The following is a 288,358-nucleotide window of genomic DNA, read 5'->3' on the forward strand; positions in this document are numbered from 1 at the left end:
ACTTGGATTGTATTTTGTTTTACCAACCTAAAAATCAGCTGTCATATTTATTACTTTATTTTTATAAACAAATTGTGTTTGTTACATCTAGGAATATAAATATCACAGAGTACATGCGTTAAGCAATGCATCTAAGTAAGAGGTGCTATAAGTTTTATATGAAATTGCAAAAGTGACATATCGTGGTTTCGATGTCCTTTAAGCTATACGACATTTTTTTTGTTGTATGTCTGCAAAGAGTGAGGGTCAACACATGTATATAATACCTCCCACTTAGATGCATTGCTTATCGCATGTATTCTGTCATACTAGTGATATTTATATTCCCACTTGTAACGAACGGTGATTGTATATTAAATTTATATTTCTTAATTTATTTCTAATTACTTCTCTGGCCTATACTGCAATTACTTCTCTGGCTGATGATTGAAATACTTTTATTGACCAAATTTTGTAAATATAAATGCTTCGGTTTTGCATTTTATCAGAATTACGTGATACCCGATGTTATTGATCAGAAACTTTTAACGATTCAAAAATTGAACGCTAGATCTCTATACTTTGCGCAACAAATCAATTACTTAATGAACAAATGTTAGAAGAATAGAAGTTCACTATAGAGTGAGTGTAACTGAGCGATGAGCAGGCGAGGCTATTCGGTGAATGTAATGAAGTATTAGATGGAAAACGTACTAAAATTTTATCAAATTCATGGTTGGAAAAAATTATGGAAAACGAACGTAAAATTACAGGATGTAATGTTGTTGGTTTTTAACTTGGATTATAAATAAAATATAACTTATTGACTCTATTGGATTACAAAATCAGCTTCCAAATTTCTAAATTCAAATTCAAAGGGCTTACTTCGTTGTATGCAGACTCAAATTCGGCGCCACTTTAATATGTGTCCTTGAATCTCTATTTTTCCACCATTTGCTTGAATCGGATATTTAAATTGTTTGTATAAAATCTGTATGAAATCTTATGCCATAGTAAATTTACTGTTCCAAAGTCGTTTCAAAACCAGGTTTTTAAAACATTTATTTTACTTGATAAATGTTGAATTGCAATTTACTGTCTATAGTTTCACTGAGTCCGATTGGAATTTATTTAACCAGACTGTATTTAAAAAAAACATTACAATTCGAGAATATATTCTATCTAACTATACTCAATCGTTCTTAATATTTAATAGAAATTCTATGGTTGATTTTGAGAAATATTTAGGTCATTTCTACTTTCATGCAATGTGAAATCTGTGATATCTTCGTAGTATATTATACAATTTTAATTTCGTTAAATCTTGTATTTTCTACTCAATCAAAACTGTCTCACAAACCAAATCTCAAATTAAAAAGATAAAATTTCATCACACAAGAGTCTAATATATGTTATTTTTAAGGAAACGAATATTCCTTTTACCAGAAACCACTTCCAGATTAATTTCCATTTTTAAATACAAAGTTTTTACAAATTTTAAGTCAATGAATTATTTATGCTAAAATATTGCAGGAGCTACTCAAAGTATAGGAATGCACTCTTAACAGTTGCGTCAAGCGGTAAGCAGTGGCTCCCTTTTTTCCGGAGTCTATAAGTCAACTGTAAATAGAGTTAGGATATTTTATTGTGGAATGTAGATAGTATAATTTAATTAAATAGTGTTTATAATCAGTTTTTAATCAAATAAATGAAGCGATAACAAAAAAAATGAAGCTTTTTGTGTGTTATACGGTAAGAAATGTATGGCTACTACAATGCTGGTATCGTATAGAGACAGATACTATATGTTAGTACAAGAAATATTAGATTATGTTAGTACAGTATTGAGTAGGGCTATCCACTAGATTCTAGAACTATTCTGGGTATTGCCAACCAGTATGGGCCTGATTCATCCAAATAATAAATATTACTACTGTTACTATTCCCTCAATGATAAAATTAGTATGGCGCTAAGGAGAACGATCGCTATGTACTAAAGCATTAGCGCACCTGTCCCTGAAAATTTGTAGAATTTATAGTTCATTTTCAGCCACCAGCCGCACTGTCGTCGGTAAGTAGTATATTAGCGCACAACAGCCCGCATTTAATGATACAACTTAGCGATCCCAGCGCCTCACTTATTTTTTCAAAATATTGGGGACAATATTTTCTATTGCGATCGTTCTCCTTCTTTATAACCTTCATGCCACAAACATAGAGAATGGATATATAAAAGAAAAAATTTACTAGAGAGACAAGAGACAGATATTGCCCGTCTTGTGATCAATTTTTTAAGGATTTTGCTTAATCCATTCTCTATTACTGTGCTTCACAACGATACTGACATAGTAATACCCAAAAAAAAATTATTACCGTGTACTAACACTAGGTACAAACTTAGATCTTCGGGCTGCTTTCTAAAATTCAATAACTCATCAAATCTTTATTCCCAAATTTTCTATACTGAGATTACACAGTGAATTCTATTCCACTGTGTATCTAAGCCACAGCGGACGGTGTAGCCACTTTGAAGTAAAAACCAGCTCAATAAAATCTAACCTACATTCTGTAAAACATTATATAGCAAAAACTTTATTAATCAATCGAACGCTAAAAGTATTGTAGTAAATTGTACAATAGACATAAGTTGAAATAAAATAATTGTACCTTGAAACTTTTTTTAATTTTACTGAAATAAAATATTAGATAAATAAAATTCTACTAAATTAAAACGACGCTCACAATTATATTTTGATCAGGTACGACTGTAAAGTAAAGGGTAACTTTTAGCAAAGGACATAACCAACGACAGACCTACCTAGTTAAAATTAAAATTCCGTTTGTCATGAATTTGGAAAAGTTGCAACTTTGTTCTCTTAATATTAGTGATGAATTTTGCTAAAATGCTAAACATATGCTCAAAAATTTTATTATTGTCTTTGTAAATTTTTTCATAAACACGAGATCAGCACCTTACATGCCTCTAATTATTTATCATTATATATATATATATATATATATATATATATATATATATAACTGGGGGAGGAGGGGAAGAATCCCCCCCCCCCAATATCAGGTGTAGTTTTTAATATTTACTACAAACCTACCAAATTTGGATATGCACCGATGTCTCTTCTTGCGAATATAAAATAAAAATGAAAAAATATTTTTGAAAAACATGACATTTTTGACGCCATTTTGTTGGTTGGACATGTTGCACCACTCCGGGAAAGTAAAGAAATTTCAAGAATACTTACTTTGATGTGAAAAAAAAAACCACAAAATTTCGCTGCCCGAACTTTTAATCCATACACAAGTAACTTTATTGTGTCCAACTAACCCTGCTCTTTTCACTAATCATCACTCTGCATCACTGTAGAGACCGTAATTATCACCGACATGAAGATTGTAATCATTTGACTGCCGTCTATATGAAAAACATTTAATTCTAGCATCAACCACCAATTATTTATTACATTAAATAAATAACTGTTAGGTATTTATAAGTTTTAAATTAAATGCCCACAACAGAAATTGACACATAATTATTATTAGCGCTGCTTTATTCCATAGTTTTAGCTTCGTTTATTTGATTTGCAATGAGTATGAGTAGAAAATGAGAGATGAAACGTTATTGTTATTATTGTTATAATTATGTACATTTTGTGGGTGGCTGAAAATGAAAATGGGTTGAGAGAGGTAAGTTATGTTCTTCAATGAACCACACAGCATGTAAAACTGTGGGAAACAATTTATGGTGTGACTAAGTACATCAAAATTAATTTTAAATGAAATAAATTATTTATAGGTGATTCAATTAAAGATATTATAATATTAGAGAAAGGATGAGCAACCCTTTTTTACAACCGCAGTTATAAACGTAAAACGTAGATATTAACAGAAATGTATAATTCGAAAAACATTGCCCAGGCTGTCCCAGTCTATCTAGGTTGGCTCATGAAAACCATACATTGGAATGAAAAATGTGAATGGAAAATTTTGTGAAAACATGAATTGAATTAATTAAAAATCCAGATTTGTTTCAAATTTTCAAATTTCAAATTCTCCCTAATGACAAGATCAATTTTTTGTATTATAAATAAGTATTTCGATTACAATGTATATATATCAATCAGTATATTTTGGCTAATCGAAACAGTCTCCAAATTCGCGAGAATAGTTATGTTTAGCTAATGTATACTGATGATAACTACATTTTTGTCGAAATACGTATTTGTTATTAAAAAATTGGTCTAGATATTTGGGTAAATTATAAACTATCGCTTAATAAACATCAACTATGTGTAAGCTGAGCAATGAAATAAACTACTTTTGGGTCCCACCTTCATATGAATAATTCACGAGAAAATGCTCCCAAAATCTTAATTAAGTTGCGAAATCTTAATTGATAGTTTCTCAATCATATGGTTTAAAAGGATAAGGAGTGCGTTATTATTGTAACTTTTATGGTTAAGCATGTGAAAGGTTTTATTTTTTCTAAAATAATTATCATCTTATTCGTTTGGCTTATGGTCTATTGTCTTTGAAAGTCAAATTTGTCTATTGTTTATGGAACCCAAAAATGAAAAAAGTTTTATTGATTCAGTTTTCTGTTACAAAACATCTTCAGAATGTTGTACATTTCCAAATCACAAGAAGAATCTTTTCTTTCGTTTTCATATCCGTTTCGTACAAAATAGTTCACGGAGACAAAATTATTAAGCCATAATTTCCAATTTGTTAGAAATCACCAGTAGGTATATTTTATTATATATATTATCGGGAATCAAAGTTTATAATCAAAATTTAATGTAATTATTATTATGGTAAAGTTCTATGGGTTCCTTTATTGTTTTAATAACAATAATGAGTAAATATACTTCACAATATTCTAGTTATTAAATCCAGGCGGCATATACAAGGTGTTCCAGATAAGTACAGACGGAAGAAACCAGAATTACTACAAATGCCTGATATGTAATCCATTTTAGACAGTTTCCAGAAGCCTTGATTATAAAATCATGTTGTTGGTATTTTCTTTTATCTGACTTCCGCCTTTGACACAGTAAATCATGAATTTATTTCTCCAAAGTTGTAGAATGGGACTTAAAGAAAACAAACAAAATTTATCAAAGACTATCGAAAAATCAGAAAATACTTGGTTGAGATTAGTGAACGTACAGCAACACAAAAACGCATCTCAGTAGGTGTACTCCGGGGTAGTAATTTGTTATTGCTGATATTTATTTGTTTCACAAACAGTTTAGTCGAATATGTTCCTAGAGATAAAATTATAATGTATATGAACGATATAACTGTCATTTTTTTGGTACTAACCACTCTCGAAATTGAACAAAAACATAGCAAAGATTACTTCAAAATTTGGTGTGTTAAGAACTCTTAGTTACCATGAGCAAAATGATTTGTCTTCAGTTTAAATAAAAATATCTGCTTACATAAAGACGGTAAAACACTCAAAAATGCTTTACATTTATATTGATGATGCTTTTAAATGGACTATAGATACATACTAATGACTATATGTAGGAAGTATGCAAAAAATCAAGTCAATTATCAATTAGAGAATTTGCCTTTTGCACAGGGCGGCAAATTTTGGACGAGACATTTTCTAGGAAAAAAAAACTATCATTTAAAGCTAGTTTAAAATAGTAAAATTTGGAAAAAGTGCGCGAATTCGGCGTACAGTTGCTGGTTTTCTTCTGTCTATACCTATCTGAGACACTCTGTGTATTTTGTTAAATGTTTTGAACAAAATTGTTACATTTATTTTATGAAAATATACTATGCCTGTTCATATAAGCAACCTTGTCACGAGGACTTAAAAAAATGTTTTAGCCGCAATATTCGTACTGCATTTTTTGTTGTTCCAGGTTTTATTTTGTGACATTGTGAACATCACATGTTAATAAACGGGGGGGGGGGAATTTTAAACTATTACCTTTTTCACTTACAATTTGGGAGATTTGGAGTAGATATATTAGTCGCCGTGCCAACACGTATTAAGTAAATAAATAACGAGTTTGTCATAATGGTTCGACGAAGGAAGTATTCAGGTTATTCGTACCATGACGAACAAATCAGTAGGAATTACATGCCATGGCCATTAAGTAAAAGCATGAAATTAACTACAACAAAATGTCAGGCTAGACCATGCAGATTAATCCAGAATCAAGTTGAGTCAATGTGGTTACTTATTCGGTCAATTTAAATATCCGAAGGTACAAAAATTCGCACCCGGTTGAGATTTGATTGGATTGATCATAACACCATCATAAATGAAATCTATTCCTCATCGATTTAAGAGGTGGAAAAATATTTACGTGGAGTCAAAGGTCGTAAAAACAGTGTTTTTGCGATTTTCAACGAAACGGTAAGTTTTATCATAAAATTAATTCAGACGAAAATTGTAGATCAGATAATTAAATATAAAAAATGTCTTAATACTTTTTTTACTTACCATGCGACAAATATGTCATTCATAATTAAAAAGTAAGTTCTACAACAAAACATTCTATTTTTCGTTACCATAATTAAGTATAGACTCTCACCGAAACACCACAGGACGGAAAGAGTTTGAATACATGTGTTCTACGTAGTCCTTTGTCCACATGTAGTCAATTTCAAGGAACTGTTACTTGTCTGGTTTCACTAATAATATTATTAGTTTGATGAAGTAGACCAATAGGGTCTTATCGTTAGTCAAAAATAAATCATGAAATTTGAAAAAAGTTAAAGATTATGTAAAAATATACTTAAATATTCTGATTTTGAGTCATAACAGCACATTTTTCTTTTAAAATATTAAAATTAAAAATCTTAGTTTTTAAACTGTATATCACGTAACCTAAAACGCGAGTAAGCCCTGCTGTGATGTCATAGCGGTATGTGTCTAGACCATCAGCTAGTTCAGTGTAGACAGCTGGGTATAATATATACATAGACATTTGATTATAATAAATATAAGTATTTATATTTATTATAATCAAATGTCTATGAATATAGATGTCAAACTTATTTGTGTTATTTCGTATAGTGATACCCATATTACGTCATCAAATTGGATGCCCGCGTTTTCGACAGTTTAAAAAAGGTTTAAAATTTAATTTAATTATTAGGAAAATCAACATTTTGAAGTACTTTTTCAAAAATAGTGGAATACCCTATTCCATTAAATAGTTCTTTGTAGCATTTACAATAACTAGCCGCCTTTTAACCGCGTTACGAGTACGTGACCATACCATTCATTGTATTGCATACAAATAAAACACCCTTATCATAATAAATTTAATTAAACAACTTATTAACAAGTTTTATTGACACAAATGTTCAATATACTATTCATTAAAATTAAATTAATTTTCACTTAGAAGAGTAAAATTATTTAATCAAAAATGACAGTTAACCATGGGCGCCGACAGGATGACATTCAGGGGGGGGGGGAGCGGTGCATCTGCATCTATACTTGAATTGGGTAAAATAAACGACTATTTTATTTTATTTTTGAAACCGAAAATATGATGGCATTCGCCCCTAGATATTTATCTCCAAATATAAGATATTAGTATTAATATAAGATTATCCTCATCAAAGTTTTCATACATGTTTTTAGAGAAAATTAACTGATCTACAAAAATTGTTTCTTTTGTTTATAGGCTTACCGTAAGTACTTTAAAGATATTTGTAACCAAAATTAACAGCATATCGATTTTCGGAGTTTTTAATAATTACCTTGATTTTAAATCATTTATTTTTTAAAATATTTCTAAAACAATTTCGAAAGCTTTTCAACCTATTTCTAGATAGACACAAGTAAAACAAAGTGCATGGTAATAAGCAAACAAAAATCAAATGCGAATTAAGAATTCATAATACCATGATGGAACAAGTAAACCAGTAGGTATACCTTGGAGCTCTTATAGTTAAACTGAGTTGATGTGCGCATATGATCAAAAGGGGTGTGACCCTCAGAAAGGTATCATTTAATAAGTTCAGTTCGTTACCTGCATACAAAAACATTTCCTAAAGATCAAAGACTTGGGTGCTAAAGTATTATGTGTAGCTGGCTTAGTGCATGCATGCAAATCATGAATCGTGAAGAACAGAAAAAATTCTGGAAGCAACGCACATGTGGTTTAAGTGACTAATAGAGCGTATTTACTATACGTTTAATTAATGGTGAGACTAGTTGCAGTTTATAAATAAAATAACAACGCATCTATAATTATTGTAAAACCTTTATTTTCCAAATTTCTCTAACATAATAACTTACAGAAATAATTCCCCAAATGAGTGGCAGTATCACCCTCTGTGAGGCTTGGTTGGAAAAATTATAATTTAGATTAATCAACATCATCTATCCAAAAGGGCATTCAATTATTATCTACGCGTTGATCGATTTCCTTATCGTACACATACATCTATAAATTCTATGGCCCATTTTGTGGGATGTTGAGTTTGGTGTACCTCGAGCTACATTAAAGTACCAAAGCGGCCATCATTCTACTAATTATTCTATTAATTATTTAATTTAATTACATTGTTTTATTATAGTTTTCTTACAATATGTATGTGTATAATAGTCCATACTACAGGAGTTTTTCATAAATTATGACTAGCAGGCTGAATTATAAGTGTAGAGCTATAGTTATAATGAGTTTGAATAATTTTAAAGTTATTAAAAATACGCTCAAAAATAGAGCATTTTAAATTTCCATTGTAACAAAAGCTTAACATTGAAGAGTATGCCTTTGTTTGTTGCTATTCTAATTCGAAGCCTACAGAATAACAAATGCAAAAATTACTTTGTTTGATATAAAAAAGGGTTCCTAACTTGTCTCACCAAAAGTTTTCTTGCACACGTCATCAATATATTTTATTAACATTTAATATATTAGATTTGATAATGCTATTAATATTGCAATTAAATATCATCCAGTACTCATCACTTTATTCGTACCATAAAATTAAATAAGATAAGAAAGTTGATTATGAAGAATTGTACTATCAAAGATTGTACTAAGTAATGACCTATAATTTGATTTTAATGTCGATTTTCAAGGTTATTTTATTGTATTGCCATTCAATTTCAACTATCATTAGAGGTCAAGTTCAAAGCCATCACCTAGTATACAACTCTTCGTTTCCTTCAATTTGTTTATTTATAAAATTGTTTCTAAGACCATTTACGCCAGTTAAATCTTGCAAAATGTTCGGACTTTTTTCAAGTTTTGTAGTTCAGTTCAAAAACTATGAGCTTTTGACATTAGTTACTGCTATCATTTTGAAAGTATATTCAATTTGAAATAATTGAAGCCAACCCACAGCTGCGTATGTCTTATAGTTTTCGAGATATGATGCTTGAAAAATTCACATGGTTTTCAGATACGTTAAAATTTTGAATTTTGCTTTTGTTAAACCGTTAGAGATAGAACAAAAGTTTACATGTTCCTCATAAAAATATAAAAAAACTTTTGTTCAAAACAATTTTTCTTAAACAATATTGTTTTCTCGCATGAGGGGGAAAATTAGAGCAAAAGTTTGGTATCTATTTTCTTTAAAAAATATATAAAAGTTAGGAAGATGAAAATTTGTAGGTAGCTTCAACCAGCGAGCCTTATGAGAAATTTTTGAAAAAAAAATGAAATAAAATTTTGTAGAAAATTTCAAATTTTGCTGTACCACACAACACATACATACATAGATATATTCAAATATAATTCGCTGTGGCTAGCAAATACTCCGCTGTTTTTTAAGCAGATGTTATCTCTGCGATTTTGGCATACTATTTATTTTTTATGTATTAAGAAAAGATAGATCATGTATGGTTTGGAAAGACTGGAGTGCTAAACTTACAGAGAAACCATTCGCTTTAAAAAAATGCGTTGCGAGAATGACGTATTTTCTTACCACGAACATACACACGTAAAGCATCTCATCGAAACTGATCAAATTAAATTGAGGGATACTTTAAATGGATATTTCTGTTGAAAACTTGACATTGAATTTTTTCATCGTTTCTTTGCAGTACAAGGAAGTAAACATGTAATGCAAATTTTAAATTTTCCATAAAACAGAGACATATAAATTTTATTCGAATAAGCAGTATAAATGAAAAAATACTTTTTAATATCCTGTGTAATAATATCCGTTTTGTCATCGAACAATAAATTCAGTTCGCTAAAAACAATTCTTAATAATATAACCAGAGATCCGTAAATTAAAACTAGATAGTTAAACCAGATAATTGTCGTTCTAGTCGTAGTGGCGTGAGAGTTATACGAAGAGTCTGAATAGATATAAAATTTTTATTGTTTAAAAATGATAAATGCAAGTTTTTATTGTACTAAAAGGTAGAAAGTAATTTTGTAGGAATCATTATTCCATGATTATTCGTAAAAGTTTGAGGTGCACCGAGTAATTTTATATTGAGTATCTCAAGCTTTTACGAATAATCATGAGCGACTCCTAGAAAACTATTTTGTACTTTTTAATACAATAAATAAGTTTGTCTGTTTAAAAGTATTTTTTTTAAGAAACGATGGGACAATGTTGTTGCTTACCATAAAAATGCATTGTCATTCAAACTGAAGATGTATATAAAATTTCAGTTCAATCGGTTGAAGATATCTGCTTCAAAATTGAGTTCCAAGATTCCACCCGATTAAACATTCATTGCAAGTTAAATAAATACACGCCTGATCAAGCGGGAATACATGCACTTTAGGGTCATCGCTGTAATTATTTATAAAGTTTTGGAGAATTCATTTTTTATACCACATTTATTTAGCCTAGATGCCTGCCTGCAATCTATGTGTTCTATTTGACACCGCTAAAATCTATAACCAGTTAGAATGGGTTCTGATTGAATCAGTCAAAATCGATATTAACTACAGGCTTCTGTCAAAGCTATTTTTTGATTGAACAATATTGGTAAAAGTGACCTCGACCAAGAGCCAAAATGATTTTAGCCAGAATGATTTTAGATTAGGAATGTTCCGTAAAGAGTATTTGAGAAGTACTTGCAAAATCATTTATTCTTATTTAATTAAAAAGTATATTATTATTGATTAATTTAAAATTATAATAATAAATAAAAAATCCGAGAGAAAAACTATTTTTTGAAAAAAGTACGCACAAATACTGAATTGGAATGTTAGCTTCAGTCAAAATCAATTTCGACTAATTGGTAGGTACACTTATAGTTACATTTTAATAATGATTTGGTTAATTAGTGGCTCGACGGAACGATTTGTAAAACGTTCTTAAATCATTAAGAATTGCTTCAAGAAAAGCTACTTTTGGAAAAGGGTGAGCTTTTTTTGACTGAGATTTGGCAATAATAAATGCTTATAGAAGAAGAAAGAACTGTTGTGTAATTCAGTATTTATGTGTATTATTTTTCCAAAAGAAGCTTCTACTTTTGGGCATTACCAAAACACTGCTGATTTGAAGTTATTTTGACGAAATCCTAAGTCAAGATCACTTTTAACCAATATTGTTTACTTTAACCAAAGTTGATTTGAGCAGAAGCTTGCACTCAATTTCGATTTTAACTGATTTTTGTCGTCAGACGATTCTGACGACATATCGATATATATTCCAGGCAATATATATCGATATATTGCCTGGAAGCTCTTTTTTTATTGTCAGAATCAAGTATGACTGGATATGGGTTTTGGTTGTAACATATACACATCATATAGGCTTTTAAGATGCAGTATGTTAATGGTATGATTTCTTCACTTCTTATGATCTTGAAAAATTTTTTGAATGGTCTTCGTTAGTGGTATATGTGAGATAATTTATATGGAATTATATTGCTTTTTACAAACTTAAAGTTTAAGAACTCCTTAAAATCTCATATGCAGGTTTTGCTCATTTATGCTGCTTTAAATACACTATAAGATATAATCATAATAAAGTAACCGAATTGCTTATATTTTAAGTGATTATTACGCAATCACATTTTTTGTTATAACAAATTACTCATAGCTTTTACAATCAAAATGTCGGCAGAGTGAAAAAATTGCAGTTTTTTCTTTAAAAGAAATTCTTATCATAGTTTAATGTGGCACTCATGTTTTAACATTGCAAATAAAAATTTTTCTACTATTTTTGTTGAAGACAATAAAAAATGAAATTATTAAATTTAATGGCTTTGTCTTTATTAGTACTTTGAAGTTGAAACGGTAGTAATTCTAAATGCAAATTCAATGCAATGAAAGCTTATTATTTTTACTATATAAAGAGCATTTAGATAATGAGCAAGAGTTTTTAGATAATATTATTTGTATACAGTTTCATTTGGTTTTATTAAAAAATATTAATAATTTATAAAAAATAAAAGAAAAATTATTTAATGAAAATTAAATTTTCTTCTACAACAATTTTCAGTATAATTTTAAAGATAGAATGATTAATTCATGCGAGAACATCATCAAATTACTTCCATTATTTTAGCTGGTTTTATGATGTTCAATATGTTGCAAATCAAATAGCTTTTATACTCTTACAGATCAGTAAATAGCCATAAAGACTAAAATTTTTAACAATTATGCAACAAGATATTTTTTTCAAATATAGATATATTCATGTGTTCCCGGAGAGGGGGATCTCAATTTTATATCTTACTCTATATTTCTAGAAAACAAATTTTATTTTATAAAATTGCTAAGAAACAGAATAAAATTGAAATGAAAGCTTAAAAAAATATATAAATAGCTTTAGAGAATCACTCAGTTATTCATTCAACTTAGTTAATGAACCTATGGACGTTTTTTTCGAAACTTTTCAGGAAAATTAATTACATTTTTAAATGCTTTGGTTTATTCATTAGCTTGGTTGTGGTGAAGTCAAAATTTGCCATTTCAGAAATTTAAAGAGGCTAGTTTATTTAAAATTTGCGTTGAATACGATGGTGACAAAAAAAAATTGTAAACCATGAGCTTCATTATTAAAAATTATAATTTTGAGGTGAATTTTTCATTTTTTGACTTTTTAAGGAAAACGCTGCGCCGGACGGAAAAAAATTAAGAGCCAAAAAATTACTATTTTAACGAAACATATCGTTTTTGACTAGTTGCTATCTTTATCTTGTTATAAACAAACTGTGTATTCTATTAACAAAACACAATATTTTGACCGAAATAAATTATTTATACGATCTTTTGTTGAAAAAATCAAAAAGAAATTGTTAATTTTTGATCCTTAATTTATTTATAACAATTTAACGGTGAAAGATAAAGATCGCAACTAATCCACAAACGACATATTTAGTTAAAATAGTAATTTTTTGCTCCTAACTTTATTTCGTTCGGCGGAACGTTTTACTTAACAAGTCAAAAAATATCAAAACAATGAAAATTGCAGCTCCAAATCATAATTTTTATGAGTTCACAAATTGTTTTTGCCACCATCATATTCAGCGCATTTTTTATATGAAAATAACCAATAAACTGACCTCTTTAAATTTCTGACGAAAAAAAGTTACTGGTCTCAGATACATTAAAATATCTTAATTTTTATTAACAAATAGATACTTCGCTTCACTCTCATCCAATGTTAGAGTTGTTGGAGATTTATTCTATATTTGAAGCAACATTATGGGAGTGACGGCAACGGCCTAAATAAAGGTTTACATTTTCACCAAACATTATAAAATCACACCCTTCAATGAATTACTCTTGAAGAGAGTGAGTAAGTGAGTGTTTGTTAAAATTTGAAGGGGTACATAAATTACAATAAATAATTATTATCTAGTGTGCTTTAGCATTGTTCACTTACTAAATTTTGTGCTACAACTAAATAAATATAAACACATACTAAACAAAAAGTCTATGTTATACTAACTAGATATTTTAGGCATATTAAATACAATCGTTAGCAAAATAAATTGAATCACTTTAAAATGAATGTGGTTCTGTTGGAACTAGATGAACTTGGGATTTTGACAATTCTCTATATGTATGACGCAATATGTTGAAAATATTGCGTCATACATATAATATTATAAACAAATGAAAATAAACAATTGACTGAGTTAATTGTTAAAATACTTTGTGAAGACAGTATGGGTGACGCAATCGTTGGTTTTTAACGTCGCGTAAAAAAATTTGCACCTAATTTGCGCCCTCGTGGGTAAACAGTGATGTTTACAAAAAAATGTTCAAACAAAAGTTGTTTATTTTTTTATAAGAAATATTTATTACACTTTAACTTTTGTTCCATATCTAACGGTTTACAAGATTGGTCCTACGGATCCAAGACCCAATTGACCTATGTTGCTCATTTACGAAGTCGACCTCACTTTTTATGTCCTAAGCACGCCTATTTCAACTTGATATCTCTTTTCGCTTTTGAGTTACAGACAATCGAAAATGGACTAGTTAGGTGATTTTATGAACACACCTATACCAAAATTTTGTTGGTGGCATCAATATTTTTAAGCGTTATAAACTTGGGACTAAACTTAATATACTATGATATATTTCATATATACATGGTATAAAAAGGAATTTTCAATATTAACCGTCTACACTCAAGAGCAACAGCCAACCAGCTGAGTATACTTTATATACATTGACTAGGAACTCGTATTGGCATAGTTTCCTTTAAATAGGTAGTCAGTTCGTGAACAGGTGCATATTTACAAACTCAATCTGTTCGATAAGCGAACGAAGCTTGTAGGTATGAGAAGTACTATAGAGACAACGCAATCTGTTGGTATGAGCAGGATCGTAAGGAGGCGACACTTTTTACTTAATATTAATTTATGATTTAGAAAGGATTAATTAATTTGATAATGAGTGTACTACCTCAAGCCACCTACACGAGATCTGGACACGTTTTATAATGAAAATTGATGAAGCTTTGAAGTTAAGTAAGAAACTTTCAATAAATAATTTTTCAGTAATAATTTTAATTAATTACACAATCGTTTTCGTTGGATGCGTCAAATCACATCATATCACATCAAACGTCTTGTCTCCACGCGTCGTGTAAACATTAATTTATTTTAATAAAAGCATCTAAATTATATATTAATTATTTTGGTAATAGAAATTGTTGTTGTTTATACATATAGAGAAAGTGACGCTAAAATGGCATACTTAAGAATAGACATACTATAAGAAATACTTTGGTCTCATAAATTTCAGCAAATCGCTAAAAATTTATTTACAGGTATTCAATTCAGTTTTCCTAATCCAACAACTTGAAAGCTATGCATAGACTGAAAAAAATTGGTGTGATTATTTTTCACATCCGAAAAATTTGAAGTTGACCTTCATTTGACTATGAAACCATTCACTTATCGAAATGCACACTATCGAATTGAGCATAGACTGAAAAAAATTTGTGTGATTATTATTTCTCACACCTGAAAAAAAGTGAAGCCTTAAAACAATGAAGTTCACCTTCATTTGACGATGAAAACATTCACTTATAAAATACCTGCTTTCGAATTGTTTTTCTTCTTACATATAACAAAAATTTTGTACGAAATATTTTTTTTAAATGAACTTATTCAAAGAAATATGCATCACTCTGAATAATAATATGGGAAAAAATAGTGCAAGAAAAAGTATCATAGCTCAGCCAATTTTGAAGTTAGAAAGTCGAATAATGTTCCAGTATTTACGTTATTTTTACCTGGAAAGTATTCCGAGCTTAGTGAAATTTTTGCAGACTGTTTGGGGGTATTTTAGGTATCGAGGACCCAGTGCTAACTTGAGAAGGGGGTAAAAACCCTAAAATTTTCGGACTTCTTTCAGTTTTTCCCTAATAACTCGTTACTTTAGCACATTTTGTATTCTATAGTTCATTACAAATTTGTAGAACATTAACTTTATTAACATTTGATAAGTAAAACGAATTTTTAGATTCCATAATAAACGAAACGTAGTCGATCAAATTTAGACAAAGTTTCTCTTTTTACGTAGACCCTTGAAAAAGTCCGTAGAAAAGAACATCGTTATAAACAAATTAATTTGTTTACTAATAAACAGCTGTTTTTTATATTCGAAAATACCTTCTAAGGGTAAAATTGGCAAAATAGAACACTTTTTACTCTAATGACTTTTTCGAAAAAAATTCGTTTAAAAAATATTTACATTCCCTTAAATTTTCAAAAAAGGAAAGGACCAAAAATTTTTATCCCGGCGAGTTTGAATGTAATTCATAAGGTTTACCTGACTATTTTTTTAAGTAAGAAATTATACATTTTTCTCATCGGAAAATCAATGTATACATCTAGTATTTTTTTCCGAGTTAAGATACATAATTATACGTATGTCGCGTCAAATCGTATAAAGCGAGCGCAAAATGAGTTCCTATATGTTTTTTGGGTCAGTTTTCCACAATACTAACGTGTAAAGCCGGGAATCGAGGAAAATTTTACGTGTATTATATCGTTTTATATTTTTTTTAGCACGCTGATAACGAATTTTAACTTATTTTCGAATATAAATAAAAGAGAAAATATTTTCGAATTAAAAAACAACTGTTTATTAGTAAACAAATTAATTTGTTTATAACAATTAGTTGCACCTCGCACAAATTTGTTTTTTTTACGAATTGACTCTTTTTGGTCCCAGGTTTACGAAAAGTACACACATGTTTAGCCGCTTTCACATTTTCAGTAAATTTTTGGTAGGGCTAAGGTGAGTTAATGAACATCTATACCAAAATTTTGTTTGTATTATCAATATTTTGAGCGTTACTTTAGAAGACAACTTAATATACCTACTCTGATATATACAGGATATAAATACAATGAATATCTTTTCATGGTATATATCAATGAATCAAAACAAGTAATTTATTTTCTAGAAATACAAATATTTAGCCAAAAAATGTTTTATTGCGTGTTCTTCTTTCTTTATTTAATTAGGAAATTTTAAGAGAGAATAATCATAAATGTTATTTCATATCACCATTCTCATTATACCATGTATATGAAATATATCAAGGTATACTAAGTTTAGTACCAAGTTTGTTATGCTTAAAAAATTTTATGGTATGAACCAAATTTCGGTATATTGGTGTTTGGTATTTTGGTGTTCATAAAATCACCTAATTAGTCCGGTTGTGCATCTCTCTGTCTGTCTGTCGAAAGTTAAAATTTTTACAACGTGGCGTGGTCAGGACGTATAAAGTGAGATCGAGTTCGTAAATGAGCAACATAGGTCAACTGGGTCTTAGTAATATAGGTCATCTTGTAAACCGTTAGAGATAGAACAAAAGTTTAAACGTAAGAAATGTGCCTTATAAAAAAATACTTTTGTTTGAAACACTCAGACAATTGTTTTTTTTCTCACTTGTTTAATTATAATTTTGAATTATACACGCCGTAAGGTAGTACGCGCGCCAAGGCAAGCTTAGACTTGTGGTTGAAGTTATTTTTTGAACCTTATTTTCAACTTGGATGATAAACTTCAAGGATGTAGACTAAAAATTAGAATAAAATTTTTCGATATCTGCCTTGGTTTTCAAAATATCGAAAGCTAATAATTAAACAAAATTTTCAATTTTCGATATTTTGAAAATTACTTCAGATATTGAAAAATTTTACTCTTACTTTTCATTTAATATTGTCAAATTAGAACATAATTCACCATCAAAATTGAAAAAAGAAAATTTGTGTTCCTACTACCGCGCTTATACATCCTTAAACAGTCAGGCACAACGGGTATTTTTGGGTCTTCAATAATCAATTAAAGTTTTAACTTTAATTTAAATGTTTTTTATTTTTATTTTTTTAGTTTCCAGCGACTAATTTTGGAGAAATCTACGAAAACATATCCATCTACCTTGCTCCCACAAGAACAATGTTAAATATACCTACTTTTGAAGTCAATTATTTATTTAAATAATCGGGAAATCCCATTTTCAGAATTGATTTAGACTTAGTCCAACTATATGTAAAAAAAATCAAGCCTTTTATCCAAAATTTCCTTGGCGCTCATACATCCTTAAAACGCTTATAAGTAAACAAATAATTAAAATAAATTAAATAAATTCAAAGTAAATAAATGAACAAGTTGATTTACCTATAAAGTAATCAAACCCGTTCAACTAAGAGGGCCCCAGGGTTAAAATAAAAAGTTCGTCATATAATTTTAAGCAACTTATACAAAAAATTTAATTTTTTCACATTTATTTTAACAGATATGTAATTGAACTATAAGAACTGTAAGGATAATAAGAAATATTGACAAAATGGCAGTCCCGTAAAACATCCCTAATTGAGATTATTTCTATCAGAAGTACTAACGTCAACATTCGATGAATAATGTCAGAGCTATAGCGTTTTTAATATAAGCATAAAAACTACTCCTGATTGCGTCTAATTTTGATTATTGCAAACTTTAGCTATAAAAACAATGTCAGTCAATGCTGTTTAAAAATATTCATTCAATACATAAAAAAATCCTATTTTTCCTAAACGCAACTTTTTTATCAAAATTTAATCGCAGGCAAACATAAAAAATTTCAGTTCCTTTCTCTTCTCCGCAACACAAATAATTCCAGTAAGATTTTTTACTTGTTTCTAGGTCAAATCTATCCATTTTTAGACAAAAATTTAGACATGGAAACTGAAAATAAACTACAAAAATGGAAATTCATATTTGATACAGCGAAGGGCGATAACCACCCAGAACGAGATGTAGTAAGCAAGATTGATATTTGATTTATTTTTTATACCTATGTTAGGTCAAATTTTTCTCTGATACGAATGGGGGGTTTGTTTTTGTTGGATACTTTGTTCTTTGTCCCATACACCTCTAGGTAGAAAAATTTGAGAGCATGACGAAATTTTTACTTATCAAGAGGTATGTTTTGACAGATTAAGAATGTCGGATATTTAAATAATTATATAAACAAGTGAAAACAAACAATTAACTGAGTTAATGGTTGAAATACCACGTAAAGACAGTGTTAATTACGCAATCGTCTATTTTTTTACGTCATATAAGTAAAGAAAGAGCCAAACATATATACATTTCACACATACTTAACTGATATTCTCATATAATACATATTATATAATTTGCGCACTCACGGGTAAACAATGATGTTAACGAAAAAGTTGTTTATTTTTTATAAGGAACATTTTTTACATTTAAACTTTTATTTTACCTCTAACGGTTTACAAGAAGACCCCATCGGCCTATTTGCTCATTTACGATCCCTACTTTTTATGTCCTGAGCACGCCATATCAATTTCTGCTTGATATCTTTTTTTTCGTTTTTGAGCTATCGTGTTGACAGACCGACAGACGGACAGACGGACAGACAACCGAAAATGAACTAATTAGGTGATTTTTTGAACACCTATACCAAATTTTTTTGCGTAGCATCCATGTTTTTAAGCGTTACAAACTTGGGACTAAACTTAGTATACCTTGATATATTTCATATACATGGTATAAAAATTGGGATAAAACTTGACATGATATTTACATTAAACCCTCCAAAGAGGGATAACGATATACATATTATTTAATATTATAAAAAAAAAAAAATTCTTTTCAGAATTGTGTACATTAAAAAATACTTAATACATACTATTATGATGCTTATACAAGATGTTCAACCAAAGATTCCATACTTTTTTACATGAAGTTTCAGTTGAAGCCGTCAATTGCACTAACAGCACTAGATAATCGTTTGCCGAGAAGTCAGAGAAAGGATCATATCTTCAAATTAAAATCTCAATTGAACCTTCTAATCAAACTGAATTGTGGGACAAGGTTGGAGCGCCTGGCGATTTAAAAGATACAGGCTACAGGCTTCTGAACGCGTGAACTATAAGCTGATAATTGTATCTTGCAAATGACATATGCGAAATGGGCTTTTTTATTTTCACTGGAGCTGAAGATAATCACGTTGGATTCTGGGCATAAGTAGTATAATTATCCATTTTTTCCCAATTGCCTAGATAAATTTTTGTATTATATAAGTACTTATTTCGACTACCATTTAGTCATTGTCGATAGCAATTAGTTAATCGTAATTACTCTTATAGTATAGTGAGTATAGTACATAGGTATAGTGTGCAGGCCGTCACCAAATTAGCAACGAGTAACACACACTTTGGGAGTAATTATGATTAGCTAATTTTTACTGATGAGTCAAAATTGATAAATTTAATTTAAAAACTGATCTAGGAAACTAGGGAAAAGACGTAATTTAGTTCGAAATATCTTTGAGTTTTCATTTATTATCTTTGATAATATTTATATGAGAAGTATAAATTGAAAAACGCATGCTGAAAATAACAAATGGAGAACTGCTGAGAGAAGCGAGGAAAACACCTAATATCACTTGGAAATCTCAGATATTGACAGTAAATCCCATAAACAATATTCTTTATCTATGGTTTATCCACTAGGTAAAGCATTGAAAAGTTTATGACTAAAAATAAGAAAATTTTAATTAAAGTAGGAAACGAAGCATTTAACTCAGGAAAAACTCCGTGATAGCTGATTTTTGTGGGAACCGGAGGACAATGTTAAAACCCCTATTTTGTTTTCTAACACTGAGATATCAAAAACGGTGAGGATCGGTGAAAATTGTGAAAAGTCATAAAATACTTGAAAAAAATACAATATCTAATGGGTTTCAAATTAAATTTTTGATCGGAATCACAAAATAATCTTTAGTGTCGTCAATAACGAATTTTCGGCTAAATTTCCTCATTTTTTTTCAAATGTTTATATCGGTGCGAAAACGGTGACGTTAACTAAAAAATGGCATGGATAAAATGCTAAGAAATGACACAAATATAAAATCCAATAGCTTTTTTTTAATGTTAAGTAAAGTGATATAGTGTCCGGGAGTAGGGAACTTCTTCCCCACCTCATAGGCGTTAATCGAAAATGTATAAGTTCTTATGAATATGATTTTGTCGTGGACACTCAGACAAACGTTTTTCACCGAATCCCATAAGAATCAGCTGGCGCAGAATAGTTCTTATTTCCACCCCTTGCCACTTAGAATGCCAACAAAAATCGTGGATGTTTCAAGAAATGAGAAAACTGCCCTCATTCGAAGCAAAAGCAGTAGAATGGAGTAAATTTGATTCTAAATTAATATGGATAGGCGGTGCTATTAAAATATTATGTATCAATTTGATCATCGCCCTTGGATTTTATGGGAACACGCTGTACAAGCCAGTCATTCTATCTGTCTGTCTGTCTATTCATCTTTGACCTATATGAATTAAAAAACAAGATTTTTCTTCTTTATATCGTTACATAAATTATAGATGCTGTTTGTAATACCATACCATAATAAATATGGCAAATATCATACCATAATAAGCATAATAAATATGACCAAAGGATCATACCATAATAAATATGGCAAATTACTAACACAAAAGTTTATTTTTAATAATCATAAAGTTGATCCCAACTTTCTAATGATATGAACAAAACTTTGGTATTGGTGTTTATAAAATCACCTTATTTGTCCATTTACGTTTGTTCGTCCATCTTCCAGCATGATAACTCAAGAACGCAAAGATATGTCGAGCTGAAAATTTAATAGCAAGCCCAGAACATAAAAAGGGAGTTTGAGTTCGAAAATAACATAAGGTAATTAGGTCAACATAAGTCCATTGTACGCAAACTATTCAAAAAATTTTCCTGTCGGAAAACCAAAAATGGCATAATTTGATAATAATTTAGTAAAATCGGGATGAGTAGACGCAATGTTTTCTGATTCTGGTTTTTAGGTCGCTGATTACGAATGTGTGCTTAGATTTTTCGTAAAGTGGTGCAAAAAAAAAATTTATTTGAGTAATAAAATCGGGAATAGGGCAGTTAAAGGGCACATAAACAGCACTTATTTTTGGTAGGAAGAAGGCATGTACCCATAGGTTACTGTCGTTTTATACCTAAACATTTAGAAATAATGTTTAAAGTTTAAGGACTTTACGAAATGAAATTGACATTGGAAGTTATAGTTTTATGTTGTGCACCTTTTTCGAAAAAATTAAGTGGTGAATAATGCCTTAAAAGAGGCTCGCTAAATTAAAATTGAAAATTAGAAGCCATGAAAATCTAATATGGTTGGCACCCGAAAATCCTTTCCTTTTCTGGCAATCATATTCACATTTTTCAATCTCTGATTTAGATGCAGGTACTGACTAATATCAAACTTAAATACCCAACGGATTTTCAAAAACGTAAAACTTAAATCTGAAGATGAAAAAACTCAGAATACCTTATATATTTTTTAATAATATTTCCTCAGAGTTTTTTTTATTTTTACAGAAAAAGTAGTATATTTTTACAGTGCTTCACGAATGGGTAGTAGTACTACGGTACGATGTAGTACTACAATGTAGTAATTGTATAGAAATTTTATCAGAGTACAGGTAGACCGAAGACTTGTTAATGTCACTTTGTTTTCGAATAAACTAATAAAAAAATTTTATGTGAAAAAAGTAAAATATTGTGATTGTTCTGATTGTATACTGATTTATAAATTATATTCAACTGGTCATTTCCTGAGCAAGTTGTTAAACCATTTTCCACTCTTAACACATCGTTGAGTTTTGAAGAGGTAAAGTTTCAAATAAGCAAAGTGATGATTTGAATCAAACAAGTTACAAATGGTTATAAATGTGCATTAAATTTTAAAATTATTTTCTTGTGTTTTATGGATTTCCAAGTATAGGTAAGTCTTTTCACCTTGAACGATTGAAAATATCTATTGAAGCTGTTTCTAGTTACTCAGAATAGTAGATGTTTGTAAGAGAAGCTTGTTTGGAGTGAGTTGTAACTAGTACATGTTGAAGAGATCATCTTCAGATATAAATAATTGTAGGATGAGACTCTAAATACATTAGGTTGTGAACCATGGTACATTACGATGTTGAATCATGACTCGCATGTTTTTATCGATTTTTTACTATTTAAATTCTCATAAAAAATATACATACGTGGGAATAACAGTGCTATAAACGATAGAGATAATTTTTAATTGTGATGCTTTAAAAAATGGCTTGAATCAAGAAATAAATGTAAATTCGATATTATTAACTACTCCTCACTACTTCTTAGTTTTATAATTTAATAATTTCTAGTAGCTGACTATTTGGATTCCTCGTTCACCAGTTGAATGCAATTTGATCGAGACACTGTGAAATAGAATAGTGTACGTATTATAGATGAAACTTAATTTTAAAAGTTTTTTCTATCTTTCGATTACAATAGTTTAGTTATTTATAAAAAATATATAATCTTAAACTTTATCGCCAGTAGAGCTATTCAATATTTGTCGCCTCTACGAACCTATGAAATTCAATACCCTAGTTCATAATAATATTAAATACATTTTCTTTGTCAATGAAATTGCAATTTCATGATTTGTTCTCTATCGTCATATCATCATTAGCTTTTTCCCGCTATTAGTACGATTGTGAACTATAAGAGATCGTTGTATCACTTCCTAGATTATTCTTAAAATTCACTATTTAGTTTACACAATAAATACTCTTTGGGTATAATTTTTAATTAAGAAAAGCTCAATCATTAATGTCCGACCGAAACTTCAACTTCGGCAAAATCTTCGACTTCGAACGGAAAACTGTTTGAAACCGAAGATTTTTTTTGATAAAATGCAAGGTAATTTTTTTTTTAATCATATCTAAGTCGACTTCTAGAGATTAAGGAAGTTATGAAAGTTTTGTGCCTTTTAGCGAGGTTTTAAATCCCCAATATCATTAATTATATCTTCGTATGAAATCTTGTTCCGATTCTATGCATAAAGGTGCTAAGGCGTTTAGCTTTTCTTGAGTTAAAGTAGATCGTAGATTGTTTTAGAGAGGCTTAAGCAAGAAAACCTTCTCACATCCAAATAATTTGTTGCTGGTCTACATATGAAGTATAAGTACGAAGTTTATACGAAGTAGGTATAAGCGTTTTGTAATTTTTCATATACAGTGCGTCGCATTTAAAATGAAGACACCATTATATTTTCGTTATTTATAATATATCGACTTGAAAGTTTGCACAGGCGTACAGGATGATGGGTCACATTTTACAAATTGACAAATAGGGCCGATAAGAGATATCGAAAATATGCGGATTTTCCTGACATTTGCTTTTTTAATTTTTCATTATTTTAGTGTACACTCAAAATTATTACAAGTTTATTGAAATATTTGAATATATAACATTATTAAATTATCAGTTTGTCCAGTTTTTACATTCCATAGGACTCTAGTTATAAAAGTATATTTTTTAATTTTATTTCTAGTGTGCTATGAAATGAAAAAACTGGACAAATTCATAATTTAATAGTGTTATGTATTTAAATATTTCAATAAACTTTTAATAATTTTGAATGTGAACCAAAATAATGAAAACATTAAAAATGCGAATTTTGTCATGAAAATTGGTATATAAGAATATAAAAAAAAATTCTTAGCAACTTTTTCTAATAATTTTTTTCGATATAATTCTCTGACGCTAGTCAAAATAATAAGAATCGGTCCTATTTGTCAATTTGTAGTAGGAGTTTTGAGTTTAAAATTCAGATTTTGGTAAAGTATCATAAAAAATGTGGCCCATCACTTTGTCTGACTGAACAAAATTTTAAATCGATATTCTTAAAAATTACGAAAATATGAGAGTGTCTTCACTTTAAATGCGATACACTGTGGGTACAGTATTCGGTATACTGTATAGTACTAAAATATTATAATTTTTGTTAAGGTTTCAAGACTTCTTCTCTCCGTTTCTTGTTCTTATGCAACAAAATTTTTTTTTAAAATTTTTAGCCTAGTTTGTCGTCATATGCTCCAACCTACTCAGCCTGCTGGTAAATCCGAAACTGTTTACTACATAAATATTATTAGTGTCATCTCACGGACCCACATACCTATCTATTTATAGAAGATCACGTCATATTACCTCACCTATCTGCATCTCAATTTGTTGTAAGCAAAATAAATATTTTGATGATTCTAAAAGCGTCCTGTAACTTATAAATAGGTTGTTATATTATTCAGTCGTACATATCCTGTTAACGCTATCTTTACTCTATATAAATAAACTAGATTGATACCCACCCGCTTCACTGGGCTTAAAATTCAAAACCACCGATTTATAGCCTCCATCCTCTCTTGATATATATCCTCACTTGAGTATATTAGAAAAGTTGGCCATGATTTTTACATTTGCCATTTACTTTTTAAAATTTTTACAGAATTCTTTAATTTATGGTTCAAAATGATGATCATAGATCTACTCCATCTATAATCATCATTTTGAGCCATAGTTCAGTGTTATTCTGATAATACAGCTGAAATGTATTGCTGTGCAGTTTCATTAAAAACCATTCGCTAGTTTTACCATGAAAGCGTAACAAACAAACAAACAAACATAGTGTGACTGAGTAGGAATTTATAAGTAATGCTGTTAGGGTATTGTGCCATAAATTATACGTAACTTATAACTTACCTTTGTGTAAATAATTCCCAAGGATATTTAAATAAATACACAAGCCAATCTTGCAACTTCACTGAATTAGAAAATCTGTTTTGAAAGAAAAATTTTCTTTTGAGTGGAAAAAATAAAATAAATCCAGAAACAGATAGTTTTCATTTTTTATTAATTTTTTGGACAGGTACATTGAAAATAGAAGTTTTGTTTCCTTTTTCTTTGGCAAATATTATTTACAAAATAAAAATTCACAAAAAAATATATTTTTTAGCCATTAAGAGATTATACCTAGTCATACATTTAAAAAACTACTAATTTTATTATATTGGGAACAGACTGTTTTTAATAAAGAACAAATTAATACAAAATTTTTCGTTCATCGATTTATTTTTGGTTCAAAAATTTTATATTGATTTTAGAAATTTATGGATTTTAGATGGTAAAGCATGCCATAAAAAACAGTGAAAATAGTTTCCTTATGATTACTTGTTCAATGCTTTTTTTAACTTCACTTGTTTGAAATCAAATTACTGTAGCTATCACTTCCACTGTAGTAATCGGGCTGAAATTAAACACACGTTTGGCTATCATGACATCGCAATTTATGGTGAGATTGATCTGATTTTCACATCACAAACGTCTTGTAGCTTTAAATTAAAATAAAAGTTTTATAGGGACATGCTTTTATTGTACAAACAAGTAGAAAGGAATTTTTCTTTTGGGTCTCATACATGAATATTAATAAAAGCTCGAGACGTTTCGAATTATCCTTGCTATTTTAAATGGAGCGCATCCAGTAATAGGGAATATTCATGTATTTGTTTTATATTTTGTTTACACCGTTATAACACAATAAAAAATATAAATACTGTTAAAAATGCGTTAACCAAGTGTAAAAAAAATATTTAAAATACAGAATAATTTTGAGATATTTAAACGCAGTCTTTTGACGCTCTCTGTTGATGACGTATTAATATGTGACCTGTCAATTGGCGACAGTTCAATGTATAATTTACACTTTAAAAAAATTAATTTACAACACGGAATTTACACTCGTTATCATTAAGTTTTCTAATAAAAGGTCGTAGAATATTATAACTCAATGTAATACCATACAAAATATAAGTAATTAATACCATACAGTATGTCAACGAATTTGACAAGCCAAGACTATGACGTTATGTCCGTTTTAAAATTTGAATTTCCATTTTAGAAATTTTGAATTTCTCTCACTGAATTTGCACTTTTATTAATTAATTTTAAGTATTTAAAAAGATATTAATTACTAAAATAATGGTTTAGTTAAAATGTCCAGCCAATAAAGTTACGGAAATATTTGAACCAAATTTAAATTTCATGAATATTCCCTATTGTAGATTATGAAATATTAAATAAAACAAATAAATATAGGTATGTATTAACAAATATATTTCATATTCTAAACATTTTTTTATCGCATGGCCAGGTAAATCTTCTTAAAATTTAATCATACAATTTCGGCTTTAAAGTATTTAATAATAAAATCTGACTAATTATTTTAATTTTCTCTTGATATCACAAAAAATTTTTAATTATTTTTATGTATATAATATATATATATATTTTTTATTTTGAAAAATATTTACAACATTTTATATTATTTACAGATGTTGGAATTTTTAATATTATTAAAAACATTCCTAATAAAAAAAATGTTTGAAAAGATTTTTTTGTTAAGATTAATAATCTATTTTATATAATGTATCTTTCATAAAAAAAAATTAATAACAGTTAAGTTTTATCTGTTCAAAACATCAGAATCTCTTAAGAAATAACTGTGAAGTCACTGAAAATTCCATATATATGTAATAAAAAGGGACATTTTATCATTTATCTATCAGTAATATCAACTGCTGTTTGACCGTGAATGTCTCGACTCGATTCAGACTCATCTGCCTAGTCAGTCTGCTTCAGTTCACATTTTATTGTTTTTTTTTCTTTATCATAAAAATATTACAGTTGCAAAAGTGATCGAACAGGTCAGCAACCATCGAAAATGCATTCAAAGAGTCAAATAATATAAAAAATAACCTATATTTCAAGTAAAGCTATATTCAAGTAACCTATATTTCAATGTCTGTCGAACTCCTGCCAGCACCTGGAGGAGCATATGCATTTTCTATGATTTCAGACTTATAAACTCAGTCAGTTTGTATAATCCGCATTTACCGAAATAAAAAATTGATTAAGCGAGCATTATTTCTTTTATCAATCAGATGGATGGCTTAATAGCAATGGCAGACAAACTTGTTATGTCCATATAGCCCCAGCCTGCACTCGCACTAGTATGAGCAAAATATTCATCTTATTAAATGAAATTTAAAATCGTGAATATCAAAGTTTCTATTAAAACCTTCATATTATGTCAGTTTTTAAATTGAATATGTAAAAACGTCAAATTGTCTGGTGCTCAGAAATTATGAAGCTTTGTAGGTAGGTACTAAAAAGTTTTTGACGTTTTATGTGCCAGATGTATTAGATTTTGCTCGAGAATTTTTCTCAAAATTTTACAATTATGATGTACAATAATTACATAGACTTACGAAGAAAATATAACAAATTTTCATTCTCGTATTGGAAAAATGTGCTTTTTCACAATTCATTCATTTTTTAATATAATTTTTTTGTTTTAAGTTATTTTACATTGCGAATTTATAGAAAATATAATTGTGTGAAGGACAATTTGGCTTTATAAAAAAAGAAAAATGTTATTAAAAAATTTAAAAAATAATTTTAAAACCATATTAGTCCTTATTTTAATATATAAAGGCGCAGTTCCACCTCCAATGAGTAACATTGATTTTAATTAAGTTTTCAAATTTACTTAATGAATGTACTACCTACACATGCTGACGCAACTTTTGGATGATTACTACAACTAGTTATCAAGTTCAGTTTAACTGGTTTGATTTTTATATTTTGCTTTAAAATTACTTTTATTTGTCAAAATTATAAGTTGGAATTAATTAAACTTAACTAGTAGCCTTGAAAAAGCACTTTTGAAAACGAAATTTTCAAGGTTGTGTGTAGCCCAATAATGGAAAAGTTAATCAGAGAAGTAAAACTAGCTGTGATTTTTCATGTTTAGAAAGTAACGTCGTTAATATATGTAGGGATAAATATCACCTAAATATTGAGTGCTGTAACCCCCCAAAGAAGTAGCTAGTTTTGAGATAAAAAATGTTTTGAACAATATTTAGACAATAATATTTCCGAAAAATGTATTTTTTCCATTTAAATATTAAGTTAGGTTTGTTTTATAAAGCGCTGGTTTTTCCCCCCAAAGTTTTTAATAAAGGGTGTACGTACAAGAATGTTATGTGTATTTCAAATTCTTATTTTTTATTTTTAAAATATTCAGGTTCAGTTTCACCATCTTTGTTCAATTTTGATCACTGATTAATTTTTCTAACTTAAGCATCAGTTCGATTTTTCAAGAATATTTTATAAGTGCTGTATCAGAAGTCCTTAGACTTTTAAGGAAATACTTCCTCTAAGATAAATCAGTTATAAAAAGTTGCAAGCAAAAATATTCGTTTTAGAAGAGGCCATCTTATAAACATCTCGGGTGGGACTTTGAGCTTCAAGGTTAGTTGAAGGTCAATGTGTTTCCGTTCCTGGCTAGTGATAGAAGATCACTTAAAATGACTAGGGACTTCTAGGAGATACTTTACATATCAAGAGTTAATTAATTGTTAAAGGTAAAGTTTAGTAGGTAATGATGGTGTAACCGGGCCTATGTTACTTACAAATTATTTTTTATAATTACTTATATCTAAAAATTATTTACATTAGACAAATTTATTTCACTTTTGATATTTAATGTCTTTTAGGTCATTTTATAATTTCAAAAACATTCTACATTAGAGATAGACCATGGGTTATAAACTGGAAAATATCATCATACAAAATTTGAATTCGGCGAAGTTCTTGGCTTACATCTCTTGATCGCAAGGGTCCTAAGCAAAAAAATCAGTCATGACCATAATATCCTTTCAACGAAAGATCATTCTCGTTAGCACATGCGAGTTAATGAAGCTGGGAAAAAAGTATATTTAGTGTATACAGGGTGTTAGAAATGTTTCGAAGCAGCAACCATAATCAGAAAATACTGTTCGTAACTTTATCTATTCTTGTTTGGAAATAAAATTTACTATTTAAAATAAAAAAGTTGGTCTGTATTTAAATGGAACAAAGAGTTAATGTATTCTGTTAAATTCATTTTTTTTTAAACTAACTAGTCTATGCAAAAATTCTTCGGGTGTTCCAAAACTTAGCTAACACTCCGTATATTCACCAATATTTACAAAAAGTTAGTATTGTTAATACAAAATTAAAATGTTACAGGTGAGTAAGTAGTTAGAAAATAAGTTACAGCATGACATTCTGTATCTAATTTTTATAAAATTTAATTTGTTAAACTATGATGTATGATTTGTGAGCTGATTTTGCACTATTTATATTTCCTTACACTTTCGACGCCTAATATTTTTTATATTTTAACATTAAGTTTAGAATCACTTTGCATTTTAGATATTTGCAAAATGTTCCGTAACTAGATATACAAAATAATACTTAGACCGTGTTGTTTGGGCGTTTTTAAATCGAAAATACCTTGAGTCCAAAGTATTATAGTCAAATTATTATGGGAAATAAAAAAAGAGCCTAAAGAATAAAACCTTCTCATAGCACATTTTTGGTCTTCTAATAATTTAATATGCGTCTCTGTAAAGAGTATCTGAGTCGTATTTATGTACAGGCTACTCCGTGGCGTACAAAAGCATGAGAGTTATAGTAGAGAGAAACTGTACTATACGATAGCCGAACAACAACACTTGAAGTATTGAAAGAACGGAAATGATAATAGGTGGCTCAAATCTTGGCGGAATGTGATGAATAGCTTGGTTGTCTGGAAAAATGTGTATTCCTGAATGGACTCATATTGGCAAATTAAGCTGATAAAAATATAATTTACTCAATTTAGTTAAAAATACAGTTCAAAACACACTTAAAATTAAAATTTAATTTAAGGCTGGTAAAAAGAATAATTTGAAAAAGTGGACGTGTTTTCGTTTTACATCTTTTTCAAAATTGCACACTTCCCTACCCCATACTGTATGTGTATTTTTACTAGTAAATATAATTTTGTTCGTAGTCCTTAACTATTGAACTTTGGATAAGCTTTGAAAAGGAATATTCGTCTTAAAATTATAAAGAATACGCTTTTAAAGTTTGTGTATTTGATCATGGATACTATAAACGGTAAGATGCGGTACCTAAAGTCAAATGTAGATAATGATATTTACTGAATAGCATTCGTATTCAAAGAAGTATTCTATTAGAATGCAAGTACGTTGAGGACTGGCTGTCAATATGGTTTTGTATTCAAATAAACTAAAACTAACATTCTTTTTCGAAATAAATAAACCATTTTGATTTTTGTGATTGGCTAAAAGCTGCCAATTTCATATTGTTTTATAAATTATACTGAGCATAAGTTTTTAGCGTGAAGTTGATCTTTTAGTAGGGAAAGTTTCAAATATGCAAAGTAATGTACATACTTTAGTTCAATACCTACTATGCGACATTTTAAAATTATCTTCTCGTGTTTTATGGGTTTTCGAGGATAAATAAGCAGAGTCATTGAAAATACCAATTGAGGCAGTTGCTAGACCTAGTGGAGCAGTGGATGTCTGTAAGTGAAACATGTAAGGTATGCAATGTTTCTATCCTGTACATTCTATATCCTATACATGATGCTGTTCCTTGGTGGGAGCTGTAACATTTTAAGTTGGAGGGACCACATTCAAATACAGTCGGGGAAAGATTCTAGGTACATCAGCGTGCGAGTCATGGTATATTTATGGAATAACATTGATATAATAACATTGTGATATTTAAAAAAAAAAACTTTTAACAAAAATAAAACCGACTTCAAAAGAAAAACTTTATGCACTAAACAAAATAATATGCACTAAAGAGTAAAATAATAGCGATAATATAATGTAGTTAAAATTCCGGAAACAGCCAAAGAAACAACTCTGACAGAACAGTTTGCTACATTAGCTTGGGTGACACACCGACTCCAAAAATAACAATAATTTTAACTACATTATATTATCGTAATTTTTTTACTTTTTGGTGCATATTATTTTGTTTTGGAGTTTGAAGTTTTTCTTTTGAAGTCGATTTTGTGATTTTTAGTAAATCTGAAGTACACTAACAAATTTTTCATTAAAAAAAGAATCATCAAAATCGGTTGGCTTGATATTGAATTATTCGTCCTCTTGTCGTGCATACTTAATGCAAATTTAAGATGCAGAACTGGACCAAAATGAAATGGGACCACACGAAAAACACCCGCTTTCCAATAGGTAATAGGTAATAATTATCCAAATTGGTTCACCCAGTCAAATAATTCAAATAGTTCACCCAAAAAAATACAGTCGAATTTATAACCTCCTCTTTTTTTATTTGAAGTCGGTTAAAAAAATGGCTTTAAAAAACACATAAATGTAAATTTGGTTTCTAGGTACAACAGCTTCTCCTATATTTTACATTGAATATTTTAATGTTATTTGTGTATTTAGTATAAAATTTATATATTTATGTATTTCTAAATGGATTCATTCGAATAAAAAGGCTTACTTGGATTTTATATCAATCTAAACCGTCTACATTGCCAGTGAAAGTATAACCTCGGAAACGTCTTGTTATGTATTTGGTATTTACATAATTTACTTTTACTCGGCATTTCAAGCGTAAAAACAGCATTTTATTTAAATCTATATTATATACCTTATGGAAAATCTTTGTTTCAGTCATCCGTGGCTTAAATATTAAAAAATTATATACAAAGTGTATCAGAATACTTCATCCAATTTTCAGTGATGTATATAAAAAACGAAAAATATCAAGAATTTGCCCATTATCAAAATATATTTATGATAAATAGTTTTTTTTGCACGCGAATTGATAAGCCGTGTGCAATACAACTGGATCTGGTATTTAGAGTTGGCAATACAAGTGCAGTACTATTGGCAGTACAGTATTGCCAGACTGCATTTCATATTTTTCCCAATCTCGACAACAATTTTCCCCTGGATTCCTGTATGGATACAACCATTAATCCTTATTAAAGAAAGAATTCTTAATTGTATAGATTGTTGCATCATACTTTTAACGCATGATCTGGAAGAAAACGTAGCTAATGTGATTGTACCGAAATTTTATAAAATTTTATCATTTTCTGACGGAATAATTTGGAAGTTTCGCTGTTAATACACAAAAGAATCAAATAAAAATAGATTTTACGCAATAATAGAGGACATTATTATAGACTTGAACTATATGTAAAAGCGTCAAAGAGAGGCTGGCTCAAGTAAGTCCATCGCCTCATGACAAAAGCTTTGCAGTGACAGAGAGGAGACATTGTCTCCTCCTCCTCACCACTGTGACAGCTCCTGCAGTAGTCGTGATACACTGTCAGGCCCATGCGTTCAGCATACCTGCCGCCAAACCATTGTCCTGCAATAGCCGCAACAACTTTGCGAACAGAGGCCCTTAGAAGTGATATAAGTTCTTCGGAACGCCTACGATTGTACTCAGACCATATCTGTCTTGTAGTACTATAAGTACATTCCTCACTCCGTCTAAGATGGACTGTTTTTCAGATTTCCTTTTTGACTATTACTGGTATAAAAGCTGAGAATAATAAGATACTATATTTGCTGATTTTTGGAAATTGATTTATGAAACTTTCGTGGCGCTTCAAATTTTTCATTGATGATTTGGTTTTGTGCCCTTTGTAAATTACTAGTAATACAAAATTTTGTATATCCTTTCGATGAACATGCGTACATAAATCATAATCGTATATGGTTTGCTTTTATTTAGAAAAAAATATCAAACATTTAAATCTTTTTCACTTCGTTATAAAAAATTCTACTAGAAAAAATAAACAATTACAAAAACTTTGTAGTAGGCATTTCTATTCATTCTTTCGACATACATTATTCACACTGAATATACGTAAAAAAAGATGGTATTAAAGCACTGCAAAAGCGCTCTCCTCTTCTACATACACTTCATATAAGACACCAATACAAAAACAACAAGTAAGGTATAATAATATTGGTATGAATATTAGGACAGAACCTTTTATGTACAAATATTTATGTAGGTATGTTTATTGTACAGATAAAAAAGGTTTTTTTTAATAATAACTCGAAAGATAAAATGGTCCTTTAAACTTGCTTTCTGTATACCATAGGCATAGACTAGGCAAAGAAAAAATATTACGCCTACAGCCACGTGAAATAGCTTAAAATATTTTAATGAGCTAATGGGAGAAAATTTTTATTTAACAAGTGAAAACAAACAATTAACTGAGTTAATTATTTAAACACCAATTTATAGACAGTATTGATGACGCAGTCGTTTGTTTTTTGACGACATGTAAGTAAAGAACGATATCCACTTTTAGATAGTCACACATTCATAACTGATATTCCCATATAATACATACTATAAAATTTGCATCTAATTTGTGCCCTCGTGGGTAAACAGTGATGTTAACAAAAAAATGTTTCAAACCAAAGCTGTTTATTTTTTTATAAGAAACATTTTTTGCATTTAAACTTTTGTTCTATCTCTAACGGTTTACAAGATGATGATGTTTAGAAAACCCAATTGACCTATGTTGCTCATTTACGAACTCGACCTTTGTACCTCCTGAGCACGCTGTAAAAATTTCAACTTTAATATCTTTTTTCGTTTTTGAGTTATTATCAGACAGACAGACGATAGACAGACGACAGACAGACAGACAGACAGACAGACAGACAGACAATCTGAAATGGACTAAATAGGTGATGTTATGAACACCTATAGCACAATTTTATTCATAGCATAAATATTTTTAACCGTCGTAAACTTGGGGATAAACTTAGTATACCTTGATATATTTAATATACATGGTACAAAAATTATATGTAAACATTATTTTGAAAAAAAATCCTTTTTATCAAATATATTATAATGGAGCTAATTCCTACATATTCATGCGTTAATATGGAGACCGCTAATTAAGGAACATGAAATTTTCTTCAAATTTTTTTCAAGATTTATAATATACTCACTCATATTTTCAGAAATTTTGTAGTCATGCAAGGTCATGGGTCTCATTTTTTAAGATACTCAACCGAAATCTGAACTTTAAACTCAGCCTACTACAAATTGACAAATAGGGCCGATTCTTAATATTTGACCTATCGTCAGTGATGGTTGAAAATATCGAAAAGAATTAATACAAAAAGTTGCTTAGAATATTTTTTCATGACAAAATTAGCATTTGAATTTTTTGGTCTACCTACACTCAAAATTATTACAAGTTTATTGAAATATTAGAATACATAGCACTATTAAATTATCAATTTGTATACAGTTTTTGCACTCCAAAAATTTTATTTTTTAAATAAAAATTTCCCCTATAAAAATTATTTCATATCGTAGAAATTTAATTAAAGAAAAACCGGAGAATCTTGAGGCCAAGTCCCACTTTTGTATCGAAGCCAAAGCACGTTTGTGCCATCGTAGCTCCTAACGGATATAAATAGATTTGAATTTTAGTTTTAAATTGAAAGGTGACATGTTCGCCAGTTGTCTTAGCGAGAGCAAGTTTTTGATGAAATTCTCACGGAAAAAGGTATGTTAAAACTAGCTCATCATTGAATTTTTGCACTGTTGAAAAAGTATTGGGGCATTTTTCAGAAAAACAGTAATTAAATTATTCATTTAAAAATAATTTTAACAATTTTTATTTTAAAACCAGTGCGCCAATCTGTACACATTTGGAAAATTACAAAAAATTTAATTATCACATTATTTAATTCTGGTTTTTCATTAAAAAAATGAACTTTTATTTGTTTTTCTAAAATTAATTGTACGGGTTTAAAAACAATAAATATGTTTAATTAATTCTTAAAATGAAACAGACCAATTATATGCCATGCATAAATATTAGGGTTCCGTAGTTACGACAAGAACAACATTATCATCAACTAAACTTTAGTATGGTGATTGTAAATGCTTTTGCCAATGTGACGGATAGTAACAGATCTGAAACTGGTCCTGGAAGTATGAAAGTATGGTTCTTATTTAGTATGTAATTAAAAGTATTTTCACCTACACTCAGAAAGCATTCGATTTTTAAATTTTTGGTGTTTTTTAAAGCTCTTTATATTTATATTTTTTGTTATTACCTTATATTATGTACGCTGTGGCTTTGCCTTCATGATAAAAATATAGATATTAACGCAGTAGGTTTGTCGACATTTTTACCAAGATGGTAAAGCCATCATCAACAGCTGCGCAAGATGTAGTCTTATCAATACTTATATAAAAAATGAAAAAAATTTCGCGTCATTATGCTAAGAATAAAATAAGTTATCGATCTATGCCATGCCAAAATTTCACGTTCTTTCGATAACATCAAAGTGAGAAACAGGCCATGTGACAGATTTATTTGAATCATTTTTGTCTTTTTTTTCTTTACTATCAATTATAAGGAATACTGGTAAAAAATGCCTGCGTATTTATATGTGTTACACATTTCTTTTAACGTACCCGTGGATGCAGAAACGAGTTTAGTGCCGCTTCGCCTCAATTTTTATAAGAACAATGTAATTTGCTAATATCCAAATAATCTATATATATATTCGCTCCGAGCGTGAATTTCGTTTCCATGACAACGATACACTACTTTAATTATAGAATTAATGGATGCATATATAATTGTGTGGATTGCATTGAAAACTTACATTTAAAATTTAATATTCTTGTTTCACAAATTTAAATAAATAATTACGATAATTAACATTTGAAAAATAATATTTGTACAATTTGATTTCTTATTTTCACAATTTTTAATGCATTAAGTTTAATTAATTAGTGTTTTTCAATCATTTTAATTTGACAGTTTCTATATCATTAACATGTAAAGAATTGCAAATTAGTCATAACAGCCCACTTTATCTCCAAAATTTTTCACTTAAAGCGCTGGCATCGATTTTATTATCCCTACCATGACTACGCACACAACGAATAGGAGACTTTCTATAGATATAGATAGTCACTCATCACGATATCTCTGGAACTATAAGACCTAGAGACTTGAAATTTGGCAGGAATATTCCTTTTGCCATGCAGAGGTCAGCTAAGAACGGATTTTACGAAATTCCACCCACAAGGGGGGTTGCGGGGGTGTTCATGAATAAAAAATTCATATTTTTAAATTATGGCTTTTAATAGTTCAAAACTTGGTCAGAATGTTTTAAATTACATTTAGAAATTTTTTTAACCTTCGGAGGGTAGAAAGGTGTAGCGAGAAAGTGGGAAGGAATTATCGAATATTTACAAATATACCTAAGTGGGGTATCAAATAAAAGAGCATGACGTGTACATTACAAAACTGTTATCCCACGCAAGGAAATGTGGAGGGAGGGGTGCAAGTGGGGATGTTGCCCAGCAAAGCGGGTAGTTCCCAGCTAGTATTTCAATATATTATTTAGATATTAGCAAATGTTTATTATTTATAATATATAATATTACTAGCGACCTGCCCCGGCTTCGCACGGGTGCAATGCAACGTTGAAGGTGCAATGCATAAGAGATAGACATATACCATCACGGACTTTTCTGTAGACCTTTTCAATGTGTACAATACTTAGTACATTATTTTGATAAAACTATTTACCATAGCAGCGCCATCTATTGATTACTTACTCAACCCAGTCGAAAGGTATCGACATCTGTTAGAATCATTTGGAGTTAACAGATAATTGTGACTGTCAAAAAATAACAGACAAATAATTAGCAATAAATTAAAATTGCGACTATAATTTGAGATTTAAACTATCCTATCTCTCAAGTTGGATCGAACTGCACATGGTGTGCGAATTTTATTATAATCGGTTAAGTGGTTTAGGAGTCCATTGAGGACAAACATTGTGACACGAGATTTATATATATTAAGATATTATATTTTATGCTTAATTACAAGTTTATTATTTAAATAGAATTTGAAATAATTTTTTCAAATATGTTAGGAGTAATTACGCGCTACACGGTAAAAAAACATTATAATCTGATAAAAAAATTTTTTGGTAGATTAAAAAATTTTAAGTAGGGAGTTTAAGTACAATTATTTAATCATTCATGTAAAAAAAATATTGTCCGTATTTGTAAACAAATAATTAATTTACTAACTTCCCGTTGGAAAGTTCTTGTAATGGGCCCGAAAATTCAAATCGCTATGTTCAACATATCTTTAGGTTCCATATCCAGGACAACGTACTTTAGATTGTTTATAGATTGATGGTTATTTTTTCGTTCACGAATTCTCGTCAATCATTCAATCGGTGCGTGATATGCTCAATATACTCGAAAAACAGATAAAAGCGTTGCATAGAAATTGGGCCGTTTCAGTTGGGAAGAAGAGTAAAATAAAACTTGAACATTTTCTTTTAATATTAAGAAACTGGAAATTATAATTATAAGTTGTATTAAAAGATAAAAGAAAACAATAGTTTAACCCTGAGCATTCTTGCATACGCATCTGACTTATGGGTTGCTCAAAACAATAGACTATTTTGTTTTACATTGGATATCGAAAAAATGGTTGCCATGCAGATAGTGCTCTTGAATGGATACATATTTTGGAAGAAAATTAACTGATCTACAAAAATTGTCTCTTTCGTTTATTAGAGATTACTGTAAGCTTTTGAAAGACATTCCTAACAAAGTTCAAAGCATACTGATTCTCGAAGAATTCGAGTTTTTTTAAAGCTTTTGAAACTATTTCTAAACAGACACAAGTAAGATAAATTGCATGACAATAAGCTAACAAAGGCGAATTAAGAATTCATAACACCATGATGAATCAAGTGAATCAATATATATCTAGGAGCTCTTATAGTTGAAGACAGCAGATGGTAGGTAGCGTGCGATCCTCGCAAAGGTAGCTTTTAATAAATTCATGTCGTTATTGGCTAACAAAAACATTTCTTTCTCTCTTTTTATTGTGTGTATGTGAATTGTGGGCTGTGCCAAAAAGAACAGAAAAACTTCTGGAAGTAGTGGGAAGACAATGAATTTGTATTCTTATTCCATGTATTTTCCTTCAAAGGGGTACTCTTGCACCTCTCCTGGGGCGCATTTTCTCGAATAAATGTTACGAACTTGTCTAATTATAAAAATTGGTGGTGTTGATCTCAGAAATTCTTATAATTATCAATTATTTTCAACATCCGGGAAATTAAGGCTGTGAATCATAAAGGGCGTACTCATATGAACAGCTTGTTTAAAATCATAGGTGATATTATTATATTAATACATATTTAACAATACATTTAATTAATGGATATTGTTCTTATAAAGAGGCGGCGCTAAATTCGGTTGTCACATAACGGATACAACAGGCATAAAAACTCATCGAGAAAATTGAGAAATTTGTTCATAAAATTTGCACTCCATTCGCTCTAAAAGCCTCACTTTCTTTATTATCAAACCATGCAGACGATTAGGTGTAGGGATACAAAAGGTGTGCATTAGATTAGATAGTCTGTAAGTATTATGTGTAGTAGCGTGTGTCCGGAATTGGCACCTTGACTCACAGAATCAAATCTTGACACTGTTTTGATTTAGTGCCCGAATTCATATTGTTTTAAGAATTTTTATGCGAAAAATTTATGTTATTGTTCTGAAATTTTCGCTTTATTAATAATTTAGTTATTATGAAATTTTTGCTCTATCCTTAGTCAAAGTGCTACAACTGTACAAAAATGCTTCTTATAAAATACCAACAATTTTTGAGTGTATGTTTTTTGCGTAAATAGCACAAACGTATGAAAGTTTCTGACACCTGTAGCTCTAAAGATGCGAAGTTTTGCACACGTGCTTTTCAATAAGAATGTTATTGTTACGGCACTTTCTACCCCCCCCCTTGATTATTGATCCCTTTGATTCTTATACAACGTGTATATTTGGAATTTTTTCTAAATGAATTATAATTTTTTCCACTTAAGTTGTTTTTTTGAATGATTCATCTAAATGTTTTAAGGCTCATTTTATTTAAAACTTTCCCTAAATTATTTTGATGTATTCGAATACAAATTTTTCTAAATTTGATCCTCATCAATGAAACAATTTGCATTATTAAATCGCCTAGTACTTCGTACTGCACTCATACCATTATTACTAGTGCTCCCACTCCCATTACCACCACTACACCGTTGTTGCTGTTGTTGTAATGGTCGATGCTCACATGATGCATTATGTTGACAGCAACATGAATGATGTGCATGACGTGAATTACTGTGATGATGATGATGATGTTGATGAAGTCTATGATGATGTACCCCAGAACCACCTCCCCCACTCACACCATTATTATCAGTTGTATCACAACAATGTATACTTGTTTGTGACTGTACACCAGTAGCAGGGGGTGCCGATATTGGACGTGCACCACCACTCGTATGATTATGATTACTACACGTGCAGTGATGATGATGATGATGATTTGTTGAGAGAGGTGGAGGTGGTTGTGATTGGATTTTTTGTCGCATACTAACATATGTTGTACACGTGTTCACACGTTGCAGTAACGAATTTTCTGTTGCGTCAATACCTGTAAATAACATAACAATTAAAATAGTTTTGACAAAAAAAAATCCAAAAAAGTTATTTTATAAAATAAAAACAAATTATTTAAAAAATCATGGTAATAAAGAAAAAAGCCTTTCATCTTTGAAATTTTCGACAGTTGTTTATTAGGTTGGAAAAACTTGGTACCAAAAAAACCAACAATTAAAAAAAAAGTTCAAATAAAAGCGGATATAATTGTGCACATTTTTAATTTTTTTAGCTTCAAAAATGACCTAAGCTAGACTTTCTAGCTTTAAAACTGACCGAGATATGCCAATTTTAAAATGGTGCATTTTTTTGCACATTCAAACAAATGACAAAGGATCCATCTTATAAGCCGTTAGAAAGAACAAAAGTTGAAATGTAAAAGTTATTCCTTAAAAAAAAAACTAAACAACTTTTGTTTAAAGTATTTTCTACAATAATTCACCCTAATAATTTTTACACTTAAACTTGTGCTCTATCTATAACGATTTACGGTGGGTCATTTTATAGAATGAGCGAAAAATACACAAAAAAAGGTGCACAATTAAATCAGTTAGAACTTTTATTTGAAACTTTTTTTAAAATGCATATCTTTTTTTTGTAATTTGTTAAAAACTGAAACCCGCCGCCCCTGGTTGAATATAGAAGTAAACAGAGGTGGGACTCACTTACTGCATACGTTATTTTATACATTTTAAGAAATTTGGTAAAACTTTTTGTTCTATACTACAAAGTCTATCAAAAATGATTAATTAAAATATCTGTTGAAGCTTATAAACAGAATTAGAATTAGAATTACGTACATCCACACATTTCATCGATGTTTAGCTTTCTCTATAATCAATTATTTTGCCTCCGAAATGTTTAAAAATATTTTATTATTGTTTTTTAAGAACTCGTCTACAAAATAAATTGCCAAACAAGGATGCAGGTGACACCTTTACACCATGAGTTTTATTTTGTAATAACTATTAGCCTGATTCATTTTTGAAAAATGGGAAACGTGTCTGTTTTGTAATTGATAAAAATATATCAATATATAAAACAAAAATTTGGAGCTACTATTTTTGAACATACTAATAATTTGTATGACTTTTAGCCTGTAAGTTATATTGAAAAATAAATAGTCATTCCCACTGGTAATTTATATTATACACACCATAGTAAACGACAAAACTGCATACAAAAATGTCATGTATATGTACAGTGAAAATAACATTTTAATTTTATATGCAACGATTGTTCGTTAACTCTTAATAAATCTCAATTCACCACACATTGGTGGATAAGTTCGATATATGGAGGATCTAATGTTTTAGAAAATAAGCTTTAAGGTAGTACCAGCATGAAATCACTTTTCGACAGATTTGGCCGAATTTTTTTTCTCGGGTTTATAATAGCTTTATTTATGAATTCCTAAAATTTCATAATTTTTGACCGTTTAGATCGCGAGATATTTAAAGACAAAGTTCGCGATTTTGAGGGTCATGTCCCATTTAAAGCATGTAAAATGTCCGGTCTCTCCAACTATTTTTTATGATATTATTATATATTGAAGAAAAAGTAGAAAAAAATGTTTATACAATACAATTCTAAAAAAAAAATTTAGAAATTAATTTTCACTTTCGAGATATTAATTTTGACGTAAATTGATCGAAATTGGGACGTTGGCATAATTATTTCCCATTTTAAACGGTCAAAATTTCTGAAACTTTGGGAATTAATAGTAAACATTATTAAATTCTTAAATTTAATTTTTCGTTAAATTCTGTCGAAAAAAAAATTGTACCATTGCTTTAACATAGAAACTGCAAATACCATGCTGGAACATCGTTAATACTGAAACGGAGGTGAGAAACATTTTTGTTAACGTTTACATGTCAATATTTCCTTAAATCTCTAGTTTCTAATATGCATGCGTTATAACCCACCATATTACACAGATATAAAAAATCTAAGGTTTGCAAACATGGCAAAGATGAAACTAGCGAACCTGGAAAGCGCAAGACCATTTCAAAACGCCAGGATGGGTACTCTGCACCCATGGAGACTAGAAATGTACTTATTAAAAATTACCTATCAGAATTCAAAGTTTTAAAAACTACTGAAAAATTCATATTACATAAAAGTTCTTTCGTATGCATTCAAATATTAAAACTTGTTTCAATATCTACTTTTTAGTTCGGTTTGTCACACTGATGTTTTGAGTGGCAAAAATAAATCCATTGGTAAAATTAACGAAAGTAGTTAAGGTAGAAAAAGTTTTAAAAGTTAGGAATGCTAATCATGCTATAGAAAAGTATAGAAAAGAACTAAGGCGTCCACCTTCAATGGATTAATAAAGAAGAAAATACCGCGGAGTGCTATTAAGTGAGAGAGTGGAATTGTAGATAGGATTGAAAGGCAACCCTTTTGGTTTTTCCGATATATCTCGTAAGTTAAGCCAAATTTCAGAAATTTTATATAAAGTTTTATGTAGAGGATTAAATTTTACATCGGATTATTGCCTATTAAATTTAAAAAAATTCCAAAACAGTTGAAACAAACAAAAAAAAAGGCAAAATTTCGATTTTTTGTGGATTTTTGCTTTTTTGCCTGTATTTTTTTGGCCCGAGATAGGTATAGAGAATGTAACAGGCAAAAGAATGTAGATTTAATTGTCTTTTAAATGGTATACTGAAAAATGTTTTGGATTAAAAATTGACCGAGATATATAGCCATTTCAACCGGACTTTTTTCGCATTTCAAACCTTGTTTGCATTTTATTGTTAACCCCGCGAGGAGTTTACAATAAAATGCAAAAAGGTATGAAGTGCGAAAAAAAGGCAAATGAAATTGAAATGGCTATATCTCGGTCAACTTTTAAGGAAAAACATTTTTCATTTTACCAATTAAAAGAAAATTTAATCTACTGCATTCCCCTTACTTATTTCTTTTTAAAAATACAGACAGACAAAAAAGCAAAAATCCTCAAAAAATTGAAATTTTGTCCATTTTTCCCTGTTTTGTCCACTGTTACGGCATGAAAAATTTTTTTTTAATTTAAAAAAAAAAATACTAAGTAGTTCGATGTAAAATTTAACTTCTCTGCAAAAAGTTTTATATAAAATTTATTGAAATTTTGCTTAGTTTACGAGATCTTTGGAAAAACCCAAAAGGGGTGCTTTTTCACTTTTATATTCAATTTCCACCCTCTCATTTAATAGCACTCCGCGGTTTTTTCTTCTTTAAAAACCCATTAAACGATTCCTGGAATAGAAACTCCTGAACGCCGTAGTTCCTTTTTGCACTGATTTTTAATACCTTATTAATATACTATTCCTACTGAGATAGATTTGCTTCAATCTTCCTAGTACATTCGGTCTTTTTACTGCCTTGATCAGGATAAGTGTGCGTCTTATAGCTATTGTTATTTTTATTAGTAAAAAAACAAATCGTGTGCATTCATACATACCTCTAATTTATGAATGCGCACACCTGCCCGTAATTTGAAAGAATTAAATGCAGATTGTTGATATTTTTTTCTTAATTTTAAAAATATCTAAAAGATTAAAACTATCTGTTAGAAATTTTTTTTCGAATCAATACGTTCTGAATATCGTTGTAAGCAAATGCTTCACAATATTGTTATAAAACGACATAAAGGATTCGAGAGACAATTTCCAATTATGAAAAAATATCATAAATAACTACAATGTAGTCATCATCAGGATGAACTAATCGTAATTATTATCCAAACTTTTGGTCTTCAGTGAAATAAAGCCTGCGTGTGGTGACATTGAACAAACTAAAGGTCAAGAGAATAATTACAATTAGCTAGTCTATACTGATGACGAAGACATTGTATTTCAAATTCATATATTTTAATATTATACCTTTGATAATAGGTATAATAGGTATAATATTATTTTTTAACCAATTATAAAAATAGTAGGTACTGGCTTTTCAATTTTCATTTTTTGATAGTTTTTGAGTATTTGACTAAAAACTGAAAATTTGTCGCATAAAATGAAGTCAACTTAAATGTTCATTCCTGATATACCTTCGAAAAAATATTTCGATTACATGATTACACTTATTCTACACCTACTTTATAATACAAATGTAGTTCCTTACCAGTTAATGCAAATCCCGTCATTGAAGATCGTGGACGTTGTACTTCCGGTGGCAGATACTTTCGGAAACAAGGAATTTTGCCCAAGGCTTGTAAAAATCCAATACGAAATCTTGCATTCATGTAACAGTAGATGATTGGATTGTAGCATGAATGTGACATTGCTAACCAATGACATAGTAACCAACAGATAGGTAAACCAGTCCATTCAGCTAGCGAACTGTATGTGAGCTGAAACAAAAAATAGAAATAACTTAATACGAGGAATCTTGGTATTAATCATGATTATAGTATAACCGTATTCGCTTAAAATTGTCAAAAAGCTACTACAAATCGTTTCTTGATCAGTATAAACTCTAATTATAGAGGATGCCGCATTATTAGATGGGAAAATGGCTTTCTGTGAAATTATTTGTAACCCATCCTAAAATGTTATTTGGATCATTCTGATCAAAGGCACTCACGGCCACGAAAATTTTTAACGAATAGTCTTCGAGCTACGGGCGATCAAAACTATAATATATTATAGTTTTAGTATATGACAAGGAAAATGACTTTCTATGAAACTTTTTCGAAACCATCCCCAAAATGTTCTTCAGATCGATCTGATCAAAAAGTTTCACGGCCACAAAAATTTTTAACGAGTAGTTTTCGAGCTACAGGAGATCAAAGCTACACATATATTTGAAGTACCTACTTATATGACTAGAAAATGGCTTTCTGTGAAACTTTTCAAACCACTCCCAAAGTATTCTTCGGATCATTCTTATAAAACTCTCACAGACACAAAATTTTTTAACAGGTAGTTTTCGAGCCACGGCCAATCAAAGCTACAAATACATTAAAGTAAATGTTTGTTAAGTATTATATTTTTTAAACTAATATTCAATTTTCGTATATTATAATGTATAGGATGAGTTATGGGTTATGGTACGGAGTTTTTAATGGATATTAATCTATTACCAGTTTCGTAAGGTTTTACAATACAAATTGAAACGATGCTAAAAGAACACTGGAAGTATTATGAAAGTTTAAAATCATTAAAAATTATAGGAAAATATTGTGTGAATAATAATATCCAATATATAGGAAAAATTAGAATTTTGTTAGAATCAACAAAAAAAGCTATAAAAATAAAATATATGTTATGCTACATTATAGGTTTGAATATACAAGTTGTTTCACATTGATTGTGCAGTAACACTTGCATTTTGTAATGTTTACTGAAAAAATTTGAATTTGAACTTAATAATTCATCTAGCTATTTTAAGTTTGATGGAAGGCTAGACCCAAAAAACTTTCTAAATTCAATTATTATATGTATTGATAAATTACAGTCAGTTTTAAAAAAAATATGGTTTGGCCTATGATAAATAAGTCCATTTAGTCCGAATAGTACCGTTGCAAATACACAAGGCATAGTATGCCGCCTGATTTTGACATCAATAGTAGTTGATCTTATATAACTTTTAAGTGAATGTGGGTGTGAGAGGTTGTGAACAATAAATAGCTGCGTATTTAGCGGCAAAAAAATAGTTTACTAATAGTATGCTGGCTGAAAGTTTTTACATAGTCGACTAATAGTTGACTGAGCTGAAAAAAATAGTTGAAATAATCTGCATCGTGGAGGAGAAACTATGCGTCAGCTGCTCGCATGAACTTGAAAAAATTGCACGTAAAATAAGGTAATAGGACGACAGATAACATTTAACTAGGTGAGTATTTAAATAATTAAAAGTACGAAAACTTTTGAATTATCATTAATAAACAATTTCCCGAATTGTATACTTGATTCCATAAAAATCGCCACAGTTAAAACATTCTAAGCGTACTCATCATATGTTATGTTATAATAGTAACACTTAGAATGTTTTAAAACGAGCGTTTTTTTTGACATAGAGTATACATTAGACGAGATCGTTCTAACGATTGAAGAATACGGACAACCGGAAATGGACTAATTAGGTAATTTTATGAACACCCATACTAAAATTTTGTTCATGGCATCAATATTTTTAAGCGTTACAAACTTGGGACTAAACTTAGTATACCCTGATATATTTCATATACATGGTATAGTAACAATCAACGTATGCACATACTTACACTAAATATAATGTACATATCGTTTTTAACGACTATAATTGTTGGTTATAACAGATTTTGACAGTATCCAGTTACAAAAGATCTTGTTAGACGGCGAGCCTACCAAGACAACTTTCTACTACTACTAACTCAAGCGTAAGGTACATAAATTTTGCAGTTTCATAAAACATTCTTTAAATTCGAAAATTTGTGAATGATCAGTTTTTTTTTTATAGCGATATTTTAATTTGAATAAATTTCATTCATATTACACACATGTTACATCTTTATACTTGTATGTAGAGTTCGTACAAAACGAAGTGGCACCGAGCAAGAGAGAGTGTAGATACGAGTGCACATACATATACATCATACACTCTCTCTTGCTCGGTGCCACTTCGTTTTGTACGAACTCTATAAAGTAAGTATATATTGGGTGTCAAAAAAGTCGCACCCAATATATTATTTACTTTTTAATACCCCAATAGACAGAGCCAAAAATTAGTTTCATAATGCAATTTACTGCAGAAATTTTTTTCGTCTTGGAACATATTTAGGGGTATCCACCGAGTGTAAATCCAAATTGGCGGAATGAAGGGGCATGAGCTTCAGCCGCCATCTTGGAAAACACGTTTTATCAAATATCTTGTGAACCGGGCATCGTACAACAAAAATGGAAGGGATCATTTTCATAGATAATAATTATTTCTTACTTTTCATTACCCTGTTAATTTTCGTGCAAATGACTTGAAATTTGTTTTCATTTTCAAAGCTTTTTAAAGTAATTTAAAAGTGTATAAATTATTTTTTTCAAAATTGTTAAAATTTTCAGTTATTTGATGTTAAATACTTCGAATTTCAAACGCAAATTACTTTTCAAAATATACTTAAATTACACTTTAGCTTAGATTACATCGCTCTATCGATTTCCGTATCCATTTTCAATATATATTGTTCCACCCCTTAGAAGTGCAAAAACACCACCCAAATTTTCCGGTCAATCGGAGCTATAGGAAAGAATTTAGAGGTTTTAGCCGCGTTAACAGGAGTATATATATGTGTGAAACAGGGACATGATAAGTATATCGTACATTAAAAAAAAGCGAAAATGAGAAAAATCCGATTATTATTCATGTAGAATCATTTGAGTATTTTGCCTATGAATTTTTAATGTTAGAAAACGTTTAGTTGTACCTACATTTCAACGGCACATTTCAGAAAGACTCGCCGAAAAGGTAATCCATTTTATTGAATTTTTTTGTGACAAACGTTCGCTCTGATCAAACTATGAGTTGGAATTTGCCAATTTTTTCCATAAGTAGCACTTACAAACAAAAGTAAAAACTTTGGCTGACCTTGATAACATTCCCCTTATACAAAAAAAAATTGTTGACTTATTGAAAAAATAAAATAAAAATTTATATGTAATTTAGTTACCATTCATATTCTTTGAACGCAGACGACCGACGGGAAGGGAAACGACTTTGTATCAAAAATGTATAAAGCAAACAATATAATGTTATTTATGGTACATGGTATTCGTTTTAAGTTTACATTATATAACAATTTTGTATACATGTAGGTAGGTATAGATTAAACCATACGTGTGTATAATTTAGACCCAAGGGAGTCTCAATTATGCAGAGTAAAACTATAACATCAAACTTGAGCATAGGAGTCACAAAATGTTAATTGTTCCAGATGTGTTTTAGTGGTATAAAGTTTTCCATCGTTATAAATTCCCTAGAGAAAATTTACATAGAACAGCTTTTTAATTGCTATTTGTGTCTACAATGAGTGGCATGTCAAGAAGAAAATTTAAGATTCCAAAAATAATTTTTTTTTGTTTCAATATAAATGGAAACGTTTGTTTCAACATAAAATAAAATTTTTCGGGGAGATTAAACATAAATACTGATTTGTATTTCTGTTAGTAGTAAAATCGTCTTATAGTATCGTTAAAGATATTACAAATAAAAGAAAATGAAAGAAACCGCTTGTATTTTGCTAAAACCTCATGGAATGTGTTTCTTAAGTGTCAAATATCATTAGTAAGGCATGAGTTAGCGGTGCAAATGTTTCTATTTGTTAATAAACAATAAATTGTTAATTCAATGAAACGATCAATGTTAAAGTTGACTTAGAAAATTAATAAATAGGCAAGTTTAATTACGTATGCGTTATACATGCATAATAGTTTTCGATTATTTGACAAACAATTAACATGTACGTCATACAAGTTGCCTTTTTACTAATTTTTCAAATGAACTTTTACATTGATCGTTTCAAAATTTATTGTTTATTAACAATAAACAATTAACAATATATTTCAAAAACATTTGCATCACTAACGCATACCTTAGTAATGATATTTGGCACCTAAGAAACACATTCCATGAGGTTTTACCAAAATGCAAGCGGTTTCTTTCATTTTCCTTTATTAGCCGATTTTTTAAATATATTTTACGGTACTATTATTGTTCAATCATATGCTGTGTTATATAATTTTGAAAGTGTTGCCAACTATGAAAGTTTAAATTTCAAAATAAACTAATTTGACTTGTTGAACAAAATTTTTTTTCGTAAAGAAAAGAAAGATCGTACATTAATTTTGTAACAAAACTGTTTTATTTTTTCATAATAATTTAAGAATAACGACAGCAACTGAAGATAGAAATTTCGTCAATCGACATGGGATGTGAACTTGAATTTAGAACTGAGCAGAATCCAAGAAAATTTTGCTTTTATTTTAAAAGGTTTGTGCATTCAGATAAAATTCAGAGTGTAAATTCTTATCACATAGATGATTCATTTATTTTAATTGAATTTTATTTTATCACATATTTCTTTAAAATTATTTTACTGACAAACTGCAATATTATTTATAATAAAGTATTGATGAAAAAAAAAAACAAAAAGAAAACCGACTTGAAAAGAATAACCAAAACAAATTAATATGAACTTAAAAGTAAAAAAATAACGATAATATAATGTAGTTAAAATTATTTTTATTTTTGGAGTCGGTGTCAGCCAAGGAAACAACTCAAGGACAGAACAGTTTGATACATTAGCTTGGCTGACACCGAGTCCAACTACATTATATTATCGTCAGTTTTTTTTTATTTTTTAGTGCATATTAATTTGTTTTGGAAAATTGTTTCTTTTGAAGTCGGTTTTTTTTTTGTTAAAAGTTATTCCATTTTGTGATTTTTAGTGAATCTGAAGTACACTAACTAATTTGTCACTTATGACGGTTGGCGTTATATTGAGTTATTCGCCCTCTTGTCGTGCATACTTAATGCAAATTTAAGACTGCCATTGTCAGAACTGGATCAAAATGAAATAGGACCACACGGGAGGAACCAGCTTTCAAATAGATAAAGAATCATGAAAATTGGTTCATCCAGTCGAAACATCTGAGGTACAGTCGAATTGATAACCTCCTATTTTTTTGTTTGAAGTCGGTTAGAAAAATACTAAAATGGATTAGCATGTATTTTTCAACAGCCCAATTATATCAATTTCTAGCTTTAGTGTTTAAAGATGATAATTTTTTTATTTGCGATATTTTCACGGGTTTTATATTTGCGAAATATTCTTTCGGAATATACTACGCTATTTTACACTTTTCTAAATAACTTTAATTGTAATATGGTGAAACAATCTCTTCCTTCCATTTTTTTCAGGAAGAAATAAAGATGGAATTTCTTCCATAGAATAATTTTTCCTAAAGAAGATCTTAATTTTTGAATAAAAAAATACGATGAGATGAGAACATAAACTTTTTAAATTTAAGGTTTTGTGATTTCTATCTTTCTTTTCGTTTCTTTTTCGAATTCCAAATGGTTTGAAAATTTATCGGAACGTTTGTTTTTACTACAGATCCCGTCATACAGAAATAAAAACAAAATATTTAAATTCGTGAACTCTTTCACTTGAATAATTTCAAATGGATTGGATTTAATTTAATTTTGTATTCAACTTTTATTTCTACACTCCACATGTAGCTTTTTATTAGTGATAGTACAACCTATTCCAAGTGAAACTTTATATTTCGAATACATGCATGTGTAATTGTAAACATTCAGAATTATTATTTTCTCCATTAACTGTGACGCTTAATATTACTTTAATGCAACCATAAAAATATTAGCGAAAATCCAATGCTGGGATTATAATTTGAACAACGGTGGTCAAAGAAAAATTAACATTTGAGAACTCTTTCTTCATATAGCTTGTAGTACTTCATAAACCTCATTAATTTTATCGCTTATATTTTTAGTTCTTTTGAGTAGTTTGTACTCCGATGACGGCGTGGGCTATCCACCGGCATGTTTGTATATCTGTATGTTCATTTGTTCCCTCATAACATATAAACTACTTATAAGAAAAAGAACTAAAACACTAAAATAGGTCAGTTGACGAATTTTGGAAGAAATATTACGAATCGGAATGAGGCATTTTGCATTCAATTCGTGAGGGCGTCTACAAAAGTGATGGGGGATAAATGAAAAACTGGAAACTCAATACCGATGGAAATGAGTCTAAATTTGTAACTTGGAGTGTTTAGGGCTGTTGAACTCGAATATGACAAAGAAAATGGCCTCCGAGGTATCTGATGCCACGGCGGGCAGTATACACCTCATCTCTTTTTAGTTTTGCCAGACTATGTAACATATTTCGTCGAAAAAATGGTTGCTAGTGAGTTGTCGGGGCCATTGGTAACAAATATCACTCCAAAAATATTTTCCGAGGTATCTGGTACCCTGGGCGAACGAAAAAGGGACGCCTATTGACGAAATATGTTACATATTCTCGTTTGTAACATAAATTAAACATAATATATTGAAATAATTTCAATTATAAATAAAGCTCAAAAATTAAAACCCCTCAACCACAAATCTCTAAATAGTATGAAACAAGAAAAAATTATTATCTGATGATAAATAAAATTGGCATTACAGTCGAAAGGTCGTTCTGTGGAACACTTTTTAATCAAAGAGGTCTCCCTATTGTTATCCCAATTTTATTTATTATAAAAAATTCAGATGATAATTTTTGTGTGGATATCACTGTCAGTATCGGTGTGAACCCCATGTACTATATTGAGGGAATAGTAACGGCTTCTATGCAAGCATTGTAGTAAACGCCATGCATTTCTAACCATATAGAGCGGATTTACAGTACTTAGTCAAAGTTTTAGTTTTTAAACTTTGTTTTATTCTTCTTAGATAACTGTTAACAGGATGGATCACTAAAATTAACATCCATAATATAATGAAAAAGAGCTATAAATGTTTTAATAAATCATTAAATATCTAGATGTTTATGTCTACGAGATAATACTTACCATTGGCCATATCACATATCGTGTTTTGTAAAAAATATTGTCTCTGACATCTAAAGTGAAATTCAAAAATACTGTTATTGCAAAATCCTTGTTAGCAGTTACAGAATACAATGTTAAATATGTTATTTTTCAGTATGTAATGAATTCATTAACATGTACGAGCTTTCGTTTGTCCAATGGCAAAACGGTAATTTTGCTATTAGGATCAATCAATAAGAAATAATTGTTTGCTATACTTTTTTTTTTCCTAAACAAAAATTTCGTTTGTTCTCTATTTTAAAATATTAGACGAACGCTTGAATAAATTACTCATAAAAATTGAACTACTGTATTTTCAGAGGTAGACAGGTATATCAAAAAATTTTCTACGTAATTTTAACGTTTACCATTCTGTGTTTAACAGTTTTGGTTTTAGTACGTTGTCTATTAACCATGAATACTTTAAATTTTAATTAACTTCATTTATCTCTGCTTGTGACATTTATATTTGTAGCTTATCTTATGTCTAATCATCACTCCATCTAAATCACTAGTTAATGAAAGCTATGTTCTCGAAGGAGAGTTAATACTACTAATTTTAATATCAAATATTACTTCCAGCTTTCAGTCACATTTTTGTGGTGTCTAGACAGTAATTAAGAATGATGATATACTTTACAAAATGATTTGAAATATAAAAGATTGCTCTAAAAGCTCTACGGCATAAGTACATGTTAAATAGTACTTATGCCGTAGAAAATAGTAAGGCAACATGTAATATTCATTGGCAGATATTTCTATTTATTGAATAGTATTTTGTATTGAAACGAGGGTATTTTATGAGAATGCAAATAGGCCAAAGACTACTTATAAATGTGGTTTTGCTTTTCGAACAAACTAATAATAAAATTTTTCGTAACGTAACGTAAATCGTTGATTATGGGTGAGTAACTGCAGTGTTGGATTAACCGGGAAGCAAAGGAAGCAATTGCTTGGGGCTCCGCTTGGACAGGGGCCCCAAAAAATGGAAAATTTTGAAAACACATTCGAAAATTTGAAAAAAAAAATAAAATAACACATGAAAAAATAAAAAAATCCATGTCAACAATATATATATATTGTACCAAATCATTTTCAAGGATGAACTGTTTTCAGCGTTTCCAAATGTTGAATGCCTCATCAGGCTATTCCTTACAATACCGATAGCTAATAGTACAGGGGAGAGATCGTTCAGCGCATTAAAACGCGTCAAAAATTATTTACGCTCATCGATGTGTCAAGAAAAAGTTAGTGATTTAAGCTTACTGTTTATCGAAAAAGACAAGCTTAAAAAACTTGACTTTGATGATGTCATTCATCAATTTGCGACTGAGAAAAGTAGAAAAAGTTGTAATTTAGATAGTAAATTATAAGTTAACTGTAAAATATATTGATTATGCAAAATTAACTAGTTATTCATTATTTTGAAATATCGGGTGGGGGGGGGGGTATTTTACAATGGGGGCCCCAAAAACCTGAGGTCGCTTGGGGCCCGTCAGAGGTAAATCCGGCACTGTGAGTAAGTTTATTATACCATATTCATGGGCGCCGCCAAGCGTTTTAAGGTTTTTTTATAGTTCTTATACCAACAAATTGGTTGTTACGCGCCTCTATAAAATTGTCTTCAAATATGAGCTCTTAATATTAATAGGAAGATCCTCTTCATTAAAGTTTACCCTTTTATCTCAGTATCATAACAAAAATTCATATTTAGAGATTAATAAAACGTAAAACAAATCGCAATCCATATTTTGGTAGGAAATTTAATGTTCTACAAAATAGGTCTCTTAGAGTTTTTCCAATAATTTAACCACTGAAGAGATATTGAAGGTTAAAGTTTGAAAACTGAGGAAATTTATTTTTTCTGCCTAATTTTATAACTTGCTCATTAATAAAACTCATGAAATTAGCCTTATGTATTTTTGTTGAAAACTAACTGATCTACAAAAATGGTCTCCTTTGTGTAATGGGTATTCGTAGCCAAAGTTCAATGCATATCCGATTTTCAATGTTTTTTATAATTACCTAAAAAATATTATTTTAATTCAATTATTTTTTAAAAGCTGTATCTGATTGGATATTCGTTGGTTGAGCAGTTTCGACCTCAAACTGTCGAAATATATGGAGATTATGAACCATTTTTAGTAATCAGACTTAAACCAATAAACCCCCGATAGAAAATCTGAAATTATCGCCAGGAAGTTAAATACAATAAATGCCTATGAATTCCCCTTGTTCTCTTCTCCTGTAAATAATGAGTATGCAAAGGCCTTAGCCCTGCATATTCCATCGTTGCTCGCTTCCAGGTCTTGACAAGTTGTAGCGTGATAAATGTACGAGTAACGTGCTAAATATACCAAGTGGAAGCATACCAAGAATAAGTATAAGTGAGAAAAATAAGTCTTATTCAAAAATACCAGTTGAGACACCGTGAAAATTTTTGGGTAGTATTAATACTAACTAATCTAAAAATGTTTGGAAATAAGATATTGGTGTAAACTTAGTTAGATAAAAATCATATAGATGGATAGAGGGATGTTTTATAAATAAATAAAATAATGTGGTTATGAACTTGGTTTCTTGTATTATAAGTACAAGGAAATTCGTTAAGACTCCGTAGCTCCAACGTAACGATTTTTTTCAATCTAGTTAAGTAGAAAATTCAATAGATGGTTCTTTTTGGTTGTAATCACAGTCATGCATATCCAGTTACAAAAAACTTTTTTTTCTGGTTTGTCGCAAATACTAGTAACTGTATACAATTTACAATTCCAACTCCTGTTTTCGGTTTTGAATTATTATGTAAAAAGTTTAAAAAATATTAGTAACAGTAAGAAGAAAAAGGAAAACACTTTATAAAAGTTGGTTTATTCTTGTGTGATGTCGTCAGCAGTCGTCACTTGAGAAAATAAAAATGGATTTGAATAATTTTTTTATGTTCTTTTTTAGTACTTTAATCTACATATTATTGTCGTTACTCGTTGGGGACGAAATCAACTCAAATAAGTAACTTTTGTAAATCACTTTTATCTTTTTTATTTCGCATATAAGAATGTATTCTACCACGAAACTAACCAATCACACTCTTTTTTTATCTTATTTGAAATGCACAATCATTTAACAAGTTTTAAAGCACGCATGGAGTTTTTCAAGTGAGTAATAGACAGCTAACATTTTATTTTTTCGTTCGAAATAAATGATAATTTTAGTGAGATGATTGGAACTGTACGAACAGAAAGAACTTATGCATATACGATATTATTAAAGAAAAACTTTTAAGCATCTTTCAGCTGAAATTTTGTCTAGCAACATTAATATGTGTTGGACCCTAGGCACAAAATAAACACAAGTTTTGTGAAGAAACAGGTCCCTGTGAAGTTCTTCAAACGAAAAGTGGGTACCTTCGATTATTTAGCAAGTGGAAATTTTTCGCTGAACAAGAAATTCGAAAACTTATGAGAAACTAATTCTACACTTTATTTTGGTGAAATGAAAACTGGCGCAGAATTAGAGAAGGCGAGAGCATTGATTGCAATTGCATATCATCATTTCACTTATATGTCCTCATTGTACTTTTACCAACTTTTGAGAACTGGCAATATTGTTTAAGTGGTATAAAAGCCATTGGTTTTATATTTTCAAGTATCAGAGATCTAAATTAAATTACAAATAAACGTTAAATGAAATGAACACGATAAACGCAGAAATAGTAAAATGGCACTTGAGAAGTTGGCAATCATTGCCTCGCCATGCGGCGAGAAATAAAACTATGGTATTACTTAAACGTAACCTTTGGATATATACCTACTACTTGTGTGGAATTTTTATTTTCAGTCAAATGTGGATTGGCAAAACTTTTCAGTACATCAATTTCTTCATTATTTAGACTTTATTTTCTGTAAATACTTGTTTATGATTTATGGTATTTACATACTCCATGCTCCCTCTCGAAAAAGAAAGAGAATTATAAACAAATATATATTTATAAACATATTTATCGAAAAAGAAAAAAAATTATAAACAAATGTAAAAAGGACAATTTCGCTCCTTTTTTCGGCACCTACGTATCGAAATCGTACTTACCAGGCATCAATCGATAGGTTTTATTGTGATCTAGAACTTTCCCATTTAATTTTTTTTGCATTAGATGTAAACTTTTTTTTAATCGAAGAAAACTGTTTTTTTTTTTTTTTTTTTTTACTTTTGCGAATTTTTTCGGTTAACTTAGCCGTTGATTTGCCGTAAACAAAAAACCCTATATTTTTTGGCTTGTTTCCTTCTATAGCAATATATTTTTTTGTTTTCTGATAGTAATTTTGTCATCCTTTTCGCAGATTAGTTGGATTAATTAAGAAAGCATACATAGCCAATACCCCACCCAATAAAAAATATAATAAAATAATAAATGTAGTTACGAACGCAATTTGCAAATGTTTGTACAGAGATGTAATAAACCTGTAATGCGAATGGACTATAGTACGGAATCCGAAAGCTCAGAGACGGTAGTATAACGGTTCTAAAACGGTTCTATTTATGCAGAGATGTTTTTCTATGATGAGCACAAGCACAAGTCATACAAAAACAAATATTTTTGATAGCAAATTACCTCAAAACATAAAAATTCGATGAAAACACCATTAATTTTCTACAATATAAAGTTATTAATTATTTCTAATTACATATTGGTATTTGTTAGACGTTGGTAAGTAATTATGTTACCAATATCCTGGTGAATGAATAGGTACATACTATAAATACAATGGAAATGAATAATAAATAGGTGGTACACGAGCACGATAATAAAATCTCATATAAAACAAAGATGTTGTTTGATATAATTTATGCTTGTTTTTATATAAAAGTTTTCAACAGCAGTTGTACAGAAACTTATCTACTTCAAAACATTATTATGTGTGTACTGTGTACACAGTATGTATGTACTGGCATACTAAAAATATTAATAGTACAATTAAATATGTTACAACTAACGGAAAATGAAGCTCGCATTTTGCTAATGTTAAAATTGACTTATAAAATTAATAAATAGGCAACTTGAGTTACGTATACGTTTTACAGTTACAATTATTTGACAAACACTTAACATTTACGTCATACAACTTGCATAACTACTAATGTTTTAAGTGAAGTTTACAATTGATTGTTTCACTGAATTAACAATTTATTGTTTATTAACAAATATATACATTTGCGCCACTAACTCATGCTTTACTAATGATATTTGAAATCTGAGAAATAACTTTCATGAGGTTTCAGCAAAATTCGAGCGATTTCTTTCATTTTCCTTTATTAGCCGTTTAATGTAACATCTTTTACTGTAGTATAATTACTGATCCATAATAGAAGAGATAAAATAGGTTCAATGCTATAGAGCATTACTATTTTGTTTTAGGACTGTTGTAACATTTGTTTTGTACCTTTCTTGTTGTACTTCCTTGTAGGAAAAGACATTGAAAATTTTCCCTAGGCAAATCCATTATAACTATTCCTGAATACATTTGATTAGTTTTTGAACGTATAATGATGTTATGTCTGGCTCTAATTATAATTTTTTCAAATTCATTCATTGTGTCAACTAGGTCAAATTCCTACATGGATGTAGCTATAAAGTATTCACGAAGTGAGTGATTTCATCGAGTAGGTAATATTTCTTGAATGGGTCACTTTACGTAAAGCGACAAATTACTAATTGAAAAATGTTTAATAGTTGAATGCAATAATTGGTACTTTGAGTACCTTACACGCAATAGAAAACTAACTAAATGTCGCATGAAAAATTATTTCAAAAAAGTAATGGATTTGGTATGGGTTCGGGTAGGTAGTAAGATCTGATTCTATGAATTGTTAAGGCGGTTTTCCACTAAACAGACAGTCAAGTTTTTGCTGTGTTTGTGTTTTGTAGAACCTGAAAAACAATAATAAAACTGAAACAAATCCAAAAAATAATTTAAAAACCCATATTTGAATAATATTCTTATCCACTTTTGCAAAATACCTTCTCATAAAAGTAAGGTTATTATTTGAGTTTGTGTATATAAATTTAATTTTCATGAATATATAAAATAACTAATAAATTGATGAAGATATTGTTAGCCTTGTAAAACAAAGGTAAAATTGGTTAGTGCAATTTTAGTTGGAAGCTATCTGACCCGACCGGGCGTTCCTGTGGCTTGATTATAATCAATTAATATTATATTAAATGAGTCAACACAATTTCATTACCATGCATTTAAATAAGACTAATGTATTTATTGATATTTATAAATTCTTCTCTATAGAGTCCAAAAATTATCATAAAATTCTATATTTTATTTACAGTGGACCCGCGGGAACCCGACAGAAGTTTTGCAAGATGGTTTCAAATTATCGAATTTGTCGGACTATAGAGTATTGCCACAAACCTCCTGTAGTCCGGAACTTTTTGAAAAAGAATACTTTGTAATCCGACAAATTACATATCAAAGTGCTAAGATTTCAATCATTTTCTAATTGCAGCCAAGAAATATTCATGGTTTTAATAATAAATCTGCATTGCAATTACCATTATAGTTATGCCGGATTACAAGGGGTGCCGGATTAGACAGGGGCCGGATTACCACGGGTCTACTGTATCTCCTTGTTTTTTTTTTTTGTTTTTTTTTTTTTATAAGATAATGATTTTATAGATATGGTTTAGAAAGGTTGTTTTTTAATTATGAAAAATTATATTTGTTTAACTATTTTAATTTAATATTGAAATTTAATACAGCGCCATCTATTGAATACTTGCTTGAGGGGAATTGTATAACTCTTATAGACATCTATTGAAAATTTACAGAAAATTAAAAAATGTGATAAAAACCAGCCTATCCTATAAGCTGGCCCAAAAAATACACATTTGCGAAATTTCCTTAAAATCGGTTGAGTGGTTGCGGAAACGACCATAGTGACTTAAGATTTTTACATACAAAGATATAAATGGATATCCATTAGGGGGTTGATTCATTATTACACAGAGATGAAATTGTTACTGTGCCAATATTCGTCCGAGTCTGAGCGGAGATTATTGAGCATAGGTTCGAGTTTGGAGACCAAGACAGATAAAGTTTTGTCGATTGATAACATGATAACTTCGAATGATAACATAAATAATGGTTTTAATATGGATTGTCAGAAATTAATCAATACTGATTTCCGATCCTCGTTCTAGACTCGATGGAAGTAAAAAATATTATTTCGCGATATATGGTACCATGCAGAGTTTTTATCTCGATCAACTTCCATCATGTTTAGGTAGTATGGCTTGATAATTACGTACACTAATAATTTTTATATTCATACATATTAGGAAATATATTTAATAAAAGGATTTGCGAATGTCAAACCTTGTGTATGTGGTTACCGTAAGCTAAACGCCTTTACTCATATATTAACAACAAACTTTGTTTATTAGTTTTAGTAAAAGGTTGCGCAATAGCTGGCAAGCCAAATTCTGGCAAACCAAATCAGGTTCAGTCATGGGTATGTGCTGGCATACGAAGACTTGATATATAAGTCTTGGTCAAAGCTTGATTTCATCGACAAGCTGGACATTTTCTCTTGATTAAGCGGTTAAGTATTCGCAGAAACAATAACGACGTCGATTAATAAGCCACAATTACTCACTTACTCAATTATCGAACTTCAATTTGTTAGGAGAGGAGGAAACACACTTTTACATGTCAGTTAAAATGAAACTTTTGTATGAGCTACGCTTATGCTACAATTGTTTAATTATATTATTTAATTTTTAATATTTGTCATCATTGCAAATCTCCTGCAAGACGGGTTTTCTACATTACGTTATTATCAAAATCTGGGTTTTATACCTGATGATCAATGAGTCCCAAGTGACACTGAAAACTTTAAAATAATTGTAATTGTATAGTGCATACATGCTTTATGTTTTTTACATTAGAAGGGAAATTATTTTGTACTTTTTAGGCCGTACATAAATAAAACATAACACATAATAATATTTTTTCTATATTTGTAGTATAAAATATTTTATTAGCATCATGAGCGTCTCCCTTCTTGCCCTTCCATTCAATAGATGTGCTGTTAGTGTTTTAGTTTTGTAAATATTTCCGGTAGTAAAGCTCTATACTGTATTCGCTCCGAGCGTGAATTTCGTTTCCATGACAACGATACACTACTTTAATTATAGAATTAATGGATGCATATATAATTGTGTGGATTGCATTGAAAACTTACATTTAAAATTTAATATTCTTGTTTCACAAATTTAAATAAATAATTACGATAATTAACATTTGAAAAATAATATTTGTACAATTTGATTTCTTATTTTCACAATTTTTAATGCATTAAGTTTAATTAATTAGTGTTTTTCAATCATTTTAATTTGACAGTTTCTATATCATTAACATGTAAATAATTGCAAATTAGTCATAACAGCCCACTTTATCTCCAAAATTTTTCACTTAAAGCGCTGGCATCGATTTTATTATCCCTACCATGACTACGCACACAACGAATAGATGATAATGAAACTAAACTTGGTGCTCCATGTACTTGAATGTAACAAGCTCTTATCTATTTATTTTTAGAGTTAGTTACAAAAGAGCATTAAATATATGACGTTTATTATCATAATAATATCATCACATCAACATTTATTTATTAATACTACAGACTCGTATGTATGTAACACTGTACTTACTGTATCTATTTAATATTTTAATTATAAACACTATGATACAGGCCTTTGACGTGGTATCACAATGGCAAACAGGGGAAAAAGTCGAACTTCCAAGAATGGAAATTTTTAATCATATGTTTTTAAAAGCCACGCAAGAAAATTTTATACTGACAATTGAATCTCTTTATAGCACTATTATTCCTCGGCACTGTGTTTTTTTTGTTTGCTTGAGAATTTAAATATTAAACAATTATCAATAAGAGCGTCTGTACCATGGTATATAATGTGTGAACCATGGAACAACATCATAGATGCCAACGAATCTGGAGTCACTTCCACCCTTTGTATTTCACGATACTCTTCAACATGCAATAGTTCACTTTAGCGACCAGCATAAAAAACGTTTATGATTTATACACTGAAAATCCCACACGTTTCTTATACATTCGTCCACTACTCTTAGAGTCCAGGAGCTGCTTCAACTTATTTTCTTATTGGGTCGGGGTGAATTAAATTTTCTTTTCCCACTTATTCTAAGAGTATAATTATAAAATTTATTGCATAGATATTTCCATGTATCAACCCATGTTATTATATTCAAGGTAAATCTCTTTGCGCATTTGAAACTTTTTGTCTTCCAAATTATAAGCTAAAACTGGAATCCCTATATATTGTAAATGTGAAAGTAAGCATGTTTGTTTATTTGTTTGTTTGTTTGCTATGCTTCCACGATAAAACTAGCGAATGGTTTTTAATGAAACTGCACAGCAATATAGCTGATATATCAGAATAACACATGAACTATAATTTTTTTAAATTTTTACAGAAATCTTTAATTTATGGTTCAAAATAATGATTATAGATGGAGCAGATCTATGATGATCATTTTGAACCATAAATTAAAGAATAGTAAATGTCAAACACTAGTTTTAATAAAATAAAAAATAAATAAAAAATGTCAAACAAATCATGGCCAACTTTTCTGATATACTCAATGAATTATGACTATTTTACGTTTAACAAAATTGAAAGCAATGATTTACGTTGAGTATTATTTATAATGAAATATACAATAACCCACTTGTAAATAAACAATGAGAAGAATAAAAAATGTTATAATCTTTTCGTAAAAAATAGTATTAGGTATTAGTTTATTCGGAAACAAAACACGTTGACAATCACCACGTCTTTTGCCTATTTGCTATCTATAATAAAATGCTACCATTTTAATACAAATAATCAATATCTGCCGAGAAACACAAAATAATTCTAGGTACTATATGGTACCCTATATATTTAATATAACGGCCTTGCGTGGAATAGTAATTACTTTCATTAGCATTGGTTGCTAAAACTATTTATTCACATTTTATATTGTATATAATAATCGTTGCTAGTTTTTTATTCTAAATAAAATTTTAATTTTAAAAAAAAGGATTTTTATTTAACTTTTGTCATAAACATTCAAAATTATTATGGTTTTAAGCACTCATACTACTTCTATCTAATAAAAGGTACCAAGTTGTGGGGGTATGTCGTTTAGTAAGTAGATCCTTCACTTTCATGACTAAGCAAATTAATGTAATTGTTAACTAAGGTATTCATATAATGCAAGATAAGGTAAAAAGTACGCTTTAGAGGAGTTCGGCGATTTTTATTGATTGAAAACCAATATTACCAATATAATTGGGGTCCTTTTTTGAGCGAGTTATTAATTGTCAAAGCGAAACTGCCCCTTTTGCCTTGTCAATACTGTATCTTCTGGAATAATGATCGCACAGGAGCACACCAGACATCGATCGAAAGAGAAATTTTAATGTGACGCTCAATTTAAAACAGTGAAAAATCCCAACTTAAACTCTTCCTCAAAAAGTAATATGAGCATCATTCTTCTCACTTCCTCAGTGTATTTAGTAACACAAACAAATATACAAAAATTGTATACTTGATACAATACAATATATGTATACATACTGTATTTGTTGTAACCTATTTTTCGGGCAAACAGTGATGTTTGTGAAAAAATTTTTGGATTTAAAAGTTTGTGATATCTTTAACAGTTCACAAGATGGGTCCACAGATCCAAGACCCAATTGGCCTATGTTGCACATTTACGAACTCGACCTCACGTTTTATGTCCTAAATTTTTATTCATAGTATCAATATTTGTCAGCGTTACAAACTTGGGACTAAACTTAATATACCGTGATATATTTCATACATATATGGTATAAAAATAGTTAATATTTACACTATTCTATTCCTGGACCTAGGGCTTAAAATAATAACTTTTTATGCGTTTTTGTTTTGAATTAGTGATATAGAATTTCAGTTTTAAACATCTATTTTATTACCTTGATACATTAATAACTATTAATAATGTAATTTTATAAAGTACAGAAAATAAGTGAATTTTTCTCTTATAAATTATATAATAAAATGGGTGGTGTATAAATCGTTTATAAACTTAATATATTTCATATCAATTCAATATTTCCTTTCATATCACCATCACCGTGACTCAATTTTGCGGTTAGAATTTCTGCTATATTTAGAAATACTGATGTCACGTGTGAAAAAGTTATTTTACTATTTCAATTCAATTGCAGTTGATTTACGATTTATTTTTAAAAATATTTAAAAACAGCAGTAAAAAATTTTGCTTTATTTCTTAAATTCTTCATAAAAATATTTAATAAAATCAACATCAAGTCAAATAATTCAAATAAGGCAGTATACCAAAACTTGATTTTTATGCGATGGATTTTTTTTACACACACATTTTGCGTTTATATTTTAAATTTTAACATGTGACGCCAAAAAGCTTTTGACCCCCTCGCCTAGCCCTTGTCACACAATGTCACATTTCGAAGCCTCTCCCCCTCTTAACGAGTGACGTAATTAATGAAACGTCCCTAAGCCAGCTCTCAAGGATATTCCCTTTGAGATCTAGACGAATAAATTTCTGGTCTAGAAATTCTATTCTATTCTATTACTCTATTTTACTTGTTCGAGCCAAAATATTACAAATTTTTTGTTATGATACATTTAAATCGTAAATAGGAAGAGAGTAGAACGTAGTTGACGGATCTCGGAAATGAAGACTTTCGTTAGGTACGTGAATGACCGTAATGCGTTGGTAGTAGAAAGAGAAACTAAAATACTGATGTAAAATTTATTTCGAATTCTTTGAATTTGAATCATTTCTTAATGTTTCTTAATTTCATAAGTTTAGTTTCATACATTCTTCGATGCAAATTTATGATGATGTATACTCACTGTCAAAAAAAATGCCACAGTTAAAACATTCTAAGCGTACTCATCATATGTTATATTATCAGAATGCAAACTGATTTTAACAAATTTAAAAAATATTCAGTTTGAAAAATCCATTAAAAAAAAACCTGAGATAGAAAATTAAGAAACTAAATTAGCGGTTATTAAGAAACTAAGTTAAAAACGATAAACAGGCAAGTTTATGAGAAAAAACTACTATCGATCCTTATTTATACGAAAAATTCGATAATCGTTCTACAGTCTTTTTATTCAATGAAAATTTTACTATCGTGGCGCTGCTATCTTAAAAATATACTCTGATATTAACATACTAGTATTTGTAAAAAGTATAATCTCAAAATAAAGCTCATTTCAGGAAAGTTTTAAGTTCAAGTTATTTTAGCATTTTAGATACGTTAAAATAAAAAGACACTTTTCATTTTCGATTCGGGACAAATACAATAACTTTCTATCAGAAAATTAGAAAGTTCTTTTATCTTCATTTTCGTTATAAATAGATAAAAAATAAAAAAAATACATAATTTTTGTGTGTTAAAATACACAATAAACTGCAAAAAAAAAAGAATTGTAAAGTCAAAAGCATAAATGTGTACTTTAAAAGCAAATAACAAAAACATAAGAGCTGATATGAATAGTTATCACATGACCTCTTTTAAAATTTACTTACTTTTTTTTTTACTTCCGATGAATAATAATGAATGCATAGCGAACAGAATGTTTCAAAAAAGACATATATCAGATAGATAGCTCCAACGATTCGTAGGTGCTTTACACAGTAACAGTTAAAGATTAGAGTACCTATTTCTTTTATAAAAAAATTTTTCTCAGTTTTAGAACATCCTGTATACAAAAAAACCGATACATGTATATAAAATATGAAAACATCATAAAATATTCCGGAAAGACTTTAATTTATTTCGTTTTTTAAAACCCAAATCACTAGAAGAGTGGAAGCAAATTTGAGACACGCAAGTGTTAATGCAGTTTTTTTATCAACTCATTGTATTTTATGATCAATCGTATCAAATTAGGAAATTTCCGGTTATCTAAATTATTCGATTAACTATCGCTATTTGGTTGTAAAAATGGAAACTGTAACGACAAATTTGGCTCTAAATTATCATAATTATTTATTTAAATTTGTGAGACAATAATATTAAATTTTCAATAAGCTTTTTTCCTAGAAGATCCTCTAGATGGCAGAGTATATTTGTACCCCTCCTAGTGTGTTGCCATCTAGCGGATCTTTTTTAAATCTTCTGAGTAAAAGGGCTAATTAAAACATTGTATTTTTTAAATAATACTGATAATAATTTTGAACTAACTACATAAGACAAATTATAAACATTATCATATTATCATTAAATCCGGACATATAATAATTAATAGTTCCAGGCCTTTTTCCTCTGAAGATTAAAAAAAGATCCGCTAGATGGCTACACTAGGTGGGGTACAAATATATATTGCCATCTAGAGGATCATATTTTAATCTTCAGAGGAAAAAGGCTAATTGAAAATTTAATATTATTGTCTCACAAATTTACATAAATGATTATGATACGCGGCAGAACGTAAGAGTAGTAATATTTTTTGACGCGCCATATCTTGGAATATTATAAAATTTTCAAATAACCCTATATAGCTCTCAAAATAGCCTCTTAATTAGGGAATTTTCAAAAACAATTTAATACAATTTGAAGACTGGATGTGATTTTCTAATGCTGGAAATGTCATATAAACACTTTGCATTAAATTGGTTCATTTCATGCATAGTAGATAAATACATGTTTATAAATCGAAAAGCGTTAGTAAAATATATCAAAATCTTACAAATATATTAATAATAATCCTACATATTGTCTATATTCTAGTGTTTAGTCTTTAACCTCTTTACATCTTCTAAGAATAAGATTTTATAAAGCATGATACAATTAGAAAACCAAATTTTGAAAGCAAGTTTTATAAGCTCTTATGCAATTTGCACTGAAACCTATCCTGCTACAATATTCTGTAGCAGGATAGGTTTCGAATATAATTAAATTAAAATTAATAATAAATCCAAAGATCCACTGCCTGATAACAATCAATACTCCGTGAGTGCTTAATTTTTGAAGTTATGGACAGTAGAATATCTGGCGTTGGGGATATGTAAAGTGCCTGTTTACCAAGTGGTGAACTAATCACTCGAGAACTCCCTAAATAGATCGGTATAATAATTATGTTGTAAGTAGCCAGTTTTTCAAGTTAGGGTCAAAAAACCAAAATTTGTCATTTGTTTGCGGCTAAAACCGTTTTTAAATGCTAAAAGTGAGCAAATCCTCTTGACACACAAAAATATGGTCAATTTCTGACCCACACAGTTCGAAAGTTAAAACTTTTATCGTATACCTGCTCATTCAAATACTCCAACTTCATGCAAATTTTTATGTGAACAGATTTTAAACAAGGAAACTTGTTTGGTTTTTTCACATGCAACGATTTACTTGCGCAAATTAGTTTGTAAGACAAGAATTACTTATTGTTATTTCAAGCAAATGAATTACCAACCTTATTATTACTTTATTTCAAAATATATTTTTACGGGTTAATTGATTGAGACATCAAATTTAAAATTTAAGCCAAAATAAAATATCATTTACTTATAATTTAATTTAAAACAAAAAAAGGTGTTTTTATCAAACTGTCGATCAACCCGTAGCCAGAAGGATTGTAACCAATGCTTTTTATCTCATGAAAGCTTGTAACCAATGCTTTTTATCTCATGAAATAAAAACCTGTTCGCTTGAGAATGACTACTATAATTGATATACACAAGAAAAATTGAAACCGCAACTGTCTATGCCAGATGCTAAAATTTTTTCTGAATGTATAATTTAATTTAATATGTTAATCGGTTTAAATAAAAGCTTTTTACTCATTTTTGGAAATAAAATAAAAAAATAGAAATGTTTCGTAAAATGTTTGTTTAAAACTAATTCAAAATAGCATAAAATATTACAATTTTAAACAAATTATGTTAGAAATTAAATTTCCTAATATTTATACCCAATGTATAATTTAATACACGGAGAAGTTTTACTCGTACCAAATACTCGATACCTTTAAAATGAGACAATTTGCTTGAAGCTACATTTTCAAATCTTTAAAACATCAAATATCTTTTGTAAAACTTTTCTAACCCTTTAGTTTTTGCGGGAAAAAGTCATAAAGCTGGAAAATTCATAAAGTTGGTATTTTTTTCGCAATTCAGTTACTCATTGCTCGATGGCTATACTGAATTCTTGTTAACTGAGAAAAGCATGAACTATCCGAGAAATATTTCACTTAAATAATATGAAAAGTTGCTCGATTAATGCCATACTCACATAGCGAAGTAAAAAAGGTTGTAGAAAAATTTTTTAAAATCTTTTTAATGTTTCGTGGAAAAAATTCGCATAGTATAAAAGTTTTCGTTTTTTTTTTCAATCGCCTCTTAAGTATCCAAGCCATTGGCTAAGCAAATTTTCTTGGTCATATAATTAAGTTTAAACAAATCTTGGTTAAAAATAACTTTAGTTGCCATCGGATAATAAGCAAATGAATTTTGAAAATTGTCTCAAAACTTATTTCTTTGGGAAAAACGGTTTAGGAAAAATTTTAAAGCAAATAGGTTTTTGTTTTAAATAAGCCATATATTTGTTTAAAATAAGTCATCAGAGATTTTTTTTAATTAAGAAAAACCTTAGTATCCGTTTTTATTTAGGTCCCACGCTTAACATTTTGATTCGGTAAGCAAAAATAAATAGACCACGGGAACTCTTTGCGTGGCGCCCGGACTAGTATTTAAGTGTTAAACTTGTAGACTTTCGCCAGTACTTACAATAAGGAAATTAGAAAAAAATTCAAATACAGTAGAGTCACGGCAATCGTACAGTAGAACGCCCGATAAACGGAAGCATGTAGGATATGGAACATTTTCACACAATTATTATGGAAATTGGTCGAAAATCTCTCCGTGTATATCTTTACAAACTACCTTCTCACGCGTGCTATGTAATAAATGGATAGACATTTGTAAATGATATGGAATTAACTATGGACAATAAAGAATTAAGATTTATGAATATTTGTAAACCACGTCATTTATTCTAAAAGAGAAAATTTAAATGAAACTATGAAAGTAAACAGTTTTACTAATTATTTTAAATGAAAATTATACATCAAAATGTATTCAAGAAAATCCTGGTCACAATTAGTGTCATTCGTAAACGGGAATAAAAAGTTATGTTAATTAAAAATATTTTTGTGTAACGAAGTGTAAAACTATTATTTTAAACATTAAAAAATTACAATTTTCTCTGTAAATATGTATTCTGTGCACATATTAAAGACATTATGTTATTAGAGTTACTTTTGTTTTTATGATTCGCTGGAGAATAACGGTGGGTTTCAATATTACTTGAATGGCATTTTCCATTTTTGTTAAAACCTGGTGCTCGAAAAGCATCATATGTCTATTTTTAAATGGTCAATGACTATAAGGCGTATTGCTTAAACGCTAATTCCTAGTAATCTCAAAACATCTGAGATTAGTATGACTACAATTTGTACAAAATTGAAACTAACAATGTGTCAAAAGCAAATTACATGTTAATATGGCGTTTGATGGGAACTTAAATTGTTCAACATACTAAATGTTCCAAAGTGAGGATAGCAAGCAGTTGAACGATGATGAGCTTTTTCTTTTCTCGTTATTTACTTTTATCTCAATAACCATCAACATTACGAAAAATGTGTTTATCTAAGTCCGTGAGATGAGAACTACTTATAACAATTATTTTACGAGGTAAATAGTTTATTGCCGCACGCATTTTCAACCCATCAAATTAGTGAAATGACTATTACAACAGGTGCTAGATAGAGTTGAGTGTCCAAAGTCCGAGGACGGCTTTTTGTCAATTATTGTCCACAAAACCTAAATAGATTAATATTCCGAATGCTGCCAGAAATCCTATTGGTCCAATTTTTGAATATCCCTACCCCTTAAAAAACCTTTCCTTAGAAACAGTTAAATGCCAATTTGAACCAAATAAAGCTATCCGAGGTTTATAGGTAACTTTACGTCAAAAAAACTCTAGTGATTTTTTCCTAAAGTACACCGTTTTTCAGTTATTTACAGATTAATGTTTAGAAAAACTCCAGAAGGGTTATTTTTAATGCTGAACATTAATGCAATTAAACCAAATTTTTGAGCTTTTCAAAATCATTTTTGAACATCTTTTATAAAGTTCTGAAGAGGAATTACAGATTGTTTGAGTTTAAATTTTAAACAAAAACGAAGACAATTGAAAATTGAGGCTTAAGAATCAAGCAATCTGTGATTACTCTTCAAAACTTTATAAAAATTTTAAGATTTAAAGAGGTTCAAAAGCACTTAGTTCGTTTAATTACATAAGCTTACAAGCTACAAGCTAGGCTTAGTGGGCACTAAGCCTACAAGCTAGTGTACCACAAAAATACGTACCACGAAAGGTACATAGTTCCTACCGTGTGCCCCACGAAAAATCTATTTTTTTTCTCAAGCTTTCAACTTACAAAGCAAATTATTAAGCTACAATACATTAAATACAATACGTAATTACAGTATATTTTTACAAAAAAAGAAAATGAACTTTATAATAGACTATTATGTTTTGTCGGGCACCTTAGTTATACAATCATATCACAATCTTCCAGAAACTTCAATATGTGTTTCACTGTAATAGGATAGACAAACACGTAGTTAATATCCAATCTTAGACAGATCTTATCTGTTGTCCAGCAGTTGAGCAACTTCAGTCTATAATTTTCTATAAGGACATGGCCACACCACATGATTCAGTGTTTGTTTCAGATAGCCACAGTTACAATGTGTCTAAAGCAAATGAGTCTTGAACAAGTTTTACTTTGTGAAGTGAATTGTGCAGATTATAGTGCCTGGTGCAACATCTATTGATTGTGACAATTTGCTTACTTTTATATTTACAAGCGTGAAAACACTGCTCAGGTCTTTGATTGTGGTACATTTAAAAGTAACTTATCCCCTTTTTTTCTTTGCCTTATTTTATTAGTATTGCTTGCCTTAATTTTACTTTTTTTAAAAAACACTTTATATCAGTGAATTGAATTAAATATTCCTCAGGGTTATGTGCAATTGCATTGAGATCAGCACTCTCATTACCCTCGATGCCAATTTAGGAAGGTATCCAAAGTTAGTTATAATTCATTTGATATTTTGGGATTTTTGAGGGACTGAAGAGCGCTCAAAGAATCAGAAAATATGAGGATTTTTTTGTTTTTTTTCCTAGTTGCAATATCAGTTGCTGCATTCAAGAAATACCGTAGAACGCTGATTATACGAATTAATTGGGACCGGGGTCGATTCGGATAATCGAACATACACTATTTTGTATACAATACAATGCTATTGAGTTGAAAAAAACAAACGTTGCAATGTCTCAAAACACGTAGTGTCTTGCCTGTTATTTGATTGTGCCAAAAAGCTTTTACGGGTTTGATTTAAAAAATGCCTGACGGTATTTAACGTTTTATAAAAATGGCAAGTTTTGAATGAAAGTATTAATTAAACCACATATTTTTTCGAAATTTATAACAAAAATTTATCTTTCATAGAGGTAAAATTACTCATAGAGGTAGTACTCTTTTGCACTACCTAAATTTTTATAATAATATGAATATCAAATACAAACTGTAATTGTGGATTTTATTTATAGATTTACAATCGGATTGATGATTCAATTACATATTTAATAGAAATGATTTAGAAAGTAAATATCAGTCATTAATTGATTACTAATTAATCAAGCTATCAAATTATTTACAAAAAGAATTGTTTTTTTAGATTTATCTTAAAAATCCAAAGGAGACCTGCATGAAATTTAAATTTGGTTCAAATATTTTTCTTCCGTAACTTTATTGACTGAAAATTTCAACTAAACCATTATTTTAGTAATTAATATCTTTTTAATTACCTAAAACTAATTAATAAAAGTACAAATTCAGTGAGGGCTTTTTAAAATTTCTAAAACGGAAATTCAAATTTTTATACGGACGTGACATTATAGTACTTGTAAAATTTGTTGACATACTGTATGGTATTAATTACCATATATTAAGTATTACATTGATTTCTATTAATCTACTACTTTTGACTTGTAAAATCCCGTATAGTACTCTCACGTATTGTAATCTGAAGGATTGCAAAAAAAAGAGGGCGGTACCGGCTATCATTTAACGGCAGTGTAGCGATTTTTCGACTGTTAGATAAAACTACAGAGCATTTGTTACTTTCGACCCGCCGCGCCGTTACTTTTGTACCCGCTCTGCCTTATAATGTTTCTTAGTAATTAGCGGTAGTTAAAAAATCAGAACTTTGTAATGCTTTTAATAATTATGATATTCTGAATAATTAATTTGAAAAAAAAATGTGAAAAGTATTACAAAAAAAAAAAATGGAGACGGAAAACTAAATGATTTATTTATTTAATATACCAAAAATTTGTGAGTAGGTACCTATACTTATTATAATTATATTTAGGTAAATTCAACAGATGTTCACACAATTTAAAATAGTTATAAAATTTCCCAAGAGATTGGAATGCTCATCGTTTTTGAATATGTAAAAAAAAACTGTCGATTAATTTTATCAGATTACAGGTTGATGAGAATTCGAATCGTATGAGAAGAAAGTTGACAAATATCGCAAATGGTTCACAGGAAAGTTGGTTACTTATTTAGCTTTAAAAGAGCTTACTTTATCTAGCTTCAAAAATACATACATATGTTTTTTTTCTTTATTGTGTTTATTTAAAGTCGTTTTGACAAGCCAGAAAACTTAATAGGTATACAAGTTACAGGCGAGAACATGTGGTTTTTCAAATATTACTAAGTTACTGTTTACATATTAGCAGATAAGTTTCATCGGTTTTAACATTTTGATCGTTTAGAGGCAATGGCGTTCTTCGTTGAGTGTAGTTGAAAGATCGGTTGGAATGTTTATTTGTTTGCATGGGATGTTGTTACGGGCGAAGATTGCCACTCCGCCTCTAGCGTGTGGGGTAATTTGGTAATTAGGCTTGTGTGGTTGTTGTCTTTGAATTTTCTATTCTAGAAATTGTAACCTCAATCAACATTTTGGAAAATTTATTTAAAAAAATCTTTTTCTATTCTAACTTATGCAACCGATGATGATTGGAATTGAACCGGGAAGAAATTGAACCTCAAACAATATTTTGAAAAATGTATTAAAAAAATATTACAAAAAATCCTTTGTTCGTGGATATAGTTTCGAATTACTTATTTATCATTTATCGTTCTTTTAGAAAGATCTCACTATTTTTGTATATTCAAAACCGTCTAGTATCTAGAATCAGTTGTAAGAGATGTTTGTTTCATTATAATACACATGTTGTCACAGATTGTTAGTTTTGAGAAGGTATCTAAATAATGATAACCAACATTGTTGAGGTTTGAAAAGGTAACGTGAATGATTTTGTCTGTGAACAGGAATGTATCAGTTTTAATAGGTCGATCGTAAATTAAAAAAGTTTAATTTGAATAAAACTTTTAGAATTGTATAAAGCCCTATGATGATTGACATTTGATGATTACTTGTTACTTTTATTTACAATTTTTTTTAGTGTTCGGCTAAAACCATTATTACAGTAACTTTATACATTATAGTCTGTATTAACTCCGGTAGTTCTGATTTTTTGCAGACTTGTTTATGATGTTATTCCAATGAATAATTCAAGTTTGTGACCTCGAGCGCCGAACGCGACTTTGTCAAAATCAAAAAATCTGTGAAAATTTTCGATTTTGGCGATAATAACCCTGAAGGACGAGTTTTTTGATGAAACCTTTTCCCTAGCGGATTGTTTTTAAAGTAGACTAAATTTGCTACAATATGAGATTAGAATCGTTTCTGTAGACTCAATTTATTCATCATTTATTCTAACTTATTGCAATTATGTGCAGTATTTCCGACATCCCTCGAACTACTCTAGCTGGAGTTAGTACTACTTATCTCTGACGAAGTGTGCTATTGTTGTTCTGGATCAAAATTATTTCAAAACGACATAATATTGCAAAAAATTGCAAAGTTCGAAAAAATGATAAATTTTGAAAGAATTTGTCTCGGAAACTATTAGGTCTACAGAGACGATTCTAGTCTCATATTGTAGTAAAAGTCCACTTTAAAAAAATCTTGAAAAGATACTTCAAAAACTACCCATTTAGGGTTATATTTGCTTAAATCTGAAAATAAGCTGAAATTTTCACGGGTTTTTCGATTTTTAACAAAGTTGTGTTCGTCGCTCAAGATCACAAACTTGGAAACTTGGAATACATTGGGACAACATCATTAACAAAAAAATGGAAACACTTTTTGTCTATGATCTAACAGCATATAAAAACGTAAACATACCACTGCTGGCACAACCGATGTACAAATAGAATTGTTTTTTTATAGATTTATCTACCAATTATCTATCAATAAGATCGACGTCAAAGTCAATTATGGCCTTACCTAATTTTAAAAAATGGCTCACTATAACAGAATATCCATCTGTTCTGTTACTTTATAAGTAGAATTTTAGAGCTGAAAAGGTAGGTACAATTTTAGACTTCTTCCGTATAACTATTCAGCTATTTGAAATTTTGAGCTTCACATTAATAGGACCTTTTCTAATCATTTCGAAATCAAACTTATTCGACTCGATACTTTTGATACACACGACAGATATTCACATTTATTCTCGGAGCTAAAGATGTTTCTGCTTTTTTTCTAAAAGAGTCGATATTAGCATGTTACGGTAGCTCAGCCTTTTAGAGGTTCAATATTGATGGTTCCACTTTTTTCGATAGAAGTAGACGGGCAATCTTTTTTCGAAGCAAGCGAAAAATATATATTTATAACGAAATTTACTTTCCGACAGCTATAATTAAATGGAACTTGTTTAAACTTGTCGGGATGATTAAGCCCGACACTGCACTGTTTGTATGTGGCTGTATTTTATGATTTGATTAAAATGAAAGAACACAAAATATCTTATGTATTTCCTTCCTTTTGACGAATTCTTAGCATCTCTCATTATTCACAAAAGGCATTTCAATTATATCAAAGAAAAAATATTTTACTTTTCCGTTAATGTGACGAGTGACGAGTTACAGGATTAAATTTACTTCACTTTGATATGTACAATTCACTAAAATAAGAGATTTCTTCTTTATTTAATTCGCGATAGGATATTTTATGTAAGAAAAGAAAATACCCAAACATTTTTGTAAACAATATTAGGAAACATAAAAATATATAATTTAAATGTTTTAAAAGGAAATAAATTCTTTTTAAAATAAATTCTGCTGGTGAATCGGTCATATACTTGCCTACATTAAATTGTGCTCTTTTAAAAATAGTATTGATTTCCTTTATAAATTAATCTTGCCTCTAACCTCGATAAAGTTTTTATAGCTAGCTGAAAATTTGGATATTGATTTATTCTAGGATATGGCAGATAACAAAAATTCATGAACCCTAACCTTCTGTCGCATGGTAAATAAGAGTCGATGTGGAGCTTTTTCTCTCATATGACATATATGTGCGGCAAAGTGGCCAATTGCGACATATTGGAGAAGGGGGAAATGAAATGAATAAATTTGAAAAAAGTTTCTGCTCCTTGCCAAATAAGTTCCCTAACGATCGCACAAATGTTACGTAATGCTAGGAGACAAATCCCCCTTCCCTTCTCGACTAATATCAATAAAACCATGCTAGTCTTTGTCGGGCATTTGGGAGGAAGAATAAGGGAGAAATGTCTACCAGCAATATGCAACGCTTGTGCGATCTTTAGAGATTTTATTTGGTGAGGGCCAAAAATTTTTATCTATTTATACTTATTTAAATTCCTTCTTCCGCTCTATCTCGAAACGGGCCGCTGTGTCATATATATGACCTATGAGTTAGGGTTCATCGATTTTTTTACATGTCTTATTCTAGAATATTAGGTAAAAACTAACATATTGGCTATTTGCTTATTGCCTATTGGCTATTGGCTATTAACATATTTGCTTATTGGCTATTGGCTATTAACATATTTGCTTAACGCATGTATTCTGTCATACTCGTGATATTTATATGCCTAGATGAAATTCGAACATTCTGTATAACGATCATATAATGTTTGATACCAAATTTAATTTCAAAAGATTGGAGATTTTGGAAATGCAATAAAATAAATCATTTATTTCTCTGTTCTCTGTGACATCCTTACTAATGATGTAATTGAAGATCTTTATGCAAAAAGGTTTTACTATTCACAAAAAAAGGTTACTCAAAGGTCAATAAATGGTACCATTACTTTGTTACCTGTTTACAATGCAGTCACTTGTTTGTATTCTCAGTGTCACATCAGTCTTTGTTCTTGATGATCGAACATATTAATTGAAATCAGAGACTACTAAAGACGGAGACAATGTATGTAATTAGTATTGAGACACCTCTATAAACTATAACATCATACAGTTTAAAGCCAAAAAATTGAACTATAGTTATAACATCATAAACAGTCTTTCAACGACAATGATCACCCCGTTCTATTGAATGTAAGACAAAAATATTTTTGTATTTTAACTTAATTATCTTCCTAATAGAATAACAAATTCTATTCCTAATAAGATAATAAATTCTATTCCTTATAGAATAATAAAAAACGATTGGTTAGTCGCGTCTACTATCGGAACCCACGAGAATTTTCGTACATGATATAATCTTTAAGTAAGGCATGAAAATGTTGAATATCACGTAGTATTATAAGTTTAGTATCATAAAACTAATTTCCATCGTACGTATTCATAAAAGTAAAATTCGATAAAAAAACGTGTTATAATTTCAATAAAGCTTCTGTCTCAAATAAATTTTGTTTAACGGATGCGTGAAGTATAGTGGAGGTGTAAAAAAATAAATTCTAATACTAAAAACATTAATGTTTATGAGGATATATTGATTAATGTTTGTTACGCTTTGATGCAAAAGCTACTGGACGGATTCTGATGAAAATTCATAGTATTATAGCTTATACATCAGAATTGGACAAATTAATTTTGTTACAATAATAGTGGCTGGAAAACCATAAAATCTCATTTTGTTACGACACGTTACGGCGTTATTATACATTATACTTATCAATTCTGATCTAATGTCCACCATATTGCGACCCCATTGAGTTGGTGTTTAGGGAGCGGGCTAAGTGTGAATAAGCGCATTGAAGGCTAACTTAATGTAATGGATTTGTCTTTAGAATTGGATTTGTGTATATTGCGAGTGTTATGGAGGAAGGGTAAGTAAGGGCAAAAACGTGAAGGCTACAACGCGGTAGTTTTTTTGCTTGGTAAGTTGAAATTGCATAGCGAAGTGAGCAGGTAACTGTTAGTATTACATTTATCAAAAGCATGATATATATTAATGCTCATAGCCATATACATTTATCTACTGGAAAACGTCGGGTATATCACTCTCCATGCTAAACTACAAGCCAAAGGATTGGCATGTGAATAATATACACATTTCCAATAGTTAAGAGATATCCAATCCTTTCGGCAGGTTCACAAGAGCTTTAAGATATCGTTGATACACAGGGTTACTACAGAAGATTAATTACGTTTGAAGGTTTTACAGTCACAAAGCTAAAGGGTGCTTTTGTTGATTGTATCCATTTTATCCTACAAAGTTTTTATAGCCTTCAAAATGTAGTTCATCATTTGCAGTAGCTCTATACCGGATGTATTTTTTTTTTTAGTAAAAGTGCAATACATTAGAATAGGTATGACATTTTTTTATATGACAAAAATTAAGTTTATAATCAATCTGTTAGCATAGAAAAATCTAAAAACTCCACGTTCTACGCCAACGGATGTCAATATACCCAATTTTTAGCTTATTTTGAATTGTACTACATCTGATAGAACAATGTACACTTTTTACAATGTAGAACAAATTTTGAGTCATTGTACACTGTAGTGCTTCATTTGGCCGTCTCATTAATATTAGGTGTGAACATCATCATTAATACTAGGTGTGAACATCAACCTTAACTACATAATATTTGACATCTATTAACTAATACTTGAATGGCAGGTACACTCGATTTTGCGGCTTTCGCTTTATCCACCGAGTTCGATTTAGTCGTTCCATTAAACGGTGTCGATGTAGTAGTTATCGTCCATTCAGCTGCATTTCTACGGCAACGCCATTCAAGACCGTCCTGCTAGCGGATCGAATCTACCCCTGTATGCTGTTTTGAACATCAATAGGCAAGTAGTCGGCGTACGGAGTACTCTTTTTCCTGGTGGTTCCGGATGAATCTAGCAAGTAAGCAAAGATAATCGATATTTGTATTCCATTTGAAGGTGCTTCAGATGCTTGGTAGCGAAAGCTCGAAAAATATAACTTACTTGCTACTGAGTTAAACTCAGAAGGCTGGAGGGTCGCATTGGGTGCATTTATTCTATCGGATCCTGGCTAGCTCAAAGCTATAGGCCGTGAAGTCATTAGGAGTAACACCCAGGTATACGCAGTTCATGGCTAGTCTTACATCGAACGGCTAACCTGATAGAGGGAAGGTCAGTTCTCGTGACCCTGCTCAAAAGTACTGGGTCTCCTGAACGTCTGTGCCGTCCTCCCCACTATACGTCAATGTGAAGCTTTGTGGTTATAAATCTGTTATTTTCTGTTTTTAATCTGCTATTTTAATATTTTATTTTAAACTTCTTATTTGTAGTACATTTCAGCAACTTAGATTTTAATCTCTAAATAAAAAGCTTTTCTATGGTAGAACGTTCTAAAGACTTTTAACAGTACCCTATATAATGAATTTTGAGTCACTGTACACTGTAGTGCAAATTTAACTGACTCATAAATATTAGATTTGAGTGTACACCATACATAACATTAACTACATATTATTTGACATCTATTAACACTTAACTACTTCTGTTTCGATATTGTTTGGAGGTGCTCTAATTAATTGTGCCTTAAATTGAAATAGATAATTATATATTATGAGAATATAATTAGTATAAAGTATATAATGTATGTAGGTATGTAGGCTATACTGACTGTCCCAAAAATCATGAATACCAGCCAGAGAAAGGATAGAGAATGAAATTCTAAGGCGAAAAGTTCTATTATTTTTTTCGATCTAACGTACCCTTAAAATAGTTTCTCAAAAAGTAAATATATGATCATTCTTGAGATTTTGTGGTAGCTCGCGAATTCAGCTTTGCGGAAGCTCGTGTAATTTTTTTTTTTTAATCTAGTGATACCATTTAACACATTATTTTTAACAAAATAATTATCTTTTATTGGATGAATAATATGGATTTCTGTAAACAATTGATACTGTCTCGCATTAAAATCCACGTATAATTACTATCCTATAATTACTCACTATGTATTTATTAAAACTTAAAAATGGTCAGCGATTTTGTACGTAAATCATTTTATATTTCATATATACCAATATATTTCATAAAAAATATTTATTTGTATTTGGTACCTTCCAGTATGTGTGTTATTAATTTTTCAATAGGTTTCATCAAGTATTTTAGTTCCATGTAAAGAGGCATATGGAACAAGTGAGGCTAACATAGCTATTTAATTTTAATCTACAATTTATAATTAAATAATTGAAATTAATAATTCGGGTTAGTGCAATAACGGAATAAGATAATGTTACCCAAATTTATTCTTCGGAAGAATAAAGAAAATTTTACTTTTCCTAAATTTGTTATTAAAATTTTCCTGAAATTACTTTAAAACAAGTGAAAACAAACAATTGACTGAGTTAATTATTGAAATACCATGCATAGTCAGTGTTGATTTCTTTATACAAACATGTGGCACATACATAACTGATAATCAAGTATAGTTCATATTATAAAATATGAAAACTAAATATTATAAAATATGAAACTTTTGTTCTATCTCTAACGGTTTACAAGATGGGTCCTACAGACCCAAGACCCAATTGACCTATGATGCTCATTTACGAACTTGACCTCACTTTTTACGTCCTGAGTACGCTGTAAAAATTTCAGCTCAATATCTTTTTTCGTTTTTGAGTTATCGTGTCCAAAGACGGACGGACGGACGGACAACCGGAAATGGACTAATAAGGTGATTTTATGAACACCTATGACAAAATTTTTTTCCTAGCATCATTATTTTTAAGCGTTACAAACTTGGGACTAAACTTAATATACTATGCACATTTCATATATACATGGTATAATAATAGTTGATATTTTAAAATTCAAGTGAATAATTAATGAAAGCTTATTTTATTAAGGGTACCTATATCAGATCGAAAAAATGAGAAGTTGTAGGAAAATTGTAGTATAACCATATGATAAATTGTAGTTAAATTTATTTGTTACACCTTTGCTTAAAATCCTACCTTTCTGTTTAAACGCTTCAATTTATTAACATAAAGAAATTTATACTTTTTAAAATACTAAAAGTAAGCCGAGAATCAAATTTCAATTCGATTGGATTATTATTACGATCGTTTTAAAAAACTATCAGTTGGTATTTCTGGATTTTTTTTTTGCAATAAATAATTCATGAGGATAAAGTTAACATTAATACTTTGCGGTTAAAAATTAAATTTTAATTTTAGCGGAATTAATTTGCCCTCTTAAAAAAAATACTTTAACCAAAAGGTATGTGTTAACAAGAAAAGATCAATCATGAAATGTTTTAAATTGAAAATTTAAAACTAATTAACTTTATCAAGAAAAGAATGGGTTTTTAAATAAAAAGCGACTAAAGAAAATTTAGCTGAGTACGATAATTTAAACATGGTTTTCACTGACTAATCACCAAGTATTATTATACTTCGTCAGATAATGTCGTCATCTGTTAAATTTCATCTCGTTCCTAGAGGATTTTCTCTCCGTGAAATTATAATATCATATACACATACTATACTATTAGATATTTATAATAGTCTCCTGTATTAATAAAATCTTACTGCTTTGCCTCTTTGCATGATATCATGAACATAATATTCAATGCATTTTCCCGTGACAATTCTCGTTGCATTATTATCTTAGAGTTGAATGTATACAAATTATGAATCTATCGATTTGAAATATGGAGAATGCAATTTTCAAACAGAATCAATTACGAGCACTCATTCACTCAAAATTAGGAACGCAAGAAAAGAGGATTGTCTATGCAGGTTTCGTTACAATTTTAAATACATGAAGATGTCTATTTGCAACCTTGTTATAAATAATCCTCAGCCATTATCCATTGAGTACTTTCCTAAGTATTTTCAAAATGCAAAAAATTAAAACAATTTATAAAGTAAAAGAGACGCAAAAGAGTTTTCTATTTATACCACTTTGTCGCCCTATTAGCTCAGTTGGTTAAGGCGTAACCATTTCCATCCGCGGTATGCTTAGGGTAGCGGGTTCAATTCCCGCCATTGCAACAAAATTAATTTGATTAATAGTTGTGATGGGCTGGTCTAGTGCATGGTATATGCAATGTCTTCTCTGCAAAATTGATTCTGAAGACATTCTATTGACTCTGAAGACATTGCAGAATTGAATGTCTTCTCTGCAAAATTGCAATGGTCATTTCATGCTCAGTGTCCATGCTTGGTATGCAACTAAATGTGACCGTCTCTTTTCGTCATTATGGACAAAAATTTATATTTTACTAGGCTTTGTTTTAGATTCTCCATTGACTTAATGATAATTATTTTTGTCTGTATCTTTCTTTTTTACCCGAATGTCAAGCAGTGGTTATGTGTTTCGTGTATCTTGTATGTATGTATATTTGTTTTAAATTTCTTTCTTACCTCGTATCTTCCATAGGGATTTATAAATTTCAAAATGTAAGGTTTCACTATATTTGTCTCAAAAGTGTTACAAGGTAGGAAGAAACAAAACGAAATGGCGTATTAATGTTTGACGAAAAAACACAAAATGGCGTATTTATTTTTAGAGCGAAATAATAGGTTTATAACAAAAAAATTAAGGAAATCAAAATAAAGGAAATTAAAAGATAATCACAAAAATTATAGGTTATATGTTTAAATTTAATTAGGAATAACATTGGATTAAAAGTTTTAATCTACACAAATAAAATGCTGTGATAGTAGAGATCTGAAACTTGGAGAGTATATTCTTTGTATGACGCGATAAACAATTCTACTTCTTTCCGAAATTCTACTTCTTAGGGGGTGAAAAATGGAAGCAAAGTTTGTGGGAGACAAGGGATTCCTTGGCCCAATTTACTTGAAATTTTGCATAAGCATTCGTTAAAAGAATTGATGGAAGATATGATTCGTATTTTATTGAAAACCTTCGCCTAACGGAGTTAAAAACAGATATAAAGTTATTTTGAGGGTGATTTGCATCGAAGCTGATATTCGTCATTATTAAATTAAAAAGCCCCGACCAAGAATAGGCCCCGGCTGTTAAAATCACTATGTAAACTACTGGACATGATTCTTTCTTTTCAGATTTTATTTAACGCAGTCGAGTTTTTAATTTTTTTTAAATTATTTATTTTATTGCTATTTAAAATTTGTTAACAATTTGGATTATTAACGTGTAAAAGACTCTGATTAATAAAACATTCTCTATTGTGTACAAACCAAGCATCAGTACCTACACTTACACAACAGGTTTGTATAGATTTAAACCTAAATCGATTTTGTCTTTACGAACAAAGTAAATATAGATAGTCCTTAGTCCTTACAGTCCTTTTGTTATATGCAATGTAATTATATTATTTACCAATCTATATCCTGTTAAATAATATACGTTATATATATATAGTATAGGTAAGTATATGTGAATGTCTGTTACACACCCTTGTAGTAGGTTACGTCATTAGTCAGGGACGTGGTCATGTATGGACAAGCAATAGCACTCCAAGGAAATGATTATTAATCTAACTTAAGCTTACACCGAACGTATTAATTTATACAAATTGAATTCGATTTCAAACATTGTTCAAAATTTATATAGTCACGGATTCGTAGAGAAAGACAAAGTTTCTGTTATAAATACAGAGAAAGTATAAATATCTTGCGTACGCTTTATATCTTGAGTTGTCGGATTTGTGTAACAAGTCAAAGACTTGTCTGTTTATAGTCCTTAGACAAAAAAAACTAAACAAGTTTGCTGTTAGGACAGTAGCAATTTTAAGTAAAATAACTTAAACAAAAGTCGCAGAGTTTATTATTAATAATATTATGTTCTGACATCAGATTGAACCTAGTTCTTAAGATTGCTTGAATTACCAATTTAGATCCGAAAAGGTAAGAGGTGTAATTACTGAAGAAATGCTACTGAAAAATATGGCATTGTTACATTTTATCGAAAGGATACACGCTAGCTACAGAAAAATGCTTTATCCGAAAATTTTTCAAGGATAATAGAAAACATTCCCCTGAACTTTGACCTACAATTATCGATAAACTTTCAGCTTATTTTCTCTCGATAAAGAACAATAAAGACATAATTTTAAGTCGCATTTGCTCCAAAAACTAACGATTTTCGAAATAATGTTTTAAACCAAAAAAATTAATTTTTTTATCAAGATCAACTTTATAATTTAAAGTGCTATTTTGTCTCTTATCTTTTAATGTCTAAATTGGCCATTAAAGCAACCCGGAGGCCTAAACCCCATTCAGATGTCAGAATATGATGTTCTCCATAAAACCCTATAACTTTTGGTAAAGTTATTTTTTGATTGGTTATTTAAAAAACAATCTATTAGCCATAATATATTAAAATGGCCTACCCTCTATGGCCTAACACGTGCCTTTGAATTTAGACAGATGTCGGAAAAAAAATTTGTTTTTGATGTTTCTTTGTATACGCAAAATAAAATTGTAAAACAGTCATAAATTTTAAGCTGGTAATTTTAAGTTAACAAAAGGAATGCGTTCAATTGTTTATTTAAAAGTGACTTGAAAAATTCTTTACCCTATAGAAAGCTAAATATCACCAAGTACTATGAGGTTTAAATTATTTTCAAAAATAAGAAACAATTAGAGATCTCTACGAAAATACTGTGACCTAATGTATCAAAAACTTGTTTGCTTCACTGAGTAATTTCAACTTTAAAAACAAAGACTATCGCGTTAAAGCCACTTTTCCACTCGGCCTCAATTATCCTTCTTTTTGTTCACGATTTTAATTTTTTGGTTCGAAATCCTAGTTTTAAAAAAAAGTGCAATACAGCCCATGTCACTCGCTAATAATGAAGCTTTCTATAGTTAATAATTTAACACTGTAAAAGATCACATTTAAAAACATTGTCAGCGATAATTGACTGAAAATCAAAATTAGCAGGCGGATGTATCCACAATGTGTTTAGGTGATCAATTTTATGCGTAGTACAATCACAGCTCGTTACTTTTATTTCCTATTATTACGTCTACACTAATTATTGACTAGATGCAAATAATTCTAAGAAATATACGCCAGCATTATATACAGTATCAATGATAATTGCTAAAGTTTAGTAGTTTGTAACTTTTGCGATAAATAATAATCAATAAACCGTAAAACTATTAAATATATTAAACCATTGTTTATTTTGCGATTTTAGATAGTTAGGTAAAATATATGTACTTACTTATGATTTATTATACCTTTGCACTCATGCATTTTATCTCTGCACTTTTATAATACCATATTTATGGATATAATGGTTATGGATTGTATCAATATATAAGGGGCTACGGAAAACAGGAATTGCCAAGTCGATAACAAGATATTTACTAGCTCACGAACTTGCACTGACTCTTGTGATACCTAAGCGTTGAAGGTGGATTATAAAGTCGTTCCTCGTGAGATTTTGCCATAACCATGTTTCTCTCTTGTTGTTCCAGTTATAAATTCCAAAAAGTATCGCATTTTTTGTGCATATTAATTTTAGTATAAAATTTTGGAAAAATGTAAATGAACAAATTTTGTGACCGACATACTATATTCAGTAAAACGGTATTTTACGACGGTAATTTGAAAAAAAAATTTGATCAGTGTAAAATAATAAACTGATCCAAAAAAAAGTAATATCATCTGTGATTATATCTAAATGATCTTTTGATCTTCGATAAGATTTTAATTAAAAATATAAAATGAACTTACCATTAAAACAGTGATATTCAATGGTAACCAACAGCATATGAATACAATGACAACAGTTACCATCATTTTTATCATCTGAAATCAAAAATATTCATTAAACTGGATAAAACCCTTTGTTAGAAATTAGTGATACAATTATAGATAGATTCCCGATGAAGTAGTTTTAGTTTTGAAATACTTTGATGAAAATGATTAATGTAGTATTAGACCGAGAGATCACAATGAAGCAAAATTTCTTTGATTCTTTTTGTCTACTATTTGCAAGATTGATGAAAGTTTGATAGTAAAAGAAAATCAGATTTTAACCCTAATTCGAGTATCGAATTTATGAAATCATTTATGGAATGGAGTTGATCTATTTTTCTGTTCCAATTTTGGTATTTCAGAGATTTTTGTATACGTTTATATCAACAAAAAGTCATTGACAAGACAAAACGCAGAAAGTTTGCAAATTCAAGGGCTAACCTAAGGGGTTACAGAAGTGAAATACAAATTTTCAATTCTTCAAAACGTTTTTTTAATCTTTTCGACAGTTTTACAGCTTAATGCCATTTTTCTCTGCAATTTCTTTAATCAATAATTTTGTGAAGCCATAAATGACAAATCAAATAAATTTAGAAAAATTATATTAAACACAAAAACAGAATACCTAATTCGTTTTACATAAATTCAATACGAGGTGGCTAAGGTTGAAAACTCATTTTTTTATTATTAGACTTATATCACCTACTTGGTCTACTTTTAAATAATATTCATATTCGTTTCCAAAATTATTTCGATCGAATGTCTAAGGCTCATTTTTAAATAAACCGAACTAAGAAATATATTAATTATCAAAAATTTTGTGTTTTTTACAATTTTTATGTTTGAATGAATCATATAACGGACATCGGATATCGGATATTCAAAAGAAAAAAGTTTTATAATTTATTATTTCATTTATTTAATATTAGTAAATACGATTTCATTTTTCACTCGTTTTGTTATACTTTTAAATCACTGAACAATTACTGTAATGCTATCAATTAAAAATATATTTTATTTCTACATTGTGGAAATTAAATAAACATTAAAAATACAGGATGAGATAGATTAATTTTGCATTGAAAAATTCCATTCTCAAATCTTGTTAACTTGTTTCTTCAATCTTCTGCTTTTTGATTTTACAAGACCTTTTGAATAAAGCTGCTCAATAGGGTGCGAAAAAAAATTAAAGGTTACCTCTCACACCAGATAAACTATAACCTAATCAAGAAAATCCTGCCATTGGTGAGACAATTGTTTTAGTCGATCATAAATATGACATAATTTTGGGAAAAAATAGTTTTGTTTAACTTGAGGGCAGCCCATTTGAATATAAAAATCTCCTACCGTTTTTGAGAAATTTATACATCCTAACACGGTAAAATAAGGAATGCAAAATTATTAAATTTATTTTGATAGATCATGTCAATATGATACCGAGTCACAAAAATCAGAGCATGCTTAAACTTAGCTTTAGCAAAAAGTCAGAAAGTTAGTACTTTCGGCTAGGTAATACAGAAAATTTAATCTGATATTTTTGCTAGTAACTAGTTTTGCAGTGATCGAATTAAAAAAGTCGCACTATGAAATTTCCTAGCGATCTAAACCTGTTCTATTATTGCAAATAAGATATATTTCAAAAAGTGTAAAATTTCGTTTTTGAACACAACACTATCTTTTCATTTGTAACTTTTGTATATTGTTAAAGAACATACTTGAAATTTTGAAAAAAAGGTGCACTTAAATCTAAACAAAACAATAGTGGTCTGTGGAATTACTAGACCATTAAAAAATAAGCTATTTTTCAATAATACCTGTGAACAATATTCTTGTAAATAATTATGGCTTCTTAGTATACTTTTATTTATTCGACGCCTACTGAAATTCAGTTTAAGCCTGTTATCGTAGTTCTATTTGTAGCCATCGGTTGTCGCGTGGTAAATGGTTTTTTCCAATACCTATCTAATTCAATTAAAAAACGCTTATCAGCTTAGAACATGTTGTAATTTTAAAGTTTCATTACTTTTTAAATACACAAAACCAATACTGAAGGCTATTGATATAAATTTAATAGGAAAAATTATACGTAATCTTCAATTTCAGAAATAAATAATTTTCTTACTTCTAATTTATAGAACAATTAAATTATTACTTGATTTATAAAAAAATTCCGATCAAGTATTTTACCAAAAGTTTTTGGTAAATAATAGCTTTGGGCAACTTTTTAGATCTTTACAGTAAGTCTTTAATGGTCGGCATATTAAATTTGATTTTTTTCGATGTGTTGAATATTAACAATTTCTCAATAGGTAAATTAAAATGACAGTATCTAGAATAAATTTCGATGGTATATAAAAAGATATTTTGACTAGTTCAGAGAGCATTATTTTCATAAATACTTCAGTTGTTCCATTTTAAAGAATCCCTACTTTCAACGAACATTTTATGTTGGCTTAAAATGACCATGATATCTAACGGTGTTTAAAAAACAACTCATATTGAGTACCAATACAAAGATAGACATGCATTTCTTGTTAGAATGTTATTATACCATGTAAATGAAATATATCAAGGTATACTAAGTTTAGTCCCAAGTTTGTAACGCTTAAAAATATTGATACTATGAACAAAATTTTGGTATAGGTGTTCATAAAATCACCTAATAAGTCCATTTCCGGTTGTCTGTCTGTCTGTCGTCTATCGTGCTAAGGACGTAAAAAGTGAGATCAAGTTCGTAAATGAGCAACATAAGTCCATTGGGTCTTAGGTCCGTAGGGCCGATCTTGTTAACAGTTAGAGATAGAACAAAAGTTTAAATGTAAAAAATGTCTCTTATAAAAAAATAAACAACTTTTGTTTGCAACATTTTTTCGTTAACATCACAGTTTACCCGTGATAGCGCAAATAATGCGCAAATTGTATAATATGTATTATATGGGAATATTAGTTATACATGTGTGTGTATGTATGTGTAATGTGACAGTGTAATCAACACTATCTATACATGGTATTTCAACAATTAACTCAGTCAATTGTTTGTTTTCACTCGTTTACTTAAAAATGACAAACATCGTTTGTCAAAAACCTAATAAATTCGAATATAAAATCTATCTACACTTACACCAGTATACTTCTATATATGTTGTCTGTATTACTGTCGAATTTATTGAGTTTTCGAAAGAATTTCCAAAAAAAGATGTACATTCCTTTTCCCCCGAAAAAAAATTTTAATCGTGGAATTTTCTACTTGGCACTGTACTCCTTGGTAAAGCAGAAAAAACGTATAGCGTTCAAAACAATGTTAAGAATGTTACAACCGATTTAGCGTCATTGAGAAACCAACCCATAAATTATAATATTAATTTGTCTCCTTAACAATAAAATATTGGTAAAGATCTTGACTAAGGACTTGCCTCATCATTCATCAAATATTTTTCATCTTTGCTATAAAAATCATTTGATTGGACTAGTTTACAATTCTTTTATGATATTTATTGATAGGTTTACAGATCTCACAATAACAAAATTGAACTATTTCTTATATAAAGAGTAAAAAGGATTTGTGTATTTTATTTCCTTTCAATGCGGACAAATGTTGATGTTTCTATCCTTACAGTAGAAAGAACATTTTACATTTTTATGAAAGATAAAACCGTTATGTATACATAAATTTTAATCTGTTATATATTTTTAATAACATAAATGTTATTAAAAAATTTTTTCTTAACGCCACACAGCCACTATATATGAATAGACCGTGTTCTGTTATTGACTGCAGAAACCCGGCTTACCAATCTTACTGATTATTATTGGCTACTGGTTATTGAATGATAGTCAGTGAATGAACAAATTTTTCAATTTTTCCTCACTCGTATCTCCAAAATTAGGCCTCAGATCCAAATTTGAAAAAGAGTTTTTTTGTTGCTCTTGATGAGCTTATTTTTGGAAGCTAGGTTTCTTCAGTCAATAACAGAACAGGTTGTGTATAGACTAAACAAAAAATTTGAATAACTACAAAAACGCGACTTTCACAATAACCTGTGTAATCGATTCCTTCAATCTTCCCATATAAGTATCGTTTCTTAATTTTTTTTTTTTTGACTATCATAAGATAATTTGTTTTGTTTTTCGTTTTTTTTAATGATGTACCAATATTTGTTATCATCTATCAAAACGATTGAATTGAGTGAAATCACTTTCATTGTTGGAAGTTAAAGCAAATTGGAAATTTTCGGAATTGCTATGGAAAGAGATTTGTTTAATAAGGAAATACCCACATTGTAAGGAAAGAGCAAACAAGGCTTTGTAGCTTTTTTAAATCAGTAATTCTGCGTTTAAGTCTTCTCAAAATAAATCGTAATTGCCGACATGTACATTGGAAATTGTTCGGTATCAGGGTCAGTGTTCTACCACTAAGCTACTGGATGTCTGTGTAAATGTATTATATTATTATTATGTAGAAACGTATCTCTCTCTTACTATCTTCACTAACTTATATTTCTCTCTCAACTTGTCAACACTGTTCGTAACAAGCTTGATCACACTTTTTTGTAACATTCTGATCATTTACTTTTGTAACATTCATCAGAAGCTTTACTTCAAAAATAGTTGAACTTTAAGCTTAATTTCGAGTGGCAGCTTGAATATGCTCGACTGTAACGTGTATATAGAGGTATTTTATTACATGATATTGTTACAGTTTGTATACAAAAGTAAAAAGTTGTAATATACATGGTAACTAAACAGATCTCTCTAGCTGTAAGGTTTTATTTTGCTATATCTCTAGTACACAGCATCTGTTACAAGTAATGCAAATTTTTTAAATGGCGTAGGTAATAGCCTTTACACGAAGGTAGAAATGCGGAATGCATAACATATATACCTATTTATAATTTTTGGTGCAAGAATGTAATTTTTGAAACAGATGATCTTTTAGGTTGAATAGCTGACCATAAAAGCTAGTGCTTTTTAAATAATTTTTTGAACTGCTCAAACTGCGAAATTTTTTGCAATTTTACACTGAAAATTAGTCAGATCAAATTATTATTAATATAACAAAATATTTTGAAAGTAAAACAAAATAACTATTACTAAAACACTTTTTCCATCAAGTAGTTAAGCAAAAGATGCTAGCACAAACAATTCTCGTAAACGAAGTTTTGACGCATAGTCTTCTTTCTGCCGATAGAAGTGAAAACTTAGAACTTTTAGTATAAAAATTTGAAATTTCATAATATTTGAATTAAAATTATCAACATCAATCTAGTTTTAACATCTATTGACATTCCGTGCAACAATTATATGCATGTTTATATGGTTTTTTATTATTTAAATATATTATGAGCTGTACAAGATTATGACAAAATATAATTCAATTGAAATAACAATATACAATCAAATGATTTGTGGATAGTATTTGTATTTAAATAAATTTCAATTTACTTGTTATATAAGCAGCACTAATGTTACACAATACGTCAGCTGTACAGCTACAGATATACTGCTATAAGCATGGAGGCGCGGTCACAGCATGTCGGTGACGCGAACCCATAAAATTTTCCCCTACCAAAAGTGCCCAACGTCGCTAAAGAAGTTTTCACTTCAATAATTATCTATGGAAAAACGCAGGGAAAAAACAAGGAAAGAATGGAGACCCTCGCAGCGAATAATACAACCAACAGCTAATGTTTGTTGAATTTAAAATTTCTAAACGCACATTTTATGATAATTTTTTGTATTTACGCGCATTAATGAATTTTATTTCATTAGATTTACGCTATGTGTTTGGTAATTGAATTTATATGTTTATACTTATATACTATCTATAAGTACCATCACATAATATTTGTTAATGTAATAATTAATAATTAATGTAATAAATAATTAAAATTAATTTTTATGTTTTATATAATATTATTTATTATTTAATTCATTTTAAAATCAATTTTGTTGTTGTAATTGGTAATTTAATATTTAATTTATTACGTATAAAAATATTGAATTATACAGGATGGATCAGAGAACGGTGCAATTTTCAGAATACCGTAAAACAAAAGCTCATTAGTTTTTCGACATTACATTGCACTATTTAAACTACATTTAAAAGCATTTAAGAAAAATATTTTTTTTAATAAAATTACATTTCACATTATTATGAAAGTATATAGAAGCGATGATACGTATTGGCAAATTTCGCAGTAGTTGTGTCCACATAATTTATAACTTACTCAATTAATTTTGCTTAGTTAAATATAAAAAATGAAATTAACATTAAAATTTAATTAATTTAATTTTCATAAAAGAGTATTTTAAGTTGCTAAACAAATAATTTGGAAAAATTGATGGTTTTTTGTTTTACAGCGTTTTAAAATCGCACACTTTTCTATCTCACCTTGAATAAATGGCTTATTCTACACAAATAACATGATCACTGTCAATTTATGAGAAAGTGGCGCTACACTAGCATATTTTTTAAATGTGTACTACCCACAAGTATAAAACCAACTTTAAAAAAAGTCACTAGTTCACTTTCAACAAGTGCACTTGTGACTTTAGGCATTATGGAAACGAACCTTTTTGAAGATGCCAATCGGTGAGGGAATTATGAATAATTATATGTTCGGATTTAATAATAATATGATAATAATTTGTTTTATGTAGTTAGTTAAAAATTTTCTTAAGCATTATTTAAAAAATATAATGCTTTAATTGTTGATGTTTTTCTTTTGCATCTGCACATTTCTAATTTCTAACCTTTAAAAGTGACGTTATAATTAGAAATCTGTACATGACAAAATACATCTTCAAAAAGATTAGTTTCCATAATGCCACAAGTCACAAGTGCACTTGTAAAAGTGAACTAGTGATTTAAAAAAAAGTTAATTTTATACTTGTGGGTATTACATATTTAAAAAAATAAGCTAGTGTAGCGCCACTTTCTCATAAATTGACAGAGACCCATTCAGGCTTCCGTATACTATGTCGTTTTAACATATCCACTGATTTAAATGTGAATATCATGGCCAGTATTTGTTTTAATCTATTTTAATCATGTAATACTGGTACCACTTTTTAGGAAATTATCTGATTTCGTAAAAAAGTATCAAAAAAACAGAAAGTATCATATCATCAATAGTTCACGATTTGCTATAGCACGAGTCAATAATCACGATTTGCTATAGCATTTTTCATATACCTAAATCATAAAAATCCACTTCGTAGACTAAATTCGTAGCACACCTCTGTGTGCCTTTGACCTACATGTGCCGTGAGTGCCTCAACTCTTATAAAAAGCAACGGGTAGCTAAACAGATTTAAGAACTATTAACCCGTACAAATATCAGATCTTAATATATATCTTAATCGAATCAATATCTTTCTGTAAAATCGGGTAAGGTGGTTTTGGATATTCATTTTGCTCGTATTTTTATTTCGGATGTTTTGTCTGGGGGCTCACTAATTTTGCTGTTTACTTGAGATACGGACGAATGAAGCCCTCCTTCGGTTTCTTTCCTAGTAATTCATTAGTTTAGCCCTGCACCGATAAATTCTTAGTTTTAACCAATTCTCGATTTCGTTATCTTCCATATATAGTGTTAAATGAATGTAGTTATAAAAATAAAAGTTAAAAATAGTGATATGGATAGGTTTGTGTTACAGACGAATGTTTCTTAAGAAGTGCAGTAAAATTCCAGTATTATTACAGAACTGAAACTTTAGTTTATTAATTATTACAGAATTTAAAAAATACGATTGGGGTTGAAAAACCCGTATAATGAATTTTTTTTAAATCGGAGAGTTATATAATGTATTCGACGTACCGTGTATTTTTTAATAATGTTAATTGCGATGTATTAAATTTCTGCTTAACGTTCTTACAATTTTGTTTATTGTACTTATTTTTTGGTGTATATAAATTTTAAAATTCGATTATAATTAGCTTTAACGTTCGTAATTATGTAAATTTTTTATGTTATTAATAATAAAATATTGAAATTAGTTAACTTATAATTTAATTAATTTTAAAGAAATCAATATGACTGCTATTATGTGTAGGTTGGTATTTATGAATTATTTATGATTATATATTTTATATTTCTGTAAAATAATTTAATTTTGTTTATCCAATGTTATTAAATTCCTCAACACAGACCGAAACTGAAAAATTGGTTTTTATGAACACGCTTTTATTAGCTTTATGTGTATCTATCTATATATCTTTGTGACGGAATTTTTCAACGTGAAAAACGTGATATCACCCACTTGCAAATTTCGGATTGAATTTAAAATCCATACAATTATCAAGGACCGATGGCAATACAATAATTTAAATTGGTTCGTTTATCCTGATTAGGGTCTTCAGGACTAACGATTTTATAATATAAGTAATTCATAATTCTGGTGGAAACGCAGCTAAAAAAGTTTAAAAAACACGTTTTTGTAACTAATTAAACTAGAAAGTAAAAAATAACCTCTATTCGAACCAAAAAAAAAAAAAAAAAGATTGGATGAATAAGACAAAAATCATTTTATCGTAAAAAAGGTTAGGGTACTTTTTCCGATATTTTATAATGCCTTTAGGTACTTTTACTAAAGTTTGTCAATAAAATATTTACAATAATTGAAATTTTGCACCCCACGCCTTTTTAGCTGGTGTTATGTTAACTGGAAGAAAAATATCCACAAAATTTTTTATCGACTTATATAGAGTGGTTTTAAATTTTCAAGTCGAAAATAGTTTTGCGTTTTTATTTGTGTCTAATGGTGATTTGTCCTTGAATGATTTGTCTTTGATGGAAAAGATTTTCACAAGCATGGTTTTTTTTAAGGGTTTGACTTTTTGTAAGTTTGAAAACAGCTTTTTCACCGAATTAAGTTATTGTAAACGAATAAAGATCTTCTTATCAATTTTAACATGTTATATTAATTGTCGTGTAATAAAAAAAAAATCATCGTTCATTTTGTACTGGCATATTTTAATCCGGCCCAGTGAAAGTATATTATCTGACGAGGGTTTCTTTTATGAAATATTTACCCGTATTTACCAACATACGAAGTATTTACCCGTAGTTAGTATTAATAGTTTTCTATTTAAAATACTAGTTGGAAATTCAATATAATTAAAATTAAACTTTAAACTTTATACTTTTTTATTTATTTTTAATAAGCTTGAGGAAAAACATACGACATTAACTGTGATTCAAAGAAATAATTACTGTGAATATACCATTTTAGCGTATCACATTTATTTGCATTCCAAACTATTTATTTACCTACTAAGTTTCTACGATTGTATCGATTGATTAAAATCTATATTTCCATGTTTATACTGATTGTAACGTCCAAGTTTTTAATGAATAATAATTTAACTAAATAAATTTAATCTTATTGGCTGCTATCTATTAAGATAGTACATCCCCAGCAGCCTAGTCAAAAATTAATAGTCTAGCGACAATATGAGCCTATTTTATATATGCTATGACATATTCTATGACATAGTTATTCCTTTGTATTCTTATTTTTCGGCTACATTTATGCAGTTATAACAAAATTCTTCATCAAAGTTGAAAATAAGGTATAAATAATTGCAACCACAAGTCTAAATTTGCCTTGGAGCACGTACTACCTTAACACATATCTTATCTTACCTGGTAAGAAATTATGTGATTCGAAATATTTTTCTCGCCTGTTCGCGTACTACCTACTAAAAATTTTGTCATATTTTTACGCCTTAGTCACGATGAATACAGGGTTTGGATTCCACTATAAAATAAAATGATGAAAATCGTGTTACAAGGTCATTTGACGAAAGAAAAATTTTAGTATTACATATTTGTCCGAGTTCGCTAGTTCAAGAATTGTCATTGTATTTTATTATATAGAACAGAACACTCTCTTTGAGTGCTGATGCATCCTTGATCGATTTTTATTGATTGATGGTTATGAAAAATGAAATCATAAGATTGGAAATGGTAAAAAAGTATATTATTTGAGATTCGAGCAGGTATTATAAATTGGTTTTCTTTTTCGATATTAAAAACATATTTTTTTATCGTTGATATTTTGTCAAAAATATGTCAATCAAACCCATGCATATAATGTTTTTATTTATATCAATTACAGTAAAATCTTTTACAAAGTTTTTTTTTTTTATATAGTTAAATCAAAGTTTTAAAATATTTCCAATTTTAAGTTTCATTAAAATCTTACAAGTTTAAATTGAACAATTTTAACTTGATGATCAAGGAAATTTCTTTGTGAGAGGTTCATTTCACTGTATGACTAATTTTTTTTTTCATTTTTCTGTAGAAATAGGAATGCAAAAGAAGTTTTGTTGATTCTCGTCTAGTATTTAAGTTCACATATTAATTGATTCATTTTCTTGATTAATAAAACAAAGTTCAAAAATATTAAAATAAAAAAAAGGAAAACAATTAGGGCATTATGCACGTCATCGGGAGTTTAGATATGACAAAACGTTCTACAATAATTTATAAATATACCATACATAAATACACTGTAGCATTTTTAAAATATTAGATAACAAGTTTATAAAAGTATCTACACAAAATTTTAAGAAGGTAATAAGGTTTTACTATAATTATTATTAAAGCCTTTTTAACCGAATAAAAACCAGAAGGTAATCAATATGGTTAGGACAGTATACACAAATTCAAGAAAGTACGTTCAAATAATTAGTTCAAAGTTTTTATTTGGTTTTTTTTTTTTTTTTTGTAATTTATAATTAGCAAATCTATTTTAAATAAGTTTTTCTTTTTCCACGGTCTAAAGTATGAACTTTCTGCTTCTTCTGGCCCAACATTTTTGCTTTGGTACCTAAACATAAATTTGGGACTTTTGGCCTTGCAATAGAAGCAGTAAGTACGTACTTTCGGCCGAGCCCTGCACTGCTCGCGATTATGCCCTCGTCTTCGCCCTTGTAATGTTATATACTATTACTGACTTAATTTCTTTTCCCGGTTTTGCAAGAAAAGAGATAGAATGTTGAAAATTATGTAGTGTTAATTTATAGTGCCTATTTTCATCTTAATTGGGGGTGAATTTGATCTCCCAAAAAAATTACTCCGTTTCATCCCTTTAATATTATGAAATCCGGTTGACATAAATACTACCAAACGGAAATATTCTATCTCTTTATAGGTAAAGCTCTAGAAAACTGAGGGTACTTAATTGCGTAGTTTAGCTTTAAGAGGATTTTCTGAAACTACGAAGGACCCAAAAACCAAAAAAAAGGAATTTTATCGATATGCTTTTTAAAATATTTGGGTGAAAATCCGAAACCGGATTCAAGATTATTTTACAATTCCAAAATTTTAGTGACCAAAAAAATGAAAAAAGTTTAGTTTTAGTCCGAAATATATATAGGTTTGCGTAGAATCATTTGCAGTATTTTTTTTTCTTTTTTAATATTGAGACTAACTGTGAAAGTTCTTCCAACATGCTTTTTATATCGGTTTTTTTTTTTTGTTAAAAGATCTTGTTAAAATAAAATATATAATATACTTTTTGATAGAATGTCGCACAACAAATAATAAAGTATATAAAAATGATATTTTGTATAATATATTCATGTAGGGTCTGATAAATATTTAGAGAAACTTTGTGTATGAATAATTGAAACTGATAAATGTGCCTACGGTATAAAGTAATTATAAAGTATCCCACTTACCCACATATATTTATTTTGTTATTAACAAAATCAATCTCAATGACAGTTGTACAAAAATAAATTACGCCAATAACGTTGGAATAAGCGTTGGAGACATAAATTACAAAACGTAGGGCTGTAGTGGATGAATCAATTGCTTTAAATATTTTTTTAAAGAAAGATCAGAAAAGAGTTATACATTTTATACCATGTATATGAAATATACCAAGGTATTCTAGGCTTAGTCCCAAGTTTGTAACCCTTAAAAATTTTGATATTATGAACCATATTTTGGTGAAGGTGATCATAAAATCATCTAATTAGTGCATTTCCGGTTGTCTGTCTGTCTGTCTGTCATCACGATTACTCAAAAACGAAAAGAGATATCAAGCTAAAATTTAGCGTTTTAAAGCGTTCTTAGGACGTAAAAAGTGAGGTCGAGTTCGTAAATGAGCAACATAGGTTAATTGGGTCTTGGGTCCGTAGGACCCATCTTGTAAGCCATTAGAGATAGAACAAATGTTTAAATGTTAAAAAAGTTCCTTATAAAAAAATAAGTAAAACAAAGTTTTTTCGTTAACATCACTGTTTGCTCGTGAGAGCGCAAGTTATGCGAAAATTGTATAGTATGTATTTTTTGGGAAAATCAGTTATACATATATGTATGTGTAATGTGACAGAGTAATCAACACTGTCTATACATGGTATTTCAACAACTAACTCTTGTGTGTGATATGGATATTTTTTTTAATTTTTAAACACCCGCTTCACTGCGCTTAAAAGTAAAAACCACCGCTTTATAGCCTCCACCCTCTCTTGATATATACAGTTTTCAATTTCGTTAAATGTAAAATAGTCATAATTCATTGAGTATATCAGAATAGTTGGTCATTATTTGTTTGACATTTACTATTTTAAATTTTTAGAGAATTCTTTAATTTAGGGTTCAAAATGATGATCATAGATCTACTCCATCTATAATCATCATTTGGAAACATAAATTAAAGATTTCTGTAAAAATTTAAAAAATGGTAAATGTCAAATTGAATTAAATTTTTTTATTTTTTTTAAATATATGTTTACAAATTATAGTTCATGTGTTCTGATATATCAGCTATATTGCTGTACAGTTTCAAACACACAAACAAACAAACAAACATCCTTACTTTCACAGCTATAATAAATAGGGAGGGATAATACTGACAATACACATATTTCTATTTGCATTTGCTTTTTATTCATTTTAATATTTTTTTATATACATATCAAATGTTTTTGTTTGTTGATAGAAGTTTTAATCATTGCTGCCGGTCTTTTACTTTCTTAGATGCAATTTCTATCGTTGGTAAATAGTTAAACACCAAAGATAAATTTATTTCTCAACTACTTTAAGTTTTTCATTAACTATGTTTAAATTTTAATTGATTCGTTAGATTGTTTTTTATTTTGATTTGTTACTATACGCCAGTCAAATTCGACATTAAAATCGCAAAACGAAATGTATAGGTACTTTTTTGGTATGTTACTTGGATCCCTAACACAAGTGTGAAACTATGTTTTTCAAGCCAAAAATAGTTGTACTATCTGCGTAATTCCTGGAAAACTACAAAATTTTTGGACTTTTTTCAGTTCAAACTATGAGCTTTTACACTAGTTGCTAGGAAATGTAAAATTTTGAGTTTTACTTATATTAAACCGCTAGAGATAGAAAAAATGTTTAAATATAAAAAACGTTCTTTATGAAAAAAAAATAAACAACTTTCGTTTGAAACAATTTTTCATAAGCGTTATTGTTTTCTCGTGATGCGACAATTCTGGGCAAAACTTTGGTGTCCATTTTCGCCAAAAACTTAAAGGATAGAGATGAATATTTGTAGGTAGCTTCAACTAAGAAGCCGTTTGAAAAATTTTTTAAAAATCGAATTAAAAAAAATATTTTTTAGAAAATACATTTGAAAATTTTTCAAACTTTCGAAAACTAGTACAAATGACAACGGAAGGCGATGTAAAGCTGCTTTTTTGGTACGTTATTTAAACTTCTCAGGGGAATAACGTTTTTCAAGCAAAAAAAAAGTTGTGGTTCCCGTGTAATAAGTGAAAAAATATTTTCATCTATTACGCAGCTAGCATTTATTTTTTTGCTTGCAAAACTTAGTTTCACACTCCCCAAGAGGGCCAGATACTGAAAATAAAGCAAGAGAAAGTTATTATGCTTTCTATCGATGCTCCATGACTGAATATGCTTTAAACAAATAAAGATGGTGTGCGAATCCATACTGAGCAAAAATTACTAAAAATTCAAAATTCAATTTAATCATAAGAATAATGCCACTAGAAGTAGTTTTGGATAAAAAATTCTAAAGAAAATATATTAGGACCATTTGTCATCTCGGTAACCTGCTATAAATATTCAAAGTCGATATTTAACATGTAAAGGATAGTAATCCTTACTATTTAGAAAATTTTAAATATAATGTAATGGACCGTTTAGTTTACGAAAAAACAATCAACAATTAAAGACTACTTTTTGAAGAATATTTAGTCTTATCCCGAAGTGACTTATATAAGAGGTAACGTTGTCCAATTTACTCTATGATCATAAGATGCTTGTTACATTGTGTACACAGAACTATATTTTTTCTATTTCTACGTTATCGTGTGCTTTCTGATGTCGTTAGGAATATCTTAAGTCAAATACAAAGTGCCGACAGATTGATATAAAAGTAATGGACAAACACTAAAAGATATTTTTAACGCAAACATTTTTGTTACACCCATTACAAGTTATAACAATGGATCACACACAGACAAGCAAGAGCTTATTTTACATATACCGTAAGTAAATATTTGTCAGTTAACTGAACTTTATTCTTATTTTTTAATATTATATTTTTTGGTATCAATCTTATTCAATACATTAATTTTAGTATCCATAAAAAACACACATCCATCTTTTAGGGAAAATAAATAAATTTGGAATACAAAAATAGTAAACAGTTATTTTAATCACTGGCGTATGTTGGGATTCGCTTTGGGGTTTAAATTTCTTTAGTAAGTGAGATTGGCTTGAGATCGAGCGTTATATCTGTTGGAGAGTAGTTTTAGGATATTGATAAGGATAAAATCTTTACCTGTTACAGTAGTTGTAACAAAAATAGAAACCTTCGGATTGAAAAAATTTGATGGAAGATAAAATAAATTTTCAGTGTTGCTTTGTCCGTGGTTTGAATAAATATTTTTATTTTGCTCATTCATTCTTTTACTGAAAAAACCCGGTAGAATTTTTGGAAAAATTACAAACCCCTTTCAAATTTTTGGGGTTGTAAGTTTCGGGTTGTGAGTACGTAGATTACGTACTCACAACCCGAAATAAAAAACATATTGTCTGTCAATTCATAAAAAACATTCTGTCTGCCGTTTCCAAAATTCCGTTTGGACACATTGGATGACAATTGATAATAATATATTTGATTGAATTAAAACGTTTTTTGGAACAATCCGAGTAAAATTTATTCTATTTGGAAGGCATCTAAGAAGTCATAGAATCTGAGCCATTCATGATCGTACAAAATTTAATTAATGTTCATAAATGATATGATATAAAGAAAATTTTTTAGACAAAAAGGATTTTTTTTTTAAAATTACACCCTTTTTTAATGAGTTTATATATCGGTAATTTTTTCAATCTGCTAACCTCTAAAGGGAACATTTTTTCGTCAAAATTCTCAACAAGCGAAGAAATTGCTTAACATTCACATAAAAATACAGCCGAATTGATCTGTTCTTTTTAAAGGTTATTTTAAAAATTTATTAACAATTTCTGTGTGTGTAGCCCTCTTAATGAGAAGGTTGAACAATTTTAAATATACCTTTATCTCTTTGTGTAGATACACATTTTTTTAAATAGTTTTAATAAAAGTTAGTTATGTAGAAGTTTACAGAGCTTCGTTATTAAAAATAGTTTGAAGAAACTTTATTTTTATATTATAAATAAAATGTTAAAAGATAATTGAAAATTTAAAAAAATATAAATATAAAAAAAATTAAATGTAAAGTTCAATATTTTTATGATGATGGATATTATTATCCTGAAGTTGTGTAAGGAGTAAGCTTATATTCATACATAAAGGATGTTCCAAAATTCATACAAAATTTCAATTTTGAGCCATTTATGTTGAAAATGGAAAGACAAAGTCATACTGACAACTGACAACTGACAATTTATGGTTATTATAAATAAAAAAATAATATATAAAATAGCAATATTTAAATATAAAAATTCAGAAAGACCAGAACTGATAGGGGTTTAGCATAGTTAGAGTTTAACTCTTAGGATTATTAAGGTCTTGGGAACAAGTTCGTGACCATCCTAGCCTGAGGAGAGAAAATTAAATACAGTGTTAACCAAAATGAAGTCCCTTTTATCCAAAATATGTTATAAATAATTTCGGAATCGTTTGGAATAGCCAGCTAAGTCGTGGAATTTTGCCAGGTATGCTAAAAGTTTTACTTAATATGCTATTCCATGCGTAGACCTATATTGTTTAATTTATTGATTAAAGAAAAATTTACAGTTTTTTTTTTTCAAATTTCGTTTAAATTTATTTCTAACATAAATACGGGCACTCTTTATATAATGCATACAAACAAACATGCATACACTGTCGTTGGATGAGAAGAAAAAATAAATATGTGAGAAAAATATAGCAAGGAAAACCTTTTTATTTTGTTCAAATCATTTTTATGCTTTCATGTGAAAAATACATGAAAGAAATAATACAAAAAAACTTGTAATATAGATAACGTACATAGCGCACTTGACGCAATGCTTGCGTTCCATCTTCATATTATATGATGAAAAATAACATGATATAAACATATAATAATTATTTATTTTATCAAACATATCTACAGTTGATCTAGGATAAACTGACAGTAACAAAAGATCCACTATACATAGTTTGGTTTTTGGGTTTTGGTCAAAGCACATCCTGCATGAGTTATCGGCAGTGGAATGTCAATAATAACTGTATAAAAGTATATCGATTAAAAAGAAGGATTGCAGCCGTGGGACCCCCGTTAGGAACGAATTTCCTTACGAAGCTGTACAGAAACAAATGTAAGCGTTAAATAAATACATATAGGAAATCTGTTCAATCTGTAGTGTCAAGTAGGCAGGGTTCCAAGACGCACATAAGTGTAGTACACTTATTTTGCCATATTTGTACTAGTTACACGCAAAACTAGTTATGTATATGTATCCATAATTAGTTTTGGATATAAATAGTACAAAAATCCAAAATTCGTGTACGAATCCAAATATCGTGGTTGCTATGGCACACACACACATACACAAAGTTCTCCATGGTAAGCTGCGTTAAGGAACTTCATTCCAAAAAAAAATTTTTGTCTTAGAGTGTGACCGTGAGTATTTTTTTAACGGTGTATATATAAAATTAGCACACTGATAGCTACAATTAAAAAAACTGTTATTGTCGCATACAACTCAAAAACGTTTGCACTTGGATCGTCCTTGCCCATTCATACTTTTGATCAGGATTCTTAGACTTATTAAACTTTTCAGTTTGAGTTAATTTGATCGAAATCCATATTTTCCATAAGATTAGTGCACAAGTTCTCTTTAGACAATCTTACTAATAATGAGAGCTTGTTAACGAAGTATGGAAAGAAGTATGCTTGGAACTTAACATGGAATATATCTAAGAACACTCTCCATTAAATTACCTTTTTCCTTAAAGCCTTTTCCTAACTTAGCCGATTTTGGAGATCATCGCCAATTTTTTAGTTTTTTCGGGTTCGGAGCCTTTTACTCACAGTAAGTCTCGTGTGAACTCACACAGCTAAGCCAAAAGATGTGACAATCGTTTTAAAAGGGCTAAAAAGGTGTTGGACGTTGGGCGTTGTTCGGTTCATATATCGAGGGCCAATGCTCTTAAATTTTTAAGCAAAAGTATTAATTTTCTATAAATAAAAATAAATAACTTTTGTTTGGAACATTTTTTCGTAAATATCATTGTTTATTCGTGAGGGAGCAAATTAGGACAGGACTTTGGTGTCCATTTTCTCCAAAACTATAAAAGATATGCAGATAAAAATTTGCAAGTAGCTTCAACTAATAGTTTTGAGAAAAATGCTCAAAAAATTTTTGAAAAATAAGTAAATGTCGGCTGAAAGGGTGGCATATTAAACCGAGTCTAGGGTGGCATCAAGCCTAAATCCATTAATAATTATTAATGTCATCAAGTGGCCACAGTGTCCGACAAAATCGTGCTTACTTGAGAACTCACCGCTTTCGAAAAGAATCGTAGGAAGGAGTTTGGTTCACTCACCAGAAGGAAGCCACTCACGAAATATCAAGTATGTATTAACCATTTTACATGCATCTTTTCTGTCCCACGGTCTAGTATCCACAATACAATTATATATGTTTCTGTTAAAGTATATAGGCAGTCATGAACTATGGTTGTAAAATATAGTTTGGAACCATCCTCATTAAGCAAGGCTTCACTTTCTTCAACGGCATGTGTACAATCAATTATAAAAACGAGTACAGATTATGAAGTTAAAATTAATAATTTTCGGTTTTTGGGTTACAATTTTATGTATTTTTTTTTTTTAATTACACGCAATTATTAAAGTGTTTTTTGCCAGTAGAAAACATCCTACGATTCGAATCGTAGATTTGATTTGAATATGATTTTGTTAACCAATCATTGCTAAAAAAATTTTATTTTTTAAATTGTTGTATGCAAATTAATTAATTTGGAGAACCTACCAAAATTTTTTCATTTATTATAAACTGAAAAATTTGTAAATTAGAATTTAAAATTTTAATGAATTTATAATAATGGGTATTGTGTTGGTAACATTTAACAACATAAATATCATAAACAACTTAATAAAATTATACATTTTATTGACACAAAAGCTCATAAAAAGCTTCCATAATTCACTAAAATAGTATAAAAGGGGTCATGTTGTGATTACATAAAAATATTATGTCATATGTTACGTTGTTAGAGATGTCTTTAATATTATTATTATATTATATTGCTTTTGTAAATATGTACAAAGCTATTAAACTATAAACACTTGGGCTTGGATGTAAGCATTGTACACAACGAACCACTAAAGCTTCATTTATGGTAACCACTGATCAAAACAATTGAGCTATATTTATATAAAAATTATCGTGATACTCTCCCCCTTCACTGAGCTTAAAAGTAAAACCACCGCTTAATAGCCTCCAACTCTTTTGATATCACTTTGCCTCCTTTCATAACACTCGCAGGGATTGGTTTACATGGATAAAATATATGCACAGTATATCAAAAATAATTCAAAATAATGACCATAGATGGAGCAGTAAAATGTCAGATTAAATTAATTTAATTTTTTTTAAATATATTTTTATAAATTATAGCGCATGTGTTGTATGAGCTACGTTATTGTTCAGTTTCAATCAAATACATTCATTAGTTTTTGCTTGAAAACGTAACAAACATACAAACAAACAAACAAACAAACAAACAAACAAACAAACAAACAAACAAACAAACAAACAAACAAACAAACAAACAAATAAACATCCTTACTTTCACATTTATAATATACAGGGATTATATTGAGAAAAATTTTTGAAACTATCTTATTATAGTGCCAACTGCTACACAATCGGTTGCTGGATTTGGAATAATATTCGTGATAAGCCTGGTACTCTAAAAGCAGAGGATGAAGTTTGAAGAAACTGTTCACCCTGTATGTCATACTTAAAACCAATATAAATAGCCAAAATTCAATTATATTTCAAGTCACATAATATGAGCACATGCGTAGGAAACAATAAGGATTTCTTCATTTTTTCTGAACTGTAGTGTTTTTTTTTATGCTAAGTTATTATTTGTAAAATTAAAATTGTATGTGCACCAAAAAATTATTATTTCAAACATAAAATCATAATTTAAAATAAATATTTCACATGAAAGTTAAAAGATTTTCTTTACAAAAACCTCTCTATTATGTAGAAATATAATAATTTATATTTAGAACACAGACTTAGAAAATATTTATGTGTGTCTATTGTATATGATAACTTTTCTGAAAGGGCCAGTGAAAAGGTATGAAAACTTTTTGTTATGAAGAAAAATTAATTCCATCAGTCTTATCTTTGTTATGAAACTAAAATAACCATTTTAAGTAGTACTCTCGGCCATAGAGTTACTCTTCAGAATTTAATGAAACTTAGCATATTAATACGTTATAATAAGATAAAGATCTTATTTAATTTTCAAAGAGCTTCAGAGAACCAGAAAAAATATATTCATAAAAAATTAGTCCTTATGAGAAATCACAGATTTTACTTTGTTTTAAATTTGCAGTTGTGTGTGTAAATTCAATATATGTATCTATATACAATGTTTTGGTATTGTAAATGAGAAGAAAATAGCAATTTAGTTTAATGCCGTTCCACCTTATTTTGATAACTTAATTTTCAAATAAAATTTTAAATTCAGTTAAGTTTAATTTAAAGTTTATTGCAACGTTTAATTTTCATATTTAAATTAAAAACCGCAGAAGGTGCTCTTCATGCATTCTTATAACCAGTTTCACTAGCTCAAGTATCCCACGCTTTTTAACATTTAGACCGTGGGACAGAAACGATGCTTTGCTAAATGATTAATACATACTTGAAATTTCGTGAGCGTCTTCTTTTTAGCGAGTACTTTTCTACGACTTTTTTCTTTTTGCTTCGAACATGCCGTACTTATGTATTTTTGATTTTGAAAACATACATGGTTCACTTTTGCTGAATTGTTTAATAATTATTAATGTAATTAAGTTGTCATGGTATCCAAAAAATTTTCACTCCTATGGATTAAATATGCCGTTTTCATGCTTATTTGAAAACAGCACTTTTGAAAAAAGTCGTAGAGAGATGTGCCACAATCTAACTACATTTCTTCTTACCTCGCTTTAAAAACATGGTACATAATACATTTTTTGAATTGTTGTATTTTTTAAGCTTGAAATAAAAAATCTTACGTAGACTTAATCTACGACTTAATCTATTGACTACTAAATTGAAATATACTTTAATATTTCTAATATTTTTGAAGTCTATTGTTTTTTATTGAAACCGACAAGTATAGTCGGTCATGATGACATAAAAGCATGACTAATTAGACCTGTGTTCTGTTGGTTTGCAATCAAAGTAAATTAAACTTAATAAGTATACCTATACATATAATAACCATACTTGGTTTGTTCTAGAAAATTAATAAATTTTCTTTATGTTCATTGGTGTTTTCATACCGATGACTGTGTGTTTTTAATAAGTTTTTAACGATAATCGGAACGAATAGACCAGGATAAAACAGACCGAAAAAATACACCGCAAATTTTATAGACCAGGAGTATTGTTTTAATTATGACTTGGTTGAGTTGAGTTTGTCAACTAAAAAGGATTCTGAAGTTTTAAGCCCTTGCTTTCAAAAATGGGACACTATTACCCATTCTAATAAATGGTAAAACTACAACCATAAATAACCATACAAATGAGGAAGAATACAGAAATTCAGTTATTTTATTCAAAGAAGGAAGTACTCTGCCCATTAAATTCTCAACCTTCTGTTTTGCCGAAAAGCACAAAATATGTCAATTGTAGTACATAAAGTCTGCATTACCCATAAAAATGTAAAACAAGACTTCATTCCATAACAAAATTTGAAAGATAAATTAAAATTGATAGAAAAACGAAGACGTTAAGCATTCAAAGATTGTTGTCCCATCTCCTTTTAGCAAAAATTTTTATATGTAATCTCTATGGTGATACCGTGCAATGATATCACTAAATTATGCCCATCTAGTGAGAATTTTGAGAATTTTTCATCTGAAATGATACAAAAAATTTATTAAATCCGATTCGATAAAAGTATTTTTTTAGACACGAAATTTTCGGAAAATTTAATTTTTCGAAAACAAGGCTCTTTTGTAAAATTATTGCTGTTGGTCTGGAAACTATCGTAGAGCAACTTTTCAAAGCTCAATCTTTTTTTCTTACCTTGTAACATCATGTGAATGTAACTGGGAGTAAAATTTATCAATTTTTAATGGCAAAAACGGTCCCCGAAAAAAGTATCTTTTTTTTTGTTCGGATTTTTGGGTTTTTTAGCAGTTTGTTAAATATTAATATTTAAGAAACAATAGGCATTTTTCTACGAAATTACAAAACAAATTTTTACTTAAGTACCATCTGATGTGAAGATAGCTTTTTTTTTAGAAAAATTCTCAATTCGATTGTAATTACAGTGGACTTTTAAAATTGCACATATTGTTTTTAAAACTTACTCTATAATAAAAATCAATCGTAATCTCCCCAACGAACGCATTCCAAACACATTTATTGATAGGTAAAGTTAAGTTTTTCAATAACTTTTTTGGATTGGACGTTACTATTGTATAACAACATACTTTTTATTTTCTTTTAACAATTATGTCAACGATTTCGTAGATTAATTGGACTAAAAACATTTTCATTTAATTATGATTTGACAGATAATTAGGATGAAGAGAGTTATTATGACTATATAAACAAGAATGAAGGGTTTTGAATCATTGTACAATATAATTTGTATTTTTAGTACAACATAAAACATAAATTAATATATAATGTACATTACAACACAACATATGTTCTACATAAATATATATGTTTATTGGGGTTTATTCTAGATTAAGATTAAATTATATAATTCAGTTATTTAGATCATAATAAAGCAACATATCTTTCTTTTTTTTTCGTTTGTAGTTCGAGTCATTTATAAAAAGTTTTTTAATAAAGTCTATGTTTTCTGGAAGATTTTTTGCCTGCCGTTTATTTTCAAAGCAAGACATTAACACATAAAACAAAAGATTGGTTTAAATTTCATATTTATCAATCCTCCAAATGGAAGTCAAAAATAAATCTAAAAATTTAGTTTCATTACGGGCCTTCGGTCTAATTATTATTATAAATTACTCGAAAAGTAGATATAGGTTTTATAGAAATAGTTGAATACAAGAGTGGCGACCATAAAATTGGTTTTTTTGTAACAAATTTGAAAATTTCTGAAGTGAATCGAGCATAAAATTTTACGTCAAATCAGGTGTATATTTGTCACGTGTCTGCTCGATTCATTTATAACATCCAAAGAGAGAAGAGAGAGAGGAAAGAGGTATCAATTTTGAATTTTATTTTTCTTAAATTTAGAGACAAAATTATTTATTGAGAAATTTTGGGATTCGAATATTTTTTACCGGAGCTTGTCATATATTCATATATTTGTCAGCTTATAAGCTGAAGGCAGTATATTGGTGTAGAAAATGAATGATGTGCTTAAACGGATTTTTCAAAATTCGAATTACTTTCGGAGAAACAGCGAATTTTCTGGTAGTAAAGTTTGAATTGATCGCTCTATTCTACGATCTTATGCTGCTCCAAAAAAAGGCAAAACAGCTCGGTCAGTAGAAATAACTTTGCAAGACATTTCATATGAAGTAGAAGAACGTCCAATGTATAGATTTGGGGTCGCCGATTAATCGAAAGTGAGTAATATTGTTATCCGAGTTACTCTGCCGGAATTCTCTCAAATATAAAACTCGTTTTCTTGAAATTACATTTTTAGAGGTGGTTGCCATAATATTTCAAGTTCTATTCGACCAATTTCTTTCAAATTTGATGGGAATCTTCCTTAAAAATTTTCAAATTTTATGATTCTGATCACTACAAAGGATGGAAGCGTGTCAACCAGAGTGCCGTGTTTTTTTTTTGTGACCTTATTTCAACAAAACATGCCACCCAAGGTGCCTGTAATTCAAAAAAATTTTAATTTTTTTTTTCAATTTTTATTTTGTATTTTCAAAATGTCAATAAATATCATATGCAAAAATGGCTACATAATTTGGGGGGGGGGAGGTTGTACATGCAAAGATTGAATTATATCGGTTTTTATAAAATTTTAAACTAGACATAAACAGAATTGGTTGAAAATTTATACTTTTGGAATTGATCACGGAATTGATCATGAATCCACTTTTTGCAACTTACTTTCAACTTAATTTAAATAAATGTAATTTATAAAAATTTTATTGGATTGAATAAAATACCTATGGAATTTCGAACGGTATTTTCATGCGACAAATAGCAAATTCTCAACGAGTTTGGGTCATTCATTCATTCGAATTTTTTTTTTTTTTTTTTGTTATTAACGTTTTGTCTGATATAATTTTTGCCATACCAGTGTGTGAGCGAAAGCTTCTTATAAAATTTATCCTAATTTCCACAAAGGTGGACAAGGATTATTATTATTATAAATTTCCATTACAGTACACAAAGTCGTCAAAAGGTATCGATTGAAATCAAGAAATTAAAAATTTATAAACAAGTTTATTTGATAACTTGGGGACCTACTTACTGTCGTCTTATAAAATAATATTTTTAGGGTATTTCGAAAAATATTTTGGTTTTTTTTTTTTTTTTTCAATTCGGAAAATATAAAATTAATAAAAATATATTATATGTTCTCTTGTTTGTCGATGTAATGATGCCATTACACGCGTTTTATTTTACATGAAATTGTTTTTACGAAGAATATTTATTACCTCCGTATAGAGATTTCAGTGAAGTGTGTAACGAAGGTAATGTTTAAAAAAATATAACAATTTTGATTTAGTTGTCAACTAATTATTTCGTCTTTCATGTCGATTATAAAAGTTTAGGTATGAGGAGCTATACTTAGCTTAATTCTGTCTTACGAAGCCTTAATTCTGCCTTAAGTAAAAATATAACCCATAACATCTGAATGTCGTTAGTTAGTCATTAGAAAAATAAATAAAATATTGCATTTTCACATTGTGCATTAAATCAGACCAGAACTACACTTTTCTGTATTATTTCAAATCCCTCGACTGGAAGTTACGGCCCTCTCCTCTAGATTTTTACGAATTGAGGAATATAGAAACCACCAGTACCACTCTGGGGATTGGAAATTATGTGGAATAGTGGGCTTCTGGGATAATCTACAGCTCATTTAAGCAATACATATTTTCTACCACTTTTGAGTTGTTAAAAATCCCCAGTAGCACTCGTGAAAGATTGGAAATTATATAGTAAAGTGTGGTTCTGGTCTGGTCGGTTTTAGACAGCGGGCGGCATTTTCTCCCGGGCTTATAGTAATTAAAATTGATCAGTTAATAGGTTTATTGAACCAGAACATACATGACTTCCTTGTACGCTGATAAACTAGATAAAATTGATATTGCAATCGAAATCTTAAAATCATCACTTTTCGGTATCGCTACGAGCAATGAAGTACAAAAGTGTTAATTGGAAAGCCAGGTGTTATAATTGTAATAAATCTGAAATTTTTTAAGAGGAATTGTTCTTCAGTTAGGAGATACGCTGTTAATTTTCAATATAGCTAGATAAAAGAAAGAACAAACAGATATTACAAATCAAAAACTTCAACATTTTCCTGCTAATGGTTTGGAGATACCTACTAGTCATGCCGAAACTAATAAAACTATATATCTTTATGGAAAACTCAAAAATTAAGTTTTTTGCAGTTTTGAACAATACTTCTTTAAATTTGTACTAATTTTTTCAATTTTTCAGTAGATTTCACACCTAAAGCAGATATGGTGATTGTATTTCAAAGGGAATTACCCTGAAAATATAATCTTCCAAAAACTACCAGTTTTTATATGAATATTAGTCTTCGGGTTCAAACTTCTACAAAAAGACGAACTTAACACGGTGTATGTTATATTCTTGATTCGATTGAGTTAACACTGCTTCATTGAAATAACGACCGGGTTAACTGAATGAAAGATGTTATTTCATATAATATTCTCTCTACCTTAGAACTGGCTTGAAAAGGTATGCTTTTGTATAATTTGACTAAACCTCTAGGAGAAATTTTGGGAAAAAAGGCGACAAAATATGCGATTTTCTACTGTTTTCTCTCATTTTGAAGTACTTTATAAACATATATATATAATACTGGGGTTTAACCTCCGTTTTTCTGACATATGCCTATAACAGAAGCCACCCACATCTTTATTAAACAAATGAAGTATCTTTTATGTGTGACACTGAAATAAAGTTCGTGTGTGTTTAATATGCAGAATGTGTGGAAGGTTTTCCTACATTCGCTATATTTAGAGTGTGTATTTTTATGGATTTTCTTCAAAGATAAAAAGTATATCTACACTAAAAACTTTTACGGTTTTATGAATATTTTATACAGAACGATTAGGACTTGAACATAGAACATTAGCAAACAATCAACAAAATTCTGAGAAAAAACATTACTTTTAGATTTGTGGATCGAAAGTCAAAAGTTTTTATATAGCTGTTGATATAAAATTTTGGGATGTAATTTGATGCTGCATACGGAAAAAAAAATGAAATTATTTAATCAAAATGGAAATTTAAACCTTGAAACAACAAGAAAGAAATATTTATTATACTTTTAGGATGATCGTAAAAGAGAACTATCAATATTTGAAACCAATTTTTTTCTTTTCTAATTTACAAGGAAATACAAGTGAAAACAAACAATTGACTGAGTTAATTGTTGAAATACCATGCATAGTCAGTGTTGATTTCTTTATCACATAACACATACAAACATGTGACACATACATAACTAATTAAGTATAGCACATATGTAAATGACTTTATAGGTTTCTGCATTACCGACCGACATTTACTGTATAGTTTGTACACATATTATAAAATTTCCGCCTAATTGGCGCCCTCACGGGTAAACAGTGATGTTTACGAAAAAATGTTTCAAGCAAAAGTTGTTTAATTTTTGATAAGGAACATTTTTTACATTTAAACTTTTGTTCTATCTCTAACGGTTTATAAGATGGGTCCTACGGACCCAAGACCCAATTGACCTATGATGCTCATTTACGAACTTGATCTCACTTTTTACGTCCTGAGTACGCTGTAAAAATTTCAGTTCAATATCTTTTTTCATTTTTGAGTTATCGTGTCCACAGACGGACGGACGGACGGACAACCGGAAATGGACTAATTAGGTGATTCTATGAGCACCTATGACAAAATTTTTTTCCTAGCCTCATTATTTTTAAGCGTTACAAACTTTGGACTAAACTTAATATACTATGTATATTTCATATATGCATAGTATAACAAGTAAGAACAAACCAAATGTATTGTATGCACATATTGGGTATGCACACTAAATCAAAACTTTTAAAACTAATATTATAATTCATTCATACCTTAACAAAATAAACAAGCATTTGACTTCTAAAATAAATATTTTAATTTTCAGAAAAATATCTTGTAAATAAAAAAGTAAGCGCTACCTTTATAATGTACGAAGGTACGAAAGGAGCATAGTTCATATCGAGTGCCCTACGACACCGCTCTTTCTTTTTTAATCACCTTAAGATAACGGCCAAACGAGCAGCACAGTGTCTATAGTTTTCCTGACTTCTGGATTAAGCTTAACAGCTCACTTCGCTCGTATGTAAGTATGGTATCTATAGATATTTAAGTTTACACACAAAATTTTGGAACCTTTATAAAATCCTTATCACGAAAAAGGTATTTTTTGTACTCTCTCTGTTCGTATTACTAGATTTCTTAAGCTGTGAATGATTAAAATAATGAATTTTAGAGGGCATAAGAATAATATTGCAAAGGATGCCTTTTTTAATAATAAACAATTTATTTTATTTAAAAATTTATGGAGCTACAATTAGTACAATAAATGAACCTAGAATTTTTTTATTCCTTTGAAAAAATTGTTTGCTGGGTGTATTAACTTACGGTTTTTTGCATTGACTTCAGAAAATTATCCTAAAAAAGGCTATATGTCTTTTAAAAGATTTTAAAAAGGTCAAAATACTAAAGTAACCCGAAATTTTAGATATTTTTATTAATAATAACTCCTTTATGCGCCATTCCCTCAATTTCGGGAGTCTCATTTTTTTGGTAAGTTAAGACTTTTCATGACGCATAATGGGGCTTATGTTTTCGAATTTTTAGTCGAAATGTTTAATTTGTTTCTGAAGCCATTGCAAAAAACCGCAAGTCAGTACACCCAGCAAACAATTTTTTCGAAGGAAAAAGGTTCGGTTATAGTAAATTGACCTATTTTTCTTTTAAATCAATCAAAAGTTTAAATATTTTATTTGGAATAAGCTTAAAATAAACTTGTATATTATTGCCACATGCAGTATCGACTTGTGGAACTTGGGGGCAAAAATTTTGTTTTAAATTTATAAAAAAAATTTATTTTATAAAAAAAATGTTTGTTTTATATAAAAATTATACCAAAAATTTAAAATTCTAAATCCGACACGGACGTGACGCCTGTATGTTTGTTACTTGATTAAACTACTTGTAATATAAGTACCTAAGAATGTATAAAATTATTATGGTTACATGAAAGTGTACCATTTTATTATTTGTGAGTTTTTCATAAACAATATAAATTGAAAATTATGATGATTTAGGGAAAAGTTTTCTCATTTAATCATAGTAATCAAAATTTATATCAAATATCTCTCCTTCTGTTTTATATATATTTTATATACTTCCAATTATAATTACAGAGAATTTTATAATAATAATTATTTATCGGTTGTTTGTTCTTCAAATATTTTATTTTCAAATTTCAAAATATAGTCGCATCAATGAATGTTTGTGTCGGGAGTTCTCAATGACAGCTAGGATTTTGATGATTTTTTTTTTCAAAATGATTATTTTTTTATATTATTTAAAATCAGAAACATTTCAGATGGAGAAAATCATCTGGAATTCTCAGCGGTAATTCTCTTAACTCTCTTTTTGTTTTCTATTTAATATGGATTGCAACTTTTACTGCGAATCCCTAATAATTTTGAAAAGAAAGTACGGTCATGCCACTTGCTTATAATGTAGCATTTTGCAGGTGAAAGAACTTTTAAAATCGGTTAAGTTGTTAATTCAAAAATGAGGATTTCTATATATTTTCATGCAAACTTTCGTCCCCTTTTTCACCTTTTTAGGGGATGAATTTCGAAAAATGCTTTCTTATGTGACACCTAAAGTATAAAATCAATATCTTCGAAATTTCAATATTCTATTATCTACGATTCAGGCTGGGTGCCGATACATCAGTCGCGACATTGCATATTCCCCCTCCAAATTATTTCTGCATCTGAAATGTTTCTGATTTTAAATAATAATATCTGGATGACCGAGCTTTGCTCGGTTATTCGCCAATAGATGTCAGCAAGAGTCATATTTTTCACTTTAGACTACTCAAACGCCTCCTTTTTGTTATGTTATAATTTGCATTGTATTTCATTAACTACGTTATACACCAATAGATGTCTGATGAATTTTTTTCACTTTAGACTACTCAAACGCCTCCTTTTTGTTATGTTATAATTTGCATTGTATTTCATTAACTACGTTATACACCAATAGATGTCTGATGAATTTTTCATGAAAAGACGGATAAAAGGACATTTCTGATAAATGAAACCTAGCTAGATCGACTTATCGCCCCAAAAAACCCCTACATACTCATTTTCATGAAAATCGTTGGAGCCATTTCCAAGATCGTTGATATATATATATATATATATATATACATATACAAGAATTGCTCGTTTAAATATATAAGATAAGATACAAAAAGAATCATTTTGAAAAAAAAATCATCAAAATCGGAGCTGTCATTGAGGACTCCCTAAGAATGGCTATCTTATGTATTCCATTATTCGACTAATACTGATATTTATATTAACGTGTGTATACTCCTTTTTTCAAGTCAAAACGAAACTTTAGATCGGCAGACATAACTAGCTTGATATCCGCCCGCTTCACTGGACTTAAAAGTAAAAACGACCGCTTTATAGCCTCCACTTTTCTTGATCTCACTTATTCCCTTTCCATAACACTCGAAGGAATTATTTTACACACCTAAAATATTTGCACAATTTTAAATTTTTTTAATTGTCATAATTCATTTAGTATATCAGAAAATAAGGCCATAAATTGTTTGACAATTACTATTTTAAATTTTTACAGAAATGTTTAATTCATGGTTTAAAATGATGATCAAAGATGGAGCAGTAAAATGTGAGATTAAATTTAATTTTTTAAATTTCGTTTTAAAAATATAGATTTATAAATTATATAACTAAAGCGTAACAAATAAACAAACAAACATCTTTACTTTCACATTTATAATATATAGGGATTTGTATTTTTAGTGAAAGAAATTAGAATAAAATATCCAAAATTTAACCCGTATGTTTTCTGCAGCTTTGTACTGGTATGGTTTAAGCAACATGACATTTTTTAAAAAGATTATAGTAGTTAACCACTGCAATTATTTAAATAAAAGTATTGGATGAAATATATTTCATGAAACGAAACCAGGTTAAAGTTATGTTAGTTACCGATTGGTACGCAATAGCTGATACTCCTTCCTAAATGAACATTTTTCATATCTCAGTTTGTTTATAATTTATGTGTTTGTATGTCTTTTTTCATGCCAGAATGGAACTTCAAACTGTCGTGATTTTCTTCACATAAAGATACCAAGAGGTACAGAGAGTTGCATAGAATACCTTTTTTATCCCGAAAGTATATATCTTCACCCTGGGCGCTCATTAAATATTAGCGAATTATAAGAAAAGTAGGGAATTAAACATATTAATTAAATTACAAATACTATGCTCATTGCTTTGTTTTTTTGCTTAGGATATACATTAACATAATTGCAGAATAATTGGAACCGAACCCTTTCTGGATAACCAAATATCCCGATAATTGGATAATGATGGGGAAAAGTTGCACTAAGAAAAATATAAGACAATACAAATTTCTAGAAAGAAAGCATTAAATAATTTGACGAAATAAATTTTAATAATTTGACGATTGGCGATGTATGATTTTAAGCTATAATAGGTAAAGCTAGTCTTCGAACGTGTATAAAACCACTCAAAGATTTTTTTTTCGATCTTCAAAACATTTATATTGTCTGTGATTAATTTCAGAAAACATTTCAATTTTTATACCATGTATATATGAAATATACATAGTATATTAAGATTAGTGCAAAGTTTGGAACGCTTAAAAATATTGATGTTACGAAACAAATTTTGGTATAGGTGTTCATAAAACCATCTAATTAGTCCATTTTCGGTTGTCTGACCGTCCGTCTGTCCGTCTGTAAACACGATAACTCAAAAACGATAAAGATATCAAGCTGAAACAGCGCACTCAGGATGTAAAAATTGAGGTCGAGTTCGTAAATGGTCGACATAGGTCAAGTAGGTTTTGAGTCCGTAGGACCCATCTTGTAAACCGTTAGAGATAGAACAAAAGTTTAAATGTAAAAAATGTTCCTTATAAAAAAATAACAAATTTGTTTTGAAACATTTTTTTGTAAACATCACTGTTGACTCACGAGGGCACACATTAGATGCAAATTTTATAGTATGTATTAATATGGAATTATCAGTTATGTATGTGTGACATGTATAGGTATATGTGTAATGTGCCAGTGTAATCAACACTGTCTATACATGGTATTTCAACAATTAACTCTGTGAATTGTTTGTTTTCACTTTTTGTTTGTAATTTACATCTCTGTTCTTACTAAGACTAAGAGATTGCTCTAGATGAAGTGAATAATTATGTTGTAAAATAACTTATGGATGATATGGGATTGACAGTTTTCATAACTAAAACTTTGAATAATAACTTTAGAAAACTATAGCTTGATTTTGGATATAATCATCATTTATCATATTAAGATATTACGATGTTAATGATCTAATATAGTAATTATATCAATGCTAATAAAGTTGAATCCATTTACACAGAGATTTCGCACGGCATGGCCCAATCTGGCTGTTTAGCCGCTCCGGACAGTAAAAAATATTTTGCGCCCTTTACACTCATACCATTTACAGGGTGCATTGATAATAAATTTAATCGTGGAAAATGCTTCAAACGAAAAATATTAATTTCAAAGGGACACATCTTATATCGGCATCGAATTTGATCTAAGTTTTAAGGATCACTTAAAAAGTCACTCTGATTCATAATAGACAAACAGGTGAATGCTTTAGAAAGTTGTTCTTTATAAATAGACAAAAATTTTTTGTTTGAAACATTTTTTTGTAAATGGAATAGTTTAGACAGTAATTGATAGCATAAATCTAGCTTTTTGTGCGTTCGTTCATTCAATTTGAACTGAAATGGTATTCATAGAAAAACGATCCACTATTATTGGATTTATTGGAAATTTTTTTTCGAAGAGTGCCTAAATTTCGCAGAAACAACTATACGAAGACAATTTTGATATGAAAAAACAATTTTTGGTAAAACTTTTCAGTCTGTTTTTGTCCAAACTCTATGGTTTGCGAAAAAATGTTTCGTACAAAAAATTTCCTTTTTTGATCAATAACAACTTTCTAATTTAAAGTGTCTATCTATCGATTGCCAGTTATGGAGTAGAATGAGCTTAAAAACCTAGGTCACGTTAAATGTATGCATAAGATGTGCGCTTACACACCCAATATTTTTCGTTGGAAGCATTTTTATCAATAAAAGTTATTTTTCGAGCATATGTCAACTTAAAAATGATGTTTACAGGTTATATGTATTATATTATGTATAACTTGTTAGGCTCGCCCCCCCCCCTCCAAGTCATTCATCGCACTTTTCGATTCAATTACACATTTTTCGAAATATAAAAAAATACAAATCCATATACTCTATAGGTTTAAAGAAAAGATGAGTTCACTCAGTGATACTACTCAATATTCAAATAAATATGTAATAGGTATGATACTTTAACTGTTACTTTAAGTGTGTTTTTATTTTTCTCGAAATTCAATTTTGAAACCGGTACGAAATTATAACTTTTGATGTACTTTGAATTAAACTTTGAAGGCCTGGGTTACCGAAAATATATTTACAATAAGATATATTTAAGAATAAAACTGTTTTCGTTTCGGATGCCGTGCATGAAGTGCTTTTTCGTGTTTAGTTGCTCCAAGTCAGTAAAATTTCAACTGTATAATCCAAGGATGTACAAATATATAAAGCTTCACAGTTTTTCAGAAATTCTTTAAATTCACATATTTTTCGAGTATTTTGGGTAAAAAGTACAAAAAAGTTTCTGCTTACAATGTAATGTTCGTGGTGGTAAATAAAAAGTCATTGCCATAATAAAAAAAATTTCACTTCTTTAAAAAGCACTGAACTAAACATAAATGGTTTGGTTTGCTAAGAGTTTATATATACATAGAGCAAGCACCTACATGATTTTCCGACATAAAATTTTCATAAATTATTGAACTATGAAATTAAAATAATTTATAAAAAAAACATTATACCACCAGTGATGATATTTCTATAAAAATACGTGGTTGAAATTCTGGTTTATTTTAATCATTTGGTCGACTTAACCAAAATAATAGATCCTCAAATAAAATAAACTTATTGAAAAAACAACGGTTCAGTGTGAATAAGATTTGTTCATGAAGGGCTCTATACCTTATGTTGGTTTTATTTTTTAAATTTCTGATAATAGAGAAGATTTTTGCTTAAAATTGATATATTGAAGGCATTATCTGATAAACAAGCCTCCGTAAAATTAAGTTTGTTACAATGATCTTATTCAAATAGCTGAGAGCCAACAAATTGGGTATAGGACACCAAGAATTTGCCTGCTTGGAACTGGAAGATTATCGAACTCTTAGGGCGGAGGCTATTGTCAATTATATTATTTACGGTGGATTGTTCAAAACTGTCGTTGCGCGATAGAATTTTATGAAGAAAAATACTTTTGGGGAGAAATTTTTTTTAAAATTAACTTGTATTAAAATTTTGGTTCTTAAAAATCTCCAAAAGTAAAATAACCATTGTATTGCTGTCATTCAGCTGTGTAAGTAATTAAACTTTTCTGAATAAATTAGTTTCAATAAAAAATTACAAAATTTAGTTTTTTTGTTTCATTTTTTTTATTTAATGATTACTCTAAAATAGCCAACTCTGGTAGCTTAGTTCGGGGTATATCTAGGGTAGCGGGCTCGATTCCCACCCTTACAACAAAAGTTATTTAATAGTTGCGATGGGCTGGTGTAGTGCATGGTATATACATGAAGGAGATGCACTCAGCCTCTGAAAATAATTGAGGAGCACGTATAGTATGTGTTTTTCCACCAAGTGGTACAAGTGTGTCGTTCGTGGAGAGTCGAAATAACTTAGCCTAACCTACTCAAAATAAAGTTGGGTATATAATCGTAGATTGCGAGACATTTCGTTTTCTGTTTCTGTCACAGGGAATGTAACATATTTGGGTAAGGATGTTGAAACACTTCAATTCCAACTCATTAAATAGATCTTTCCTATCAACACCCGGTCAAGTATTATCAAGGTTGAGATGCTTTTTTAGATATTTCTTAAATTTCCTCTAACTTTCAATGCTTTGAATAGGTGAGATATATTTGTAAACAGTTTTGGTGCCTATATTTTTATGGGTACAATGAAGGCTTGTTAGGTTTCTTTAAAAATCCCTTGGTCTTTGCGCCCGGGAGAATAGTACTCTTTCCATCCTTACTTAAATTGGTACTAAAAACATGCAAAATGAACATTGGAAGCTTTTGAAAGATCAATCCCAGGATACTATCCATCATTTTCTGTTGAGTCGCTTGCGGCTCAAACGCCAGGCGCCATATTGTTTCCTGTAAGTATTCTTACAGTTTTAAAAAATTTTTGCCATTTTTACAATATTATTTTTAGGTACGATCTTAAGAATTATATAAATTAATAATGAATAAGAATTTAGGTACGATCTTAAGAATAAAAGTCCTTAGAAAAACAATGTTCCGACCAACAAAGTTGTAAAATTCTCTCAATATTTATTCTACAGATTTAAGAAAACCTGACTGCAAGAAACGAAAAGAAAGGTATGAATGAACGTATGAGTGTAAAAAAATAAACTTCAAATTCTTGATATATACCAGGTGTTCACAGTTTTTGGTATCTATCAACATTTCAGCTGTTTCATAACCAAAATTTTCAACTTGCTGTGACTTTGTTCAGCTCCGTATTGAGGTAAACATTTTGTTATTCGTACGGTGCGTGAGTTTTATCGGAGGCGTTTCCATGGTAACGATATACTACTTTACTTATAGAAGTGTATGGGTTCATATATAATTGTATGGATTGCATTTATGACTTGTATTGAAAATTTAATATTATTGTCTCACAAATTTAAATAAATAATTATGATAATTTATATTTGAAAAATAATATTTGTGCAATTCTTATTTTCACAATTTTTAATGCATTAAGTTTAATTAATTAGTGTTTTTCAATAATTATAATTTGACATTTTTTATAACACTGGCATGTAAAGAATTACAAATTAATCATAACAGCCTTCTTTATCACCAAAATTATCCACTGGATCTAATAAAATTATCCACTGGATAAATCTATAAAAAATAATAGTACCTATCATTTAAAAAAAGGTAGGTTGTATCCCTTCCGCAAGTACCGCAAGGGTTACAAACTTGAAATTTTCATAAAGTATGCTTTTCGACCGCTATGTATGCTTTTCATGCATTTTATACGACGTTTGTAATTTTAAGTGCTACCAAAAACTGTGAACACACTGTTTATATTATGTTTTAGAATAAAGTTTTATTCGTTTTGCTTTTCATAAGAAAATCGAACTGAATACTATATTTTTTTAAAGTGTTTTATTTTGTATAGCAAAACAAGAATATGGAAAATCTTCATAGCATTTACCTTATAAAATTAATAGCTTTGGAAAATATTTTTAATATATAAACTATAATGTTACAATTTCTTCCTCAAATAAATTTTTATTTGCAAGTTCAACAAGTGAAAATAAATAATTGATTGAGTTAATTGTTGAAACACCCTGTGTAAACTGCGTTCAATATCAGAACTTACATTATTCGTAATAAATTATAAAAGTTTAAAAATAAACGTATTTCCATCGCCTTTAATTTTGATTTTCGAAAATATTTGAGTACGGAAAAACAATGCTACTTACAAATGGAAAACAATGGAATCAATGTTTCAATCCCATTTTGTTTTTATTGTTTATAAATAAAAACTTATTGTTCTATGTCTTATGGTTTACATGGAGGATCTTACATCAATATGTACACGCCCAAAGTTTACACTTATCAAATATATATCATTTACGTCTGATAAATACATTGGACAATAGAAAGTAAGATAGATTGCCTTTTTTTATGATTATCCTCGTTTAACACATTCAAGTCAGTGAACTCTTTAACTACTTTTAAAATCTGAAAAGTGGTCCATTTCAAATTCAAAAGTAGGAAGCTGTATCCATTAAGATGATAGACAAAAAACAACTGTTTTTCCCTTGGGCAAGATTAAAAATGATTAAACACGTGTATTTCATTGTTTCCAATATTTCAAATCCGAAAAAAAGGAGAGGTGAGGGGTGTGAACCATCAAAAACTGAATGCTCGGTATTGGGTCTAGTGTGTTAAGCAAAGATTTTAGTGTGTCAAATGCATATATGTGGTAGTATCTTACAGAATATCTATTTACTAACTGGAAATACTAAAAAATAAAAGAACGAGCGGGTGTCATGGGCACCCGGTAGGAACCATATCTCTTTTGTACATTACAAATGCAGCGCTTACTTCTTTCATGTACAAAATATGTTTCTTAAAATTTGAGGTATTAATTATAAAGAGGGCAAATACTTGTTTCTTTCCTCAAAGAATTTAATTTTATAGCTACATTTGGTTTTTACTGTATGAATTATTTGTAGTATTAGTTTTAAAAAGACATACTTCTGATTAAGTAGTCAACCCAATATTTACGTACATTACGTTTGGTTTGATCAGGATATTTATTATGACATAATGTAAAAATTTCAATATACCTACTTACTTTAAATTATCTCTGTAAGCTTCTGATAACGTTCACAACTCAATTTTTTTAAATGATAAAACATAAATTTTTGAAAAAAAAATCCAAATTGACAGTTATTAAAAATATTTTTGCATTTTCTCAAAATTCATGACAAACTGAATCAATCGAAAAAGTTTAGTTTCCTATGTAACCTACATGTGGGTTTTAGGTGTCGGTTTATTGTTGCAATTTTTTTGGTTTAACCTCCCAACCAGCAAACAAATCGGAACGATAACGTCGGATAAGAAATAATTATTATCAATTAACATCATAATTAACATCAATTTTAAATTCATGACTCAATTCCTCGTATATAAAATTGCAGCTCTTTAAACGAACTCCTGCAACTCTTTTAATGGACTACCACCTTAGCACAGATAGAATATAAAAGGGTTTTCAATTCTAATTTTAACCTTGTTTAGCTTTACGCAAATTCCACTTATTTATATTGTTTTTAGTATACTAGATACATAATTTTTTTAGTTGGTAGAAAAGTAAAACGTATGCTTTTGGATAAATTTGTAGGGGTATAGGCATCTACTAATATTTATTTTCTTTTGAAAAAAAAGAAAGTTTTTTGTATGAATATTCGTGATATCCGTGACTTTTTAAATCTCGGTTATTTACTACAAAGTAAGTTTATGTTGTTGCAAAAACGTGATATGTAATCTGCCGTTGTTATTGAGAAAGAGTACAAAATTTTACAAATACACTTTTTACTAAATATACCAATAGCCAAACTTGCAAAGTTTTGATTATGAGATGGACTTGCATTATACGCGATACTTTCGGCAGTTTGTAAGCACGCATACCAAGATAATTATAAATGTGACATTAAAACGCGTGAATTAAAAAAACAAAAGGTTTCCGTGATAATGGATAAATTTTACCCCTTATCACACCATTCAAATAAGTATGCGTGACCTTTCCGGCTAAAAATCATTGGTCGGCCGGATTTTTCTTGTTGAACTTTAATTTACACAAAATTCTATATAAGATTTATCAAAATCCGTGATGACGGAAAAAAATTATGGAAATTTAATAATAAATAATTTAATTAAAATATTTCCGGCCAATCAAATTCACGCCGACCAAGCAAATCTTGTTCGTGTAAACGTTAACTTTTATTTTTTTTTTTTAAATATTAGAATCCGTGATCACGGAGCTTTCAGGATTGGTGGCGCCTGAACTATTAGTACCAATAGAGCAACCGATAAACATTAAATTTAATGTAAAAAATGGTGGCTTTTGAGTTATGCCATCTTTCATATAACAAAAATTTGATCATTTCAAAAATATGTCGCGTTTTTAAAATATTATTAGCCACAAAAGTTTGAACAGTGGTCAAGATACACAAGAAGTTTCCAGCACGGGGAATTAAAATTTTAGGAATTTTAGGAGGAAACTTGATCGAAAACTGGACTAAATTTTTTATTTATGTACCTTCCTAATAAACTAGAATAGCTGAAACAAAAGTTCTAAGCTTATTAAATAATTGACGAAATGATAGTGTATGAAAATCCAAATAAATAAAATTAAAAGATATAGAACGAATAAATATTTTCACGCGCGGCGCTCCTTTGGGTACTGTACGCAACGAATTCATTTTCAAGAAAATCGATGAAAAGAAAAATTTATGACTACAAGATTTTTTTAAACTATTTTTGTGGAAAAAAATAATTTGTTATTATGTTACTATTTTTTGTAGAAAATGATTATCGATTATTTCGACAAAAAGACAACCTTGATTATACGTTTATGAAGTTTCTTTTTTAAGTTTAGTTTTTTGATCAACCTCTTTTACTACATTTTACATTAACTACATTAAAAAAAAATTCTAATACAAAACGCAAAACTTTTTTTCCCATGAATGTGCAGAAATTTTAATTTAAAAAAATTATGTGCTTAACTGGTCATAGATAAAAGACTAACTTTTGTGTAATTTGATGTGTGTATGTATGTATGTATATATGTATCAAAGTTGAAAATTTGATAAAAAATTCCAACCCTTTAATCCACCCTCGTACTTCCTTAAAATCATAAAGGTCAAATCAATAATCTCCAATGCATTCAAAATATCAATTGTTTTTAATATTGTTTTATAAACCACATTTTTTTTAATACGATAAATTAATTACATTTATAATTGTTATTTACGATACTAGTGGGATAACAGTTTTATTAACGTATGCCTGTGAAATTTGCAGAACGAGTGCGTAGCACAAGTTGGACAATCGAAGAAGTATGTTATAATAATGCATTATCACACGTTTATTGAACAAAAGTTTATGTACCCCTAAAAAATGTGAAATTAAACGATAATTATTATTTAAAATTGGGGTATATATTAGTACACATAAAAATATGTTAATTAACGCCAGATATTAATTTTTGTAAATAGGTGATTTTCACGCCAGATTTAGTCATTTAACCCCAAGGTAGATAAAAAAGACGCATAAATTGAGTATAGAACGACAACACAAGCTTGTACAAAATAGAATTAAAAACGATAAATATTTTTATTAATTTTTTTAACATTATATAGCAAAATAGCATACAACATATTATACATAGTTATATAGCATATAACTAAGTTTTTGGCCTTTGCGTTCGCCCTGTGATCTACGGATAGATCACAGGATTATTATGGATCTGCGGGTTTTTTGGCACTTGCGTTAATCCTGTGATTGAATTCACTCTGTGATCTACGGCTTGGCCATGCCTTTAATGAGAACGAGTTGGACAGGTCTGCGGGTTTTTGGTCCTTGAGTTCGCTCTGTGATTGAATTCACCCTGCGATCAACAGGTTGGCCATGCATTTAATGGGGTCGAGTCAGGACGAGTCTGCAGGTTTATTCATTTTTAGGCTTGAAAATATTAACCAAGAAAATAGAGCATATTTTCCTGAATTAAATAAAAACTGTAAGTTTCGGTATCTCCCTAGACGGATTCGTAATCTACGTAAAAAATGCTTGAAATTGTTTGTTTCCCTGATGTTTTAGGATGATTTTTAAGGAAAAGGGCCTAAACTGAACTTTTACCGAATTCGGTTTTGTCTCCCTCTTCGTTTTCTTTGTGGAGCATTTGGTCCAAATGCCTTTTTTTAAATATAATCATTTGCTTCTTCAGTATTTTGGAATTTCGAAATACCAATTTAAATTTATAATTAAAAAAAAAAACTTTTTAATTTGACATTTAATTTGGCGGGTACATTGCAAATCTAAACATTTCTACCAACTTATTATAATATTAAACTGCTGTTGTTCATATTTAAAATAATTTTATGTTATATAGCTGTAAATTAAATTTTAATGATGTTAAATAACCATTATGCAGTTTTTTTCATACATAGATGTTCAATATAATATTTTTCTGTGCATATTATATAAGAACTGTCCCCTCTTTATTATCTGGCGTTAAAACACACTTTTTTGACGTGATTTTCAACTTTTTCGACGTACATTTAAATCGCACCCTTTAAAATTTGTCATGATTTATTGAGAAAAATTAAAAAAGCTACTATAGTAACTTCTTATTAGTTTACTTTTTAACAGTATTCTGGAGTGTGATAATGAGTTCATTACGATTACCCTAGTGCGGTAATGAACTATATTTCCCTCGTATACTGAGTGAGAAAAGTACTGCTTATCTCACGGGCGTAGATAAAATCTATCAAATTGACCATCCCGAACCACATATACCTATACATACAAAATTAAACTGTTAAATAAAATATAAATAATTTATATTTAAAATGATTTTAGAATAAATAATTTGTTTTAATTAATTATATTCTAGACATTTTATATCCATTATTGTGCGTGATTATTAGTTTTTTTGACATGATGTTATAATCGATCATCTAATACCTAACACATATTGTTTAAATAGCCTTTAATAGCCTATAATTCTATGTAATAACATGTGTAGATATACAAAATTTATTAAATATATGTTTTAAATTTTGCTGATATAAATCAAACATTAATTTATTTCAAACATTTATTTCGTGTTTATTCATAACATGAAATTTTATAAAATAAACCATAATTTTTGATTCTTTAACACTATTTACAGACTATAACATGGTACGTATTCGATGGAGTAACTAGCACTGTTATGAATCCCTAAGCCAAATGTTGCCCAAAATAATAATATTGCAGTTTTTAAAATTCAGTAAATTACAAGTGAAATTTACAAAATTTAAAAAAAACCCCGACAAATTTTTCGGGTACGGAACCCTAAACTCACACTTGAAACATATCTAAGAACACTCTTGATTAAATACCTTTTTCCTTCCACCCCTTGTTTTTAGTTCGGGGATTAAAAAAAGGTTTTCATTATTATTTTGATTTAATTTATTTTACTTGGTTATTATTTAACGTCGACCGATTTCTGTTAGGTAGTATCAAAGCCATCTTTCTTTGTATTTATGGAGAAAATCATTACACCAATGAAATAAAGCTCAAATATCAGAACATATTTGTCAAGATAATCAAGTTTATTAATTTGTTAATTTTGTCACTTAAATATTAAATTGATTTGTTTGTTAATTTCATGCACCTAAGTTTTTTTAGTAAAAATAAATGGATATGTTGTAAAATGTATCTACGTGCTTAGTTTGTCAATAAAAATGTAGGTATACTTAAAAAGAAAATCTCATTTTGTTACTAGTGACAAAATTAAAACTGGTGAAAAAATGAATAACATTGAGTAACTAAAATGAAATGTAATATTTTTTCAATGTAGGCTTACGTATAGGTTAGAAAATTATGAAATGAACCTACAAAATTTCAATATCCCAAAAATGTGACTTTCCTGCAAAGGCTATAACAGTTTATACATGATGGAGTCTTTGCTTTCTACTATAAATACTTACCAGTGACAACCTACATCATTCTTATGCAGATTATCATGACTACATTTATTTGAAATAATAAATAAAAACATTGAATTGTCAAAATTTTTTTCACTATATTTTAGTCCAAATATTCGTTATATTGATGTGAAAATCATTTCTAAGCTTATGTAAATTAAATTGGACTAGCTCGACAGATGAGGAATTCCACTCCCGTGGCTACCCTGTGCTAAAAACAAACAAACAACAAATTTCGTAGAAAAGTGGTGAAAAAAAAAGTTCTTTAATTAATATTAGGAGAACATGTATTAAAAATAGTAAATAATTAAATAGCTAGAGTATTAGGAGAGCATCTGTAAAAACTAACATGTTAGCTTAACAAACTTATTATTTAAATTTATGATATTTTTTCTTTTAAATTAATTGTCTAGCGTGTTTTTTCCGAAGCGGTAAATTTTTAGACCGTGAGTATATTTTTTGCCAAACCTAGACATAATAAGCTTGAAAATGAGGGGTGAACCATGGAATTTGATAAAGGAATAAGGAAGATAAGGGTAGAACAATAAAAACTTGTTAACGTAATAATATACAGAATGTTCGATTTACTTCTAGGCATATAAATATCACGAGTATGACAGAGTACATGCGTTATGCAATGCATCTAAGTAAGAGGTATTATATAGGTGTTATATGAAATTGTGCAAGTGACTTGTATCGTGGTTTATCTGTTGTAGTTCATCTATTTTAACTAAGAAACTCCCACTCCCCAAGCGTCTTACAACTATCTCAACGCATATCCAAGATTCACCACATGTATATAACACCTCTCATTTAGATGCATTGCTAAACGCATGTAACCTTTCATACTCGTGATATTTATATGCCTAAATGTAAATCGAACGTTCTATATAAGATTTGACAACTGATTCTTATAAATTAAGATGAATTGAAGGGATTTCTTTTTACAAATTTTCAAAATCGCACACTACTCTGCCTCACACACATTTTAATAATGCCTAATTTTTCAGATTTGAAAAAAAGTATCACTTTTGTCAAAAGTGCATTTGTTTTCTACAAGATTAAAGCAATAGGTTTTATTTTATTAGAGGCGTATCCAAATTTATAATAAACATATGAATTATTGGATTGTTTTATTATATTACCTGATAATGCCGATAGTATTTATTTTAACTTTGAATATCCGAATACCGTATTGTATCGTTTCTGTATAATTTTACGATAACTTTATTCTCTAGTGAAGTGAATTTATATTATATAAATTTAAATATATAAAGAATGTTCCGTAAATTGGCCGTCAAACTTTTAGGGATTGTAAGAAACAAATAAACGTAGTCCAAAATATGGGTAACGAGACTTTTCGTTTTCGAGATAATGCTTTAGAACAGGATAATGATCGCTAAATTATTTTTGTATTTTGTTTTTTTTGGTATATGTATGAAACAGCCTATATAATTAGGTTTAAGTTGGCATAAGCTTTTATTATGTGAAATGAATTTAAGATTTCTAGTATAGTAAAAGAGGTATGGTAGGATTATCTAAGAATTAATCGCCAAAACTTGATAAAACGCCAAAGTAGCAGAGATAATACGACTCTTGGTTGATGAAAATTCTCAACCCGCTTTCTTATATTACAAAATCATGTTTTTAAGCAGCAAAAAAAAATACTCAACTCTTAAATATAAACAAGCCATGGATCCAGTCTGGTGAGACCCTTGAGGTCCACGCAAATAATTTTCCAGCATAATAAACAGTTATAAAATTTAAAAAAAAAAAAAACTCGACTCGAAACGACTAGACCGAATGTTATGAAATTTTTTTCGGATAATATTGTCTTTAATACGCATCGATCCACACCTCAACAATTTCGATATCTGTTTTTGTTCGCGCGTTATTGTTAAGGATTAAATTTAAAATTAAATTCTCCCGACTCGAAACGATTCGACCGAATCTTATAAAATTCTTTTCGGATATCTTATGCATATTGCCTTCAATACGCATCGATCGACACTAGCGTTCCTCAACGAAGTCGATATCATTTTTGGTTCGTGCTAACATCGACGAAGAAAAGATTACCTACGAACCTACGTACGTATACACACGCACACATACACACACACACTTCTCTAAACAATACTTCTTCTCTTAATTGGTGTTAATGCCGTGTCCTAACTATGAATTTCGATTTCTAGTGGGAAGTTAATGAACAGTAACAGCAGAAAAGCAAGTACCAATTCTATTGTCTTCGCATAGTTGCTAACCTCATTGATAGCAATATTTGTCGAAAAACAGGCATTCAAAGTAAATTGTATACATATTATCCTATTATATTATCGGACATTATATGATACGTTATAATATCTGTGAAATGATATTAATATAATATCTTCAAATAAATATGATCATTAGTTTATTATATTACATCAAAATAGTAACTATTTAGTTGGATATACACCTCTATTTCTGGATTATCTATGCATAGAGATATAATTCCATTTTAAAAGGCTGTAGGCGTTCAGAAATTAACAAGGTGCAGAATACAGTTTGTCCGTAAGTGAATAATGCAATACAATATGTCCTCCAATCGAGTTTCCAAGGTAAAAGACAAATTTTTTTAAAATTTTAAGAGAAAGGCAATCTTTATAAAAAAAACTGCTTCATGCGAAAGTAAGGTTGCAATTGCCCAAATTTTAATCGGGCTATAGAAAACTTTATCAATCCTATAGTCTTTCTTTTTCGAAATGATAACATATCAATCTACAAATCGTTTAACAGACTACGAAATTAATGTAAAGTGCAAAATATTTAAGCGAAAATTACTATGACTTAATCAAGATTTGAACAGATTTATATTGAATAGCACTTTTATATTGAATAGTTTTTAAGTTACTTTCTTTCATTCCTAAACAGCTTGTGGTTTCTAGTTTTGTTATTTTTTTACTGGACATCTATAGTCCGATTCAATCTCTACCTTATTTCCGCGAGGAGCAGCGTTTTCTATGGGGAATGTCTCAAATTTAAAAAAAAAATTGTCTTTTGTTCTTTGAAACTCGCTAAACATATTGTATAATAATAACTCGTACCTATATGCACTGCAAATTAACTATATGCAGACCAAAATTAATTGGAATTCAAAAATGACTGAATCAACAAAACTCACTGATTTTCTTACACAAATTGGGTAGGTTTTTGCATAAGGTTATTCTAGCTTTGTTTTTAATTCATTCAAAAAATTAGTTTGCTTTGTTTATTTGGTTATTTTTGTTATTATTTATTTTTTTTATCTTGTGACCGCCTACGGAAAAAAATTCTAAAACCGCGCCTGCTTGTACCTATTTTTAAATATGCTCCTCGTCAGTATTGAACGCTAGTGATGCGTCCTGCTGGATAGTTTTATTTTTTATTGGTTAATTTCCAAAAACAGTTGGCTTCTTTACTTTTGGAAAAGGCAATTATTCGACTGGTTTACTCTGGATTCGAGCTAGAACTTAACTATTGTATTTGCATTTTAATTTTTGGTGTTGTGAGGGACATAAATTCTAAAACTAATATGTATGACTAAAACTGATTTGAGGTCGACGTGACAATCAATATTTGCAGACAATTTAAGACATTTGATGTTCAAAATGCAATGTTGCAATACCATTTTTGTAAACACTCTTTATATTAGTAATGTGAGACAGATAGGTATAAAAATTATATAAAAAACGATAAAGGTAGCAAAATATATTTATTGGCCTGAGTCAGAAGTTCATAGGTCAATAATATATTACTTAGAAAAAACTAGAACACTGCGTCTACCGTGCCATGCCCTGTATAAATAAGTGCTGATATGCATACATTAAAGCTTTTTTTTCTGTCTGTGCTGATAAGCTGAGTTTCGAGTTCATTTTATTGTAATGTTTTCGTATACAGGTGTGTTCACAATCCTCTATGTGTATTTTGTAGAATTGTTTGTTTTAGAATTTAATAAGCTGAAATAATGTTATTGAATTCACTTGAATTATTATCACTTCGATTGTTTAATGATTCTATGAATAGCAAATTCGTAGAAAAAAACTTGTGTCATATAGCCTCTATAAACAGCTTACAGCTAGCAAATAAAATGTATACGGCCCATCTTGTTAAATGTGTCGAGCAGTCGACCACTGGTGTATGTGGAACCCTTCGCACCAAGTACCTTTTTTCAGTATTCTGAAAGCGTAATAAATTTTCCATATTTAAAATTGTATATGTGTTTGAAAATTATATTCGAATATAAAGCCTCTAACATAACAAATCACGTTTTTATGTTAAGTACATGGAGGTTTTACAAAGCGAGTTGTGTGACAAAGTGACAAAAGTTTATGTAACATGATAGAGTCGGTATTATCCATTCGTTCACAATTTATCGTTATAAATTCTGATGTAGATCTGAATAAAAACATCACATGTGAGGTTTTTATTTGTACAACTCAGCTGGTATTCATTCACAAATTGTAGATAAAAAATAGAACCCTTTTATATATTTGTCCATATAATTATTGGAGGTGTTTTTGAATAATAAGCCCAAAGAAACGGAAAAAAAAGATATGGCTTACGTGTTGTTTTTGGCTACAGGTCAGAAGTTGTTTTAATCTCTGGAATCCCCCCCCCCACACAATGGACCTACCGAATCCAATCGCCTGGAACCTGGGACTGGAGTTTTGATACCTTGTAAGCGATATAACTCGTAATTGGTGCATTTTAGGATACTGGTGCTATGGAACATTTTATTCCTTTGATGTTTTCTACACCTTATATTCCCCAATTGACTTCATTTATTTGCAAATGATTGTTTATAATAAAATCTACCCCTCTACCATCTAGCTGAAACCTCAACGAACAAAATACGCTTTGTTTCATTCGGCCTAATAGTCTTTACACAATTCCATTTTACACTAAATGTCTAAAAAAAAGTTGTTAACTTTGTGCAAGTGTGAGTGTTGAGCCGATTGCAATCTGCTTGACGGGAATCGAAAGAGTGAAATATCAACCTTAATTACCAATTTTGTTGCCTATACCCATATTCAATTATTTGCAAATAAATAAAGTCAATTGAAAAAATATCGTTTTTCAGTTTTCGCCCTCAAAGTTGAGTTCAAATTTTATGCAGACGTTGACTAGGAGTCAGAACTTGCAAAACGGCAATTTTTTTGTTTACCTTGAAAACAAGCCTGGTTTTGGGACACTATAAATTGCATATAAGGGGCTGATATTTTTACTCTTACTGAATCTTTAAGGTCTTATATTGGTGCAAATCTGCAAGTAAGGGAACGTATATCACCCCTACGATAGAGAGCAGGCGGGCGAAATATAGTGAAAAAAGTCTTATCTATTGGTGTCTATTGATGCAGACATGTCGAACAAATCTACCACATTTATCTCAATTTTAAAGAGATTGTGTCTTCGTGTAAAACAAAGATAGAATAAAATATGACCGGTTTTATAATCACCATATAGTCTGACATAGATTTTTTCCGAACATCTTTCGGGGTATTATGAAATTAGTAACCTATTTTATGTAATTTGATTTTTTAATTTCAACTACGGAATCTCATACAATGTGTTATACACCACTAAGCATCCATGGAAACTTTTTTGAATGACATTATTTATACATCTTTACACCGTCCACGTGTTTATATAATATAGAGTCTGTCACTGTTCAGTGAATATAATATATAATCTATTTTTACAAAAAATGAAAATCAACATTCATAACTTTTACTTTACCGTTCATTTTCCGTGATAATTCTGTTTAAATCAGCTTGCATTTGAAGTGTTGATATACTGTGCTTTGTGTGCTATTGATAACTCATAGAATTTTTGATAATTTTATAACATTTATCTAGTTTGATTTAATAAATGTTGCATCTGTATATATATGGTTTCGTCTTTAATCTGAGGCTGTGCTGTAACTCGAAACAATCTGTTCTTGTGAGTGCGACCGTTATATTCCAAATAGTCCACTTCTAGATGAAAATAATTTATTAATAATCTTTTACTGTTTAAAACACCGCAATATTGTTTATTATTGCTTAGAGGCTAAATACGCGCTTTCTATGCCATAGGTACCGATATCAATCCTGGGGAAAATATTTTTTATGTTTTACAAATTAATAAAAGCAATCAATGATCGTAAATATTTTTCTAAATATTAGTTTTACAGAAATGATCAGGGGATAAAGTTTAGCTTACTAGATCGATTAAAACTTAAGAACTTATCTAATTTCCAATTTTTTATTGTTAACAGAAAAATTTTCGTATATAAAGTTCAATTTTTCTCCTCCCCATCTAATTTCTACGCGTCGCATTTTTGCCAATATTTTCATAACTTCTAGATATAAGTACGCAATGATTGCTGTAAATTACAGATAGCTATTACTTTTCATTAACGAGAAATCATGATGAATCAATAACCCTGAACACATATACATATGCGTAAATCTAAAAGTAACAAAAATAAATATAAAAGTGATACACACACAAAAATAAATATAAAAGTGGTGTGTTAATACATTGCCATTTTATCAGAAAGTTAAAAAAAAAGATTTGACAAAGTTTAAAAAATATTAAGTTGGTAAATTTGAACCGGAGCTACGTTCTTGACCTAGACTTACGAGGTAGTTTAAAAACTACCCCTTGCTGATTACTGAAAGGGGATATCAGCGAAATTTAAATTGGAAAGTTGTTCATTACAAAATCAACAACTTTTATTTGAAATATTTTTTCGAAAAATGGATACATTCATCAGAATTCTAAAGCAAAATTCTTTAAATTCTTATTAGAGAAGTAATTGATAGTACTAGTTTTTTTATGAATGGTCCTTTTTAGTTTATTTGGGGTAACCATATTTTTATTGGCAAACCAAATGTTTATTAACGTATTCGAATAATTGAGTCCAATAAAACATAAAAAGGGTCATATCTTGTTTTAGTGCTAAGTGTATTCGTTTTTAGATAATAAATTCAAGATTTGTTTAGAATTTTAAATTTTTACGTAACTTATTTTATTGCTTATTTTTTAGAAAAGAAATATCATAAGAGCGGTTGCAAGTAGCGGAAAGGTGCAAATAAAAATCTGATTTCAAAGAAACATTTTCTGTGTAGTATATAAAGCCATTTTCTATTTGTTTAAATTATATAAGTGTTTTCTTTGCATTCAACAATTTTATTAGAGTAAAATAGATAAAACAACACACATTGAAAAAATTATTATTTTTTTTATTGAAAATTATTATAGATTGATTTAATGTCAAATAAAATATACTATTTTTATTATTATTATATATAAGTGTTCTAATCATGGAAAATATAAAAAGGAATACATATATATAAAGAAAATTATCGGGGTATGTAAGAATTGTTTAACGAAGGAGTTTCAATAGCGTAGGCATCAGTATCTAAGAATTAAACCTGAAAAAGTGGTGAGAAAAATTATTTTCTACACCTTCGATAATAATAGTATGCCAATTACCCAATTAATTTACAAAAGTTTCAATAAATTCTCTTAACTTGGCAGTCTACCAATATTTTACCTAATTTTCAAATACATTTTTACATTCCACAGATGTACTAGTTAAGAAATTCTATTCGCACTGTGCGTGAGTTTTATAGGAGGCGTTTCCATGATAACTATACACTACTTTAATTATAGAATTGTATGAATGCATACACAATTGTATGGATTGCATTTATTACTTACATTGAAAATTTTATATTTTTGTTAATTTAATATATTTAAATAAATAATTATGATAATTTACATTTGAAAAATAATATTTGTGCAATTTGATTTCTTATTTTCACAATTTTTAATGCGTTTTAAGATTAATTAATTAAGGTTTTTCAAAAATTTTAATTTGATATTTTCTATAAGATTAACATGTAAAGAATGGCAAATTAGTCATAACAGCCTCCTTTATCGCCAAAATTTTTCACTTGAAGCGCTGGCATCCATTTCATTCCATCCCTACCATCACTAAGAACACAACGAATAGAATAAATGTCCCAATTTTATTTAATAACGTACAAATACTATCAAACATATTATTGACAAGCATGATTGAAACTATGGGAAATTATGTGTATATAGGTGTTTTGGTAAAAAAGTTATGCTATGTTTGACTTCTTTAAAACGAAGTATCTTTTCGTGAAAGTGAATGAGTTGATTGCAAATATAAAATCCTTTTTTATGCCGACTCTACTTTTCATGGAATACTGGATTTTTTTAACAAATTTTTTGAGCTTGGAAGAAATATTTGTCATAGAAGAAGTTTCCAAAACGTGAATAACGTATTTATATTTTGTAAATGAAAACCATCCTGTAAGTACAATAAATTTTTTGAATAATATGGATAGGTGGTACCTTTTAAAAATTTATTTCATTTATATCACAACAGGATACAAAATTTCTAAGAATTTATATTCTGTTTATTAATGGTTAAAAATAAGCTAGCGTGCGTGTACGAATATTATTAAGCAATTGAAAACTTACTCCGTACAATTATTTTTTGATTATTACAAACTCTTTTTCCTATATGGAGTGTCCCAAAACCATTAACGATCTAGAGTTTGGTTAATTAATCCCAAGGATTATTGACAAGCTAGAGTTCCGTTAATTATAGTTAATTAATCTAAAGGATTTTTAACGAGCTAGAATTTCGTTAATTAACGCTTGTAATTATGAAATTATCTTGATTGATATTAAGTTAAGCTGGAATTTATGCAATAAGCAAGTTTGTATAAAAATTGAAAGACCCAATTGGCCTATGTTGCTCATTTACGAACTCGATCTCACTTTTACGTCCTCAGCACACTATAATGCTGATGACAGGCGGACAGACGACAGACAGACAACCGGAAATGAACTAGTTATGTGATTTTATGAACACCTATACCAAAATTTTGTTCAAAGCATCAATATTTTTAAGCGTTACAAACTTGGGACTAAACTTAGTATACCTTGGTATATTTCATATACATACATATAATATAAAAACCAGTTTTATTTAAGTAAAGTATATTTACAGAATTATTTTTGGAAAAATGCGGCAACACTAAGAATTTTCACTGACAGTGAAATGCTTTTAGTCCTTAAATTCTGACTCCTTTCTGTTTAATTTATGTAGAAATAATAAAAAAGAACTTCTTACACTAATATTCATGGAATTTACGATAATAAATAATTTCGACTATAATCTAAGAATGCAAAATACACCCAAACCCACTCATTAGATTGAATACTCCTTTTGAATATGATTAGATGCTATTATTTATTACGAAACAAGGATTAAATTTATTATAAAATCCACGTATGCACTTTATATGCACTATGCATCTATGCATCATCTACGCTTTACGGTGAGTTGTTTATTATATTGAACTATATACCTACCTACATAGGTAAATCAAGTTGATGCAAATTTACTGTGTATTCTAAAGGATTGTGCACGTACTTAATTTTTAGATCAAACCTTTAAATAAATGTAGTTAGAATCCAAAATAGAATACATGAAGCAATTGTTCATGTAAAGGGTGCGATCCAGCATTAAATTTTATATTATTTTCAAAGATAGGTAGGTAATATCTAACTACGTCATTCGTAACCTTTGTTCTACTTTTGTCATGTTGATATCAGTTACATATTCCCTTTCTCATTTAATTCACTAATACATATATACAACTCTTTTCTGTAATTTCAAATCGAGAGTTGAAAAAGCTCGAAATTTTGTTTTTCCTTTTTCAAGCGCTCAATGTAATTGAAATAATTGAGGATGTTTGTTGGTGGTATACAACAAAATTAAGGTCTCAAAGAGGACAACAATAGATTTCTATCGAATTGTTTTCGACTTTTTTTTCAGACTGACAGACTAAATTTTACAATCTTAAAAATAGTTTCTGAAATGTAAACTTTAAAATATTCAATGAGATATTATATATTCAACGAGCCATATATTCAATGAGATATATGTGTGTAATTGGAATATTATTTATTTTTGAGGGATGTTTAGCTTATCAGAGACTAATAGTGATGTGCTAGAATTTTCTAGAAAATTCTAGAATATACACTAATGTTCTATAATGCTTTTGAATGTTCATAATGTTGCAGATTGTTCGAGAATACTTTGTTATTCAGTGTTTATTAGTTAAAAAAATACATAGTAGACTCAGAAATGATGAATTGAATGTTGGTGAAAAAAAACAGAACTTTATAATTATGAAACATACTTTTGAATCGCTTTGTTTAAAGGACTTATTCGAACATATCACATGATGATATACTCATACCTTTACCTTTGTTATGTTATGAGTCGACTTCGCATATTATGATAATGTCTATACAAGAAATGGGCGGTTTTACTATGTTGTATAAGCTAGAGCTACAAGGAGTTAGTTTAAACTTTGTATTATCTATGTGCCTACCGAAGTACCAACTCGTTGTATTAAGGTTGTTCTAGGCTACCATTAAGTAACCTGGAAAATATATACATCCAACAAAGTAATAATTATACTTTGTTAAAAGTATATTTTCTAGTCAGTCAATAAAGAGAGTTTGTTAAATTTTAAAGATGTAAAAAAATTTTGTGTTTTTATTTTAAATATAAACTTTAAATTAAACGCATAAAAATTATACTGGTCGCTGTGATATTAGATTCATTTTTTTTCGGATCTAAAATCACCGGATGAGGTTTGAATGAAGCGTAAATTTTGTAGTTTCGATTTTGAAGTTTAAACTTTAAAAAAAAATTTGTTAGAATCATGCCTAATATCTTGAAATACCGTTGTTTGCACTAATCGCCAATTAACGTAAAGCTATGTGTAAACGATTAATGTTAATATTTAAATACCTCACATTCAGTTAAAATAAATTATCATATTAAATTAAGGATGTACGAGCGCCAGGCCAATTTTGGATAAAAGTGTCAATCAATTCTGAAAATTTAAGGGGGTTGCGCGATTATTTAAAAAAGTAAATGACTTCAAAAGTAGACATATTTAACATTCTGCAGTAACACAAACATTTGTGAATTATTGTTTCAATTTTTATTTATTTTTATTAACTTTTATTTTACTATTCATAGTTTTAAAAAAATATTCTTATCGTATTTCAATATTATTTGTTGATAAAGAGTTGAAAAAAAAAAGATAATTGATGAATATTTTTTATTCAAAAATCATTTTCTTTCTTACTTATTATTGTTGTTCACATTTAATCATGCACACAATATTTACATCATGGTCTGCTCGACTAATTTTGATATATAATATGTTACATTCATTCGTGAACTAATTTGACAAATATCTTGCCTAGTAATCTTAGTTAAAGAGAATTGAAAAAAATACACTCGAACCAGGACTCGAACCCGGACTTCTTGGATTCATGTCAAGCGCCCTACCAATTAGGCTATTCGAGTTCTAGACACGAATGCAATTTTTTCAACTCAATGAATTTTTTAATTTGTTTATCTACTTTATTTATTATTATTACTTATTATTGTTGTTCACATTTAATCATTTTTTTCAATTCTCTTTAACATTTTCTTTCTGTTTTTGAAAAACTGTTATAAAAGAAATATATTGAGAATTAAAATTATAGGTAGTATATTAACGAAACATTGTAATATACATTATACTTACAGAAACGGGATAGGCTTTCTTAATAGAGTATGGCATGATATGCTACTCTAAATAGTACCGATACCTAATAATATTTATACCTAAAATTTTAACCGTTTTAAAACATGCTAATAGAAGTCTTGTATAATAATATGTTACAAATAGCTAGCTATGGTTTTTTTGACAGTTATTTCAGAATGGCTGGCAATAAAACATCTGCCGTCAAGCATATGCTGCATATGCTTAACAACTTTTTCTGCTACGAAATTTTGTGTAGTCAATGACTCTTCTTTGGTTTTTTCTGTCTAGAAAATTTTTTATTTCGAGAAAAATTTTCAAACCTAAATTTAATGAATATCCATTTAAGAAAAGAAAAGAAAGATACAAATATGAAAATAATTATAAAATAAAATTGAAAAAAAATTATTTTTTTCTATACTTTCCCAATCATTTGTCGTTTAACATATTGAAAATTATAATTTAAAAAGATGTCATCTCTGTCGATCACATTGTTATTTCAAGATTCGGACGAAAGGATTTTTCAATTAAATTTTTGTCTAAATATTGTACTCAAAGAATATTTGTCGATTTGTTATTACGCGCAACAGAACATTTTTTCACGTGAGCTTCTCATATGTTCAGCGATGTTATAAACTGACAAATATTACACCTCATGGTTCTACACCTATCATGATTTCAGTTTGGCTAGCTAAAACACAACTTTGTCTTATACAAAAACACGCTTGTAAAATAAAGACTGTTAAAATATATCTCTTGGATGTTAAATTAAAACCAATTATTCATAACATCCTTTACTTGTTTTTTTTTACTGCTTGTCACCAGTGGCCTACCTCGAAAACTCTAGAGAGTAACTTACGTGCAAGATACATATATTCATTTGTTTAAATTTTCTAATAATAAACATTTTTGTATTCTTTATACATACAGTTTGAGGCAGAGAAATGTGCGACTATTAAAGCGCTATAAAATGATATCTCAATTAATTGTGTTTTTAAGCCAATCGATTTTGTTTTTGAGTAAATGTAGTAAATTTTATCAATAATAAGTAAAACATTTTTTTAGTGTAACACGTTTTTTTTTTTGGTATTGATTCATAATAAATGCAAAACTCACTGCATATATGTAATATGCAAGGTATACTAAGTTTAGTCCCAAGTTTGTAACGCTTAAAAATATTGATGCTACGAATAAAATTTTAATATAGGTGTTCATAAAATCACCTAATTAGTCCATTTCCGATTGTCCGTCCGTCTGTGGGCACGATAACTCAAAAACGAAAAAAGATATCAAGCTAAAATTTTTACAGCGTACTCAGGACGTAAAAAGTGAAGTCGAGTTCGTGAAATGAATGAGCAACATAGGTCAATTAGATCTTGAGCTATGGGTCCGTAGGACCCATCTTGTAAACCGTTAGAGATAGAACAAAAATTTAAATGTAAAAAATATTCCTTAACAAAAAATGAAACATTTTTTCGTAAACATCACTGTTTACCCGAGAGGGCGTAAATTAGGCGTAAATTGTATAGTATTTATTATATAAATTGTATATGTATGTGCAATGTTATATAGTAATCAACACTTTTTATGCATGGTATTTCAACAATTGTTTGTTTTCACTTGTTTTTAATAAGTTCGTAGAGTTTGGAACAGACTTTAAAAAGATGTAAAATGTAAAAGATATAAGAAGATAAAGCATAAAATGGAGTAGATAAAATTTTAAGATAAAAGTAACTTTAAAAAGATAATAAATAGGTAAAATATTAACAAGATATAACAGATAAGATGAACAAGATATAAAAAATAAATTAGAAAAACAATAGATTTACTACACATCTATGAATTATAAAGATCTATGACCTTTTCGTTAAAAAAGAGAGAAAATAATTTTTTTGAGATGGCACGTTAATTTTGCTACTGCAAGTATAAATCAAAAACAATGAAATATATTTTACAGTTTTGAAAATGTCTATGTTAGATACAACATATCAACATATTTTAAATTATTAAAATATTAAAAAATACAGTGATCGTAGCAAAGAAAATTATAAGTTTTATTTCTTCAAAATCCTCATTAGTTTAGGTATTTGGTTAAATGAAGGTTAATATGAACAACGAATACCACATATTTGGTGTCATAAAAAATGTCTGTTGTAATTCATTCATTCATCGTTTCTTGACAAGCGTGAGATAGACGAAGAAACGAAGCACTAAAAATGATCAAAATTCGAAAAACTTGAGCAGTAAGTCGGATTTGAATTTTATAAGAAATTAAAAGTATGCAATTAGCATAGGTAATTAATATGCATTTTAAATTAACCGTAAATATTAAATTCAAAATTCGGTTAATAGTGATGGAAATGATTTCAAACTTGTTCACGGAATTTTTGGGGTCGCCGAACACGAATATCATTATTGAATTGGTCTCAGAGGTTTCTGGTGCCCAGGGTAAACGGTTCCCCGCCGTCTCCTGCAGTTTTCGCGAAATTCTTGAATGTTTCTTATTTTATATTTTGATAAATTCGTATTGTTTTAGTTACGAGTAAGTTGGGTTAATACCGTTCACCCTGAGACAAATCAGGAACATCAGGGACCGCTGAGGCAAACGGGTTTTACGACCTTCAAAAACCTTCGTGTAACAAGTTTGAAATCATTTTCATCACTATTGTGAATTCAGTAAGTCCGAAAACCGAATTCAAATCCGACTTACTGCTCAAACTTTTTGAACTTTATTCCTTCTTTTCTTAATCTAAGACTGGCATGATCTTATGTGATCTCCGCTTTTCTATTTGCGGTAAGTAATCCTAAAAAACAATATGGTTAAGTTTCAAAGATACATAACAAAATATATTACCAAAATTAAAAAGTATGACATAAAACAGGATGAAGGAAGAAGAATATAACACAAAACTTTACGTACTGAACTGAATGAATGAATGACTGTTTTTTGAATTAAAAACTTTTATTTTAAATCAAATAAACTTTAAAACTAAATAAAAATAAAAAACATGGTGATGCTGGTGGATATGGCCTTTACGTGCGAAACGAATTACTTTCTGATCAAATAAATTTTTGTGCTAATTTAATCAATTATTGTCTTTTACCTATCGTATACATGAAGTGCACGGCAATGTACAGATGGATTATTATTGGAAAATTTTACTAAAGGTAGCATTACACGCTGCAAATATGTCCTTGCTTTGCTGATCAGCTTCCTCCATTTGCCACATGTATTTTCCGAGGACAATACCCGTTAGCAAATATTTGCCTTAAATTGTGTTTGCTTAACACTCAGTCAAGTTTATTTGACGACTTTTGTGTAAATATATTTCTGCTTCATTATACGGAGTGCACTATTTGTAGTAAATACTATTTGTAGCAAATAAGTACAGAGATTGCTGCTATAAAATAATATTTGCGGTCATTTGATTGTACACTTTTGACAGAAGCATTTCAAAATTAAAGAATCGCTCTCACGGGTAGACAGTGATGCTTACGAAAAAATATTTCAAGTAAAAGTTGTTTAATTTTATATAAGGAACATTTTTTACATTTAAACTTTTGTTCTATCTCTAACGGCTTACAAGATGGGTCCTACGGACCCAAGACCCAATTGACCTATGTTGCTCATTTACGAACTCGGCCTCACTTTTTACGTCATCAGCACACTATAAAATTTTCAGCTTGATATCTCTTTTTGTTTTTGAGTAATCGTGATGACAGACGGACAGACGACAGACAGACAGACAACCGGAAATGGACTAATTAGGTGATTTTATGAATACCTATACCAAAATTTTGTTCATATCATCAATATTTTTAAGCGTTTCAAACTTGGAACTAAACTTAATATACCGTGGTGTATTTCATATACATGGTATAATAACAGCAAATATTTGATATTTGTTGGCTGCAAATACCAATCAAGCACATTACGCTTAATAAATATTTGCTCTAATTTTTGTTTGCTAAACATGAACAAAAATATTTTTTAAAGTAAAAATTGGACGTAAATATTTGCATAGTAGACGTGTGCAAATATATTTGACCAAGTATTTGCTCAAATTAAGCAAATATTCGCTACGTGTAATACGAGCAATTTATAGTTAAAATATTCTAAATTGTTTATTTCCGTGTGAGGGTAGACACTCTCCAAACTGTCTACACTTTACCTTGAAATAGCAATAGTCTGTTATTGTTATTTTTCTATAATAGATTCTTTAAATTATTTTTCCATAATTTATCTCTAACTAGGATGAATAACTCTTGCTAAGCTCACCTTAAAAGTCATTTCAGTTTAAAAGGGATCGATATCACGAATAACATCATCTTAAGTTGAGATAATTTTTTCAGGAGTTAATAATGATATCATTTTTAAGAGAAATTTGGAAAAATTTGATATAATAAAATTTTCAGAGGAAGAACAATAACTTTCTGTCAGAACATTAAACGATAGAGATGTAACGTTTGCCTTGTAACTTCACTCTAGGTTACAAGCATAATAAATTTTCATATAGGTACGTTAGTGATGATGTCACATAATAAATCCTCTTGTAATTATAATAAAATAGTGTAGGTAACAGAATCATATAAAAGGATTATCATTTTACAAATTTTATATTTCATAAAACGAAGAGGATAAGAGTCTGCTAGCTGCAAATATAAAAAACTCAACGTAAATGAACTAATACTTATAGTATACTCAGAATAGTTTCTTATAATATAACACTTAGATTAGTTTCTTTACTAAGTTAGATACATAGCATCTGCGTAGTAATTTCATGTAAATGAACTAATATATACTTACTTTTCGCTCTGTGTAATTTCGAAATAATTTTTTTGGAACTAAAGCGTTAACTAACTTAAGTCCAAACAAAAAAACTTATCAAAATGATAACTTTATGGCAGTGAACTTATACTTATATTATCTTTTTTATACCGTTTTGTAACATTTCAAAAAATTACGGAACAATTACTTCCGCTATTATATCATTAACTAACGCTAGCAGAAAAAACTGTACTTCAAATAAGTATCTGCATGATAATTTCGTTGGATATGAACTAATACAATACTATTTTTCATAAATCAACGTAAATTTTTCATATTAACAAATGGCATGACAATAGAAAGATAGATATTTTCCAAGAGTATAGTTAAAAAAAGGAGAAAATAAAATTAAAGTACAAGAGTAATTGCCAAGGAAAAACTTGAGCGGATTCTTAGACACCAGTCAACATTTTGTGGGGGCGAAATCATTCTGTAATACACCAATACTAAGCACTGGCGCTATCGATACGGCCTACTGTGCCTCGTTTCGCCTCGTGCTTCGAATACGAGGCACAAGACGAGCTCAGGTAAGGTTTCAAAATTGTTATCCTCGTTCTTAAGCGAGGCGAGGCGAGGTATATTGTTCCAAAAACCGAGATGAGACGAGGCGAATTGTTCCAAAAATCTTGCCTCGGCCGAGGTGACCTGATTCCTCCCTAAATCTTCAAAAACATCAAAACACAAAAATCACTTTAAAAATTACAAATGAAATTCTACGGACATTAGTTTAGTTTTCATCCGGGCAAGATTCTGAATTTGTTAGTTATTTATATTTTCTATTAAGAAAAATAAGAAGAGAGCGGATATTCATCAATTTTAATCTAGCCGCGCAATTAAAAGCTTGCATGGCTCCGTACTCAATAAGTGCAATCATTCCAATAACGCCCTTCAGTGTTATTGAGTTATTTAAATACTACGGCCACATTCTCAACTTTCGTTGCTTGCTTAGTGCTTATTGGGATAACCTTCGAATCACACTTTGTACATGTTTAGATTAAAAGCTGCTACGAAATACCCCTTTTATAGATTAAAATTTAAAATTGGGTATATATCATAGAATAAAGTTTCTATTATTATCAAAATTATTTGACATTCTTAAATGATTTTAAAATTGCTCTTTTGAAAATAGTCATTCAAGGAAATTCTCAAAACAGAAACATTTTTTTCAGTATACTAGGAAAAGAGCAGCCGTTATACAACAAACTGGTATTTTGTATGTATGTTTTTACAGCCTCTCCTATTTTCTCTTCTAGCCACTAATATTTTAATAAATCTCACGATAATAATTTCATTTTTTAAACCTTTATATACAAATTTATACTTCCCTTTCCTTTTGTGTTTTGACAGAAATTTATGCAAAGCGAAACAGAAAGATTGAATAACACGACTAGATGCCTATGTGTGAATTTCTCTCTTGAATCAGTTTTAATTTTACTGTTATTTTATCGTAATTCCCTTTTTGTTTTCATTTCAATGTTTTTATATGAAAAACACATTAAATAAATAAAATTGAGAGATGTGCTTGTCATTAAAATTTGCATAAAAAAACACACACAAACACGAAGGTTTTCTATATCTATCTCCGTAACCTGCAGTTTTTTGATCATTTCTATAAACAGTTCTTAATTTAATTAATTTGTACGTTGGTAGGATATAGCTGGGCTAATTGAGTAGGTTATTCCTTCTGGCAATATAACTCCTAATCAAAGCATTATATTTATTTGAAACATATGCGGTAAAAAGCATCTTCAGTTACATTTTTATTTCAGATATAGTTTTTGAAGATAACAAGCTCATTTCGATTCATTTAAAGCTCTTAATTAAGTACGGTCATAACATTATAATAATATCGAAAAGTTAAACAACAAGTTATAATAATTATATATCATTCATTATAATCCAACTATTTTCATATTTAAAATATTAATAATTATTTTAATGAAAAAAAAAACTGTAATCTACCAACAAAGGTGGGTCTACCATGAAAATAAAGTAAATATTCTCAAAATGCTAAAAAAGTGTGATTTTCATAAAATTTTTATAAATAATATAGTGAAGCCATTGCCCAACTACTCCCGTAAAAATAGCTCTACAAACCCTATCACCAATTTTTTTACCAAAATTGAAATTGTAAAGCAACTGTTTTTAGATTATTTTCGTTGATTCGTTCACTGCAGGTTAGCCAAATTTGACGCTATGAACTTTGACCATCACTACCTCTGTTTCTTATATTTGATGTGCTGTCGTACAATGAGTAGTTCTGGGGATAAACTCAATTGTAATTACTCAACTATTCGCACCCAATCCTACTTGTAAAGGTTGTACCGATTCGAACACATATAAATTGAAAGTAGAAAGTTTAGCACAAATACTATTAATAAATACTTGTATAATCTTAACTAAATATGTACATTTCCTTGTAGACGAGGCAAGCTCTAAGAGCAAAGATAGAATCTTAGCCTCTGATCCCTGCCAGTTAGAGAGGGTGGAGATAAGGACAGTGTTAGGTGGAGGATAAAGTGAAGTGTGATGGAAACTATTATGTTATGTCTTAAAGTTTCTAAAGTGCACAATATAAAGTGCATAATATAGTATAATTATAACAATTAATATCGAAAATATTTTTAAAACAAACAAATTAGATGGTTACACAGAATTTACACACACTACACACAATTCAAATCTTTATCCGAACTATTTCAAAATCCTTTTTCCAATCATCCCACAAGGGTGGCTTAAGTCCAAATGTTTTTGAAATGATGCAATCTTTAGATATAAAATTCAGTTTCAATCAAAAAGTTTGAGGATGATTTAAAAAGGAATAAATGTTACAGTAGGTATACTCTGTGTCATTTAAAGCCCACATTTCAGTATACAGGGTGTTCTGTTATTGATAGCAGAATATTATACCAGTAAATTAAGCTTATCAAGACAAATGGAAAAGCTCTTTACGATATTTCGATCTGAGGCCTGATTCGGAAGATGTGATTATGGGAAAAATAGAAAGATTTATGAAGTCACAGACCTATCAAACTCATTAAATTAGTAGGTGTCACTTTAGAATATATAGGGGACTTTCATAAAACATTATTGGATGACTTTGATTTTGAGGAATTTATTTCTTATTAATTGATTATAATAAGAGTAGGATTATTATCTTGTAAATTAGGCCTCATATCAAAATTTGGTAAAAAACATTTTCTTCTTTTTTGGGACACAGAGGTAGCTTTCAACTTTTACTTTTACTCTAAGAGATGGAACATTATCTGTAGCATTTTTTTATACCACTTTGTAAATGTGTTCATAATGTAGATATAATTGCACATAAAATAGAATCCAGTCTATAATTTCGAGGAGTTATTAAGCATAAAAAACGGGAATAATTTTCACACTTACACTTCTACCATTCTTAAAACATTGAACCAGGGTCGGTAAATCAATATCGGATTTTTATTATTATATAAATTTTCTGATAGGAAACACTATTAACTTGAATTTCCTTCATAATTAAAAGCCTATCCTTTAAATATCTTATTTTTCTTTAAATAGAACGTAAAGGGTACCATTCAATGGTACCTTTTACGTATGATTTATTATGGCGTATGAGTATTCAATAAATCTTTGGGTTTTAGAGTCCCTAAATTCCTAAGATACCATTGACGGCATTGTATTGTAAGAGTATATGTTTGTATGAATGGATAAATGACAAACTAATTCTCCCAAACCTTATCGGTCTTGTAATAATTTTGAGTAAACACCAACAGCATGAAAATTAACAATGTGAATTTTGTCATGAATATTAGTATATGAGTATAAAAAAATATTCTAAGCGACTTTTTCTAATAATTTTTATCGATATCTTTAACCAGCTCTGGCGCTAGACAAAATATTAAGAATCGACCATATTAGCAATCCTTGAAATAAATATTTACATTTAAAAATATTTAATTTTTTTTCTAATTTTGTTTAGAAAGAAGTTTTTTTTAAAATTGGAAATTAAGTACTGTCCAAAATTGGATTGAATGGTACCCTTTACGTTTCATTTAAAGAAAAATAATATATTTAAAGGATAGGCTTTTAATTATGAAGAAAATTCAAGTTAATAGTGTTTCCTATCAGAAGAAAAGTTTTTATATAAAATGAAAAGTGTTCACAGCCCTGCACTGAACTAACTCTGTAAGAACGCAAATGATTACCTTACAACAAAAAAACACTATAAACTCAAGTAATAAAACATTAAACGCATTAGTTGTTACTTTTATGCTATTCGAATGCTTTGGATAAAATGACAATAAAACCTGTTCTTATTATAAACCTAGTAGGTTTTACTAAGAAGCTATTTATCGAATTTTTATGATACGATTTTATTCGGCGTCCTAAAATATATTGTTTTTGTTTCAATACTGCAAACAATTTCCCGAAAAATTTTCAAACAAGCAAACGAAGTTTGTCATAAAGGTCATATATGGTGATTCGTTTTTTAGCCAGAAATTTTTCTTCAAAGAGTGTATTTTTTTTCTTTAAATTACTCAAAATTTTCATCATTTGAAAGAAGAAGTACCATCCCTATATCAGATTTTTTTTGTAGTTTTTATAATCAAATAAAGGTCTACTGTTTTTAAATGTAAACCAACATTATTTTAGTAGATTCTTACTTTGATAAAAAAAAACTTCTCTTAAAAATGGTATTTTTTGTAAATTTTCTAAAAAAATTTAAATAATCAATAAAATATAATTCTTGATTTTCTAAATTTTTAAGGTGTTCACAGAACAAAAAATGTTAGCATATTAAAAGTAAACTTGAATAAATAGCATAAAATTTTGAACTTGTCAGTTTAAACAAAAAAATAAATAAATAAAATAAATAAATTTGTTTCTTCAAAAAATTTAAGTCTATAAAAATATGTTATAAAGAAGATTTTCATATTTTTTACTAAAGACATCGAATCTCCAAAAAAATTATGGATTACCACTTTAAAAATTAAGTTAAATAATGCATATAACGATACCTTAACTGTCAAAATCCATCGAGCCGTTTGAAAGATACGAGGTAATTAAGAAATTTACCGACAAGAGACGCTCGAAAATCATAACTACTCCTTAGCAGTCGCGTAAAAACTTCCCTAAAAAGAGAAATCCCAGGCTCAATTAAAATGGATCACTCTGTATACATGATTTTTTCTACCCGACTACTGAAGGGTTTCATTTTTAACATTGGCTGGGTATTATTTTACTTATTTCACCCTGACGTTCTTAGAAGTAGGCCAATTTTAATAAATGACAAGTCAGTGTACGAAATACGCAGTTTTAAAAAAATATAATTTCAATAAAAATTTGTGTTATGATCCGGAACGGCAAAACCTGCGAGCTCGTTTCTCGCTTAGATGCTATTTTCTTCAAATTTCTGGCATTGGTGTAAAAAATGTTAATCAGGCATACATTTTTAAGTGCATGAGTATGGTGTCTAGCGAAAAGTTTTGGAAAAAAAAATCTCTTCCACAAAACAACCTAGTACCTAGCTCTTTTTTGGGCTTAAATTATATTTAAAATTACACTTTACACAAATTGTTACATTGGCGAACATAACGACTTCAAAACGACTTTTTAAGTTGCCAAAATGATTGCGAACGCAGCCCAAGGTACCAACTAGAAAACAGCTTTATTAGTGGATGTAGATATAAAAAAGAAACTAATTGTTATTCTTACTCACTCTGCATGATTTTCGATTAGAGAGTTCTTAAAGAAGTTATAGTTCATAAAAACCAATTTATTGTTATATCAATCTTATGGTTTTTCCGTTAAAGTTTTTCTTATTTTCTATGATGCATGAAAAGAAAATTTTGTTTGATAAACTATTATATAACGTAACTTATAACAAAATTTTCATCATATTTCCATACAGAAAAGTGTATTTTATTATATAGAAAATTGTTGGCGAACTCGACTGGAACTTCGTAAATCATCATTCACTGTATGTGAAGTTGGCAGTTGGTTGTTTTTCTATACAGTAAATAACTAAACGATATTTTCTAGCATTAGTGAGAGAGCAAATTGAAAAAATAATATTCGATTTCTTAGACAATCCATGTGCAGAAATGAGAATGTTGCCATTTAGAAACAAATTTACTTAGATAATAACGCAAGAACCATAGTAGGAAAGTTATCAATCTTGTAGGGATTGCATATTTAATTTTCATCTCATGTGAGTTGTTTATAATCGAAAGATTTTGTACCATACAGTAAGTTCCTGAAATCCTTAGCAACACTTTTATGACAAATATTTTGTACTTTAAGTTAGATATAAGGTTTCAAACAAAACTCAGTGAAATCAATCTTAAAAAAAGATAGGGTAAAGTGTTCTTTAATGTCACCCCTAAGAAATGTTCTTTAATGACACCCCAAAGTCAAAGTCAAGGTCGTATTGAGATATAGCTCTTCAGCCCAACAACGTTATTTTGTATTAAATTTAATCTATGATCGATTATGACTTGATGAAAATCGGGAATTTTCAGCTTCAAACTGAAAAAGAAAAGTTTTGTAGTATTCTGTGTAAATTTTCAAATGACCATAATTAATATGTTTTAACTAACCAAATCCTACTCTAATTCTAATACCGTTTCTCGACTAGCTTAACATGTCTCAATATGAGTGAAAATCAATCAATCCACATTTTTGTTCAATATTTGAAATTATTAGCGGAGTTAGCGGAGGAATAGTAGAGCTAATGGTAAGCCAGATGGAACAGATTTTTGCTATCATCTCCCATACTATAGAATAATTCTTTATTCTGTTATTTCTATTATTTCACTTATAAAAATAATTGTTTTTATTTCCCACACAATTAATCGAGAAAGGAAAGTCGATACAGAGATATTTTCTATTCAAATACATATTTTCTGCCAATCAAAGTTAATTCACAAGCTACTTTAAAAATTAGTAATTTTAAAAGATTACTTATTAAAATTACAAATTTGAAAATTTTTCTTCATTTTTTGAGAATCTTGGATCCAAAAAGTTTTATCTAAATTTGCGTCTTCACGGGTAAATCATGATGACTATGAAAAAACATTTCACACAAAATTTGCTTATTTTTTAATAAGGAACATTTTTTACTTTTAAATTTTTGTTCTATCTAATGGGTTACAATATCCATATGTTGCTCATTTACAAACTGAAACTCACTTTTTATGTCGTGAGCACGCTAAAAAAATTTCGTGAGCACGCTATTTGCGTTTTTGAGTTATCGTGCTCACGTATGAACAGGTGGTCGGGCAGACAAACGGAAATGAACTAATTAAGTGATTTTATGAACCTCCATTTTTTTTTCATATCTTCAATATTTCTAAGCGTTACAAATGGGATTAAAATTAATATACCTTGTTGCAAATTTAAAATATGATAGTATGAGAACTAAAATATTTATAAAGCAGGATTGTCAAATAATAGTTTCCAGAAATGGGCAGTTTTCTCGCTTTATCAACCAACTATAATCTTGTTCTAATGGTATCAATCAAACTTTAATAAAAACTCAAACAAATGGAATTTGCTATTAAAAAGTTAAATAAGTCACACGCCGTGGACAGACATTTAATAACATTTAAATTGGCAATTTTATTTTTAATTTTTTATGCTTTGCGGCTATTATCTGGAATAAAAATAAAAAGTGCCAATATGACATACCGACTTACAAAGCCATTATTATAAAAAAATATCGTGTGAATGCACACGTCATTTTTTAATAACAGCTTTTTACTATATACAAGCCATACAAAATGGATGAAACCTTTAACATTTAAGGAAAAACAAAAAATGATTTGAGGCATTCGTTCACGGTTCTTTTATTTTATGATTGTGACTACAGGTTGCTTGTTCATTTGATTGGAAAATTTAATAAGAAATAGTAAACGAAAGTTAGATAAAATCTATCGTTCGTGATACAGTTTGGGCTGCGGATTCAACTCTCAACTTTTCAAAATAAGTAAGCATTTTAAATAGTGAGCCAATGAACAATATGAATAAAAGTTTGGTTTTCTTAAGGAAGCATTTTTGGGGTCGTGCTGTGTAGTGGTCAAACAAGCTATTAATTATTTCCAAGCTTTTTCTATCTATTTTGTTTAATTTTCGAGAGAAAAAAGATGTTTTAAATTTGAACAACTGTTAAGTTATTTTCAATCACTATACAATTTTCCAGTATCATGCGTCGGATAGAGTAATTTGATTGTTTTCTTAAAAAGTAAGCAAGAGAAAAATTAAGCACTTAGAAATAATGACATTCAGAAATTTTATTGAAATCAAAATATTAGTTCAATAAGTAACTTTATTTTATGGCATTAATTTAATTAAGAAAACCGAACTTTAGGCCATTTGGATCATTATACTAATTTTTGGCTGACTATAATATCAGATCCTTACTTATTTAGGAAAGTTGGAGTGTAGGACTTCTACACAAAAACATCATTTGACCGGATAAATAAACTCAGTAAAGTATTTCATACTAAGTTTACATCGTTTTGGTCAAAGGTGTGTGCGAATTTGATTTTCTGTTTCGAAAACAAAGCTTTAAAACACAGGTTCATACAAAATGATTAAAATGAAAGAACGGCATATACATAGAAAAAAATGTCAGATAATTTCAATAAAAATATATAAAAACTACCTACTGTGCAGTGGTTTTATGTTGTTTGTAAAGAAACATTGCTATTATATCGCTATGGTACGCTGCGTTACCTCATTCTACGCTGCGCGCTGCTTTGCATTGATACAAAATGAGTATTTGTATTATAATTTCCAATCTATGCTTTCCATATATATGTCGACTAGCTACAAGCGATTTTATGTAGTCTCATTAAAATTTTGTCATTATTTTTTTTTTTTTAAGTTATAAATATTTTTTCTATACTTTTCAGTGGAAGCTAATAGAATCTCAATAGTAGAGCTATTGTGGTACAATTTTGGTGTCTTTGGAGGAAAACAGATTTAAGTTAAACTACTTTGTGTGAGATATAAAAGCCATATGTAACCCGTAGTTTTAGTGGAGAAGAAGGGCTTGTTTGATTACACAGTTTGATTACGCTGATTTCAGAAGTGATGGCCATTTTTTTCTATCACGTAAGGTTTTTTTGCAAATTCAAACACAAAAAATAGGTAAAAGTACTCGTTTATTAAAAATTATACAGTAGCCTGCAAACATAGTGACATCTCATCTTCCTTGGTACCGTCTCTCGATATTGCGGACATCCTGGTGAAACCGCTCCCCCTGTTCTTCACTGTAAGCTCCCAGGTTTTCAGGAAATTATTCTATATGAGAGTGTAAAAAATGGACATTCAGGCTTATCTTGCAGCCTTGAGCTTCGTATGCTGCTAGTTGAACAATGGTTTTGTAGTCAGGATCCTTAGTATTTCCCAAAAACTTTCGCACTACATCCTTGAGCGATACCCAAGCTTCTTTGTCCTTCTCAATCATACTTTCCACAAAGAGGGTGTCAGTTAAAAGCCTTCCTATGTCGGGGCCAGTGAAAACTCCCTCTTTCAACTTTGCTTCTGACAGCTTCGAGAATTTTGTACATAGATATTTAAAACAGTCTCCATTCTTTTGCAGTGATTTTACAAATTGTTTCATCAACCCCAATTTGATATGGAGAGGTGGCAACAAAACTTTTTCTGGCGGCACCAAAGTAGTATTCATAACATTTTTCTCCCCAGGTTTTAAAGTTTCTCGGGGTGTCCAATCACTTTTAGTCCAGTGCTGTTTTCTGGCTCTACTATCCCATAAGCATAAGAAGCATAGGTATTTAGTATAGCCTGCCTGCTGACCCAAAAGCATTGTGAGTATTTTGAAGTCCAACACAACAAACCATCCATTGATGGTCATGATATAATACTATAAAATACTATATAATATAATAATACTTTAAGACTAGTTTATGTTGTTACTAATGTCTATAAAAACCTATGTGATAGAATGTTTTGAATAGTTTTCCTGTTTTTGGGTAGTCAAAATTTATAAGAAAACGTAAAAAAATTCTATGCAGTTTTTTAGTCGCAGACCTGTGTTATTTACTGAACTTTGAATGTAAAATTATCAAAGATAATTTTTGAGGGATATTATTATAGTCTTTATATATAAAATGCTTTGTCCTGAATGATTGACTGACGGCTCATTGCACAGCTTAAATCACTGATCGTAAAGACCTGAAACTTGGAGAGTGTGTTCTTTGTATGACGTAGGCATCCGATAAGAAAGGGTTTTCCAAAATTCGATCCCTAAGGGGGTAAAAAGGGGATGCAAATTTTGTATATGGAAAACCCATATTAATAATTTTGTGGACAAATGTAGATGCACGTTTGCATGTTTGTCATGTTACTATAGCTTTTTTTAACTTCATATGTTTTATATATATTTACATTGAATTTTAATTTTTCTTCTCACAAGCGGTATGTTTGGAATCATTATTTATAAACTCAAAGCCTGAAACCTTATTTTATCGTTGTACGAAATTTTTGAAACGATGATTATAGTTCTGTATATTTAAGGTTTTGACCGGCAGAAAAAGTCGAGGGCCAAAACCATTGCAGATAGAAATTTGAATTATTTGAAAAATAGTATAATAGATTTATTTTGTAACAAAATCAAATATCTTATTGAAAGAATATTTATTACAGACCTACTAATAGAGTAACGTTTCTATAAAATATCTACTTAATTTATTCTTTCCTCTCATGAACACCATGTTCTTGTTAATATTTTAAGTATTGAAATTGATATCCAATTTTTGTTCATAAAAATAAATACACATTAATCAAAAAAGGAAAATCAATCACTCCAGTTTTTAATTAAGAGAGGAGAGAGAAAGTAATTTTTGAAATTAGAAATGTAAAATTTGATATATGAACTCATGGTTTGAGACAAAAATTCATTTTACTTTTTTCATAAAGATTCATTCTTTGAGAGGAACAAATTGGAAATGAAAGTTTATATGAAACTCGGTAATTTTGGTGGCGAAAAGAGAGAGAGAGGAGATAATAATTCGTCATTTTTGAATTAACTACTTAACCAATTTTAAAAATTATTTCACCTATAATAAGTAATGGAATTTGATGAAACTCTGTGGATGGAATAATTTTGATCCAAACTATATAAAAATGAGGTTAATTTAATGATTGAATGCAGAGTATCTGAGATATCGCTTGGATCGATTTTAGTCCGTATCTCAAAAACTATTCAACCAGTCATCAAATGCACCCGATTTTTGTAATTTTTTGGTCAAAATTACCTTATATACTGGGATTATCGAAATTGGAGATAAAAAAAATTTCTTTGGTAAAAGCGAGAAAATAGCAAACAAAATTTTGGTTTGGAATTTAACGAAATTCTGTGGAATGGGTAAGTTTGATACAAAAAAATGTTCCTTATCAAAAAATAAGCAAATTTTGTTTGAAACATTTTTTTGTAAACATCACTGTGTACTCACGAGGGCACACATTAGAAGCAAATTTTATAGTATGTTTATATGAGATTATCAGTTAAGTATATGTGACATGTATAGGTGTATTTTTATTGTGATAGAGTAATCAACACTGTCTACACAGGGTATTTCAACAATTAACTCAGTCAATTGTTTGTTTTCACTTGTTGTATATAATATTAGATACTTTCACAAAAAAAATTATTATTTAAATTTGTTTGAAAATAGTATTAAATTTTCAATGTAAAACATGTATTTAATCCATACACTTATATGTTCATCCATCCAATTATATTAATAAAGTAATGTGTGTTTACTATTGTAACTCCCTGAAATAATACTCATGAACGAAGCGATATATAATGACGTAAATGATGGATAAAAACGAAGTTCATTTACTAAGTTGACTTTGTAATGTTGCAATAAAATTAATTACAAAACCAACATAAACACATTTAAACTCAAATAATATTTCATTTAGCAAAAACAAAAAGTTATTCTATATATAGTTGTGTTTTAATAACATCAATTCATCCTTCCACACCTCCTACATAGATACAACCCATCTTACACCCTTCTTGCAAGTTCTAACTAGACCCACTAACTCTTGTTTGTTGTGTCATCTGTTTAGCTGTAGATAAAGTACAATAATATTATTAAGTAAATTAAATAATTTATTGTTACAATGACTTTAGAAATAAATGAAAGTAGAGTTACGAATAACTGATTTGGTCATTGAAGGAATAGTAACATTAACAATAGTTATGGCGGACGAGTCAATGTAGGAGACTGGTTGGCGATATCACAATACTTCTGCTGGATAACGCTATTAAATACTGTAATATTATGCCGGTTTTCCAATAAACGGACCGTTAGGTTTTTGCTGAAAAACAAAACTGAAACTGTAATGGTCATTACATTGCCAGTCTTAAAAAATTTTGATGCAGTTCTGTGTTTTACGACACGAGTTTCGGTTTGTTTTTGTCGGTCCAGTGAAAAACTTCCATTACTTATGTTAACATAGATATCTACTATAGTACCTGTCTCTATACCATATCAGCCTTGTGGTAAATTGCCATATATTTCTTACCGTGTAGATTGGAACTCTTTAAAACTTTATAAAGAGCCTACTAAAGCTTAACTTTTCTTAGCTAAATAGGCATCTTTAGCCTGCTTCAATGATGACTAAACATGTTATGAAATTCAAAAACTCAATTTTACGTAAACTAGCCCAATAAGAACTCTTGAACTTACTGAAGGAATTTTTACAACATTGAATATTAGTGTTCTGATTGATATCACAGATTGACCAACCTATAAATATAAATTGGATAAGCAATACTATTATGGGAAAAGGTATTCACAGTGAAGTGGAAAAAATTGTGAAAACAGAAATTGGAAAAAGAAGGACCATTCCTAAAATATTTTGAAGTTGGGTGATAATGAGTTTAAGGGCGGTTACGAGCACTATAAACCTTTGGCAGCGCTAAAAAGATTGTCAGTCTACTACACCATTTCCCAAAAGTTGAAGACTTTAACCACCTTTCCCACCATTTTGCTTAACGTTAGAGCCCTAGGTATACTTTTGGCAGCTATTAAAAGTGATCTAGGTCCAAAGGACTTGAGTGTGGTTGGTGCGTTTGAAAATGATTTTTTGGAATGAATTTTTTTTTAAATTTGTTTTGGCTGTAGATTGAAGAAAAAGTGAGATTTTATGTTTAGCAACGTTTAACTTTTTTTTCTAACAAATATATAACAAATATATTATTTTAAGAACGACAATAGTTTATTGGAGCGACGATATACGATTCTCGCTTTAAACTATTTTGTTAGAGTATAAATTCTGTGCAACGATTGTTGTGATAAACAATTAAAAAAGACTAGTTTTATAGATGTATCATTCATTTTATATTAATTTCATATAAATGTTATAAAATAATAAGATTTTGAAAAATATAATACTTCAACAGCTAATAAAAAGTAGTATTTTGAAGAAAACGAGTACCTATTTCATTTTTTCTTTTCATATTTTTTTTCGACATTCTCCGAAACAAATATACTTTCTAAAAAATCCACTTAATTACTTTTTTTTCCTTGTACTAGTGCACTAGTAAAAGATACAGCTAAATTTTTAGGTCTTAATATTAAAAATTAAAAAAGTTTTTTAATGAAAAGTCATTTTTCTCAATTTTTATTTGGTTATTTTCTAAACATTTTTATTTTAAAGCTATAAAATCTACATAGTCTTTTTAAATATGAATTAAAGAAGGCTCAAAAAAAAGTCTATGCAATAGTCTCTTTTTTATAACATTTTTTCTCGCCCGTTACTCCATAGCAAGCATGTTACCCCAGGGAGTTGTGGTAAGCAAAGGATAATACTAGAGCAATTATCTTAAAGTTTTTAAGACAGTTGAGCCGTGCTGATTGAAACCTTTAATCTGCAATCAATGTCAAGAGCACGTTATGCTAAGCTTTTAGCATCCGTCCATTACATCCAAACTGCGTGTATACGCAGGCTGTCGATTTTCATAAGAACCATTATTTAAAACAGTTTATTTATGGTCGAACTTAAACTTATGGTTACTTAAATGTATACAATATTTAAAGACGAAGATATATATTTTATTTTCCAATAATTGTTCAACGTTTCAAGTTTAAGCACAATTATTAAAATTGAATTATTTATATTTTTAATTCCTACGGCAATCGGATAAAATATTTGGACTGTTTGCATCTTTTTATATGAAGCTTACATACCCCTGATTAGACCGTACTTTCCAAAAGAAGGTAAAGTTCTACTTTCTAAGTTTTACAAATTTTCAATATATGAACTTATATCTTGTAAAATGTAGATTGTTTATAAATTACATTATAAATACTTGATTGTAAAACATTCAAAGTAATTACTTCACTTCACTAACCATTAGAGTGTTCCCCAAACAACAAGATATTTATCTTAATAACAAATACTTTTTGATATTTATGTAAATAACCAGAAAGTACAGTCATTAGTTTAATTTTTATAAATAAACTAGCCTGTATTCGCCGTTTCACTGGGCTTAAAGTAAATAACACCGCTTGATAGCCTCCACCGCTATAGATGTGCATAGTTTTCAGTTTTGTTAAATGTAAAATAGTCATTATTCATTGTGTATATATATATCAAAAAAGTTGGCCATGAATGGTTTGACATTACCATAAATTACAGATTTCTGTAAAAATTTAAAAAAAGTAAATATCAGATTTTATTATATCACATTTATTATTTACAGATTAATTTTAATTTTTTTACTTTTTTTAAATATATCTTTATAAAGTATAACTCATGTGTTATTCTGAAGTATGAGCTATATTGCTGTAAAGTTTCATTAAAAACCATTTAGTTTTAACGTGAAAGCGTAACAAACAAACAAACAAACATTCTTACTTGCGCATTTATAATATAAAGAGATAGAGATAAATTAATGACAGATATTTGAGTGAAATAATGATACATAATTTAAAAATTATACTGTTTCAAATAAAGTTGTTTACACGGTGAATGTTTTTAATGTTTTATACTTACTGCTGATAAAAAAACTTTTAACAAAAAAAAAAAAAAAAAAAACTGACTTCAAAAAATAAATCTATTTCAAAACAAATTAATACGCACTAAAAAGTAAAAAACTAATTGCGTATTCTTTTGAATAACAAACAATAATCAAAATATTTTTGAGAGTCCATCTAAGTAAAATGAAAAATAAAAAATATTAGACTAGGTACTTAAAAGTCAATCAAATTATTACGATAATATAATGTAGTTACAATTATTGCTATTTTTGCAGTCAATGTCAGCCAAGTTAATATAGCAAACTGTTCTGTCATAGTTGTTTTCTTAGCTGACACCGACTCTAAAAATAGAAATAATTGTAACCACATTATATTATCGAAATAATTTGATTTACTTTTAAGAAGTCTAATATTTTTTCTTTCATTTTACTTAGGTGAACTCTAAAAATAAAAAATATTTTGAGTATTGTTTGTTTGATTTCAAAAAATCCATATTTCAAAAAATATCAGACCATATTTCAGAACTACTTTTAAAAAAACTTTTCTATGTAAAGATAATGTAATAAAAATATATCATTATAACTATATGCGAGCATAAACCTAAGAAGAGGATTGCATTTATGTTCATAAAATAGCTCACTGTGTACCTATATATAACTATTTTTCAAAATACAAACGACGCCAAAATTAACACAAGAAAATGTTTATCGAAATTTCACTTCAAATAGTCGTTACTTAGGGATAACATCCATTGAAACTCTATGGAGAGTGTTAAACAATGCAAACTTTTGGAGGCACAACACGTCACAACTTTGAAAGTACCAGGAAAAAGGAAAATATGGAAAGTCTTTTAAATCCTCCTAAAATTAGAGATATGCAGCTTTCAAATGAGAATAATAATACTGAAATGCGATGAAATTTTCCACGAAATACGATGATTACATTTTATTAAAATTTTGATTAAAAAAAATTCGTTGCAATAATTTTTGCGTCCAGTGTACAATAGATTTATTCTATTTTATTTAACTTTTTAATAAAACTAATAAATAATACCCTTTAAATACCCCCATCCACACTGCTCGACGCTCACTATATATTTCTACCATAACAAAACTAAAATCCCTATCGCATGTTGTGAGTACATTGTTGCATCTCATTTTATATTTTAATATAAATAAAAGTATTTTTATTTATTTTAACTTGAAAAGCAAGAAGATTTTTCCACTAGCTTTAAACTTTTGCATTGGTTATCTATCAACATTATCATGAAATAAAAGATATTTGAAATTGCAATTTAAATTATTGTAACTTTATTCTTACAATTAAATTCTATAATTCTATAAATTCTATAATTTATTATTTTTAATTGAACTTTTGTCAAAAATCGTTATCTATTGGAAACTTTTCAGAATATTACTAAAATTAAAATTTCCATTAATGTTATAACATAAATTGTTCAATTTAAAATTATTTTTATAACTTGATAACTAACGAATCAGGATAAATTTTTCTGAATTGTATTACTAAGAAAAACGAAAATTTAAGCAAAATAATTAGTTGATTCATTTTCTGCGAAATAAAAAATGCTTGTATTATCCACAACGTAAGGAAGGACAATAAAGAGTCTTGCTATAACCAACTGTACCAGTTAGTTAAATGTCCTGACTAATAGTTGCGTATGGGTATTTCAACATATTAATAAAACAAGTGAAAACAAACAAATGACGGAGTTAATTGTTGAAATACCATGTATGGACAGTGTTGATTACTCTACCACATTACACATATACCTATACATGTCACACATACATAACTGATAATCCCATATTAATACATAACGGCTCTAACGGTTTACAAGATGGGTCCTACGGATTTCAAGACCCAATTGACCTATATTCCTCACTTACAAACTTAACCTCATTTTTTACGTCCTCAATGCGATGTAAAAACTTCAGCTTGATACCTTTTTCGTTTTTGAGTGATCGTGTTCACAGACGGGCGGACGGATAACCGAAAATGGACTAATTAGGGGACTAAACTTAATGTACTATGTATATTTTATATATTCATGGTATAATCAAGCATATCTTAATTTATGAAAATATATTCATATAATTGGTAACAGGCTGTCTTTTACACGAAATAAATTTAGATAGCTCATCTATTTACAGACATAAAAAAAACCTTTTTCAAACATTTAAGAAAATAAGTCAATATGTCTAAAACAGTAGTTTTTGTTGTTATATATGGAATATTAAACGCTTGTTACCGTATTAATAGATGTTTATTGGCTATATTCTAGTTGAAATCCATTGAAAAACATTCTTATAAAACGTTTTATTATTTTGTGAAATACATTCACCGCCGCAGAATTTCTCTATTTCAGACATCAAAAAGTGTGCATTTTCAACTTTTTTAAATTGCATTTTAAAACTTGCTATCATCTCTTGACGGCTTATGGCGAGAGTGGAAACTGAAACACGAGTACAAAGTTTATTTAGCATGAAAACGGATTACTAATGGCAAGCTTGTATATTTCTCTAGGAAAAAATTCAGCGTTATCGTAAGATCTTTTTTGAGCGAGTTATCAACGGTCCAAGCGGTCAAAAATTGATGTGGTGGCTACTTCCGATTGAGCTGTATACATTCAATATCGGACCATTTTGAGGGGAGTTATATGAAATGGTGCCATTTTTTGATAATGATGAATTTATTTGCCGGTGAGTTCTATCGATTTGAGCCACGGTTAAAAATCGAGAAAGTTATTTATTATTATAGTAAGAACTTGTAACGACCTGCTGATTCTTATTTCTTATTGATCGTATGCAGGATCAATGAGATTAATGGTTATTTTTTCATATATATTATGTACTTTGGTTACGCTAACAACCAAATACTCTCAGAAAGTGGATTTCAAGATATCAATCAAGTTGTTATTATTTCTTTTCCATATTTCAGCATTCAAATGTAATAACACCCTCTTTAAAACTCAAGAAGTGTTTACATAATATTGTTACAAATATTACGAAGTCAATCCCTATGAATTTAGGGGTATTAAATTAACAAAATCAAGCCAAAGAAGTATTTGGGCCAGCAAAACTTGTCTATAATACAGTAAAATCAACAAATCATAGTTACATTTATAATACACTAGCTATGAATCATCGGATTCGCTGGGAAACTTCAATTTTAAATACAAAGATTATTGTGTTACAACCTTCACTTCATTTGCTGTCACTTACCACCTTTTGTATACAATTTCGTTGTTATTTTTATGGTGCTGAATCCTAATTTTTGCGAAAAAGTCCATGTTACTCGCTAATTATAGAGTTTTTTATTCGTGAAAAAATTTTTCAAATCGATTTAGTACCTAGTTCTTCAGTTGATCTAAGTGCTCACTTGAAGTGTCAAAGGAAATCCCGACATATCAATTTTCACGGATGACATGTCTGTCAGTCAGTCAGTTTTCTTTCATACATATACCATACATATCAGAATACAACATTTCAAAATACGCTCACTAGCTTATTTTTGGGTTTATATTTACTGTAGTATGGGGACAGATACTCAAAAAGTATCTGCTAATATATATGTAGATAAGAGCCAAACTTAGTCACAACAAAACTTAATTTAATATTGATGGAACGTTAATAATCTTTTTTCTATCTATCGGAGTGTGTATTTTGACATAAAATTGTTTGAAAATAAAACAAAGTCAAGTCCAACAACATCAAAATCATCAAATATGAATGAATAGAACTCAAGATATAGATCAAAACGTAAAAAAAAGTCATTTTCCACGATGGCGGCGGTGAAAGGGTTTATTTCCCGAATACGCAAAATCAGATTTAAGGTCTCCAAACAATCCCCTATCGAATGAGTACATAAAAAAATATAGTGTCACAAACTTTTGGGTCAGTCCGTAAGTGCACTGGACCTTGGCCTTGGATTGGTCGGCGACAAATCAACCAATTTAAGTGGTAGGCAAATCAAATGACGCATAATTCAGCCCTGTTCAAAAAACGTTCAATTGATCAATAGCCGCAATGCATTATTAAAGAAGTATTTGCAAAAATCCGTTAGAAAAAGAAACTCACGAAAAAAATTTTGACTTTGAACACGAATAACATTTTTTGCTATCAATCGTAGCGTTTACTTTGAAATAAAAGGATTTGTAACGCAGGCAAGTCCAATGACATGAAAATCATAAAATTTGAATGAATAGAACGCAAGATATAGGCAAAAACGTAAAAAAAGTTAATTAACCAGATGGCGGCGAAATGGTTAATTTCCCGAATACGCAAAATCAAATTTAAGGTCTCAAAACAACTCCTTATCGAAGGAATAAATAAGAAAAATCTAGTGTCAAAACTTTTAGGTCTATCCGTAAGTGCACTGAAGTCAAGCAAAGGACAATACTTTTCTGTTTTCAATACTTTTTTGACTGGGCAGAGAACTTACAGCAGAGGATGTCCAATAAAATTACATACAAATAATACGCTTCGACTATATGGTGTGTCCATATATCGTTCAAACGAATAAATTCATTTTGTAGAAAATAACTAGTTTTCCTGTTTGTTTTTTGTTTTTGTTTGGTTCGATGTCTGTCTGTAGTTGTATGAGGTGGTATACATTAGCTTAATAAAAGGAAATTAACTTTGTGTATATTCTTCTATCTTTATCTAATATAAACCACCCACCTTATGTAAGTATTGAGAAAATACCTTTACTCGTTTGTAATCGATAGTACTGAAATCAATCATAGTAGTATAAAAAGATTGGATTGTTTTACATATCAGCCATGCGATTTGGTTAATTTTAATGTGTTGTTTTTTGTTTTGTTAGAAAACTAGTTTAGCTGACTTATATTCAAAAGATTAAGAAACCGTTTATGCTAACTTGTGTTAATTATTTCTAATTTTGGTCAAAGACCATTTCTCCTTCTACTTCTGTTACCATCTAATCCTTCCTTTAGAAAATCTTATAACTAAATATCAGAGCATATTATGTTTGCTCAAGAGGTTAGTTCTTGACTTTTCGATTTCTTTCCTTATTGTATTTCTTTCCATTCCATTAAAGTGCTGTGATTTCCGATCTCCTATTTTTTCAAATTCATTCCGACAGTTTCAAGTGGATTTACAGACTTACTTCTTCTTATAGTCCAACCATGAACGGCTTGGAACATTAAAAACAATTTTCAAGAAAATTTTATCAATCGTGAGAAATTTTTATAAAGACTAAATAACCGATAATAAAATAACTGCATCACAATGTTTCGTGGCAAAGAATTCATACACAAAATAAATATTTAAAAAAGTAAAAATCCTGGCCTCATTAAATAAACCTGAAAGGAAAGAAACAAGTCAATTAGTTTACATAGCGACTTTAACAGTTGGGGCCCATTAAATACTAAACCGTTTAAAATCTTTCCAATAATGGACTCCGACTGTTAAAGTTGCTATGTTAACTACCTGGCTTGTTTCTTTATTTTCAGATTTTACATAACATAATCGAGATTTTTTAAATTATTTATTTCATCAACTGTTTTAAGTTGAAAAATACCTAAGCCTTGAAAGGCAGCCTCGTACCTTAAATGTTATCAGAATATTAAGTTACATAATTTTCAGAATTATATGTGTAAGAAAAATTATTCAATAAAAACTCTAGGGAAAAATTATTTCCAATTTAAATTTAGTTTACGATTGTCATTCAAAATAATAAAATGATATTCATTTTCTTCATGTTTTTTTCATTATATTTTCTCGATTGCATATCAAATATAGGAGGCTGATGATTAATCTGTCATACTTGAGAAAAATACTTTCTCAATTTTTCCTTTTTTAATTTAAAATGATTTCTTATTACAAGAAAAATGGATTCACGTCTTATTGCGAAATCGAGGCATTCCAAAATTTATTTACGTTAGTAAAGTCGAACGCCATCTAGTGTTTTATTTTGTAAACAGTGGTTTTGCTTTCTGTAAAATTGCAATTCTAGATTCTTACTGGGTGGGTTTTCTACTCATTTTATTGACTATTAAATCATTATTTAATTCCACTTGTAACATATGACAATGACGGTTTAACCCGAGAGCTGGTAGAAATTTTTGGGAAGTGTTCGAGGCATTCTAAAAATTCATCAGATACCTCTCCCATAATATCTTAGTACAGAAATGCAGACCTGGCTTTAAGATAGCGGTACCTTTAGAACCCCTATATTATCAAACCTGCAAGATGCTTGCAATTAACTACTTTTCTTGTAATTTTCTTGATTACCTGACAGGTAGAAAATCCCACCAAAATGACCTGTCTTTTTAGAATATTGATTTTTAATACTGAATAATACTCTATACAAATTTCAACTTGCCTCTATCATATTTATTTGAAGAGTGTTTTTGGAAGCACCTTACAGGGTTAAAATTTCTCGCAAATGGCCTGGCTTGTTTATTTTCTTCATTTTTCAATATTTAAGTTTACTTTAAAAAATTGCTAAAGTACGTCAAAGATATTTTTGGCAACAAACAATTTTATATGTTTCATAACATAGGGGTTCTTAAGATACCACTTTTTTCCTTATTTTATATGGGAGAGGTATCTGGAATACGAATTTTCAGAATGACTCAAACATCTACCCAAAAATGTCACCAGCTCTCTTACTATTTCAGCTTAACTTCTGTCTACAAAAAGTTACACGGCGCAAATGTCGCAAGTTAGATGGCGCAAATGTCATCCGTAAAAAATACTTTACTAGTGGATTACGCCATTTTAGTGATCTGAACAAAATTAATGTTTAAGAACAATAAATAATACATTTCTATATATCCAAGTTAATTTGCATTAAATGTCAGAAATGGAGTATGAAAAAAGTTTGGCTGGCGCCGCAGGGGTTCAAAAATGTTTTTTTATCAGTGAAAGTGCAGTCCATTTTTTCAATCCTAACGACGTTTACAAATCTGCTAATTTTCTATGTTTTGTGCCAACATGGAGTGTATTTATAAACGGCATGTATTTAATTATAAAATTTCGTCTGCGATATGCGAGCTCACGACCATCCAGTGACTTATGTAAACATGATTAATTTGCTATTATAACGACGATATTTAAGAAGAAAATAAAATTCGTGAACACCCGTAAAGTCGTGAACACCCAAAATCACTTTATGTTTTTCAATGAATAGATTTTTACAGATAAAAAGTTCATTTGAATTTTCGGTATGATTCATATTTATAACCATATGAAAGTGCTTGATAAATGGAATATGAGTGAATGAATCACTTTACATGGAAAATGAAACTAATATTAAAAAGAGTTGGAAAATTGTTCTTTGTAGAAGTAAGACCTAAAGACAGTTTACAACCTATTTTACAATGAAATATATTTTTAGGCCATTTGATCATAGTGTGAAGAAATAATTTAAATTCACGTTTAGAAGAATTCAAGGGTTCTTATTTCGTCAAGAACATGGCACACTATTTCATTTTTTTTAAATGTTATATTTTTTTAGCCAAATTAAATGATTATTTATGACTAGTTTGATGCCCCCCCCCCCGCTTCACTAGGCTTAGAAGTAAAAACCACCGCTTTATAGCCTCCACCTCTCACTTACACTTATACCCCTTTCATAACACTCGAAGGGATTGTTTTACACGGCTAGATATATGCATTGTTTTCAATTTTTTAAAGTATAAAACAGTCATAATTCATTGAGTTTTTCAGAAAAGATGGCCAAGAATTGTTTGACATTTACTATTTTAAAGTTTTACAGAAATTTTTAATTTATGGTTCAAAATGATGATCATAGATGGAGCAGTAATATGTCAGAATAAATTTAATTTCATTATTTTTTAATATATCTTTATAAATTATAATGTGTTATTCTAATGTATGACCTATATTGTTGTACAATTTCATTAAAATCCATTGGCTTGTTTTTTCGTGAAAGCGTAACAAACAAACAAACAAACATCCTTACTTTCACATTTATAATATATAGGGATAAATAATTGTATATTAACGGCGATCCGATTCAATTTACGAATTTAAAAAATTATTAAATCGTTATTTCTCGAAATAAACGTGAATGCAAATGTTTTGGGAGGTAGCTCATGTCAATTTACTGCCTGAGTATTAAATTTAAATTCGATAAACTTTATATTCTAGTGAGGCTTGTGAGAATTCACCGGTACCAATTACATTAATTAAACCTAAAAAATGGTTCAACTCTGTCAAACAACATGCACATCTATTAATTTTCCACAGAGGTTGGCGTACTCGCCATATTTTTAATTGTGTTGTTGTTAAATGAGCAGTTATTTATTTTATTTAAAAAAATTTGATTTGTAATTATTAATTTGATATATGACATTTAAAATGATGAATATCTAGACAAATTTTCTATGTCTGTAAATTAAAATATACATGACTGACTTTACAATGATGGAATGAATACAATTAGTAACAAAAATCATTTGTTTTTAATATAGAACAAGTGAAAACAAACAATTGACTGAGTTAATTGTTGAGGTAACCTGAGTTAATCTTATATATTTCAACGAGCAACGATCTTAGAAATGGCTCCAACGATTTTCATGAAAATGAGTATGCAGGGTTTTTTGGGGAGAAAAGTCGATCTAGGTAGGTTTAATTTTTAAAAAACTTTGTTTTATCATGAAAAACTGAAACATACACTAGAAAATATGACTCTTCATGATTTCTATTGGTGTATATCGTAGTTAACGAAATAAAGTACATTACCGGGATATTCTTATTGGTATTTATCAGGAGTTTTAAACGGTTCTTATATTAGTGATAAATTTGTGTCTTTTTAACTAAAAAAAATACCAGGCAAAGCTCGGTCATCCAGATATTTGTGTAATAAGAGTTGAATGTGTCCTTGCATTATCCTTTTTATAAATTAGAATATAAAGATTTTCAAAAATTATAAAGACAACTATTTTCTACAATTTTTTTTTGCGATTTTCGAGGATGCTTCACAAGCCTACTAATTTTCAACTCCATATCATTTATAGTTTTTGGAGAATATGGACACTAAAATTTATTCCTAATTTGCACCCTCGGAGGTAATCAGTTATGCTAATGAAAAAATGTTTCAAACAAAGGTAGTTTACTTTTTGATAAGAAACATTTTTTACATTTAAAATTTTGTTCTTCTTTAACGGTATACAATGTTGCTCATAGAAATTTCAGCTTCATAATATCTCTTTTCGTTTTTGACTTATCGTGTCCACAGACAGACGGACAACCAGAAATAGACTCTATTGGTGATCTTATGAACACGTATGCCAAAATTTGTTTCGTATAGCATCAATATTTTTATGTGTTACAAATTTGGGACTAAGCTTAGTATACCTTGATGTATATTAACCATGTATACAGGGTATAAAAATAATAAATAATAATTTATTGTTCCTACAAATCATGTAATAATATTGTAATAACTAAAACTATTATGATATCTACAACAGAGAATCTCAAACTTATTTTAACCACCAAGCACTTTAATGATAATATCTGAACCTAGCCAGACACTTCTAAAAAATTAGTTTTCCGTTGATTTGATGATTTGAAACCGTTTTTTAATCGTTCATTTAATTTAAAATTTAATGTTAAAGTTCAAAGTTTTGCAAGGTAATATAAACACCTTTTATGAATGGTTTTGAATCCAAGGAGTTTATATACATGGAGAACGGGAGGGATCTGCTAGCCTGTAGGTGGATGCGATATGATGAATGAGATGTCATAATCATATGATGCATAGAGATTTTGTGTCTGATACTATTTGTTTTGTGCTAAGAGGTTATATTTGGTTTTGTATTTTTTTTTCTTTTTTTTCGAAAAATGAAAAAGTGTTTAATATGCAGATTTACATATTCTCCAATATGTGGCTGCAGTTTATACTAGTACACAATTTATTTTTTCAAAAATATTCTAATTGAAATATTGATAGATGAAATGTGCACTTATATTTAAATAATAATTAAACTCAATAAAACTTTTAGTTAATTTTATTAAAAATTAAACTGTTTATATTGTATTTGTTATGTAAATCAAGTTTCTTTGAACGTTTCTATTTTTTGAATAACATTTAATGTGTTAAATAATATTCCATAAATCTATTTACTTAATACCGATAATATAAATAATATGTAGCCAATGACATATAGATGTGTAGCCAAGGACACAGGGGAACTCACTGGCAGCTTTCTGTCTCCTTTATCATATTGCAAGTTTTGGGCCCTGGCGTTCTGTAGTTGTATGAACTCTTTGGTATACTATGAATTGTTTTAGCAGATGACGTCATGTATCATGGCACACGATTCTGGAGTATTTTTTTTGTCTCTACAATCGATTCGACGTGTTTTTGGTACATTGACTTCCTGGAAGTGTCTATTTTTAATCATAAATAATATTAAAAATCGTTAGGAAAATTTTTTAAAAATCATTTACAATTAAATATCACGGTAAAAACTGTATGGCGTTTACCACAATGGTGGTATGGTATATAGACACAGATACTTAAGTACATGGTAAGAAATGCGTGGCGTTTATTACAATGCTGGTGTGGTATATTGTCGTAAAATATATAGCTATGGCGTCTTTTACAATACAGTATTGTTAATACGGCCATAAATACGGCTTTAACTCGATACGACAATATTATATTGAGTATTATCAGATACTTTTTGAGTATGTACCCCTTACCATACCACCCTTGTAATAAAGGCCACGCATTTCTTATCGCGTAGCGATGTTAGCATAAGTAATATTACAGTATTGAAGAGGGCTATCTACAAGAAGTATTGTGGGTAAAGCCAACCAGTATGGACCAAACTACTGCATTAACGTCCGACATAACTATTGCTAATGTTACTATTCCCTTACTGGTCAAATCAGTGTGGCTTCCACACCGATAATAGCATAGTGGTATCCACAAAAAAGTGTTTATCGTATACCAATTAATTAAAAGAAATAAAATTTAACCAAAATATTTGCTGATTACAAACGTTTTATATGCCGTAGGCGATGTTTACGACACAGTGAGTATTATTAACTCACATTGGCTAAATGGCAGCCAAGGTATGTGTCAGGAGGGTAAATTAAAATTTAAAATTGAAAGGACACGCTTAGTTTTACCACCTTTCTCGCTGATAATTTCATTTATCAGCTCCTCAATTATTTTCCGAGACTGAGTGCACCTTCTTCATGCATATATTATGTACCACACCAGCCCACCACAACTATTCATTAAATTAATTTTTGTGGTGACGACGGGAATCGGACCCGCTAGTCTAGGCATACCGCGAACGGAATTGGTTACACCTTAACCAATTGAGCTATAAGGGTTGACCTGTTTTGTTATTGGGAAAATCCTTTTGGTATAGCTCTATCATATCAAAGTGACACTGAGCAAAAGAGAGTGAGAAAATTGACCCTTACATCCATCTTGATATGAAGCCATCCCAAAAATAAAACCATTCCATCTTCGAAATTTAGGGGTGGAAACATTTACGAAAATTGGCCTGTGTATTAAATGTTTAAGTATTTATCTTTATTCGTACTATTAATATTGCAAGTACTTAATACAAGAAATTGATTAAATATGACTTAATAAAGACTTAAGTCTATCTTTCTATCTGGCTGTGTATAATAACAATAAATATATTTTCTGTAAGTTATGTATATTATTATATTAAAATATCAAATATAACGCCACTCAACTAAAAAGAAATCATTTTTCGAAATCAAAGCATGTTTTACAAAATTACAGAAAGAAAATCATTTATCATAAAATTATCAAAAATTTTCTTTTAAAAGATATTTTCTTTCAAAAAAAGACGTTTGCATTACGAAATTTAATTTGAGCTACAAAAATTTCAAAAATTAAACTGAAGCAATTGAGTAGAAAAAAATTCTACTACTTAAAATTTTCAAATTGTTTTATTTTGATTTTCTTATTTGTTTAGGACAGGACATCTATAAAACAAAAAATAAGGTTAACCATTTGAATTCCTACAACTTTTGTTTGAGTCATTTTCCATACTTTTCGAAAACGTTGTATGTAGGTGTATATTCAAAATACAACCCGAAAGCTGTTTTGTTCATTTGTGATGTATGTTAAATAGACCGGAAGTGTTATTAGACCGCAACACTTACTACTAAATAACATATACATTCAATATATCATTCTTGTAGTTTCCGGTATCACTTAATGGTGATTATAAAACAACCTACAGCTTTTAAACTAATAATATTAATGGCTTATCTAGTAAAATGAACATTCTGCGAACGAATTAAAATAAAGAAAAAAATTATTTTATAAATGATAACAAAGTTATTCGCTAAAAAAAAAGAAAAAAGCGATATACTAGCTGATGGTTAAGTTTTGACGTAAGAGTAAACAAACCATCATAATATTCTTTACAAATAGCTTTACTACCGTGAATAATAATCTTACCCGCTCTCTGGGGAAAAACGTACTTCATTTTCACCTAAATTCAAAAAAGAAAGAAATATCTGAAATTCAGTTTTCTTACAATTTACTCTCATAATCCTTGGCAGCTTTCGTACCATTAGTTAATATCCATTAAATATTTAATTAATTTTAAGAACATAATTTTTCGAGTCTCTATATTCATATTTCGGTTTTGTTGTTTCGAGTAAATAAAACTAGAATTAAAATACAATCCTATTTGCGTGGTAACAGTAGCGGCACTAGACGAAAAGAAGAGAAAACCTTTTCGATAATCTTTGCCTGCAAAAACGGTAAACTAACCATTTTCGACGTTACTTTTCAAGATTACTTAAATTTATAATTAAATAAAATTTTGTAAAATATCTTTCATTTGAGTCTTTGATGTAGCTTTCACCAGAGTCCTCTAGATATTGTTAGGGACTGTTTTGAATTAGGTAGATCATGACGCTGAAAATCTGTTAATGCAAATGCCGACTTCTTCGGATCTAATTTTTTAAATAACTTTCTTATACCAACATCTTGCTTTTGCAATTCTGATACCGTGTCAAAAGGATAATAGATTTATTAGATGCTTCTGAAGCAGTAGTTTATTTATCGCAAATGAAATGGCGATTCATAAGTATGAGAATATAAATAATTTAGGAAATATTTGCCTAAAGAAAGAAGAAAGAATAACTTTTTACTCACAAATAAATATGCTAATAAAAGTATTTCGATGATAAATAAAAAACCCCGACAAATTTTTCAGGCGCGGAACTTTATCTCGCATTTAAAACATATCTAAGAACACTCTCCATTAAATTGCATTTCATATAAAACCAAAAAAATCAAAATCGGTCCAGCCGTTTAGGCGCTACGAGGCCACAAACAGACAGACACACACACATAGCGGTCAAACTTATAACACCTCTCGTAGTGATGCTAGACAACAGATAAATACTAATACGATACTCTCGACCCTTGGCGCTCACCGTCATCGCTGACGTCTAACACCGCCACTGCTTTGTAACACTGACTGAAGTATGTGTTAATAAATACATTAAAATATAAAAAAAATAATTAGTTATGTAGTTTACAAAATGTATACTGTTGTTGCCGCAGGGGAGTAAGCAAAGAGATAAAAGGTTGTTTAAATATTTGCCTAATAATTTTGAATTTCTTACAATCAAAGGATTGTGTGTGATTTTTATTTTACCAATGATCTTTTAAATTAAATATTTTTTGTAACTGCACTGAAAAACAGAATATTTTGACACAAGAATTAAGAATTTAGAAGAAAGTAAAAAATGTTATAATGGAAAGATAAAATTTACTTGTGAGAAAAGATATTCTTGCTCCAACAAATGTTTTTCTTTTCTCAAGCAGTTTTCGTTGTACTTTTAATACAAGTCGTACTTTTACAAGATATATGAGAAAATATTGTGATACTAGATTGATACCCGTCCGCTTCACTAGGCTTAAAAGTAAAAACCACCACTTTATAGCATCCACTCTTGATATAGACAGTTTTCAATTTTGTTAAATGTAAAATAGACATAATATATCAAAATATTTGGCCATGATTTGTTTGACATTTACTTTTTAAAATTTTTACAGAATTCTTTAATTTATGGTTCAAAATGATGATAATAGACATGCTCCATCTATAATCATCATTATGAACCATAAATTAAAGGATTTCTGTAAAAATTTAAAAAATGGCATATGTGAAATAAAATTAATTTTTTTTTTTTCAAATATATCTTTATAAATGTAAATAAATAGTTCATGTGTTATATTATGTTCATGATATATCAGCTATATATTGCTGTACAGTTTCATTAAAAACCATTCCCTAGTTTAAGCGTGAAAGCGTAACAAATAAACAAACAAATAAACAAACGAACATGCTTACTTTCACATTTATAATATATAGGGATAGGGATAAACAATAGCTCGCTCATTCAGTATGATATATTATAATACTATGCATGATACATACACTCACAATTAACTAAAAAAAAAAACTCTTGAAACGAAACAAAACTAATTTCAAAACCAAATTATTTCTATCTATTACATGGAAATATATTTATTATATAAATAAATAAGTTTTTGAGAGAAAAACAAGTTTAATATTTCATTCGATAATAGGAAAATACCCCAAAGCATACAACCTTTTAATATATGTTATTTAAAAACAAAAAAAGCTCTCTAAAGCTTTATCCATAATATGTATATAGCTACAATTGATTAGATTATGGCGACGTGCATTGGTACGTACTACAAAAGTACAAATGTTATTGTTATATGTATTTATTTTATTTTAGAAAAATTGTGTTATATTTTTATTCAATTCAAATTCAATTGTGACTGTAAGTCTGTTTGTCTTTTATTAGAAAGGAAACGGATTCATTTAAAACAAAGCATACAAAGCTTGAAGAGCATTATACAATTCTTTTCAAATCAATTGATGTGTAATTGTTTTTGATTAGATCTAAAATTATTCATAGATCGGAGAATATGTAGGCCTCAAGCCCACAATCAAGCGGAATTTCTATGATTCTTTTTGTTTAAAAAATGTAGTTTTTACCGTGACTCGGAGACTCTTGTGGAATTTATAGAAAACGCAATTTTAATATTCGCATTTCGACTATATTTGTCATTTGTTAGTTTCAAAGCAAGTCATTCAGGGCAGAATACGCAGAAACAAAGAGCAGATGATTTCAACTGGCAAATTATTGAAAAAGGTAATTATATTCTTCGATTATTTTAAATGATTTTTCAACTGGAATTTCGATTGTATGAAATGCCCTTTAAATAATATAAATGTCCATAAATTCGAAATTCGAATCACGCTTAAAATCGATTTATATTTAAACATCGACCACCATAGTACAAATAATTTGATTTCCCGTTCAGAAAATACTTTCTTTTTTTTATTCGATATTAAATAACTTTTAATTAATGGTTAATTCGAAAACAAAATACGACTTCTCCGTATAATGCATTAATGAAGAAATGTTTTTAAAAATAATATTTTTCAATCTATTAAAAACAGAATGTGTTTGTTTTTCCTTTTTTTTATCGTTAAATACTGAATTTTTATAATTGTTTATTTAAAGGAAGCTTAAAAAAACATTGAACGGATGTGGACAGAAAATTTATAATGTTATTATGTATGGAAAATATTTTTTATACTTTTGTATTTCTAACAATACTTATAAGTCAATTAATTAAGTTTCAACCTGGGTAATTAACAAGCTAAAAGCTTTCTTTATGCAAACGAAAATATATGCTGCAACGTCTACAATGTTTGCATTATTATGGATGGTGGCAGCTGCCCCTACTTGCCCCCTTTGGTGACACCCATGAGGGGGTCCCACGACAGCAAGTTTTTTCCTGTTCTAGAATTAATGAAATACGACAAGTATATACAATTGTATAGCCAAAGAAGGAGTAATTATTTTGCTCATGGCGATTTTGAGAAAAAAAATTTGAACTAAAGTGGCCCTTACGAGCTTCCGGCTATATATATTGGAAAAAAATCGCTGAAAATTAGCAAAAACCAGCAATCTTAATATATATACGTTAATGATTCATTGCGATACCTGCGGTACTCCACGAATCTTCTAATTTAGCGCATTCATCGCAGAGGCTAGCACTAGACTATCTATTTAACAGCAACGACTATAAGAGTAGTACAGAAATGAGCAAATTTATGTGTCAAATACTCTGTGAACTACAAAAAAATTAAAAAGCTCTGGGGTGCTCATATACCCTATGAAGCATTTGCGGGTTAATATTATATGATAATATTTTTTTAAATTCTTAGTTATATAAAAATCCCGTCTCCATCAACACCTTTATTTCTAATAATACCTAATTCTAAGAATTCCTAATTTAACGGAAAGTAAATCAGTAGGGGAGTTATCGCTAATTAGTCATTTAAATAAAACAAACAATGTGAGTGATAATTGATGTTTTTTCTTACTGAGGCAGATATAGATATCAGATATTAAATTTCTTCGTTTTTGATTGACAGCCAGGAAATCTTTGTAAAACACGCGCGTACAATATCAAAGCATTCATATAGCTAGGCATTTACAAAACATAGTACCTACCTTCGTATATGTTGTATGTACAGTACGTATTCGAATCAATGATCTGTATACTAATTTTTAATATATTTTTGAAATAAGAACCAAATTGAACAAACCTCCAGCATTACCACACACTATAAGGTAGCAAGCCATTACCGGGTAATCAGTTTTTAACGTTCCACTCCCTTTTGTTCTAAGTGTAAGTAATTTATAAAAAAATAAAATATACGTTTTTAACCATTTTTAATAGCTGAGACAAGTATAATTTTTTTAAGTCAAAAATTTAAAGAGGTCAGTTTATTGAATATTTTTATATACAAAAAATGTGCTGAATACGATGGCGACAGAAAAAAATTAGTAAACCATGGGCTTCATAGTTAAAAATTATGATTTTGCAGCAATTTTCATTGTTTTTTTTTTTTTAACCAAAAAATTAAGAACAAAATACGTCGTTTGGGACTAGCAGCATCTTAATTTTGACCTTCATATGGATCATAGATTTTAAAAGTACTGGAGCTCCCGTATACAATAACTTATTTTTTTTCAAAAACCCTTTTGGTTTTTGAAAGTTAGGACACCACAAATGAGAATAAATTTTCCAACTAACTTTCATCAACGCCTAGTGAAGTTTTAAGTCTGGACTCCTACGGTTGATCTATATTAAGAAAAAAATTTCTAAGGAAGGTAATTAAGAACATATGGTTCAATTCAATGTCCACCTTGGTCTCTGGACTTGAATTCATTGTTCTATTTTTTGTAGGGATTTCTCAAAAATGAGAGAACAATAGAAGATCTCGAACAACGACCAATTCAAATAAAAATTTAGATTAACTCAGTTTAAAGTCAAAGCTATAGGTACGTATTTTTTTAAAGAAGCTGTTCAAATTGATCTCCAACCATGCTCAATTTGAACAGCTTCTATGTGGAGCTCAATTTGAACAGCTTCTTTCAAAAAATACGTACTTATAGTTTTGACTTTATAAATTGCGTTAATCTAAATTTTTATTTTCCCAATTAAAAATGCCAAAGCTTTCGCAAAACAAAAAGGATTAGAAAAATTTGTGTAGTTTAAAGAATTTAAAACGATAAAAAGCATTTATTTAATTTTTCCTTATTTTAATGTCCTAAGAAAATAAGGTGGGTGGTGCCTTAAAACTGTCAATCTGTAAATAGGCAATACGTATAAAAAAAAAACATTAATCACACAAAATATATCTATTTCATTTTATAACATGATACATATCAAGTACAGAATGTATCATTAAACAAGTGAAAATAACAATCAACTAGATTAATTGTTAAAATCATTTGTACCATATATCATTTATAATTTTGGAGGAAAGGGAAACTAGAATGTGCCTCGAATGTGAGCCATTACATTTTTGCATTTAACCTATTTTTCTAACTCTCACGACACACACCCCATTGACTACCAATTTTTCTCGTTTATGAAATTCACTTTTTACATTGTTAATACACAAATTGGTTGCTCGATACATCTTTTCCTATTTTAATTATCATGTTGGCGGACAAAAACTACTTGACGCCTTACATATTTCACGAACACAGGTTGTAAAAATGTTATGCTATGTTTAAAACAAATTCACTACACAGGAGCTGCTCGCTTACCTGTACTCGTACTTTTTGCGAAATCCTAAAATGTAGGAGACGTCACAAGTACGTCACAATTTATAAAACCACTTCCTAATATATGTTTTTATCAGAACAACTAAGCGTTACAAACACGTCGATTTCGCCAGAAAATGCCAAAAAAAACCTTTACACCCTTAACCTTTTTTTATACTTCACTCTTTAGTTCTAGTCTTCCAGTCTTAACGCCATACCTTGAACAACAAGAACTTATTTTTAACCTTACCTCCATCAACGCTGTGTAAAATCTGAAAAAAATCTTGGTGGAACATCCTGTAGATGTTGTATTCGAACATTGTATACTTCAAAAATATTAATGTTTACAAGAATTGAAGTGAAAAAAATGTTCCATTATTACAGTTTGCAAGAAAAATGGTACTAAATTTGGTCAAAACAGAAAGAAAGGTAGGCTGTTAAAAGGTTCTATAACCTACATATTCCTATTCGAGCTATGGCTTTGTAAATTATATGTTTTTATCCAAAAATATTACTTCAACCCGCATAAAATTTGTAAGCTTTAGAGCGGGTCAGTTAATGGTTAACTTATTTAATTATGGAATTAGTTCTCAAAGTTAGTTATATTTAAATAACAAAAGCTTCCAAAATAATCCATTTTCTAGATTTATCCGTATTTTTATTCGTTTTTTTTAACGGGAATTTCGAAAACTGTCCGAGCGAATGAGCCTGAAACCACCACAATTGGAATAAAAATTTAGGAAATGATATATCTCAAGTGAAACTTTACTCTAGAAAAAGGTAATTTTTATTAAGTTGAGTTTTACACAACCTAAAGGTATTGAAACATCATAAATCGATACTAGTTTTAGGTTTTTTTTTCTAGGTTTTTGAATAGGAAAGGATAGAATATAGAAAGTTTTATTTGCTTCTATATTCAATAGCATAAATAGAAGTTACAGAATGCTAAAAATTCCGATTGTAATATTAAAAGCGAACTAAATGTAAAGTATATTTTTTTTTATCAAATGCTCTGATGACGACGTACGATGACTGACTATTATTACAATTATTTTCTCCAGCTCGGCTTTGGTGCGATTCACACAACAATCCCTCTGTGAACTGTGAAAAAGAGATCTATTTTTTTGTAGGTATTTTCCATAACTTACTAAGTCATTCAGTCGACATTTTTTTGTTTTCAGAATACATTACAGTCTAACATGTACATTCGTTTCGAATTATTTTGTTTTTTATGTGAATTTCGAATACAGTAATATTTGATGTGATTGCAATATACAAGATGATTTTGATGTATGAGATAGGTTCTAGCAGCGTTAAGTATACCATTGACGAACCACTTGACGAACCGCAACTCTGACTAGTCAGAATTGATTAAAACTGTAGCGGGTTTAACGTATTCGATTTTTTGTAATGAAAAATGAACTGTCTAATCATTAAAAGAATTTTTATGGTTAAACTTTTTTACTACATACAAATATAATACAATTCACTACACTTTTATTTTAATGTGTTCTTCACTTCACTCGTTCTGTAGTTAACTTGAAGAGTGTATTGAAATCTCTTCTATTGTAATCTCACTCGTATTGTAATCTGACTGTATCGCATACTATGTCATGTTTATATAGTTACAATCAACCGCCTAGCAAATTCAGGAACTGACACGTATGTTCTATTACATATATGTATTACTTGTAATTGTTAATGAATAGTCTAGCAAATTCTAGAACTGTCAGGTATGTTCTATTACATATATGTATTACTTGTAATTGTTAATGTATAATCTAGCTAATTCTAGAACTGTCACGTATTTTCAATTGCATTTATTTTACTATAAAACGATATTGTTTATTTCTTTTTGGAATTGTCTAGATAATTTATATTGTTGGACTACTTGTTAACACCACAAAACTTTAAAAACATTGGACTAAGTAAGTCTGTGAATCTATCTAGCAAACTCGTCAATCAGGTTTATTGTGTCTATACAAAAATTGTGTAACAATTGTCATACGTTATCAGCCTATCAACACTGTAGTTAATATATTGTCTAGCAAAAAATACTAATAACAAAGCGTAATTAAAGATTTATTATTATCTCCAACTCACATTAGGTACAGTCAGTTCTGACAAAACTCGGTTTACCAGACACTGGTCCGTGAAAAAGTTTCGTTCATGCTCTTGAAGATGTTGTATAGCACAAATAGGAACTTTTTACTACGTCAATCTATTGGTCTTTCATAACTCGCAAAATATATTCACGTACGCTTAATGAAGAATAAAATTTGAAAAAGACGCATTAGTGAATCTCATAGATAATAACTTGAAAATTTTGATTATCTATACTTTGAAATCAAAGCTTCTCTGGAACACTCGAATAAAATCGTTACGAACTCAATTAAAAAAAATTGGTTACAACTACAATTGGTTAGAAATAAAAAAAATAAATAATTTTTTTTTGTATATTATGTATATGAAACCAGTAATCTCTAAAAAATCTTACAATTGGATGATTTTATGTTGTTAAGATATCTAGGGAATAACTTTAAAAACAGCCACTGACAAATCGTTCCAATCCAGCAAAGATGTAGATACAAAAGAGAAAAATGAGAAAAAATGACAAACACGTAAAATCATTAAATTTAAACTACGCATTTGGTCAACTTTAATTCTCTGGACCAACCCAAAATCAAGAAGTTTATGCATCCTCCTGAATCAAGAATTATCGACAATTATTTTCGTGTTAGTACGTATCTAAAACATAAATACAAATATTACTACATTATCCATTACAGAATAAGCTTATGACTGCCATATTGACTTATTAGTGATTTTCTATCTATAATAATCTTGTTCAAGTTATTTTTACTGGAAAAAATATTCAAAATCAACCAGTATAACAAAGGTAAAATACAATATTGGTTAAAACACCTGTACTGTAACTCTGTACATTTGATTCTCAAATAAATATGTATGTCGTATAAAATGCAAATGAACGAAAGTAAATTTAATGTCGAATTTAAAAAAATAAATAAAATAAAATACTTTTTGTACAAATCTATTTTGACAACCATTTATTTTGTATTATTTATATTTTATATTTTTTGTTTTTGTTTCTGTTAAAATGTTTCTCATTGTTCCTATTTACGGTGACAAAAATAAAATACCTTTTCTCAACTACATTTTGTTTCTATTAAAAATTTCCAGAAGAAAATATTTTTACTACAAACCTAGAAATGATTTAAGAGCAATTATAACGCTTTTTTTGCGGTGTATTACGAACTTTCGCTAGCGTACAAAAAGAACATATTTATAATACATTCATTCCCATGCTTGAATCTTGAATCAAATCAATTTGAAGATTTTTTAAAGCTAGTTGTCATTGTGTCATAGCTCATAGCTCGAAAGGTCTTCGAGCCGCTAAAGTAAATGACTTGATTCAAGAAATTATAATTGCAAATAACTTTAACCCGGCGTCTTTGTTGCCGGGTATCTATTACCCGACGGTATCTATTACATCAAATATTTAATTTGCATAAAAAATTACAAAATGAGAATGGATTTGAAATTTGATTATTTTATAATTTTTCAGTTTTTTGCAATTTTAAGAATTTTTTTTGCATACAATAATATATTTTTATTTTTTATATGAATTTTGATGTCTTTACAAAGAAAATGACCATCGCAGAAATTGCCTATCGTTAAAAAAAAAAAAAAACCTTTTTGAGCGACTTGAAAAAGAGTCTTTTTTACCAATTTCTCAGAAACTACTGATTAAGAAAAAACAAAAATGCCAGGCTATTTGGAATTAAAATAGATTCAATTCTACCAAATTACATAACAGAATTCAAAACCAAAAAAATGGTTTTTTGGTTTTTATCGAAAATTTTGAAGTTATGTTAAAAAATGGTAAAAAAATATTTTTTAGATTATTCACTGTTTAGAAAACACCCTCTTCACTGGCAAACATTCAGCTTTTGGATTTTTTACCCAACATTTGTAACTCCTTTATCGACCCTTTCCTGCTGAGTTTGCCCTGTAACGAATTTTTTTGTTAAAAAAAAACTAGTACGCTTACACTTTAATGTGCAGTAGATACTACATGTTTAAGAATTGTACGATTCTAAAAATTGCATAAAAAACTCTAGCGGTACTAAGCTAGCAGTATACTAACTATTGTCAGTCAGAAATAATGTTTATATGTATATTTTTTTCATTAGTTAATGACCAACTTCATGGTTTTGTATCGTAAGCAAATAGTTTAAATTAAATTTGTGATGTAAATGTCTTTTGTATGAAGTTTAATTATTTTTTATGGATATTTGAGTAGATTTGTACGAAAATTACGTTTTTCAAAACAAACCGTAAACCCTCAACTAACACCGTAAGATTTTATGATATCGACAAGGTTTAAGTGTCCACATACCTTCGTAAAGCCAACCGTAATATTGATTTTTTCAATATGCATACTTTATTTACGGCATACGCCGGAAAAAACATAATAGGTAATATTTATAAGTTTGACAACATAGTCTGTCTGTATATCTGTCTTTGCCAACATACTGCCTTTTGGAGGAGGCACGGAAAAGGTACATTTGTTGGTGATACAAAAATGAGATTTTTTACACTTTTTTACTTTTGAGATTTTTTTGTCTACCTTGTATGATATAACAAAGTCATTAACAACTTAATACGAAAAAATTGGGAAGAAATTTGCAAATATCAATAAAAGGTTAAATAAGGGAAATTAGATAGTTACCTTTTTTACTTGTCGACTATGACTTTTAACTTTGTGAATTAAACGGTAGATAAAATTCGAAAAACAATAAATTAAATTTTCCTTAAGACATCTGGGTCATGGTTTCCACACCAATTCTTTTTTTAATTTATCAAACAGACATTAATCAAACAGTCCTTATGTTGGTAGTGCTTACATTTGATGAGTACTGTTGAGAATGAAAGTCATCATTACTAAGTATATCTACTTGTAACAAAATTTAAAGTATCCTGCTTCCTCACCCTTCTAGTTTATAATAAAATAAAGTTCAAAAACTAAAACTCCGACAATTACAGAATCGCGCTCTTCAAAGTATGAAAAGAAGACAATATTTTCATCTGAAATTGTTATGATAAGTAAAATTGTCATTAAAGTCGGAGGATCTCTTTTCGGTCCTGTGGAAAACTATTTAATCTTAGAGCTCCCCCGACTGTAATGACGATTTTACTTATCATAACAATTTCAGATGAAAATATTTTCTGGTTTTTATACTTTTATGACTTTGATTCTGTAATTGTTGGGGTTTTAGTTTTCGAACTTTATTTTATTTAAACCATAAAGGGCTATACATATATTTCAAAAGATATTAACGATACCTCATTTGTCAAATTATGATAAGTAGTTTAGAAGCTAGGAGGGAACAGACGAAAATACATATATTTTAATATAAAGTATTTTGCTGTTATAATTTCGTAATTATTATGTATAACAATATATATATATATATATATATATATATATATATATATATATATATATATATATATGTATATATATATATATATATATATATATATATATAGGTATATATATTCCTTCTAAACTACTCATCATAATTTAAAAAATGAAGTATCGTTAGAAGCGTCTTGATCACCCGCTGGTTATAGGCGCCCTCTAGAGGACATAGTTATGATCGAAAAACAAAATTCGATTTAATTATAGCGTGTTTGGTATCAAATTAAAAGGCGTAATTATCACTTTTCAAATATATATATATATATATATATATATATATATATATATATATATATATATATATATATATATATATATATATTTGAAAAGTGCTAAATACCAAACACGCTATAATTAAATCGAAATTTGTTTTTCGATCATAACTATGTCCTCTAGAGGGCGCCTATAACCAGCGGGTGATCAAGACGCTTCTAACGATACTTCATTTTTTAAATTATGATGAGTAGTTTAGAAGGTAGGTGCATACATACATATCGGTCAAGGACATAACCCTCGCCATTGTATAGCCGGAGTAAAAAGAAACTAGAAACTCACAATTTCATGTACAAGAAGTAAACGCAGTTATCATGGATATATGAATCATTTTTCATTATTGAACCAGAATTATGTGATCGAGCCTTGTTTCTAGCGACTCGTATAATATCTGAATAGAACTATTGATTTTCATGATAATTTGTATTCTTGTGAACAAAATTCAAAAAAAGTTATTCTCAACACTATCTTTTAATTGACGCGACGGTATGGAAAAGTTAATGATTTGTTTCATTTATTCTTATGTTTGCGAAACTGTGGAGTATAGTTTATAAAAGCGTTGCATGTTAAGAGTTAAAAAACACACCATTTAGTATTTAACAGTTAGTTACACTAAATTTGTTTAGATTTAACAGAAACAATTACCATTCCACTTTAATTTGGATAAAACTATTTAAGGGAAATGAAATCGTCATGGAAAAAAAATTATTTATGTTTGTAAACGTAAAAAAAAACGATTTGTATTAAAGCTTAATATAAGGACCATTCTACAAAAATGTAATTGCTTTGTCTATAAGGTTCTATTCTTTTTCAAACCTTTTAATTGGAAATTGAGATATTTCTCGATGAAGGTAGGAGTTGAAAGTGGTAGGAAATGTTGAAATGGGATGACAGTATTATGAAGAAAAAAAAAGAAAAAAGCATCGTAAATATAAATTAATTTATAAATGTATGGTTAGAAAATTAATAAACTTCCCGGGGTGATGATAGCTGCAATTTTCAGGAGTGGTAGTAACAAAAATATGCATCTAACAGTTATACTTAAATTGTCACACAACTTTAAGTAAGAAATTAGAATAAATTTTGGCTGAGCCATCTATTTAAAAAAGGCACTCATAAAAAACTTTTAAGGTCTAGAATAGTCTGTTTCTGGCTATTGTACTGAATAGTTATGTGGCTATTTATTGTATTGTAGTTCTTCAAACGAGAGGACTTTTATGTACAATTAAAAATATAGGTAACTAATTTTTTGGAACTATGTTCCTTATCGCACGTTATCGTTCTGACTTGTTTGCTGGTTGGGGAGTAAAACCAAAAGACACCAAAAACCGACTATTTTTACCTGGATCACCTAGGAAACTAATACTTTTTTAAGCGATTCAGCTTGGCATGAATTTTGAGAATATGCAAAGATCTTTTTATAATTTGTCAATTTGTATTTTTTATCAGTCAGCTATCAGTGGAAGTGAGTTCATTTACAATTTTATAACTTGTTTGACACGTGATTTAAGGGTGTAAATTTTCGAACTGATAAATTCATTTTTTTTTATCAAAGTTTTAAAGATTTACTATCCAATTTAAAGCGTGCTAATTTTAGAGATTTGGGCTTGATTTATGTTGGATTTATTAGAATTCAGTGACTAATTTTATTTCAATCATTATATTTTTAGCTATATGTACGTTTTATGCGCAAAGAATCAAGTTAGATTTTTGTATTTTATGGGAAGAATTCAGTTTTTTGAGAAAATTTATTCAAAATCCTCTTGAAGATTATTTTTTCGTAGCTCAATTTACAAAACATTTTTTTGAAGTTGTCACATTTTTTTAAGCCTTCGGATAGCGAAAGAATTTTACATCGGAGTTAATTGCAAATCATAAAATGTGGTATCTGTAGTATTTACTGAATAATCTCAATTTTCAGCAATTTAAAAAAAAAAATATTGTATTACTACATTTTGTTATAGAATTACCTATAGACCAAAAACAATTTAAAATTGAAAATTGAAAAATTCTAAAAATGCTTACATTGCAATATAGAAAAACACTTATGAAAATGAAATTAAATTGATAAACAAGAGTGATTTTGTACATACCTTGCGCTTTGACCGTGCTATACGCTGATCACGTGAATTTTCAGCTTCGCCAGGTATACGTTTACACCATACAACTAATGCAATACGTGTGTATGTGAATACTAATACAGACAATGGTAACACAAATTGTAATGTCATTAATATTAAACTATAATATCCGTAATAAACTTCATCAGGCCATTTTTCATTGCACATGTATCTGAAAATAGAAATTGAAAAAAAAATTATTAATGATTTATTAAAAAGTAAAAAAAGAAAAAAAAACAGAAACAAAGAAAGAACGACACAGGAACATTATTGGAATTGGCGACAGCTAGATTTTCAGATAATGCTGTTGTTGAAAGCTTTCTGAATAGATGTGTTAATGGACCCAAAGATAAGTAATGAAAAGTTTTGAAGTTATTATGCAATCTATCCACTGACAAAGCAATATTTATACCATGTATATGATATATACCAAGGTATATTAAGTTTAGTCCCAAGTTTGTAACGCTTAAAAATATTGATGCTATGAACAAAATTTCGGTAAAGGTGTTCATAAAATCACATAAATAGTACATTTCCGGTTGTCTGTCTGGTTGTCTGTCGCCTTTCTGTGGTCCGTCCGCCTCTCCTCACGATAACTCTAAAACGGAACGAGATATAAAGCTGAAATTTTTATAGCATGCAGGGGGCGTAAAAAGTGAGGTCAAGTTCGAATATGTCTATCAAATTAATATGTCTATCGAAGCTTCGACTAAAAATTCGGCTGAATTTAACGATTGGGTCAGTAATTTTGGAAAATAGCACCAAAATTCCTGTATGATAAGCTGTTATTGATAACAATCATCTATTCATTAAATAAGTTTGGTTGATATATATAATACTAGCGGCCCCGACGGACGTTGTCCCGTAAAAACGTAACTCCAATTCATGAATACCTATACTACGTGTAGCCTGTCCGCTAAACCCATCCCGCTAAACCCCAATTTAACTCCTATTTATTGTAGTGGCCTGACCTTCGACCTTTGGCCTGACCTTTGATAGTAGAGCTCGCTGCGCTCGCATATGGCTCTAATAAATGCCTATTGACAATACCTGAATACTATTAAAAATACATAGTACACATAGTATACATAATGTGATATGATTTATATGCGCTCCCACCATTTAATGAAATTTCATTTTTTTGGTACGGAGCCCTCAAAAACAGTTGTACTGGACCAAATTGTAAATCTAAACCATTCTCCAATCCCCTTGAACTCACACAAAAAATTTCATCGAAATCGGTCCAGCCGTCTAGGAGGAGTTCAGTCACATACAGACACACACAAGAAATATATATATTAAGATATTCATCAAATGTATTACCAACTTGAAATTACAGTTTTGGCTCCATATAAATATACATATTCCAATTTTCTATAACTCTTACTGCTGATAATACGAAATAATGTTTCCGGTAAAATGTTTGTTCGAATGTATGACCATTTCTGTTTTGTGAAATATACTAAATAAAAGATAGCATAAAAGAGGATAATATTCTCACAGTTGATAGATGAAAAGAATTTTGTTGATGAAAATATTCTTTTATAACAGACTGTAATATTTTGATCCTGATATTATTCAGTCAATATATAGAAAGAATTTAATCGAAGGTCAATTAAACCTTAATAGGAAGGATGAAATGTCCTTTTTGATGATTGTAATAAAAATATCTGATGAATGTAATATATATACATGTATTGTATATAAGAAATAAAGTTTTAATTGACCTTCGATTAAATTCTTTCTTATACAATCTCTATATATTATAAATGCGAAAGTAAGCATGTTTGTTTGTTACGCTTTCGCGCTAAAACTAGCGAATGGTTTTTAATGAAACTGTACAGCAATATAGCTCATACTTCAGAATAGAACATGAGATATAATTTATAGAAATATATTAATAAAAAAATTAATTTAATTTGACATTATACCATAAATTATAGATTTCTGTAAAAGTAGTCATTTGACAATACCAAAAATTACAGATTTCTGTAAAAAAAGGTCAACATAAAATATTTTACCTTAGTTAAATAATCCTTACCATTATTTTGAGTGTTATAGAAAGACGCTAAGCGAGAGCAATCTTTATCAATCTTTACTTTTAAATCGAGCGAAGCGGGTGGGTATCACTCTAGTACATGTATATATTACATTCATCAGATATTTTTATTACAATCATCAAAAAGGATATTTCATCCTTTCTTTGTTATCGTGCAGTTATTATTTTTAATAACATTAATAATGAAAATGTTATATTGTAATATTAATTACAATGATATTCTATAAAGACGTGTTTATCTATCCGTTTACAGAGTGTATTTAACAAGGGTTCGTAGCTTCTGGATTTTGTCTTTGGAATTAAAATCTTACAAATAACTCATATGAATATGAGTCGGAATACAGTTCCCTTCGGAGCTATAGTCGTCACAATTCTCACTAACCATTTCGGAATTTCATTTAAATAACAAAAATGTTTCTCAGAAAAAGTCAAACTACATTTGTTGGAAAATATTTTCAAAAACAAAAGGAATCGGCACAAAACTGAAATGATACACGAAATTGACTGTAGTTACGAATGGGAGCTATTATGGAACTGTGTTTGTTGTCAAGAATAAATTACCTAAAAATATGGGCAGTTAGTTAAATCCACCCTTTGTGTTAAACCGTTTCTTTACACAAAACCATGTTTATACACCGTATCTAAAATATAGGGAGCTCTCAAACATGTATGTATAACGGGTGTATGTAAACTAACAGGCAATAATTAAAGGGTTAATCGGGTAAAATAGGTAACGTAAAATATTCTTAGCATCAGTATATCTCGATCAATTTTTATGCTAGAAGGTCGTATAAAAATTAAAATGAATATAACTTTGAAAGAAACAACTTTTGTTTAAAATGTTTTTTATAAAACCAAACAACTTTTGCTTAACCTATTTTTTGGTGAATGCAGATTCATTCGATAAAACAGAAAACATTTTAATGCGCATTTCACCTATTGGATTCTGCGGATTAGCAAACTAGGTAATTTTTTTGGATTTATTAACTTTTGCTTATATTTTTTTTAACCTTAGTGTATAAGTAAATTTTAAAGCATGTACTAATCATTCGAATGTTCAAGTCAATCTTCCCCGATACTAAAAACGATAATTTTGTAAACGACGCCAGAAATTTTACTAATTATTCGCTTGATATATTATAAAGGTAATTAAATATGAATGAACGTCACTGTTTTATATTTTTATATGTTGCTATAAAAATAAAATCTTTTAGGATAGTGAAAAGACTCCTACAATTTTTTTTATGGTTATTCCAACGTATAATAAAGAAGTTAAAATAACCGGAGGAAGAAAATAGCCAATTTTTATAACAATTAATAAAATTACCAATTTTATCAATTTTATACGATTTAAAGTTAAATTATAAAATTCCGTAGTGGCAGGGGATGAACCAGGCACTTTATTCTTCAATTAAAACTCTGTTAGAATTGAATCAAGCATGGGAAATTGAGTACAGTATTAGAATTATACTATAGGGCATAAATGGGAGTCAAAACAAATTTGTAATTCTCAGTTTACAATAAAATTTAAATATTAATAAAATAATGAATATTCACAAGATTGTGCAAACTAAACTAAGTAGTTTCGCCCTGAACAACAACAAAATTATCGTACCCAATCGTTCTGATTTGTTTGCTGGTTGGAAGGTAAAATAAAAAGAAAAAAAACGACACCAAAAACCGACATGTAGGTTATCTAGGAAACTAAAACTGTTTCAATCGATTCAGCTTGCCATTAATTTTGAGAAAATGAAAAATATTTTTATAACTGTCACTTTGTATTTTTAGGACAACATTTTCTGTTTTATCTTTAAAAAAAATGAGTTGTGAAAGTTATCAGAAGTTAAAGATAACAGAGATAATTTAAAGTAAGTACAATGTAATTTTTATGCTAGGTCATAATAAATATCCTGATCAAACCACACGTAATGTAGGTACTCACTAATTTTGTTGACTACTAAATCAGAAGTGTGTCTTTTTTAAACTAATACTACATACAGTAAAAAATAGCTATAAAATTAAATTAAAATATAAAATTGAATCAAACAAGTATTTGACTTCCAAAATGAATACCTTGAATATTCAGAAATATATCTTGGAAATAACAAAAGTAAGCGCTACATTTATAATGTACCAAGGTAAGAAAGATATAGTTCCTAGTTCCTACCAGGTGTCTTTCGACAACCCCTCGTTCTTTTTTCTAATTATATTTATTTATTTTTTTAAATTTTATTTAATATTTTGAAGTTTGCTCTATGTTTGTGAAGACACTATCCCCTGTAATAGCTCTAAGTTGGAATACAGAAAAAACTTGATTATAATTGTTATAATTATTATTTTACTAGGAAAAAGGAACACCTTGTCAATAGTAATAACGGACTTTATAGAAAATAGCTTTAGCAATGAGCGGGCACTTTTTAACATCACAAAATGAATCGAAAAACTTTTGCCACCATTACAACCCTTGAAGCAAAGCGGTATGGTGATATTTTGAGCTATATTTTCAAAAAGTTGAGAGGGCATCCTTTTGAATGAGTGTTCATTGGTCAAGATCGAATCCTTTTTTTTTTTATAGAGAAACAGCTATTTGAACTTACATTTATTTTTTTGAAAATTCTATCTAGACGAAATTTTGTGCCGTTAGGTGTTACATTCCATTGTAGAGACCAAACTACAAGATTTAATAAAAACTCCACAGCTTTATATTGCGTTATTATATTTCTATCTATTAAATAAAAAACGTAAAACAAAAATTGTGCAAATTTCGTTGAAAAAATTTGAACATATTTCAAATAAATTTTACGATCGAATTCTTCGGTTTGGAAAATTGGTTGTAAAACATTGTGTGACAAAACATAATAATATTCTTACCGATATTCTCGAGTCATAAAGAGTAGTTTTCATATCAGCACACATTTTATAATAGATATGGCGAAATATGCTGCTTCGAGTATATAGCAACATCAGTTGTTAAAATACCATGCACATAAGACAGTATTTTCTCATCATGTGGGGTGGTGGTAGTAGGCCAACCATGGATAAAATATATATATGGAGTATACTTTTTACTTTCATCTGTTGATGAAAAGTTGGAAGTAATGGAATACAAATTGTGATTAAGATACTAGGAACATAAATTATACGATATATCATTGATATATTTGCCTGGAATATAACAGGTGGATAATTTAGTTAAAATTCTTTCTTGGTATGTAAAACCCGATTCTTGAGAGGCTTTACTAATACCGCCTTTTTTCAAAATTATCATCAAAATTAGTCTAGCCTCGAAATGCTATTCAAGGTTTATCCAACGCTGTTATTATGCTTAATTTCGAACTGAATACTACATTTTCTGCGAACTCTATTTTCTGGCGTTAACTTTAAGGGTTAGAGAGTCAAACAACAAAAAAGTTTCATTTCTTTAAGAATACTTTTAATCAAACAGTTGTTCATAATAAAAAGAGGAAAACCATTTTTTTCCCCTTTCCAGGCGGAAAATGTCAATTTCTGACCTGCTGTACTAAATGAAGTTGCCCGTCAAGCAGAAAAATAGTATACACACTACGAGAGCAATTAGTTGCCCGAGACAAAGCCGATTCTGTACTTTTAATCCCATTAATTCTTCTTTTTTTTGTGGAGAAGTATTGTGTCATTTAAAGTAAGTTTTAAAAGTTTAAATTAAAAAAATTAGACTAAACTGATGGTCACCGTAAGATGTGCTTTGAACAAATAATTGTAATGTTTTTCGTGATAAACTAATTTTTGGAGTTATTTACGTTATTTGAGTTTAAGTTAAAAAAAATCATTTTGTATATTATCCTCTAGCGTTCAGTGATACGGCATAGTTGTCTACTTTCTCACACTTCTTGTTTATATGGAAGTCGATAGAGAATTTGATAAAGAATTTTGTATCATTTTTATTTTTTGTTATAAAAAGGGACACAAAATAATGATCAAATTTGAAACCTAAAATAACCGGGTGGCCCACTAAACATATTATCTTGAAATAAATTGTATTAATATTAGAAAGTAACGTTTTTCCTCTATTTCAAACTGTTTATAAAAGCTAAAACCGTTCAAAATGTTTATATTCTGAAAATTTTAAACCTAAACACGGTTGCCGCCAAGATTACATTCAGGGGGGTGCATCTGCATCTACACTTGGTTGAGTGAAAAAAATCGACTATTATTTTTTTACTTTCAGTGCCGAAAAATTAGGCAATGCACCTCTACAAAATTATCTCCAAATATGAGCTCTTAATGTTAATAGGAAGGCCCCCCTTATCAAAGTTTTCCATTTTTACCTCAATTCCAAATGAAAAAATTCATACCTTGCCATTAGTTGAATCTACAGCAGTCTTAACACATAATTTTGTAGAAAATTGAACGCTCTACAAAAGAGGTTTCTTGCACTTTTTCGACTAATCTAACCATTTGAAAGATATTGAAGGAAAAATTTAAAAAGGTGAAGAACAAATTTTTTCTTCCTAATTTTATAACTTAATCTATATACAGAATGTTTGATTTACATCTATGCATATAAATATCACGAGTATGACAGAGTACATGCGTATAGATGCATATAGATGATATATGAAATTGCAAAAGTGATTGTATCGTGGCTTATCTGTTGTAGTTCATCTATTCAACTAAGAAACTCCCACTCTCGTACCGTTTTACAGTAAAAAAAATTGAAGTTTTCATCACAACTTTATAGAGATTGATAGCTTTTTGGATTACAGTCAGAATCAAAATATGTTTCCAAAATTCCAACAAGATCACTTGAAAAAATTTCATCACTGCTCTTAAAATATCTTGAGCTGGAAAATTCCTACAAAACCGGAGTATATGAAAAACATAAATAAAATAATTATTTTCGAAATGTAATAATTAAAAAGAGAAATTTATGTGTTAACACTCTGTATATGTCATTAAATGCATACAAAAAATTTAATATAAAGATGTTATACAAAAAACTCGACAAATTGAAATATACATTGGTCAAGCGTCAGTTTAATCCCATTCAAATAAGGGTTCGTCTGTTATAGAGATGTTTGAATGGTAGGGCTATTACCTTGGTCAACAATTAATCTTTAATTGTTATAACCCTAATTAGGTATAGTTGATCATCATTTAAGCCTCTTAAATTTTACTGTTTAATTAATTTTATCGAATTAATTTAAAATGATTTCGCTTTTAAGTAAAGGTATTATCATTGAATGAATGATTTGACAACATATCAGGGGTTTTACAGTAACTTAATCGACTGTATCGGTCTATTTTAAATAATATGCATATATAAAAATATGCAGCTATTCGGTTTTCTGACAAAGGCTTGATCGATTCGAACAATTCTTTTTTTGATATGTTATTAATAATTCCAGGACAGTTAAGCAACCAAAGTATTAGGGAAAACTTGAAAGAATAGTCTGAAATGAAGGAAAATCAAATTTTTAAAAGTATCTATGAACAATGGTAAAAAATTGTCAAATATCAGAATTTTTTATTCTGATCTTTGCTAAGAGAATTTTGATTCTGATATATATTAAAAGGTTTAAATTATTGTATAAGCTTTTTGTTTTGATAACTACTCCAATAAGTTCGAATTTTTTATTGTATTTTCAGTAACCACTACATAATTTTTTTTTTTTTTTTTGGTTTGTTAATTTTTGATTACTTAATTTTGGTAACTTGTAAATATATTTACGAATTTTGATTGTATTTTCAATAACCATAAGAAATTATTTTAGGTCCAAGCAATTTTTTAAAATTTTATGCTATTTGATGTTAGATCAGACCAGAAACAAAGGAGTAAATTTATATATATTTTTTGATCAAATCAACCATCTTCATATACACTTTAAGGAAAATTGATGATAATTTGCTTACGTTGTTTATTTTTTACTGGCTGAAAAATTTAATTAGGAGCGCAGTTAATTGACTAAGAAATGGAAAAAAAATCTGTATTTAGCGGGGCCAAGCATATTATACGTTTGCATGAATAAGAGCCGTATGCAAGCGCAGCGCTGATGACCCAAGTCAAGCCGAACGCGATCTTAACTGTTCAAGAGATGAAAGTGAGGTTTATGCTTAGCTGGCCAGCTAAACAGGTCCAAGCATAGTATAGCTATTAATGAATTTCAGCTGTTTGCGAGCGCAATGAACTTCAAGAGATACTAGTTAAAGTTGTGCTTAACATGCGAGCTAAGAGGGGGCTTTCTAGCCGGTGGACCAACTGGACTTAGCAAGCGGACTAAGCATAGTACAGCTATTAATGAATTGGAGTACGTTAAATAAGAATAATAATCGCTGATCAAAAGTGATAATAATCAAAAAAAATGTAGATGAAACGAAGTTCATTGGGTCATCCAGTTGAAATTATAAATTAAAGAAATACTACTTGCTCTTTATTTAATTATGTTAACTACCTTGTTAGTAACATTTTATTACATGCTAGCTGTTTCCTGCAATGCAATGCACATACTTTCGTGCTAATTATCACGCAAGTGACACTTATCACTTTAAGGCGCTTATACCAACGATATAGTAATTCATTAACAGTATACAGTTACGAAGAAATCGTTAACTTTCCTTAGGAAACTTCGACTTTATTCATAGAATTTTATATGTAGGTACAAAGAATATTATGCAATAAAAGTTACCTAGTTACTTTTTATAACAGCTTAACTTATTTTACCGTGACTAATATCACCATAATTATAAAAAATGGAGTATTTCTTAAATTTTATAAATAAAATTTTCTTACTTTGCAAATTTTATCATCGTAGGTATTCATAAAAATTATTTTTGACATTTTGATTAGGTATTGGTTCAATTATAATTATGTAAAAAAATTAAATTGTATGATATTTATTTGATAACAAAGTAAACATTTGAAAATTAATTATCACTGGTCAACACAAATTTTTAACAGAAGCAAGAGTTTATGTTTTTGTGAAAGGTTTTTGATGTTCTTGATAGCACGTCACGTTTTGGAAAAATTCGCCCCTTACTTATGGAACTTTGTTTTTCCCCTAAATTCGAAGTTCGTTTAACAAAAATTTACGCCAATGGTAAATACCATTCATGCCCCTCCAAAAGTCAATTTTAATTTTTTCCAGGAAATGGAATGAATAGGTAATCTATATAATACGATTTCTCAAAGAGCAAAAAGGATACTGGATGGATTAAAAAAGAGTTTAAAGGAAAAGAATAGGAAAGGAAGTCTTCCAATTTTAATATGAAAAAAGAATTACATATTGGCGTTGAGGAATTTCGAACACGGATTTTTCGAAAACTGTATGCATAAGAGAAATTCTGAAGACAAATTCAACACCCCAAAAACTATAAGAAATGTCCTATTCCGTCAATGTAACAAAAAGAAATCAAATTTTCTTGAGCAATGTTATTCTTCTAGAAAGTTTTCTTATAAATGTTTATTAAGCCCTGTTAATTATATCGAAATTGTCATTAGGAAAGCTTAAGGTGGTTGTCTTTGTATAATATTGTAAAAATATTGTACTACATCATACAGCAGTGGTATGTACGTATAGATATGTTTAGCACACTCGAATAAGTATTAATTTTAACATGCTTTTAACTCAACTGTCCATTTATCACGTATTCTGTATGATAATAGCATGATGATAAACATCTGTAATTCTGTATATAATAGACATCTCTCTTACACTTACTTATACTCTAAATATAATTGTTTCTGTTATACAAACCATTTCAATAACTTTGAGTGACTATATCTCGAGAATGAAGCGGTCAATAGTTTTGGTTTGCGCCCAAATTAGGGCTCAGATACAAAATTGGTAAATAACCTTTTCCTTCGTCTTTATTAAATTTATTCTGTAGGCCAACGGTCTGCTGTCAATAACAGAACACCGTATATATTATACAATTTTTGTAATTGGGATAAGATGAATTTAAAAGGCCTTCAAATAATTTCACTGCATATTTTCTTGTATTTCACATAAATGTGATTATTACTAATAAATATGCCAACACTCTATACAGTTTTCTTCTGGAATTGAAAAATCTACACTTCATTTTTTTATATTGATTTTGATAATATATAGTAATAAAAATTATCGACTTGAAATATTATTTTAATATTGAGGAAATTTTATGAGCATAATAAAATTTGGCAATCATTTTATCGAAAAAAAATTTATTACTAAAACGAAAATTAAAATAAGACATATATAATTCGACTTTTTTGAAATTTATTAAAAAGAAAATATCTTAAAATCCAATATGGTCAAGTTTCTGGTTTAGTAGGAAATATATTTCAAAATTTGTTCTCAAAAATATTTTGACGACATTGAAGTATCCACTTCATTATCGAATTGAGTGTCAAAATATATTTCATATACGTTTCTAAGACATGGAAGTCATTTAGAGGTTAAACGAAAATGAAATTTTAGATAAAGCGAAAAATAGTTATATAAAGATTATGAAATATGAGTCTACTCTCGTATAGTTCTATATCGTACAAAATATTTTAAGTAGTATTATTCAAAAATATTTGTACGGTATTATAAAAGATATTTCTATTAATACAATTATTTTGTATTAAATTATTGTGCTTTGTGAAAAGCATAATGTTATATCCAAGTTTTTTTAACGTTTGGTTTGCTCGAAAGGAATTTCTATGACCTAAATTGTCAATATATATCCAATTTTATTTTCTAAATATAGAATATATTTTTATTTAAAATTAAAATAAACTTTTTCATTTAAAATGTCATCCATAAGTTTGGTTTCTTTTTCACTGTTAACACAGACTAGGTACTAAAGAAATGTGACATCTTTTTAATTTTTCGTACATTGGAATGAGCAGCTTCCATTGTTACACAAAAATAATTCTGATGACAGCCCAATATTATTATATGATGTAGATGTGTCTGATATAGTGGTATAATATGGGAATTTAAAAAAATCTTGAGTTGAATATTTCAAAAAACATTGTTTTTTTTCCCGCTTTTGGAGGATAAATAAAGTTAAGTTTGGTAATAGGGAAAATTTATATATAACAAGTGAAAACAAACAATTGACTGAGTTAATTGTTGAAATACCATGCATAGTCAGTGTTGATTTCTTTATCACATAACACATACAAACATGTGACACATACATAACTAATAAAGTATAGTACATATGTAAATGACTTTATAGGTTTCTGCATTACCGACCGACATTTAGTGTATAGTTTGTACACATATTATAAAATTTCGGCCTAATTGGCACCCTCACGGGTAAACAGTGATGTTTACGAAAAAATGTTTCAAACAAAAGTTGTTTAGTTTTTGATAAGGAACATTTTTTACATTTAAACTTTTGTTCTATCTCTAACGGTTTATAAGATGGGTCCTACGGACCCAAGACCCAATTGACCTATGATGCTCATTTACGAACTTGACCTCACTTTTTACGTCCTGAGTACGCTGTAAAAATTTCAGCTCAATATCTTTTTTCGTTTTTGAGTTATCGTGTCCACAGACGGACGGACGGACGGACAACCGGAAATGGACTAATTAGGTGATTCTATGAACACCTATGACAAAATTTTTTTCCTAGCATCATTATTTTTAAGCGTTACAAACTTGTGACTTAACTTAATATACTATGTATATTTCATATATGCATGGTATAATAATTTATAGTGGCGACTCCAGTGTCCAAAATTATATTAATTTTTTAACATCAAAAAATATAAGTTTAAGAGTACAAGCTCATTTCACCCAAAAAATTTTAGTATGGGCTTGTAGTTTACTACAATAAAAGTCTGCTTTCTCCTCATTAAACTATAATTCAATTTTTCTTCGATGACCATACTATGAAATTTTAGTACGAATGAATTGCATTACAGAATGTTTTCAAGAATTTGGTGTAAGTTACCTTTTTGATTTAAACAACTATATTAGGCAATAAAAGAAAATTGCATATTAGTTTAAATAGTTGTAAAGTAAATTGAAAAAGATAATAAAAAGTTTAAGTAGTTTGAGCGATCCGTTTTATGGAATTGTTTTTAAAACAGTCATAAAACAAAATCAAATTTTTACTAGTTTACATTTAAGGAAGTTGCGGACAAATCATTCACAATAGGAAAACAAAATGTAATAAACACATGCAGTTTTAGTGTCCGAAACTAAAAAGGATAGAGTTTGGCAAATTTGAAGGTGTATTTATAATCCCACCTGAACAAATTTAGGGGGAATAAAAAATCACTCCCTAAATACGATCTGTTCGTAACGGAAATAAATTACTCCATTTCGGTACCATTGGCAAGTACAAATTTACATTCAGCCATATAGTTTCCGGGAAAATCATGCTAAATGAGAACCCACTATTGTGGAAGCTTTTGCAGATCATGTTCTTTACGGCAGATTTCTATAGTTATTTTGTACTTTGCTCAAATCCCCCGAAGTGATCTGTGTCTGCCATCAGTGGACAGAGTTTTTTAAAAGCTACTGTATAATCAAAAATACAGCATGTTGGTTTTGGTTCATCGTCATGGTGAGTAACTAATGATGTACCTAGGTATTGGTAATCACAAATATCCATAGATTGACTGATCTTTAAAAATTATAATAGCAGTTAAAAGATGGTGGTGTGAGTATACGGATTTTTATCCAAAGGTATAATACTTAAGGGAAGCTTCTAAGTGATTTTCAGATTGAAGGTGTTATTTTGCAGTCGTAGAAAAATTATGAACACTGTTGTAACTGGTATCGTTTCAGATGGGTTTATTGTTGGCAAATAGTAGACAAGGGAAAAAAACATCCCATTGCTGTGTTTGCAATCTGTCAGCCAATATTATGAATCAGATCGTTTTGTAGTGAATTTACGATAGACTTTATCTTTAGTTTGTATTAATTGAAAATTCAGTGTACAACGACCTTTTAAGATCACTCGTTTTTTATCATCGAAAGGGAGTTTTGAAAACGCATAATTTTTTTTTTCTATATACACCACCTGAACAAGTTTGGCAGTGAATATTATCCATTTTTCTCTATTATCAGAGTTAAAATCTTAAACAACTGATAATATAGCCACAAACAACCAAAACAATCAATATTCGACTCGACTTAGTATAAAAACAATAAGACAAAAATAATAGTGCTCTATGTGCGTCGACCACTAATCGTTATAAATTATGAAGATCAACAATTATGTAGAGTAGGTTGTGTCTTTCTGTCTATATGTAATGCATGCCATTGTCTGTCATGTTGAACTTGAAAAATTGTAGATTTTAATTATTAAATTCGGTGCTTTTCACTGTCGTTATTGAATTGCTGGTTTTTTGTTTTGAATAATATAAATATCTGTGAATTTAAGAAAGAACACCAAGTATAATTAATAATATTTGGCGCGTTCCCCGAGGACATCCGTTAGATGTATTAAGTACTTAAACAAATGTCGCAAATTATACGAGAAACAGTTTTCTCACCTGATATTAACAAAATTGTAATGAAAACTAAACTAAAAAACGCAGGAACATCCTTAAAATTCGATAAAATTGTTTTGATGTTTATATGAAGAAATGTTTGTCACGTAATAAAGTCAAATACTCAGTATAAGTACTAAACAAACTAATTCCCTTGTCAATTTTGAAAATGCTCGTAATAAATCCTTGACTTTAAATGACATATATATAAGAAACACGCTACGACCGACCATGGCTGGTTATATCGCATCGTTACGTATCGATACAATAAGAAGAAATTGAAGTCCATAATATATACGAACATACAAGTATACTCAAAATATTACAGTAAGATGGAGTACCAAGAGTACAATGTATATATATACCGTCATACATTCTCATATTTTCTACTGCTGTCTGGTGACACCTTATTTCAGGTTTTAGCAGAACGTTAATTGTTGAGAAGGTCAAGTTTGAAAACACCCTCAACGATGTCCCTCGACGCACGGACGTGTCAAAAGTTTAAATAATTTTTTTTTTTTATTTACTCATTATCAAAATATAAATAAACAATTAAATCATCCCATGTATAAATTTGACTTGTCATAGACAGCTTCTATTTTCTGCTACTTGACAGCACTAGAATCAGTTCCCATGGCGAGCCAACATTCTTCCCATCACTAGTAGGTATTACACCTCTTTTATTATTTTATTAATTTAATGTTAAAATATTTTTTATTACAAGCTTTTATTCAACTTGTTTTATATGTCGATCTATCTGGTTTAACCTTTTGAGCACCAACCTTTGATATAAATGCTCGCGATATCCTGCGTAAAAGATTGCTAGACTCTTTTTTATGACAAAAAATGTGATACTTCTATTTATTTTTTCTACTAGCCTACAAAACAGATGTCAAAATAAGCTGGCCGGTATATTCAAATCCACACTAGGCTTAAATCCAGTCGGTCAAAAATATGTTAAATTTTGTAAATCTTTCATTTGATATTTGATGTTAAATTGTGTATTTGAAAATAAAAAAACTTCTTGTAATAGAAGGCTGAAAATCGTAGGAGCTTTATAAGTTTAATGACAAAACATTTAAACTTGGAGACATTGATACAAAATTTTAAGTTATTTGCTTCCATTTACGTTTATAACTGATTACGAGTAAATTAACACTTTAAATACGAGTCTATGCGTAAACTATATGGGACCTCTTGTTAAGTGCAATTAGAATAAATTATATATTAGCATGTCGATAAACTTTCAAATGTCAATGAACTTTCATTTTAAAAAAATTTCAAATTTCGATCGAATTAATATTTTGTTTGCTAGAGCTAGCAAAAGACACGTCATTACCAAGGTCATTTTCGATAATTATTGAGTAGACTCAATGGCCTTTCAATTAATTTTTGTCTAATTCGATCATTAATACTCAAAAATTGGTAGTTTTCAAAACTGTCCTATTCCATCAAGCCTCATAACAGATTAGATTTGATAACATTTTTAGCAAGACGGTATAAGAAGGACTCAACATATTTTATTACAATCGCCAAAGGATATGGAAATTTTTTTTTACCTTCAGGAGTAATCAAAAGGTATGTTTATATTCTTTTATTATTTATTCAAATTTTGACATTGTTTTCTTTTCTTATTTTATTTTCAACTTTATTTATGAATTTACAAAATTAATCCTTATGGAACAACTTGTATATAGTTCTTTAATATCCGTTCCCAAAACTGTAATGAAAAAATATGAGATCATATTTTTCAAATCAAATCAAACTATTTTTACTATTGTTTCTGTAGACTTTATTCTATGTACCGGATGGCCCGGCCATTCTACTGTATATTTTAGCAGTTGTAAACCAGTAGGTGATACGTAAAAAGATAATAAATATGTACCGCCTGTCAATAATTGGTACTCTAAAGTGTTAAATTTCACAAAATTCGCGAAGTTTGTAATAACTTCCAATAAGTTCTACAATCCGGCGCTCGTATATGAAAAATACGAAAATGGTGCATGGTTAAAATCAATCATGTTCTACAATTTTCTTTATTGTCAAACACACCTATAACAATTCTCTAAGAAAGATATTTAATTCTCTTATATATCACAATTTCTAAGGTTTTACAGGCTACATAGATTTCACAAAAACTTCGCTGGGAACGAGCTTGAGATTAGTCAATATTTTCGAAGGTAAATACATTAAAAAAAATTTTAAAATTTGTTATTGATAAACTTAGGCGATGTTACCTAATTAATGCTTTTTATTTTGAACAGGAAATAGCATATTTAAATAGTCAGATAAATATATGCAGATAAATAAATCAAACGAACAGTTGTTACCCGCAGTATGCATGTCACCGTTGTTGTTTCAGGTGTAATGGTTGGCTGATAAGTCCCCGGTCTGACACATAAATGGCGTCGCTAGTATTAAATGCATATTATTTTTATATAGTACCAACCTTCAAATGATTCGTGTCAAAATTTGACGTCTGTAAGTCAATTAGTTTGTGAGATAGAGCGTCTTTTGTGAAGCAACTTTTGTTATTGTGAAAAAAATGGAAAAAATGGAATTTCGTGTTTTGATAAAATACTGTTTTCTGAAGGGAAAAAATACAGAGTCCGGAAACTCATTATCAAGCCAAGTTTTTGCTTCCACTGTATTTTTTCCCTTCAGAAAACAGTATTTTATCAAAACACGAAATTCCTTTTTTTCCATTTTTTTCACAATAACAAAAGTTGCTTCACAAAAGACGCTCTATCTCACAAACTAATTGACTTACAGACGTCAAATTTTGACACGAATCATTTGAAGGTTGGTACTATATAAAAATAATATGCATTTAATACTAGCGACGCCATTTATGTGTCAGACCGGGGACTTATCAGCCAACCTATTATTTGTAACTACAAATAGGCACTATTTATTCATAGAAATTTTATGATTGATCATATACGTCTGGCAATCATATTTGATGGGTTTATTGCAGAAACGGAGCACAGCTGCTTCGTTGGAAAACCTGCTTCTCGAACCTTTTCTCTTTCATGGATCATGTAGGTACACGAGTTTATGATTTTACTCAAAACAGTAACTCAAAAATTAATTTGACTTTTTCGAAGAAAGTTCAAATTTCTTCGCCTCTCTAGCCCAACGCGATGGCCTAGGAGGTGATGACGGATATCAATTCAAAGAGTAGATTTTACAGTTTCACACGCTTTGAGTCATTTTCTTTCGTCGGATCATGTGTTAGGGACGTCAATTTTTTACAAGAGAAGTGTTTCATTCAAAATTAAAATGAGAGTAACCTTGAGTGTCAGTTTTTATGACTGCTCTTCTGCACTACCGTCATCACGGTAATTTAGAATGGAAAGGGATATCGAGCGGAAATTTTTGTAGCTTGCTCAGGAATTGGGTCTTGGTAAATTGGGTCTTGTAAACCGTAAAGAGATTGAACAAAAGTTTACATACAAAAATAAACAACTTTTGTTTGAAATAATATTTCGAAAATATCTTTATTTTCCTATGAGTGTCCAAATTAGTGCAAAAATTTAGTTTCCATTTTGTCCAAAATTTTAAAAGATAGATATTTGAAAAATGGTAGGTACCTTCAAAAAGTGAATCTTCATTTTAAAGGGTATTACAACAGTAAGTTCAGTCAATGGTTTATTTTCACCTTCATTTTTTTTTTTTAAATTCTTTATTTAAAAATATTATATGTTTGTTTAAAAATGGAAAGAATAAGTTGGTTTGTTCTGACTGTAAAAATACAGACTCGGTTTATTCATACAAAGAAAGTGCAAACAGTAATAAATCGCAACTTATACCAAATTAAAAAGTTTTGTAGAAATTTTATATTTCTTAGATAAATGTAAACACCTATTACATATGAAAATAGAAATTTGTCATAATTTTCTAGAAAAATCTACATATAAAAATACCGTATATGTAGAATTCAAAGGGAAAAGTTTTAAATAAATATTACTAGCATAATTTTTCACTAAATAAACTTTTTTACTTCAAATTTTAATAGTGAAATACTTTTTCTGTAAAACAAGTTACATATCTTTAGAAATATTTTCTGTTTCTACATAATGGTTTTTAAAAACAACTTTAAACACTTTTCAGTTAGATGATTATTTTACATTTCTGTTATGGAAACTATATTAAAAGCTTTCCATTTACGTCGCGTCTATTCCTAATGACGAGCGCTTTCGAAATGAATAAAAGCATGTCATTTAGGGAAATGCAACTATAATGGACAACTTCAGGCGTTTTCTTTAGCGATTGATATATCGGTAGAGACGGTACCTCCAAACAAGACGAGATAGCAGATAGCTTTTTATTTTTACAGATGGTGTTCTAGCTATACGATGGTTTAACAAATGGTTTTTAAAATTGAACACTTCTCTGCTATATTCTGTATAATGATATAAAATTAATTTAAAATATACATGGTATTTAAATAATTAAAAATGATTATTGATATTTTCCCTTTTTTTAAAGCTTTAATAAGGCTATTAAAATCATCTTTACCCCCTCTTCATTGAGATAAAAGGTAACACAAGTTGACATATATACAATTTTTCAACTTAAAGTCAATTAAGGGCACATTATCGCTTCAGATTTATTTTGAATTGATTTTTTCTGCTTAAAAAGTCTCAAAAATACCCTCCCGAAAAGGAACACATTTTTGAAGTGAAAATTGCTGAAGGCACGTTGAGCTCTTTTTGGCGAAAAAAATCATGGGGCTGGCGTCATCGTCCATTCATACCATACCGCATTTAAAACTACGATTCTCGCGCGATTACTGAAGTTAAGTAACAGTAAGCACACTTAGTTCTTGGATAGGTGACCGCTTGAAAACACTGTGCCTTATTTTATTATTTATAATAGTTTTTTATACACACGTTTATAATTTCAATTTATAAATTCCGTCGACAGTTCCCATGACTGACTATCTTTTTTTTTTACAAATGACTCCACCAAATGTTTATAGTAGTTTTGAAACTTTTACATTAAATCAAAGTTGAAACATGCGGTTATAAATATTACTTTTCGAAAAAGTATATCAAAAGTCCTTCGAAATAATATTCTCGGCTCATTTAGTTTAAATTTTAACGTGCTTTTGTGTAAAAGGAAAACAAACTGTTCAATGTTCAATAATTTTTCTTTTGTTAAAAAATGGAAGTTAAATTGAATATTTTCTAACTATAAATAGCACGTTTGATTTCTTTTGTGTTCGAAGTTCTTTACATAACATATAGGTATTATGGTATTAGTATTTGACTTGACTATTTAAGAGAAGTTATTCTGTCAAAGTGCCAATACGACCTATTTATACCTATTGATACATAAACTGGCAACGTTTTCTAGAGTTTATTTTAATACAGCTGAATTTTAGATATTAAATCGTTATTTAACTTAGGTAAATGCGTCTCGCTCATGAGAAAGGTTGCGTTAACACGCTGGATTCCCATTAGTCTGGTAAATAAAATTATATTCTTCAATTAAAAAACTAAATATTATTAAAACTACTATGCGGTCGTAAGCAAAACTTTAAAATAAAAACTTTATATTTTTCAGTTAATTTTAAATAGTTGATGATTGGATAGATAAAAAATTACAGAAAACCCCCACTTCGCCGGGAATCGGAGAAAGAAAGTCGGACGTCACGGAATTATTGAAAGTATATGAACTTTGTATTTTTTACTAAATCTTTGAGATGACGTCGAGGATGTTATTCGTCAACTCAATTATTTACCTTAAGTCCGCACAACTGCAGCCACGCTGAAATGGTATGAAAACGTTTTTCTTGAAATATTAGAATATTATCTAGCGCGATGTTAGCAACTGCAAAACTGTCTAGCAAATATAATGTAATTGCTATAAGGGCTTGAAAAATTCTTTTAAAAAAAATTATCTTAAAATGATTTTTAAATCAACAATTTTCGCAGCTTTGTTCAGGTGTTCAGGAATGTGCAGAAGGGAGCACAGTATACGCAACCACCTTCAGGTGCCTGACATACTTTATTATATACTTAATTTCAATAAGATATATTCCAGATGTAGATAGATGTAAAATCTACTTCTCCTGAGATTGTCAGCTCTTATACCAAATACTCTTTAAAGCTTCAATAACATAAGCAATAATAATAATCACTATATATGAGCAATATCCGTTAAATATTCGGTTGGATAAATGCATTGTAATTGTGTGCAAATATTTTTATGTTTTCTATGGTTCACATACATCCATTTGGCAATGAATCAAAAATTTGTTAATTTTAACACAAATATCAATGGTTATTTTTTTGGATTATAATGTTGTAAATGCTGATTTTACTGGGTGGATTGTAAAATGCTGATGTCAGTCAGATCACGAACTTCAGAACTCTAATACAAATCTTTGCGAATGAGACTTTCTCTTTCTTAAAGCTCTGAAAAGTAAAATGTTCGACATGCATAACTAAGCCAATATAAAATTCAATAAGTGTGCTCATTAATGGCATTATATGCTAGCGTGCATCTTGTTTAATACAGCCCGGCCACAAATTTTAACAGATAATAACTAGTGATATTTAAAAAAAAAAAATTTTCATACAAAATTTACAAAAAATTACTGCAACAACAATCAATTGTACACAAGCCTATTGGCTTATCCCCACCTTGTGTAAATTGTCGAATGGTTCTGCAACGCCCATTTAGCAGACAAGCGGTTCTAAAATATGAAGAATTATTCGGCACCTGGCATGCATGCTGATTCCAACAATTGGTAGAAACGTTTACCACCAACACAAACACATCTTGTCAGGCACTTTACTTGATATATCCTTGGATACGAAACCTTTCCAAGTTTTCAGAAGGTAGAACAGATTTGATTCTCAACAAAGGAGATCTTACAGTTCCGAGCAATTATTGTATAGTTGCATGTCTGAATTCCGTACAAACCGTTCATCTCCATTCTCAATGAAGACATATCCATAACCATGAAACCGATTTGGTAGAAGATATACGAGCAATGCGGCTCCAAACGATATCAGGTTGCAGAGATAAACCCGTAGAAATCAAAGAGCTGAGTATGACTTGGATTGAATATAGGAAAGTATTTGATCCTACCTTTCAACAACTCATATTGGTTCTGCTCAAATTCACCGATATGATCAGATGCGTCGAAAAACTGGTACCACTCTTGAAGACCAAAATTTGATCTGGTAAACGCACTGTCTCAACAGAACTGGTAACATTTAAGCGTGGTGTCTATCAAAACGACAGTCTTTGCCCGCTTATATTTTGCATCCTTCTAATGCCCCTATCCTTCCACTTGCGAAAAAAATCTATTCTACTTAGCTCATCAATACCTCCCACGTCACTAAGATAGTAGAGGTCTCCTGTCCGTCGAATGTATATTTGATAGAATAATTTTAGGTATAGCTTGTCAAGTCACCACTAAGTCTGATTCACTTATGGTAAAGCAAACTTTTTTCTGCAGTACAACACGCAGCGACCCAATTAGGCCTTGTTTTTGATATAACTTATCGTAATATCAAATTTGTAATTTTACTTTGTAAAGACTTAGACTTCAATTAGGTGTATTAGTTACCAATATTTATGGTTCAACTTCTATCTTTATCTAAACTAAAGGAATTATGAACATTTTGAAAAATTGTTAATACAACCTTTAAAATCACAACAATTTGTGAAGGTTTATGACTGACTAATGGTTCTCCCTATATAATGAAATTTATTTTGGCTCCATTACTTATCAGATTTTTTTGCATATCACTGCATCATATAACATTCTGAGTGTACTATGAACAATGATTTGTGAATTAAATCGATTAAACTGCAATTCATAAACAACTGTAATCTTCTCAATTATATATTTTTTAAATGAAATATATTTTTAACTTTCTGATACAAAGTGATCCTTTACATTCTGAAAATCGAAATAATTAAAAGTGTATGATACATAAAAGTTTTGAGGCGCTTCCACTATCTCTTTTAAACTCTTTATTTAAAAATTTCATCAATCTGTCAGAAAAATTCCCGAATAAAATCTTTAATATTTCGCCGGCGACAGAGCAAGTAACAACTTTTTATATCAATAAATTCATTCAACAGCTGACCGTGAGTTTCATAATCTGATAAAGTTGAATAAAATAAAAGTAAAAAAGTCAAAGCTATCAACTAGTTAGTTAAACAGCACAAAACTCTGAAACTGGTTTCTAAAATTTCTACTACTATCGAAAACGTATTTTCCGTGCTTTCATGTAAAAAGTTAATTTCAATGTGTTAAGTTAAAGTTACTTTGATATACATTCTAATCTAAAATACGGATTATACTTTTGGCAGAAAACTTGTAAATCACAGCTATTTTATATTTTCGTTAGATAACTAAAGTTTCGTTTTTGTTTAAAAGTAGGTAAACATAAAAGTTCTTTTTCTATGAAAAATATGCCTAATCCTGCTATTTTTTTTAAATAAACAGGCAACTTTTGTATCATCCTCTAAAAACTTTGATATAGGAGGTAAAAGATTTTTATCAGAGAGGTGTTCCAATTCAAAAAATAAGGATAATATTAATATTTAGGTAATTAAAGTTTTGACAAAACCTTATGCAAACATTATGTAAAAATTTAAAAAAAAAATATAATTTTGTGGCTTTCGGAAAAATTTTGATAGAAATCATGAACCACTCCAATATATATACTAACTTCCATCCAAAAAATCTGTCAAATGTGGCACTCTTGTAACATCCCTTAATTAAAATATTTAAATATAAAGTTTTTAATTATAAATATAAAGTTATCACTTATGTTGTTGGTTTAATTGTTTTTTATATTCTACAAAAGTTGTAGTAATTATCAGCTGGAAGAATTATTATAGTTGTGTACCAGTAGGTAATTCGATTTGAATGTTATATCTACACATATTTTCAACCCTTAAATGATCACCACATCTCTTATCAATTTATAAGTTTCAAGATTACAACAGCTCAATCTGTATTTTTTTTAAAAGTATTTTAACACTTCATGCGCTTTACTTCGACAAAAACTAATTGTTTATAAAAGTAATTTTGTAGAACCAACTTGCAAAATAAAGCACAAAAATGAAAAAAATAATTTTAAAGTAAATACTCCAATCAATAATTTCCTTAAGTAGGTAAGCATAATTGCTCACAAAGAAATTATCTATTTATTTGACTATATGGAATATTTCTTATTAACTTTACATTCTTTTAGACTTTTTTCGCTAATAAATATAGTCACTTACACGTATTAATCCATATCTTAATACTTTGAGAGTATTTTCTTTCAAACAAACAAAAATTTTCTAAATCAATTTTACATTAAAAAACAAGTGAAAGCAAACAATTGACTTAGTTAGTTATTGAAATACCATGTTTAGACAGTATTGATTAGGTATTAGGTTTTTGAGCTATCGTGTTGTCAGACAGACAGATGTACAGACGTACAACCGAAAATGGACTAATTAGGTGATTTTATGAACATCTATACCAAATTTATGTTCATAGCATCAATATTTTTAGGCGTTACAAACTTGGGCCTAAACTTAGTATACCTTGCTATATTTCATATATGCATGGTATAAAAATACATACAGGCGAACATACAATTTCCTCTTTTTCGGTTTAAGAAGTCGGTTTAACAAGGTGCTCTGTATATTACACTTTTGTAATGAGCGAATTTAACATCCCATTTAATATTGAACAGCCCACGATTTTAAACAATAAACTATCATTGAAATCAAAATTACATTATATGAGTGCATCAGGTTTAACAACACCAAGTGTTGCAACATATCAACCATAAAAACCATTAAAATTTAAATCGAATTTTACGCCGATATATCGGCTATAAAGAACATCCCACGATTTTAAACATTGAACTGTCATTGAAATGAAAGTTTCATTTACACATTTTTCAGTTAAACAAACCAACATCATGAAAATGGAAAAGTCTTGACCGATTCCATATACAAATGAACTTACACAAATATGAGTGCATCGGTTTTAACAACAGCCAGTGTTGCGACATATATAAAGTGTATTAAAATCAAATAAAAGGTTTTCCATTAAGAGTCTTTAAACTTAAGTTGTATGTAACATAACTTTATAATCCCCACCACTAACAAATTTAGAAGTGTTATGTGGTTAATTAACGTGTGTATTTGTTTATGTACATCAAGCTCGCGAATGGTTGAACCGACTTTGATCTGGTCTTATTTTTTTTGAAAGTGATAGAGAGTGTTCTTAGATTCAAGAAAATATGCGCGGTTTGGATATTTCCTCAGGGAAAAAATCACTTTCTTCGATGTTTTAACAGATTTGTTCATAGATTCGTTTCGACCGTGGTTATCAGAAGTGCTAATTATCAAACACATTCACCAATTTATATTAAAATTTAATGTATTTTGCGATTTCTACGATTTAAATCGATGGTTTCCTTAAATTATTTAATACTATGGTCATATACTGTGTTTGATATACTTCGTTGGACACATTTTATGTTTGATATATTGTGTCGTACAAACTTATTTCTACTTATACACCCTATAAGTATAGAGTTGTTTAATAAGATATTACCACGTAAATGGTAACATCTTATTGAGAAATGAGACAGTTTGTCTAAAAAGATGTGATCACTTTAATGTTCTTGAAATAAATTGTCCAACCATAGTGTTGCTACTTTAATGAGTAAGACGCGTTTTTTAAGAACATATTTTACAAGAAATATTTAAAATAACTTATTAGATATAATAAAATATTACACATATATTATTCTTAAAATACACGTCTCACAATGCAACATATTCTTGAAAAATATTTCTCTACCATTTAAGTGGCAACAATTTTTTGGACAAAATATACGTGGTAAACATCTTATTTGGCAACCCTGTATAGTACCTACTAGGATAATCGTATCTTCACTGGGTTGCCAATCAAACTAGCTACCTTTTATATTTTACTAATTGATCATTCTTATATTTATACCATGTATGAAATATATCAAGGTATACAAATTTAGTTCCAAGTTTGTACGGCTTTTTGTATAGGTGTTCATAAAATCAATTAAATAATCCATTTCCGGTTGTCTGTCTGAAATCAAGCTGAAATTTTTAAAGCGTGTTGAACGTAAAAAGTGAGGTCTTGACTAGTAAACCGTTAGAGATATAGGAGAAAAATTTCAATGTAAAAAAGGTTCCTAATAAAAAATAAGCAAATTTTGTTTGAAAAATTTTTTCGCTACCCGTGAGGGGGTAAATAATGTTATAACATTATATAGCATACATTATATGGGAATATCAATTATGTATCTCTCTTTACTTACATTACGTAAAAACAAAACGATTACGTCAACACTGTCAACATTAGGGTATTTCAACAATTATCTCAACTGTTTGTTTACGAAAAATTGCTTTGTCAGCGAAGAAAATACTGGAAAACTCCAAAGCTGTTCCATATGCTTGTTTGTGCGAGGAGTGATCTCATTCCTAGATAGTAGTTGAATCCAAAATAATATTGTATTATCATGAGTCCAACATACTTTCTTTACACCCTGTATATACGAAATATATATCAAGGTATATTCGCATAATTGATTAATTTTCGTTTATTCGCCCGTCCGGCGGTCCGTGATCAGGATACCAAAGGATCGGGAACTCTAAATTGGCAAGAGGTAACAAGCTCAAATTTTGATAGCGTACACAGGACGTAAACTGACTTTGAGTTCGTAAATGAGCTACATAGGTCAAGGTCTTGAGTTCGTAGAATCCATGTTGTAAACTGTAATAGTTAGAACGAAAGTTTCAATATAAAAAATGTTTCTTATAAACAAGTGTACAACTCTTGTTGGGACACTTTTTCGTTGAAACACACATTACTTACTATATACCCGTGACGATGTAAATTAAAGCATAACATTGGTGTCCATTTCCTCCAAAACTATAAAACATAGGCATTTGAAAATTTCCAGTTAGCTTTAACTAGTGGTCTTGTGAAGGATTTTCGAATAATTGTGTTTTTTTAACTCTTCTTATTTATAAAAAACAAGTGAAAACAAACAATTGATTGACGTAATTGTTGAAATACCATGTATAGACAGTGTTGATAACTCTGTCACATTACACATACATATATGTCACACACATATAACTGATATACCCATATAATACATACAGGACAATTTGCGAATAATTTGCCCTCTCATGGATAAACAGTGATGTTTACGAAAAAATATTTTAAACAAAAGTTGTTTATTTTTTTATAAGGAACATTGGTTCTATCTCTAACGGTTTAAAAGATGGGTCCTACGAACCCAAGACCCAATATATGTTACTCATTTACGAACTCGACCTTACTGTTTACGTCCTCAGCTTGATATCTCTTTTCGTTTTTGAGTAATCGTGATGACAGACGGACAGACAGACAGATGACAGACGACAAACAGACGACAACCGGAATTGGACTAATTATAGGTGATGTTATGAACACCTATATCAAAATTCAAAGCATCAATTTTTTTAAGCGTTGCAAACTTTAGACAAAACTTAGTATACCTTGGTATATTTCATATACATGGTATAATAATTGAAGCACTGACATTCAACACTTTCTTTACAGAATATTTCAACAAATAACTCAGTCAATTGCTTGTTTTCACTTATTTACATTATATAATTTGAACGTTAGAACTGAAGATAATCAAAAAATTTTAGAATGATGTGGAAGTTAATATATAAACTGATACATGATCACAAAGCTCACTAATGGTTAAAAAGTAAAATCAACAAAGTCGAATAAGTTAGAGCTAGAGCTTACACTACGTCATGTATGATGTTTGTAAAAACAATTAAAACAATTAAGAGTATTATAAACGTATAAAAATTTTAATTGAAATGTAAAACGTGACTCTGTTCAAAGTACATGTATTAACTTTTTGAATGTTGTGGAATTTTTTTTATATATTATTTATTTAACTATCATCTATCAATCTATCTATCTGTCTATGCTATCTATCTATAATTTCAAATGAAATTGTTTCAGAGATGAAAGATACAGTTCCGTCAAAAAATTGGGTAACATTTAATGACACAGGTCTGCACTAAATTTTTTTTAAGCTGGGATATTTTTGGTTACAAGTTATTACGGTGCGGAACACAAAAATTATATCAATTTCCTTCTATCACGTCAGATTTTCTCGCAAAACTTTTAGAAAAGCTACAAACAAATCGGAAACTCGAATAATTGAAGGAACTAGTAAGGACGATACTGACTCACAAGAATATCTCGAAAAAATATCAGTTTACTTTTTTGGCCTTTGAAACAAGTTTATCTTCTCCTCCGAGCACGTTTTCGATTTTCATCTCCTGTTTCCTGCATGAATAATTACAAACTAATCTGGTAACTTTCATTTAATGGAATCTGATCAATAGACAATTATCAAGACGACGAGTTCCCTCTTGAGTCAGCATCCCACTATTTTCACCCTGAATTCCTCGAGTTTGCAAGAAAACCTAACATGATGATATTTTTTTTAGCATATTACCCAATTTTAATGAGTAAAAATCTATAAGAAGCAGCTTAAAAATTTTGTATAAATTATTTATTGCAAATCTGTATAAGTTTTAATAAATCTGTAAGTTTTTTTGTTTGTTTGTGAATTGTTTTTTATACACGGTGTTCTGTTATTGACTGCAGGTCGGTGTCATCAAATCTCAATTTTCGTATTTTTATTATATTTTTGCAAGAAAACATTAGATTATAAGTAAAAAAACAAAACACGCCTATTGTGACGTAATTTGTTTTTTACTAATAATCTAATGTTTTCTTGCAAAAATATAATAAAAATATGAAAAGTGAGATTCGACCTAAGCCAATGAAATAATTTTATAGTTTTTTTTTTCTTCAAAATAATATAATCCAATGAAATCAGTTTATATCCCTCCATTAATCGAATATTATTAAATGAAATTTACTAATATCTACTGATTATCATTGGCTACTGGCTATCGAATGATAGTCAGTTAATGTACAAATTTATCAATTTTTGTCATACCTGCAGCGCCCAAATTAGGGTTAAGATCCAAAATTGGTAAATAACTTTTTCCTTCGTCTTTATGAGCTTATGCTGTAGGCCCACGATCTGTAGTCAATAACAGAACACTGTGTATAGTTTATTCAGTCAAATATAATTTTATTTGTATTTTAAGGAGAAAGTCGTATCGAAAAAACATTAAATTTTTAATCATCTGTTTTATATTGATTGAATCGTTTCAAAAATTCATAATAAATGTTAACCAAAGACAGCAACGAAGAGGACATCTATCAGATCAAACTGTATGGCAGTTAGTTTAACGACCAAATCACTTAAAAAGCAGATTCTGTTGTAAGTCTTTTTTGCTGTTGAGCAAGAGACTGTGAACTGGAAACTATATTCGCAAATCACGTTTTCCTGAAGTAATATTCCGTTGCATTTAAGCTGTCACATCCAGACGCTAACTTATAAGAGTGTTTGTACAACTTATATTAAAATTTTGTAATATAAAGTGGAACAGAGAAATGTGCTATTGAGAAAATAATATAGAACAAAAATCTACACATTTTTCTAATTTTTTATAGAAAAGAAAATTTCATGAATTGTATTGTCAAGAGAAACGCGAATAATCTTATGCCAAAATACATACATGCAGTGTAATTTAAAAAATCAATTTGTGTCTATTTCAGGCTTACAATTTTTTGTTTCAATCATAAAATCAAATTATTATTTCCTATTTTTAATGGTATACTGAAGCTGCAATAATTTAATTTTTTATTTTATCATTATTAGTTATAGCAAATAATCTATATACTATCCGCCCTTTTTTTTCTGTTTCCAAATTCCCAAATCTCTCGTCCATTTTGTATAATCTTTAACTTAAGGAACAATTAGAACACTGCATCTACCCATGAATTCTGAAACGTTAACTATACCTTCTTAGCGTTAGCTTAAATGTAAACAAATCTTATACACTTTAGATCGTAATGTTAAATATTCTAGGCCGCAAAATTTTTTGGATAAATACGCACGAAAGTTTTAATTTATAAAAAAAAAAAATTATACTTACTGATCACAAAGCACGTGTTCTGCAGATGGCTGCGTCAATTTTGAAACAATTGCTATTGGCGATGCAGTAATTAAGGCAAATAACCACACACAACCAATTACAACCAATGCATAACGTTTTGTTAATCGCGGTCTTAACGGCCACATAATTGCAACGTACCGATCAAAACTAATCGCCACTAATGTATATGCACTCACTAACACTGACACAGCTTGCATGTAATTCACAACTGAGCACATTACAGGACCAAATGGCCAATACTGAAAATTCAAAGAAAAAAGATTTACTTATTATTTGTTTATATTTTGTTCGTAATAAGTAAAGATCGAAAAACTAAAAAGATTCCCGTGGTATCATAGCCAGTCGCTATCTTCATTTACAAGTTACAGTTTTTTTTTTTTTTTTTTTTTTTTTTTTTTTTGTAAACAAACATAAAATACTATCTCTCTATAACTCTTTACCAAATTTCCATCTGATACCTAATTTCGAAGATGGAAATGGGTATGGAAAATTTTTTTAATTTGTTCATTCACACACATGAAAGTCAGTAGACCGTAGAAAGTGACACCTAATAATATAATAAGTATAAAACTATAAAATTAATATATTTAATTTAGTTTTATAATAAGTATAAAACTATAATATTTAATTTGGTTTAATTTGTTTTCTTTATTTTTCATCTATTATCCCCCCTTTTTTCGGTTATTATTATACTATTAACACTAAAAATTAGACTTCATATTTTGGATGTTACCAGAAACCCTATTGCTTTTATGTTTGTGTACTCCCTCCCCTTCCACAGAAACAGTCAATATTTTTGTTCTGAACCAAGTAAAGCTACGTTATTGGCAGTTTAACGTCTATAAAAACTTAAAAAAATCAGTTTCAAAAGCTGAAAAACAATGTTAAACAACGAAAAAAGTAGGATAATTTGATTGAATTGAAAAAAGAAAACAAATTAAATCATTTTATAGTTTTTAAGCCCTTCCATATGATTAAGTGACACTTACTACGGTCTACTGACATTCATTGGTGTGTGAATGGACAAATTTTTCCTTACCCATATCTCTAAAATTATCGGGAAGAAATTTGATTAAGAGCTCTTTCGTTCTCTTTTTCAGCTTATTCAGAAAATGTGGAGTTCTCCAATCATACCGTCTTTTCGGCTCGATTCGATTATTTATTGATAATAATGAATATAACTTTAGCAAATTTTCGAAGTTTCAAGAGATTGTTAAGTAGCATATAAATATATATATTTTCTCAATTTTTGGAAAAATGGCTAAAGATATCAAAACTTTTGATCTACATTTTTTTAGGGAAAAAAAATTTCGACAATTATTGTTTGAAACTATTTTTCATAAAGTTGATGGTTTTCGAGATATTAGTCAAAAATAGTTTTTTTTATGTATACAAACCGTTAATTAACGCAACCCTAGCACTTCTAAGATTGCGCGTTAGAAGGGTCTTAAACTAGATACCGAAACTTTGCTTTTTTTTTTGCCTTTGAATAAATTCATAAAATCACTTATTTTCAATTACTATGATTGGCCTAAATATTCCTGTGTTTTTTACAATTTTTACAAAACAGTAGCTATTCTAGAAAACCTGCACTTAGTGTGCAGTTATTTATTCGATACTTTACCAGTTTCAGCACTAAATTATTAGCATAAAGAAAAAAAAAACAGAAATATTTAGTCTTCACATAATAGGTCAGGAATATCTAGTCTTCATTATCGATTTAAGCCAAAAGAAAATGTACTTGTAAATTTACGGTTGTTTCCTATATGGGGCATTATGTGATATCTTACCTGTAAAATCATGACTGCACTTGACGTAAACGGTACACAAAAAACAGTCATTAAAATATCACCAACCGCTAAATTCATAATAAAGTAATTAGTCACTGTACGCATACGCGGTGTAGCTTGTACAATATAACAGACCATGCCATTTCCACATAATGCAATGACAAAGATTGCACCATACATAATATAAACAATAACTTGATAATATGGCGAATTTATTAATGTATCCAGGTTATTATCATCACCAGTACACACTGTATCACTTAAATTATAGAGTGTGTCACTAAAGTTAAGATTTTCTACAGTTTCACTGTAATGTGTGGTAAAATGTAATGTTTCTGATGTTACATCCATTTTTCTTTAATTGGCGATGACTATAATTTATCTCTTTGATAATAGATGTTAATTTAATTTGCGTTTATTATTTTTTTGTTCCATATTTGCCTCTGTTAAACCAATTTTGATCACAAGTTATTATTAAAAATTTCCCTCTTTTTACGTGATTTTAAATATTCTTTCATTTTTTCCATTGTTTTTTGTGTGACTGTTGGATAGTTTTTAGTGAAAACTTCTTGGATAAAATGATGTCATCTGAAACAAACAAAAAGTTCGTAAAAGTTTTGAAAAAACTGAATATATATAACTTTTTAAATTGTATAAGCATGAATTTTTGTTTACTTTGAGTTAAGACATAGTTATTGAAATAAATACCATGATTTACGAAATAAAATTGTTTATAAAGAAATTTTTACTTAAAAAATACATTTAAAAATCATACAGCAGACCTTCATCTCACTAAATATCTATATTTCGATTGCAACACAATCACCGTCAGTAGGTAAGAAATTTATTCATATAGAAAAAAATATTTTCAAGACCACCAGACAGTTTATTTAGTGGATTTGAAAAATTATTTTATCCCCCTATTCCTTCCACGTTTGTAGAATATTATGTTCCCTAACTAGCTTCAATGTCTATTTACCCTATATTTTTGTAGTTCTTGAAAATTTTATGAAAAGAGCACATCAGCAAAGCCTAGACGGTTATTTATCCGGCGTCTTATTCCATTCATAACCTCATGATGTGTACTTCATTATTCAATAAATTTTTCAAACTTACGCCACATAAATGTGTATGTTTTATTTATAATTCAAAACGGGCGGTCTTATTGTAACACCCATTACCTGGACGTGATTTCTTCAAAAGTCTCTTGTAAACAGTATCATAGAATATTTATATGTGCTTGAATCATGGGAAACTCTACTAATTTTCTTACTGACCTACACTTTACTGACATACACTATAGTTTGAAAAATATTTTTTAAGGTGCAAATTTTTATTGTACTAAAAAGTAGAAAATAATTTTATCTATGAGTCATACTCGACTATTTGTAAAAGCTTGAGGCGCTCAATTTAAAATATCAAAAATGAATCGTAACGCCTCATCTACTGGACATGCCTAATTATTTTTCGATTCATTATTGATATTAAGCGCCTCAAGCTTTTACAAATAGTCGGGTATGAGTGACTCATAGATAAAATTATTTTTTCTACTTTTTAGCACAGTAAAAGCTTGTCCCTTAAAAAGTATTTTTTATTAAAATTTTTAATTTAAGACTAAAAAAATGTATATATGTCAAATATGGTGGAAGCGATGGGAAAATCAGGACGCCACCCTACCATGCAGAAAGTGGATCAAATTTGACATGCAGGATTTGATTACAGACAGATAACGGGACAGATGAAACTAAATAAATAATGCTTGTAATAAAATCACATTGACAACCAGTCTTCACCCTGCCTACATTTAAATACAAATATTGCTTATTTTTATCAATATCTGTTTGGTGTTTTTAATCTAGTATCAGAATCTATATCTGGATACTAAAAACAAATAAATTGTATGACATTGGTAATTATTATGATATTGGGGATTAATTTACTGATTCTTGCACTAAAATCATCCATCTTCGTAGAAAAAACTTAAACATAGGTAAAAAAAAGCTGAAACACCAAAGAAGATTTTTCTTCGGAGAGGAATTATTTTTGGTGAAACAGTCATAAAATTGGCTCCCAGCTACAATTACAATTATTTCAATTTTTCTAAATCCGCCCCTGTTTAGTATTATTAAATTGACATTTAATGCCACTTTATAAAAATAATAATTATTTTTAAAACTGAAATTTTAATAATGTTTCGATGGTATCATTCTAATTAGAATCGATATCATTCGTAATATAATTCTAAACTTGAAAAAACTGATTTAAAAAAATATGATGGAATAATAGCTAGGGATAGGATTTTCTCGTCCACATATTATGGTATTTTGAGTTTGGATAAATTGCTATGTGGTTTACAAAAAGTCAAGTAAAATTAAGGGCCCTTATAAATACTTTTCACCTTTCCTCGAAGCAGAAGCGTGAAAATTAGACACCCAAGTCTGTCATTATCTTACGATTTATAAGAAATTAACAAACGTAAGCATGAAAATAATAAATACAATTACTATTATTTTTATAACGAAGATATTTAGCTTATAGGCATTTTTTTTTTTGTAAAGTATAAAAAGTCAAGTATAAAATATTCCTGTAAATATGAGTTTTACAGAAAAATAGTCAGAGGATGAATTATTGTTTTACTATCTGTGAGCTACCCGCTTCTCTGGGCAACTTCAATGTTAAATACAAAGATTATTATGCTATAACACTTCTTGTAAAGATACTCTGCCATGCTTTGCTGTGGGACATTATGGTCTAAGAAGTAGATGAGAAGTATCACAACTTTTAAACGGCTGAACTGACTTTCATGTAACTCACAGTTTTTTATTGTACACATCATGCTTTCTTCTTTAATATCAGACTTGGATATATTTGAAATATTCGATCGTGTATACTAACTTTCATCCTTCCTCTCATGTCCTCTTGCGTCGGGGTTACAGTTATTTAATATACATGTCATGCTCTTTCATTTGATACCTTTACTTTTGTATATTTGAAAATATTCGATTGTTGATCCTCACTTTCACGTCCCACCTTTCCACCCCCCCCCCCCCCCCGAACGTTAAAAATAGTAAGTTTAATTTTTAGGTTTTTGAAGCACACCCCTTTGAACCCCTATTTCAATTTTTTACAGTTCTTTTTCGCACTAAAAAGTAGCCTATGCCCGTTCTCAGGCTCTCTGTACCAAATTTTACTTAAATTGGTTCAGTAGATTAGGCGTGATTGCGTAATAGGCAGACCGAGTTACTTACGCATTTATAAATAAAGCTTCTGCTGCGATAGCTCTCTTTGCGTTTACACAAGTAATCACGAGAATGTGGATATAATACGGATGCACGGATGCAAAAAATCGCTTGCTTAGCGAAGTTGGAAGTATTTTCGTACTACTTGGCGAGAATGTAGAGGACGTTTTAGGTATAGATAAAAATAAATGAAAAACCTGTCCTCATTTATAAATTTTGTGTTGACAAAACACTTATTCATTTCGATTGGATATTTAAAATAGAAAAATACTGAAAAAGCATGTATGCTAGTGACACAAAATCTATAAAACAACGAAAAAAATAATTGGTATTTAAAAAATAATACCCTCTCAAAAAAATCATCCAATTTATGCCGCCATGGTTCTATTCAAATTGGTTACCTCTATACTCTAGCCTTACAAATAGTACGCGATATAGGAGCTATGCTTTCCGCCTGAAAATCGAGATCTTTTCAGATTTTAACTGTATGCAATTTTATTGTTGTCTAAATAGTATAATGTTACACAACTAATAATCAATAATTTCAAAATCTTTTCAAACATTCTTGATATTAATTCGACTTATGAGAATTATATTTGGATATACCTACTTAAGCTTTGAATTTTTTTTTGTTTGAATATGAGGAAATCTCAAAAAAGTCAATAAAACCTTTAAAAGCCCTCTTTTAATTAAATGGTACATTTCGTCATTGCGTCTATTTGTTTTTGAGAAAAATTTGTTCCTGTTTTAACTTGTTAAGACCACAATATTTTAACTTTCAAGTAGGACTAGAATTAAAAATGAAAATAATCTGAAATTTTCCAGATTTTTTAGAAATGACCCAACAGGAATCATGTTGAAAAAGATGCTCCTATTTGAAAAACTATGTTTAAGCACCATGGCGTCAATTTTGTGCGGTATAGGTGAGTACAGGTTAGAATATGAATGTCACACCCCTTGTTATCTCATCCCTGCACCATCAAATATGTACAGCGTTGCTGGATACTAACTCTGCATAAGCATTCGATAGCCAATTACAAAAATGCCGTACAGAAATTCGCTACCGAAAGTTAAAAAAAATGTTTGATCTCCTACCGATTTCCGAAGCCTTACGTGATTTATTTCTGTACGAAGTTTATGTCATTCGCTTCAAATACTTATGTAGGGCTATCCAGCAACGAAGTTCATATTTGTGGTGCAGGGGTGAGATACCAAAGGATGTTTACCGCTCCAAACCGACGCCATAGTGCGTAAACTTTTACATATTGGAGCATGAGATTCAGCATGGGCTTGTAGACAATAAGTATGATTACTTATTGTATTATTAACAATATGTAATGTTAACTACATCGATTGGGTTGACACGCGGTATTAATAATTGTGAGGCTCAATGTTACAGCTTCCATATTTCACTGTAACAATATATTATGTAGAAGTAACCCTTGTAAAACCGCCTCACGTTTCTGTTTTTTTTTTTTTAGGGCAGAAATTTTGATGAAAAACTTTTATTCAGTCTCTGCGTACGGATTTCAGTTTGTGCATACAGGTTAAAATCGATTTTCCTCCTGATAATAAATGAATAATCAATTATTAATCGACACTTCAAAAGTAATAAGAATGAATTTTCATTTACAAACCTAATACTACTTGAAAGTTAATTAATTTTTTATAGTTTTGATTATTTCCAACTTAGTTTATTAAAACAATGCAAGCACTGACATTTAACATTTTCTATATACAGAGTATTTCAACAATTAACTCTAATTATTTGTAATTATTTGGTTTTCACGTATTTTTCATTGAATTAATAATTTTGTTATAGGTACATTATTATGTATAGCAAAAGGTGTAGTACCTAGAATCAGAAATTTCATTTATATGTTTTAAAAAGTCATTTTTATTAAATATCGCAATAGAAATTGTATCTGCTTAGCAATAGAAACTGTTTCTCTTTATAAGTACTTTTATCGAGAATTTAAATATTAACAGCTATAAATAAAAGAGGTTGCACCATTGTACATAAAGAACCATGTTCCATAATATATCATGGGTTGCACTATAATGTACCTAGAATCACTCCCATATATGATGTACCTGAAGATGCATTTTTCTACATATAACCTTTACAATTCCCGAGTGAATGAGACTTCCCAAATTTTATACTACGCTTACTTGAACATGGTAAACTACTATAAGGAACACAAATATTGCAAAATTTTGTGCGTATTTGTTATTATATATCTGTGGTACAACACGCTACTTGATCCTAGGTGCATAAGAGTGTATATTTACACACCATTTAGGTACAAACTTTACCATCTCAACGCTTTGAATTATGTTTAAAACTGAAATAGGCAAAATGTGGTTGAGACTACAAAAAACAATTATTAAATCACAGATAAGTGAATAGTAAAAACAAAATTTTGTACTTTAAAACATTAAAATAAGTTATTTTCAGAAACTTGAAAACAAATGCACATGAATAATCGTTCTCTACGTTGCTATCGTTCCAGCAACTAACCTTTGTCTTCATATAATGGTCATCTCATATCTGCCGAAAAACTACACTTGAGTTGTTTTATCAAGGCCCACTTTTTGAACTTCAAGTTGTGTTTTCGAGTCTAATAGCACAATTTAATTGATTCGACGTTATTTTTTTGCTAAAGATAAATTTTTTTAAATCAGAAATAAAAGATCGAACTACTTAAACTAAACTGTGTGCTCTAAAAATGTAGTTTTTGTCTAGATGTTGTACTCTTGGCAGTTTATCTTACCCTAAATTTTGATAAAATTTATAACTTAATTGAGAATATAATAAAGTTTCATTAGTAAAATTAATGAAACCAACTAACATGAACAAAATATATTCAAAAAATAATTATGAATACCGATGAGATTGATAATTAGATTTACAAAACATTTTACTAATTACATCAATATCTAACGTATGATTTTATGACGCAAATAATTTTGCTACAGAGAGTTAAAAAAATTACCTTATTTGATATACAAGGTGTTTCAAAATAGCAAGATACTATTTCAGGTACGTGTTTCCTAGCTCAATCTCAAAATAAGCAATACAGTTCATATAAACAATTGCACGAAAAAAATAATGTAATTTTCAAGTTGCCCGACAAAGTAAATCGTATTTAATTAAGTGCCGGGAAAAACCATTTTTGCATTTATTATTCAATTATCGTCTTTGAAGAATAACAAAAAACGAATACACATCAAAGTAAATCGTTCACGTGCGATTGAAAAGTTCTCGAGTCGTGACAAAGAAAACTTCTCTCTTACATAAATTTTCGTAAGTAAAAAAGTTAGGTATTTCAATAAAATGAAGCTGCTCACAAAAAATTCGCCGGTTATTAATGCCTTGGAAATAGGTGCTTGGATACAGAACATTTAAGCAGTACGTACTACAAAATATACTGGTGCTTGTATCATTTTTCAAAATTATCCTTTCGCGACAAGCTTCTTTGATCATTTGCGCCAAGCAACTGACTTTTGCTAAATACGCTATTGCTCTTTTTATACCCTGTATATATGAAATATATTTCAAGGTATACTAATTACTAAGTTCAGTCCCAAGTGTAACGTTAAAAATAATGATGACACCTACGAACTAAATTTTGGTATAGGTGTTCATAAAATTACCTAATTAATCCATTTCCGGTTCTGTGTCCGTCTCTTCGGTCTTCATCATGATAACTAAAAATCGAAAAGAGACAAGAGGCTGAAATGCTTATAACGTGCTCAGGTCGCAAAGTAAGTTTGGGTTTGTAAAAGAGCAAATTAGATCAATTGAGTCTTGGGTCCGTAGAAACGGTTTACCCATCTTTTAAACCGTTAGAGATGGAAAAAAAAAATTGGAATTAAAAAATGTTCCTTACATAAAAATAAACAACTTCTGCTTGAAACATTTTTCGTAAATATCACTGTTTACCCGTGCAAATTAGGACAAAAATTTGTTCACCATTTTCTCCAAAACTATAAAAGATAGGTTGTTGAAAATTTGCAAGTAGCTTCAATTAATCCTCTTGTGAAAGATTTTTGAAAAACTTCTATAAATATTTCTATAGATTCTATCAATATTTTCGAAAACCAAAACAAATGGTGGCCGAATATTGTTTTGGTTTTTTAAATTTTTTCTAATTTATTAAAAATAATGCAAGCACTTACATTCAACACTGTCTATGGTGGGTATTTCAACAATTAACTTAGTCAATTGTTTTCACTTGCTTAGTATGAAGTAAATAATTTGGTGGCTTAAAAAAATTATTAATTCTTAATACTTATTTTCTTGACTTAAGTATAAAGATCGTTGATCTCAACAAATATTTACTTGTTATAAGAACATCAAAAGTCAAGTAATAGACGTTGCGTTGTGCGGTACCAAAAATTTACCACGTATACAATAATATTTTCAAATGTATTTTTTGGGAAACGTATAATATTTGCTTAATAAATAATTCCATTCGTGTTTTTTCTCTTTAGCACTTTATGTATTTTTGCACTCATTTTTTTTTAAACAATAAATAAATATACGGTTTGTAACTGACGTAATAATTTTAGAACGTAACAAAGTATCTGCATATCAACTTAGTAAAGAACACAATAATATAAATATATAAAACAATAAAACTTGTAACAATTTGACAGACATTTGTTTATTCCCTCTATCCGTTCTGGAAATATATTTGTAATAAAACTACTAAACAGTCATTGAATTTATTGCAAATTATTGGTTTTGTATAATGTTGTTTAAATTTGAAAGCATTACAAAATATATAGTATTACAAATATTACAAATAAATAATTGTTCAAAAATAATAAAAAAAAGACTCTTGTAACTAAAAAGTAGAGAGTAATTTCTATAAGTTTAACAAAAACTGAGTGCTAGATTGGATTTCCCATTTTTCGAGGGGTTGTGATGTGAGTAATCAAGTTTTTCGCACGTGTCTGTGGGTTTGACTTTATTTCGAATCGAATGCTGAAAACCGTATCTTTCTAGCATGTCTAGAAGTCTCTTAGAATTTGTATAGATCAGTCAGTTAATCAGACACTATCAAATGGGGTTATATTGGATTATTTTTTATTAAACCTTATTGCCAATCTACGAATATTATTGCAGTTGGGAAAGTCAGTCAGAAAAGTGGAATAGATCGATAAATATTTACATTGCATACGGTTCAATTTTGTGTGATCATTAATTGGTGCCTTCTTTTTAAGAATACAGGCATTTTGTACCATTTTCAAAATAACATTTATGTTTAGTCACTTTAAAGCAAGAATTCTATAACGTTTTTAATTGTGTAAAAATTTGAACCACTGGGTTGTAATAAAGGTAATATTTTATATGGTCTTTGAAGCGAGCTAGTGTATAAACAGTTTTATACGCTGCCTGTACTAAATATATTTTAACAAAATACCAGTGGTCCCAAATGATTACAAGATATTTTAGATTAAAACCTCAAAACCTATAAAACAAACAATGAACAGTAGGTTTGGGTTGGGTTTATAAATATTTGTATGAATGTGGTGTTTAATAATGTATTTTATCACATCTATATCACTGCTATCATCCATCAATTGTGAAAACTCAGCATGCCCACTGTTTCATCAGCAAAATGTATATAAAGGGGTTTTCATTTAAAATCATAGAACTTTAAATTTATATTAGCCTTTTTCCTCTGAAGATTAAAAAAAGATCCTCTAGATGGCTGGATATATTTGTACCCCCTCCCCTCCTAGTTTTGCCATCTAGCGGATCTTTTTTAATCTTCAGAGGAAAAAGGTCTGAAATTATTAATTATTGTATGTCCGGATTTAATAATATGATAATGTTTATAATTTGTCATATGTAGTTAGTTGAAAATTTTTATTAGCATTATTTAAAAAATATAATGCTTTAATTAGCCTTTTTACTAAGAAGACTAGAAAAAGATCCGCTAGATGGTAACACTAGGGGGGGTACAAATATCCTGCCATCTAGACGATCTTTTTTTAATCTTCAGGGGAAAACGGCTAATTAAACAATATGATTTTCATTGGCTTATATCAATATGATTCATCGGTTCGATTCAAGGATCGGTTCAGTTATCTTAAACAACATCTTAATTAAACAACATTTGAACTTCACCGAAACATGAGGTTTTGATCAAGCACCATTTAAAGTAATCACAAACAATTTCATCGATAATTTGTAACCGAATCTATGCGATCGGGTAATTGAAAAATTGTTTTTTTACGAAATCGCACCTCCAAGCAAAACCACGGACTATCTTTAGCACACAAATTGTCAAAAAATTTTTGAAATTAAAAAATTGCATATCTCATTCACAAGTTCTTTACTTTAAGTTTCAAATTCTATCATTTTAGGTGAAAAACCCATCTCTATTTTTTGATAAAGCTATCGAAAAGTTTTTTCCATATTAATTAGTCTCTTTACCCATTTTTAACAATTCTCTAATTAATAATTTTCTAAGCTATATGGTGAAAAATGATTTTTGTATGATTGATTCATTGAAGCCTATAGGATTACGTTTAGAGAGGGAGGAGTCTATATAGGGTGCTATGAGGCAAGGCGTAGTCAAAATTTAATTATATGACAAAGATACTGAAATTATTAAAAGTGTTTTGAAAAGCTTTGTACTACTAGTTTTGGAAAATATGAGAGTGTCTTCATCTTAAATGCGACACGCTGTATATGTATATATAGAGATTAGATGGAAAATTTTCTGTTTCGTGGTTATAGCCAATGTCGTTATAAGGGGCCTATATACATAAACAAATTTAAAAAAGTTCATCAAAATCAGAACTGCCCTGGACCATTCCGAAATAAAGCTCATTTTCAGTGTTTGTTGATGATACTAAAAGCAGCGATAATTTCTTAATAAGAAAATAGAATAGATTTGTGAAGACATCATCCATCTTGATCTTGTAGTTTCAATTACACCATAAAAATGTTTTTTTTACCATAGATAATAAAAGTTTTATAATTACATTATCTATGGCTGTAGGAAGCATCAAGCATGAAGCATGATGATAGGTATTATGTGCAAATAATTTTCCATGAATTTTTCCTTTTTAGAAAATAGTTTTCCATTTCATATTATTAATATTCAAACAATGTTTAGAAATACAACAATAATAAATTATAAAAGCCAATTATTTTTGTTGTGTCTGAAGTCACTACCTACTACAGGAAATCTGTTAAGAATTTAAAATAGAAAATATGTGAAAAAGCTTGTTGGTCGTATTCTATTTCTAATGGATAATAGATAACTATACTACTGTGAACTGTTTGTATTGTGGAAGTAAGCCAAACTGATACACCTTACGTACCTATATACTGACTATGAGGTGCTTTTATATAGCACCTCATAGTCAAATCATCTTGGGTTTTCATCTTTAATATTTTACATACCATCACAAACTATTGATGACATGTTGAATTTAATGAAGCTATAGATTCCAATAAAAACAAGTGAAAACAACCAATTGACTGAGTTAATTGTTTTAATATCATCTATAGACAGTGTTGATTACTCATACATACATGTCCCACACATATATTAACTGATATACCCATATAATACTACAAAATTTGCCCATAATTTTTGCTCTCACGAATAAACAGTGAAATTTACAAAAAAATGTTTCAAACAAAAGTTGTTTATTTTTTTAAAAAGAAAATTTTTTACATTTAAATTTTTGAGTTATCTCTAACGGTTTACGAAATGGGTCCTACAGACCCAAGCCCCAATTGACCTATGTTGCTCATTTACGTACTCGACCTCACTTTTTACGTCTCAAGCACGCTATAAAAATTTCAGCTTGATATTTCTTTTCTTTTTTGAGTAATCGTGATGACAGACGGACAGACGGACAGACGACAGACGACAGACAGACAGACTACCGAAAATGGACTAATTAGGTGATTTTATGAACACCTATACCAAATTTTGTTCATAGCATCAATGTTTTTAAGCGTTACAAACTTGGAACTAAACTTAGTATACCATTGTATATTTCATATACATGGTATAAAAACTTTATATCTTTAGCGTAAGCACATACCCAGCTTTTAACCCAAGAGAGACTGGCGACAAAACAGGCCTAAAATTTCATAAATTCAACAGTATTTTGGCATAAACATATACTTAGGCAACTAAATCAATGATTAGTCGAGATCCAGAGGGGATTAGGTGATTTTATGAACACCTATACCAAAATTTTGTTTGTAGCATCAATATTTTTAAGCGTTATAAACTTGGGATTAAATTTTTATGTAGAGCTCCGGCTATAGGTGTAAGTCTTTGTTTGAATTCTACTCAGCAAACTCTTCATGCCATTAAATGCTTACTTTGTATCCAAAAAGTGAGATAATGGTTGAATAATCTGTTCTAAATGACTGTATTATAAATAACGGTATATAGTGAGAAATCTCGTTCAAAAAAACTGAGTGGCATACGAAAAGAAATGAATGATTTTCAGAGACGATACACATGAGACAACAAATATCTAAGATAATTTTCATGATAACGCTTAAGCATTCAAATTTCCAGTTATCATTGAGTGATCATGATTTTGAGAACACTAAAATAATACAAACACTTATTCCCTTTTTCCATTGAAATCCTTTTCTTTTCACTTTAAGCTAGTTTCATCTTATATGTGTTCAAGTTTTAATATTTAACTTTTTTTTTCAGATTGTGTCTTTCTTCTTAGATATTGAGTGTACTTTCAAAAGGTTGTAGGTTTTCATTTATATTCTCATTCTCATGTCTCACTCACATGCAACTACACAATGTTAACGAACACACATAAATAAACAAACAACAAACATGATGGATGCAGCATAATACTCGGTACATAGAAATTCATAGCAAAGTTTTTTTGTTCTCTTATCAGAAAAGGGGCTTCTGTTCCTCTTTATAATCTTTATAATTAAAAACGTTTTTATTTTTTTATATTCTAAAAAGATTTTAAATTTAAAATACAATTATACAATAAAAATAAAGTGAGTACTTTTTTATGAACCACTTCATTATATAAACATAAGTCAGTTGCCCATTTACATGTTAACGTTTTAATTATTATTTACCACTAGCCACTACCCGCTAATTCAATAGCGTTAGCGAGCATTCTGAAATTTTTCAGAACGTTCTGAATTTACATTCCACAACTTTCGGAAGGAATATAATTAGTCAGGACAAAAGATGCGTCCCACGTTTTTCATTTAAATCGGAAAGTCAGTTTAAATTAATAACAAAGTTTGGCCCAAACAGATACACAAGAAAGCGAGCTAATAAAAAAACGTAGTAAAAATAATAATAACTAATAATAGGGGAAATTCTATAATATTTTTGCACTTTCTTGAAAATTATATTTGGGACATTATAAACCCTCAAACTTTCTGGAAAGTTCTAAATTCTAGATACTCGAACCGACTGGATAAATCCATAATATTCTCCTAATATTCTCATATTTTAGAATATTCTGTAACCTACAAAAATGTACTCATCTTCGAAAACATTCTAGAACCTTTGGGATGATTCTATAACATTCAGGAATATTCTAGAACATTATTGAAAACTGTATATCTCTGGCAATGAGTGAGTAAAAATATGTGACATATTCTGTCAGACGTCGGAACTCGATTAGCAGCTATTTTTCGAAACAAACTCCTGCCGGTGAAAACCGAAACCATTATCATGTATAGAGCTACGGAATTCAGTTGCTTAGCTTAATTGATTTAAATAAGTGAAATTCTTCAAATTTATACAACTTATAGGTAACGTCAAACACAAAACCTTTGGAAAATAAGATAATATTAATATACCAAGAAATACTGACCCAATATTCTAAATTATTTGCTCAAATCACAGTTTTATGACTCTTAATTGTATGAATAAGTCGTTGAGCACAATCGGAGGGTGAAAAAAGAATTTGGTATGTCATTTTATTTGTACTTAATATGTATGTTAATTTTTTTGGCCAACCATTTCGAACAGTTGTGCAAAAAAGTTATTAAGCTTTACTTTAAAACAAAAATTGATTTTAGCGAAAATTATTCGACGAATATTAAAAACTACAATTTTGGTACAAACTCATTAAAGGTTTCAAACGCTGTAAATCAAATATAATTTGTATTTCTGAAATATAATATAAAGTTATAAATATTTTAACGTGTGAATATATTTTGGAAATATCGCAAATGTTACCGTGCAGGCAACCACGTTGAATACATAGATAAGACTTAAATGCAAATTTAATTAAGCTAGGATGAATGGTGATCTAATTACAAAGAATTTTTATTATTACAAATGACATTTGAGTTTGTGTGTTCGAAGAGAGATAAAAAAAATAAAATTAACTTAATTCAATTTCATTTATACCTTCATTCATTTCATGTTCAATGCTTCACACATGCTACATCCGCATATCTCAACGGTAATAAATAAACTTCGTCATGGTTATTTATTTGTTATGAGGTTAGTTCAGAGTAGTCACTAAATATTTTTACAAAACCGGTATCGTTCATTATAACGAAAAATATACCGAAAAACTATATGCGTACAAAAATTTAAAACATAAAAATGACCTATAATAAATCTAAATTTTATAAACGTGTTATATATTCATTTCGGAATACTGTCTCACTAAAAATATTGCTTTACAGACATTGCAGTTATATACAGGCATTGTAGAAATTAAAAAAAAACCTGGCGATAAAATTGTAAAGTTTGGGTACTACACACGGTGGGCTATTTTAATTTATTATGGCTGGAAGTTCTTTTTGTAGTTGTGATATCAGGTTGGACCCAATTCTCCGGGTTGCCTTAATAGTCAATTAAGATCCAAAAAGGTAAGAGATACACTAACCCTTTAAAACAGAAACTTGGTTCTCAAAAAAAAAACTAATATTTTTTATTTGATACATTTTTTCGACAATCGTAAGCTTTCGGAGAAAATGCGATTTAAAAATACGTCATAGTTCCATCTATAGTTTTGTGCTAAACGCTTTAGTCAAAAGTTGTCAAGGACAATAGTGGACATTCAATGTGTCGATAACCTTTGGCTAAAATGCTTTAGCCAAAAATTTCCAAGGACAATAGTGGACATTCAATGTGTCGATGACTTTGACCTGAAAAAGTTTCAAAGTCATTTGACCTTGATCTTGAAAAGATTTTGAAAATGTACTTGGGCAAAATAGTTATTAATACAGACAAAGATCTTTATTGCCCTTGCTTACTTCTGTCTAACAAAATTTTCTAAAGCTAGCATCATATTTTCTTTCAATATCATGCAATAATAACATATTTTTAAGTCACATTTTCTTCGAAATCTATCGCTTTTCGAAAAAATGTTTTAAATAAACATTGTTAGTTTTTTATGTGGATCAACTTTCTAATTTAAAGTGATATTTTATCTCTTCGCTTAGTATCTAAATTGATTATTAAAACAACCTTGAGAACTAGGTCCAATCTGATGTCAGAGCATGATGTCCCCCATAGAACAACTTTTGTTTTTAAAACTTAATTTTTGATTGACAAAACGAGCTATTATAATGTTCAATGGTCCACCATAATAGGGTAAATATTTCCACATCAAGGCGTTACATAAAAAAAAAAAAAATCAAACTAGTTGTTTAAAATGACGATTTATTGATTGCAAAATCAATCAAAATAGCAAGCTTCTTCACCGTTTCCCTATAAAATGATTAGAACTCGTTGAAAGTATCCGAGAAAATTTTGATGAAATTTTTTTTTTAATTTTAAATTCGCTACTTTTATGTTAATGGCCATTTTAAACTATGTACTATTCTTTGTTGTCTAAACATTTTAAAGAACTGTTATTTGGAATTTTTGAAAAAAAAAAACAGAGTTTACAAAGGAATGACCGATTTATGAATGTTTACAAGTCGATTCTTATCTTTTTATAATATTTTTTGCTTTGGATAGGTTATTCCAAAGAACAAAAGGTGTTTAAATGATTTTAATATGAGTTATTGGAGCAAAGTCTTCAACGAGTTCTTCTCATTTTATGGGAAAATTGAAAATAATTTAAAAATTTTGTGGTGTTGTAAATTATCGATATATCGTTTGCTATTTGAAAGATTATATTCTTGCAAAAATCAATCACGCTCTTCAAGGTTCTTTCGTCTGTACAATAAAATTTTTGATATAGTTGTGCACAATTTTTTAGCTTAATTAAGATAAATATTTTATTTTTTAACTAAATTTAATTTAATTTATTTAAATATAATAATAAAACTGGACTGTGTTTGTTTTACACAAAATGGATATTTTTGCCATTTTGGGGAATTAATTTATTATTTAAAAAAATATCGTTCACTAAAAACGGCACATTTAAAACCATAAATGTCTAAAACGGTATTTAGGGTATTGTAGCAAAATTTAATCAGTGTTTTCTAAATGTTTTCAATTTTTTAAGCAGTTCAAAATTCAAAATTTCAAAAAACTTTTGAGTTTATAAAAAAAAAAAGAAAGAATTTTATCATTATAAAAAAATGAAAATTGAAACAAATTTTTTTTTCATTTCCATCGATTCTTTTTTTATTTACGCCAAGAATAAATATACGGTAGGTGAAATATACCAAGGTATACTAAGTTTAGTCCCAAGTTTGTAACACTTAAAAATATTGATGCTATGAACAAAATTTTGGTATAGGTGTTCATAAAATCACCTAATTAGTCCATTTCCGGTTGTCCGTCCGTCCGTCCGTCTGTGGGCACGATAACTCAAAAACGAAAAAAGATATCAAGCGGAAATTTTTATAGCGTACTCAGGACGTAAAAAGTGAGGTCGAGTTCGTAAATGAGCAACATAGGTCAATTGGGTCTTGACCTATGGGTCAGTGGGACCCATCTTGTAAACCGTTAGAGATAGAACAAAAATCTCAGTGTAAAAAATGTTCCTTATAAATAAATAAACTTCTTTTGTTTGAAACATTTTTTCGTAAACATCACTGTTTACCCGTGAGGGCGCAAATTAGGCGTAAATTGTATAGTATGTATTATATAAATTGTATATGTATGTGCAATGTGATAGAGTAATCAACACTATTTATGCATGGTATTTCAACAATTAATTCAGTCAATTGCTTGTTTTCACTTGTTTAATTTAATTATATTTATTTTTTTCATGAGAAATCTCTAAAGCCTCATTAAGAGAAATGTATGACAAACTATACATAGATCAACTTAATTCTAACTAATATTTCCTTATGCTTTTTTTAATTTCTTGCGAAAATATAAAACAGTTAAAGGTAAAAAATACAATTGTATAAAATTTTCATCATGTTTTGTTACGCTTGGAGTAATGAAGCAATTGTTATTCACAAAAATAAAAGTTTACATTACTATAATGTCATAGAAAATCTTTAATGTTATCGTCACATAACCTCCATTTACGAGATAAAGTTTCTTATTTTGTTTTTCTCATGACGATTTGGAAAAATTTCAAAATTCTTGGATATCACAATCTTCTTATGAATTCCTTTTATTATAGCCTTGTCTATCATTATTTTTGTCTGTTTGTTCGGTAACAACTTTTAAAATTAATATGAGATAGAAGTCTAAACTTATGACAATACAATGAGCTATTTGACAGAAGAATGACAGTTTATGAATTTTAAAATCTATTTGCCGTAATCTGACAAAAATAGGAATATTTATTCAAAAAGTGGTATTTATTTTCGACGAGTGGTAGTTAGGATACATAACCTTCGTTAAAACGACATGTTTCGAACGTTGGACTTGATAAATGGCGCATAAAATTTCTCGTATAATACGATCGGCAAATTATGCTTATATCTATTTAATGTTCCACAAAAATCAATCATGTGGTTATCAGTAATCAATACCCTGTTAAATTGACGTGTTACGGGCGGTAAACTCAACTAACACTATTGGATTTGTCGGATCAATCGTCCATTTACAATAAGTTAGGAGTATTTGGTCATAAATAATCAATAAACGGTTATCTTAACTTGCTTTGATGAATGGTTTAGTATGGTAGACACGTAAGTTTCGAACGTCTGCTACTAACTGAAAAAATTACGTATTGTACTGGGGAGTAATAGTGCTTTATGATATTTGAGATTTCCAGTAAAATTTTTGGAACAAAAATGATTTACAAAAAATCAATCGAAATCCAGACGAAACAATTATTTTAAACTATCTTCACTGTATACCTTTAAGATATTTTGATATCAAAACAAAAAGTGCCACAAAAAAACAGAAATTTTGTCAACTAATGATTGTTTAAAAACGCTTTCCGTATAAATTTCAAATCGATTTTATGTACGACTAACGGTTTAATTATCTTGTTGCTAACTAACAAATTAGAGTTATCAAAACAAAGCGTATTAATTGTTTTCAATAAACGCATTTACACCCAGAACAAACCATTTGATAAAGCTCACCCGATTTAAAAAAAAATTATTTACTTTTTCGAAATAATTGTTATGTTACTTTTTTCTCGACATTTATCCTCTACGTATAGAGGTAAAAGTTCATCGAATGATTATGTAAGTGAATGAAGTAGCTCTGCAGGTTTGTTTTTCAATCTAGTTAATAAAAATCACACATAACGATGGAAAACATGAAGTAAAATGTAATTTTATTAAACCATATATATTTATGACTATGTTATGTTTTCACATTACCTCACATAAAATAATAAAAAAAAAAACAGGACTGACCTTTTCATCAGGAAAAAATCATTCCAATTTTTATTACCGCTCGCTAAGCTTAATATAAATTTTTATCCTGTAGTTACATCTACAGGATGGTAGGGAGTACACTGTATTACGCACATTTTATTACACATGATAATAATAGACCTTTTTCAAGAAAAACAGAAATGCTTTTTGTTAATTTTTTATGAAAATATAGGTCAAATAGAGCCTATAACTCGAAAAATACGCATTTTTAACAATAAAAATCCTATAAAAAATTGAAAAAAAGTTACAATATTTGAAATAATTTAAAACTATTTTTTTGGGTCTACCGCACACGTACGATCTCTGACGTCAGTTTGACAAGCAATGACAATAAAACAGTGTCAACAGTCGTATTAATATATCGTTAATATCAACTTTAAAGGTGTATTGTCTATATTATAACATTTCTGAAACTGAAGAATAAAATGCCAGCAAAAATCGACCCAGGCAGATCAACTACTTCTACCGAACATAACTATTTTTATGGTATGGGAGCTTTTAGTGCAAGATGACAGGTTCAATGCACCCGAAATTCGTGAAGTAAAAGCAACATTCTAGAAAAAAAATGTGATTAATAAAATTTCATTAAAAATATTTAGGTCTTCGAGGGACAGCTATTGAGACTTTTGTAGCATGTTGAATTTTGGTAAATTTCATCATATATAGTAAACGAAAATGTTCATCATGACAATGATAATATTTGTAGGTACTGGTACCTACTTTCTACAAAATGATCTTCGCAACAATAATAATTAGATTTTCCAAACCAATTTTTTTAAATTATCATATTCATTGATACGGAAAAATAAAGTTTTTCTGGCTGTTTTGAAGTAGTATTCGGGCACAGAGGCACAAAACACGCCCGATATATTTTTATACGCGATTTTTCATCGGCACTATTGACCGGTTTATCTGTCATTGTCGGTTTATTTCATTCGCAATTCTTATATTTATGAAAATTAATTAAAGTCAACTGACGAACTTACGTCACAGCGACATTCGTATTACTTCGTGTGTTGCCGGATCGTTTTCGCCAATTTGAATTTTAATGATTTTCATTGTCTTTTTTCTCTGTCATATGGCTTCAAAAAAATCGGGGAAAAAAATTAGCCCATTTATCAGTACATTTACTTTCATTTAAAAAAAGAAAACAAAAGTTGAAAAAGGTCTATTAGTAAAAACTAAAGCATTAATTCTTATCATAATAATTTATTTGATTTCACCTGTCCATTGTTTAAAATCAAATCTTACAAATTAAATTTAACCCACGCCCCAATTTCCCCGATTCAGTTGAAATTTTTACAGTAAGAATGAACAAATTTTCCCATCGCTTCCACCGTATTTGATACATACAATTTTAAGTTTTTGATTAAAAATTTGAATAAAAAAAATTCTTTTTCGGGACGAGCTGTTATTTAATTAATAGAAAAGAATTTTTTTTTTGGCTCATACATGACTTTTGTAAAAACTTGTATTGATTATATTTGTTTCTAGTCATAAAATCTTTTGGTCAAAAATTCCTAAAATCTACTAAATACAGTACAATCGAAAATTTATTTTTCTTATAAATGAGCTATAAAAAATTCTCGTGCCTGTTTATTGAACTAAGATATTCACCTTCCAAACGAAATTGGTACTTTTGGATTTAAAATCTTGTATATTCTGGAATATCCTAGTACTGATATTTATCTCATAACGTTCGTAAACTTAAATTGTAAAACAATTTTGGCATATAAGAATAATTGATAAATAAATATTTTAAAATAGCCTACCTAAGTCAATTGTTTTTTGTTTTCTCAATCAGCGTTTCGATTTTTTGCAATCTGCGTTTGAAACTCAGAAAACCAAGATATCTGAAAGACTTTCTTTAAAAGTAAGCCAATCTTTCCGACAGAAAGAAAGCATTATTAGAATAGGTAAAATAGTAGATGTTTATCAATTTGATTCTAGTGGAGCATATTAAAAATTTTCTGAGCTCGAACTTAGATTTACATTTTTGCACTTTATACTTCTCCACAAATTTTTATTTCATGTCAAAAACTACACGCTAACTTTCCACCTACCAATAGAAGCCATATCCCTTATTTGCAAGTATTTTAATTCAAGTGTACCTTTTACCTTATTACGCATTAATTTAAATTAATGCGTAGGTACTCTTGACCAGTAAAAATAATATTTTTATAACTTCGAAAATGTCACTTAACATGTTAAAAATAACCATATAACGTTTTGACAATTCAAACATTGTTGCATTACTTCATTTCTCTTGCCCTATTAATTTTTTCATTTGGTATATTTTCGATACATGCTGTAGATATACGCATAGAGATAGTAATAGTACAACAATACTTGTAATTGCCTACATGCGTGGGTAACATTACGTATACGTGATTGCGTTATTGATATCGATATTCTAGTTAATTTAATTAAGAAAAATTTCTTAATTGCAGCATTATGGATATACCCATCATTTAGTGTGTACATGTCGCAGACAACTAGCTTAATTAGCCGTTTAACATTCTAACCTTTTTACTAAACGACGCCGTTCAACTATCGACCTGAATGATATTCAGTCATAGCAATTAATAGAATATTAAATGTACTGGCTGGCTGCATAGGCCATTCATATAATAAGGTAATCATTTGCCAAAAAAGATAAAAATATCTGACATTAGAAATTCTTTAATTACGTCATTTTAAATAAAGCGTATTGTTAATTCGTAATCATGAGATCAAACAGCGCAAGTCAACTGTGAGAGAAATACCAATAATATTATTCATGTCCGACGCCATATTAGCAGTGTGTGGATTTCAGCGCCAGGCATCAAAAAATAGAACTTAATTTAAATGACTAGGCTAGGCAAGTAGTTAAACGTTTTCAATCGAAGTCAATTGCCTTGAATTCAATTGAATGGCTGAATATAGTTTAGGCCGCTAGTTGAACGGCGCCGTTAAGTAAAAAGGCCAGGGTGTTAATTGAACGGCTAATTAAGCTAGTTGGCTACGGCATATATACAGGAAGATGAAGGATGCAATGGTTAAAGCAAAGGAGTTGATCGTAACAAACATTTTTATTACAGACAAAAGTAATGTAAAGTAATTTAATAATTTATACCACTTGTTGGCCGCTCGGTTACATAAGTTAAAATGCGTCGGTATTTAATACAAGCCGGAGTTAAATGTGTTTATACACGGTTAGTGATTTGCAATACCAATGTAATAACAACGAAAACCACCATTAGACATAAAATAATATCGCGCATTTTGAAATGGCTCAAACAATAGGTTTGTACATATATATGTTCCAATTTCGATAAAACTCAGTATAAAAGGTAATTTTTACTCAAAAAAAACCATCGGGTGAATTTGAGTTTATAAATAATAATTACTAACATACCGCTTGTGAGAAAAAAAATTCTCTGTAAATGTATATAATCCACATGAAATTAAAAAAAAAAAACTATAGTCACATGACAAACATGCAAACGTGAATGCAAACATTTGTCTATAAAATTATTAGCATGGGTTTTTCATAAACAAAATTCGCATCCCCTTTTTACCCCCTTAGGGATATAATTTTGGAAAATCATTTCTTATCGAATGCTTACGCCATACAAAGAACACACTCTCCAAATTCAGCTCTCTGCGATTAGTGGTTTAGGCTGTACAATGATCCGTCAGTCATTCATTCAGGACAAAACATTTTATATTTATAGATTAGTGTTTCTTCTTAATACAAGTATACTGTGCGCACTAAAAGCCTCCGATTACATCTTCAATTCAACGTGAAATTCAATTTTTGTAAAGTTATTTATTTGTTTTTCAGAAAGGTACAGTCCTTCAAAAAGTCAATTTAAATGTAACGAATTTCTCTGTAATTTTTTCGTCCATAATCCATATATGATCTAAATACATAATAAACTAAAATAGTATAGTGACAATATAGTACCTATAGATACAAATAATTCCAAAATAATATGAATGGCATTTATAGAAATACTGCACCGAAGTGGGAGGGGGGATTCGAATTTCTGTGAATACAAAATACAATTAAATCTGTATAAATATTGTAGACCCAATTATTTGATTTGTAATTCAAAAATCACGAGCGCCACCTTCGTGAAGCTACTCTTAGCCACTTTGAGCAATAATTCCTCTTGATTCTCCGGTTCTAACATATCACCATTAGTAAATTTTTCTTGCTCTTTAAATTAAAATATATACCTATCTGTGAAGAAATTAAGTATTATGAGAAAAGTTTTCAATATCATTTTTTAAATTAGAGAACAAAAAAAGAATGAGTTATTAAGAGTAATTTAATGACTTTTGATAAAATCTTATAAACTTTTATAATTGTCTTAAAAATAAAAAATACGGAAATTAATGAAAAAAGCGCAAAATTTTATAAATTAAAAGTGAAAAACATGTTGCTAATGTATAATATTCATATACACAGAGTGTCCCGGATTATTGCGGGCAAAAGATTATCAACAATTCTACCTTGAATTTGCAAAAAGTTATTTTTGGTCAAATATAAAAAAATGCTATTAACGAAATGCATCGTCGTTAATTTTTGTTTGAAATTCAACAAAGTTATTAATTAATATTACCTCACTTGAAATTTTTGTGATGAGCAAAGCAGTAGAAAAATAAATTTACTGCAATTTTCTCCTCAAAAATAATTTCTCTATTTTTAATGTTTACTGAGATATTGGATTTCAAAGTTCTTCATTACTTAAAAAATGAAATATTTTTGACAAAAAAAGAAATAATAATAATAAATTTAAATATCTTCAAGATAATGTCTCCTGTAAGTACTAAAAAAAAAAAGTGAAAACAAACAATTGACTGAGTTAATTGTTGAAATACCATGCATAGACAGTGTTAATTACTCTATATAGATGTGATAGCTATCACATTACACATACATACATGTTGATGCCAAGACCCAATTGACCCATGATGCTCATTTACGAACTTGACCTCACTTTTTACGTTCTGAGTACGCTGTAAAAATTTCAGCTCGATATCGTTTTTCGTTTTTGAGTTATCGTGTCCACAGACGGACGGACGGACCGACGGACAACCGGAAATGAACTAATTAGGTAATTTTATGAACACCTATGACAAAATTTTTTTCCTAGCATCAATATTTTTAAGCGTTACAAACTTTGGACTAAACTTAATATACTATGTATATTTCATATATACATGGTATACAAAAATACGTTGGGAATTATACATTGTAGAAAAATTTTATTTTCTGTAAATTGTATTTGTATTGTAAATATTTCAATTAGTAAAATAAGGAAGTTGCATATCGTTGATGGATATAAAGTTCCAGGAATTATTCTGTCTGTTGTTATCTGGGAGACTTTATATACGTAATAAACAATAAATTTGAAGGTGATTAAAATAGATTGAGTTTTTCAATTTCAATTTAGAAAGTGAAAATTTATTTTTTGAAAACAAATTTTCTACTCACTTTATTTTTTATAAAAAAAAATTTTTTGTCGTATTACATTTTTATTGAGCTTTTCACTTCAATTCAATTTAAATGTACTTAGATAATGCTTATTACAAAATAAATATCTTAATACCAAGGAAAGTATCTTATTTAGATACATTGGATATTTTCGTTAAGGTACATTAATTTTGAAACTTTATCTTGGTTTTATATACTTATACAGAATATATAGAGCGTGTTTAATGAAAAATACGTAAATAAATTTTTATTTCAAACTTAATAATTCAACTTATATTTATTTAGAATCGAAACAAAGCCATTCAATGTTCATATCGAGAATTTTTCGATGTGGGAAAAATGTAAAGCTACTTTATTTATGAACTTTTAACGCAACCAAAATTCATTATTCAACAGCAAAAACCTCAGAAAGTGGTTCATTTTTGAAACTATCTTCGAAACGATAAGTTACAATTGTGTAATTAAATAATAGTTAACATTATATTCATATTTGATGGGTATATAAAAATACTAGCAGATAACTGCCGCTTTTCTGAGCAATTGCATCTCTAAAAACAAAGACTTCCGTGCTACAGCCCTCACATTTATTGTTACTTTTGTTCACATTTTATGAATTTTTTGGTGCGGAACTCTATTTTTTGAAGAAAAAAAAATAGCCCAAGGTTCTCGCTGATAATGTAACTTTCTATAAGTGAAATAATTTTAAGCAGTCGTGGAATTATTGTAAGCAGCTATTAAGTATTATAAAGTACCAAAAAAAAGGTCGGCAATAATTGTCCTACGGGAACATACTATCGGGATAAAAGTATTTTATCTGTGTTCCAAATTTCATCCAAATCCGTTCAGTAGTTTTTGCGTTAGAAAGTAACAAATATCCATCCATCCATCTATATATCCTCACAAACCTTTACGATTAAAATATATATCAGATTATGAATTGACTTTTACGAAATTTTCACATTTAACACACACAAAGCACTAGTGCAACGCGGAAGCTAACGTTGGAACACAATAGAGTGTGAAGATAATGTTCTCCCTACAAAAAATAAAAACTAATTTTTGCAAAGACATTTTATAAATCCTAAAAATATGCTGCATTTTGAAATTTAAAAGAACTAGATATCACTCTCTTACAACCCTGTAGTGAAGGAACCAAAAATAACATTGAGATACCCATAAGTCTTAGAGTTCCCGTTAGACTCCAAAGACCATATAATTGTTTTTTTGATACGTTATTAGGTACTATTTAGTATAAAATGATATTTTTGTCATCAGCAGACATCTAAACGTTCAGATCGATAGAAAGCTGAAAGCTCATCGAATTTTCGGAGAAGAAATAATTTTCTCTGCATTATGGAGACCAAAATCAATAAGTTTGCCTTTATTTTGAATTCGCCATCCTGTATAAGATAAAGTATATATGTCACAGTCAAAACTCTTTTAGCTACTCAAAAGTACTTTTAACTGAAAAAAACAGGCGAAAGTACTTTCGACTACACAGGTTGGTCATTAGTAGTTTTGCCTGACAATCATTGGTTAATTGGGCTTTTGAATGTACTTATGGTTTGAATTACTAACTATTTTTAATTACTAGAGAGGAACACCCATTGAATAATTCGGTATTTACAAAGCCTGGTTTCAGTCATTACAACTCTGGTAAAAACAATTCGACACAAAAGCAACCCGGTGTCAAAACAACTTCGGTTAACCCTGCGACTGAGTTCACTCACTGACTCGCGGGCTGGCGAGCCTTTGACGGGGTGGGGTTGGCATGAGTCTGCGGGTTTTTTTTGGCCTTTTGGTTAGCCCTGTGATTGCTTGCATTCACTAATTCACGTGCGAGTCGTATTTGCATTAAGATTTTTTTGTACCAAGTGTTTTTACCGCAGTTTTAATGACCGAGTTGTTTTCGTGTACAACTTCGCTAGAAAGTCAGCCAATTTGACTTTTATTGACATGACAGTCGAAAGGACTGTTGACGAAAGCCGCAAAAAACATTTGAATGATTTTACTCGTTAAAACTAGTTGTGGCCGGATAAGAGCTTTGACTGTAACATATATACCATTCTAATGTTATTATAACAAAGGTAAGAATATTTGGTAAATATGTATGACGTAGAATATGTATCTATAACATACGCTTTATAACCATTTCTATTCTTACTTTATAGAACGAACACTCACATCTTATTAACGTCAAGAAAAAAATTACTAGCAAATTTCCTTTTACTGTTTACGGTTCAATTTTAGGTACGTCTTATAAAACACCGGGATAGAATTGATGTTTTTAGTATTGATTATCAACTTGAAGAAAACAAAACTTGACACTTTGAGAACAATTAGCTTCAATCAATTATCTTTGTTTATATTTATTACAGGTTTGGATTAACGCAAAAGCCTGGTTGAGTTCCAAACGTCATGAGGTAGGTACAAATGTAAAAAGTTGTTTTAAAATAAATACAAGATTTTAAAATAAATTAAAAGAAAATCTAATTTTGTATTTATATTAAAGAATTTCAATTCTCCTTTTTTTAATGCTTTGTATACATATATCAAGGTATACTGATTTCAGTCTCAGTTTGTAACGCTTTGAAATATTGATGATACGAGCAAAATTTTGGTATAGGTATTCATAAAATCACCTAATGGAGTATTTGATGATGTCTGTCTGTCTGTCCACGATCTCGATAACTCAAAAACGAAAAAAGTTATCAAGCGTTTCAATTTTTATAGAGTGCTTAGGACGTAAAGAGTGAGTTTGAGTTAGTAAATGAGCAACAAAGGTGGCCAATTGGGTCTTAGATCTGTAAGACCCATTTTGTAAGCCGATAGAGATAAGACAAATGTTTAAATGTAAAAATGTGTAAAAATGTTTCTTATAAAAAAATAAACAAAACTTTCCCATAATTTCCAACAGCTGTATCTCTGCGAAAGATAATCGAATTTCAAATCGCTATAGCTCGTTTGATAACTTGTACTTTCTTGTTTTGGAATCTATTGCTCAAAAATTTTTATCAGTCGTCGTGGCGTTGTATGGAGAGTTGAAAGGGTGGGAAATGTTATCCCTAAATTTATATAAAGTTTAGAAACGTACCAAAATTTTAAAACTTATTTTACAACTTTTTCAAGGAAACTAGAAAGCTTGTTTATTTTTCTTGAAAATGAGGTATAAAAAACTTATGTACGAGCTTTTTGCACCGATATCTATCTTTGTAAATAATCATCGCATCGCACTGAAACTTTTTAATTTTGTTCGAAAACTTAAACTGCCTTTTAAACCCTGGCATATTGTTTCTTAAAAACTTTTATCACTCCCACTTTGTTTTTAAAATATGCCTTCAGAATTTTTCCATATTTTATTCTCCAAAACAATAAAAGATAGGTAGTTGAAAGTTTGCAGGTAACTTCAACTAGCTTTCTTGTGAAACAATCTCGAAAAACGAAATAAATTTTACAGAATACTTTCGAAAATTTGGTTTGTTTTTTAAATTCTTCTATCTTATTAAAAATAATGCAAGGACTGACTGATTGATATTCAACTCATTCTATTCAGGGCTTTGTAACAATTAACTCACTCAAGTGTTTGTTTCCACTTGTTTTAAACAATTTTTACAAGATAAGAGAAAAGAATGCCAAAACTGTATTTAGCACGTTAACGAATTTGCTAGTACTACAAAGAAGGCTCGATCATCAGTTCATGGCTCAAAATACTCAATCCGGTCCAGCCCCGGATAAAATACTGACGAATTTTATAAATGTGTTTATTACGAGTAAACGCTCAATTACGTACCATTAATTATCATTGACATGTTTATGATTAGTTTTAGTAACCAACATAATAAAATGTAATAATTTAAATGACCTACAAATACTGGAGACTCTGAGTCTCCTATCCCACATATATACAAAGAAATTTTTTTATTTGAACATTCATCTGTCAGTTCCTACGCTTAAAACATATAATTTTGTGCCAGAAACTAGGAACCTATTTGTTCTTTTCAGGAATTTGTAATACCCAAAATTTCAGTAAACTATATATTTTTGTTTTAGAAAAGTGCTAATAGAAAGATGTTAAACAAAATCAACTATTTGTCGAAATATCTAAACGTTACAAATTTTTGCAATAAATCATTTTCTATGCATGGATGCTAAGTAGGATCTGATTCAGAAATAATTCTTTCTAGTACTGGAATGGTAATAATAATAGTAATAGTTTAGGCAGAGAACAAAAAACTTCAACCAACATAGAATGTAAATATTCTATTTTGGAATCATAAACATGCAGACCTAGGAAAAATCTAGGCGACTATTGTAACAAGTCCAGTTCACTAAGTCATCTAACATAAAGAAATATGTTGAATTAAACGCGATACTATAACCAATTTTCTTATACTTTTTGCAATATCTATGAAAATTCACAAGTTAAGCTTCTGTTAGTAGCTTTCTAAAAGTTACTGGATAGAAAGAACTTAACCGAAAAATTAACTTGTTACATATTCGCCTATAACATTTTCTGTTTTACAATATTAAAAAAAAATAAAATTTTGAAATACTTTAAAAATCCCATTAAACCAGGCATGGGCGAGTTATTTTAAGTCAAAGCCACCATTGTTATAACTTTATTGGGTGCCATAAACTTTATTGTATGTCCATTTATCCAAGATCGCATTTCTCACAGAGAAAGAAGCGAAACGGGTATACGACTCGGCTACCTATCTCAGTTTCTCTTATAGAAATGAGATTCTCTTGTAGAAAAAAAATGTTGTCTCTCTGTCTTACTCGTATTTTTGGTTGTTACTGGTTAGATTGTCACTGTCTTACTCGTATTTTAGACACAGATATTGTCTGACATTTTACAAAACTAGGTACAACAATTGTGAAAACAGAGTCACTTTTCTTACCATACAATGAAAAATTTCTCGAGATCCCGTTACAAAAATTACCTTTACGATGCCAACCAAGTACGAATAAAAATCAGGTTTTGCTTTTTAGTAATAAATTGTATTCCGTCGCTTTCATACAAACCTACACGTAAATTAAATTTGACAACAGAACAAAAATATATACTATAAATAAAAAACATCGATTTCAACAAAATTATTTATCACTTACTTGAACATTTAAATTTAAAATGGTCTCATAAATTATTATATTAATGACGTATTGCATACATAATTTTTCAATTAATTTTTATACGAACGAGCACCAACAAATACGAATAATTCACTTTATGATAAAGACAGGTCACAGTTTAAAACAAAACGAAAAAAATTTATAATTTTGATTTGAAAATTTATGGTATATGTAAAATAAATATAGATACGAAAACTGTATAACAAAAACCACAAACAAAAATGATAAATGGCCAAGCGGAAAGTATAAAGGCAGAACATTGGCTAAAATGGGGCATTAACCAGGTGGAATTTCTAAATACGTAATATATTTTTTTAGATTTTCGTGTTGGAGTTTTTCATACTATGTATATGAAATATACCAAGGTATACTAAGTTTAGTCCCAAGTTTGTAACGTTTAAAAATATTGATGCAATGAAAAAATTTTTGTATAGGTGTTCATAAAATCACCTAATTAGTCCACTTCCGGTTGTCTGTCTGTCGTCTGTCGTCTATCCCTCTGTCATCACGATTACTCAAAAACAAAAAGAGATATCAAGCTGAAATTTTTATAGCAAGCTAAGAACGTAAAAAGTGAGGTCGAGTTCGTAAGTGAGCAACATAGGTCAATTGGGTCTTGGATCCGTAGGACCCATTTTGTAAACCGTTAGAGGTAGATCAAAAGTTTAAATGTAAAAAATATTTCTTATGAAAAAATAAACAACTTTTGTTTGAAACATTTGTTCGTTATCATCACTGTTTACCCGTGAGAGCGCATATTATGCACAAATTGTAGTATTATATGGGTATATCAGTTATATTTGTGTGACATATATGTATATGTAATGTGACAGAGTAATCAACACTGTATATACATGGTATTTCAACAATTAATTCAGTCAATTGTTTGTTTTCACTTGTTTTAAAATAATGTATTATATTATATAATGTTGATATTTTAACTTGTATCGCATATATTGTAATAAATTGTTAGATAAAGTCAAGTATTCGTTACAAATTATCGCACGAATTTCCTATAAATATTTATGATTTATTATTTTCCAAAAAATTTTAAAATCGAGGCAAGAAAAAAATACCGTTCCTGTCATTTTACACATTCCGTTTTGGTTTAATAACCGTAGGAAAATTATCGCCAACTAAAATCAGTATTTTTATATAGTTTTTTTTTCGCTTGATTTGCTGCCGCCTTTTTTTTTAATTTCTTAAAAAATTTTTGATTTTCCCAATTTAAATTGAAATGCAATAAAACACAAAAGATTTTAAAAATATAATGAGAGAGTTGCAATAACTAAATTTCGATTTCTTCCCAAGGTTTTCACCATTTTTAATATACAATATGTCCTAGAAGTCAACTCGTTTCCGTTGCCTCCAGATTAACAGTAAATTGAGTATTAAAAAGAAACACAAAATTTTTGGGTTGAAACATTCATTTCATGAAATATATCATCATAATTATTTGGCCCCAACAGAAGCTCCAAAAAAAATCAAACTTGTAAATAATTTTGATAAAATTTTCCAAATTAACAATTATGAAATAGTTAAAAACCCAAAAGATGAATACTGGAATATCGTATGGTTAAATAGAAATTTGCTATATATTATTATCGTGAAAGTTTGGATGGATGAATGTTACTCAATCACGCCACATTGGCTACCCCGGTTTTTATCCTGGTAAAATGTATGGTTCCCGTGGGACAGATTTGTTTAAATTTTTCATAGAGCAAAGCCATCACAGCTATTAATTAAACTAATTTTGATGCGATGGCGGGAATCGACCCTAAGTATACCGCGGACGGAATTGGTTACGCCTTAACCAACTGGGCTAACTGGACCAAGAAGTTTCAATGAACTAGTTGAAACGGTCCCAAAGAACGTTCCCAGAACCCAAAAACATCGCATTGTCCCCGAAAACAGTTGTTCGAATGGTTAACACTAACCATTCGAACAACTGTTGTTGTTAAACTTGATGGCGGTGTCAATTATCAAATTTAACGTATTTGGTTAACCGAAAATGCTCAAAAAGTGACTGATTTAGCCAAAACGGAACAAAAAGGCTACCGCTGATTTGATGTTGTGTTTACGGACTAGTTCAAATAAAATTAAAAGGAACAAATTGAATGAAATCTATTCTCCTCTATACTCAATTCTGCTTGGGGTTGATTTAATTTCTTGTTTTTATGGTATTTAAACAATAAAAACATGATTTTAAAAGTTGAAGAAAACGTGATTTTAAACTGCTTAATTTTTGTCAACTCCAAGATGCAAACTCTCTTTTGATGCAAACTCAATTTTGCAAACCAATTAAATCTCAAAATTAAAAAAAAAATTCACTTGGATAATTTAGTTGATTTATTTAACTCGATTAACCTTGGACACCGAATATCGAGTAAAACGTGAAGCCATTCATACGTGGAAACGACAACAAAAATAATGTTATGAGAAAATTTTCGATAAACAGAAAAGTAATAGATTTTTATGTAATCATATTATGGTTTTCACAATCATTCTGAGGGAAAAAGCTAAATATATTTAGAAAAAAAAAACAAGGGAATTTTTCTAGGAAGGATCCGATCAGAGAAAAACGATATATATCGTTTTTCTTTATATATAATAATAGATAATATTTTCCGATGACAATAAAAACTCAATGAACATATTCAGTGAAATAAATATATTTTTTTAAAGAATACACAAGGTAACCTATTAAGATATGATAAATATTTTCATTTTTTATATGATTTTCTTTTAACAAAGACTATCTATAATGCACATAGTGTTCTCTATCAGATTATCAAAAATATTTATTTACTATCTCAAATATTCATGATTTTAAATTGTCTAGAAATCTAGCAATCAACAAAGTTTTCTACCTAATACACAGAGTATTGATAATCGGAAACATACAATAATAGGAATACTATTCGTCTGCCTTCACTTTCCACACCGCTCTTTACGAATGATTCAAAGATGGTATTGTTTGTTTGTAAATACTAATGCTGTTTTTGCAATCCCTTATTTTATTTATAATGATTTTTTCCTTAAAATCCCAGAAATCGGTACACCCCTGGTTTGTATTGAATCCCGATTATCGAGTCTGTATTTTTTTTTCTTTCGCATAAATTAAAAACCATAATCTGTAGAATATCTCTATATTTTTTAGATTTTTAGAATGACTGTGGTAACATCTAGTTGTGCTTCCTTTTTGTACTTCTGTGAAAGTAGTCATTTCAAAAATTTCAATGGCAATCTATTTTGATTACCCCCTGAATATCTACCAATTTCGTTCGCGGTATGCCTAGGGTAGCGGGTTCGATTTCCGCCGTCACAATCAATTTCATTAATTGTCGTGATGGGCTGGTGTAGTGCGAACTATATGCTCGAAGGTGTACTCAGCCTCTGAAAAAATTTAAGAGCTGATAAATGAAATTATCAGCAGAAAAGGTGGTAAAACACATATATAGTATCACAATGGGCTCTATAGAATAAGTATATCCTGCATGGACAGCCAATATAACCTAACCAAGCCCCTGAATCTATTTTGACTAATTTGTAAGTTTTTAATCAAGTTACTTTAGTGCAGGACTAGCCAACCTATAATCCGCAAGCTTTTTGAATGCGGCCCACAGAGCTAATTTTGAATTTATGGAATTTATGCCTTGTGTGATAGATATTACGAAAAAAAAACTTCAAAATATTAGTGCTGGATTTTGAACCGGTAAATAATTGACGAAAGATGATGAAAAATTGGGAAGAAGAAGGATTGACTAAGGACAGCAGGGTGGAAACCACAATAAAGGAAAACTAAGAAGTATCTGCTAATAGGGTCAATTAGCGTCAGACAGCAACACGGTGGCTTTCCTACGTAGACTAAAAGTACTTTCAGTAAACTCTCTAAGTGTTCTTCACAGTTAACTGAATGAGTGTTTAAAGTAAGCTCAAGTGCCTAAGAAAAGGACTCTTTTAGATAATATTCAGCTCTTTGCGCCAGTATGCTACAAATACTTCTCGACAACATCGGTACTGTTTAATTCGACATATTGTGTCTTTCTTTATTATGTAAATATGTACTAAATATTATAGAGAACTATTAAATGGTTTTTTTTTTCTGTAACATTTCGGACTGTAACAACTTTGCATAAAATACAATTTTTGGGACATAGCCAAATATACTTAACGACTTGCTAAATCACTCACTAAAACAAAATTAGATATACTGATAAGATATATATAATACTACTGTCATTTATAACATTGCAATATTTTTCATAACTTTTTCGTTTTTATTCAAGGGTTTAGCAACCGAGTTAAAGTCTGGCAAATTAATTTTAGGTTTTTGTATACTTAAATAGCATAATATTAAAATAACAGACATACTAAATATTTTTAAAATTTAGGCTTATTAAAAGTATTTAGTATGAAAATTTAACTGAGCAAGAAGAACGACATATCATAAAATCAGCTGACCTAAAATTCTCTATCGAAAACGTTGCTAAGCTCCTATACTATAAGATACACATTATACCCACTGTATTATTCAACGACATATATTTATTTACAGAATAATCTTTATAAAAATTTCAAATATTTTGTAAATAGTTTTTTTTTTAATACTGTATTGAATTTAATAGCTTTTTGTGCTATAAATAAGATTTGATATCAAGCGTAGATATGAAGTGAGAGAGACACGTTAAATCTCTACACATTTCAAATTCAAATGATTGAAATTTTTATAGCCAATTGAAAAACTATTCAATTACACCAAATTTACATATTTAGATGACATAGTTATGTGAGATAAGTGTCTATATGCACGATACCATGCAAATAATTTTAACAACCAGTGATGGATATGTCCTCTATATCAGGCATGGGCGAGTTATTTTAAGTCGAAGTTACCATTGTTATAACTTTATTGGGTGCCATAAACTTTATTGTGTGACTCTTCGTCCGTATAATTGCTCATAGAGGAGGAAGCAAGAGGGGTATACGACTCGTCTACCTACCTCAGTGTCTTTTATAGTAAAAATGATGTCTCTCTGTCTTACTCGTATTTTTGGTTGTTACTGGTTAGGTTATCACTGCCTTACTCGTATTTTAGATACAGAAGTATGAGTGTCTTCTCTAAGTCACGTTTGCCCATGCCTACTCTATTTGTATGACCACTAATTTTATTTTATGGATCAATAAAAGTTTTATACCTACATATATGTAATATATATTAAGGTCTGCTAAGTTTAGTCCCAAGTTTATAACGCTTTAAAATATTGACCCTTCGAACAAAATTTTGGTAAAGGTGTTCATAAAATCATCTAAAGAGTCAGTCCATTTCCGGTTGTCTGTCATTAAAGCAACTCTACCACTAATAAAAATGTAAGAAAATTAAAAGAATTCCTTATAACGATTGATCCCTATATTATAGCAACAAATTAAACGTGCAAATAATTTTTGGAATTTATGTTGGCCTGTAAACGAAAACACATCATATCAATCAAATAACAGACACTGTAATCAAATTTTATGTGATTTTGAAACACAAATAAATATATTAATTTATTTTTATATAAGGAAAAAATTACGACTCGTCGACTCATTATATAGATATAATTTCAATTTCCTTACAAAAAAAACAAGTTGATAGTGACTCAGATAGAAAAAAAACGTTATCATATAATGTTTATTTTTATTGCGGAAAACGGGAAACAGTTCGAAATTTGATGGTTATAAAATTTTTTCGACATAAATATACTATTTTAATTAAAAAATTATCATGTTTATTTTTAAAAATAGCTGTTTAAAGTACTAAAGAAATTGCAGAAGATTTTTTTCTAAACTAGCCTTCTAGTTATTTTCTGCTTTATTAATAAATGATTTCTCATTCTTCTAATACAGACATAAAATAATTTTCATAAAACTGTCTCTTTTTTAATCTCAATTAAACTCCTTTCAAGTAAACCGAAACGCCTCGAAATAGAATTTTTGTTTAAGTGTAATTTTTATCATTTGTTATAGCGAAGAAACTTATTAGGTAACCTAGTCGATGTAAACTCGGTCAATAGATTGAGTTTTATCCACAAAATAGAAAGACCTTTTTTGTTTTTATTTTTTACAAAAGACGAAATTTTTCACCAAGTTTAAACCAAGATCATTTGGATAATTTCTAACCTCTATCAAACAACCATATATAAGACGAGCTTTTAGAGTGAAGCTTCGCGTCCAGGAACTAACTTTGGGCGTGGTTTTTTGTAAACGTGTATTCAGCATCATAAAATGTGTCGCATTTAAGATGAAGACATCCTTATATTTTCAGTCATACAGAGTGATGGGTGGGTCACATTTTTTAAGATACTTTCGAAATCTGAAAAATAGAACCAAATTGACAAATAGAACCAATTAATAATATTTCGACTAGCGTGAGAGATGGTTTAGATATCGAAAAAGTTGCATAGAATACTTTTGTATAGGAATTTTTAGTTTTTTGATTATTTTGGTCCACACTTAATTATTACAAGTTTATTGAAATATTTTTACATTACATAGCCCATCTGTATATAGATCTACCGATTTATTTACCAGATATACCGATTTAATACTGGACAAATTGATAATTTAGTGTTTTGTATTCAAATATTTTAATAAACTTATAATAAATATGAGTGTGGACCAAAAAATTAAAAATTAAAAATGCGAATTTTGTCATGATAATCGATATATGAGTATACAAAAATATTCTAAGCAACTTTTTTAAATAATTTTTTTTCGATATCTCTAACCATCTTTGACCCTAGGAAAAATATTAAAATTTCCCTATTTGTCAGATTGTATTCGGCTAAGTTCAGATGTCGGTTAAGTATCTTATACAATGTGACTCATCACCTTGTGAGACTGTGCAAAATTTCCATTCCTATAAATAACGAAAATATGAGGGTGTTTTCATCTTAAATTCGACAGACTGTACATAGGTCCTCCAAACGATGTATATAAACTTAAACATCTTTATACAAACAATTAATCTGAAGTAGAAATTCTAAAATAGCAATCCTTTTGCTACTTTAAGAAGTCCATATTAATAAATTCCTTGTTCAGCGGTAATTGTTAAATTGTTTCTTGAAATTGTTTCTTGAAAATATTATTAACTAGAGTGATACCCACCCGCTTCGCTGGGTTTAAAAGTAAAGATTGATAAAGATTGCTCTCGCTTATCCCCTTTCTATAACACTCGAAATAATGGCAAGGATTGTTTTACACAGGTAAAATAAATTACTTTTTTAAATGTATAATAGTAATTATTCATTGAGTATATCAGAGAAGATGGCTGTGAAATATTTTGTATTGACTATTTTTACAGAAATCTGTAATTTATGGTAATGGCAAATATCAAATTAAATTAAATTTTTTTATTTTTTTTATTTTTTTAAATATATCTTTATAAATTATAGTTCATGTGTTATTCTAATATATCAGCTATATTGATGTACAGTTTCATTAAAAACCATTCGCTATTTTAAACGTGAAAGCGTAACAAACAAAGAAACAAACAAACAAACATGCTTACTTTCGCATTTATAACATATATAGAGAATATAGAGATTATTTACTGTAAATGCAAATTGTTATAAACTTATGCATTTATCGGTTTCTCTCTACCCTCTCCATTTATATTTTATACAAAAACGAAAAGAAATTAAAATGTTAAACAATAATAACAGAAAATATTTACAAAATTTTTACTCCCTTATTTTTTTGAAGAAAAGTTGTTAAATTATTATTAAATATGTTTTCATGGTAATAAATATATTTTAATTTGATTCGCACAACAATAATTAATTAATTTTATATTGTTTATAAAATAAATTTATAAAAAAACCTTCATATACTGTTAAAAATCGGTACGTGAAGTTAAAGGATCACAATACTTTCTTATTTAAGGTCTCATATGTTCAAAAATAGATCAGTAGAATAAGCTCTTAAAACTTGTCTACTGTTGTGTAAGACTAAAAAATACTAAACGATTAAGCAAAGCTATAAATAATCTGGAGGGATACCATTTTCACCGATCCCTTTTGCATCATTTAGAAAAGTTTAGTTATTAGGTATGAAGTTTGAAGCTCTTCTTATTTCACACACCAACACAGAAAAATGTGTTAAAAAATAATTAGAAACAAGAAGAGTTTCCTTTAGTGATCTTATGGACAATATAATGAGCTAAACAAAGTTAAGGTGGAAAAATTTTTCCACTTGTATAATTGAACTTTGACATTTTAAGCCAGTAGTTTTTGAATATCCGTCGCTTATGGTAACATATTTTTTTCTTTCAAAAGTTGTATTACTTGCTATTAGAAAAGTGACTTGCAATAAAAAGACAAAACTATGTTACCATAAGCGGCGGTTACTCATAAACTAATGCGTTTAAAATTCAATTTTTCAAGTGGCAAAATTTTCAACCTAAACACATTTTGCTTATTATGTTGTCCATATGATCACTAGAGAAAACTACTAGCTATGAAGCCAGCTTGAGTTTTCTAAAAATTTGGCGAAAACAATGCAAAAAATGTTATTTTTACTATTAAAATCGAATAAATTTTTTTCCCGGAATAAAAATAATATAGACATGTAGGGCCATTCTCATTGCTAGATTTAAAGCTGCCGAAAATTTTCTGGACTTATTTCCAGGAAGTCAAAAACATACTGTGGATGTAGCCTTAAAACATTGACGAGAGCGTTGTTGAGAGAACTGGGAACTTCTGAATCCGTCAAATTTTTATAATAACTATAACGTAGTCCAACATTTTTAAAATTTCCAATTTCGCAGTAACGGATACGCTACTTTGTTGTGTATCGGACAAAGTTCAACATAGTCGGAGAGTCGATTATCTTCTTATACGAGTAGGAAATATGGTAGGTATTTATTAATTTTAAATTGGGGTAAATTAAAAATTATACGAGCTCAGAACTTATTTTATAATTAGTTTATGAAGAACAAAGATAGATGCTCATTAGTTTTGAAAAAGCAATTTAAACCGTAGCTTGATCGTGTCAGCGTAACAATATTGCCAATATCGCCCTTTCTCAGTATTGTTAGGGACTAGGTTCATCCACACATGTTTTTGACTTTTTGATAAAAGATCTAAAAATTTGTAAAATATAATAATACTTTTTTCATTGTTAATCATTGAATTATTTTTATATTGAACACCCATGGTATATATCTCGATATTTAATTTATGAATTTAAATAACGTATTTATTAACAAGTGAAAACAAACAAATGTCTGAGTCAATTGTTGAAATACCATGTATAGACAGTGTTGATGACGCAATCGCTTGTTTTTTGACGTCACGTAAATAAAAAAGGATATCCACTTTTAAATAGCTACAGACACATAACTGATATTCCCATATTAATACATATTATAAAATTTGCACCTAATTAGCGCCATCGTGGGCAAACAGTGATGTTTACAAAAAAATGTTTTAAATAAAAGTTGTTTATTTTTTTATAAGGAACATTATTTACATTTATACTTTTTTTCTATCTCTAACGGTTTACAAGATGGGTCATACGGACCCAAGACCCAATTGACCTATATTATACACTTTTTACGTCCTCAGCACGCTATAAAAATTTCATCTTGATATCTCTTTTCGTTTTAGCGTATATTTAGTTTAGTCTCAAGTTTGTAACGCTTAAAAATATTGATGCTACGAAAAAAAATTTGATAAAACTAATGATAAAAAGAAATGGAACCAAAAAATTTGACATGTTGCATTATCTAGCATTAAAGCTTTGTGATAATGATTGTATTGTTTTAGATAATGAGCGTTCGAGGCTAGAGCTAAATCGTGGGCAGTTGTCCAACGATAGACATTGATGTTCTACCTTAACATTAATATCTCAGGGAAATAAAGTTTATCTGCTTAAAAATCCAAGTTTTTCCACCGGGATTATATTTAGTCGTATGCAAGAATGACTTATGAAAAGTTCATTGCAAAATCATGGGTGCAACAAAATAATATTCAAGGTCAAAGGTCGCGAAAATAGGTTTTTTCAAATATCTCGTAAACTGTTAAGTTTATTGCAGTTTTAGTTATTAGAAAATTTGTTTGCACATGAGTTAATTTTACACAAAAAAGGTTTTGTACAAAATTTCCGTTGAAGCAAGTTTTCGAAATATTTTACTGAGAAAAATAAGTGTAAGTCGTATATTTTTCTACACGAAAAATATCAAAAATATTTTATAAATTAAAAATATTAAAAAAAATTTCAAGAAAATATTTTTTCTTATTTTTTTAAATATTATAACTATTTTATTTTTTATTATTTTTTTTAGCCAAATATCTTTTCCAAAGTCTATCAAAATGAATATTTACTCATGTAAGATAATACCTCTAGCATTTTGGCGACAAATAACCTAACCACATTATCATAACGTAGCAATGTTAGATAAGTTGACCAAAAAACCAAATGAGTATTACGACAGCAGATATACGATCTCAAAGGCATGTTTTATTTTCACATCAAACACTCTTAGAATGCATATTTTCACAAATTTTGAATGCAATTTTTTTTAACATGTGTAAACTGAACGATCCTTTATACATCTTCAAGTTCAGCCTGTATAATATTAAATAGATGACTTGGTGATAAAATATAATGGTAAATAATTAAGTAAACAATTTTTTATATTAAAAAATATTCTTAAAGACAGTAGTTTACATGCGGCATTAGCGTTATTCGGAAAGAAAGTCAATGTTTACAGTACATAAAAGTTCTTCAAGCCCTTTTTAACAGCAGAAAATTAATTAACATTCTTTTTTACATAAATTAAATTCCTTTTATGTTGACTGTTATTTATATTCGTTAAGCATTTCATACAACAAACTTTAAACAACTTCCTTAAATTGCATAACAATCATATATGTATGTCTAAAGAGTTTTTGAATAATAAGAGCCAAATTTGTCAAATTTTGTAGGTTTTTTGAATTTTATCTAGAACGAAGCAAGCAAACAGTTTATTGTTTATTAGCTTCAAATGAATTGCAGTGTGCAGAGAAGCCTCAGCTTTATACTCTAGTATACGAAGAGAAAAAGAGACGAAATCTATAAATTTTGACCTACAGCACCGATTTCGATGAAGATTTGTGATTAAGCTTTGTTCACCCTCTAGATCAAAATCATATGGTGTCGAGTGGTGCTTTATCCCAGTAGGAAGTAACCACCCCCTTCTAACAGGTGGAAACATTTATGTTGAAAATGGCAATTATTTGTAACTTTATTATTTTCCGAGTTGTTTAACGATAAAGTCATTCTTTTGTTTTTTTCTAATTTTTTTTTTTTTTTTTCAATTGCAATATTTATCCGAATATATATCGGAAACTGCTAGTACTTTTAGAGCATGTTGTCAGTGTACTCAAATTAAGTAAACTGAAAATCGGCAAGCAATAATTTAATTCCCGTGGTAAATTAATCAGTTTTGTGCTGAATAAAAAGTAATTCGAGCAAATTTCTTTTCAACTCCGTTTATTTTCGTGCAAAGACGAAACTTTTTTCATTTTCAAGGTTTTTTTTAGTTTTTAAAAAAGTGTGGGGTAATAATTAAGTGCTCCCAATTTCAATCGCACAAAAACTCGAAAAGTATTGACTTTTCGAATATGCTTTTATAACACTTTTTGCTTCGAATTCATTTCTCTATCAATTCCGCTTTTCATTTTCATCATATATTTTTCGACCCACTAGAAGAATTGGTTGAGAAAAGCACCCGTGAGAAAAGCACCAATCGGCATCATATAACTTTAGTGTCTTTGGGTCTTATCCACTTTCCGTCAAATTTTCAAAGTCAAGCGGAGTTATAGGCAAGAATTTAGAGGTTTAACCCTCATATACTGTACATACTATTACAAATTGTGTTATTCTTTCATTTTAAACAACAAAATTGTTTAAAATACACATTTGTATCTTAATGAGATATCATTGGTGACTGTATAACAGCGATCATATACTCCAATTTAGAAATTTTCCGGATGTTTCTGAAGAATCACGTTAAAAGGAAGGGAAGTTAAGACTTTTACCTAGTTCAACATGATAATAGTTGCGCTAAATACAAACTAAGAATATTATTTTTTTATCAACGTATGGATTATTCGAATAGATCGATCTGGACCGAATTTGGTAGATCTGGCCCTGAACATTTATATTTACATCACCAAATCAACGATAAAATTTGTTTATCTTCTATTTCATAGTGTTTTCTATCACAAAATTAGTTTAAAAGTTTTATACATGAATCATATACATATTTTCAAATTTTAAATCATTGAAATAGTAAAAGTGGACTGAAAGTTGAAAACTAGTTTCCGTGGTTACTTGCATTTATTTTCATATTTTATTGAAAATTGATAGTAAAACTGGTTTGGAACTAGTTTGCAGCTACAAGTTGCACACATGAGCAAAGGCCCATATCTGACCGCCTAAGTTTATTGACAAATACGTATCTACCTATATAACTTTCTATTAAATTTTCATAGAAAATTGAAAATTCTGCTAAACTTACTAAACTCTCATCGATTGAAATATAACCAATCGGATTTTTATATATTTTGCATACAATTTGTCCTATTAAAATATATCTGAATCTATAACTCTATCTGACTACGTGATAAAATCCGAAAATGTACTGCGAAATACTTCAAATTGTACATCGGAAGCATTGGAAAATTCTACTGAATCAATTTTAGAAAGCAATTATTTTTATGAACTCAAAAAAATTTTTCGCTGAGTCATATTTATAGTCCTCTTTTTCTACGAACAAATATCTGTAAAAGTAAAATTAATAAACAATTTTTTTTTTTTTTGCAGGTATTTAACACCCTTGGATTCAATTGACTATAAAAATAATTTATGTAAAAATAAAAAAACTTACATGTTTATTTCGTATTTTCGTAATATTCGTGATTTTTTTTAAATTCGTGATTTTTTTAAAAAGTTATATGTTTTAAATTTGACAAAAGTCATTTGTTTTAAATTTTAAAATTGACTTTTTTCAGCTAAATTATAAAACTTTGTAGCTTAATTGTAAAACTTTGACGCACGAACATTTTATTCGATAAACATACTTTTTATTTGGAAGAAAGAGCGTCTCAAGCTTTTGTGATTCATTATTTATTTCATCATAGTGCGAAAGTTTAAATATTTAGATTAAGGAAAAAAAAAAGTGGAAATACCTTAGCTAAACTTTAGACTTGCATCTTTTATGAATGTTTTCAAAAAAAAAAGACACAATTGCACTAAACAAAAAGTTTTTATTTCAGTACACAAAGAATGATTTTTTTTTCACAATTATTTAACTAAAACAACTTTCTAATTTTCTAAAAGTATCACAGAAACAATTTCAATTAAACATTCATTTCTTTTTCTTTATATTATTCGTTTTGTTTTAGTAACAAGACAAAAGTTTTTCAACTTTTCCATTCACTAAAAACATATTATTTTTTTCTAATAGAAACACAAACACGTCTATAAACGACGCACATAGAATATTATTACGCGTCGAGTCGCGACGATGCATATGGTTTTAAACAGTATATATACAAACTCACAGAGCAAGCAGGGTTTATACCATTGGGTTTGTTGAATTGTATCGAACGAACCGTCTACTGACACGCTACTGTAAATATGAAATTTAATCGGAATATGTTTCACTACAGTTTCGTATATTTTCGATAAGAGAAGATTTTGTCATACAGACTGTAAATTATATTGCGCATAATCCTTACTTTATACATTAGTAGAGTCACTCAAAAAGGAATTTTTACGTCTTAATGAACTCAAAAAGAGTCAAAAATTTGTTATTCTGTTAATTAACAATTAAGTGATTTATCTTGTAATATCTTTGCTAACCTAGATGCCATAAGCTTCTTTCCGTGCATTTTCAGAAGTTCTGGACTGTGAAACGGTAACTGTAAAATCTTTAAATTCAATTAACTTTAAACAACAACGCAACAAATGAATTCATAAGAACATAATATTAGATTTTCCTTAACATTACATTATTTTACTGCAGGTGAATATGTGTTTCTTGACAAGAAATATTGCAAATAATTACACTCAAACTTCTATTCCCTAAGCTTAATGTCTTGCGATCAAATTTTGACTTTTGATGAAGAAGTTATACAATAAAAAACATTTATTTGTTTTTTCACGTTAAAATTTCAGACAGAAATTTTTTCGAATTGATTGCGATTTTTCACAAAAATGGTTATTTGGCATGAACATTCCAAAAGACATATTGAGAAATTAATTTTTTTCGTTTTTTCCCTTGAGGATTCACGAATTCTAGACCTTATTTTATAAATAAATTTTTTGTTATTAATAAAAGAATAAGAGCTCTAACTTTGTCAATATATATTGGATCGTGGTCAAGTACACCTCATTTTATTAATTTGCTAGTTGTTTAAGAAGTAAGCCGGCAGAATTTGATCAACCACTACGAAAATATAAGATATCGAGAGTTGAAAAGATGAGGTAAGTTATCGTGTCTTTTTTATGAACTTTGCGTACGCGCAATAAACCAACGTTTCAAGAAATTTTATTTGAAAGTATGGCCTTTTTTCTTTGAAGCCGACTTTTTCGCATTCTTATTTGACCATGCTGCACATTGTCAAAGGCAAATCGATGTTTTTTATTTTCAACTGCTTTATCCCCTTAAAATGACTCATTTCAAATCCTTAGGTCTCGTAAAGCAAGTTTTTCATTAAAAAAAAAAAATAAAAAACAAATAATTTAATTTTTTACACTTAAACAAAATGTAAATAAACTTTTAAATTTTTAACAGCAATGAAAAGAAAAAAATTATATCCCACGTACGCTTTCAAAGTTTATAAAAATGTATCTTTTCTTATCCTTCCAACCTTCGATATAAAGCCTTGGGAGATGATAAGTTTACAGTTTTTTGAAATAGCAACAACTTTTAAATTTTTCAAAGTGGTAAAAGAATTCTGGTGACCGGCATATACACGGTTTTAAACTGATCGTTAAGCTGGTCACCGGTTTAAAAAATTAATTTCCACCCTTTTTGGAAAATATTTCTCTCACTTTTTTATTATATATAATATATTTTTTATTATATTAAAAAAAATATTCCACCCTTATATTCCGAAAATGGAATAGAAAATCAAAAAACGCAAAATCACATATCGGCTCATTTTAAGGGAGAATACACAAATATTTAGTGTTTTTATACGTGGGGGGGGGGTTTCTTGCTCAAACAAAGGTCAACTTTTGTCAAACGAAATCACATATTATTTTATTAGATTTTTGTTCTGTGCTAAACAAACGTTACGGGTTTTCTCTACGGTAACAAAAAACTAATAGGAGTATAGAAAAAAATTTTCGGGCTCGGTTTATTATTGATTTTTCATTCCGGTCGTCAAATATAAGGGTGAAAGCTTTTTAAAATTTCATTCTTAGAATTTAATCAAATTTTTTTCTTTATTTTACTATAAACAAAAATCAAATGCAACATTCTGCACAAACATAAATATGTAGTTTTTGTGCATTTTTCTATCGAATGTCATAAACCAGTTATAGAAAAGTAAACACATATACCTTAAAGGCTTAAAACAACCACAAACAACAAACAATAAAAGGACAACAATACAAATAAAATAAGCCAACGAGCAAAAAAATGTTTATAAATATTTCATAACATTATAATAAAATTTAGTGAAAGCTCAATAGTCTATGCTGTCTTAATATACAATAACACACTCTAAATAGTAATTCCACCGCAGAAGCCGCAACCATATGTGAAACACTTACACTAAAAACAATGCAAACCACAAAACCTAAAAAGACTATTGTTTCGAAAGGTAGTGTATTATTTCAACAAGCCATTGATAACGACTGTAATTCATAACAATAATAGTTTTACATTACCAAAATGGGATTGAAACTCTGAGCTTCAGGTACTCAAGTAGTGGTGTACTAAAATTCATGAACTAATTACCCCGATTATTCTTATAGTTGAATAAAATTACAACATGTGTATGGATTAAACGTTCGGGCAACGAAACTTTGGGGTTTTCCTTTAAACATAATAAACAGTATTTTTTAAAATTGTTTCCTTTCCCGGAGTAGTGCAACATGTCTAACAAACAAAATGGCGTCAAAAATGGAATTTTTTTCAGAAATTTTATCTTTTTTAATTATATTCGCAAGAGGCAATATCGGTGCATATACAAATTTGGTGGGTTTGTCGTAAATGTTCAAAACTACACCTCATATTATATGGTACCTTTTTTAAGAATAATTTTTTGAAGCCAAAACAAAAAACTGCCAGTCAGTACACCCAGCAAACAATTATTTTCAAAAATAAATTCATGATAAATTTTCCGTTTGCACCACTTCGGGAAAGTAAAAAATTTCAAAAAATACTTTTTTTATATGAAAAGAAAAACACAAAAATTTTGCTGCCCGAACTTTTAATCCATATAACAGCCTTTTTTTCTTATTTTTATTCCAGTATTACTTAAAAAATAAGCAAACTTTTTGGGTATGCAATCATTTTATATAGCATGAAATTTAAGCAGTGGAATTTTAATACGTTTTAATTTATAAAGTTCATGGTCTGTCATTTATCTTCAGAGGAAAGACCTTCAGTAAACGCTATAAACATGAAATAGCAGCATGTGTATGACGCTGACTGACGGTCATTCTTCTGACAACAGTTTTACGCCATCGAAATAGTACTAGCTAGATTACTGGCACATATAAAGCCTACGAAATTGTACTTGCAGAAGAACATATCACTTGCTTCTTCAAAAAGAAAATGAGAAACAAAGGCCAAACCCAAATATACTTAAAAATACCCAACTTTTAAACAAAATATAAAAGTCAATTTAAAATTGCAGGAATATCAAGAGGCGAAGGAAAATGTACCTCTGTGATATGGCCAAGCAGTTATAAATGCAAAAGAAATTAACAAATTTATTTGCATTACGAAGCAGGTTAAACAGGTGTATATTGTAAGAATTTTTTCCAATTTTATTGGTTTAGGTTACGTTAGGTTATATTGGTTGAACTAAAGACACGCATAGGTTATGAAGGCGGGAATCGAACCCACTACCCAAACTTATCGCGAACGGAATTGGTCACGCCTTAACCAACTGAGCTACTAGGGTTGACTTTCATCGGGTTAAAAACATATAAAAATGACTAAAGCTTTATTCACTCGACTACATTGCTTTTTCGCCTAAAAAATAAAAATTTACATTTGCTATTTGGCAATGTTTTTACAATTTTTTGTTTTGAGATAACACCAAAAGGATAAAATTAGGTTTATTTATAAACAAAAAATATGCCAAGTTTGTGACAACATGTAGAATATAAAGTAAAAAATAAAAACTGATATAATATTCAAATTCAATATTGTAGTATTCTTTGATAAGCGAAAATTTTCCCTGAGGTCTAAATCAAAAAAACAATTGCATTATATAGTTGAAAATAAGAAATATTTCTTATAGGAGGGAGCGCGTAAAAAAAGATGGATTTTTGAAAAAAAATTAGAAAACTAATCGAAGTATCAAAATACGATTGAAAATGTAAACTTTTTCCAATTTATTGGTTGAGCTTGTTACAGCGTAACGTAGACATTAATTATCAAATGTCTAATTCATTTGTTTTTGTTTTTTTTGCTGTGAAATAGTATCTAATGATAAATATTTTTCTTCAGTGAGGTATGATATCGTGTATGTATATAGGAATATAAATTTTTAGTTTAAAACCAAAGTGAGACTTTTTAATAATTCATGCTTTGTCAATGTTTCAAAATGCATAAAAAATAATTTCTTTTGATTCAATGATAAAGTGTACATTCATCTGATATTAATTTTCCAACATTTCAACATTGTCCAACTATAAAATTAATTTTTTGATTTAACAAAATAATTTTTCAATTACAAATTCAAAATCTTACATTATTTTAAAATCTGTTTAACTTTTTAATTCGCAAATTGGTTTCATCTTAATAGTACGAGCACCAAGGCAATTTTAGATTTTGGGTTGAAATTATTTGTACATTATTTTCAACTTTGACGATGAATTTTGTTAAAGCTTCGTGAATGTAGACGAAAAACAAGTTTAAAATTTTTCGATATCTGCCTTGGTTTTCGAAGTATCCGCTTTATAGCCCCCACCTCTCTTGATGTGCGCAGTTTTCAATTTTGTTAAATGTAAAATAGTCATAATTCATTGGATATATCAGAAAAGTTGGCCATGAATGGTTTGACATTTAATATTTTAAATTTTTACAGAATACTTTCATTTTCAGTGCCGGATTTACCTCTGACGGGGCACCAAGCAACCTCAGGTTTTTGGGGCCCTCATTGTAAAATTTGTAAAAGGTATTGCTCAAAAAGTAAGGTAAGTTTTATGATGGTTTTTGTTTTTTTGAGTTGTAATTTTGAAAATTCAGTTTTTCTTTCTCGACAAGCATGGATTTTTGTGAAAAATTTGTCTAAGAATTACTAAAAATTGTTGTTATAACTTTTAACTCCAACGGTAGGACAATGTTACACAGTATATAACGAAATAACAAATTATTATGTTTTTATTATCCTTTTTTGATGAGCGTAAACAAACAAAATATATAATACCATGAAAGTAAGTCATGTAACTAGAAAAATAAATATATCTTCAAAGAATAAAGTCCTTATAGTACTTGTTATTAAAACCTTATTTCAAGTAGGATATATGTCAACCTTATTGAAGTTGTAAATAAGGGCGGACATATTAGCTTTGTATGCTACAATGTTTTAACATTTTATGTATATTTATTTGTTTAAATTATTCAATATCAAACATATTTTTTGTTGTAAATATTAATATATATTAATTCAACATAATTTTTCTGGAGAATCTAACGTGCTATGTTTAGTGTGCGAATACTTGGTATACTATAATTAGCGGACAAAGAATGATTGTATGAAAGTAGTCTATTTCATACAATAGACCTTTTTCAAATTTTGTTCTTTTTTTTAATGAAAGTAAATGTCTTGACAAATGGGCTAATTTTTCTCCCAATTTTTTTTGGAGCCATATGACCGATAAAACTGACAATGAAAATCATTAAAATTCAAATTGGCGAAAACGATCCGCAAACACACGAAGTAATACGAATGACGCTGTAAAGTTAGTTCGTCCATTGACTTTTATTAATTATCCATAAATATACGAATTGCGCATGAAATAAACTGATGACAGATAAATCGGTCTATATTGACGATGAAAAATCGCGCATAAAAATATATCGGGCGTGTTTTGTGTCTCTGTGCCCAAATACTACTTCAAAACAGCCAGAAAAACTTTATTTTTCCGTTTCCAATGGATATGGCTATTAGAAAAAAAAGTGGTTTGATCGTGTACATCGAAAGGTCCGATTGGAAAATCTAATTATTATTGTTGCGAAGATCATTTTGTAGTAAGTACTGTACGAATATTATCATTGTCATAATGAACATTTTCTATTACATGCTACAAAAGTCCCCATTGCTCTCTCCCTCGAAGACCTAACAATTTTTTTATGAAATTTTATTAATCACTAATTAATAAAAGTAAGAATTTAGTTTTAAAAAAAGTAATAAACATAGTAATTACATATTTCCCCGCTAGATTCCAGCAAAAGGAGACAGTAACCTTAGAACACGTTTTAATCATCTCTTTCAAACGTAAAAGTGTTGAATAAACCAATTACGTGAAACCATCTTATATGCACATACATGTGTACTTCCTGGAACGCACTCTAAAGTGGAGAAATCCTATACATATAAAGTAAACGAACACAATAAACGTTTGAATATATTTTTTCTTTTAAAAGCTTTGGTTTTATGCAGACGGATTATGAAAAACAAGCAATTGCTTTTTCAACGGATATTCAGACTGGTCGTACAAATATGATTCTAGAACATAAATATTATGAAAACGTAATTCAGGCATCAAAAAACATTAAATTAAATATTTGAGTCCAATTAAATGCTAAGCATACAGAATGGATCAGTTTAATTTTTCCAAGAAAATAACACCCCAGAGAAATATTATCTAAACAATAATTACGTAAAGTTTTGTCCCAGAAAACATGAAATATGATGACCTTGGAGTTGACAGAAAATGATATTCAGGGTTGTTTAAAACTCATGTCAAGTTTGTAGCCCGTAAGATGAAAAAGTAATTTAAATTAGTATAACTAATTTATATATTATTAAGGATAATTATGATTTTATACCCTTTCTTCAAGTGAAAGCTTTCTCTGTTTGACATTTCTGCCAAAAAGATATAGACCTCGCAAAAATTAAATCATACTTCGAGAATCATTGAAAAGCAACCTATGTGTTCATACCCATTGTCATACAAACACATGACATCAAAATCAGTTTGATCGTTAAGTCTTGAAAGTCCATCAGGCAAATGGGCAGAGAGACAAACATATTCTTCAAAATTTTAGCTCCTCGATTGCGTATTCGAACAATTATTATTTCAGATTCGATAGCATTTGATTTGATTAATATCTTTTTGTTTTTAATTTAAATTGATTGACACGTATTTCGTACTTCACAATGTATGTCTGATATATGAAGAAAGCAGAAAAAGCCGCTTTTTATTAAATTCAGACCAAGAACATCTCTATATATTACAAATGCGAAAGTAACGATGCTAAAACTAGCGAATGGATTTTAATGAAACTGTACAGCAATATAGCTCATACTTCAGAATAACACATGAGCTATAATTTATTAAAATATATTTTTTTTTAAAATAAAAATAAAAAATAAAAAAAAAATTTAATCTGACATTTACTCTTTTAAATTTTTACATAAATTAAAGTATTCTGTAAAAATTTGAAATAGTAAATGTCAAACCATTCATGGCCAACTTTTCTGAAATACTCAATGAATTATGACTGTTTTACATTTAACAAAATTGAAAACTGTGCACATCAAGAGAGGTGGAGGCTATAAAGCGGTGTTTTCTTACTTTTAAGTCCAGTGAAACGGGTGGGTATCAGGCTAGTTTTAAATATTTCTGCACATTTATTAATTATTTCTGAAAATTTTTAGAATGCACCCTAATGGTGCAATTTTATAAATATAATTCTTACTTGCGATAAAATAGTAATAAATTAGTTATTTCTACTTGAGAGCACTAGAGCCAAAGTTTGGTGAAGTAATGTATTGCATGTTGTCTGGACTACTCCAACATTCTTACAGAAACTCATTTTTTATCATATGTTGTGAAATATATTAATCTAGTTTTAATGTTACCGGCAAAGCCACCACGATGTTTACAGACGCGCATTTACTTTAAAATTAGTTCACAGAGAAGTATATGAAACAAATACTTTCCGTTTATTTTGTAAAATATTAGGTTAGCTCCTCTCAATTAATGTGCGCCAAAAAGCTTGGGTGGTATATTATACATATTTTCGTTAATTTTAGATGCTTAATGGTTTTTCATTGTTATAAATTTAACTTTAAACAAACTGTATATGCGGTATTCTAAATTTTTATTTATTTAAAGGATATTTTTCGAGTGTTATGATACTAGAAAAATGTAACTTTACCCAGTGAAAGTTGTTGGAATCCCTACAAAAAATATTTAGATATTTAGGTAGTAACCCATCCTGTTCAATTCGAAAAATAACGATTTGGCTATTGCTGGTTTTTTACGTATTTTAATTCTCGCCCCTTTATCTATCGATTTTTAACTAAAGCTAAATGACTAACCGTTATGCGATTTAGCAAACAAGCTCTTTTAGTTTTGTATTTACGTAAATGGAGCTTAAAATTTAGACAAAAATTTAAATTGTTATTTTTCGAATTAAAAGTGAAAGACTATTATCGATGACTGACTATTATCCTAATTACCATGCAAATTTGATCCATATTTATTTCATACTAATTAACATAAGCAATTTGTGGAAAATATAATGTAGCTATCTATGAATGAACATGAATAATATTACAATAATAATATACTGAATCAGGAAATAATTGATCTTTTGGTTTTTTTTTCAATAAATGGGAAAAAGTTTTCTTATACAAATTGCAGACAAAGAAAAATATTCTTTACAAAACTTTTCTATGAAAACTTCGGTCATTGAGTAATTTTATAATTACCTACAATTATAGTTCAATAAACAAAAACAAGCTGGGAAAATTTTTATAACTGGTAATTGTTTTACAGTACTTTATGTAAAAACACTCATGCATTTATCACGGCAGAAATAGTAGAAGAATTGTAAACATGTCAGAACATATTAAAAACTTTATTTTTTGCGAAAAATTTCAATAGCTTATAATATTTTTTTATTAAATAGATACAATAATAAAAAAAAGTGCTTAAAATTGCATTTCCTAGATTATCTACTTACTTAATAACTTGTTTATGGGGAGAAAATCCATCATATAAACATAGTTTTTTTTCTTCGCAATCTATAGGTAAGATTACAGAATTAGGTACTCTAGGATTAAATCAATGCACTCACTGTTCATGGTGTTGAAAAAGTGTATACCATTATATTTATTGATAACTGCGGTAAGTAATCTGGTACCTAATCTAAATTGGAACAACTGAAAAACTGGCCCATTTTCTATTTAAATTAGTACGAATTTTTTTCACCAGTTAGCGGTATTTATCTGATTTTTACTTGAATATTTAGATTGGCTTTTAAAAATGATAAGTACAAGTATTGCCATACGGTATTGCCATACTGAGGTAAGTTTATCTAAATCATTTGGTATACGTGATACAGCCACCCTGTAAAACAACGCGCACATACTCATTCATATACCTTAAATGAAACCCTATCATTAAAACTAGTCATTATGTGTAAAATTTTGTATATAAATATGTACAAATCTATTTCAATTAATTAATATCATTTGAACCAATAAGTATTCATAATTTGTTTTATAATTCAATTCAAAACAAATTAATTAAAATACAAGTAAAACAAACAAACAGAATTGAAATTACGCAAAACAATAAAATCATAATAATAATATTTTAATCGGGTCATTAAATTCTATGTAAAAGGTTTAACATTAGATAGGTATTCAATTTGAAAAACTCGGTGTGATAATATTTACATGAGACATCTATATAGAAGTCACAGTATTATAGGTACTTAGACTAATCTTAAATTAAATTTTGGTATAACGGTGAAATAGGGTATTCTACTATTTTTGAAAAAGTACCTCAAAATGTTGATTTTGCTAATAAAAAGCCAACAAAAACTTATTTCGGAAAAATACACATCCATTCTTGCCAAAAACTTAAATTTTAAACATTTTTTAAACTGTCAAAAACGCGGGCATCCAATTTGATGACGTAATATCGGTATCATTGTACGAAATAACACAAATACGTTTGACAGATATATTCATAGACATCTGATTATAATAAATATAAATACTTATTATCTATGGATATATTAAACCCAGCTGTCTACACTGAACTAACTGATGGTCTATGGCTCATACCGATATGGCATCACAGCAGGGCTTGCCCGCGTTTTAGGTCACGTGATATACAGTTTAAAAATTATGATTTTTAATTTTAATATTTTAAAAGAAAAATGCGCTGTTATGACACGAAATCAGAATATTTAAGTATATTTTTACATAAATTTTAACTTTTTTCAAATTTCATAATTTTTTTTGACTAACGATAATACCATATTAATAAATAATTTTTAATATGACGTTTACATATAAATCACACATTAACAATTTAATTCTTATTTTTTGAGAAACAAATGTTTAAAATTTTTATAAAATTTGAATATTATTATGTATGAATGAGCATTATATTTGAAACTTTAGAAAAAAAAAAATACGTTTGAATTTTACAGAGCTTTGTTTGTTTATAAAAACAGTGTCACTCCTAAGCATAACAAATTGGTTTTGAAAATACAGCTATGAAGAATTTTATAATGCCAATTTATTTTCAATTTTTGGAACTATTGAAACTATGTTCCTTATTCACCGATATTTCTTTGCTGGTTGAGAGTTAAAACCAAAAAACACCAAAACCCGACAGCTAGGTAAAAATTGAGTTGTGCAATTTATAAAAGTTAAAGAAAACAGAGATAATTTAAAGTGAGTATAATGAAATTTTTGTGTTATACGTGTTATAATAAATATCCTAATCAAACCAAACGTAACGTTTTAAACTAATATGCTACAATTATTTCATACAGTAAAAACTAAAAGTAGCTATAAAATTAAATTCATTCAAGAATCAAACAAGTATTTGACTTCTAAAATTAATAAATTTGCCGAAAAATATTTTGTAAATAAAAAAAGTAAGTGCTACATTTATAATGTACCATGGTACGTAAGGAATATAGTTCCTACCGGTTGTCCCACAACAGTTGTCAACCCTTTTATGTGTTAGCCTCGGGTCATTCTTTAAAAAGTTAAATGTGCAACACCTTCAGTTTTATTTTATGCTTTCGAGGAACAATTTAATTTTGCAATTATTCGCAAACTTCCGGAGCCTCCACCATAATAATTTCAAAATAGCATAGGCTATCTGAGAGTAAATTATAGTTATAGGTACTTATAAAACATACAACAAGTTAAATAAAAATATTACGGACTATTATCTCAAATTGTATTTAGCGTATAGAGGTAAAAATGTCATCATGTACACAATGTCCCAACAATTTCAATTATCAATTATCAAATGAAAAATATCTTTATGGATTGTAATAATGTTATAGTTCATCAATAAACATTAATTAGCAAATAGTTTAAAATGTAGTTCACTATTAATGTGAATAGTAAAATAAGAAAATGTAATAACTTACAAAACCCATAAATTTTGTAGGCACAAATAATTCCACCAATGTTTTTTTATGTTATCAATCCCGAACTAAAAAGAAATGGGTGTTATAAGTTTGACCGCTATGTGTGTGTGTGTGGCTGCCTGTCTGCAGATGAATCGATCATGATTTTTTTGGTTTTGTTTGAAAAGTAATTCAATGGAGAGTGTTCTTAGCTTTTTCAAATGCGAATTTAGGGTTCCGTACCCGAAAAACTAAAAATTGGCGATGATCTTCCAAATCGACTGTCAGTCTGGAAAAGGCTTTAAAGAAAAAAGCAATTTAACGGAGAGTGATCTTAGATACGTTTCCAATGCGAGTTCCGTAGCCGAAAAATTTGTCGGGGGTTTTTCAAATTTTGTGAATTTTACTTGTTCAACAGTACACGGATTTGTCGCTTTCAATTGTTCTCAGTTACAAAAGGTAACATTAATATTAATTTACAGTGTATAATATAAAAATTCAAGCCAAAATCCACAGTTTCTCCATGGAATTGATCCATGGACATTAAAGTGGTAGAATTAAGCTTTTTTCATCCATTTTGATAAGAAACTTTATATCAATATCAGATATTCTTTTATGATAACCAGTGTTTTCCAATTTATTATAATAGTAAGTAGTAGACAGTGAATTAGTGAATTTTCAAATCACCAGTATGTTCATTTATTAATCTGCAATCCATGGTGATTACAACAATTCAATATTTATAGTTTTTTGTAAATTCATCACCCCTAAAGCGATAATTAATAATTTGTTCTGTTCATTAATTTTTTTAATGTAATTTATTTTTGATACCATAAACGAATCCACTTTGTTTTTTTTAACTTGACATATGCTGGAAACCTGAAATAATAGTTTTATTGTTAAAATTACATTAAACAAAATAAATTTGGATTCATGAGCGCGCATCTCATGTATTTATTTGTAAAAAATAAAATCGCATAATACCATAGCATACAAACTGCTAAGTTCTAAAGCTATCATCAATTGACACTTCTTGGAAAAATTTTCCAAATTTATATATATATATATATATATATATATATATATATATATATATATAAGATTTCCAGTTAAATAATAAGTTCAATTTGCTTTATAGCTGGTAACAGAATTCTACTCCGTATTGTTGATGTTGCAGAAACTAATTGTTGTTAAAGTTTTTTTTTTTTTTTTTTTATAAAACCCATTTTGGTAAAAAGTAGACTTTTCTTTTCAATTTCTCTTCCAAACTATTCAGTTTTCATTTTGTTATTTCTCTGACCAATTATAAGTCAGAGTGAGTTTTTCATTGAATCTGAAAGCTTATATCGAATTTCGCTTTGGGCACCTTTGAATCTTTTAATTCGCGTTCGAAAAAAAAACAGCTTTAAGGCCAGCATTTATAAGTAATCAAAGAGCATCTTTTTAGCTGAAAGTATTAGTAGGTACTATATGTTACAGAAGAATTGAGACATTCTGTATGTAATTAAATTAAGAACGCATCAACTGATTAAATGGGCATTTCAAGCACTGACAAATAAAGTACAATAATCCTTTATTAACTTTCTTATAGAAAATTATTATTTTAGTCTCGAAACACGAAATCGAACATTTTAATTTTATGATTTTTTACTATTTAGAACGTTTACAACGTGAACGTGTTTTCCTGAGTGTGTGTGTAGTTTGATCGGGAATGTTCTTAACTATGTTTCAAGCTCGATCTCAGAGTTCCGTACCCGATAACAACTAGAAAAGAAGTGTGATGTTTAGGTCGAAAGTAGAGTTGAAAAGGCTTTAGAGTATTTAATTTTGTTGTTTGTTTAATTGATCAAGAAATACCTCCAAAAATTAACTCATATAAAGAGTTATTGGTCCGACTCTAAATGCTCTATTCTTTCCAACTTGTATACGTTTGAGGTTCATTGTTAGTATTGTTTAGTCTTTATAACTTTAATAATGCTGGTACTTTTTATATACCTATTGTAAGTCTACATATGTAGTCTATTATTTATAAATGAGGAAGAAAATAGACCTCTCATACAATTGAATTGTTATTTTGTTTAATATTTCCGTTGTTACGTTTGCTATTCAAGGGATCTACCACAATAACGCGGAACAAAAAAGTTTTGTTAGAGAAAACAAAGTTCATTATTTGTATTGTAAAAAATATTTAAGATACCTATGTATAGTGAATGCCGGGCTTGTGAACAACCTCGGATAGGTTAGGTTAGGTTATATTGTCTGTCCACGAGGGACACACTTAGGCTATAGAACTCATTGTGATACCATATATGAGTTTTCCGGCCTTTCCGCTCATAATTTCATTTATCAGCTCCTCAATTTCAGAGGCTGAGTGCACCTCCTTCATGTAAATACCATGCACTACACCAGCCTATCACAACTATTAAATAAATTAATCTTGTTGCGACGGCGGGAATCGAGCTCGCTACCATTAGCATATAGCAAATAGGACGATTCTCCAATAAAATGATTACTTTCTGTCTTGTACCCAATATTTTGCATTTTTAGAAGCTTCATATCTAATGTTATTCAATTATTTGTACAGAAAAGTAATTTGAAACTTTTTATTATTCTCTCAAAAAGTTTCTAACAATATAAAAAAGACAAATTTACAAGGATTTTACAATTTTTCTTCGATGACGGAAACCAAAAAAAGATGTTTGGATAATTCAAAACTGTCCGAGTTAAAATAATCACAAGTACATGTTAAGTGCAACTTGAAACAAAATTTTAGATCTCGTTTCCTCGAAAACTATTTGCCGTACCAAAAATTAAAGATTGAGGACCATTTCCTAAACTTAAAAAAATCCTAGATATGACAGAAAGCGAAATGTAAGCAAGTATACAACTTATTGTATTTTAACATTTCTGCGGAGTTTTGGTAATAGTTAAATAAAGGTATGGGTACCCCAATCAGCGTCACTGACACAGTTTTATTCAAAAACACTATTATTAAAATTAGACCCTTATTGAAATATTTTTTCAGTAGTTAAAAAAAAGTTATATATCCACAAAGGATTCTGATGTTGGATTAATTAATTATTATCATATTACCCTTTGATGGTATTTATTAATACCATATTATTATCTATTTCCATTTTTTTTTAAACTAAAAAAAACAATTGACTGAGTTAATTGTTGAAATACCATGTAAAGACAGTGTTGATAAAGCAATTTTTTGTTTTTTTTTACGTCATGTAATTAAAGAAAGATATCCACTCTTAGATAGCCACACATGTAAATGATATTCCCATATAAACATATCTACTAAAAAATTTGTACCTTACTTGCGCCCTAGCGGGTAAACAATGATGTTTCTTTTGTTCTATGTCTTACGGTTTACAAGATAGGGGTCGTACGGACTCAAGACCTAATGGACCTATGTTGCTCATTTACGAATTCGACCTTACTTTTTACGTCCTCAGAACGGCTATAAAAATTTCAACGTGATATTTCTTTTCGTTTTTGAGTTATCGCGTTGACAGACAGACGGACAGACAACCGAGAGCGGACTTATTAGGTGATTTTATGAACACCCATACCAAAATTTTGTTGGTAGCATTAATATTTTCAAGCGTTACAAACTTGGGACTAAACTTAATATACCTTGCTATATTTCATGTACATGGTATAAAAAGAAAGATAAATATCTCATATATTTTTTCTCTAGCCAGTTTTTCTGTCGGTCCACGAGATCTTCTTTATTCCTTTATTAAATTCCATGATCTATCCCTCATCTTAAAGCTTATCGTGTCGGCTAATACACGCACGAGTACTGTACGAATAAGAGTCGGGAAACAATTTTTGCCTGCCGTACGCAAAAGGGTCCACAGCTTTTCTCCTAAACCATGAAATAGAAATTCGAAAAATAGTGCGTATCTTTGAGTTATTGGCCTATAAACCAAGATCCTTACTTCATATCAACCCCTTATAATAATACCAAAGAGGTGAAAGGTGTGAAATTCGATTTCATAAAAATAGATATAGCTTTTGGGACCTCAAATTTTGTAATTTAGTTTCCAGTTGTTTTGGGTGAAACTATGAAAAATAGGAAGTTTCCAATAGGAAGCTAAGATTTGCTGGTCTATGGTGCTTAATTTCATACTAACCGTGTCGGATTAACGATAATACATTTCAAACTACTGCAGACAAAATATTTGTAGTAAAATTTTTCTAAGGAAATATTTTGGTGGTGGATATTTATTTGGAATATACATATTTGGAATAAATTTTTCATTATTTTGGTCGAAAAACCGAATCAAGCCGAAAATTTTTTTAATCCGAAATGAAAATGAATTGAATTCTTACTGAAAAGTCTTCTAAATTCAATCCCAAAACATTATAGCTCTAATTTTCCCAAGAAAACGTAGGCAAAATGAAGATTTAAGTAGGAGCTTTTTCCATGGCTTGACAGTGCTTATTTAAAACATGACAATTTCATTTCATTCACCCTATATCATTTATGGAATTTATTATTTAACGTAAAAGTTTGAAATAAAATGTTTATGACTCAAAGGAAAATAGAAAACTATAAATAGCTATTGTACTTGTATTGTCTTATAATTCATAGTTCAACAATTATAAAGAATTGAAATATTACAAAGTATATGTTAAAGTACAAATATTGATAGATGTTTATTTACATTTAAATCTCGAACATTTTATGTTGTGAAATTGCTATCAAATGCTTATGATGGCTATTCGTTGTGTGCGTAGTCATGGTAGGGACAATAAAATCGAGGCCAGCGATTCCAGTGAAAAATTTTGGTTATAAAGGAGGCTGTTATGACTAATTTGCAGCCCTTTACATGTTAATGTTATAGAGAATGTCTAATTAAAATTATTGAAAAAGACTAATTAATTAAGCTTAATGAATTAAAAATAGTGAAAATAAGAAATCAAATTGCACGAATATTATTTTTCAAATGTAAATTATCATAATTATTTATTTAATATTAAATTTTCAATGTAAATCATAAATGTAATCCATACAATTCTATAATTAAAGTAGTGTATCGTTACCATAGAAACGCCTCCAATGAAACTCACACACGATGCGAATATTATACAGAACCTCATAGTACAGGACTCAATTTACATAAAGGGCGAGCAGAAATTCAATATTTGTTCCCCAATATTTGAACCATAAATTGCCAGTTCAGTGCTTCAACTATTGGTGGGCAGTTATCTTGGGACAGTTTCTCTTTCTCCTGATGCTCCGCTTTTAAGAAAAACTCACAAGAAAAAGTTTTATCCGGTTAGATGTGACTTAATTTACTTTATTTGGTTAGAAATGCAACTTACAATTAACTTTAAGACTCAATGAATGTATTTTTCTTAACTATGTGTTTTTTGTATATTTTAAGACGGTAAAAACTTATTTGGTAAAATTGATAGGTTATTATTTTACAGGTTTTTTAAAATCTCACACTTCTCGACCCCACACTGTATTAAACGTAATTCATTTGATTGTGTACTATTTACGACCGACAGGTACGAAGATGTTATAATAACTTTGTACCCGAATCTTTTGGTCGACTTTTAATATTTCGGTGTTGTAGGCTACAGTCTGACTCATATCAAGATGTCTGCTTTCGATAATTTACATCAAGATATCCGATCACACGACCTATTGGGAACCGAAACCGATTTTTAAAGTTATTTAATTTTTTTTTAATGATTTTTACAATTCTGAAGATTTTTGAACTGAGATATTTACGGTCCTGAACTGTCCTCGTAACTTCGTAGCTAAAATCATTAAAAACATTTATGTTACGTAGTAAATTTATGTAAATTATGACAGATATTATGGTCGCTAACGCAGGTAATCCAATACTTCAAATCGACTAGCTGATGAATTTTTGCTCATTTTTTACCAAAAACAATCTGCATAAAAGTATATATTTTCATGTAAGGGAAGGTCAAGAAAATTTGGTCTGGGAAATCAAACGTTTTTGATCTTCAGTGAAACAACTTAAAGGACCAACCAGCGTTCACGGAAAAAGCTTTTATCATCCTGAGTTTTGAGGCCCTACTTCCTCCTGAAAACACTTCATTTTTTGGTTAAAAAACTGATGCATATTTATCACAGGACATTAATTAGATTTATATGGTTTTCGGGATGTATATTTTTGTTCGAGATTCCCCTTGAAAAAATGGTAGTAAGGTATCATTTTTTTCATGCAAAGAATTCTTCAACAATTATTATTCGACAATCTAAAATGAAATATAGACATCAATGATGTATTGTATATTGTTTTTAAGGGTAAATGATTTTAATAATTCTGTAATATCTCTGCACTGAAATTATTATTAGTATTATTAAAACATTTCTCTATTTACAATATTTTGACGAAAATATCTATCTAATTTACCCTTCAAAATAACTAAATTTGTTCATTTTGAAATTAAATACGAAGTTTCCAGCTACACAGTTGTATAGCACTTTACCGTTTCTGCTTTGAAAAGCATTAGAAATATTTCTTAGAAATAACCACTTTATGTAATGCCTTTTTGAGTAATGTAAATATAAAAAAAATTGCATCTTAGTGTACGATATTTACTCCGTCGAAGAGCTACTAATATCGCAAACATTATTCTAGTTTCAAGTTCGCGAACATATGGAATTTTATGAAATAAACCTGACAAGGAAGTGTTTTTGCGCCTCTTTTTACCTAATCCTAATGAACTCCCCCCTTCAGCATTTCTATTCTGTTTTCTACATGGGAAACTTAATCTAGAGTGATAATTATCGAATCTACCGCAGTTATGTTACCTCGAACTTCCTCACTGAAAGCAAATTTTTCCAATCCCATGAAAAAATTGTTTTCATAAATTCTTAGTTTTAAAAGTTGATGGAAATTTCGATTATTGTTTTTTTTTGTCTTCCGCAGACTTTCTATATTACTGTCACGTTTTTGCTTGGAGAAAATTGGCCTACTTGGGTCAGCCTTAACCCATTGACCTGGAAATCTGTATTTATTAAATTCCTTTTGTTGATTTTGAATCGCACATAATGGATAGATAGTCAAACACAAAATCATTACAACCACACTTGCGATAGCATGGGACAAGGCACATCGGATTTATTATATCTATTAATTTTACACATTTTACACATATATACAGAATGTTTTTTTGAGTTGACACATATACTTGAAACTCGATATATAAAGTTTATCGAGAAAATGTTTTAGACGAAAAATGTTAGTTTCAAAGGCACGCATCATATACCGACATTGAATTCTTTCTAAATTTTCAATTAAAACCTTTCTGAATTATGACTGACAAACATTAGATGAACGCTTTAAATTACAAAGTTGTTCTTTATAAATACGTAAACATTTTTTGGAAGTCGAATAAGTTAGATTTTAGACAGTTATTAATAGCAAAAATGAAACTTTTTGTACTTTTATTGGAGTTATTGGATAATTTATTCGAAGAGTGCGTAAATTTCGCAGTTCCAGCAGTCGCAGCAATTCCGTTTTATTTGTAAACTGTACGGTTTGCTGGAAAATGTTTCGAACAAAAAAGTTACAACTTTCTAATTTAAAGTGTTCATCTAACGAATACTAGTTATGGAGTAGAGTGAGCTTTTCATTGAACTTAAACCCCAGGATCAAGTTTAATGTCTGTGTAACATGTGTGCTTACACGCCCAACATTTTTTACTTAAAGTATTTTTATCGATTCAACTTATGTTTCAAGCATATGCCAAGTTAAAAAAGATACCCTGTATATGTTCTTGTTTACACTCAGTGTTTACACTGAGTGTGCGTAAATTGGCACAATCTTATTCCATTTTCACTCAGTGTACTAGAACAAGGCAAAAAGAACAAACTGTTAAAGAACGCAGAAGGGTAATAGGTAAGAATCCTTTTACTTGATAGTAGATAGTAGGTAATATATGTGTTTGATAAGTTCATCCCAAAAGATGTGTTAACAATCACAAAGTGTATTTCTGGAAGATATCAAACTTTTATTATTATCATTGTTTGAAAGCAGATTATTTTGCATGTAAAACCGATTATTATATGGTTCACTGATTTTACTTTCTATTTAATAACTTTCTAATTACTTTTTCAAGTCTTGGTAATATTTTATTAACAATCATCAAATTTATTTCCAAGTTAATTACATTTCTAATTCAATGAAAATGAATAAATTTCTAAGCAAACAAAAAGATGCTTAGGTTTAATATAGTTTTCCAGTAATTAATTTTTAGAAATTAATAATATGGTATAAGAGCTGACAACGTCAAGAAACGGTTGATTCCAAGACGGTTCAATTTTTATACCATGAGTAAATGAAATATATCAAGGTATACTAAGTTTAATCCCAAGTTTTTAACGCTTAAAAATATTGGTGCTACGAACAAAATATTGGTATTGGTGTTCATAAAATCCATTTCTGGTTTCCCGTCTGAATGTGTGTCTGTCCGTATGTCTGCCTTTGGACACGATAACTCAAATTAAAAAGAGATATCAAGTTGAAATTTTTATAGCGTACTCAGGACATAAAAAGTGAGGTGGAGTTGGTAAATGGGCAAAGTAGATCAAGGTCTGGAAGCCATTAGAGATAGAACAAAAGTTTAAATGTACAAATGTTCCTTATAAAAAAATTAACAAGTTTTGTTTGAAACATTCTTAAGTAAACATCACTGTTTACTCGTGAGGGCGTAAAATAGATTTGATTATATAGTATGTATTATATGGGAATATCAGGTGTATGTGTGATACCACAGTCATGTTATATATACATGACTGTGACTATATAAAAGTGACTATATTCCTTTACTTTACGTGACGTAAAAAAACGATTGCGTAATCAACACTGTCTATACGTGGTATTTCAACAATTAACTCAATCAATTGTTTGTTTCCACTTTTTTTTGTATATTTTTCTGATAAAATTGGCTAAGGATGAAGTATGCCGGTTGCGTTTATCGGGTTTACTAGTGGCGATACTAACACGAATCCAATATTAGTTTATAAAACCCCTGTCAGTTGCAAGAAAGACGTACTTCATCCCTACTTATTCCAAGAAGAAAATATACGAAGTCCAGGCGTCTTAAAATTTCATCTCCAAAGCACTGCCTGCTGTCGAACCAATAATCAAAAACATTTACAGAAATTTTATTCTTTATTGCGTGTGCCAACACTTATTCCATATTGATTGTTAGAAAATAGTACTCATTTGAATTTGTTAGAAAATAGTATTTCTATGGGAACTATACATACAAACCATAGACTTATATGCCCATTCATAAAATTATGTTAATAAAATAGTGTATTATTTATATGGAAACTGCAGAAATTAAAACTCATGGCAAATCGAATATCCAATATGATGGACAATAATCGGTTGTCCAATACGATGTTATACCACGTAAATGTGAGAAGTTTTTTCTAAAAAGATGTTGCCACTTTAGTGGGAGAAAAACGTAGCCTAAAACGATGTTCGTACTTAAATGTTGGGACATATATTTTTAGAATATAAAACAAGAGTAGGTGTATATTATTAAATATAAAATATTACTTTTACTACGTTCTTGAAATTTCCTTCTTTAATTAGCCTTTTTCCTCTGAAGATTAAAAAAGATCCTCTAGATGGCAGGATATATTTGTACCCCCCTCCCTAGTGTTGCCATCTAGCGGATCTTTTTTTAATTTTCTGAGTTAAAAGGCTAATTAAAGCATTATACTTTTTAAATAATACTAATAGAAATTTTTAACTAACTACATATGACAAATTATAAACATTATCATATTATCATTAAATCCGGACATACAATAATTAATAATTCCAGGCCTTTTTCCTCTGAAGATTAAAAAAAGATCCGCTAGGTGGCAACACAAGGGGAGTTACAAATATATCCTGCAATCTAAAGAATCTTTTTTTAATCTTCAGAGGAAAAGGCTAATTGATAACATCTTTTTTAATAACAATTTTCTTCCATTTAAATGGCAAGATCTTTTTCGAGCAAAATTTCTCTTTTTTCTGTTGATTTCTACATCGTATTGAATAATAAAAATCCTGTATAAATATAGAAAATATTCGTAGAAAATTACACTCGAATTTATAATCAAATAAGTAGACATATCATTAGTGTCTAGTCGAATAAATTGTTTATTTTATTCATGAACAAACATAATCTATTTTTGGATATTTTTTGTGGGTGTGGAAGAATCACCTTGTATACTAGAAATAATTTATCATAAAATAGTTACAATAAGAATCAATCAATCAATATTATAAACCTATTCATATCGATGTTAGAGATAATAATAAATGCCAGATACTAAAACTGACATCAATTGACAAATAGCTGTTAGCTGTATGTAGCATTCAATACAGTTGATAGGAATTTTATGGTTTTTTGAACGTTTGAACATTTGAAGATTATTTAAAAAAACAGATTTGCATCATTTAATTTTAAAGTAATCGACATTTCAAAAGAAAACTACATACGGTTTTCATCGAAATTTATACAAAAGAAAACGAAAATAATTTAATTCATGAATATTTCTTCAATATTGAAAAACCTAATGAAGACACCACATTGAGATGTTCATTCAAAAAATAAAATTCAAAAAAAAGTGAGTCGCAAATAGATCCTATTACAAAATCTCAATACCGTACGGCTAATAGTTTTTCAGGTTGGTGAAAACATTTCTATCCGAGGACAAGCGTCGCCCTTCATAGATGATCAAAGTAAATATTTCCGTTTAAATTTTAACACATATTTATGTGAGTTTATATTTTCGCACAGTATGGCTTAAAACTTAACATTAAAAAAACATCGTGTATGGTATTTAGTAAAGATCCTGTGCAGCTTAACGTAAATATTGTTTACAAAAACAATAAAATAATCCAACCAAACCAAACCAGTTACTTGGGGAAAATTATTACCTACAATAATGATCAATTGTTTGAAATTAAAAAACGAATTGCAATTGCTAAAACCAATTTTATGAAATTAAAAACTTATCTAACTAATCGACATATAAATTTCAATAACAGATTTAAAATGCTAAAAACATATATATGGTCCGCTTTACTCTATTCTTGTGAAACATGGGTGCTTAAATATGTCAGTGAAAAAAGACTAGCCGCGTTCGAAACATGGTGTGTTAGACGTATGTTAAAAATAAAGTGGACTGATATGTTAACAAATGAAGAAATTTTTGCTCGTGTAAATTACAAAAGGTGTTTAGTGACGGAAATTAAAAAACGAATTGTGGGTTTTTTCGGTCATATATGTCGTGGCGAACAATTTGATCTCGAAAAGCTAATTTTATTTGGAAAATTGGAAGGCTGGAGTTCAAGAGGAAGAAAAAGAACAACATGGCTTTCTACAATTAAAAGATTCACAAATATCACCAACATTTATGAATTAAAAGAGACAGCCATGGATAGAGACAAGTGGAAAAATGTGGTCTCCAACATCCTGTAAAGGATAAGGAACTTTTATATATATATATTTTCGCCTTTACATTAAAAATATAAGGAATGGTTGTCTACAATACAGAGGGGGTTTGATTTCGTGACTAGCACACTCAAGAATCTTCGTGAGTGGCTTAATTTAAGTGTAACCTACAACATTTTTATGTACAGAAACTTTGGAAACTAGGCCGTTAGCATAATAAAACATATAGTTGTTAAACTGACATGTTTAAGGCGTAGGTCTGAGAAAACGGCTAATGAAATATGTAGGCCAGTATGTACTTTTATTTTTTTTATGAATATAATAAAAGAGTATAATAGTGGCCTACAAAAATATTGGGCCGTTTGGTGTGACTACCACCCCCAATATGTTGGAAAAACGGGGGTATGAAAATTTATGAACAACCGGCTAATTTTTACACAATTGTTTAATAAATAAATAAAATTAAATGTACATACTGGCCTGCATATTTTTTGAGCCGTTTTCTCATACCTACGTCAGTTTAACGACTATATGTTTTATATGCTAACGCCAAAATTTCAAGTTTTCGTAAATAAAATTGTTGTAGGTTACACTGAAATGAAGCCACACACGAAGTTTCGTGAGTGTGTTAGTCTCAAAATCATACCCCCCCCCCTCTATGCTGTAGATTATAGTGCGATCGGAACACTTCTTGATACTACACTTTTGGGTACAACTTTGAAACTTTGCATTCAGTTTTGAGAAACTTTTTCATCAAAATAAATGGGTATATATGGGCCCTTTTACAAAATGCGAGTCAAATTTACAAAAATTGTGTTAATTGGTTGTCGAAATAGAATTTCCACACATCTCGATCATGGCAAATCGAACAAAACCACTCTCACTCCAAACCGACCTTGAGTTACGTGTGATAGGACTTTTATCGGAAATTCATGATTAATTATCGAAAATTGAAAATAATTCAACATCTACCATGTGAAGTATGCGCTTTACGTATTTCGACCATGTAGGCCCATTAGTACAAAAGCTGGAATATGGGATCTCCAAGCCATTTCATAGCTGAGATCGAAAAGGCTCAACTATAACCATGTCGGATTTCAGATAATTACAATTTTTCAAAAATAAGTCTCTATTCCGAAAAATGAGACTCGCTAATCATACATACTCTTAGATTGGGTAGGGGGTGGATTTATTCGACTCGCCATGATCAAGATATACGAACGAGATATTTTGAGCGTAAATTTATGTTTAATTTCTATTGTTTTTGCTTGGAGGTTATTTTAGAAAAGCTTGCTTGCATGATATATCAAAAAGAATTTTTTATATATTCTCAAAAGTGCTTTTTGTCGCGTATTGTCAAGTAGGATCATATATTAGTCAAAAACGATTGCAATTTCCGTTTAACTGGGAGATTTCTGAGACACAAAAATTTAATTAGAGTCGTCATTATGATCGATCTCGAAAAACAGTTAAATTCAGACCTAATAATACCTAGGTAAGGATTTTCTTATTAGCCGATAGAAATCATCACATAGTCTATAATTATGCTAATTTGAAAACTACTGCAGATTTGAAATTTGATTGCACTATGAAGTGTATAGAGACAAAATAATAATAATTTAATAAATCGTCATATCAAACAGACTATCAGATATTAAAGAAATATGCTGCACCAGGGTAAAAAATTCCTTTTTACGATAAAAGTTGGATTCTCCAATTAAATTTCAAAATCTACCTCCAATTCTAAGGAACAATTAAAAGATTTATTTTTACATAATGTAAAACTCAATAAAGTGCTAACTGAGTGATTTGATAAAGTTAAAATCGGTTTCGATGAAAACATTATTTTATCAAGAAGATTGTAAAAGAACGTGACTTTCTATCTAGTTCACATATTATTTTTATGTAGGCGTATGGTTAGATGATGCATCTCGTCAAAACTATTTTACAATCGTATCATTGTCCTGACCTTATTGCATAGTAAAAGCGAACTTATCGAACAAATTGTAGAACCATGACATGTAATATATTTAGTATCGAAGAAGGTAAACACATATCTAGATAGAACGTGTTTGTTTCAAATGATCAAATTGACAACTAGACGATCGTTTCTAGATAAATTTACTCTTAACTCACATCCTGGGATCCATCTACGCACATATTTTCTTTGAATTATATTAATGATTCAAGTAAAATACTCATTTTGTTTACATTTTTAACACCCGGAGTGTGTGTGTGTCTGTCTGTCATCGTAGCGCCTAAGCGGAAGAACCGATTTTAATTTCTTTTTGGTTTCATTTGAAAGGTAATTTAATGGAGAGTGTTCTTATCTCTATTTCAAGCGATGATCTTCCAAATAGATTCAGTTTGGAAAAGGCTTGACATATAATTTTAACATATAAATAATTACTATGCAAATGAATGGTCAAATAAACCTGACTTAATTCATTTCGAAAAGTGGAAAGGCAAAATAATTAGGTAATTCAAAACAATAACTCAAAAGAACAAAGTCAAATCAAATATTTCAATTTTACTTAAAATATTTCCAAAAATTTGTCCCAAAAAATGATATCTCTCTAAGTATCCTTTTCATCTCATCTGATGTCCTTGACCATCACTTTAATATTGATTTAAGAAGGAGTTTTATAAGTTTAAAGTGTTTATTTGTGCGTCTATGTATTTCTCAGTGGCATCGTAGACCCTAAACGGTCGAACCGACTTGATTGAGAATATTTTATAGCTAAGTTTCCAAAAATCGGTTTACAAGGAATAAATCGCATTTGTCGGGGTTTTTTTATATTTTGTGAATTTCACTTGAATTGCTTTATTATTGGCCTATTTTGTCTGATTATTTTTTATGAATATTTATTTATTTTTAGATCAGTAGGTACAACATTTTTGCGCCGGGAAAAAAAATCAAGAATTATTATAAATTTTCTTTGCTATAGATTTCCAGATATGTTTTTATTCTCTGACTTCTCCGAAAGACTATTATGAATATAACTCATTCGATCAATACGTACTATATGATAGGGACAACTGAAAAGACCAAAGCAGACAGTAAGAAATAGACGTTTGTCCTAAAATTTTTTATTAGCCAAACGAGCCAAAACATCGTGTGAAATCAATTTTTGGATAACATCAATAACTACGAAAATATGAAGGATTTTAAGATATAAATGGAAAGAAAAGAAAATAATACTAGGTGACTTCATAGCCTGCAATTGCCACAAAGACTACGTATCAAATGTTGTTTTGCAAGAATAAAATTAAGAAAAAATTATTTAATTGCTTAGAGTTAGATCTTGTCATCTATTCTTGCATCAGGACAAAGGCCTAATTTTTATAGAAGTGTTTTCTGTCATTTTATGGGATACATGTTAATTTAGATAACACTAAATATCTTATACCGTAAGATGATGACAGGTTGGATTGCCCAATTTCAAGCTCCTGTCCCTGAAGAGACTGGGTCATGTTCACTAAATAAACACTATAGACAGTCGAAGCAAATTAGTATTTTTTATGGAAATGCTACAAGAAAGCTCGACACTGAATAACATTTTTCAGTTTTTTTCATGAGAAGTACAGAGAAAGTCACACAACCAAATGTATCACGATCTTTATCTCAAAATTTCTTTTAACTGAAATCAATAAATTCGTATTCAATTTCCAATTTATTTTCAAGAATTTCATTTTAATACAAAGAAGAGAACATTTTAATACAAACATTACCACTTCAATTAGAGAAAATGACATTAAAATTTCAAAAAAAAAAAAAAAAATCATTTATTAATTAATAATTAAGGTTTGAATTGTTTGCGATAGTAATGCCGCAGTACGAAAAGATAGAAAATTAATTAATAGAAAGTACAGTTAATAATTGCTGTTTCCAAGAACAAGAACATACTTTAGAACGTTCTAAAACAATTTATTGTGGTATATTTTGGTATTTGTTTATCCAAATTATATAAATATATATGAGAATATATGGTTTGTTTATGTGTACAAAATATTTTAAATTTATTAAAGTTATGTAATAGTGGAGAGCTGTTAGATTTATACCTCTGAATCCAGGGATAGACAATCTTCAATAACGATAAAGACATTTTTTTCTATTTTTCGAAAAAAAAATTCCCATTTAACTTTAGCAATATAGCAATATTTAAAAAAATATATATCCGTACCTGCTAGAACTTTTTTTATCATGTTGCTAGTACCTAAATAAAATAAATTGAAAAGCGGCAATCATTAATTTCAGTTGCCGTGGTAAATTCATCAGTTTTTGTGCTGAATATAACATAAAAAGGAAAGGTACCAAAAACTTTTTTTTCGTTATAACTCCGTCAATTTTCATGCAAATGACTTTAAACTTTTTCCATTTTCATGATTTTTTTTAGTACTTTAAAAAATGTACCATGTACTTTCTTCAAAAAACTTCAAATTTTTCAGTTATTTGACGTTAAATACTCCGAATTTCAATCGCTTATAACTCGGAAAGTATTGACTTTCGAAATATATTTAAATGATTTTTTTGCTTAGAATTCATCTTTCTATCGATTTCCTTTGTCATTTTGAACATTAACTTTTCCACCCATAAGAAGGAACAGTCGAACAGTTTTAATATAGATTCATTGACTATCCCTGAATTCCGAGCTTTTAACATATTTATACCTTGCGGCTCTCTATTATAAATAGCCAAGATATATGAATAAATTATGCATTGACATTCTTGTGTGCATTTTGGAAGCTATTTCAAAATCAATATTTATTATTCGCTAAAGTTTTATGTAAATGTTAAAGAAATGTTAAAAGATTTCTGTACTACTGAATTCAACTGTTTTTTAAAATTTCCCTTAATAACCAGTTTTATTACACTCTTAAGTTAAAAACAAGCATATTAAATAATGAATGATGCAGAAATTCTTTATTAAAAACTTAAAAAAAGGCACGCACCAAAAAGTAAATAATAATTTTGCAATTAATAATTAAGTGTTGTAGAAGTTTTGTAAAGGGAATTTTGTCTGGTATAGAAATCAAAATCATGCAGCGCTTGAGTTTTACCGGTTAACTAGCTTGTATGGCTCCCTTCTTTTTTCGTAGGCCGCGAAAATATTTTTTTAATCTAGTTTATTCCAAGCGAAAAAATATTTTTGTCCATCTTCAGAAAACACAGCATCCAATTATTTAATTTCAAATAGACCACTATATATTTTTTTACAAATTTTAAAAGCACTATGGCTTCTTTATCAAGATGAAGATAAGCCAGAACTATTCGTAGTTCTGGATCTCCTATTGATGGCACAATTTTGCGACATCCACACAAAAAATAGTCCATTGGAGTCAAGTCGGGGAAAGAAGGTGGCCATTGGACTAGGCATATTTCAAACTACCTTCCTTTGAAATTTCTTTTCGTTTAACATGGTTTTTACCAGCTTTAATTTTTCTTGCAATATATGTTTGTTTAGGTGGAATCTTCAACCGATTGACTTGAAATTTTGTATATACGTTTAGTTTAGATGACAATGCATTTAATAGTAAGTATCCTGATTTTCCTGTGGCTTCCACCATATTTGAAATACACGCCCTTTTTTTAGTTTTAAATTAAAGATTTAAATAAAAAATACTTTTTAAAGAACAAACTATTATTGTACTAAAAAGTAGAAAATAATATTGTAGGACTCATACATACGCTCAACATAAAAAATCAATAATAATTCGGAGTACTTGACGCTTTTACGAATAGTAATGTATACCATTAAAATGGTTTTTATTTAAATATTTTTTTATAAAAACGCAATTTGAGAAGTTTTTTACATACATATAATAATTTGTTCAACATTATCTGATATAACATTTATATATACAGTACACTTTGTAATTAAAAAAATTATTTGAACATTAAAGCTACATCGCTTTACAATAAAGTAATTTAGATACTTTGTCACTGTATGTTGTTGTTTAAACAATGAACATACATTAGAGTGAGATAATATTAAATAAATTTACTTACTATATAAACAGTGGCGTTATTCTTACAATCGAATTCAATAATGATCTAATTAAAGATAGTTGTTAATTAATGGTCTTTTACGAGTACAGTCATTGTGATTATAAACAAAAAAAATCTATCTAACGTAATAATATAGTCGATTCTTATAAGCTTTCTGATGGTAAAATTTGTAGGCAGATAAAATTAAAAGATGTATATGTTTGTTTACTTGTGTTTTAAAACGAGAATCTCAGAACAGTAAAATACAAGCATACATGGTAATAAATGGTAGATTATTATTTATTTTTTGAGCATTTTACGAGAATATGTTTAAAAAGCTTGGTGTTATTGCAACATCAACATATTTCTTCTCCTTTTTCTTTTATCTTACAGTGCGAGATTTTGAGATTTCATTAACTCATTACAAAATTTATTATTTAACTTTCTTATTTCAAGTATTAACACAGCAAAGAGGGTAAAGAACATAGAATCAGCGCATGTAACTCAACTATGCCTTTGATTGTTATTGTTTTGTGTTTTCACACATCACCTTTGGTAAACAAAAGTCAAACTAGATTATCTTATTTCAAATGTAGGTGGTTAGAAACACATGATACAGTCCTCTATCCTCTGGATTCAATAACTCTCTGAACTTGATACAAATGGACTATTTTTTATAGGGATGTCTCAAAAACAATTTTTACGAAAATAGCAATCCAGTGGCGTCAGTATAAGATAAAGTCATCTGTCAACATCGCAAACCTCCATCTGTCTAGATCTTGACTAGGCTACAATATAAGAGCTGCTTCAAATCGAGAGTGCTAGTCTGAAGCTATGGCTTGCTTAAGTGTAGATGAAGCTCAGTTTAAACAGCTTCTTAAAAAAGGGTCATTTTGGCATAAAACTATATAATTATTTTGAATATTTTTTGTTCAGACTTAAAATTTCGAAATTTTCGAACAATATTAGCGATTTAAAAAATTATTTTAGCTCAATTCAAAAACAATATTATAGCGATCCATTTGAAAATCCAAAGTTGGATGCTACTATGATGATATACATTTCAAAATTTCGCACAAAAGTAGTGTTTTGATTTTTGTGCTTATGTCAAAGTTTAACCTGCCCGTATATTATATTTTTATAAAACTGACACTTCTGAATCAGAAATTTAGTGATCTGGCACTGACAGGTCATATTTCTTCGTTTTTTATGAAATAACTTACGCCAACGTCCACATTCATTGACAATTTAGTTACTTCAGTAAATTTTTTCCTTATAACATTGTGTGCATACTATATTTATAATATACAACTTTTATATCTCATAGCTGCCAAAAAATGATTAAAAAAATGTAAAAAATTTTCTTTAAAATACCTAGTTTAATTGTAATTCATATTTTATTTTAAATATTTCATGTTTCAAAAAATTATTAAATGATAAAACTTTTTGATAAAAAAGAAACCTAAAAACCATGTTACTAACATCATTTTTAAAATTTTTCCAAATTATGTCTTATGTTAGTTGAGAATACTAAAGCAAAAATCTTAATCCTGAGACATGATTTATTGCTGAGTATTGAATTCAAAATTGGATACGCCTACCTCGAATACTTTCAGGGGGAACAGTGAAAAATAATTCAAATTTCTAAATGAATTTACAGGAGAAATTAAACTCAGTGCTGGACTAAGGATGGAGCAAGTGGAGCGGGCCTGGCCTCAGGTTGCAACGGGCGCCAAATTCTCATTTTTATTGTTGATTTCGCATTTGAATTGTTGATTATTGAAATACAAGTTAAATTTTAGAAAAAAAGGCTACGAAAGACGATCTCGCTCTACCTTGATTTGGGGGTAGAGTTGGCGCTGATTAAAGTACCTAAATGAATTTGCAGAAGGAATTGAGATATTATAAATATCCGCAATATCTGTTTGCTGTGGCTCTTAAACAGCCTGGTTAAATTCATTGGATTAGCGATGTTTGTTTAAGTTTGATGATAATCAATCATTTGAAGATTATCTTCGTTGCATTTCTCAGTGGCATGCAAAGAGATATGAATATATAGTGCACGCCAGTGACCAAAGCTTATGATGTGCGTATCGAGAGAGAAGACTGTCAGGAAGTTCCTGAGTCCTTATACGTAATATAATGACTATCGTGTCTTATAAGTAATAAGTTCCTATGATTATCACCTTGTTCTATCACAAGGTCATAGAACTCACTGGCAGTCTTCTCTCTCGCTGCGCGTATCGAATCTACTTACAGGCTAGCAGACCCTTGGCGTTCTCTATCTGTATTATCTCTATTGTTGCGTGACTCTTTTTTTCAGTTGCATGAGATTAAGTTGTTAAGTACCCCGTATATGGACAAATTATTTAAAGTTTTTGTGAAATTTGATTGCACACACCCATGGATCATCAAATTGTTTGTGCAAACACGATTGTTAGGTAAATTATTTTATCATGTATTTGTGGCCCAATATTCCATCTTTGCATACTTATATAATTTAATAAATCATACTCTTTGTAAAAAACCTCCTCCACTTTTTTTGTGTCGGTTATAAACTTGAATACGGTACTTCACATTGAAAAGACAATGTTCAACACTTGAATGTTAAATCACACAAGAAAATGAAATGCAATGCATTCCATATTCTGTTGTTTATATGAAGAACGACGCTGCTTCATATGGAAAATATTGTCTTCCTATTTTAATAATAAACGTAGTTATGTATTGTACTATACGTTCATTATCATTCGTTTCCGCTAAATGAATATTTACTAAAGAGGTTCTGTTCTACACGTGGTAGAATCTAAAGGTAAACGATATTCGTAAAAGTTAAACTCGCGAAGAAAATAATAGTAATAATATGTGTCATCCATATGTTTTGGTTTTGACATCACTTTTCAAATGCAATGAAACACGAATCGTGGGATACAATCTTCATGCAAAATATGTACATACTTATACATTCATTGCAATTACAGCTAAGTTTCTGTTAAGTTACCATTGCAATGCCACAGCGCATAAACTAGATACTTTTTTTTTTGGCCATTTTAATGTTAATGTATTCCCAAAAAAAAAAAAAAATTATAATAATAATAATAATAATAATAGTTATTATACTCTAGTCGTTTCCAAAAAACAAGGAACATCAGATATTAATATTAACCACCATAACAATTCCACAAGGTCACAACGCACAAATGGGATTTTTAACTATTCCATACCTTTTTACCCGACTGTCAAGGAGTGGGTATGTTTTTCGCTTGTATCTTGTATGTATGTATATTTGCTTGTAAATTTCTTTATTACCTCGGATAAACACAAGTTTTATTAGATAAACGCTTGAAAAAACAAAACAAAATGGCGGATTTTTGGAGCAAAATAGTAACACGTTAATAAAAAAAATAAATTAAAAAAACCTATCGAGTAGGATATCAACAAAAAGGGAATGGAAGGGTTTTTTTAGTGCCGGGACACTAAAAAGTCTAAAAGTTTAAAATAAATATTTTAAAAAATCCCGTAGTTTCATCTCGTCCCAGTAGTTTACATAGCGACTTTAACAGTCGGGGTCGATTAAAATCTAAACCGATTCAAATCATCCCAATAATCGGTCCCGACTGTGAAAGTCGCTTTGTAAACTACAGGGTTTGTTTCTTTTTTTGTTATTGTTTTTTTTTTTTCAGGTTTTATTTAACGCAGTTGGATTTTTGATTTTTTTAACTATTATTTTATTTATGAGAAACAAGTTAAACGGTAGCTTAATATTAATGTACCATGACAATATCGATCCTGCTCATATTTTGATGTTTGTGCTAATTTATTACTCAAGAAAAAAAA

At 29.2% G+C, this 288,358-nt stretch overlaps 1 protein-coding gene across 1 annotated transcript; it reads right to left on the reverse strand.

The window, feature by feature from the left end:
* Nucleotides 1-28,922: 28,922 nt before the first annotated feature.
* Nucleotides 28,923-213,967, reverse strand: LOC123305828 (RYamide receptor-like). Its single transcript, XM_044887667.1, has 7 exons — nt 213,617-213,967; nt 211,806-212,065; nt 183,148-183,346; nt 83,967-84,041; nt 44,307-44,535; nt 39,748-40,188; nt 28,923-29,458 (listed from the first exon to the last, which is right to left on the reverse strand). Exons 1-7 carry the CDS (start codon nt 213,965-213,967, stop codon nt 29,358-29,360), a joined length of 1,656 nt encoding a protein of 551 aa, XP_044743602.1. The 3' UTR covers nt 28,923-29,357.
* Between the last annotated feature and the right edge of the window lie 74,391 nt (nt 213,968-288,358).

The sequence above is a fragment of the Chrysoperla carnea genome, chromosome 1, assembly GCF_905475395.1.
Source record: "Chrysoperla carnea chromosome 1, inChrCarn1.1, whole genome shotgun sequence".
Taxonomy (NCBI): domain Eukaryota; kingdom Metazoa; phylum Arthropoda; class Insecta; order Neuroptera; family Chrysopidae; genus Chrysoperla; species Chrysoperla carnea.

Coding starts and splice junctions, on each gene's coding strand:
- LOC123305828 (XM_044887667.1), bottom strand. CDS start 213,967: ATGGATGTAACATCAGAAACATTACATTTTACCACACATTACAGTGAA. Junction 183,347..211,805: donor GAACACGTGCTTTGTGATCA/GTAAGTATAATT, acceptor TTCTATTTTCAG/ATACATGTGCAATGAAAAAT. Junction 29,459..39,747: donor TGGGAGCACTAGTAATAATG/GTATGAGTGCAG, acceptor TTTTTTGCTTAG/GACCCTTGCGATCAAGAGAT.